A 266,188-nucleotide genomic window follows, 5' to 3' on the forward strand; every position below is an offset into this window, starting at 1 on the left:
CCATGCACCCAGCGCTGTCATAAAGGGAATACCTGCTTGACATACTACATTGGTGTGTCAAGTTACTATGTCGGATTTCTCGGCATCGGTCCCCTGCAGGGTTCTCGTACGCCCGTAGCCCCGCACTGGCAGGGCTGGGGAGGAACCCGGCGCCCACAGCAGCTAGGGGTGGACGCGACGCACGAACGCTTCCGCCGCCCAACCCGAGCGCTCGCTGCCCCCGTCGCTCCTCCCCCGAGAGACGCGACTCCAACGCGCCGGGGGAACCGGAACCCGGCCCCGCCGCAGCGCAGCGGAAGAGTGAGCCGCGCGTGCGTACTGAAGACCGTCGCGGTCGCTAAACGTCACCGCCGGAAGCGCTGCCGGGTGTTTTTCCCCGTGTCGGTCCCTGCTGCTGCCCGCGATGAGCAAGCGAAAGGCGCCGCAGGAGAGCCCCAACCAGGGCATCACCGACTTCCTCATGGGTATGGGGGGCGCGGGCGGGAGGGTGTACTGAAATTCGGCTCGACTGCTGCAACTGCGTTTCTCCCTTTAGAGCTAGCGAATTACGAGCGCAACGTGAACCGAGCCATCCACAAGTACAACGCGTACAGGTACCGTCTCCTTCCTCAGGGCTCCCTTTTCCTCTTTCTCGTCCCGCGAGCCGTGGGCGTGGCTGAGCGCGCTGCTCGGTTTGGCCGCTGACCGACGTTGTTCCGCAGGAAAGCTGCCTCTGTCATTTCCCGGTACCCCAGCAGAATACGGAGCGGAGCCGAAGCTAAGAAGCTGGTAGGTGCCCGTGCCCTGATTGCTGCCGGCAGACTCCTCGGGGTGGCGCAGCGGTGTCACGATGGTGCCGAGGGGTTACTGGGAGGGGGGGGAAGCAGTGTGCGAGTGACTCTGCTTGCGTCAGCTCCTCCTAGGAGCCAGCTCGGGGAGGACGGGGAGTGGAGAGCGTCAGTCGTGATGGTTTTGTGGGTGGAACTGGGAACTCCGACTGGGTCTCTTCTGTGGAAGGCTTTTGCTGTGGCAGATTTTCCCTTTGTTGTGTGCTGGAGTTGTAGGAATCAAAACCCGGTTTGTGTTGTACCCTTGAATGCTTTTTCTCTCCTATAGACCAATGCTTTAAATAGTTTCTGTGACTTTGAAGTTCTTTCAGCTGAGCTTTGTTTTTCTTGGATGTTGTGCCTGTCAGTGACCTTGTTCACCCTTTTTCAATATTTAGGATGGAGTAGGTGCTAAAATAGCTGAGAAAATAGATGAGTTTTTATCCACTGGAAAGCTTCGCAAATTGGAAAAGGTGTGTTTCTTCCCCTCGTACTATATTTCTCAGCAGTTGTTTTACTTCATGTTTGCTTGCTGTAAGTGCTTGCTTTGTGCATTTTCTGTTGCTCCCTATGGAGAGACCTGTCAAGCAGAAGAATGGTGGACACTGTGTGAAGTAATAAGTGGGGGACAAGAAGCTTAGCCAGAGCCTTAGAACTTATTAAAAAATATTTTAAAATGTGTAATTGGCATGTGAACGTCTTCTGTGAGAAGTGAAATTCTGACTGTGGAAGGCTAGGGAGTTCTGAGTTTTAACTGTGCTGTTTATGGACAGTTAAGACAATGAATTAGTGGGAACAGTACATATGGGGCTGTCCTAATGCACAATATTACTGTTAGTACTGTTTTGTTCTGACTTATAGTAGATCTACAAAGCAGAATCTGACTGTATTGTTTTATAAGCTTTCTTCCATTACTGAGATGGAGTAAAGAGTTTGTTTACATTATTTTTGCAGATTCGACAAGATGATACAAGTGCTTCAATCAACTTCCTGACTCGAGTTACTGGCATTGGGTAAAAGATTAGTTGATTTATTTGTTAATGGCGGGGGGAGTAATTGTCAGACTTGTAGAGTTGTCAGTTATAGATTTTGCAGTAGAGGAATTGAAGTAGCTTCCGTGTGCAAGCTGAGAGGGGAAGGAGAGAGATAAATGATCAAAAACTGAATCAAAAGATTGAGAAAAGTGGAATGGAGAAGGTAGAGTAGGATCCTATGAGACATACAGTGCAAAATCTGATTAGGAAGAATGGTATTTGTACCGTGTTTATTAAAAGAGGTTCAGAGCCCTTCTGATCCCCCCAAAGCAGGGCTTTTCAGAAAGGTAATTAATAACAGGAGGCATCGAGCCAGTTCTAGTTCTTATTTGGTGCATGGGGTAAATTTCAACAGAAAAGAGCGTAGTCTGCAGACAGGTACTTGGCACGTGTGTAGCAGCAGAAGTTGTTATCTTGAGTAAGTAGGGCTGTGATGTTGCATGCCAAGAATAGGCTTTGCTAAATATAGAACATTTAAGAGTCATTTGCACTTAGAAACAGTGGAGTGGAATGCTGTCAGGAAGAGGGGGGAAAAAGCAATATTTAAACCCCTTGATGTTGAAGGCAGAGAATGCAATGCTTTTTAAGTAATTCTGAGGAAAGATTTGCTGAAAGTTTGAGGATGTTTATGTTGTGCTTATGATAAACTCTTTAGCCAAGTTGCTTTTCTGTACTGTAGGTTGCAAGTTAGAGTCTTGCATGGATCTTTTGTTTGATTTTAAGTTTTAGTCTGAAGACACTTGTGTGCAAGTGTAGAGTCTTGCACGTAGGGAGGAATAACCTCATGCACTGGTACAGGTTGGGGGATGCCCTGCTGGTGATGAGCTCTGAGAAGAGGGACCCGAGTGTCCTGGTGGATTACAAGTTGTCCTTGAGCCAGCAGTCTGCCATAGTGGCCGAGAAGGCCAGTGGGATCCCGGGGTGCATTAAGAAGAGTGTGAGGAAAGGCTGAGAGACCTGGGTCTGCTTAGCCTTGAAAAGAGAAGAATCAGAGGGGATTTAATCCAATTTGTGTCTATAAATATCTAAGATGCAGGAGGCAAAGGGATAAGGCTGGACTCTTCTCAGCAGTGTGTGGCGACAGGACAAGGGGAAATGGTCACCGAGACCCGCCTGAGCAACCTGATCTCTAGAGGTCCCTTCCAACCCCTGGAATTCTGTGATCCTGTGTTGTTGCCTTAAGCTGGTTTAGAGAATATTCATGGTTAAAGTTGTTCTTCTGCTATCAGTTACATTGCAGTATTGTTGTCTAAAGCTATATTGGCTGTTTAATGTTTTGCCTGTTTACTTTTTAAAGTTCATAAGTTCATAAGGTTGGAAAGGACCTATAAGATCATCTAGTCCAACCATCCTCCTATCACTATCTCTACCCAACTACTAAATTAAATCCTTTAGCACCTCATCTAAACGCTTCTTGAACAGCGCTAGGGATGGTGCCTCAACCACCTCCCTAGGCAGGCCATTCCAGTGCCTGACCACTCTTTCAGAAAAGAAATGCTTCCTCAGGTCTAATCTAAATCTTCCCCGGCGTAACTTGTGGCCATTCCCTCTCGTCCTGTCGTTATTTATCAGGGAGAAGTTGCACATTGGTATATAGGTCATCAGCACTAAAAATGTGCAGGCCAAGGTTTGGATAGCCATCTCTGTTGCTTGGAAGTACAAACTGAAAATATGTGTGTACTGAAAGGATGCTAGTTGTTATAAGCAACTTCAATCTTGACCTTGGATGTCCTTTGCAGCGTTGCAAGATTCCTGCTGTTTTTAATTGCATTGCTTTGCCTCTTTGCAGTCCTGCTGCTGCTAGGAAGTTTGTTGAGGAAGGAATTAAGACTTTAGAGGGTGAGTGTGCATGTAAATTTGGGTCTGTGCTTATTCTCCGATAATGGTTCTTATGCCAAGTTGCTTGTTTCACAGTGTTATGGTGATAGCAGGTAAGCCTTTAGCTTGAGAAACATATACTGAAAAAACAACAATAAGCACAACAATAAGCTAATCTAAATTTAGTGCACAGGCTAGAGGTGTTATATGCATACTGTAGTAGAAATGCTGAGTCACAGCTCGAAGCAGTGAGGGTCCACTCCTTCCCAGACCTCACTTAAGGGTTGGCAGTGGAGTCAAGGGTCTCTCTCTGGAGATCCCTGCCTACCTGAGGCCCTCCAAGGGTAAGCAGTTTTTTTTTCCTTTGTTTCTGTGTTAGTGGCTGCCATGTTTGGGTTTATCGTCACTTGCTGCAGCCTAGGACTTTACCTCCGCACTATTATTGCTATGCGTTCCATTGCTTTATAGCATTACACGTATGTACCGTAGAGTATGTATAGATTACATTGAAAACAATGTTTGTTTTCTTGTTTAAAATTAATAGTCTGTTGCGGTCTGTATCAGGAAAGCATGCTAGGCGTTTCTGCTCATACTGTCAACTGTTGAGCAACCTGTTTAAAGTTTCTTCATTGTGTTTGAAATTGCTATTTGCTTGTTAGATATTCTTCATTTGCATCATCTTTGTGTTGTTGGAAACTTACAGTAGTAATGTTGCCCTTAAGTAACTTTTTTTTTAATATATATTTTAGATCTAAGAAAAAATGAGCACAAGCTGACCCATCACCAGCGAATCGGGTTGAAGTAAGCTTTCTTGGCTGCTAGTGTTTGGCTTTTCTAATAACCTCTTCAGGCAACAGAAAGTAACCTAAGGTTGTGCAAGTAAGGTCCTGTCCACAATATGTGCGTGATCTTCAGCAGTTCTTCAGGGCTTTTGTTGCATTAGAGTTGGAATTCTGTAGACTTAATTTCCATCCCTAAGGAAATTACTTCCAACCGATGACTTTTCAGGTAGTTCACAAATAACCATTTTAGCTAGGTTGCATTGTGATTGTTGACAATCTGCATAAAAGGACCACAGGCTATTTTTTGTCGCCTACTGTGGGCAAGGTCAGACCTTTAAATGTTGGAATGTAATGCAACGCAGGATGTATGTCACAACCCGTTAGCTTGAATGCTGCTTTCTAAGTGACTGTTCTGGAAGACGTATGGCTGTGCTTGCAGGAAGCTATGAGTTAACTAAATGAATCCTTCTGATTCTGTGTGGGCACAGTTTTGGTGTACCTGAATCAGTGGCAGCGATGTGGAGTTTGTGTCTTAGGCAAACTGCCTGCTTGTGGGTGAGAAATGTTAATTTGACAATTTGTGTTTATTTTTCCTACTGCTCATCTGAGCTCCATACTTGCTGTGCATCTTTTCATGTATGAGTATTTACAGGAAAATACCATTAAGGAAGGGAGTGTAAGATTACCCAACCTAACCTGTCCGTGTTTCTTATGTGTTTCTAGTGTGTGTGTATTGTCCTTAAGTCTGCTCCTGGCACTGTACTCACTTGTTACTCCAGTGCTGAACTGTAGGAATAGTTTTTGCTGCTCTGCAATCTTCCTTTTGTCCCTAGTTCCTGTTTAACTCACCTGAAGTGAGGTTGAGGGGGGAACGTCCTAGGTCTAGGAGAGTTGTCTGAAGATGTAGGGATTGGGTTGGTTCTCTATGGTGAGGATGTGGAGCTTCTGGTGATGTAAAATCAAAAACTTCTATTGTTTCTTCTTAGCCTTCAACTGACTAAAATTTTGAGATGCTACCTTAACTGCTCTTTCAGACACTTTTACTTTTCTGTACGCAGATATTTTGAAGATTTTGAGAAAAGAATCCCAAGGGAAGAAATGTTGCAAATGCAGGTCAGAAAGTCTTTCTCAAAGACTTGGGGCGTTGAAGACCAATGAGTGATCGGTATCTGTAAAGACTGATTTCCTCTTTCCGTAGGAAATTGTGCTGAAAGAGGTAAAGAACGTGGACCCAAATTATATTGCTACGGTCTGTGGCAGTTTTAGGCGAGGTTAGTACGCTGCGATCTCGCTGTATTTTATTTTGGGTGCATAAGCAAATCACAGTAATATATGCTTTTCTGGAGAGTAAGTTTCTGCTGAAATCCAGCTTTTTTTCTGTTAGTGTTGTCTTAATTGGTTAGTGCAGTAGTAAAATACCCACGTAAATACTTGTTTGTGCTTCATTGCTAGAGAGTATAGCAGCAAATTCTTGGATGTTTTCTGAGAAATGAAGTGATATAAGTGAACTCTGATGTAAAGGAAGAGGTTCTCTTCCTTTCAGTCAGTGAATATTCCAGATACAAATTAAAAAACTGAACTTTTTTCTACAAAAAACAAGTGTTTATCCAAAGAGGTTAAATGCATTTTCATCAGTGTTCATATATTTCTCATCTGACAGGGGAGGATTTTTCTTTGTTTTTTACTTGCCTAGGTGCAGAATCAAGTGGCGATATGGATGTTCTCTTAACTCATCCGACTTTCACATCTGAATCATCCAAACAGGTGTGTTTCTCTGGTAATGTGTTTAGTATTGAGCAAAACTTCTGGAAGGGTGTTGTCATGGTTTTATGATTTTTGGTACTGGTATTCCACATCATAACATCATGTAGTGCATTTAGAGTTAAAGCTCTAGCTCTGTTCTGGGTATACCTGACCGGGAATCGAACCCGGGTCGCGGCCGTGCAAGCACCGGCTCCTAACCACTACACCACAGCATTAACTCGCTTTAAATTCAGATGATATGCAGTGTCAGACTTGAATTTTAGCTTCTCGCATCTTTTTCGTAGCTGTTTGATAGCCATTTTTATTTTGAGGAGTTAATGTGTGGATCTGAGAAGCAATTTTACATTGTGTTCTCAGCATGGTATGTTTATTCTTATCCTTTCCTCAGTCTTCTTTCCTTATTCCTCCTAAATTCATGTACTGTACAAAGTAGAATTGTAACAACTGTTTGAATGAAATGAGGATTCAAGTATCTCCTTAAGGAGCCTCCTTCTTTTGGAGGTGAAGCAGTTGTCTTGATGCCCTTACAGTCTTTTGTGGCTATCTCTGGGAAAGCCCTAATGATAGTCTATTTTTTTTTCCTGTTGCTTCTATAGATTAGTTGCTTCAAAGTTGAAAACTCAAACCAAAAAGCAAGTTTTGTCACTCTAAATGAAAATGACCTAACATGTAGTCACTGGAAACTTCTCTTATGTTTCATCACTGATTTTATCATTTTTTCTCAATATTGCTCTGATCTTTCTTCTCTCAGTCAAATTTCGTATCAGTGACATATATAATCATAGTGGTGTCCTCTGGTTAGGTCCTACAGCTAAATAGATAAGTTATTCTTGCTATTAGTGAAGTAATTTCTTCTTCTGTGATGTCACTTTTCCTAGTCAAAGCTTCTGCATCAAGTTATAGAACAATTGGAAAAAGTCCACTTTGTCACAGATGTGCTATCTAAAGGTGACACCAAATTCATGGTAAGACCTTTCAGGGGAAAGGGGATGTGGTAGGGATTAACTCTCAAGACAGAAGTTAGGATATGTACGAAAATGTTGTTTAGACTGCTGGTGTGGAATTCTTCATTTTTTTTCTCTTAAACTTTTTGCAGTTGTGACTTGGTGAATCTCTTGTTAAGATGGAAAATAATTCCTGTCATTCTTGCTGCCATATAACTTATGTTTTTAATGTAATTATGTGCTGTATTGAATTACAGTTCTCTTATCAACAGTATTTCACAATACTAGTGACATCCAGCTGTTCTAATAAAAATTTGAACAGTTTAGTAAGAATTCAACTTTATTTTCCAAGATGACTGATGGTCAAACAAGAACCATGTGCATTTGGAAATACGTATTTTAAAAGGCGGTTTAGCGCTGGGGTGGTCAAGCCCTGTAGGTCTATCTCAGATCTGTTTAACTTAATTTTTAATGCCTTATTTTTTTTACTTTTTCCTAGGGGGTCTGTCAGCTGCCAAATAAAGAAGATGGAACATCTTATCCACATAGGAGAATTGATATCCGGTATACTTTCCAGTATATGAAGAATTTAGCTGTCTTCTCTGTAACAAACATTTGTTTCAAGTTCTGCATTCAACTCTCCATTTCTGTGTTTAAAATAAGGTGTTTGCTAGGTTTTTAATTACCTTACGTGGAAGCCATGTATAACTGCTCATGTTGAGAACAGGTTATTAGCAAGAATACTGTATTTTAAATCATGACTTTGTATCAAGTTTCAGAATTGTGACCTACAGTACTGTTTTGACAGTAATTCTTGGCAGTGATGAAAGCACAGTAACAAGTTATGGTTCAGGTTAGATGTATTGTACCCTTCTCTGATATGTACTTTTCTCAAATTGGGCACCTGGAAGAATCAAATAAATAGAACTCCAGAGTATGTGTTCTTGAACACTGTTCCAGACTTGCTTCCTCTTTAAGTGGCTGAGTTCCAAATGCCTTGTAGATACACATTTGTTCTAAATATGTACCTTTCTTCCATTTTTATTCTAGGCTTATCCCTAAAGATCAGTATTACTGTGGTGTACTGTATTTCACAGGCAGTGATATATTCAATAAGAACATGAGAACCCACGCTCTGGAAATGGGCTTCACAATCAATGAGTATACAATCCGTCCCTTGGGTGTCACTGGTTAGTTTGGGCTTATAAACAGAGTATTCTTTCTAGTTGTGTGTTTTGTGTGATCCTCTCCTGAATTCATTTTCTCAGTGTTGAAAATCCTGGCAATTAACGTAGTTAATGAAATTTTTCAGTCTGTACTTCCTGGAACTGTAAACTATTTTAGCAGAGGGAGGCAGGCTATTCATGTATAGACAGCACTGTGGTAACAAAGTAAGTGCATCAGGACACCTAATCTACTTGGTCTTAACTGAACTGTGGTTTGGATTTTCTATGCAATGCACAGATGTTTTCTCATTCTTTTCATATGATTTATGTCTTTCAGTTGTTTCCCATTGGAGGGGGGCTGTCCACACATTGTGTGTATATATTTTAACTGCACAAGCATTATAGTTCCACAGTTAATTGGTTATTTTATTTCTTTTGACACTGAGAATGAATACCTAAGTGCTGTGTGGTGAAAAACTCTGTGGGTGTATTTGTGGTGGTGTTTTTTTGTGGGGTTGGGTTTTTTTGTGTGTGTGTCTTTTGGGGGTAGTAGGGGACTTACTAGTTTACTGTTGCGATGCATTTGTCAGTCCAGGACTATATGAAATTTCTACCTTTCAAATGCCACTGTGATATGCTTGCAGGAGTTGCTGGGGAGGCCCTACCAGTAGAATGTGAGAAAGACATTTTTGACTACATCCAGTGGAAATACCGAGAGCCGAAGGATCGGAGTGAATAACTTTGTCAAGGTTTGTGACCCAGAAAGACACTTTCATAGGTCTTTGCAAACATACCTATTGAAAATCTGTATATTCTTTCTTTGGATGTTGCTGCAAAAACTGTACATTACTGATATTTTAAAGGAGGTCTGTTGCACTAGTGCGGTACGTGTAGTAAAGCTTAAATCCTTTCTGTACTCTAGAGGAAGTGGTTGAAAATCTTGTGTGAAACAGCGCTCCCTGAGGAGTGTTGATAGTCCACCTTTTGATGTCCCGGTAGCCTAAAATATGTCCTGCTCTTTTAAGCTACAACTGTCCCCTGCCCCGTAAATGTTTTTTTTTACTGTTTCATTGTCTAATATTTCTAATATTTAAAAACGTAATTTGTTTCCAAACCATTCTTTTTGTTCCTTTCTTCAGTTGCAACTTTGTACAGCTATCTATAGGCTTCAGGGCAAAAAAGGGGCAGTATAGATACAGATGTTTGTGGAGGGTTTGGAGTAGATGCGATTCTTCAGGTGGAATGAATGTTTTACCTTAAGAGAGAAATTAATTTTTCTTTGTCTTCCTCTCCTGATGTTCTTAAACGTTCAGAAATTCATTCCCGCATAAACTTTTAAAGATAGACGCATTCATTCTTGATGAAGGTTGCAGATGCTATTTTGATGTGTGACTTTAAAAAAATTAAAAAAATTTAAAAAATGAAGCCTTGATCAAAAAACTTTGAGTGGTAAAGAACAAGCCGGGTCTTTGATTTTTGGCACTCTTAAAAATAAATATATCTATACCTAATGTAAATATATAGAATTGAGTAACGTGGGCTTTTAACAGATGACTATTTAATCTAGCATCAACATCTGAAGACAGACTGCACTTCTTCAGTTGGCTAACTGACCTTCTGCTCATTGGGACTGACTCTTTAATTTGATGTGATCATCTACACAGTCAGAATTATATCATTCTGTTATCTCTTTCCTCTGATATCTATACATAAATAGGGTAGAGAGAACTAAATAAAAGCACTAGTTCTGTCCTATAATACTTCTTTTTCTGTTAGTATTCTTATCTCCTTTTTCTCCTTTGGACATAGTGTGGAGCATCAGTAAGGAATGCATTACTGTCTTTGTATTTGAGTACATTGTGGGAGTATAACGTGAATGCATTACAGAATTGTGAGTTTGCAAAAGCAACTGAAATAATAAAAGACTGTTACACATACACTATTAGCAATAGTCAAATTGACTAACACATTGATTGATGTGTAAATAATCGGGTTCTCTAGTAGCCATTGTGGGAGTATAGAGGAATCTGTATCTGTACTGCCAGGCTGCTTAACCTGACTGGAATATTTAAATAAAGGCTGATGTGAGGGGTTTTTCATTTTCTATCTGACTTGAACCTGTGAAATGCTTTAACTTTTCCTTAGATAATTAGTGCTGATCTGCTGAGCATTCTTAGTAATAGAGATTATAGACTCTCGCTTTTCTTTTTATATTGAATCAGGAACAACAATGTTGTTGCCTAAATTGCGCAGACAACCTAAAAGACAGAGTGCTAAGTATAAATATGGGCTTAAGGATACAATATTTAAAGTAAAATGAAGAAACAAAGTAGATACCTCAGCAGCACACTAGCAGAGGCTGTTTTGGGTTTGAGTCTCCCCTGTAAGGGCGGGAGCTTACAGTGAGGATGCCAATATTATTAATTCTTGGAAACCCAATGCATATGTGACAAGTTGCTTGGAATGTAATGAATATGTGTATGTTATGCCTCTAAAATGTAGCTGTTGTTTTCCTTGGTGTGCATGTTTGTTAGAGTGATTCCCCCATGCACCCAGCACTGTGTAATAAAGGAATACCTGCTTGCTGTAACCCATTGGTTTGTGACGTTACTCGGTTGGGGTTCTCTGCTTCACCGTGAAGTCTCCTGCAGCCTTGTAGTAAAAACATTTCGCTGACGGATCCTGTGTTTCCTTCAATAATAAATGAAAATAAACACATTACAATCCCGTGTTTGTGGACTCTCCGTGAACAGCTCTCAGCTGAACGCGGCCTGCCGCCTCCGCCGTTGGGCCGCGGGTCCGCTCCGCCCTCAGCCACGCGCGGGACAGCGGCCGCGCGCCACCCGCCAGATCGAGCAAAGGGTGGCGCGAGCGAGGCGCGCGCAGACCTCCGCCAGCGATTTACGCATGCGGCAGCCAGCAGCTCTCCGCGCATGCGGGCCCCGCGCCCAACCCCTCGCCCCCACGCACACTATCACTGCGCATGCGAACCTCGCTAGCCCTCTGCGCGTGCGGACGTCTCCACCTCTCTGAGCGTGCCGACTTCTGCGGCGCTTTGGCAGTTCCGCCGTGACCTTTCCGCAGAGCGACCGGGCCGGCAAGTAGCGGTGGGGTTGTGCGCGGTAGAGCGGGGTTGCGCTGCTCGTCTCGCCGTGTCCCGTGGCCGGGCCGGGTTGTCATTGCGGCGGTAGTCCTGCGGATAGGGCTGTGTTTCTCGCTGCAGGCGTTCCGGTGTTGGGCAGGAAACGGGGGGGATTTCTGGTGTCGGTCCCCGCCGCTTTTGCAGCTCGGAGGGGAGGCGGCGGCGTCCGCGAGGGTACGGCGGTAGGCGGTCCGTTGTTCCGTCGGTAGCGGGAGCACTGTGAGACCCCGCGGCATCTGCTGCTGGGTGCTCTCCTGCCAACGCCCGGCACATCGCGACGGGCGTGGTCGCCCTCCCGAGCAGCACCGCCGCGTGCTGATCTGTAAAAACGAGCTTTTCTCTCTGGTGAGAGCGATGGGGCCGGAAAGAACTACGTGGAACTGCTTCGCGAGAGGGTCAGGTTGGAGGTTAGGGAAAGGTTCTGCGGTGGGCAGGGACCAGGCTTTCCCAGCACAGCGGGCATGGCGCTGAGCTGCCAGAATGCGATAAACATTGCAACACTGCTCTCAGAAATAAGGTTCGGATTTTGAAACTTCTGTACTGAGGGAAAAAAAACCGTATTGTACAAGAAAGATAAGCTACATTATGAAAACTCTTCAGTTGTCTATTAATGATTAAAACTGCTGTTGTAAAAGTCCATATTCTGTTTTACACGAGTTGTAAGTCACTGAATTTAATTGATCCTTTCTGACTTTGGCAGGTAAAAAAGGCCTTGTTTTGCACAGAACTTAATTGCTTAGTACAGGTATTGTTGTATTTTGCAAAACTATTTGTATTTTGATTATGTGTGTATTTAGAAGACTAACTCAGAAGCTGCTGAGGAAATAGATTTCTACTTGCACTAAAGGTCAAAGTAATACTTGTTACGTTTTTGGTAGAAGCGTGAGTAAAAATGAGAAGGCTAACTATAAGAACTAGGATATTAACAGCTGGATTACAGTATAGGAAAAGAAAGCAACTATAATTCTGAAAGAAATGTGATGATTTTAGGCATTTTGCATGTTTTGCTTACATTATTATTACTATTTTTTGATTAGGCAAAGGAGATGGTGGATTTCTGGTGTCTCACATGCTGCAGGGAAGAATATCAGCAAATGAATCAGCTGCAGGAAAGATTAAATGGCAGAGAGTTACCATTAAAATGAAACAAAAGCATCACTGCTAATTGCTTTTCTTTTATGAAGCAGGTGTACTTTTAAATTCATGCACTCTTATTCTAGAAGGTGAAAATGAATTTTCTACTAGAGAAGAGTATCTTACTTTTTCTTTTTCTTTTTTTTTTTTCCTAATCTGGACATTCTGGTGTGAAATTCCTGAAAAAAATATGCTGTGGTTTTACATCTTTCCCTTTGAGTTTTGTTGTCCATGTAAGTTGCAGCAACTGCTTGTATTAGAAAATGTGATTCTTGCCATTGTATATACACAGTGTAGAAATACTCCCTCGTGACCGCTGGACAATATAACAAGATCTTTTTATCTATATTCGAAATCTCTAAAAAACTGTGAGAAGTTACAAGGTCATATGGAAATTAGCTGTCTTTTCCTTTGGGATTGATTCAGTGCTGATGTTAGCTGCTTGGAGCCTCTTTCAGAAAGAGTCCAGTAATGAAAGCAAATGTTCGTGTGTTATCAGTGCAGTGATAGATGCTTCTGTGTAATCCTTTTGGGATAGAATAGCAGAATAGTTGAATTTCATACTGATCGTAGAGTACAGTGATTTTTGAAGAGTAGATTCATTTTTATAACTTCTTTGTGTTTGTTTCTGACAAAGCAACAGTGACAGAAGGGTGACTTTCATGAACACTCTTCAGAGGCCTTGCAGTCCTTCATCAGTGAAGCACGTAGCGCGTACTTAGTTATAGATGTCTATAAATTCTTTGGACATAGTTTAGATTTTGTGCTGTTTAAACTTAAGATTTTTAGAGCTTCTGTTATGTTTCAGATCCCATGGCTGTCCCACCATCATATAGTGACTTGGGAAAGTCTGCTAGGGATGTATTCAATAAGGGTTATGGTAAGTAACGTGGCTGAGATTTGATGGTTTTCTGTTTTATTTTAGGCATTTTGAAAACCAAAACTAAAGTAATTACTGTTTCAGAGTTTCATTAAATACCTTGTGGTGGGAATTCAACAGAGGCATGGAGAGAATTTTCCTCTTGAAGTTCCTGCCTTGGAATCAGAGCTTTGAAAGTAAATTTTGTTACTCGGAGGAAATGATTGGTCCCAAGAAGGTAGAGATATCAGATGATGAGTGACTATTAAACTTGGCCAAAAACTGTAAGAACAGGTGAATTCTATGACATTTCTTGGTAAGTGTTCACTGTTAAAACCATAAAATATGAGTCCAACACTCTGAATTGTCATAACTCCTTCAGTCATTTATCAGTAATATCAACAATAGTTGAAATATGAAAATAGGGTTTCTGGCCAGTGTTCCCTATCTGTTGCACTTTGTCTGTGTAGTCTTGCTTGTATACTGTGGTGAAATAGATTTTGTATGCTCTTCTATTTTCAGGATTTGGCATGGTCAAGTTGGAGTTGAAGACCAAGTCTTCAAGTGGGGTTGTAAGTACTGGGGGCTTTCAACATCACCAGTGAGGGCGAGAGAGAAGGTTCAGGGGAAAGCATCCAGGCAGGTTTCAAAAATCTCCAGCAGCCTGATGTGGTGGCTCACAAACCTGCTGAATGCAGGGGGTTTGGAAATGGATGATCTTCAAGGTCCCTTCCAACCCAAGTCGTTCTACGGTTCTATGATTTCACAGGAAAGGTGGCAAAACATGAAGCTGATTTCATAATTTTGGTCTTTACCCACAGGCATACATGTTTTATACTAGATAAGCTACTTCTTACAGTGAGTGTCAGTTCTGAGTGCTAGCTCTTATTGCTGCTGTCTAATTGGTAGGCTTGTGCTGCTTTTCAACTTCTTTTAACCATATTTGCTTTAGCTCCCTCTTTATCATGCATTCTTATTACACAAATGGTGAAAGTCCTTTTCATTCCTTTCGTATTATTGCATGATGTCTCAGTTAAGCTTTTGATAGATCACTTGCATTGTGCATCCAGCACACGATGCTGAGGAACTACAACCGTTATCAGTTGCTGACAACTCTGAATACATATAGTTTTCCTGCCACAAAGTTTTGACTCTCAAATGAATTAGTTACTCGTACTGTGCATGTGGCAGAACATGCCCAACCACATTAAGTTTTAAAACAGGTTTTTCCTTCTCCATGCAAATTTCGTGTTGGATCCTTTTTCAGCTGGTAAGAATATTGACTATTCCTGCATTTTGGCTTTTTATTCTCGTCGGTGATGTTTTCTGTGACAGTTATTGTTCATCATCTGTCTGGTTGTTTTGAGTCATGTAATCTGTGTCATGAAGTTTCCCTTGTGTCCACAGTGCTCAATCTCCTGCATGATGCATGTATGTAGTCATTTGCAATCTCTGTCCCAAAAGTCTAAAATAAGAACTGTAAAAACATCAGGAGGAAGATCTAGATAAGATATCGACAGATCTTAATAAAGCATATATTGAGAATGGAGATTATAAAAGGAGTGTGCATTTTGTTATGGAAAAATAATTATTTTGCTTGTGGATAGGGAGGAATGTTCTGTTGAAAGGCCTAAAGTCACCAACTGTGTCAGTGCTAATATTTTGACAAGTAGATAAATTGAAAGTAACTAGAGTGATGAAACTCATGTTGTTCTCTTGGCAGGAATTTACTGCAACTGGTTCCTCCAATACAGACACAGGCAAAGCTGTGGGTAATCTAGAAACCAAATATAAGATCAAAGACTATGGACTTACATTCATTCAGAAGTGGAACACAGACAACACACTGGGAACAGAAATTTCCATGGAGGATCAGGTAAGAGGAAGTCAATACTCTGAAAATGTTTCTGCAGTTGGTATGAGAAAGTAGTACTGAGTTGAGCAGAAGACACTGAAACACAAAACTATGTGGAGTACCAAAAAAAAAAAAAGTTATATTTGCAGTGTACAGACTGTGTAGCAGAAATGCTAAGTCATGACTTGAAACAGTGATAGAGCACCTGGTGGGAAGGCAGGACCAACCCAGGGGAGCTCAGGTGCATACAGTGCTCCGGAGTGACCTGAAGGACTGAAGCCAGGATCCACACCCTCCCAGATCTCATTTAAGGGTTGGCAGTGAAGGCAGGGGTGTCTTCTGGAGGTCCATGCCTACCTGAGGCCCTCTAAGGGTAAGCAGCTTTTTTTTTCTGTGTTTGCAGCTGCTGCATTTGGGCTTATTGTCACTTGCAGGGTTTTCTACTTTCCTACCCTGCTATCGTTGCTGTGCGTTCCATTGCATTATAGTGTTAAAACATCACATTATAGCATTACAGACTGAGAGGTAGCATCATGAATTTTGAGGGGCAGGGGATGCAAGCATCCTCACAGCTAAGTGCTGCTACGTTATGAACTAAAAGCACAGAATTACTGCAGGTGCAGGCATGCCAGATTAACTAGTTGAATTGATACCACTGTTACCCAAACTGAACAGAAGTTTTTGCTTGAAGATCAAGTCTAGCTATCTAGAGCAGTCACTGCTGCATTCATAAAAGAAAACCAAAGAGGAGTCTCTCTGTTTTAACGCATTAGGCCATAAGTTTGTCTACCTTGAGACTGAACTTTTCAAAGTTAGGAGATTTATGCTTTTTACAAAGTGCCTGCAGCATAAGGTAACAGTGCCAAAGGTAATAAAAGTTCTGTGGTGCCCTCCACTGTGTATGTCCAGCACCTTTTGTAGTTATGGTTTTGTGCTTTTTACTGGTGCTTTTAAATGGAAAAAGCCGCTCAGCTCAAAATGAGGCAGGACAGCTTTTATCATACAGCATGTACAGATTTCATTGTAAAAATGTGAGAGATTTTCCTTTCATGTTGTGTCATCTCTGAAGACCTGAAGTAGTGCCACAGTACTAGAATACCACATAGCACTAGAAACCACATTTTGACAGAGCTGTGAGCAGACTTTTCTGTTTTTCTTAACAGTTGGCTGAAGGATTGAAGGTTGCTCTTGACACTATATTTGTACCAAATACAGGGTAAATATTTTCTGTTACTTTAACCCGGGGAGCCCTAGAATTGTCTTTACCCTTTGATTATAAGTTTTTATGCTGTTTGTTGTGTAAATGCTCAAAATACACTGTCACTGGATAGTCGTATTCAAATACTGCAACAGGAAATTCCTGTTCTGCAGGCACTGTAGAGTATTTTGAAGGCAGTGGGCTCTGAAGAATACGCTAAAATTGATTCTTCGGCTTTTTGGTCACTGCAATTTTTTCACTGCAGAGTAGGTATTATGTTTCTGCAACTGTCCTCTTAAACAGTTATGTCTTACGTTCACTGCCTAATTTGAACTGTCTTTGTCCACTTCAATTCATCTCCACTCATTCCTTAGGAACATAGAGCAAAGTATTATTATGGCTATGCACTATTGAAAGAGGAAGTAAAACAGCATATTAATTATGATAAGCAGTGCAGTAGCATATTTTTTTCTTTCTTCTGTTATTATTCATTGCTTTTGGTTAACAGTAGAGCAGAGGAGGTGCATATGCAGGGTATGTATGTCTAGATTTATATGAAGCCTGAAACAGCTCTGTAAATAATTTCTGGTATGTCTCTCTCACTGGAGTCAGCATACTAGAAAAATTGGTGTTTAAGATACTACTTGAATATGAGGAATTAGAAAAGGAGTTAAAAAATGAGCCCCTAGGTCTAGATTTGAGTGACAGACAGCACAGCTTCCTGCTATGTCTTCAGTAAGAAGAATAAGCAAGGTTGGGAACAGGATGAGGTGATAATTTTTTTTTTTTTTGCAGTTATTTTAACTATGAAGTGATAGCAAAATGAGCAGAAAGACATACACAGAGGAGGAGATATGCTTCTCCAGAAAGCTGGCCAAATGGATGATACGTGGACAATGAGGGAATTTGTTTTCAGTAGAGGAGAGTGGTATCCCGCAGTGAAAAAGGAAGGAAGACAGGCACACGACAGAATAATGGAGAACACTGACCAGTGAAGGAACGTGGGAGATACATGAATATCCAAAGATGATAAAAGACAAAAAGGCCAGCTGTCATTGTGGGATGTCACAGTCGCTGCTGAAAGAAATAGATGATACCATGGTACACTGCACTTGTTTGTGAAGAACAAAATATGAAAACCGATAATTCTGAGAAATTAAAAAAAAATCCCTTGTTTCCTATAAACTTCAAGATTTTAAAGATTTTGGTGGTGCTTCTTGCACTATCTTGAAATATATATGTCAGTGATACCTGTTTGAGTAGGCATTGCAGTCATTTAATTAACTAGCCTTAAGGGACATGCATATTGGACTAAAACTATTTACATACCACCAGGAATAAAATGGTATGTTTCTTTGCAGGAAGAAGAGTGGAAAGTTGAAGACTTCCTACAAGAGAGAATATATAAATCTAGGCTGCAATATAGACATAGATCTGTCTGGACCAACCATTTATGGTTGGGCAGTACTGGGTTACGAAGGCTGGCTTGCTGGCTATCAGATGGCTTTTGATACAGCCAAATCTAAGCTTTCACAAAACAACTTTGCCTTGGGCTATAAGGCAGGAGACTTTCAGCTGCACACTAACGTGTAAGTATTAATCTATGCTTAGAAAAATGTTATCGGAGGCAACTTTCCAGCTTTTGGTTGTCTTTTGAGACTGTGTTTCAGGGTACTTTTATTTGTGTCTACACAAGGCAGTGTAAAGATAGTAAAAAGGCACTTTATACTGTTAATTTGGAATGAAGTCTGTAAATTCCAATTTCTGTTTTGGCAATAAAAGCCTTCCATTTAGCTATAATGCCTTTCCCCTTCCAAGAACATTTCTGTCTCACAAATGTCCACGGTGGAGGGAGGAGGTGTCTGCTGCATCATGCTTGAATATTTCCAGCAGTCAGCTTAGTGTAGTTCTAGCCTTGGTACTCAGATGCTCTGGGAATCTTTAAATTCAGTGAAAACAGTCGCCATGCAGTGGTGTTTTTTTTAGCCTTATCATTCCCACAGCTGCCTTTGTCCCTTGACACGCTATCACAGGCTTTTTTTAAGAAACACAAGTTATTTTTTACCAACATCTCAACCTTTGTGTGTCTTGACTGTTGGAAGATCTTGATCTGTTACACATTCAGTACTCATGCTCTGAATAACATCAGAAGGTGTCTGTGAGCTCCAGCTAGGAATTACTTGACCACGGGTCCACAGACTGCTCAGTTCATTTTGAGATAATGATCACATGACTTGGTAAAGAAAGGGTTAATCTCAAGAGCTACTGTTTAGTCAACAAGGCAAATCTTTACCTGCTTGCATCTCTTACAAACAGGAATGATGGCACAGAGTTTGGTGGGTCTATTTATCAGAAGGTTAATAATAAAGTTGAGACATCAGTCAATCTTGCATGGACTGCTGGCAGTAACAACACGCGTTTTGGTATTGCTGCTAAGTACCAACTGGATGAGAAGACTTCCATTGTGGTAAGGTTTTTTTTAAAGGAAAAAGTAGCCCAAGTTCTGTTAAATACTCAACATTTTTCATGTAGAAAAGTTGCTTCAGCTACTCCTGAGAAATTACAGTAGTGAACTGTTGTTACTGTCGTGGTTCCGATTTCAACTAGGACTATGAATGTTGATATTAACACCTGCAAATTCTTGGAGGAATACAAAGGGCCAAAACAGAGAAACAGAAGGGGGAGCTGAGCGCTGGGAAGAGATGTCTCAGAGAGAAGACGTGCCCACTAGCAATTAATTCCAGGATAATTCAGCTCAAATTAATAATATGAACATCTCTGAAGTTAGTTTTAAAAAGTTTCCATATTCATGTATTTGGTAGTTATTCATTTATACATTAAAAACAAAGTTGCTACTTTATATAGAACCTTTACCTATGTCACAATTTAAAGATCAGAGCTATTACTCAAGCTTGTTACAGTTTGAATTCAAGGATGTAGTAAAACTGAGCTGTCTAGAAACTTGTATGGAAGAAGACTGAAATGTTCCACTGCTAGAAGTTAGTCTACAAGTAGCTCGACAAATTAATGTGTAAGCTACCTTCCTGGGGTACCAGGATGACTGTCTGAATGGCTATAGGTGGGTGTGATTTCTTTTATTTTCTGCAGGCAAAAGTGAATAATGCCAGCCTGATCGGAATTGGTTACACTCTTGCTCTTCGACCTGGTAAGTTCAACTGTGATAGCACTGTGTGTTACTTTAAGAGTTTCTCTGGCAAAAAGATAGATGAGGGGGAAAAAAAAAGCAAAAACAAAAATTACCTAGAAATCTTACACAGGTTTGTAGAAGTAAAGGCTGTGTATGTACGTAAGTTCATGTAACAACAAAGGCATATTAATGAAACTCAAGTTCCTTGGGGGGGGGGGGGAACATTATCAGATTAGGATCTTGTAACTTGCTTTTGTAGGTGTGAAGCTGACCCTCTCAGGCTTGATTGATGGCAAGAATTTGAGTGCTGGAGGTCATAAAGTTGGGCTAGGATTTGAGCTGGAAGCTTAATGCATTTTTAAGTAAAACAACATATGGTGCTGTGGAAGATGAAGGTAAAGTGTACCCAGTTTGTTTTGGCCTTAACATTAGTCTGAAGTCTCAAGAAGTGTGAACTTTATACTTCTTCCAAAGAATGCTTCTAACCTAACACTGACCAGAGAGTACAAGCACCTTGAAAAGAAGATACTTGAAGGCATGCATGGGAGCTCTGATGTTTGTGCCACATTTCACTTGTTTATCATATTCTGAATGGGTTCTTTGAAGAAGAATATTCCACCTCTTTCCCTTATTGTACTGTATCCTGCATGTCCTTATATTTCACTCCCTTTTATAAAAGGTGATCTGTGCTCTTGTGCAAGATTTCATTTTACATTAGAATTAAATAAATCAGTCACAGTTGGAACAACAACAAAAAAAAAAGCCTGATTCCATCTCATTGCCTTCTCCGTGCAGGTATTTATATACACTGATGAAATTCACCGCTAACTCTTTCTCTGTTCTAGGCTGCACTGCTTTTAAAGTTTTTGGGATAAGTGTTTTTTCCAGTTTAACATATACTAACAGTTTGCTTCTCTGTGCTCTATAAGCTGACATCTTTACCTCATATTTCAGAGGCCTGTACAGTAAAATAGCTTTTTCATTAAAATTTTTTTAGTATATTAAAAAGAACAAACAAAAAGTTCACGCTTTTTAGATAATTTCGTTCCCACACAGGAAACAAGTATTAAGTAATTATAACCGTTATACTTAAAAAAAAAAGTGCAAATCAGCAAAGCTAAGAAAATCTGTTCACAGTTCAGGTGTATTAGGAAGGTGACATATACCAGTGACAGTGCAAGCTGACTGCATGTGTTGTCCATTTTTCATCAGAAAGCCTGAAAGGTACAAGAACAACCACACAGTGCCTAAGGGAAAAACATCAAGTCATGGAGTAAGAATATCTGCTGTCTTAAGGCACTGTTAAGGAACTTCTCCCAAGCAGTTAGGATAGGTGTTTACTACCCTATCTTTCAGAAATAAAGTATCTGAGCTGTGGATACTAGAAGCTGTGACATGTATCTCACATAAGCAGTAGGCAACAGTAGAAGGAGGCACTTCCCTTTCTAGAGGCGGCAGATTATCACAGTTGGCTTACTCAGGTAGCATGTCTTTAGAGGCAGTTGAAGTGATTTTACATATGAGTTTGTTCTGGACTGCTTCTTTCTTCTACCTGAAGCTGCAGCCAGCTCCAATCGAGAGCCTAAGGTATAAACAGTTAGAAATACAATGTTGAATGGTAGCTTTTATTTGAGATTTTAAAGATTTAAAAAGTCTACTGCAAACAAATTGGTCAGTATAGTTCCGTGACGAACTGTGTGATTTATTTAAATGAAAAAACGCCACCTTAAACTATTTTCTTCAATGTTTTACTTGCACGTCAGTATTCTACTGCAGTAAATAAGCATCCCTGCACACTAGTGTGTTGCCACGACAGATCCATCCCAACTGCAAAAGTGCAGTTTTGCAGTATTTTTGTACCACAACCAAGTACCTCTCCCCCCGCTTGCCTCTGCCTTTCCAAGAAAGGGAAGTCTGAGTATCCCTGATGCTTTATGGTTTGGCACTAAATGACCAAGAGCTCAAAGACATGGCCCCCACTCTCAGCAAGCAGGAAATGTGTCAGCAGTTCAAATGGGAGTGAGTGGTTTCATTTCATCCAACTCCAGGTTTCTATTAACCATTTCAATTTTTGAGTGGGCAAAGGTATGCAAACAGAATTTTTGAGCAATAAGCTTCCCTAGTTCACTTGTACAAGAATATCAAGCATTTTACCATAAAGCTCTGCTCCTGATCCTTCATTGTGTCATGCATCACATTTTCTAGTTGTCTACACAGCTTCTGCGATTCCAGCAGTAGCTCTTCACTGAAAAATGAGAGTGTTTGACAGTTATTTTCAGTGGCAGTCTCTCTAAGAAATTCTTCGGGAAGGTATGCTTCACAGCAGTGAGGAGCATTAACCTTCAGACACAGGCTCATAAACTCATGTTACAACAGAGAAAGTCAGTGGCATTCCCAGATTTACTGGCATGGGTGAAAAGGAAGCATGCTTATTAATTGGAATTTGCTTATTATATGGACCCACTGCCACTAGAGAAAATGTTGTCTATAAACTAAAACATGAAGCAACATACAAATAAACAAGCTAAGGTCTCGTTAATTTAGTGATCCAATTGCTTTAAACAAGCCAGAACTTCATGTGCTTGGTAGAAGAACCTCTCACGATACAGCCCAGCTACCATTCATTACCTTCCACAATAACACAATTCCTGCTGTCAGTACACAAAGTAAGCCCAACTAGACTAGCTAAAGCAAACCATGTATTATTGAAGTGGGAGGGGTATGCAGCTAAATATTAATTCCAGTTGTTCGTAAAGAATATTCACAAACCCCAGAAGAAACAAAAAAGCAAACAAACAAACCGAAACAGCCACTAGGTAGGTAAGACTACTGTTACTGGAAACTGAACACAAAGCGTGGAATCTAAGAAAGCTTCCACATCAAGTTTTGTTTGTTTGTTTTTACACACAAAGCTTTGCAGTGCCTACATTAGCAGTAACAGAACTCCAGCCTTCACCTCACCTTTTCCTGGCAGATTCTGGTACAGTATACGTTGCAGAAGGGACCTGCAGCAGCAGCTGACCAGGGCTATTAAGACGTGATGTGTTCATGCTCTCTGGACTGCCAGTAACAGGACCACGTACTTTACTCTAAGGAAAAGACAGCAGATTGAAATTGCAATTATTTCCACTTATTTGCAACAGCCAGAAACACAAGACAGCCTAGAAACCATCTTTAATCCTAATTCAAAGTAATGAAGACAAACAACCATAGGATGTATTACACTTAGTATTATTTTGGTAACTTGGGTGTGCTAATAACCTAACAACAGTAGAATTTTTATTTTACTTACACAAGCAATTTTCAGCAAGTTCCACAGTTCTTTCTGACGTTTCTCCTGAAGCCTTACAACTGTTTCTTCATCTTCATTCATCAGATTCATCACTTTCTCTACTCTGGGGAACAATTCCAGTGCCTTCTGCTTGCAAACTACAGTTTTACTTTCCAGAAATAAATAGTAACAAATTAGATCACACATGGTCAAGTGCAGTAGTGTTCTGAAGTTTATTATCCCCTATAGCCCTGTTAAACCTGTTTCTGATACTGCTAGAACAGAACCACTTGCTGAAAATGTTTTCTCAAAAGTCAATAAAAGCTGACAACAAAGCTCACCTGAGTTGAGCATAAATGACTCGGACTTTTTTTTCAAAGGTCTGGATTGCCTGTAAGAGCAACCGTACTATTTCTTGGCTGTCACCACTTGTCCTCTGATCTGGAATAAGAGTCAGAATATTACACAGAGAAGCAGACTTTTATTACAGTGAGAAGGCTTCTCAGCGGTTTGTTTACACTCTTTCTTCAATCCTGAAACATCCCAAATAGAGAGGACATGCATGTTTGGGTGGGATGAACTGCACTGTTCTTTGGCCACCAAGATACGAGAATTGAAAAGCAAAGTTTATAGCTTGGGTTTATTGCCTTGGGACTGTACAACTGCTCAAATGAACAGCCATGTCTTTCACGCTTCCTAGACAGAAAATGAAGCAGCAGCATATGCTTGCAGCAACAGCTTGCTCTGAGAAAAGATCAGAAGTTCCAAGAAAGGCTCAGATGTCAAAGAAGCAAGACTGGCCTCATTTAAAACTGAGTTCCTGACTCCCTTCTCCAAAAAAAGGCAAACCACATACAGCTAAAACAAGGGCAGGCTTAGTATGCAGAGAAATGCAGATTACGCAGTGCGGATTATTTTTATCTCCAAAGTTACAACCTACTTGACATAAAATCTCTCACCTCTTGGCTTCTCTCTCAGTCTCCGGTACAACTCTCTGGCTTGTTCTTCTCTAGAAGAAAAAGGCACAGAACACAAAGGATTTCTCTAGGACCTAAATTACGAACAAGTTATTCAAGAACTCAAATCTTTTATATACCATTCTGCTATTTCAGATCAAGAGGTGTGGAGTCTAACTTTTTCTTGTTAGTTTTTTAATTTTTAAAGTCTCCTGCAATTTAAACTGAAGAGAGAGCAATTTCATTATCCTAGAGTGAATAAGGGATTAAGTTTTGCCAGTAATGCCCCTACATTTGAAGTTGAAAACAGTTCAACTTACAAATCCTCTAACGTTCCTCCTTGCTTACGACCCAGTGGGCTTCTCTGAAGGTCCACAATATCTGTTTGCAGGGCCATCATCTTCTTTACTAGCTGATCCACATCATCCTCCTGGAAGCAGAGCAGAATACAAGCAAAGATGTTACTACTCATTGACTCTTCCTTTCTTGTTCATAGTTCTATACATATCAACAAAGCAAGTCTTGGACAAAGACAAGGGAGAACATGAGATAATTCGTTTAAAATAAATTAGCTCTGTGCTCTGGAATAAAATAGTTTCTGAGATTTTTTTGGTTGATAAACTTGGTCTGTGATGAAGCACCATTGAAGGGCTAGGCTTCATAATGCATGTGGTGCTAGATCCCAGGATGCAATGCTTCCTCCTTATTCACTGCTCCAGATTTCTTCTCTCATCCTACCTGTCATCGTTTTCTCCCCTGAACTTATTCATATGCAGAAGCTGCCACTTGTCAGACAGTCCTTCTGCTACTCCACATCCTTCAACTACAGAAGGCCCAAGTATTGGCACAGAATAAGACTAATTTTACTCGTCACTTTTCACTTGCAATTTGGGAGCAAGGATCCTCAAGTTGTACTTACAGAGATTACACTGTCTTGTGTTCAGTCACCTAACCATTTGCTTTACCATTCAGTTTAACTTACAATCCCAACTCCTTCTTTCAGCTATCTTGATAAAATCTACCTCCACCCTTCTTTGGCTGGACCTCTGAATGCAACCACTGCAAAATCTCCTCTCATATTCCACAAGATCATCTTTACTCCCTAAGCCTTTTGAAAACTATTGAAAGAAAAAAAAACCCACCATGCAGTGCAAACCAAGGCAGTGTGATTGTGGAGTCAGCTCAGACACAGTAAGTTTCTACTTAAAGGAGAACAAGGGGGAATAGCTTGCCTTTTTTCTTAGGATAAGCAGTGAAGATTTAGAAACATACCCGACCACAAAGTTCCACAGCTTGCTCCATCTCTTTCCAGGCAAAGAGCAGCTTCTCAGAAGCTACAGGAATGAAAACAGAACAATTGCTTTTCTCAGATTCATGCAGGGAAAGATAGGACACCATGTGAGATATAAAAGACCTCTGTATGCGAGATGCTATACTCACTAATTCCAAATTCAATCTGCTCTTTATACTTCTCAAGATCAATCTGAATGCTTGTTTTGAAGAAGTCCAGTTTTGCTTTCAGCTGCTGGGAAAGGGAGGCCATAGAATTCTTCATCTTTGACAGAGTACTATTGTAACGCAACAGATTCATCCTGCATAGACAAGAATGTCCTATTATCTTCCCAAATTATAAATGCAACCCTCCACGTATAACAAAAGTAGATACAACAGAGTGCAGCAGTGAGGACAGCAGTTGGACTCGATGATCTCTGGAGGTCCCTTCCAACCCCTATGATTCTGTGATTCTGTGACAAAAAGCAGCTGTGTTAAAGAACACAATTTTCAGTTTTTCACTTGCTGTTAACAGCTCTGCTCATGGGCTTTCCCATTCTGTCAGGATCCTACTCCTGTCCTTTTACTTTCACCGGGGGCAAAGGAAGAAATATGTGCTCTAGAGAGACTACCACCATACATGGCTGCTCGCTGTCCCTGCTGCAGCCGGTTACAATCCTCTTTCAGCATCCTGATTGTGTGCCAGATCTGACCCCACACTTTCCGCAGCTGGAAAAAGTGCAGATTCTTCTTCGGATCCTGAACTGGAAACAGAAGAATGGGTGAAGGGAAATCAGTATGAGGCTTAAAAGTAGTATTATCACATGACACATAGACTTAAACATCACTCCTTTGAAAGACACACATCCAAGATGCCACCTATTGCCAAGCTTACAGCTAGCTGTCCTCTGTGCAGCTTCTGTGGTATTATTAAACCCTTCCTTTGCTCAGTTATTTACAAAAGCTGAATGAACTCTTTGTCGGGTTGTTTCACTGCTTCTCCAGTACCAATATACAAAATCTCACCCTGCTCCTCGCACATGATAGAAACTACAGAATACAGGCAGCCCTCTCAACGTGAACAACCTCTCACATTCATGCTAGAGAAAGTCCTTACGGATGTAGTCAACACTTTCCGGATGAGGTCGCAAGGCAACCTGAGCGTCATAGGCAACTTTCTGATTATCAAAGAGGAAGAGGAGGTCTGTGTCTACAGCTGCAGCATCATTCACCTGCAGAAGACAGAAGGCCGAATGGAGTTCTCTCTGAAACAGCAAGCCTCAGCAACACCACGAACAAAATGCTCTTCAGCCAAGGGAACAGGGTGCCTATTCTGCAAGGGATTAGGTCTAAATGGTTACTACAACTAAGGCCTGTCAGAACAGCAGGGAGTGTTGTACTCCCAGTGCAAGAACTGCACGTGCAAAATTCACTGAACAGCAAGGAAGGGGTACACCCAGACTCACCCTGCTATCAGCTGTATGCTTCTGAGTAAATAATGCAAGACCAGCCTCCTGCAGTAGCTCCTGATCCTGCTCTGGGATTCCAGTATCTAACTGGATCCGGGCCTTCACTGTTTGTAGAGTCTCTTCCTCTGTCACAGGGTAGGTATGCACAGTTCCCGTAACCATGTTCAAAACATGCAGCAACTAAAAGGAGATCAGCGTGGGATGAGAAGGGCTAAAATGTATAGGTTATGTTTGAGCAGAGATCTCTGGACTGAGACACTGACCACCAATAAACTGTTCAAACCACTTGCAAAGTACAAGAAGTCATTTTGCAGCTACTTCATAACATTATAGGCTCAAGACCTCATCCTTTGTCAGCTGGAAGAGAGGTCACATGGCAATTAAACAGCTTTTTCAGCAGAATTCTTTGCCAGAATACGGAACCAAGAACACACAGAAGCTATTTGCTACTCCCAGCAAGTTCAATTTCTCCTCCAAAAAAGCACGAGGAAAGCATATTTCTAAATAGGAGGAGGTGCTGCCCAGAATCCTAGGACCGTGACTCAAGGCTCTTCCATCATGGACTAGGTTCAACTGCACTCGGGAAATGTTTTTAAGGTAATCCAGGTCAGCTGCTTACCTTCAAATTCAAGATGTCATCCAAAGCTTTGAAACACCCATTGGGCCCATACACAGGATCTGTACCTCTCTGCCGTGGGTGCCACATTAACATGAGTTGCAGCCATTTCTCCAGTTTCCCAGCCAAAACACTAAAGGACCAAAGCAAGAACAGAATCAGAAAAGAAACTGCATCTGCAGTCACCACCTGGCCACGTACCTGCGTGAGAACTGACAACCAGTTCTCTTTTCCTGAGTGTAAATGTGCTATTTAGAAGGCAGAAATGGAGACTCACCAACACATGGGACATGGTGCACAAGCACTGTTCGTGTCAAGCACTCACCTTATTTACAGATCGACATAGGAAGGCACATAAAATAAACGTGGTCTATTCACAGAGTAAGAAATTCATTTCAGTATGACGTAACAGATCACAATGGATTTCTAGTCCTCACCTGTTTAGATTGTTTGGGCATGGCAAACTGCTAGAAAATTTGACTTCTCCAGATAAGTCTTCTGAAACAACAATATCCAGCTCACTCTTCTGTCGCACTTTTGTATGCCTAAAGAATTCAAGCAAGTACAGTAGTGAAGTAATCACTTGCCTTTCCCAGCATCCATGTTAGCAGGCTTTTACAGTTAAAACAAATATGTTGCTTTAGTTTCTGCTACTTGTCCTGCAGAAGTCAGTCCCAATCACAAAGAGAAACCTAAGGAATGCTCAACTTGCTCGAGTAGATCAAACTCCAGTAAAAGAAGTCAGTCTCCATAAGGTAAGGAATACAGGGATATTACCCTAAAGAATCAAGGGGCCACACCTCTACTTCCCATAGACAGGACAATGGCACTGCATGCATTCTTTTTAATAACCTGGCCTAAGGTCACTCACCATTGTACTGGCTGCCAGTTGGGTAGGAATGGTCTGAAGCCTGTAATGCATTCAAAAGCCAGTGTGCCAAAGCTCCAGTAATCCACTGTAACTGTATACTTCTGCTGTTCCAGCAGCTCTGGAGCCTGAGACAGTTAACACATGTATGAGACAAAGCCATCCATCTCTCAGCTCTCTCTGCCCCATAAGAGCTAATTAACATTTGTGTTGCATTAATGGCTGTACTGAAACACTGCCTCTCATGAGCTGAGAGCTCACAGAACACTCCTGCTTCTTATAAATACAACACACTGTCTTATCATAGACACTGAGATAATACAGTGGAGGTGGGAGGCAGAAGAGAAGAAAACAGTTTACCTCTGTTAGCTGCAGCACCCCAAACACACCCCAGACCGAGACAATTACTTCATCCCAGTCCAAAGTTGAATTACACTGTTAACTTTGTCCCACACCAAAGTGGGAATTGCTCATCTAGCTGAATTATTTCCTTACCAAGTACTGTAGTGTTCCAACAAAGGATGTGCATAAGCTACCCTGATCCAACTCCTTAGCATATCCAAGGTCGATGATTTTGTGTATTAACTGAAACATAAAACAAACAAAAAAAATACTAGAGATAAGTTTCGTTAAAAGGACACATACAAGAGAAAAACAGTTCAGCTCTTCAAAGATATGCAGGAAAGGTGCTGAATGACACACAAATCTGAGACAGCTGTTAATCTAGGTTGAACGCTTCTGCTGGTTCACCACTATAACTGCAGTGAACACATGCACATACTCATCTTACTTTTACTTGTCTGTGTAGGTAGAGACACCACATTACTGCTTACCCTTTGCTCTCCTTGCTGCAGCACAATGTTCTCTGGTTTCAAGTCTCTGTGGATGATCCTGTTCTCATGAAGGTACCTGAGAGCAGAGGCTAAGACACAAAGAGCCACTTTCTAAGAATGTAAAAGTACCTAGTATGAGCTCACTAAGGTTTCACTTCTAAGTGGCACAAGCATGGTGTTCGAGTCAAATCTTGTACAAAGGACAAGATCATTGACTGAAAAATGAAATACCATGTGCAAGAGGAGAAGGTTAGCAACAAACACTTCTGAATATAAATTTGATCTCTTGGCAGAGACATTTTTCAAGTTACAGTAGACTCCTTTCTCTCCAAGTCATTTTCTATACCCTTTCCAAAGTACTAAAGGTTAAAAAAAAAATAAACTGCTGGCAGAAGTAAAATTTATCTCTTCACCAGAGGAGTGCCTATATTTAGCTTTTCTTTGCCTATTTCATCAACAGTCTTAAATCAGGATCCAAAAGCTGCGCTACCAAACATCTTTTTCTGTTCCATCCATAAAGTGATGCTCTCCCCATTTCACCTCCAAAATTCTTCAGATTCACAAGAATTTCCCAAATTTTCACACAAAGCCACTGCAACCCCACTACTAGGAAATCTGGTCTTAAGAATACACCACAGTCAGAATAAATGCCCTTTATTTTCCATACCCTTGCTCAAAGTCATACTTTACAATGTCTCTTTTTTCTTAATAAAATTAAGAAAAACAAAAACACGACAGCAGTACCAGGGTGCTTTTTGCAGGAGGAGGAAGGTGTCAAGAAAAAATAAATTAAAAAATCAAAGGCTCTCTCTTACAAACTGGGTCAAGCAAAGCAAGCATACTGTTTAGAGGCTTGTCTAAAATGGAACTGTTAAAAGTCACAGCTGCAGTGATTCAACACTTCTGTAGTTCAGACTTCTGAAGATACTGCCATCACTTACCAATATCAGACAGTAAGATGAGAATAGCTTCTTCCCGCAAACCACAGCAATTCTCCAGCTGATTCAGGTACTGCAAGAAAATACCACAAGTGACAGCTTCACCATACCATACACTGTAGCTTCTCTATCCTACACCCCACTGAAGAATCTCAGTCCCACAGATTCGCAAAACACAAGATGTTCCAGGAAGAACAACAAAATTTTTTACAGGCAAAATCATGGAACTATGACTTCTCGTAGCAACAATTAGAGCTTCAAGCCTCAGTGTATTCATGGGACGAGAAAGGGTGTATGGAAAAAGTCAGTGTCACCGCAACTTAGCTGTTTCCTTCATAACCATTTCCCCTGGAGCTTGGTAATATCAGCTTGTGTCATCTCTAAGTTATGGGTCTTATCTATGGGCAGGTTATAGCAAAGGTTAAAAAAAACAGAAAGATACGAACCAGCATGAGTAATTGTATTTTTTTCCTATTACAGATAGAGATTCCACCTTGAGCTACAACGGCCTTGGCCGTACTCTCAATCTTGTTGTATATCCCTCGCACATATTCTCATCCCCTATGTGCAAAACTGCTGTACTGTTACTTGCAGCAACATAAAAGTAGAAAGCTTCAAAAAGCACTGAAATTTTCAGGACAACTTTATCAAGGACCAACTACATTTTTAGTTCTCTGAGAAAAACAATGTTGATAACATACCAACATTTATAGTTGCTGCTAAGCAGTAATGTATAGAGTTAAGGCCATTCTCAGCAAAGGTCCAAAGTACTGGGACAGAACAGAATTGAGACAGCTGATTTAAACTGGTAAAAGGGATACGGGGGGAGGGGGGGGGGTTAGCTGGGCACTGGCCACAGGGTGGTGAGCATTTGCCTGTGCAGCATTTGTTAGATAAATTTTTATTTATCTATCTATCTATATTTGTCACAATTATTATCCTTCTGACTTGGTAAATAGTTTTATCTCAACCTATAAGTCCTACTTATTTCTTTTTCTTTTCCAAAACTCTCCTACATCCCACTAGGAAGGGGAGGAGAGTGAGTGAATGACTGCCACCTGTCAAGTTAAACCACATTACCCCAGTGATCCCATGTATGGGAACTGTTGAATCATGGCCTGAACCATTGATTTGATGATCACCTGAGGCAAGTACTGAGTCTGCCATGGAACACAGGGGAAGGCAATCCACCTGTGTGACTGGAAGGGGTGGAGTCTGACTTCACCTCTCCTAGACCTCATTTAAGGGCTGACCAGCACTAGGGAAGGATCTCTTTCTGGAGGTTGCTCCTTTGGAGTTTCCTTCTATGAGCCTAGGACATGGGTGGCCATTTTCCTCTCTTTTGATTGTCTCTTTTCCATCATGATAATCGTTCTAACTATACCATCTGCAAAATATCTGGATTACAATAATATTTGGCTTTATTCATTCTCTTAACCATACACCCCCACCTTGCGAAGGTCTCCGCCCTGGCAGTACTCCATAGCCAGCAATGGCAAATCATTTGGTGCAAGCTTCTGCATTCCCTCAGGAACATCACGGGCAGCCACCACGTTTGGGTGGTTCAGCCTGAGAAACAGAAATGAGGCAAATACACACGATCACCAGAACCTAGGGTAAACACCTTCATCAAGTTTCACGTGTTCATGGTTGTCAAGATAAGTCCTATAAGAACATTAATCGTTTTAGAAACTGAAACGGGTGGTTCTAAAGGCCTGCAGTTCATCCATCCCTCACAGGCCTACAGACTCGTTCCAGCTGTTTGTGCCCTACTGCAGCCAGTGCTTTCCGTGAGCACACCCACAACAGGCACACCTAGGAACTACAGGAAGAGCTCAACGGTCTGACAGTCTGGTACCGTCCTCCCAGGAAGACCCCAGCTGTGACCAGGCCACGGTGCCCCACGTCAATCAATCCACCGGTCCCGTAGAACAACGCAGTACAAGACGTTAACATAGAACCGTTTTAACACCAGAAGCCGAAGACCTGAAGCTCTGAGGAATAACAAAGCAAGATCTTCTTCATTACGTTCCCAACTCCTCCGCACCGCGCGCCCTTTCGAGAAGGCAGGAGGCGGCCGGCCGCCTCTCCCGCCTTTACCTCAGCGCAACCGTTACAACGCACCCCACAGGGCTGGGCCGGGCCAGGCGGGCTGGGGGCGCCGGGCTCCGCTCGGCCCGGCCGGGAGCGCCAGGCCCCGATCCCGCCCGCCGCCGCCGGGCCGGGCCCCTCACCTCTTCATGATCTGTATCTCCAGTGCCCAGCGGTCACGGTTGCGCGGGCTCAGCTCCTGCCGGCACTGCTTGATGGCCAATTGCTCGCCGGTCTCCTGCGGACACAACACACCGTCGGCTGAGCGCAGGCCGGGCCGAGTCTGGCGGAGCGGGCCGGCCGCCGCCTACCTTGTTGTGCCAGCGGATGACGTTGCCGAAGCCGCCGGTACCCAGGCGCTCCTTCATCTCCCAGGGACCGCAGGTCTGCGCCTGCAGAGCCGGCGGCCGGCTCATGGCTGGGCCGCAGCGCTTCGGCTCCGCGGGACCTGGGCCGGCTCCGCGGGCGCTTCCGGCTCCGGCGGCACGTAGTGCGGGGCAGCCCTTAAAGGGGCCGCGCTGCGGTGACGGCCACAGCCGCGTTCCTCCGTCTTGTCAGGGCTACACAGGCAATGACAGAACTGGAGCTGTTCTCCGATGAAGAAATTCTGAGAGACGCGCGTCCGTTCAGGCTGGAGCAGGGATCCCTTCCCAGGTTGGTATTTATCATAAAGATGTTCAGCCTTTTCAATTTCCTGCATTTCGCATCTGATGTGGAACTGAAAGCAGAAGCTCCACACCACCTGAATAGCTGCCTTACAGCTGAAGTGTATCTAGACATTGTGTGGGGATGCACTCTAACTCCTGAAAAACCGCTATCCTGATGCAGGATCAGCTGAAAGGTAAACCAGTGGACAGTGCTGAATCGAGAAGGTATTAGTGCTTGTTTTCCTAAAGCAAAGTAAGAAGTACACATAGCACCCACACCACTCTCTCGACACCTACAGTTGTGCTTAAGCTGCAAAAATCTAGGAAATAATAACTCTTGAAATCTTCCCTGAAAGCTATTGCCTTGTTAGAATCTTTAATCTAGAACTCTGGTAGCAAATAAACAAATAAATAAATAATTGTCTCCAGAAGAAATAGAAGTTAGCCCCTGTTTGTTCAGCAGTGCCCAACTAGCCTTTCTCAGTACAGTCCCCTCTGGAAACAGTCAATTCCAACTGTTCCTAAATCAGAATTATGGCATTTATGTTACCGCCTGCAGTTTTACTCAAGGATGCATATGATAATCTTGACACAGGTTTCCATATAGAGAAGACTTGAACATTCAAGATAAATAGTTTCCTCTTTACCAGAGTGCAAAATGACCCTTACCATGTTTGCTGACAGAGGATTCTGCATACTTCCTGAAAATGGGAGTCCCTCACATGCTATTTATGTCTGTGCTTGCACTAAATATTATTAGGAACCAATTTCTAATTAATCAATTCCTAAACCTTTACACACACCTATTACTGTAATGATTGAATCATCAATAGTTTTCATAACCCAGTTCTAAAATAGTCTCCAGACTAAACAATCCCAGCTCCCTCAGCCGCTCCTCATAAGACTTGTGCTCCAGACCCCTCCCCAGTTTTGTTGCCCTTCTCTGAACACGCTCCAGGACCTCAATGTCCTTCTTGTAGTGAGGGGCCTAAAACTGAACACAGTACTCGAGGTGATTCCAGCAGCAATGAGGCATGTTTTGACACGAGGTCTCTGTGCTTAAAATTGTGAGTGGATGTCATTCCAGTACAGCACACTGCTCAGTTCAAAGCAGGAGTTTCTTAGCACTAAGACTAAGCCTGCAGACCTCAGGTCATGTTATAAACAAGCCATCTGTGCACTCACTTGAGGTGCTGCCTACTCCCTCACATTCCTAGAAGCACAATGAAGCAACAGTTTTTCATCTGCTCTCTGATTAGAATAGAGAATGATCAAAGCAAACTGGCTGCAAAATCCAGTATGTAAAAATCCACAAGCCAGCTCTTCTGCCCCATGCAGAAACCTTGCAGTTTGGACACATGCCACTCTGTCCTAGATCATTCTGAGATCTTGGCTGCTATTTTTTTTCTCTTGGGGGAGTGGGAAGCACACCCTACTGCCTCCTTTACGCTCCACCCCTTTCAGTGTAGTTTTAAGTAGGACAGAGCTTTTCAGAGATCGTAACAAGAGATGTGGAAAACATAAAATCAGACTGGTCTGGGAAGCAAATCAGCAGCAGAAAACGAAAGAGGAAAAACAAAAAAGGTATGTGCTACTCTGTACCCACTTAAAAACGTGCATTTCCTGTTTTTGACACAATTGGCATAATCATTAAATGCTATTTAGTAAACTCTATTAAAATACCACAGCAGTTAACTAACTGAGCTATTGCCTTTCAGTTTTTGAAGATGCATAGTGCTGGATGAGACTTCTAGCTTCCAGTTGCTTCAAATCTCAGCGAGCTGTCCCAGTAAAAGGGCAAATAATCTCAGGCTCAAACAGTTAGCAGGGAGTTCTCCTAAATATGCTTCTTCTCAAGTGATAGGACATACCAACAACGATTCCCAAAATGAAACCAGAGCCTGAAATATCTATTTTCTCCAATGCCTTCAAAGCAGAGATTTGTTCATTGCCATATTTTAAAGACAAGCTACATAAGTCCAAAATTCATCTGCTCAGTTTAGAAAAAGGATACAGCAGCACTTTCCCCAGAAGGCTGGAAAATGCAACAAGAATCTGCAGTCCTCTGCTCTGGATCAAGGTGGCAGTTTATCAGCAAGAGAGCTATTAGTACTATAAATTCTCGAATGGACATAATAGGTTACTGGGGAGGGAAACAGAGGAGGGAGCTACTTTCAGTCACTACCAGTAATTTTTTCTTTGACCCTATAAGCTATTTATTTATTTATTTATTGTAGGTCTTATGCCATATCTGTAAGATAGTACACTAAGAGTACGAGTCTTACTCAGAATACCTCTTATTAACAAATTATAGTAGACGTGTGATTTAAAGTATTACTGACAATAATGCTTCAGCAAAACCAGTGCATCCTCAGCATTCTCCTACCGCTTAGGAGAGCGCTACCAGAAAGGACACTGCTTGCAAGTTTCCGCTTGGAATCTTGTAAACATAGTATTTTTCAAACAGCTGTGTGGTTTCAGTCTGATAGGGCTTATCACTCAGAACATTCCAATCTACTAGCATACACTGTACTTTTCTCAAGTCTGAAAAGCATCTGCTAAAATGTGTTAACAGTTTTCCATGTATAGTAGGACACCAACCACCAGTGTTTAGATAGGCACAGGAGAAGGGAAGAAGGAAAGAAGGGGTGTAGTGCCATAATACAAACTAGCTCAAACAGGAGCAGAAAAAAACAGGAAAAAATGATGCAGTACAGCAAAAGACTACAGGTCACTTATACATGTTAGACTATCTGCATTTTTATGATATGAGAATGAGATGAGAAATCCCATTTAGGCCAACAAGGGGAAAAAAATATATATTACTCAGTTTCATCAGCAGCATTTCCACATACCCAGGACTGACAGTGTGTTGTGAACATGTCCCCTGATGCTCACCATGTGTTCTCTGTCCAGTGAATACTCAAAACCAGAGAGCACTTTGACAAAGTTTCTTAGCCTCAGTGAAAGAAACCATCTGTTTGTTTCCTTCGTTAGGAAACAAACTGGGAGAAGAGAACTGAGTACAAGACTGTAACATATCTATCTCTCTGCAGTCAGAGGCTACTACAGAATCCCAACTTCATGCTTCTGCCAAGAAACTTCCCACTCAAGGCCAATTCATATATATATATTTTGCAACAGTAACGTTAAATACAGTGGGATCACAGTAACTGAATGTCCTTCCTATAATTATTTGTAACTAGGTCTATGCAGGAACTTTTCCAGGTAAGAAATTAATTTCTAATGAGGGAAGAAGTAGAGTTTTCAAAGCATGTGAGATGAGTGGAGACACAGATCCAGATTCACAACTAGACCTAATTGTAGAGAACTGCAGAATAGAAAGTGGAATTTAATGTAAAAGGCATTCTCATTATTTAAAACCTTAATTTAAACTCAAAGCTTTGAAAGTCATTCACTCTGTAAAACATCTTTTGCCTCTAAAGATAACTTGAGATCTGTAAGTGATGTGGAAAACACGCAGAATGAAGGGAGGAGAGCTCCTAAGTCTCCTCCTGCTGGTGGAAGCAATCAAGACTGCTCAATGCCAGGTAAGAGGGTAATACATCAAGTAATGCTCTTGCCACTTTCACACACTTAACCCAGTTTTCAGCAGCTCTTCTTTACCACTGGCTCCAGCTGTATGTATCAGATAAAAGAAGGATCCAGTTCTACTGCTAGAAATCTGGGGAAGAAAAATATTTTAATTGGCTCTGGGAGATGCATCTGTACCTTTCTGCTTCTTCCTCCCACCCCTCTTTCAGTATTTAAATATGATGGATAACAACTGAAAGTCTTGCACCAAAGGAAGGATCACACATCATTGGATACATGTCCAGTCCATACTGAGCTCTTATTATGACTCATCTTATTTACACATGCTCTGAAAAATGAAAGTTAATCAAAGTAATCACAGGGGAACTGCAAGCAAAAGTTGCTGAACAGAAATAACTGCTTGTTCACATTTATGTATTTGCAAATTATTTTCTTGGATCTCCTGCAAATAGCAGAAAGCTAACAAGCTTTTGTTAGCAGTTGGAGCACATAAATACTTCACAAATGATGCAAGTACAACATACCATGAGGTTCACATCACTGAAATGACAAGCAGTAATCTGATACTGTGTCAATTAAATGATCTGCAGTTTTTCAGTACCCATGCTGAAATAATTAACACACTTTTCACTGTTCCCTGATTTTCAAGATCTCAAGAAGTGGAGTGGCTCTTTGAAGGCACTTGTTCTCTCAGTTTTCTTAAGAGAGCAGTTACTGATTCACCTTCTTTACTTGCAGAGCTTGCACACACGTTACAAACGGGGAGCCCGATCTAGAGGTAAGCCAGGTTAGCTACAGCTGCGTGACCCAGAGGCTTCAGAAACACAGGGGAGAGGGAAGCAGATGACACTGAAGGAATGGAGCCTGAAAGCTGTTTTCTGTGGCTGGGGGCGGAGGGGGGGGGGCGGGAGGGAGTGGGGATGAGGGAAACCTGAGAATGGCACATTCAGAACGCAAAATTCTAGACTACTGATACCATCCACACCTCAAAGAACAATGTCTTCCTCTCTCTCTGTTCTTCAAAGTCATAATGAGGCTGGTCATTAGCATAACATAATGTTCAGCAGCAGCATAACAGTGACAGAGATGGGATAGTTTGGGTCTGGGAAGAAGAAAGAGTTGCCTGTTAGTCTGATGGTCCCATCGTGGGGGTACTTTTTACCCCAACAAGAGAAAGTTATTTTGCTCAGCAAGGTCTCTTCCATGAATCTCTAAAAGAGGGTTCCCTTTCTCCAATTACAGCCATTTGCACAGACTATTCATCTGGACAAATATACCAGCACGGGGGGAGCTGGCTGAGACTGTCAGGGAGCAGAATAAAATACTGTAGGTGTGACAGAGGTCGAAGTCACTGCCACACTGTGCCCATCAGAGGTGAGTATGAAGAAGAAAAAGAAAGGAAAGGGTGGGAGATGACAGACTATCCATCCAATCATCCTAACAAAAAACTCTATTGTCAGGGAAGGAGTTATCACACAAAATGTGGCTTGAAATGAAAGCATTAGCATATACTGATTCAGGCAGAACTAAGGAGGAAGAGGCTGAGAAAAGTTTATGATACTGGTAATAGAGTGGAGCAAAGGAAGAGTCTAACACTACATGCATATATTAGGGAAAAGTAGAACAGGCTAAAGGAGACAGACAGGAGGAGGACAGATGGACATGTTGCTAGCTGCTTAATTCTGTGAATTCTAATTGTTTCCTGACTTTTTTTGATTCCACAGCCTGCACTAGAAATAAATGCTACAATGGAGGACAATGTTCACAGGCATATTACTCCCCACAGCTTTTCATCTGCCGGTGTCACCAAGGTTTCTCTGGGAAGCAGTGTGAAATAGGTAAGTAAGTATGCTGTTCCAGCTACTGTGAACAATGCTGCTGGTGTTAGCCATGCAGTGCAGAAGGATTAGGTACTCAGAAACTGCTGCTGTATACTGTTCTCTCTGCTAAGCTGCTTCTTTTTGCGGTAAAGCTAATGCTACAAACGACTTTAGAGAAGGACACCTGGATTTTTCTGTTCTATGGAGCCTCGTGTGGAATACTGTGTCCAGATCTGGGGCCCCCAGCACAAGAAAGACATAGAACTGTTGGAGTGAGTCCATAGGAGAGCCACAAAGATGATTAGAGGGTGAAGCACCCCTCCTACAAATACAAGATGAGAGTGTTGAGTTTGTTCAGTCTGGAGAAGAGAAGGCTCCAGAGTCCATCTCACTGCAGCCTTCCAGTACTTCATAGAATCACAGAATTATAGGGGTTGTTAGGGACCTCAAGAGATCATTGAGTCCAACCCCCTTGCCAAAGCAGGTTCCCTACACCATAGGAACTTACTATCAGGAGGGAGACAGACTTTTTACACTGACCAATAATCATCTAATAGGGCAAGGGAGAATGGTTTTAAACTAAAAGAGAGGAGGTTTAGATTAGATGTTAGGGGTGTATTTTTCACCCCAAAAGTGGTAAGATTCTGGTATAGATTGCCTGGAGAAGGTGTGGATGCCCCATCCCTGGGGGTATTTAAGGCCAGGCTGGATGGGGCCTGGGCAGCCTGATCAAGTGCTTGGTTTAGTGACTGAGAACCCTGCCTGCAGCAGGGGGACTGGAACTAGATGATCTTTCAGATCCCTTCCAACTCAAGCCACTCTGATTCTCTGGCCTCTCAATAAAATACTAAGTTTTGAAGATGAAGACATTTGTGTATACATAAAGCTTGCTTGGAAAGATGTTACACTGACTTACAAGACAAGATATCTGGAGCCAACTTTAGACAGAGCAGAGTCAGAGGAAGAAGAATTTGTGATGCTGTCTTCTGTTTCCTTTTGCTCAGATACCGAAGTTAAGTGCTACAGAAATGCTGGAGTAACATACAGGGGTACATGGAGCATAACAGAGAGTGGGGCTGAATGTCTGAACTGGAATATCAATGGCTTGATGGACCGTAAATACAATGGCCAAAGAAAGGATGCTGCTGAACTGGGACTGGGCAATCACAACTATTGCAGGTGAGGGACTCACAGCACACATTAGAGCTGTGAGAACCTGATTATTCTGAGAGCTTGTGGCAAAATAACACTATTTGCAGCATCCTAGTACCAACTATAGAACACTGTGAACAGGTGCAAGTATGATGCAGCACAAGAGCAGCAATTGATAGATTTCAATTTCTGAACCATCCAAGAGTAGATGTTTGACAGACTACAAAGTGCATGCCTCTCTCACTCCATAGCCTTTCCCTTTTGCCCATTGCTGCCTTCTTAGTGCCAAAAACTCCCTCTGCAAGCCAGTATTCTATCACATTTGCCTGCAAATCTAGACATTCCTCAGAACTCTACAATGTAGTACTTCCTGCACATGATCTAAACTGCACAAACAAGCTATCATCTCTTGCTACTGGCCATCTCATCCTCACCTCCATACTTCTGTAATTAAAATAAGACAACAAATGACTTCTGCTAGTTCAGTCTACCACTTCACTGCTGAGCACAATCAAGTTACTGAACTGGATCACACTCTTGAGACTAGTAGTTATAGCTTTATAATGATAAATAATGTCATAACTCTTTTTTCAGAAACCCAGACGAGGACTCCAGACCTTGGTGCTATGTCTATAAAGGGGGAAAGTATACCTGGGAACACTGCAGTGTGCCCTCCTGTTCAAAAGGTACAAGCAGGAGGACAGAGAATGGGCTTCAGAGCTGCCATGACTCACTGTGTACCTAAGAGTTCTCTGTGGCCTTGTGAAAATTAACAATTAAGATGTTCTCATGTTAAATCATGTTCAATGTTCTAATATCTCTTACAGAGAGCCTGAGATAAGTATAGCTAATATACAGATGCCAGGACAGAAATCACAATTGGAACAGCTGATGGTTTATGTGCATCATTTAACGTGTAGTTTTCTTATTTAAGTTGGAAACATCAATTGCAAAACTGGAAGAGGCACAGATTACCGTGGTAGTCACAGTGTTACCAGTTCTGGAGCTACATGTTTGAGATGGAATACTCAAATCATTGTCAGCAAGTTATACACTGCTTGGAGAAGAGATGCTTACCAGCTAGGCCTTGGCAGTCACAATTTCTGTAGGTATGTATTCAGTAATACAATGAACTTAAAACCAAACAATAAGATTTCTTGTGGTAATGTTGAGACAGTGCTCTCGTTGTTTCATGAGTTATCAAAGCAGAGTAGGGATGTTATGGCTGGGAATCAAACTCACTGCCAATAGTAATTTTTATTCCTCTTGGTCTATCTGTACTTCTCTAATACCAGACTCCATAAATGAAAATTTAACATGCCATTGTGCCCTCTGTATCTCTAAGAAGATCAAAAAGAGTACACTCAGAACCCCATCTGCTGTCTTTAACTGACATCTTCTCCCTAAACTCTCTGCAGATCTGGCAATACAAGTTTTTCTTCTCCTTCCTGTACTGCAGGAATCCTGACAACGACATCAAACCCTGGTGCCATGTACTGAAAGGAAAACAGCTCACATGGGAGTACTGTGATGTTCCTACTTGCTGTAAGGATCCTAGCACTCCTGATTCTTCCTTTTCTTTGCGGCATTACTCTACTGTATGTTGCAAGCCTCTTATAGTAAAGAGATGGGGAAAAAATCTCCTTCAGATAAAAGGGATTCTATGGCTCATCTGTCACAGAATTCCCTTCTCTGCCAGACGAGAAGATCACAGAACAAAGAAATAGAAAAGGATTTCTTTACTGTGTTTTTCAAATCAGTACAAGTTTCCTAGGAAACAGGAATGAGTCAGATACTGAACAGTTCATGCCAGGTTGCCTCAATATACACTGACAACTAACAGACTCTTAACCCTAACTCAGGGCAAGAGTTCCTGAAAAACAAAAAAAGCTATTTCTGGGTTTGTCATCTACAGCCACCTGTGGTTTACGGCAGCGCAGAGTACGCCAGTACCGGATTAAATTTGGCTCCTATGCAGACATTGAAGCTCACCCATGGCAAGCTGCCATCTTTGTGAAGTATCACCGAGCACCCGGAGAACATTTCCTCTGTGGAGGAATTCTGATCAGTTCCTGCTGGGTTTTGTCAGCTGCTCACTGTTTTGAGGAAGGGTGAGTTGAGGGTTCGGTACTCTTTGGGAAATCATGATAAAAATAGTCTGGAGAATTCAAGCATCCAATATTAGCCTTACTGGAAGAGTGAAGGACTTGAAAAAGACATTTACTCCACAACTCATTCTACAGTAAAAAATTACAGAGTTGAATGTGACCAGCATTACAGACAGACATTTACTGGGCAAGCTAGCTGTACGGCATTGAGGTACGACAACAGAATGGCAAATAGCTAAAGAACAAAGCTGTCAGCACAGAATGCCAAGCCATCTGAAACTTGCTAACATCAAGGGACTTACAGAGGAGCTTTGCCATGGTGGCTTTAAGTGGAACAACTGGGGTATCAGACCTGGCCAGTATGGGTTCATGAAGGGCAAGTGCTGCTTGACCAATGTGATCTCTTTTATAATCTAGTGATCCATCTGGTGGATGAGGGAAAGGCTGTTGATGTAGTCTACCTAGACTTCAGCAAAACCTTTGACACTGTCTCCCACGGTATTCTGCAGAAGCTTGCAGCCCGTGGCTTGGACAGGTACACTCTTGGCTGGGTAAGGAACTGGCAGAGAGTGGCGGTGAATGGAGTTAAATCCAGCTGGCAATGGGTCACAAGTGGTATTCCCCAGGGGTCAGTACTGGGACCTGTCCTCTTCAATATTTTTTTTTATGACCTGGATGAGGGCATTAAGTGCACCCTCAGAATTTTGCAGATGACACCAAGTTGGCTGGAAGTGTCGATCTGCCTGGGGGTAGTGAGGCCCTACAGAGGGATCTGGACAGGCTGGATAGCTGGGCTGAAGCCAATGGGATGAGGTTCAGCAGTACCAAATGCTGGGTCCTGCACTTTGGCCACAACAACCCCATACAAAACTACAGGCTTGAGGCACAGTAGCTGGAAGACTGTGTAGGAGAAACAGACCTGGAGTACTAGTCAGTGCTCAGCTAAACACGAGCCAGCAGTGTGCCCAGGTGGCCAAAAAGGCCAATGGTATCCTGGCTGGTATCAGAAATAGTGTTATCAGCAGGAACAGGGAAGTAATTGTCCCCCTGTACTCAGCACTGGTGAGGCCGTATCTTGAGTACTGTGTTCAGCTTTGGGCCCCTCACTGCAAGAAAGACATTGAGGCCCTGAAGCATGTTCAGAGAAGGGCAGTGAGGGGGTCTGGAGCACAGGCATTATGAGGAACGGCTGAGGGAGCTGGGGTTGTTCAGTCTGGAGGAGGCTTAAGGGAGACCTTATTGCTCTCTATAACTACCTGAAGGAAGGTTGTAGTGAGCTGGGGGTTGGCCTCTTCACTCTTTTAACTAGTGGAAGGACTAGAGGGAATGGTTTCAAGTTGCGCTAGGGGAAATTCAGACCAAACGCTAGAAAATACTTCTCCAAAAGAGTGGTCAGGCGCTGGAATGGGCTGCCTAGGGAGGTGGTAGAATCACCAACCCTGGAGGTATTTAAGGAATGTTTAGACATTGTGTTGAGGAACATAGTTTAGAGAGTTTATTGGTGATAGGTAGACAGTTGGACTGGATAAGCTTGTAGATCTTTTCCAATCTTGGTGATTTTACAAATTAGTGCAAGAACTAAGGCAAATGGGACACCCGAGGTCAAACTGCTTGACTGATGAAGTAGTAATATTGCTAAAATAAGAGAAGTAGAAGCTCCAACAGCACATCGTTAAGGAAAGGTTAAAATGGGAAGAAAGTAAAAACGCTTCCATTTTTAAAGTTTTAGTACTAATCAGCTGAAGATCGTGCTGGGCAGGACTTCTCGAGCAATTCCAGAGGAGAAGGAACAAAAGTTTCAGGTGAAGAACTACATTGTACATGAAAGATTTGACTCAGAGAATTACAACAATGATATTGGTAAGAATTTCTCTGACCTCACAGTTTGATGGGTTGTGGTTTGCTAAAGCTTAATGTTACTCAAGTGGTGATTTTATCCTTTCCACTGCTCAGCTCTGCTGCAGTTAGACTCTGACACAGAAGACTGTGCTGTTGAAACAGATACTGTTCGAGCAGCCTGCCTCCCAACACCAGACCTGCAGCTGCCTGACTGGACTGAATGCGAGATCTCTGGTTATGGTAGAAATGAAGAATGTAAGTAGAAGATGCATTGTGGCAAAAGTCAGGTCCTCCATCCCCAAAGAATTAAAGCCTTTAGCACAGTTCTAACGTGTGACTCCCAGATTATTTCATGGCATTATATTAGCATTCCAAAATATAGGAGTGTGTGCAACATACGTAAAAACAAGTTTTAGTTTATTTTATTCATCTGAGATCTGTCAGCTGCATGGGTTAGCAGTTTTCTTTTAAACTCTCAAACAGTAGAAATACTGAAAATGGCGCAATGAATAAGACAAAATTTGGCAGACAAAGCTCCCACATTTCTGCTGTACTGAACTATCTAACCTTACTGGCATTTAATGTTATTATATTTAAATTGTAAACACTGAGGCAGAGACTGTGAAGCATGCATCATAATGAGGACAAATCATGATTTGAGCCATTAAGGCCTTTGGAACTGACTTAATATACAACTTTAACAGACGAGTGTATCATAAAACGTTTTACAAGAGTTTTTAAAACTAGTCCTTAGTGTTTCTTTTTCTACAGGGAGTACCTCTCTCAGAGCAAAAGGTCACTGCAATTATAATTCAAAACCAGACTGAAAAACAGTCCTGACAACTTTCAACTTCGTGCAGTTGCAACTATGCAGAAGAATAAAACCAACACACAAGGCAAAAATAAACTGATTCTATTCCAAGATAACATGTGCATTCATATCTAGTTGTTCCAATTTTTGTACAGCAAGACATCTGTTTTTAACTAACTCAAATCTAATACTAAAAGCCAGTATCCCTTTTCATAGAGGTAGTGATTTTTAGACGCGCTTCATTTAGACTGATGCAGTTCATGCAAAGATGAGTTAACCATCCAAGAAACCTAGCAATCTGCATCCTGTAAAAATCTCTAGCGTTTAAGCTTGCTGAAGCAGAAAAATTGCCTTTCGACTATTAAAAATTGTTCTCACTGGCAAAGCAGAACTGCCATGAATTAAATTCAATTTAAAATATATATAGATATATACTCCTGGCAAGGAAATACTAGTCTTGCCACCCTCCTCTCCTGCCACTAGTTAGCATACTCTCTCCCAAACTGTAGAAACGGAACTGCAAAGTTTCATATATACCTGGGTGTGTGTATATGTATATATGTGTATATGGAAAAAATATATATTCACGTCCCTTTCAGTTTCGCCCTTTTATTCACCACACCTGAAAGAAGGCCACGTCAGGCTATTTCCAGCCAGTCGGTGCACCACAAAGCATCTAGACAACCGGACAGTTACAGACAATATGTTATGTGCAGGAGACACAAGGCACCTCGATGATGCTTGTAAGGTAAACCCAGTTCTATTCCTCTTTTCTTTTTTTTCTCCTCTAGGTCTGTTCTTAACAATCTAAATTAACTAAATAGAAATCTTCATAAAATAATTTAAAGAAGTCCTGTATCTAACTGTATGGAAATTCTAGTGAACTTCTGGTTAACAAAACTTAACCGCTGGGTCGTCTTTTTTAGTCCCTCCCCCACATATATATATTTATTTATTTATTTATTTTTAAGCTCACAGCTAGGAATGCAGGCTACATTCGATCAAGCAAACCAGAATACAGACTAAAAATTCTAAATACAGGAAATACCACAAAACTGAGCAGGAAACTCCACCTCAGCAGTTTCCTATTATTTTCTATTATGTGATCAAGCACACTAAAATAAAGATCCTCACATTTTCAGTTTCCATTATCTCTTCAATAATCATGCCTTACTCTCAATAACATAAAGGAGCTTGGACCTTTGGAATTTGAACAAAAGTATTGCTTGTCTCGTTCTTAACAAAAATGCCTCCCATTTCACAAATGAGTGCTTTACGAAGGTAGACACCTTAGTTCTGGATGGTTTGGAGTCTCTCCTCTGATACATTAAAAGCACTAAGGAATTCTGTCTGAAAGACAGAAAGTGCTATGTGAAAGTGCTGTTACTAAGAACACTGGAACAAGGTGTCTCTGATTTGTCAGTATGCTACATGGAGTATTTAAGGAGACAAGAGACATGGCACCTGGTGTACCATTATAGCCACTGAATAGGGAAAAAACAGTACAAAACACACACAGACACACACAAAAAGGAGATTCTTACTAACCTGGTACTTTTCTGCAGGGTGATTCTGGAGGCCCTCTGGTCTGCATGAAGGATGATCGCATGCATCTAATTGGAATCATCAGCTGGGGAATAGGCTGCGGCCGCAAAGACATACCTGGTGTTTATACAAATGTGAACCGTTACCTTAACTGGATTCAGAAAAACATGAAATCCTGAGGAAGAAAATAACTACCCACAATCCCATGACCATGCCCTCACAATTTGCTTTGAGGTATTTTAAGGATACTGAAATGATATTCTATCTGTCCAGATGCTTATGACTTTCAGTATAAAAGGAAGACATACTACTGTGTGTGGTACAGATGATTTCTCAGATTACTCCACTTTCCTCACTACAGGTTATCACAATCTAAGAGCTCTTTCCCCTTGCATCTCCAAGTTTTCTCCTTTCATCAGATCACATGGGTACAACTAAAACTAAATTTTGGCTTGCAAAATGCAAGCTATGTTGTTTTAGGAACAGGGGTGAACTTAAGGCAAATGAGACATGTCATTTCCTGAAACTTTCATCTCCGTTTTTAGATCACAAAGACTGAAGAGACACACAGATGTGTCTTCCATAACATGGCCCTAGGGCATACCTGAACATATTTCACAAAGGGGATTGCTCATTATTCAAGTTTATTCCCACAAACCCCTTCCTCACCCTTCCTCTTTGGGGGAATATTCTTTTCTAGCTTTTAAGCTAGACCATGAAGCAGATAAAAATTTCTCCCTTTGAACAATGGGCTAGATAAGAAAGTCTCATGATCTCATAAGAAAAAACAGGATTGCAATGAAAGACATGTACTTTCTTACCTAAAATACAACTGCCTGCAGCAACATGAATCAAAGTATTGAGATGGAGTCTTTACGTACACTTTTTCTAGCTTGGGTTATCCACATTTGGTTCTCACATAGCAAAAATAACACACTGTGCGATGTCCACTTCAAAAAACATACAGCTATAACATGTGTGTGTGGGGAGAAGAGAATAAATCTTTTAATGTACTTTTCTTTACAATTCTGAAAAGTGTGCTTTTTTGGATTTGTTGTTGTTGAAGTACTGTGCAGTTATTTTAAGTTATTCTGTACTTGTCTGGCTTAACAGAAAAATTTCCACCACTGTAAGAACAACTAACAGGTCTAAACTTGTCGAGCAAAACATAATAATCCACACTTACCACTTACCGAATTTACAACTGTGATCTTTGTAGCACAGTATTAACAATGCAAATAAAAATGCTAATTCTTATTTGGCTGTATATTTAGAATAAATTCTAGTTAGGTTTAAGCTCTGTCCTTATGACGTTTTACTCTGGTTATTTAAATTGGTTTCCAACTACAGTAGAAACAACAAAAGTTTAGGCGTGGGCTGCTTAATTCTGTATCGTGTACCATGTGTTTTTTCAGCATGCTTGTTAGGACAATCTGTTCTTGCTGTTGCTTTTCCTCCTTACAGGAAACAAACATATAAGTAAATAAATAATAGGTAAAACCGGACCACAGCCTTACCTGCCACAAAATCAGTGCTTCACTTTTTGACTACTGAATGTCCATGAATTACCATCTATTACAAAAGCAAAAGGATAAGTCTAACCATAGCCTCTTCAAGTGCTCGCTAGATATGCACCTAGCTACAAGATAACGGCATACAAAGACTGTATTTATCCTTTAACAGAAAACAGGATGACTTTAACAATGACGTCACAAAACAGAACCTTGATAATTAACACTAAGCAAACATTACTTGCATTGCAACTGCCATGCAGTACATTGCAATGCAATGCTAAGTATTGTCTATATACTTCCTAAGAGTTAGGCTTCTTTAAGAGATGCTTTCTAAAACTTCAACTGCATTATCGTGTAAAGCCCATACAAAACCACTCTGAAATGACACAGGTGACAGGTAAAAATTAATTTTATTCATGCTTTTGTTCAAGTTTATGTTTGCAATCAACATGCTCCCAGTACGAGGTCACCTGCTGTGGCATTTGTCAGTTGCACTGGAAAATGCAATTCCAAAAGCAAAATGCCACTCATCCACTGCTAGCTTCCATCACAGGCAAAACAGAGCACATTTTATTCTTCATTAAGGGTCATATTGTTCCATTCACAAGCATGTACTACACATGCTGGATTGAACAGCCACCTGATAAATGCTGTAATCACATGTACAGCAGTTTATGAACCAGCTCTGCTACCAAGAAATTAACACATTGGCATCTAGTGGCCAAAGAGCACACTACAAACAATACAAAACAGTGCATATGCCTCTCAGTTCATATTTAAGCTTTACAGAGAGATGAAGATTGGGATGGGCATACATAGCAACAACTCTTGCAGAAGAAATTGTCTTAGTGAGAAATCCTGCACAGGCTTGTATCCACCTGCATAGCAGCTAATTGAGACAGGAACTGGAATGATGCACAGTCAGGAACATTACAGTGGTATCAGGACATAATTATTTGAGATAAAGACACCAGTCAGCACGAAATCAGACGTATCATCTTCATTTGTAATAGGCAGGCAGAAAGAAAAATATATTCCAACAAGTTATAGGATAGTGACCATCTTCACTTCGCTGGAGCTTGAATTTAAAAGGGCTTCCATCAGAGTGCAATGTCTCCACACAAATTCTTTATTCTGCCTCTGCCTCCTCCCTAACTACCCAAAGAAACTAGGAAAGACATTACCTCTAAAAACTGAGAACATAAGAAGAGATACAGAACTACATTCAGATATCACCACCCATCAGTTACAAGGTAAGTGCTACGCAGTCAGCTTTTCACAGGATTCCTTATTAGGATCTGGATGAGTTTCCAGCCTATCCCCAAATCTCTAAGATACTTAATGACCAAGACAGGTTATGAAATACCCCCAAACTCAAGCTTCTTAAGATCTCATCCTGGTTGAGAATCTACCTTTTCACTTCTTTCAGACCCTTCAAGGCTCAATGGCCAGCATATTTGGCTGCTGCCAAAAACTATAGCTCTCCAACCCAACATCCAGTGACAGAGAAGGGCTGATGCCAGACCATCGCTCTGCAACTGAATTCTGGAAATTGAACTTCTTATCATCTACAAAGGGATAAAAAACAGCCACAGCATAAGGAACAGGAGTTGGAAAAACAATCCCTAGAACTTCCTTTGACAGAAAGATGAAGGTGACACAAACTTAGATATCAAATTTGCTAGTCCCAAGGGACCTGAAAACTGCAAATACTTCTGGTTCAGCTAAGCATGAGATAGTTTCAGGTCAACTTTTTTTTTCCTTCCTCCCCAGCACTCTAAGCACTAGCTATCCTGCTCATGCTACCAAAGGAAAGGGAACAACCCTAAATAGACAGACCAGGGAGAAAATGTATCCAATAGCTAGGGACAGGAAAAAAAAACCAAGAAACTGTTTTTTCCTCACTGTCATGATCCACTAGGTTCGGACTTGGAACTTGCCAGCTTTAGTCATGTATTTTATCCCCTTGAAGGGCTTGTACTTCTCCCCGTACATGTCCAAGCGATTCACTTTCAGTCCTAAAAACAAATAGACAAAATAAAGACTGACTATTGCCACAAATACAGCAGACAGACCTTCAAGATAAAGGAACAGAACACGATACTAGAAAGGCAGACAGCACAGGGAAAGTTTTGGTAAGCAGAAAATAAATAAAGAAAGAAACACATAGAAAACCCAACAATTATTAATTGTGAGAATAATTCTTACAAACTCAACCATACTTTGAAATCATTTACAGGGTCATTAGCAAGAAATGCAAAAGGACATGAACAGGCTGTTTCGCACAGCAACAGAGAGAAAAATAAAAAAAATCCTATTATCTGTTGGTTAAGCACACAATTCTTTGTCAGATAGAATATACTCCAGAAGGCCTGTGGAGCTACATTAGCTGTGTAGACTGAGCACTGGCAAAGCAGAAAACATTCAGCTTCTTTACCTGACAGTCACTTACCAGATATAGCCAGCTGCTGAATTTTGAACTGCAGGTTAATAGTGGGGTTTTCATCTGGTTTTGATGTCCCAGCTTGAAGATTCATGCTACCCTTCAGGTTTGGCAGCTTCTGGGTGTTTATCTTCCCCACATCCCATGTGAGCAACTTCAAGTAACAGCAAATACAGCAGATAAGCAGAAATATCCTCTAAAGAAGAACTCCCTTGTCACGACAACTTTTATTGTTTCTCTACAAAAAAGTTATTTGTCTCAGTATAACACTACAATGTAATGAAAGGTATAGCAATAATAGCAGGGTGGTGAAGTCTCTGGCTGCAGCAAACAAGGACAAGCCTAAATGCAACAGCCATGGATGCAGAAACAAAGGAAGAAAAATTGTTTACCTCTGGAAGGTCTCAGATAGGCAGGAACTTCCAGCAAGATACCCTTGCCTTCAATGCCAACCTTCAATGAGTTCTGAGCAGGGATGGATCCACCTCTTCTAGTCACTCCGGTGCACTGCATGCACCTGAGCTCCCCTGGGTTGGTCCTGCCTTCCCACCAGGCGCTCCATCACTGCTACATTCAGTATCTTCCTTTTCATATTGGATACAAACTCCTTGAACAAGTCTGTGGTCCTCCACTTCACATACAGTAAAGACTTAAGGAGCAGCTATCTTTGTTCTCCCTATCTTTCCAGTGATCTTTCTCAAAAGCATATGATGAACAATATTTCCACTATTTGTGATATGAACTGCACTTCCTATGGGTAACACAGTGATATAAGTAATGCAGAATCACCTCCCTTCCATGTGGCTGAAGCAGTGCTCCTGATGCTCTACTGTGGATAAACCTTATAGCTTGCAGAAAGAAAAAATATAAATATATATGTAGAATCCTAGTGTATGTGTTAGAGGGGGGAAATCAAAACCCACTAACCAACTCAAATCCTCAGTGCTCACAAAGGATGAAATGTTGGTAGCCACTATGAAACATGATTATCAGATCAGCAGAAATTTGTAAACCAGTCACTAGACTCATCCCTCACTGTACAACACCAATCCTTGACTTCCTGCACACACCAAGAAACCAGAACTACAATCCAGTCTGGCACTCAGCTATCTGCTGTGTGGCTTAAGACAAGTTTTTGTGTGCAACTGTTTAAGAAAAAGGAGTATCTTAAGTTCATATCCCGAGAAAAGATACTGCCTTCATGGCATCAACATTCAAAGAAATGTCCCCTTAAGTATGAACAGTTCAACTTCATTTCCTAAAAGGATAAAATTAAGCAAACAAACAAACAAATCTAATTTCTCTCACCTTTGTAACTGGATCAAAGATGTGTGTACCCTGAGAGGGTGTGAGGCTCATATTCAAGACACCTTTTGGCATCTGGCTTGTAACCATCACTCCTTCTATAGTCTTCCCCATAGTCTGCTTTGGTCCTACTGTAATTTCAAAGCGTCCCAGTGAGCTGCTATCACGGAAACTGATACTGTGTTTAACATATACAGGAATTGCCACAAGACTAGAATAAAGAGAAGAACAGAGTCCTTGTTAAATTTTCACCTTCATTTTTGATTTTCACTGTTCCCAGTAAAAAAAAAAAATGCAAGGAAGGACAGCAAGAAATGTGATCTTCTTAAAGAAGGATGTCCTGTTCTTTTTAAAGAACAAATTCAGATTGCTGACCTGAAGCCTTGATTACTTTTTTTTTTTTTTAACCAACTTTCCATACCTTATTTTTCTACTTCCTCCAAGACAGGTAAGGACATCCCATGTAATGGAAGAAAAGAGTAATAGACAGAATCTTTTTACATGTCTTAATCAAGCTAGTGAGCAGTCTGAGACATTGCAGCAGCACTTGAACTGCCTGCTTTCAAACTGTTTCTTTCTCTGCTCCTTTTCACTGACGTACGACTAATAAAGTTTTACAAAATGCTTTAGCATCTGTAGGCTCAACTGCCTATTGTCAGCCTCCTTCCAGAATTCACAGTTCTATTAAGAAAGACATAGAAAATAAATCACAACAGGATTATCAGACTATTTTATTTTATCTTCAAGGGGTTTTTTTATAAATATGGGTAATTATCAGCCAGTTTACTCAATATTGCCTAATTCATTCCCACTCTAGTTTGTTCACCCGCTACTAGGTTTTGTAAATTGCAGACTGGCTAGAAATGAAAGACAAAAATCACTGCTCTAAACAATGAGATACCTCATTTTTTTTAAAAGCACAAGTTATCACGCACTCCTACTTCACTTGGCACAACAAGCCACCTAATCTTTAAAAGCAGATTTATTTTTATCATTCCCCCAGCCCTTCCTTCTTTCTAGTCAGGAAGATTCAAATTCCATAATTCACAGCACTAAATTCAACACTTACTTCTGAGCACTGACATGGTAAGACAGCAAACGAAAATTTCCATCAGGTGGAATGAAAGAAAGTATCCTCTCTGACTCCCAGCGCTTAAAACGCACACATGGATGAAAACTGACATCATCCAATAACCGAGGGTTCTGAAATAAAAGAAAGGCTTATGAAGGCAGTACTACCTAAAGTAACTACTTAAATTCTTCTTTTCAATCTTCACTCTGTGTAGGGCCTATCATTTGACACTGTCCCCATTTGAACATATCTACACTGAGGCATGTTAAGCCATTTGAAGCCATTACATCTGTGCATAGTGATACTCAATATTCTCAGTCCTATTCAGACCGGATAACAGGGAAAATCCCTTTACTGTGAGGCTGGCCAAACACTGTAACAGGCTTCTTAGAGAGGCTGTTGATGCCCTGTATCTGCTAGTGTCCAAGATGCACTTGGAGAATACCCTCAAGAACATGCTTTAACTTTTGCTTAGCTCTAAAGTGATTGGGCTAAACTAAGCTATTTTAAACTAAACTATTCTATCCCATCTTAGCACATCCAATCATGTCAAATAATTACATTAATGGACACTCATAAAAAGATAGCCCTTTAAGGTTACTTGCCTAAACACCAAATCTCAGAAACTTAGCTACAGAACACATGAGCAGTAGTTCTAATAAAGAACCTGAAAATAAAACCCTTAGGCTCAAAGTTGCTGAACTTAATTGTGAATTTCCACTATCAATTCTTTCTCTTTTTGTTTGGTATACCTAGGTTCTGATCTACTGCAAACCATCACAGTAAACTGTAAATCTTAGTGGCATGGCTGGAAAACTCTTTTCAAAATATTTAAGTAGAGATACATCCTTGAGCTTTACCATAAAGGAAAGGGTAAGGTCTGGCATCCCAGTCAGCTTTACACAAGCATCAATTACTCCTTGGATTTCAGCAGTAACTGTAGAACCTACAACAATAAAAGCAAACACAGGAGGTTACATGAACCTTATCAAAACTCATCACAATATGGAAAAATTACCAACAAGGAAGAAGGGAATTTATTATCTTTATGAAGTGTCATCACACATTACGTTGCCTGTTCAACATATTTCTCACTTCCAAATACTTCTAGGGAAGAGGTATACAAACAAGTACTGACATCCATAATGCCCATCCCAACGGGCAATAGCAGCAGCTCCCAACTCTGGTAAGAGTTAATATATTAAAGCCAAGGAGACAGTCCTGTGCAGAATTTCTAGTCACCTTCTATTTTCCCTGCACAGTATTGTTTACAAGACCTCATGAACAGTCAGAGAAGAAGAGCAAGTGAACATTTTGATACTTATCTAAAATTTTTGACTGAATAGCACCTATGACTTGGCAACATTTCAAAGTAAGAAGAGGAACAAATCTTCCCACACTTATATGAAGGAGTACCTCTTTGGAAAAAAGAAATTGAGAACAAGTTACCATGGCCTTAGCAAAAAGCAATTTCCATACCTGATTTGTCAATTATTGCATCTATCTCCTCAATCACATCAAAATATGCCTCATTGTTGCTGTATTTCACACCAGTACGTCTCCAAGGCACCACTGATAGCTGTCCGGTAGGAAGCTGGTCACCCACATTACTGCTTCCTGGAAGAACAGTAATCACAACCACCACAGAAGATAGTCAGTGTTCCAGAGCAAGTTCCTGGCCTCACTCAACTAGATTACAATTCATTTCCACTAAACCTCTGTTTCTTTGCAGGAGAGCAATTATTCATTGTTTGTAATTATACAATTTTCATCTCCACATCCACAAGCACTAACATGAGACTCCGACTGCATCTGTGCTGCAGTTCAGAAGGGTATGGAGCAACATTATTTTATTCACCTATGTCCAGATTGACATACATAGGAATACTGCCACACAGTCTCACCAGTTTATCTACTTTTTGTTTCCTTGTACCTGTGATGGTGTTGACTACTGTTCGTAGGATAGTTGGAGGCTTTATCAGTTCTTTGAGAATATTAGATTCTGTTGCCAACGGAAAGCCATTGTCAAGCATCTCTTCCAGCACCTCATAAACCACCACAACATTGTCCTTGATCATCACCTCTGAACAGACACCAAAGTAATCCTGTGCAAAAGAAATAATTACGTAATATCTAGAGGAGAATGTTATTGACCATTCAGTTTATTTTCCCCCACAAAGAAATAAATCAAGCTTCTCCTTCCAGCAGGTGAACAACACTGATACTCCACACATTAACAGAAGCACATCATACTGAACACTCCAACAAGAAAGCACAACTCTAAATGTACCTCCACCTTTGCTGCAGAAAGCTGGCAAATCACTGCAGCGTCGTATGCATCTATTTCCTTACTATTTAATGGGATTCAGTCTAATAGCCAGAGAGTTTTCAGTTGGCATTTGAAAGCAGCTCTAATGCAACTGATTAAGAGGCAATATTAACTAAAAACAAACAATTTCCTGAAGTACATTTTGGCTTGAACATGAAACAAAACAGACTTCCCTAGCAATAAAAGTAACTCAGATTCTGATTGTAATAACGCTTGTACCTAGTTACTTCAACACTGATGGTCTTCGAAAAGCAAACAACTACAGAATTATGGTTGGGAATCTACTTGTGACAACACTATTTGGAAATTCCAATTAAATTACTTTTCCACTCAAGCCAAATAGTTCAGCACAACAGGAGAACAGCCTCAGGCAACCTAAAGATAACAGGTCTCAACAAAAGAAAGTAAAACCCATGCACACAAGAAAATAAACACACTGCTTGGATTCAAACCTCGGGGATAAACAAAGGGTCAATCATACTCTAAACTTGATGAAACATAATTCAGAGCCTATCATCACATTCTGACTAGCATTTCACGTGACATTCATTTGACCAAGCACTAACGTTTCCTGTACTTTGGCAAGATGATGATCATCAAGATAGTTCAAGCCCAGACTATACAACCATGCTGGCAGGCAGAAGAGAGATATATTCTGCATACTACAGTCTGACTCACAGTCATGTCAGCAGAGAGGAAATGCAGTTGCTCTGAAGCAACTCCTGTAACTCACTTCTTTAGGAAGCAAGGTATGCTTCCAAGAAACATCACTAGTGGTAAGCACATGGGTGGACTGTCAGACTAAAGTTCACAAACTGCAGAAACTCTCTTGAGAATTTCTGAGATTTGTGAGACCAAATTCAGTTCAGTCTCACAAGTGCAGCTCGTAGAAGATACAAGATTTGCAAAACAGAAATATAGTTCTTGATCACTGAAAGGTCCTTCCTGTAAGCAAACATTATCTGGAATCCATTGTCATCCTGAGAAGTTAATTCCTAGCCACTGCACGCACTCAGCACGCACTCTAAATCCCTGCTGGTACTAACGTGCCCTCCTGCCAATGCAGCATGAGCTCTGCCACGCCAGCCCTGCGCTGACCCCAGCCACGGGAGCCACACCTGGAACGTGTCGACGACACGGTGCAGAAACTCAATGACAAAGAGAGGTGGCACCTCCGTCTGAATAACAGCCACAAAGAAGATCTTGTGTCGGTAGACGCTGAGGAGGTAGTGATGCGGCGTGGAGATCACCGGCGGCACATTCTCCGCCTCTGAGGCCCTCTCCTGCGCCTCGAAGAAGTAGTCGCAGACCGAGCGGCTGACGACACTCTTCCAGTGTTTCTCTAGGAAGATGTCCCCCGAGGCGTTAATCAGGAACAGACTGTGGATCATGACTGCGGCGAACGGGCTAACAGCAGCGCCGTCCCACGCCGGCGAAGCACCTCCCGGGGCGGGCTTTCGCAGCAAGCACTCTGACGGGGCGGCCCGCTCGCAGCCGAGCCCGATACGCCGAGGAGAGGCGCGCGGGTGATGACGCACAGGACGGCGCGGCGCGGCACGCTGCGCTTCCATTGGGGGAGCGCCGTACCCCGGTCCAGAGCAGGCGCCGCCAGCAGAGGCCGCGCCGGTGAGGGTAAACGTTACGCAGAGAAGCAGCCTCTTTTCTACCGCGAAAAGAACTGCTTGCGTGTACAGCAGTCGACCTACTGTCAGGACTGCTGCAAAAGCACCGGAGGGCTCGGGTCTGAGTCTGCTGCCACCTGTTCTTCATGGGGCCATTTAAAGCTTGTGTCAGATCTCGTTTTCTACTTTTTGTAATTAATTCTCCCCCAAAATTCACTATTTTGTTGTAACTCTTCCTCCCCAGAATGAGACAGAGGTCAGGCTGTTCATGCTGATGTCACAGTTTATTAATCCAGTGTGCAAAAGATTAGCTTTTTCACAAAAGCAGAAATGTGAGAGGAGTGACCTATGTACTGTCATTTACACTTATTTTGTTTCAAGTGAGTTTTTAAACATCAAGATCTTTTTTTTTTAATGTCTAATTCAAAATACTGCAATGAATTACATATTTGAGCACCACAAATAGCTATATGTCATTTAATTTCAGTGTTTTGTTCTAAATTTATTACGTAGGATTTTAACATAATTGCTAAGAGGCTCTTGCTGTGTTATCAGAAGTCATATAGGCATCGTAGATAGAAAGCAGCAGCACACAGTTAAGCTGAACAACAGCAGAAAGCCTTCATACGCTTGCCAGGTTATCTGGGAAACTCAAACCTTTCTGTTTTTTAAACTAGAAATTAAGCCCTCTTTTCAATACAAGTATTAATTTCTTGTCTCATAAAACACCAGACCATTTTCTCTGTATCATACAGGCACTGTTTAAAACCCTCAGTCTTTGTTGGCTTGTGCTTCTCATCAAAATTATTAATACTTCAGCTGGTTTATGTTGTTACTTATTTATTTTTCTTACGGCAATTTTGGTTTCTTTAGTCATCAAGAACATTAGAGCCAATGCAGAAGACACCGCAGCACAATAAATTCTGAGCAACAGAGGTGAAGGTTGCTGAGGGAAGAAGGGGGATGTATTTCTGCTCACAATCCTATAGACTTATGAAAAAATATTCATGAGAGACAGCTTGTCAAAATCACTGGTCTTTCAGGAGTTGCTCTCTATCAGGGATGCTAATCTGAACTATAAACTTCTGCAAGAATTTTCCCATATCTTGCTGGCACCTGCAGAGAATAATTTAAAGTTGCACTGCTGTTTGCTGCTGCAGGAACGTGGCCTATCAGCTTCCAAACTGCCAGCAGACAGATCACGTTCTGTTCTGAATGTCAGTAAATGCTTTTCTGCACAATGGCTCAGGAGCTTATATATACTGGAATGTAAAGAACATAGCAGAAGGTACAGCAAAAACAGAGTTCCCTGTTTCTGCTTAATTTAATGACAACCTGAAAACTCCGTTAAGGGTGCTCGAACCCTTCGGGCAAAGATCAATCCTAAAAAATGCTGTTACAAAACTGTACACTACCTTCATACACAATCCCTTCCTTCTGTAGTTTGTCACGTACAAGAATTCTGATTAACTGCCAGCCTGTGCCACGAAAATAAAACAGAGTAGAAGAAAACAAGCTTGTTTTTACTTCTACATTACTGAACAGCAACAAATAATTTTGTAAGGTTGCCAGAAACAACTTACTGCAAATTCTGAAACAGAACGGACTCCAGAGACTGATGCTCACCTTTCCAGGAACACAGACGGTTTCCACTGTCACATCCATACAGAATCCTTTCTGTGATGTGCAAGTGAGCTTTGCTACACTTACATTATTCTCTGGAAACTACACTTACATTTCATTAACATTTTCTTTTGTAGTCAAAAACCTAACACCAGAAGATATACCGAAGATGTCAGAAAGTTACTGAAACTGCTTGACAAAGACGCCCAGCCTCTAGACGCTAGGCAGGCACGGTGTGCACCCTTCGAGCTGATATCGTTACTGCAGAATACATCACTTAATTCAGCCTACGAGGCAGGTTTTCGTCCTACCTTAGGAGTCGTAACCACCTTTCCACAGCACGGCGGTCCGCCCGTACCATCGTGCCCCCCGACACCGAAGCACTCCCGCCCAAACGCCGCTTGCCACGAGCCCACTCCGCGCCGTCCGCCCCGCGCTCCAGGCCGCTCCCGAGGGTCGCTCCGCCTCTCCGCTCGCGGACCGCGCGCTCCGCTCCCGCGGCCCCACCAGGCAGCGGCCAACACTCAAGCCCGCTGCGCTGTTCCCGGGCGGCGCCCCCGCCCGCCGCGGGCTGTTCCGCTGCTACGCCCCCTCCCCCCGTCGCAGAGCTCCGGACCCAAGATGGCCGCCGTGTCAGTTTCGGGCTTCGCCGTCGTTCGGCCTTTGCTTCTTGGTTCCCGTCTCTCGCAGTCTTCGGTGAGTAGCGTTGGCGGAGCCGCCCCGTCTGCAGCGCCCGGTGCTGGGAAACGTGGTGACGGACGGAGGGCAGGCCCCGCGGCCCGAGGAAGGAGAAGGCCCACCGGGCTCCCCAGGCTCGCGGCCTGTTCCGGCCCCGCCGCCGCTCTGCGCCAGGCCCGGACCCGGCCGCTCACCGCCCTGGGGCCTGCTGGACGCTCGCCTCGGTCGGGCGCGGATGAGGAGAGTGCGCGGGCTGCGGACTCGCGGTCGGGCTGCGCTCCAGTTCTGGCGTGAAGGAGCGCGGATGAGGCGCGCGCGGGCCCGCACTGAGCGGTGCAGGCGCTGGGTGCGCTGCCCGGCCGCGGGGGGTGGGGAGCTGCGCGGCGGCCGGCTGGTTCCGGCGCTGAGGCCCGGGCACGCTTCTCCTGATTCCCCGGTACGACTCTCTCGGCTGAGGCGGGGAGCCGTGTGTGAGACCCGTCCAGGAGTGGGATGGGGTAGAGCCGTAGCAGGTGCAGGGCCTTGTGCCGCGCACTGAGCGAGCGGCGTCGGGACGGTCCTGGTGTCGCCCCGGCGGTTATGTAACGCCCCGGGCCCGGAGCTGCGCCGAGGGCAGTGGGCTGCGTTCTCCCGAGCCCGGAACCGTGGCACACGCGTCGGCCTGAGTAGTGCAGGACGCGGTCCTGTGCCGTGCCCTTCGTGGTTGCTGGTGACTGGGTGAAAAAGGGAAAACTCCAGGCAAGAACCTTAGCCCTTTTGTACTGAATAGTAGTTCCGAGTCTTTCTAGTACTGTCTGCGTGGAGTTGAGGAGTTTGATGTCTATGTAAATACGTTCAGTGCATTGATAACTTCTTGAATACTTGCTAGAAAGCAAAATGGAAGAGATCTGTGTTGACTGCTTTATGAGTGAAACCTACCATGCAGAAAATATGTTATCCCTTTTAATAAATAGTTCATGAATTCTTCAGGGTTCGTGTACTTCTACACATACACTGTTATCACACTAAGGAAAAGTCTTTCTTAAAGAGAGATAAGGCTGTGAAGTAGAACCTCCTACCCTTACATCTGCATCTTTAATTATCAGTGACATAAGCATTCCTTTTTCTTTTGTATGTGATTACTTTGTCATCAAGTGTTTTCAGTGTGATTCATTTATGATTATACTGTTGTAGTCTTCTTTTCTACAGTCTGTAGAAGTGGAAAATTTAATCACAATCTCAAGCTGTGTTTATTCACTTTTTTTTCTTGATGGAACTACTGTCTTAGGGAGTCACGTCTATGATTTATGCTTCTGGAGGAGTTCTCACAGCTCCTCGCTGTTTGCTCAAAACTCTTGGTTATTCCTACTGTCTCAGGCAGTGTCTTCTGTGTGCAAAGATGAAGAGAGCTGCTAGTTTGGGTTGTTACTGTTTGGTTATGTTTGTTTGTTTGAAAATCCTCTTTATATGTTTTTTTTTTTTTTTTGTTTTAATGTTAGTGCAGGTTGTGCTCAGCATTGATATAAAAGTTACTGTAGAATTTATGCTAACTTTATAGATCAAAACAAGAACAACACTGCCTTTTATTAGCGGCGAAGATAGAAGCTTAATTGTTACTTCTATGTAGCAATGAAAAAACTTCAATCTGTGCATGTAATGAATTAATGTTGGCCGTTCTGTTGGGTTTTTTTTAATTGTTAATTTAAAATCTCTTTCTTTCTCTTCCAGGTGTAATGTTACAGTTCTGCTAATTTTGAGTGTGCAGACCAGAAGCTGAGGTGAGATGCGTTGAAATCTTTATACCTCTGTGAAAGAACTTTCTGTGAAGCTGCTACTGGATTTATTGGAAAGAATTGGGAAATTTCTAATTGTTTTGCTTTCCTCTCCCCAGTGCGGAAACACTTAATGTTTGAGAAAGGAGAAGTAATTCAGAACAGAAAACGTGTATGCTATGGTTAGCTGTTTCCCATCATCCGAGAATCTGTTTTCCCATTGTGTGAAACTTGTTCAGCATCAGGATAAAGGATAACGACTCTATGGATATACAGAATTATTCACCATGGTAAAACTCGCCAACCCCCTGTATACGGAGTGGATTTTGGAGGCAATCAAAAAGGTAAAGAAGCAAAAACAGCGTCCTTCAGAGGAAAGGATATGCAATGCAGTGTCTTCATCACATGGCTTGGATCGCAAAACTGTTCTGGAACAGTTAGAGTTGAGTGTTAAAGATGGAACTATTTTAAAAGTTTCCAACAAGGGTCTCAACTCCTACAAGGATCCTGATAATCCTGGGAGAATAGCACTTCCGAAGCCCCGAAACCATGGAAAGTTGGATGGTAAACCAAATGTGGACTGGAATAAACTTATCAAGCGGGCAATTGAGGGCTTGGGTGAGTCTAGTGGCTCATCCTTGAAGAACATCGAGCGTTTTCTGAAAGGTCAGAAAGATGTGTCTGCATTATTTGGAGGTAGTGCTGCCTCCATTTTTCACCAGCAACTACGATTAGCTGTCAAACGTGCAGTTGGCCATGGCAGGCTCCTTAAAGATGGACCTCTGTACCAACTCAACACTAAAGCAACCGCTAATGCTGATGGCAAGGAGAGTTTTGAGTCTCTTTCCTGTTTGCCTCCAGTGTGTCTCCTTCCCCATGAAAAGGATAAGGTAAGACCCAATTTACATGGGTATTTTTGTCTAATTGATGACATGTGTCATTACACAATCACAGTTTGAGGTCAGTTTGTTTAAATCGTGTCTGGTAAGGTAGAAATGGCACATGTACTTTAAGGATCCTCTGTTCAAATTTTTGAGCACAGTCAGAGAAACATAAATAGATGATAATTTATACGTTGGTCCTGGAAACTGCAAATGAAGTTCTGGGGAAATTACCTCTTATATGCTTAATTCCTCTGTATAGAAATATGACAAACTTACCACATGGTTCCAATACCAAGATATAGACAAGAGAGCCTTCTCACTTCAAGTTGCTTTAAGGTGGGGTCGATTTGTGAAGCAAACTTGAGATTATTTTCATGTTTTAATTTGACTTCCACTTTAAAAGCTTATCTGAATACAGGTGACGCTGCGAAGTACTGATGAGCTGTTGCTTTAAGCATTCACAGTGAAGAATTCAGTTTCTGTCCTCATAAAGCTTTGTTGTGAAATATGAAGTGAAGGTACAGGGGTTATAGCAGTTGAAATGAGGAGTGAAATTAGAGGATGCGGAGAGCAAAGGAAGTGATGTATGAGCAGTCATGAGCTACTGCTGTTTTGTGTGCCTTATACCCCTCCTTGAATGTAGCTTGTTATAGAAACCAGAGCACTTTTCTGTTGTTTCCTCCCATTTTCATGTTTCTTTTTCCCTTTTCTTCCATCCTTCTATGTGCCTAAGGTCTTTGACTTGCCTCTCTGACCTCAAGATAAAGTTGTGGGATTTAAACTAACAGCCAGTCAGCATCTTTCCTGTCATTTTTATGCTGCTGTGGAAGCAGAGTAAAACTGAAGTCTTTGTTTATTGAATGTTAATTTGCCACTAATCACATATCTGTATCAATAGTCTCCAGGAGTTCCACAACTTAAAAATTATTTCTTCTATCCATTATATATATATATTTTAATGTAATTTTTTTATGTTGACCTTTTCAGTGATGAGGTTTTTGAATATTTTGCTCATAGTTTTCCTAATCAGTTTCACTTAGCAGAGAGAGGACGTGTTTATAGTCTCTTAGTTTTTGAAGACTTAAAACTACTGTAGGAATCTTCTTAAGAAATCTGTACAGCTGCTTTAATACCAGTAAACGTTCTCTGAAATTTTAATTATGGGAGTTCTGTTGTTGTCATGGTTTTATGCTTGACAGTTGTAGACAAAGTACTTGTTGTGTTGTAGGCTGGTGGAGTGTAATAATAAGCTGAAAATTCCAGTAGCTTTCTCAAGTACTCTGTCTAAGTATGTCTCCTGTGTTCTTCTCCAACTCTTATCTGTAATGAAATCAGTAATGAGAACTGATCATAAACAAGCCTGATAGATGTGGGAGCTGGACTGAGAGTGGGGTATACTAGCTGTGCATATTACTATTAGCTACATGTGTTTCACAGCCTAATCAGTCATCTGTCAGAACCCAGGACCAGTTTGATACTCTTTCAGATGAAGTGTTTCCTGTTTTTTTCATAGAACTGTATGTATCGGATCGGTCACTGATAGTATGGTCTACCATAAATACTGAATTTGTTTTGAGGCTTGTTTGCATTTGGGTTGCAATATATTCTACTTATTTCTTCTCTACCTGGTCAAGTCTGAGGAGCTTGATCGCACTGTGGATGGTTATTAAGTTTAGAAGGTCTTGTTGGAAGCTTTTTAACTTTAGCTATAGTAGACATATTATAGAGGGTTTCTTTGCTGAATTCTGATATATTTTTTTAATCTTTTAAATTAAGATCCTACATTTCTACTCTTCATGTACTGCCTCCATGGCGTGTAATCCATGCTGAGTTTCAATTGCCCATATTTAAGTACTGAAGCCACACTTAATGTATTTTTTCAAAGAGTTTATATGCTTAAAGGGCATCATAGTTGTTTTGGAGGCATTAAGCATACAATAGTTGCTGTTACATTGTGCCTGTTTTGAGTTAATACCTGATATTTCTATATCCCAAAGCAAAGAGCTGTCCCAGTACTAATAAGGAAGTTATTTTTGGGTTGGGTGGAGTACACAGAGGGTCTGTAACTGGAGCATTGTAATTACATTTTGAGAGTTCACCCTTGTTCTCCACAGGTGCTTTTCAAGCTTTGGTTACCAGCTGGAGGAGGATTAGGATTCTCTCTCTTCCAGCTGGCTCCTTGGAAGAGAGGTTGTAGTTCTGTCTAAATAATTGTGGTTGATAACAGATGGTCTCCATCTGTAGTCTGCAACTCTGGAAACTCAAGTGCTAGAAAAAATTACCTTGAACTTGATTTGCTTGATTATTGAACAGGTGAAGTAGCTCATAATAATAGAACAAATGTAAGCATGTCAGAAATGTTGCTGTTGTGAATGACTATAAATGAATGTTCTTGAGATATTGCCTTTAGGGTGAAATGAAGCATAATGATACCAAGAGGTGATCTGACAGAATTTGGAAAATTGGTAACTTAAGCAAAGGCTTGTGACTGTGGGCTGATATTAGATGTTGTGATGGAGTGATGTCAGTGGGGTATTACTGAGGAGAAAGTTTGTAATGGCATGCACTGATGCACCTTTAGTAGAAGGCTAATACAGAGTCTGTCTAAAAAGGTTGAGATTGGACCTTTGTGTTGGATGAATCCCTGTTGATAGTTTTTGTCCTGGTGATAACTGACAGATATGGGAAGATGCGTCTTTGAAGTTTAGCTATTAAAGAAATCTTATTTACTACAGTTATAAAGCGAGGACAGACAGGGTGGATAGATAATGGAGAGCATTGCTAAATAAGTGTCAGCTTGACTCCAGAGTTAGCTGTGTTATGTAACAAGGGAGGAAACAACAGGGAGAAAGAAAATAATCTGCTGTTATTCTGCCCTTTCCCCAGTTTCCCAGCAATTTTATCTTGTCAAAGTGATGATAAGATAAAACATTTAAAAATATATAAATATGAAATGAAGTAACATTGCTTTTGTCAAAAGATGAGTTCTGTGTTCTTACAATAAGTACAAATATGCAATCAGCAGCAAATCTGCTAAATAAATCCTTTGTGTGACAGACTCCTGAATCCCTTGAACTCCATTCTCTGAGGAGTAGGTGGGTAAAGTATGTTTTATTCCTACCTCCTCCTTTACAGAGTTGCAAGCTGAACTTACTGAGTCATACATTACGTTAGTCTTTGTTCCACCTATTTAGTTGTTTGGTTTTTTTTTCCCTTTATTTGTAGGGTGTATCTGCCTTAACTTCTCTAGACTCCACAACTTTTCTGACTATGGAGTGCCTTTTCTAGGAACAAATAACACCGTGTTGTTCGCTGAATGAGAAATGGTAGCTTTTTTCATTATTCAAGAATGTGACAGTCTTTTGCTCATATTAGTTTTTTAATAGAACCGTTTTCCCTGCTTTTAGGGTTGCAGCTAACTTTGAAGGAAAGCAGTGTATAGTATCTAAAGATGTAGTTATTTGCTGTATGCGCAGAAATTACTTAGGTGTTTACAGAGGTCACAATGATTTTGTTCCCATACATTTATGGATGTTATAATCACTGCATCGAATTCACTGTGTGTGTACTATACTATCTAAACTACTAACCTCCACATTACTCTTTTACCAGCATTTCAAATGTTCTCTTTAACAATGTTTTCCCAGCAAAGACTTGATTTGATTTGAATGTCCTTTAATTTTCCTGTTGACTCTCTGTGTTTCTCTTAATAAGAGATACGTACTTCATATGTCTCTTTTCATGTCTTCTTTATTTAATGTTTCATCTCCTACACTGATTTTGTTGTTATCTCACGTTTTAGGCTGTGTATTCTACCTTTTAAATATGCTTCCCTGAGCAAGACTCAGCTAAGTGAGGTGGAGACAGAATGTCTCCACAGGCAAACATATTTGTGTTTTTTAAATAGTCACACAAAAGGCTATTACTGTTTATTTAGATTTATTTTCTTCAGCACAAAGATAATTTTGGGAAATGCTGTTAAAATAATGTTGTTTTTTGTTTCACTATGTACAGTAACAACAAAGAATTATCTGTAAAAGAACTTTGGTAATCTGAAAACCAGCCCAAAACAGCACCATAACAGTTACTGTGAAGAAAATTTATCCCAACCAAAACCAGGGCAGAGACAAACAAAAACCCGTGGCCTAGAATGAATTCTAAGTAGCCATCTGTCAGTGCTTCTAAATGGTAAATTCTAGCTAGGAATCTGATATACTATAGTGGCCATGTATGGACCGTAAGTGCTGACTGTGGTAGATTCTTTCTCTGGAGAACTGACAAACTAACATTCAGGATGTCTTAAACAGCAAAGTGTGTGTGTGGGGGGGGGAAGTTGGGGTGAGTGTGTGTGTTTCTTTTACTCTTGCTTTGACTTTATACATACGTGATGTCAACAACAGAGACAACTACAAACAGATGCGTGACGATGGAGCAAATGCTGTCCTGGTATTTAGCAAGTCTCTGATAGAACTAAAGTGTTTGCAGAAGGTTGAATGTGTTCATGTTACCGACAGTTAGCACTGACAGAGTTTGCTACAAAGGCTTATCTGTCAGTTTTGAGTAGCTTCTTAACTCAGTTTTCTGGAATTAAGATGACAACAAAAGCAGGTGGATTGGCCAAAACTGAATGTTTTGTTTGTTTTATCTCCCCCTTAGATATTTTCTTGAAGTCTCCTAAAGGGAGGGGATATCGTTTGTGTAGAGCATGTCTGGTTTGTAGACATCCTTTGTATAGTAACAACATGTGCTTAGAGGCTGGCAGCCTGTAAGACACTGTCAGTCTCATTTATTCAGGCTTCCTCCCTCACTGAGTCTGGTGACATCATGCAGATGGATGCTCTTGTGAGAAAAACAGCAGAAGGAGTTGAAAGTCTGCCAAGAATTTGGTGCATGAAACTGAGCTGGCTGCTTCCAGTCTTATTTTCATTCTTATTGTGTGCTTGCATTTTTCACTTGCCAGGATGTTCTTTGCAGAACAAACAGAGCAGCAGTGAGGTCTCTCCATCCTTACCATAACTCTGAGAAGCGTTAGACGAGTAGCAGTCTTATATCTATTCGAGATCATTTCCGTTTAATTATTCTAAAATGTTTTGAGTTCTAATAGTACCTAATTCCCCCTAAACCTGAACTGTTTTGCTTTGTAAGTCTTGTGAAATGTTTGTGGTTTGTCTTAGATGGTAAATGCAGGGAACATAAAAATGGGAAGGTTAGCTTTAGAAGAATTGTATCAAGAACTAGAAAGTGGTTATGTGTGGGCATCCGGATTTGAAAGACTATGAGAACAGGGTGGGCAGAGAAACCAGCTAAAAAAGATGGCAAAGATTAATGTAGACTGTTGTCCTTACAGATGCCTTATAAATTTCTCTTTGATATGTTATTCTCAAACGTTCTGCAGAGGATACATGAAATATTTTGCTTCTTTCCTAAAAAATAGTATGAATGTTGCAGCTTTGCAAGAAAGTTGCTTTCACGAATGATTAACATGAGGCCAGCTCTGTTTGGGGAATTTTTTATTTATTTATTTATTTATTTATTTTGTGGAGTCCTATGTGCTTTTTCCTCTTCCAGTCTGCAGAAAACTGCTTGTATTCGAAGGGAAAAAAATCAACTTATGGAATGGCTAATGAAATTCACTCATAAGTTTTGCATTTCAATAAAATGTAGAAAAATAAGATATGGGGAGAACCATAATAGGTAGGATTATTCATGTTTCTGTATTTTCTTTTTGTAAGGATTATGCGTCTATTAAGGTTATGTAGGCATTTCCTACAACCTTGCTCACATAGTTGGAAAGCATATGTAATCATTTGAAAACATTATCTAAACTGAAACAATTCAGATGGGTACTGGTAGTACAGCAAATTCTTCATAGCTTGTTTGTGAGTTTGCAGGCTGTAGTTAGGGCTTGTTTTTTAATCTGAGAGCAAGGTATTTTATATTACAACTAGCAAAAGTGTTCTAGCAGTCTCCCTGATGTAATGTTGGGTGGCAGTTTGGAAGTATCATTAAGATTTGATTGCTTGATCATTTGGATGAGCTATATTTGCAAATATTTTTTTTTCCTACAGATTAGGTTTTCTTCTGGCTGTTGTTAAACTTTGCTCCAGCTATATGGAGTTTATGTAGGTGGTGGTGGATAGAAACTTGCACGGTGTGAGTAGAAGCAAAATTAGGCACTGATTAATGGTACTGAGTGACTTGCAAATGCAAGTGCAGTGTAACCACGACAATTTTGTGTTAGAAGATGATGAAGGATCCCTAAACAGGTGATTTTGGCCAAAATCACAGGGATGACTGTGGCTGGAGAATCCTTTTCTGCCTTTCTGTGGAAGTGAAGATGCTACTTTTTTTTTCTCACTCACTTGAAGACTGTATGCTTTGCATAACTATCTGCAGTTGTTCAGTTTTGTGTCTTTCTCAAAAGGAGCAGAAACTGTACTCTCTCTGTTAACCAAACCTATGAATGTGTTTCAGATTGAAAGTTTGTCAGATGACTCCATAATAATATATGTGTAAACATCTTCTGTGACTTACCAAAGGCTAGGATAAATACTTGTGTCCAGGATGTGGGGTGTTAGGCTTTTGTTCTCCTTGCTGCGTGTCCTAGTTCTGACAGTGAATTTCCAAAGTTTTCCTGGTTGCTTCCACCTAGTGGCTATTTTAAGGTGCCCACCTCAGCCTGTAAGAGTGCTGGATCTGTATACCAATGTAGGGATACACTTTGAAACTTCAATTTATGTGTAAATGGGAAGCAGTATAGAACAAGCTGATTTCTGGAGGAAACTATTCTGGATGTTGATTTTGCTATAATCTGTAGCATGATATGGCTGTACAGTTTCTGTGCCTGGAAATGTGGCATAATCTACTTTTTTTCATGTTCCCATAGTTCTAAATGTGATTCTAACAAATTATTTTTGTATGCTTGCAGAAGTCAAAGTTTGACTTGTGCCTTTGCTTTTAAAATGGTAACTCACAGACTCTTCTTGGAAAATGCAGAATTGGATTAGAAAGAACATCCTAATCCAGCACTTAATGTTACTGGAAGTAAGGCTGTACTTTCCCTTCATTAGTTGATTGAGTATCTTTAATTTAAATCGATCAGTTTACAATGCTCATTACTTCTTTGAGGAAGCTGTTAAAGGATGCCAGTCCTATGGCATAAAAAATTCACAAGTTAAAAGCATTCCTGACTCGTTAATATCTAGCTATGATTTTACAAGTATTTTTCCTTAACTCAAGCATATTTCTCTTAGGGAATGTTCAAATGATCTGAACTTTTCCGGAGAGGGGAGACCTTTTCATGTGCTGCTTCTGAGTGCTAAATAGGACACTTACATGATTTCTTATGGAAAGATGTCCTTTTATTTTCACTTTTCATAGACACGTTAGTCTTGTAGTTGTTGTCATTTTTCCATAAGGCATATTTTATTTTATGTAATGTATCACAAACACTTCTCAGAAGATGACTCTCTGGATACATGATAGGAATTTCTAAGATTACTATGTTCATATGTGTGTCACCTCACAGCTCATTCATTTGGTGACAAATGAAGACATCAACACATTCTAATTTTTTCTGTTGCATATTAATTTGCTGCTCTTGTTTTTCCAAGTTTCCTCTGGTCCTGGAATTCCATTCTCTTTTCTTTTGTGCCTGCGATTACATTCCTTGTCTTTGGTGTTCTAATTTTCCTTTGGGTTACAATGTTAATACAGTATTTACTCTGGTGAGAACCATCATGGTGTGCAGTATATTCTATTTATGTGTGATATAATTGCCTGCATGATTTTGTGTATTATATAATTTGCTGCTTTGACATACTGAGTGATTTTGTTGTCTGTTTTTCTCTCGTAGCCGGTTGCTGAACCAATTCCAATCTGCAGTTTTTGCCTTGGTACAAAAGAGCAAAATCGGGAGAAGAAACCTGAAGAGCTCATCTCTTGTGCTGACTGTGGCAACAGTGGTAGGTGACCACTTAGGATGCTGCTGGTAGTAACCCAGTCACCTGAGACAGATAAGTTTATATAGGGTCTGATATTGTTCCATACATACTGGGAGTATACATCTGTGATGTGATATGGTCAGTTGAGCTGAATCTCTTGGTTCTTGGAGGGAACACTTAAGTTTACCTAACACATTTACTCCCTGGAAGTTTCTTGAAAAAACTAGTAATGGTGACTATCATAACTCAATTATGAAAAAATATGGAAAAAGTTATGAAAAATTATTTGTGTGCCTTTGAACGGGGCCCTGCCATTTACTTTCTAGGGTGCTATGTATAAGTAGATAAGAATAGAGGCTTGTAAAAACAGGAGTATCTGGGTAATCAAATTTCTTCATGGAATTGTGTTATAAACAGAGTTAACTCTCTTTGAGCTATCTGCGATCATTAGCAGCAGTGGGATGTTTTTACTGGTATTGTGTTCTCCATTTCCTGCAGGTCATCCTTCCTGTTTGAAGTTCTCACCAGAGCTGACAGTTCGAGTGAAAGCCTTGCGATGGCAATGTATTGAGTGCAAAACCTGCAGTTCCTGTCGAGATCAGGGCAAAAATGCTGTGAGTACAGTGGAGTATGGGCTGATTTACTGTGACATCAGCCTTGTGAATGTTCTGTTAAAATATAGTATAAAACAATTCAGGAGTTAAATTTTTGCAGCTTCTGTTCTGTAATCTTTCTGAGACCTGTCAAATGCAGTGTCAGTAGTTTGAGAACTATGTGTGTATTCTCCCAGATGGTGACAAATTAATGGAGGGGTTGATGGACATCAAAGAGATATTAAGTTTATTTGTCTTCAACAGGATAACATGCTATTTTGTGACTCGTGTGACCGTGGCTTTCACATGGAGTGCTGTGATCCACCTCTTACCAGGATGCCAAAAGGTGAGGAGAGTTTGTGATGAAAAGTGTAATTTCATGTGGTGTAAGAAGTGATCAGTGGTTAGAAAGTGCTTCCACATATTTTATTCTTTTAATTAATTTTAACGTGCTCTTTACATTATTGCTTTTCAGGTATTAAAAACTAGAGTTTTCTTTGGAAAGGGGCCAAACTGAATATCCATATTTTTTCCCTGTCTATTTCTGCTTCCTGTACATTATTTTCTGTGAAGAATTTTGAAGAAATTTCTTCAAGAACTGAGGGAATAATATTGATCCATGCAGATTAAAGTCTTCGGCTTTAATTAGAATTAATAGCTTTGTACATAAGAAAGAGATTGGCTTGTACATTTTTGAAATCGTATTTGTTTGGACAGTAGAGGATCCTGGAGTACAACCAAACTTCTCACTTCCAGCAGAGAACAGGTTATCTGCAGAAGATCCACTCTCAATAATTGGAAAAAAAAAATCCTACAGGAGGTGGTTGGAATTAGTGTATTCACGAGCAGAATGTGTGATAATTAAATGTAACTAGCAGCATATTGTCAGAAAAATGTAAAAAAGTAAAAGAGGCTAACTGAATGGATGCGGAAAATTTGTGATAATGGGGTATGAGGGAGTGGGAATTAACCAAATATGAGTTCAGACTGCTGGTTTATGGATAATTTTTCTTAGATATGTATCTGTAGAGAGGACCTTTGATTCTATTCTTACCCTTTCTGTTGGAAAGCCTAGGGCCTTTAATTCTACCTTTCTTCAATCTAGATGTTCCTTGCATTCAGTAGTGGAGACTTGTGTTTTATAGGTATGTGGATATGTCAAATATGTCGGCCGCATAAGAAAGGAAGAAAACTTTTACACAAGAAGGCAGCACAGATAAAACGACGCTATGCTAATCCAATAGGACGTCCCAAAAACAGGTTAAAGAATCAAAACACAACGTAAGTTTCTCTATAAAGAGGAATAATGTGTGTGATTCTGTAGGACAGTGAGCATTTCTGAATTGTCATGTCTACTTTCTGTGAGGTATTTTTTTGTTTGTTTTTTTTTTTTTACAATGAAGTGTTTTTCATTATTCTTTAATACAACATTTCTGAAGAGTCCTGTAAAAGAACAAAGTAATCTCACAGTCTATTTATGTCTTGTTTTTTTGTTTTTATTCTTTGTAGTAACTTGCCATATTGTTACGGACTGTTCCTCTAGTCCTAGATTCATTTTGTTGTTTGTGTCAGATCTGCTACTCTGAGTGGCTACTTCTTCCAGTAGAGTAGCTTTGCTTTGTATTGTGTTTCTGGTACTTAGAGAAACATAGATTGAAAAATGTAAATTGAAAAACTTAGTGTATTCATTCTGTCTACTGCTTTTATAATTTCATTTATTTAAATTCATTGAAAATTATTACTTATGATAAAAAAAAATGCACATACTGTTCAGTGTGCAGAGATGAGGTGCTTAGAATTAGTTCACGTTTAATTTCTGTGTGATACATAAATAAATAGGGAATACATTAATTCACTCTGAAAGTAAAACCAAACCACTTTATCAGCTCTTACCATGTTTCCCTTTCTGTTTCTTTAGATCAAAAGGCCCCTTCAGCAAAGTTCGAACTGGCCCTGGTCGGGGTCGGAAGCGTAAGATGACTCTTTCCAGCCAGTCAGCATCATCAGAAGGAGGATACCTGGAGCAGACAGATATGTTGGACTGCTGCAGAGATGGCAGTGCTGCCTTGAAGTTTAACAAGAAAACCAAAGGGCTTATAGATGGCCTTACTAAATTCTTCACTCCTTCCCCTGATGGACGAAAAGCTCGAGGGGAAGTGGTAGACTATTCTCAGCAGTATAGGATCAGGAAAAAGGGTACCAGAAAATCTAGCACTTCAGAGTGGCCCTCAGGTAAAGATTTTTCACTCTGCCAATGTAAGTATTTTGTACTCCAGAAAAATGTTCACAAAAGCTAGGATGCTGAAGTGATCAGAGTTGCTGGAAGCTGCAGAGTTGCTCAAATGCAGCTGTCTTTGGCGAATTGTAGCAGCTGGAAGAAGGAAGAAGAGACCTTTGCCACTTTATGATGGCAAGATGTGATTAGGGACTAAATAATTGTTATGAGGTAAAGTGCTCTTATGATAATGAGTTGGCCAATATTCTAAATAAATTTGGTAAAGAATGTCATGTTTGAAAGAAATATAGGGAATAACTAGTGCAAGTAAGAACAGCATGGTAGAAGTATGAAATGGGAAAAAGATAATGAAAACATGTCTGAAGAACTTTTTCTGATCAGGCTTGCCTGCAAGTTTTTCTAAACCTTTCCTACCCATAGAGGAGTTTGCTTAGTTCAGTATCCGTCTTCCTGCTGGAGAGCCTCTCTTCCTTGAACATAGTTCTACTTTGCACTGTTTTTTTTGTTCTGTTTGTCGGGGTTGGGTTGTTTGTTTGTTTGTTTGTGGAAGGGTGTTGCTTGGGTGATAAGCATCCTGATTTTAGTTGTGGCAAATACAGCATTTAAATAACTGCGATCTTTCTTTGTGAGAGATAGCGACAGTGGTAAGCCATTTATCCACAGTGGTCTTGTTAGTCCCACGATGGCATTTGTAACGTGAAATCGTAAGTGATGAGTTTTGGTAAAATACCTGCCATTCCTTCTCACGTGGTCACAAATCCAGAAGTGGTTTCTTCTTTGTGTGGTACAAAATCAGAGTAGAAAATATCATTACAAAACTCAGTAAAGTGACTAAATGCAGCTATAGGTTGATTTGTGCTGTGCTGGAAAGTAAATATGTTTTGTAAATATACATGATGACAATTTTTTTTCTTTTTTTTATTTACAGACAATCAAGATGGCTGGGATGGAAAGCAGGAAAATGAGGAGCGCTTTTTTGGAAGCCAGGATGTCCTAACTGAAAAAGATATGGAGTTGTTTAGAGATATTCAGGAGCAAGCACTGCAGGTAAAGTTAATTTTTCATCATTCAGCAGAAAGTACCTTACTTGTAAAAGAAGTAAAATCGTAGCAAGGAATGTGGAGTTTAGTCAGTTTGTCACTGAAGCTATTGAAGTGTTTTAATTTCTTTCAGCTTAGAAATCTTTCACTTCAAAAATCACAAAAACTTTTTTTTTTTCCTTCTTGCATAGAAAGTAGGGGTGACTGGACCTCCTGATCCACAAGTTCGATGCCCCTCTGTCATCGAATTTGGCAAGTATGAAATTCAGACCTGGTACTCTTCCCCATATCCACAAGAATATTCAAGGTATGACTGAACATTCTTTGTTCTACTTCAGTGTTTATGGGAAAGCTGTATTCCAGCAGATGTGGAACTCTTGAGATTCTCTGTAGGACAGAGGAAAGGAACACATAATACAGATACTTTCCATATTAGATGGTATATGTTTAATGATTTTTTAGGCAGAGTCAGGAAGGCTATAAACTCTCTAACAGCCTGTATCTACTGTGAGCATTAAAGTGGCCGTGGGAATGTATGATTACATGGATTCTCTAGGATCTGACTTACTGCACTGCAGAGAGAGCAGCCCCAGCTACATGGTAGAATATCTTGGCCGTGACTACAGTACTTTACATGTGACATTATCATGATATAAAATAATAAAATTGTTGAGGTAACTGTTGATGTTAACTGCTTATTAAATGAGCTCATTAGAAAGAGCTGTGTGCTATTCAGGATTTGAAAGAGAAAAATAAGTAGAAATATAATATGAATCACTTTTGATGTATTATTTTTATGCTGTTTGGTGTTCAACACATCTAAACTATAAGTGATTCATATTTTGGTGTCTGAAGGGTTGTTGCTGTTGTGTTTTGATGTTCTTTTGATAAATTGCAAGCTTTTCCTGATAGTAAATCCTCCCAATGTAAAGTTGATGCAGAAAGAAGAATAACTTCCAAGGGCCATAGCTAGAGAGAGAAAATGAAATAAAACTCATTCTATTATTTCCACCACAGAGCATGAGATCTGTCATCAGGAATTATTCTAGCTTTGCTAAAGGAATTGAAGGTAACTGAGAAGAGTAGATCTGCCCAAGCTAGTGTACATAAGTGGAAGTAAATCACAACAGTATCAAGATATTTGCATTCAAATTGTTTGTGTCGATAGAATATGAAAAAGCAATTTCAAAAGAGATTGATGACATTGTAACCCATTTCTCAGGAGTGTATACCACTGCTTTTTCCTCAGGCAGAAGTGGAAGAGCAGGGGCTATTTATTTAATCCATCGTAGCATCACTAGTGCAAAACTGTCATTTGTTGTTACTTTTCTAGTATTTTGACGCATTTATTTCTTCTGACATAACTTAATAATGTAAAAGTAGTTAGCTGGACATTAAGTACTTCTTAATGTTTATTTACAATGGGATAAATAAATGCTGTGACTTTTAAGTACGGTAAGGGTTTGGCTTTTTTATTGTTGTTGTTTTTTGCATGAGTAGTGCACACAAGTTCATTTTACCATAGACATAGAATAGTGATTATATATACTGGTTTTGTTTTTGTCAAGTTTTTTTTTTTCTTCAGGAGTGAGGAACTTCATATGAAAGTCTTTTTCTTCAATCTTTGATTTTTCTTTACCTTTGCTTACAGACTACCCAAGCTGTACCTTTGTGAATTCTGTCTAAAGTATATGAAAAGCAGAACTATTCTCCAACAGCATATGAAAAAATGTGGCTGGTTCCATCCTCCAGCCAATGAAATTTATAGAAAAAACAATATTTCGGTCTTTGAGGTAAGTTAAGAATCTGAACCTCTCGCTGTTATCTCTAAAGCAGAGCTTTTAGTATCCATCTGTTTTAGTGTGATAAGGGTTCTGTGGCCTTCAAATCTTCAGTTTTCAAACATTCGCATGCAAAGAGTGGAGAGGTACAAACAAGCAGCAGTTGCTGACCATTTTTTAATGGATGAACAGTCTACATACATAAGAGAAGACATTTGTTTTAGGAAAATGAATTTTAAGTTCTATTTTAAATTAATGAATCTAACAGACTTGGCCCTTGTGCTCTGAAATTTGAAATCTTAGAATATTCTACCTGTGATATTGAAGTCTTTCATTTTGTGTTAGATGTTTTAAATATATGGGGGTACCCAGATGAAGCATTTCCTTGTATGCCAGCATATGGAGTGACATAACTTTTCTTTGTTTTTGTAAGGTTGATGGCAATGTCAGCACTATCTACTGCCAGAATTTGTGCTTATTAGCCAAACTCTTCCTGGACCATAAGACTCTTTATTATGATGTGGAACCATTTCTGTTCTACGTGCTGACGCAGAACGATGTCAAAGGTTGTCACCTTGTTGGTTACTTTTCCAAGGCAAGTATTTTAATACTTCAGACTTGGAAGAAGCTTCGTAGCTGTCTCAGTTTTCACTAGAAGTAATTATGGAGTATTTATGTCTGTTCTTTTGTTTTTCAAATTACTACCTTTTTTTTTTCTTTTTTTTCCCCCCAACAGGAAAAACACTGCCAACAGAAATACAATGTTTCCTGTATAATGATTCTTCCACAGTACCAGCGTAAGGGCTATGGCAGGTTCCTCATTGACTTCAGTAAGGAACTTTTTTTTTCTTTTCTCCTTTCATATTTTAAAGAGAAGCTTATCTTAGGAAGAGGATATTTATTTTTAATTTTAAAAGTCTCAGGAGAGGATACTGAAGATCTCAGTCATCTGAATGTGCTCTCTTAGTTGAAAGGTTTAAATTCTAAGAAAAAAAGTAATATTTTTTCTTCTATATTGTGTCCTGTCTTAGGCAAATTGTGGGGGAAGCTACGGGCACATGTCAGTATGGAGTTTTTGCAAATGCTTGCTTTGTGTATGTAGTTATTTATACAGAAGACAAACTGTGAAACACCAGTCTGTTGAAACTTGAGAAACTTGATTCATTGAATGTGTCTTAAGCAAAAAGTAGTCATAGTTAGGTTTTAATTTAGATTTAAGAGTAACAAAAGTGGCTGTTTTTGATCAGTGGATATTCAGTGAATGTTCTTACATTCTTATAGAAATCCACATGTTCACTGGAAAACTTGCCACTGAACTCTACCTCTCGTTTTGCTGGCATATCCCTCTGTGTGGATGTGCTAATGCTGGAGTTAAGGAAAATTTTTCCTCAGGACGTTATTTATTTATAGTAGAATAGTTTTAGAAAAAAAGTCCTTGTATGTGTAATCTGTTGTTCTCCTGAAAGTATTGCTGAAACAGAGGAACTCGGTGAAATGTCTTGAGAAATCAGCGCTTTTTTCTTGCGCTTCTTTAGGCTATCTCCTTTCAAAGCGTGAGGGTCAAGCAGGATCACCAGAGAAGCCTCTGTCAGACCTGGGGCGGCTCTCATATATGGCATATTGGAAAAGCGTAATATTGGAGTGCCTTTATCATCAGCATGACAAACAGTTAAGCATCAAGAAATTGAGTAAGCTGACTGGAATCTGCCCTCAAGATATCACTTCCACTCTGCATCACCTGCGAATGCTTGACTTCCGTAGTGATCAGTGAGTACAGTAGTTCTGTTGTATTTCCAGGTTGACTCATAAGTATTTGAAAGAAGTTGAGTTGTCTGGAAGCAAGTTATATCTAATAAGATTGGTTTTACGTGAAAGGTAGTTGTCCAGGTATTGTCTGTTGAGATCTGTGGTGCTTTCTTGCAAACATTCATTCAAGGTATCATTAACTTGTTTAAATGATGGGATAGGTCACTGGGAGAAATTAGGTGTTTGGATATAGAATAGAGATACTTGGCTTGGCCAGCAGTATGTACCAGTCAAGTGAAATTCTGGGAATTACTCTTAATTCAGACAGGTGATGTTTTAGAAGTGAGATAATATTCTGTCTTAGTTTGTGTTAGACTTACTTTAGAGCATTTTTATAACGCTTTCTACTTTGATACAAAAATAATTAGTGATGTTACTCCCAGACAGATAAATAAAATCCACTCCGGTAATGGAACGTAACTTCTTAAAGTAGCCTTTTTTTTTTCCTTCTCATTTTACCTTTTAGCCAAATAGCTTACCTTCTTGTCAATTTAACACATAATAAAAGTGATGCCCTCCAACTGAATGTTACCCATGTAAGGATAATGGCTTCGCCATTAAACAAGAAGCGGAAAGAATTGAACAGCATTTTCTCATTTTTAAGACTCTTTCCCTAATCTGGGGGTATGGCAGATTTGCAGACTGTAGAGTTTTAGTGGACTTTCTGACCTCTCTGAAGTTACTCACATTGAGATTACATTGATTGAAAGTACCTTATTTTATATATGTGTCACATGATAACATGTATGTTGGGTAGCCTGTTGTTAATCAGTGTCATTACTGTTTAGATTTGTCATCATTCGTCGAGAGAAGCTTATCCAAGAACATATGGCAAAGCTTAGAAATAATGTGCGACCAATAGACGTGGATGCAGAGTGTCTGCGTTGGACACCCGTTATAGTTTCCAACTCTGTTGTCTCTGAAGATGAGGAAGAGGAGACAGAGGATGGGGAAAATGAAGAGCAACAACATCATAAAGATTCAGAGTCCAGTGTAAGAGTGAATCTGTTAACTTCTATGTAGTAGGGGGGGATAAGAGTGGCAGTGGGTGCTGTGACAGCCTCATACAGGTCAATTCAGTTGTTCTCATATTCTGAAAAGTTGTTCTTATTACAGTTCAGTGGTTTCCTGCTCAGAACTGCTTTTTACTGAGTCAAATAGGAAGAATGAAATTTATTTGTTTTTATTTACATTAGATGGTAAAATCTGTGTCATGGGAGAAGAAGGAACAAGAGCCCTGTTCACCAACAAAGAATGAAAAAAAGCCAGATGTCATTGCTCCAGTCAATTCTACACGGCCAAACAAGCACATTTTTTCACTGGACAGTCTTCCAGCAAACAGTCAGACATCACGAAGAGGTCGATGGAACCGCAAGGGCAAAAAACTTCGAGAACCCTTTTGTGAGAAGGAACCAACATTGCCTGTTGAGGACAAAACAGCCATTCCCAGTGACAGGTGCAGTGAATGTGAAGAGAAATCAGTAGCTTCACGAGGCCGGTGCAGTGAATGTGAGGAAAAGTCATCAGTCTTGCAGGAAAGGTGTGAATGTGAGGAGAAATCTCCAACCCCAAGAGGCCATTATGCTGAAGATGAGGAAAAATCTGTGGTTTCCCAAGTGCAGTATGGCAAAAATGAAAAATCTTCAGTTCCCCACCAGCATTATAGTGAGGGTATAGAAAGGTGGAGAGGACAGTTGAAAAAGAACATGGAGCCACAGAAGAATAGGTTCCCAGACGACTGTGAAAGATTACCCCACTGCTACAGCGATAGTGATAGGGCACTTCTGAGGTGTTTCAGTGAGAGCAGTGAAGAGGAAGATGATGACCCTGTGAGTCCCCGATCAAGCTCTCCACCTGTTCTTACCAAACCAACTTTAAAACGAAAGGTGTGTGCTTTATTTCTTCTTTTTGTCTCTGACTATATTATGCAGCCTATTTTGTCAATATGCTGAAGTTGTTTTGAGGGTCAGTGCAATTCACAAGGTAGGTATTAAATGTACAGGTAGCATCTGCTCAGTATTCTAGAACTCTGGGGAGTGCTGTTATCTTATAGTTAGCGGTCTTTTTTTTTTTTTTTTTTTTTTTTTGGATCAGAGGTGATTTTTTTTTTCCTAATTTCTGCTTTGTGCTTTTGACGATTCCCAGCTTTGTAAAGTTTTATTCGGGCAAAATAAAAATAGATATGCTCCCATTTTTAAAAGAAGCTTTCAAAATACAAATACTGTCTAAACAACTAAAATTGCAGCATAATCTCTTTAAAATAGTTAACCATAGAGAATCAATCCTGTCAACATGAATAAGAAAATTCTTGTGGGATGCCACACTAAGAAGTGAAACTCAGCTGTTCATGTCTTTTTGTTTTAAGCGTGTGATTTCTACACTTGTCAAAATGTCTTCTCCCACCATCTTCTCTCAGAAACCAATTCTTCATCGGAAGAGGAGAGTACGCAAGCGTAAGCACCACAACAGCAGTGTTGTCACTGAAACAATCTCGGAGACCACAGAAGTGCTGGATGAACCATTTGAGGACTCGGACTCTGAGCGACCAATGCCTCGATTAGAGCCTACATTTGAAATTGAGGAGGAGGAAGAGGAAGAAGAGGATGAGGAAGATGAGGAGAACGAACTTTTGTCTAGTGGATACTTTCAGCACTTAGCCCCACAAGATGCCCTCAGGAGCAGACCCTCTTCTAAGAGAAAGTCCAAAGATGAGGATGAGTCTGATGACAATAATGGTATGTTTGGGTGGTAAGCTTCAAAAGTTTGGTTAAGCACAACTGAAAGAGCCTTGTTCCGTGTTCTTTATTGCCCTTCTTCAGGTAGCTGTGTCTTGAGATCCTCCCGAGTCTTCTGTAGTCCCTGTTCTCTCAGACTTTCCTTACAGGAGAGATGCTCCCATCTTAGTCATTTTTGTAGCTCCTTGCTGAACTGTCTCCAGTATGTCCATATCTTTCCTGTATGGGGGAGACCAGAACTGAACATATTTAATATTACATTACTCTAAGGAAAGTGCACCATCATAAAGTTGTATACAGAATCATAGAGTTGTAGGGGCTGGAAGGGGCCTCTAGAGGTCATCTAGTCCAACCCCCCTGCCAAAGCAGGCTCCCTAGACCAAGTTGCCCAGGTAGGCATCCAGACAGTTCTAAAATATCTTCAGAAAAGGAGGCTCCACAACCTCCCTGGGTAGCCTGTTCCAGTGCTCCATCACCCTTACTGTGAATAAGTTCTTACTCGCATTTGTGAGGAACTTCCTGTGCTTCAGCTTGTGCCTGTTTCCCCTTGTCCTATCGCCATGCACTGCTGAAAAAAAAGTCTGGACTTCTCCCTTTGCCTCCCGCACCTTAGATGGTTATCCTCCTTAAAATTGTTAGGTCAAGGACGGTACAGAAAAAGGACAGGATATTTACAAAAGAACTAGTAAAAGCTAATCTCCTGGAGTAGATGGGAAGTGTAAAAGAAGAGAAATAGATTCCATGTTTTTTCAAAGTAGTGGATTTTACTTGTTTGTTCTTTTGTTTATTTGGGAAGTTTTGAATGCTAATGCTTTAACAAGTACTATGAAAGTAGTGTTTTCTTCTTCCTACATCATCTCATCTGGCAGATTGTTTCTTTCCTTTATTCACATTCCAAATATTTTTTGATGCATGACTTCTAGGAATTGTCTTGAACTTTGAACTAGATGTTTTAGCTCATTTTTCATACTTCACAATTTTTTTCAGTACGCTTCTGGTCAGAGATACTGAAGATAAATACCTGTCAGAATTTCTTGTATGTAGTTTTCAGTGGATATCTAACTTCAAATGAATAGCACTTCCAAGTAAAATAAGTACATCCTTTGAAGCTTTTTATTTTTTTTTAAATACCCTTTGCGATTTAGCATGGATGAACTTGTTTATAAGCAGACTGAGTAACTTCTGGAGATGCAGAACACTGTTCACATCCAGTTCACAGAATCATAGGCTTAAAGTTGAACAAAGGGCAGGAGTAACTCAACTAACTTATCATTGGTTCTGAAGATGCATTTTTCGGTTACTAGGAACAGATTCAGTGTTACTTTTGAATTCTTTGCATAAGAGTGGATTTACAATAGCTCTCTTTGGAAAATGCCTAGAATGGAATTGAGTTGGACTTTCGGGTCCCCTTTATTTGCTATTGTATGGGTAATTATTAAAGAAACAGTGTTGTAGCTGACAAGAAAAGAAAGGATTTGGTAAATGAAGTGAGGGACATCTCAGTGACATACATAGTCTCTGAGAAAGTATTTGGAGGTCATGTCTAGTAATCAAGCAAGCGTGATTTTCTAGCTCAAAGATTTGGATGGTCCTTAAGTATATGAATGGGGAAATCTCAAACAGTGCAGAGCCATCTTTATTGTCATCTTTATTGGAACTACTACTGCTGTCTTTACATTTATTGACACTTGATAAGAGTAAGAACAGTCATGGGTTGACAAAGGCACTGAAACAAATTTTCTATTACGATAGATTCAAAGAATTCAGTCACCTTGGATTATAAGCAGAGGCAAGAGCAACTTACTACTTTTGTTTACCTATGTGAAAACTGTTAATTGGTAAGAATAATTCTCTGTACAGCAGATAAAATAAAAACTAACACAAAAGCAGATTAAGAAAATAGTGTCTGAAGACCAAAATTCAGATGATAAAATGTGAATATTGACTAGTGTCAGTGCAAGAGTTTGTCAGCAGTTATATGAAATGCCACTGTCCATTGTAATTGACAGATTCGAAACAGAATTACTTCAGGGGAGGCCTTACAGTGTTCGGTAAATTCATTAATTTCTGGTAGTGTAGGCTGTGAAACTGTTACAGTATTTGGAAAGCTACTGAATTGCAGAATAGTATTTCGTTAAGTGAAAGTCAGATGAAAGAGGAATTTAGATTCCTTTAAGTGTTTTCTTAGGATAAAAACAGCCAAGTTCAGTCATCTGTGTATTTTTGTACATATTCCAAAATGTAAGCCTGGACAAAGTAAAAATACTTCATTTCTGCAGCAGGTGCACAAAATACAGATCTAAATGGAAACGTAACTTCTACTGTAGTGTAGCCTAGTGTTTAATTTGGCTTGTTTATTAAAGGCTCAGAGCTTTGACCAGCAAAATCTTGAAAACGCTGCTCTTCTTTGAAAATGCAATGTGGTTTGCAACTGCTGATGAGCAGACCTTGATCTTCCTTGCTACCCTTCACAATAAATTGCTAAGCTAGATATCTGTAGTTGCTAATTATGATAGAATTGGGAAAACTTCCGTGAATGCTCAGCACATAAAATGGCATTTTCCTGTTTGTGTTTTTAGATACTCCAACTTTGAAACCATTATCTGTACTGAGAAAATGTGAAGCAAATGACTCTACACTTGATCCAGATACTTCTACACCCATGAAAAAGAAGAAGGGGTGGCCAAAAGGCAAAAGTCGAAAACCAGTCCATTGGAAGAAAAGGCCTGGTCGAAAACCAGGTTTTAAACTGAACCGGGATAAAATGCCACCATCAGTTCAGGGAGAGGGAATTGATGCAGTGATAGCTAATTCAAAAACAGGGCGTAAGTCCAAAATTTCAGATAAAGAGGAATGTATTGAGCAAAAAGAAGAGCTGCCTCTTAGTGAAGAAAGGAAAGAGGAAGATGTGAATATGGAAACAGAAGAGGTAGGAGAGGGAGAAGAGGAAGATGCAGCCAACAGTGAAGTAAGAGCAATTTCTCCAGTGGACAGCAACAGTAGTCCAGTGACAGAAGTTAAAGAGCCTGAAATGGAAGAGGAGGTAGAGGAGAAACCACAAGTATTAGAAGAGCAAAGGCAATCAGAAGAAGAGCAGCAAGAGCTAGATGAACCTGAGCAGGACCATGAAGAAGATGATGAAATTGCAGTAGTGACAAATCAAAATGAAGACCATGATGCTGATGATGAAGATGATGGTCATCTGGAGTCTGTGAGGAAAAAAGAATTGGAAGAACAGCCTATAAGAGAAGGGGTGAAGGAGGAACCTCATGTTCAGGAATGTTTTTTAGAAACAAATATGCCAAGCAGTAGAGAAGATGCAAAAGGAAAAGATGAAGCAGAAGCCGACTCTGAGGAAGAGCAGGCTTCCAATGAAACGTCGGTGGGCTCAGAGAATGTCCCTGGGTCTGAAGATGACCATGAAGAAGATCCAAATAATAAAGAAGGTTTAATTGAATTAAAAGAAGAGGAAGAGATTCCTCACAGTGAACTAGATCTTGAAACTGTTCAAGCAGTCCAGTCCTTGACACAGGAGGAAAGCAATGAACATGATGTAGCTTACCAGGACTGTGAAGAAACTCTTGCAGCTTGTCAAACTCTTCAGAGTTACACCCAGACTGAGGAGGATCCTCAGATATCAATGGTTGAAGATTGCCAGGCCTCAGAACACAACAGTCCAATATCCTCTGTTCAGTCCCACCCCAGCCAGTCTGTTCGTTCTGTCAGCAGCCCAAATGTGCCTGCTTTGGAGAGCAGTTACACCCAGATAAGCCCTGAACAAGGGTCCCTGTCCGCACCCTCTATGCAGAACATGGAGACCAGCCCCATGATGGATGTGCCTTCAGTATCGGACCACTCTCAGCAGGTGGTGGATAGTGGCTTCAGTGACCTTGGCAGCATTGAGAGCACTACAGAGAATTACGAAAACCCAAGCAGCTATGACTCCACTATGGGAGGCAGCATTTGTGGAAATAACTCTTCTCAGAGCAGCTGTTCCTATGGGGGACTGTCATCTTCCAGCAGCCTCACGCAGAACAGTTGTGTTGTCACTCAGCAAATGGCAAACATTGGCAGCAGTTGCAGCATGATGCAGCAAAACACTGTCCAGCCTGCAGCAAACTGTAATATCAAGTCACCTCAGAGCTGTGTCATAGAAAGACCTCCAAGTAACCAGCAACCAGCAGCACAGCCACAACAGCAGCAGCCTCAGTCACAGCAGCCACAGCCCCCACCTCCACCCCAGCAGCAACCTCCACTGTCCCAGTGTAGTATGAACAACAGCTTCACCCCAGCACCTATGATCATGGAAATACCAGAATCAGGAACCACTGGTAACATAAGTATCTATGAGAGGATTCCAGGGGATTTTGGGGCTGGGAGCTATTCACAACCATCGGCCACATTCAGTTTAGCCAAGTTGCAGCAGTTGACAAACACCATTATGGACCCTCATGCCATGCCTTATAGCCATTCTCCTGCTGTGACTTCCTATGCAACCAGTGTTTCCCTGTCCAACACAGGATTGGCTCAGCTAGCTCCCTCTCATCCGTTAGCAGGCACACCACAAGCACAAGCCACCATGACACCCCCACCAAACTTGGCATCCACCACTATGAACCTCACATCACCTCTGCTTCAGTGTAATATGTCTGCTACCAATATTGGCATTCCACATACACAGAGGTTGCAGGGGCAAATGCCAGTCAAGGGGCATATTTCCATTCGCTCTAAATCAGCACCCCTGCCCTCTGCAACTGCACACCAGCAGCAACTCTATGGCCGCAGCCCACCTGCTGTTGCCATGCAGGCTGGCCCTCGTACGTTGGCTGTTCAACGAGGTATGAACATGGGGGTCAACCTAATGCCAACCGCCCCATACAATGTTAATTCTATGAATATGAACACCCTTAATGCCATGAACAGCTACAGAATGACACAACCCATGATGAACAGCAGTTACCATAGTAACCCTGCCTACATGAACCAGACAGCACAGTATCCTATGCAGATGCAGATGGGAATGATGGGAAGCCAGGCCTATACCCAGCAGCCTATGCAGCCAAATCCTCATGGAAATATGATGTACACTGGCCCCTCCCATCACAGCTACATGAATGCTGCTGGGGTGCCCAAGCAGTCTCTCAATGGACCGTACATGAGAAGATGAGCAAGATGAGCTTGCATCCAAAAAACTTAAATATATAAATAAAGGAACCTTTTATACTGACGAACCAGAGAAAATGGACCTTTTTCCAGTTAAAATATTGCTGTAGATGTAGAGGGATTTTTGGTTTATTTTATTTTTTAGAAAGCTTGGTGGTTTTTGTTGTTGTTGTTGGTTTTCTGTTTTTTGTTTTGTTTTGTTCTTTGGGGGGGTGGTGGGGGGAGGGAAAGGGGTTGTTTTCTTCACAATCCTGAAACATTTTACAGCTGAAATCATTTACAGATGTTTTTTAGAGGGAAAACATGCACAAAATGTTTTCATAATTTAAAAAGAGCCTTACTTTGCTGACCATGTGGACAGAATATGTGTAATGGTGAAATCATCTTTCTAAATTTTTCTTTCAAATGTATGTCCTTCTCCCTCCCCTGTGTCCCTTTGTATGCATTTTTTAGTGCTGCAGTAATGTAAAATGTCTGACATCTCAAAGAGTAACAACCCATCCCTACAAACCCCACTTAGGATTTTCTACTTCTAGCAGGAGGCACTTATTGGGAGAAGTGGAAGGGGACACAGAGGATAAATGAAGCTCTTTATTTCTGCAAGTCGGGAAAAACAATTATACTTCAAGTTTTCCTGACTCACCTTCGGTAAAATTTGGAGACACGTGTAAACAAACTATTCACATTGGTGTGTTTGTGGATGAGTTAATTGAAATTGTATGTTTCATTCTGAAAGTATAAGTACTTCTAAAATGATCCCATTTACAACCCAGGCATGCACGTCTGCACGTGCGCACGTTGCCACTTTGAACTACTGGAAGCATCTTCGAGCTGTTTATTACTATCATGCAGACACGAGGAGGATAGGAAGATGAATGGACAAAAAAAAAAAAAGATGGTTGCAGGCTCTTCTGGTGAACTGCAAGTCAACCACAACTCTGAGATCCCAAACTCTGCTTTAGTGTGTACTTGGAAATGCTGAGGGTCATGTCTGTGCCTTTGAGCAGGCTGAGCTCAAAAGCATCTGTTTCCAGTGATCTGCCTCTTAGTCTCTTTACTTCCATTATCTTGCAAGATAAAGTGTATGTTTTAAGTGACTTGGTGAGAACCTTGTGGTGTCCTTATCGCTCTTCCATTCCTGGTATGGCGTAGGCAGCTGCTGAATGTGCCGCTGTTAGGGGGGAATCAGTGATGTTGAACATTTCCCTGATTCTTCCACTATTTAAGACCATTTTGTCAGAATATCCATGCTTTTGATATAGCGTGGGAAATGAAGGGAGTCAGCCTCAATTACAGGAGTGAAACAGTCCAAACACCACAGTAGGATGCAGGTGGCAGGATTTTGCTGTTTATTACTGCATAATCCATTTTGTGTTCTTTTTTGGCTATCCTGCTTTGTGATAGATGCAGCACCTGCTGGCACGTCACCCAGTTCAAAAAGGGACACCCCTTAATGTACACGTTTGTTGTTTTTTTTTTAATTGTATATGAAGTAGAAATACAGACACATTAATAAGACTAATTTCTTTTTTCTTAAAAAAACAAAAAACAAAAAAAAAATCTACAAGTTGGGTTTCTTCATATGCACTAAAATGGACTTTCTTCCAATAACTGCTAACCACAAAAGGCAGACTTCAAAGGACTTCCCTTTTTTCCTATTTAGTTTTGAGCATGTACAAGGCTGCGTAGGACTCCATTTCTCTGTATATACTATTCCAGTTTCAAATAACCCACGTAGGAAGCACACTGTGCTGCCCTCTCCTTCCTACATCTTCAGCTGTGTCCCTGCTTCCTGGTTGCTGAGGTGGGTGGTGGTGTGGAATGGGTCTGAGACAGGAGGAGAAGCTGTTGAGATGAGGGCTGTGAATTTAGTTTTGTTTGCTGTTATGTTTGGTTTGGTTTTGTTTTTGTTTTTTTTAATCAATTGGGCAGCTCCCTTTTCCACAAGCCTTTGTGACTGTAGAACTATTGTAGAAAAAGAAGTTCTTTTCTATATATAAAAAGAAATTATCCAACGCAGTAATATTGGTACCATTTTTTCACTTCTGTTTAAAAAGAAAATAAATAAATGTATTTTTAGCAAGATAACTTGGGTAATCTTCTAAAAGAAATTAAAAAAAATCTCACTGTTAGTGACTTTGATGCCTTTTAAAATAAGAGCTTTTTCATTTCATTCCATCTTCAAAATTTTTTATCTTTGTTGTAGAATATTAAAAACTATTTTAAGAAAGAAAAAAAAAATTCTCTTTAAAGAGATCTCTAGAGTGTGTGAATAGGAGCTCCAGATGCCTCTAAAAGCCGCATGTACAAATGAAGCTGAGTTTATTCCTGTCTGTTTATATTTGCTTTTCCTGTTTTGTAATCTCTTTGTACTTCGTTCATGGTGACTTGTAAGCTAAGGGGAAGGGGTGCCTAGATGCCTTTGTAATTCTCCATGTCATATGCTCCTGGCTGGATGGTCTCCCTTCCTCTACTTGTATGTAATATCACTTTTTTTTCCCCTTTCTAGCAAGTACTTTCAAAAGAACTCTGTACATTTTAACATAAAAAAATAAATTATGTTGAGCCATTTTGGATGTCTGTAGTGCGCGTGGATTTTTTTTCTTCCATTTGAGCACTGAGCTCTGTTACCGCTCTTTGTCCTGGGAACGTGGTTCCTTGTTTGTCCTTTTTTCCTCTCTACAAGGGCTGCCTGAAGCTTAAGCTAAGTGCAGTAGCTGCGTTTTGCCAACTGCGTTTATACCGCGGCCGTGAGAGCTCGCAGTGTGCGTGCCGAGAGCTGCGGTGCACCGCTTCAGCCCCGGCCCCGCCGGGCTCCGCGCGCAGCCCCGTGCCAGCGCCAGGCGGCAGCAGAGCTCCGGCGGCTGCACGGTTGCAGCCCGCGGCCTTCCCGCAGCTGTGGTGGCACACGTCTGTCCAAACGGGCCGGCCGTGCCCTGGTGAAAAGCGAAGAGTACCCTGAGAACCAGTGAATGCCTTTTGAATGAAAATTCGGGCGCACACCGGTGTCTGCAGTCCTCACCGAGATGAAAAGCATCCTTTTGATGACAGTGCTACACTGACCTTTAGGCTGACACATCCCTCCTCGTTCACATTGTACCCAAGTTTGCAGGTCTGGCTGCGTGAGGACAGACAGAGTTCATTGCACATGATGCTCAGAGTGATCTGCTTTGTTAGTCTATGCACACAATGTGACCACTTTTATTTATCTTCAATTTTCAGAAACAGCTCTCATTTTTTTACATGCAATGCATTTTTGAAAGTAAAATACTGAGAACAGTTGTATATTCTCTAGTACTTCAGAACAGCTTTGACTTCTGTAATTTATGTGCTGAGTGATTAGACCAAAACATCATTCTGTTGCTTTAGATAACTCCAGAATTCAGAATGGTCATGGCAAATCATTGCTGTCAAATGAAATTGTGCATTTATCCTCTAGTAAGATCCTTATATCATAAACTGATAAGCAGGGTGAATCTAAGCCTTCATCCAATGCCCTGGTGCCAAATTATGACATTTTGAAATGCAGTTCTTTTTGGAGATCTTTGCAATCCTTAAGTTGCCAGGCTTGGCATGGGTATTGGTCAGTACTAGTGATAATTAAAATTGGTGTGCTTCTCAGTTCTTAAAGGAGTTAAAACTGTGTATAGGAGCTGTTGAATCATGGTCTGAACCACTGATGGATCACCTGAGGCGAGCACTGAGTCAGCCATGGAGCACAGGTGAAGGCAATTCATCTGTGTAACCGGAAGGTGTGGAGTCTGACCCCACCTCTCCTAGACCTCATTTAAGGGTTGACCAGCACTGGGGAAGGTTCTTTTTCTGGCGGTTGCTCTTTTGGACTTTCCTTCTACGAGCCTAGGATGCAGGTGAGCGTTTTCCTTTCATTTGATTGTCTCTTTTCCATCACCATAATCTTTCTAGCTATACCATCTGTAAAAATATCTCAATTGCAACAGTATTTGGCATTATCTGAACAAAACTGTTTTAAGGAAAAAGTTATAAAGAGGAGTGTGGTGTTTAACTTTCTCTCTAGCTTTTAGGCCAAGGAATAAAAGCAAGTGCTCATGGAAATCCATAAATGAGATCACAGAAATGTGATTTCCTAGTGTTAATGAGCTGATAAAAAAAAAAAAGCTGCTGAAGAATGACCTATAAAAAAACACACTATTTGCTCAAATGGGCCTTATTGTAAATAACCTGTTCGATGGTGTTTTATTTATTTAAGGAAAAGTACTGAAACAGTGTTTGTGTGGGTTGACTTGATGATAGCCACTTTTAGGAGTTATAGACAAGACCTCTTTTTCAATATCTTGTTGAAATCCTACTGTCTGTGAAGGACTAAAGAAGTGAATGATTATTTTGTTTTGATTTGGTTTTGGAGAGTTGCCACACTAAAATAGGAGTTAAATTGGGTAGTACAAGAGCTATCAACATCACACATTACGGTGTGAGCAGCTGCTGCTGCGTGCCCTGCACTGTCACTGACAGGTATTGTGCCACACAGATCAGTTCCATTCAGCAGTGACAGGTTTGCTCCAGATTAGTTGTTATGGGGACCAAAATGTCTCTTAGCAAGACACGGTGTGTAGGGCTACATGTATTGAATGCAACGCACAGCAACATACAAGCTTTGGCCTTGAAGATGTCAAGGATTTCAAAGAGGTGAATTGAAAGGCTGTGAGAGCTCATCAGTGTGGTAGCTAAGAAAAGCTAAAAAGACTAGAACTATTTTAAATAAGTTCCTGGCTCAGTGAGAGATATCTGTGCTCAGATTCTCCCTCTGCAGCAATGGGGAATGCAGATGGGCTGAAGAAGGCTTTGTTTACCGTAGCTGAGGTGTGGCCCACAGCATCCTTTATCTTCACAGCTTGTAAACCAGGAAAGTTTGGCTAAAAATAGCTGTCTGAAATTGGAGGTTGAACGTAAAATCCTATTGCCCCTAATACAAAGAACCTCAGCAATTTCCACAGACTGTGCTTCGCTCAGAGCAGCTGTGTATGTGGCATCTCCAATCTATGGAGCCTTGTGCTGTGTGGCTTCTATTTAATTTTAACTTTTTTTTGTATACATATTCACAAGATGTATAAAGATGCGTAGCTGAATCTGAACCTGAGAGTTGTTTCTTCAGATGGCTACAGGTCAAAGAACTAAAGCTGCTCTTGGAAAAGACTTGTAAAATTTGATTTCCTGTTCTCAGACTTTATTAGGACACCATAAACCTTTTCTTTATTCTCACCCATCACATTCTGAGAACAATTCTGATACATAGCCCTGTTTTCTGTTGTTTGGACCCTTCTTGGTCTGTGGGTGAAGCAAGAGAATTGGAATGATTTCAAAGGGAAAAGAAACATGAGAAAACTTAGCCAGAAAAGTGACCTACATTATACATAGTTAATTCTGCATTTCTCAGCTTCCTGTCACTCTAAATAACCTGTAAGTTGCTGTTGAGAAGTTGCTAAGGAATTGACATTAAACCCTACTTCCTTATCTTCTGACAAAAAAGGGACCTTTCTGACTAACAGGCCCCAGTTTGATTCCAGTCCCCTCCTGCACTGATGCAACCGGCAGGAATCAAAATCAAATCTCTGGATTAGACCCTCAACTTCCAACTTGTGGTTGGTCCTCCTTTGGGAGGGTGGCTGCAGGTGAAGTGGATAGATGTGCATGGAGAAGGAGTGACTATCTCTAGGTGATATGACCAGGGATCCTCTTGGTGATGCCTGAGTGGGGCAGGAGCTAGGGTCTCTGGTTTTCTTTTCTACAGCTGTGTAGTCAAGGAGAAAACTGAGCCCTTGGTTTCTGTTTTCCATTCACAGCCAAGATCCCTCCCCTCCCATCGCTGTTCACTCAGTGAAGAGATGTGAGCAGAAAGGGATGCTGTTAAGCTGCAGTTTGCTCCAGTATTTGGCACAGCCTTTGCAGTATTGACTGTTTTCTCAGCAGGGATGCTGCCTGACTTATAAGCAACGCAGCGATTGCCTACTGCTCCCCCTGAAAGGAGCTGGAATCACAACCAGCCGCATCGCCTGCTGCACAGAGAGTGACTGAGGAAATCGGAGAGACTGGAATATGTGCCTGCCTCAGCAGCACTGCAGTGGTAGAGCCACTGACTGACTAGATGCAGGTTACTGCTTTCAATGCATTGCTACAGAGAGAACAGAAATCAAGATGAGATGCTCTGGCCTCCTTTTTCTCCACGTCTCTGCTGTCATCATGCATTAATTGCTGAGAGTTATTTTCCTTCCTGTGGCTAGCTGCCTGCATCTCTTCATACTGCAGGAGACGAGCGCAGAACAGCCTGGTGCCCTGTCCCATCAGGAGGGTTCTGCATGATGTGCCAGTGCAGTCAGAGGCTGCTGCAGTGGTGCACACAACCTCTGGAACAGCTGGATTTGGGATTATTAATGCTTTATAAAGGTGTTCTGGACTCCATCTAGCAATTAGCTGAAGACACCATCTGTCCTTTGGGGCTTGTTGTCTGCTTTCTATCTTTCTCTCATTACTGGTTTCATATCCATCTGGGTCGGCAGCATTTGAGGGACCTTCCTGGCCAGGAACAGTAGTGTGCTGAGTGGGAAGTGCCATTGTGAGCTCTGGAGCAGCTGCAGTCTGACCAGACATGGCTCAAGCAGCAAAGCAGCTGAAGAAAATCAAAGATATTGAGGCTCAGGCTCTACAGGAGCAGAAGGAGAAGGAAGAATCCAATCGCAAACGCAGGAACCGCTCTCGGGACCGGAAGAAAAAGGTCAGTGATACTGGGGTGAGCAGCCCTATATTCAGGTGCTGTGCTCATGGCAGTGGGTGCTGTTTGCTTGTGGAATGGGGAAATGACAAGGAGCATTCTGTTCCAGGTACAAATTCATGTGCCCTCAGCACAAGGAACAGTCCCTACCAGACTACAGAAGACAACTTTTGGGGCCAGGAGTCTTCTGTTTATCCTGACAGTGTAGAGATGGGGGTAGAAAAAAAGACAGCCAGGGGAGAGAGGAAGCAAAGGATTTGTTTAGGCATCGAAGTCTCTCTCAGCCCATTTCCAAGTCCTTTCATAATATGCCAGTAATGGGTTTGATCTCAGGGATAAATTTTTCTGTCTTTCAGCTTCATGTGGTCTCCCAGAGTTGCAAAGGAGCAGGTGGCATGTATCCCTTTTCCCAGTGAAGAGTGTTTCTAATATTCTCTGTGCCCTGCTTCTGCCAGAACACTGCACCGTGGGTACAGTGACAGCAGGCCACCTGGGGAGAAGGAGCAGTTCTGTGCAGGGACTGAGTGCTCTGCTGCTGCATAGGACAGGCAGTGTTGGCGATGGGGATGTGGATTGTCCCTCTCAGCAAAGGCATCACGCTTGCTGGCAACAGGTGCATGGGGGGCAGAAGCAAGAAGAGGTACTTTTCCCCTCTGCCAACAGCAGCGTGCTAGAGCCTTGGCTCTGCCAGCTGTTCTGAGCTGTAGCTCCTCTCTGGGAAGTCATTGTCAGGTTTTTTCTTGCTGCCAGCTTTCCACAGGAGCAGGTGTGTGACTAAGATTGCTTTGCTGTACCTTGAAGATCTCTTGTTCTTCTTACAACAGGGCCTGATGTCTATGGTATATACCAATGAGGAGAGGCAATGAGGAACGAGGTGACACCAAGGGTAATCCAGGGAGAGGAGGTTGCAATATAGAGATGTCTTAAGGGGCTTCTCTGAATTTAACAAAAGAGTTGAAGACTTCTGTGTGTCCACTGTGAGCAAGAGGCTTACAGATGACTTCTGTTGCTCAGAGTGTGTCAACAGCTGCTTTTGCACAGCCATGAGAGAGATCCTGCTGAGGGAGCAGGGCATAGACTGCTAAGCAGCCCTTAGACTTTGATTCTTCCTGCCCCACTGCCAGGCAGCAGCCCATTTAGGCAGTCTTGGCTAGTCCTGGGCACTGGAATCCCAATTTCATTCATCCCTCTTTGGGGTGAAGGCTCACCCCCTTGTGGCTTTGAGGAAAATCATCCTATTCCCTTCTGCCACTCATCCATCTGTCAGTGTGACTTAGTGATGGACTGGGAAATCCAAAGATCTCTATGAAGTGTCTGGACTTCCTCAGGTGGAAAATACCAGAGGGGCACCTTCTTTCCTGGCCCTTGTGAGAGACTTAAGTTACACTTGCTGCCAAGACAGTGACATAAGCAATGGAGAAACTCCCCTGAATGAACCCAGGGGCTCTGATTTCTTGAGATGGAACAGATATTGCAGCTGTAAGCATTGCAGTGCATTATTCAGGATTGTCACAGCATGGAGGGCATGGTGCAAGGTCTTCTTGGAAAATTCAGCAGGATTCTGGCACACTGCAGAATACCTGAGCTTCCGCTCTCCCTTCCCCAGCATTATGCCCAGGGAAATCTGCTTTGGGAAGGGAGGCTGGGCCACCTTGCAGCTCTGCCTATAGTCGGAGCGGGTAGAGCCCCTCTGTGCCCTCCATTCCTTCTGGGGCCAAAGCTGGGGTGAGGGATGTCTCTGCATGGGGCTGGGTACTGGGATGTCTGACCAGGGCAGCCCAGGAGGGCTCTGTGTCTGCAGAGAGCAGTGAATCTGGAGTGAGCAGCAAACACATTCAGCACTGATATAAAGTCTATAGACAGCAGCTTGGAGCTGGGTGTGGGGCCTTTCAGCTACCACGCTGGCAAGTCAAACGTTGCTTTCTTCAGTGATAACTGCTTACTGCATGCAGGCTCACAGCATTTCCCTGCAGGGCCTTTTACTCTTCTACAGAGCAGCTTGTCTCTTATGCTATCAGAAGGTGATAAAGGAGTTCTGTTTTGAGCTGGAAGATTTTGCTGTGTAGGGAAGTCCTCTCTCCTTATCCCACTGCCTGAGTGTCTGCAGTGGTGGCAGTTTATTGTACAAGTCTCTGTTGGCACCACAGTGAGGGCTACAAAAAGATGTTGGAGTTCTTTGGTCTGTTTTGCAGCATCAGCTGTGGGGGTCTCCATGTTAGCTTGGGTGCCAGGCTGGTGTCCTGAGAGTCTGCATACCGCTTACCATATGACCATACAGAGGGCCCCTCCATCAAAATATTCTCACACTGTCCATCAGTGCAGACTGAAAACATTGTTGTGTCACTGGATCCTTCTCCTTCTCCACATGCGCCAGCCGGTTGTCTCTTGCTTTGTATGGAAACACGGGCTCCTGTGGGAAGAGACTGTTGGCTCTGTGTTTGCACAGTGCAGCATGCCTGTGTCTCGCTGTATGTCTGAGTGTACCATGCACTGCTGCGATTCACTTGATTGGTGTCAATAACAGAGGGGCAATCCCTCATCCAAAGAGGGGTCAACAAAGCAGTGGAGGTAGAGGAAACTTGTTCTGTGGCTAATACTGTGCAAGCTGATGCTATCTATGTCTTGGGGCATGAGTGGTTTTCATTCTGAACTATTTCCAGCTGTTTTTGTGTTGTTGTGTGTTCTTTGTACATCCTCTCAGTACCTTCGGAGTAAGTTTTGCTTGGGCTCTAGAGAAGAGAGGCCAGTGCCTGTACTGCTGCCTCTGTTTGTTACCTCTTTATTTGTTTTGAACATGGAGAAGCAAACCGCTGTTTTTTCTTTTCACTGCTGTCTATTTCCTTTGGCTAGCAGTTGGCCAAGGCTAAGACCACCTCCCAGTATGAGTTTGTAAAGCGTCTCACGTAATACAATCTTGAATGCGGAAGGAAAATCTTTCTGAATAAGGAACTTTATGCAGAAAGTTTATATCTCTTTTTCTAGTTGTCCACTTCCAGGGAACAAAACAGACTAATTTGAGGGCATGTCTCCCCACTCAGTTAGCACCTGTGCTTGGTGCAGTGTTTCTTCTACATGCTGCAGAAGGAAATAGTTCAGTGCTCATTATCTTATATTCAAATGCATCACAGAAGTCAGAAGAAACTCCACTGTTATCTTCTGCCTGAAACTTGGTGCTACTGTGCAATGGACGTGAGGGGGGGCACAGAGTATCAGGGCGACAAAAGCCTTTGAGAGTCAAGGAAGCCAGAGCTTTTACAGCTCGGACTGTAAGTGGGGTAGCTATAGACAACAATTTAGAGGGTGCTTCTGGGAATGGGCACGGTCATTAGCTGTGTAGCTATTATCTAGGCTTAGAAAAGGACTTTGCAAATCACAGCACTATCTTAAAACTTTCTATGTGTTGTGAATGTGCTGAGTTCAAGACAGCAGTACAAGGATGAATCTTTTCTGCGATAAATACCCGTGGTGTAAAGCTGGGAAACTGTTTTGTATACACAGCTATTGGTAGACAGGGGTGAAACTGAGCTCCTTTAAGATAATCCAGTGCACCAACTGATTGTGCAGTGGTGGAGGATTTACATCCCTACCTCTGTCTGCCCGGTGTACCAACAAGGAATTGATTTCTGTGACAAGAAGGTAACTGTGACCCTCCGAGCTCTGTCAAGGTTGTTGGAGAAGCAAGTCCTGTCAGGACGTGGGAAGGATTACGTCAGTTGGCTGTACTGTGCGAAGATTCAGACTTTGTAGAAGCTTAATAAATATTTAGTGTGTGTTTTAGGATGGATTGGGAAGTATGGGGGCTGTGTGTGATGACAGCTTCCTCTGATGCTGTTTATCTGACCTGCCACTGGAGTGCCGTGCAGATGGGAAAGCTGTCAGGATTAAAGAATGCATCAGCACTGTGCTGGGTTTCTCTGCTGATGGTTCTGTGAAAGCATCCCCTGAGGTTCCCCCTCCAATTCTGTCTCTGTTTCTTTCTGATACGGAGTCAGTAGGAAGAGGAGACTGAACTGAGTTTAGTCAAAAGTAAGTTTGAAACAATTTCACTTGCTGCGACTCACAATCACCCTCTAGCATTTCTTCCATTAGGTTGTAATGCAGTGTACTGTTTATAATGAGAGCATCTGTCCTAGCATTTGGATTTTCTTTCCAGAGATGACATTAAGTATGGGGGAGGGATGGCAGAGGACAGGGTGTGGCATATTTATTTGCAGAAAGCAAAATGGCAATGCAGAAATAAGACTTCTCTCTGTGCTCCTACACAGCAGAGAGGTTACAGGAGCTTGTGGCTGAGCACATGATGTCGCAATGGGCATGGCCCGAGAGATCTTTCAGATGGCCCAGTTAGAAAAATCAGAACTTCTATTTGCTAGCAGTTTCTCTCTGGTGTTTACCTTCTCTCTTTGTGCACCGTGGCTTTTGGCAGATGTGGTGCCCAGACAGCCTGGTCTCTCAGGTAAAGGGAGCTAATGTATAATGGACCATGTTTGATTGCTTTCCCAGTACACAATTGTGCACAAAAACTCAAGTCAGTTGTAAGTGAAGAACAGTGTGTACAGTGCTGAGCTAGCAAGGCATTTCAGAGCCTGTGCATCTGTCCTTTCCTGACATTTCCAGACAAGGAACTGCAGCACTGGTGATGGGAGGGGGAGTGGCTGGTGCGTAAAACATGAGCTGAATATAGGCATCTGGAAGGAAAGGATGGGAGGTCGGAGCAGCCCCTGCTGCTGCAGGCACGCATCAGCGGGGGGGGGGGAGGCATGCAGTTAACGCTGGTGCCATTCCACGCTGCTGCTCTGCAGGTTCTTAAATTATTCAGGTAATAACGGTATCCAGATATGCTTGGTGAACCCTCCAGATGTGAAGACATTAGGACAAGGCAAGCAACATTTTAAACCTTGCAGTGTTCTGAAATTGATTTCTGGAGCAAGGTCTTTTAACCGTGCCCTATCCTCCATACCTGGACCCCTGTTCAGTGCAGAGCACCCCAAGCGTCTGCCCAAGCAGAGCAATTCCTATCTGCAGGGAGTGAGGCCAAGGGCAGTGCCCTCTGTGACAGACATGAGCTTGGCAGTGTGTGCAGCTTGCTTTGTTCATGATAAGAAGCTGCTTCTATTGTGCTAAAGCTCAGGTACAGCAGGCTAGATTTGAGCTCAAAGGAAAGCAGCTTTACAGAGAGCTAAAATTAGAAGTTTGGTCTGAATTATGCTACTTCATTTTAATTGTCTAAGTATGTCAGTGTTCTTCAGAAATGTGCACTCTATTTGCTGGTCTGGGAAGACGCAGCGTCACTGGAAGTGTGAGAAAAGGATGGGTCAAGGATTGCAGAGATTTCTGGGTTCTCTGCCCTACTTATATCTTTGTAGCAACCATCACCTCCTGCTCTCAGAATGTCATGAGTTGGATTCTGAAAACATAAGCCCTGGACTGAATAGCCTTGTTGAAATCTGAGGTGTGCACAGGGCATCCTTCTGGTCACAAGGAGATTTCTGACATCTGTCTATAAAGGGACAGTTCTGCAGAGCAGAACTGTCTGAAAATTCACGTTTCCTTTCACAGTTGAACTGTGTTCTGTTTTGAGCCACAATAACTGCAAACAGCAGCAAAATCCATGCTCCCTTTCTATTTGCAAACCAAATTTTGCTGAGTGGCTGAAACATTAAGTCAGAGACATACAATTCTGTGTAGGGCTGCAAATATAGGGGACTGTGTTAAATCTAGGACTTCAGAATGTTGCAGTGACAAATCCACAGTAAACCAAAGTGGCAGGTATTGGCCAAAGTTTCGTGGGTAGGCAGAGGGAGAGCATGCAGCAGCAGGAGAGCATTCAGAAAACAGATGAGGCTTCTATATTTATAGAGTGATGAGGAAAGAGGGAGATAGACACACACATACGCATACACTATCTGTCTGTATGTCTGTCTGTTCAGGTCACTGAGAAGCCTCTTATTTAAGCAAAAACATACTGCAGCAAGACACCGAGTAGAAGTGACAATTACTGTCCTTCACTGTAGTGTGGTAACAGGACTTTTCAGGTCCTGCAAGGTGTGCTAGTGTGTGTGTTGGACCTCTTGTATGGGAAATGCAGACAACAGAGTGCTTAAAGCCTTTGCAGTGCATAAACTATGTTACATCTTCAGCTCATCTGGTGGTCACTGCAAACAAATAATATATTTCTACATTTTTACAGTTACGTTTGTTTAGAGTCTTTTGTTTTCTGAACAGTCTATAAGAAAACCTTTGTGTGTCCAGAGTCTATTTAGTTCTGACCTGATGCCATGCCTGGAAGGGGAGCACTGTGTCTTTCCCAGGACTTGTTCATTACAGCACAAAGCAAAGAATAAGGTAATGCTATGAGGAGTGCTGTTTGGTGGATGAGACAGACAGATGTGGGGAGAGCTGAGGACAGTTTCAGCTTTGACTGTGCACTTCTTACTTGCACTGAGCATCTCTGAACAGAAACTGGATGGGAACTTCCCCTGTCTGTGGTTAGTCCTCGCACAGAGTCTTCGAGCCTTGGGTGAATGCGGTGGGAAGCATTGTACTGGGTTTTCCAAGCATTTGACCCTTCTGTCTCTAAAGCTGCTGCAATTAAACTCGATGTCTTCTGTCCCCAACTGCAGGCACCACTTCTATACCAAGCACTGTGTCCCAGCATGCTCACATTGCTCTGCTTTGAGAGAATTGCTCTGCTGAACAGTAGGTGCTATTCCACAGCTCAGTTCTGTGTTGTCAGCTAAAGTGTAGTTGCTCTGAATGGTAATTGGAAACTTCCTGCTCTTCTTGCACAAGAGATTCTGGCTGTTTTGGACTGTACCTTTATCTCACTGTCAGAGATCGTGTGCCGACTAAGCTTGCCCTTCCAGTCTTTTGAATGGGGAGGAGGGAGTGGGAAAAGTGTCCTCCTTTGGTCTGCCTGGAAATAGTCTTAACTTTGTTGGCGACTGGTGTGAGCTTTTACTGGGCACTCTAATTATATGCATGCCTTTTCCCTTTCTAGGTTCTTACATTTTCTCTGATATTTTGATCAATAATGTTTTGCTGTAAATTATTTCCATGGCTTTGGTTATAGGAGTAAATAGTGTGTTCTTAAATAAGATGCTTTAATAATTCCATTCCATTTCCTTGCAAGTCTCTGCATGGATTTCCTTTTCAGCTGCTTCTCTCTGCTCCTAATTTGCCTTGTGGTGGATGAAAGAACTCCACCTGCTGATGGTGTGGGGACAGGAAATGTGCTGGAGAGCTCTCAGTAAGGGAAAACTTATTTAACTGGCTTGCAATGCTGTACTTGCTCCCACATTATGGGGATGGTTATAGTTTTGCTTCTTATCTTAAATGCTGAAATAGAAAATATATCTGTGGGCCAGTGTCTTTCACATGGCAATATTTCTTGGGTATTTCAGCTCTTGGGCAAGTGATGCCTTCATGGGGTCTACCTTTGGTCTGCAGGCTCTGATTTTTCTCATCTCTTTCCAGCTCTTTTTCTGGCAGAATTAGCTCAGCTCACTAGATTTGGTCCAAGCAAAAATTGCTCAGTGAAGTGTGGCGTGGCAGCTCTCCTCACGCACAGGTTGGCCATGCATTGATGCACAATAATATCTTCCTGTTAACAAACAGTGTGGTGGCCAGCAGGCTGACCCCTATCCTGTCAAGTCTGCTGCAGTGCTAAGATTGCAGTAAAAGGAGCTACGGTATCACAAAACAAAAGTATAGAGTATCTGCTACCCATCAGTACTGTATCAGCACAATACCTTCACATAACTTGGTGAACTTATCCCTGTCGATAGAGTCAAAAGGGAGACATGCATCTCAGACCAGCCAGCAAGAACTGGGACGGCATAGCAAAGTGACACAGAGGATCTGTCCACAACTGCAGTGGTGAAGCACATACAGAGCTGGGAGGTCAAGTCTGTGCATTGGAAAGGGGCATTGCGTGTTGGGTGTGGTAGTCTGCAGACTTTCTCCCTGCAGAAGTGTTTTTACCCATTTTGCTGCAAATAAATGCAACGTTGTACACAGAAGACAAAGGAAGGAGCCCAGTAATATCACATCCTGTAGTTTGGTCTTGACAGAATCTATTGCGACCTATTGGGATCAAGAAAGGAGCTCGGCAGATGAGAAGCCTCAAAACTGCCTTTATAGTTCTTGTGAGATTTCAGAAAACAAAAGCAAACAAAGTAATGTGATTTTTGTATTCTTTCTGGAGCTGCAACCACTACAGTTCGCTCCTACTCCTCCAGCTGTCTGCTCTGTACTGCCAACTGCTGAGCTCTGCCAGCAGGTTATGGGGAGAACACAAGTGTGTAAGATGAAAGGTACCTCAAAAGTATGCATTAATCGTGTTTATGCTTACATTGAGAGAGATGTATGGCATGCCAATGATGTGACTGAGCTGCCAAGAAACAGTAGAGATTCAAGGAACCTTTTTGGATGCTGAACCGTGAAAACAAGGACCAAATTTGGCTATGGTTCTGAGGTTCTGAAGATCAGCATGAGCAAACATGCATACAAACGTGTTGTTTGGGAGATACTTCTGAAGAGGTACTATAGATTGCAAAAAGGTAAGAGACTACGGAGCTGGGGGCTTTCAGCTGCAGTTATGGAGTAGGCTGTCATTAAAATGAAAGTTGGGAATGGCACAGTGCAGGACATAGACGCTATTTCTGCAGGAGACCACTTTGGATTTCTGCTTTTCATGATGCAACATATATCCTATTAAGTCTGACATAAAACCTCCTCAAATGAATTCTTCCTCTGTTCCCCCACATTTCAGGGCTCCTTGGCTTGCAATGGGACCGCTACAATCGGGGAGCCCACCAAGGGTACGTGGGATGCCAGGAATGGTGTCTCACATTGTTACTGACAGCAAAGCCTCAGGGAACTGTAGTGCTAAATGCTACAGGAGCATGCATCTGTGAAGGTACGCAGTTGTGCAGCGCTTTTTGTGCTTGGAGGTGCCCTTTCAATGCAGGGGATCTCTGTTAGCTCCTGGAGGGGAGATCAAGTAGCCTGCTTGTCCCATGCTTTGCTTGTTTGTCGTTGGGAATTGCTTCCTATTTCTTTACCTATGATGTGATGGGAGATGGGAACAGTATTAAACTGCATGTTGCTTGGCTCCATCAATGTTCTGATGCTGCAGCAAGCCTTTCCAGGCTCCCCATTAACTGCTCTGTGGCCAGTGCTCTGCTGGTGCTCAGCTCCCAGCACTTGATGCCAGCACTGATAACCTGGAGTAACAGAGTCTTATTTTTGAATTATTTAGCTTAGATTTTTTATTAATAACTCAAATTACCCTGTGAAACAGCAGCTTGTCTGATGTTAAATATTAAACTCTGCTAAGTGTGTGAGCCAGGGCAGAGAGCAGCATGCTGTGACAGTGCTCCAGCAGTGGACAGCCACGATGCCTACCATCATGCATCAATCTCTGCTCCTCAGAAAATCTCCATCTTTGGAACAGCCAGGTGCACCCCACACAGCTCCCCAGCTTTTGAATTGTGTTTTGCATGCTTAAAACAGATCAGCACATCAAAGGCTGGTGGAGCCTCTCTCTGGCGTTTCCATGACAGCAGCGGCTGAGAGGATTTGGATGTTTCTGGGGTGGGATGGTGCTGTTGGGTGCACTGGGGCAGAAGGGACTGCTGACCACAGCTGGTGTTGTCATAGATCTGCTCATGGAAAGGGGCTGTCTCCCCATTTTGGGGTGCTGTGATGCAGACTGCTGCCTCTGGACTTTCCTACTTCTCTTCCTCTGGTCTGGAAGAGAAGGATGCTGTGCTGCGCAGCAAGTAGGTCAGCTGAGTTATAGCCATAGAAGTGCTCGCTGGTTGGTGCGATGAAGGAAAGCAGGTCATTTCAGTTGCCATTCCTGCTCCTTGTGCTGCTGCATCCTTTGGGAGATGATGAGGCGGTAGAGATATGCTGTCACATGGTTTGTGGTGGGTATGGCATCACTGCAAGTTTCTCTGCAATCAGCTGAATTAATTTCAGACTCATGTGCATCAAAAGATGTGTTCTGTCTTCATTGCCTCCAGGGGCACAGCACTCTCTGCTTCCCCTAGGCCAGGCTACACTCCCTGATGCAGCTGTGGGCACTGTGTTCCTACATGGACATTCCAATGGATGTTATGTATTTTCTCTCTAATATCTCTAAAATAATGCTCTTTGAGTGCAAAAGCACTTCCATTGCCTGTATCTGAGAAGTAGATAACACTCCTGTCTCGAGAGGGCTTCTCAGAGGGCTGTCTAGCATAGAATCATAGAATCCTTAGAGTTGGAAGGGATGTTTAAAGGTCATCTAGTCCAGTACCCCAAAGAGGCCTGCCGTAGGGCATAACTGGACTTGGAGAGCAATTACCTGCTTAAGATCTAACTGGTGTATGTCTGGTTCGTGTGTTCAGGATCTACACGCAGTAGCTCCGTATTACAATATATAGTAGTATTTTCCCAAACTGTTTTTGCAGTCTTACCATTCTGACAGAGAAGCAGAGCAGAGGTGTGAGGGTGCACAACAGAGGAAGTGGAAGGCAGGCAGAAGGATGCTGTTGGCAGGGTGGAGCAAAGGCTGTGGAACTCATTGTCATTAATTCCTTCTCTTTGTGCACTTACCTGAAGCAGGGTAGGTCTGGTGATAGCAGTCTGCTGCCTGGCTGCAGGAGACCTGTGGGAGAGCAGAACCTGATTTGTTCTATGGCATGGAGTCGCAGGAGCCCTTTTTGCTATTGACCATCACCACTGAGGTTGTAGGGGCTTACCAATGCTCCCTAAACTCTGCCTGTTCCTATTCTGCAATGCAGAGCTGGATGCTGGATGGAGTACAAGGACTGTCGTTCAGTGTTGACATGCACAGGTTTTCTAGAGTTTAAGGCAGAATGAGCTGATCCAGAAACTGTTGTTATAGGGAGATTTCAAGTTCCAGGCGTGTCATGAGCATATGATCAGATCGCATTCTCCAGACAAGGGTTCTTCTAGCTTGTGAACAGGGGCAGTGGTGTTCTGCAGATGGCAAGGAAGATTCCCTTACAACAGTGAATACTCCTACATCTCCTATGTGGTAGCTGACAGAGCTTTCAGGAGCAAAGTTGAACCCCTGAGGTCAGGGAAAGCGCTGATACTGCAGGTGTTCAATGAAAGATGTCCACTGGAAGAAATAAAGTAGTTGATCTCTTTCAATTTTAGAACAATGGTGAGAATCTCATTAGCCCTGCTAGGTCAGTAGAGCTCTATCTTCACTCTTATTCTACAGAATTGCTCCCTCCCCGAAGTTGTGTATGAGTGACTATTTCTGGGACTCTTCTCCTTTCATCCAGAAGCATCTTATGTAATTGAATTAAACTGTAGGAAAAGATACTGTGAGATGAAATCATCCTAAATGCTGATCAGTGAGAGCAGGGCTGTGGGCATACAACAGAAATGTGCATGTCTCTTCTGAATTCTTCTGAATCTTTCATTAATTATCCTCAAATGGAACCCATGAGGTTCAAGATTTCAAGTGGGTTTTTTGCAGGTCTGCCAAACCATTCTTCAGAGCATTGCAGTAACTGGAGAATAACTGGCTGTTATACTGTGAGCAGGGCACACTGGTGTGAACAATTGTTCTTGCTGTAATGTTCATATCATGTTGTCCAGGCATGAATAGCTAGTCGTGCCCACAAGATGCACAGTCATCAGAACATGGGTGGTAAGAATCCAAAGAAACATTTGGCTTCTTTGCTTGCTCAGCAAAGTGATCAGCAAAGGTGCATGTTTCTAAGTTCTTGGGTGTCTATATGGGATTCTGGCTAGGAGTCGGAAGCCTCTTCTCAAGTAGATTTGATTCTTGGGTCCCCCCTGCACTGCAGCAGCTCTGTAGGCATTCTAAGCTGTCTGCTGGGGTGGGGGGCACCTATATAGGGCAGCTCTGTGCCGGGATGAGCATGCTTATGTTGTCACAGTCCAGCTGGACAGCGCCTGTAGAAAAAAAGGAGTGACCTTATGAGTGTGGAGTTGGCTTTTGATGATGCACAAAGCTCTGAGCTCCAAGGAGAGGAGTTAGTGTTGTGGTTTCTTTGTTTGTTTGTTTCTTTTCCTTTCTGCATGGGAACCAGGGACAAATCCTGCTCTGTGAGCAATTGCAGTACAAATATTCACTGTAATCTCAATGGCTGTCTGTGAACAATCCTCAGGACTAAAAATTAGCAACAAACAAATTTTGATAATGCTTTATATTTTTCACAAATATCCTTGGCAGTGGCTTTTATGGATTTTGTTGATGATGACATAACCCCGTCAATATCACTCAATATCCCCCTTCCAGGAGGAGAATGTCTAACAACCTTATTCAATTAGAGATTTGAAGAGAATGGGAGTTTCCCATGACTTATTCTTTCATGGATGCACCTTGATTCTTAACCACCACTTATGGTAACCTGCAGCATAGCATTGTTACTGCTACAGATGTTCCTGTAAATGGCGGTGCTGCCCTTGCAGTGCCACCAAGTCTCTTGCCAATCCTCATTTTGTTATTTTTGCCCACCTGTACTCCATGACTGCCCAGAGGAAAAAGCTGTACGAGTTGCAGCTGACTGTGGTGTGATTATTGATTGGAATAATTTTGATTCTTGGTGCAGAATTCCTGCCTTGCTATGGATATTTGAGCCCTTCAGCAAACTCAAGAATTTCTGGAGTCAAATCACAGGTGTACAGCTTGTTTTGTTTATTGCCCTGAATATCAAAATAACTCCCTGTGAGCTCTGTGCAGAGCTCCTGACACCTGCTGGATTGCTGCAAAGCTGGTGACAGGACTGTATACACCACAAAGTAGTGATTGAAGTCTTTTCTTGCTGCTACAAACTCAGAAGAAAATAATTGGAGAAATATAAAATAAAGGGTCTACAGAAATGGTTTCTAAATTCTGTTCAATCGCTTGAACTGACCTGAACAAGCAGGAGGATCTTGGTGGGAACATGGCATTTAGGTACACTGCAGACCTCAAAGACCAGGTGGCTGCTGAGAGTAAAGATATAGCAAAAGGTTTTTCTTTCCCCTTGATGCTTAGCAGCAGAGTCAGAAATGTCTTGCCAAAAGGAGCAGAGTGCATCTTGCCAGGTGGGGACTGTGCATTCATCTGCTCTCACAGGATGTCAGTCTGCACTGCCTCCAGGCATGCATTACAGCTAAATGCTGGATGCTTCTCCATCTTGAGATCCCCAAATAAGCATAATAACATTTGGGAATCTCAGTGGATCTATAATCTTGCAGTTACAGCAGGATCAGTGGATTCAATAGGATCAATAACTGGGCTTAATTAGCAGCAGCTTGATAAAGGACTCCTTATGTCTTTTGAATTGGTACCTGCCCGAATGAAAGCAGAAATTTGTACCAGAAGCAGTAATTAAGAAGTGATTTGCCCTTGGCCTGCATTATGGGCATAACGCCAAACTGATTTTCCAGAGCTGTATTTTTTTTCTTCTGATTCAGACTGAGTTAGGTGATGCTTCTTGCTCTCAGAACTGCTTGGCCTCCAGCAGAGAGAGAAAAACAACAACAAAAAAGTGGTTGTTAATCTTGTAGGCAAGAAGTCTTCTGGCCCACTGGATAGGGGAGCCAATGCAGAGGTTGCTGAACATTTTCTATCTGTTTGTGCATACAGGACAGCACAGAGCTAAGCCATAGCATTGGCAGTGGACTATGGATATTACTTTTCTGTAAGAGCTCTGCACTTCTTTCATGTCTGTGCTCTGTGAATCTGAGTCTCTGAGATTTTTGTGCATGAATGAGTGCAAGATGAATTGGTGTGATAATATGTTCAGCTGCATTGCCTGGCTCATCCAAATGAGCGAAGAGAACATCTTTATATCATAAAATGTCAAAGGGGCACACACAGTGAAGCCTTCTGTTTGATCAGCCTCAGTGTAGTGAGGGGCAAGGGCTGCCCAAACTTCCTGATTTCATGCTCAGACTGTTTTCTCTAAGAACTAAGCAATGGTGATGCTGGTAGTAAACAGTTGTCTCTTGGAGTTAAAGAGCAGGCTGCTCTTTTCAATTTACATTTCTGGATTTCCTTTGTGAATTCCATAGGACAAACAGTATTGAACTTATGGAAAGCCATGGAAGATTTCTTTGATCCAGGGGTACAATGGGAAGAGATTATCTATACTTATCCACTGCTGAGCTTTGCAAATGCAGTCCAGTCATTTTCTTGCAAGTTTTAATCTGTCTCATGCTTCTAGGTGCAGGTTTTTAGACTGATTTCAGGACAAGTATCTTCCTCTCTTCTCACACACACAGAAGAGGATGGGGAGGCAATCAGCATGAGAGCATGGCCTGGAAGGTGTGCACGCAGCAGCAAATCTGTGTCCCTTTCTACCACATAACACTGCGTAGTTCCTGATTCCAGCACTTTGTAAGCTAAGGAATTGCTATTAGAGAGGTGAGGCACCAGCAGTTCCCACTGACTTTCTGTGAAACGATGGATGCCAGAAACAACAAATGCTGCAGGAAAGCAAGCTTGCTATGCTCAGAGAACTGCCTGCTCCAAGCATCAGAGTGCCTGGCTCAGCACTGCAGAGTGCTGTTATCTGCTTATTTATGCCTGCATCACGGCTATTCTCCCCTAGCAGGAGGAAGCAGCCTGACAACAGCACTGGTTTTCATTGCAGCTCTCTCCTTGCATGAAGCTCAGTACCTTTCATTACCCACAGCTGGGCAGCAGCAACAGAATTGCTAAGGATTTAAATTATTCATCTTTTGTGCCTGACTCAGCCTTAAAATTGCATTCATGTTTCCTAAGATAACAGCTTGTTGACCAGGGGAGCCAGGGAGCTGGCTGCTCTTTGGAGCCTCAGCAGGTGACTGGAGCACAGACTGGAGCACAGTGTTGTCCTCAGTAGGCAGAAGGGGGATGTGCTGGATAAAACAGACCTGGCTGCACCCTTGTCCTTGCTGCAGGAGGCTGCAGTGAGGGCTTGGAAGAGCAGCTTCCCTTCAGCCCTGGACCTGTCCTAGCATCGTTTCTCGAGCTACTGAATAAAGGAAAGGCACCACCTTATTGTCTGAGCAAAAGCACCATGCGGTTTCCTCAAACTACTGAAGCCCGCTGTTAAAAAGAGGTATTTACTCTTCCCCAAGGCAGTGTGTTTGAGGCACTCTGCTTCGTGCAATCTCCGTTCCCTTAAATGAAAGGAAAATAACAGCTGAGAAGGGACTGGCAGCAGCCTCTGGTGCCCGGAGATCCCTTCTCTGATTACATGGAAGATAACAAGGCAGAGAAAGGAGCTTTGCATTCCTTCACAGCTACATCATAGTGCAGCTGAAGATCTTCTCCAAAGGCTCTCAGGAAAGGTCAGTGGCAGGACTTCATATCTCAAAAAAATCCAAAACTCTTTGTAGCTGTAGGAGTAGTTTTCTTCAGAGATCTCTTCTTCCTCCTAGTTGCTCACAGACCACTTCCATCTGCCCCACCTCTGTCTGCAGTTGATGCTGGAATTCAGTTTCAGGTGTAAGCCTGTAATGCTGTGGCACTGAGGCACTAGGACTGTGGTGTGCTGTTACAGGAACCATCCCAGGACAGTAGAAGGAGAAGTTATTTTTCCCATGTGTTATAGATTTTATAGCATCTGGGGATCAGCACTAAGATAATATTGGAGCCCTGGCTGGCACAAATTTCTGTGAAGCATGTAGGGGTACAAGAGGGCTGACAGCAATTAATCACTGTTGATCCTAGATGCTTATTCTCAACACTGGTTTGTGCTCTCTTATAGAGTGTTTTCTACTGTGTCTGCTGTAAATCTTTTCCCTTTTTTTCAGAGCTCTGATTTAGCTCTGTGTTAGCTCCTGTGCATGCAACATGATGCTGACATGTATAACCTCAGAAGCTTTTAAGGAGATGTTCACATAGGTGTACTCTGTGGTGCTGTGTAAAATCCCAGGGAGTGAGCAATCCAGCCATTCTCAGTTCATGGTCTGAATACAGGTAAGTGGCAAGGTATTGCCTGAGACTTGAAGTGTTTTCATGGAAACCAAAGGAGCTCTTGGCAGCAGAACCTGGGAAAAGTTTGCGTTATGCTGAGCCAGTAGCTCTGGATAGACTCATAGCCCTGGTTGGTAAGGTTCTGTCTTCAGAGGACTCACATTTGCATTCATGACATGCAGTTAGGCGGGGGAGAGGGGGAGAAAAAACAGCAGGATCTGAGACATGGCCAGTTGCCTGGAGGTTCAGAGCAGCAGTACTTTTTAGAGCAAATGCAGTGTGCCAGGCAGCAGTTACATTGCCCATCCTTCTGGTAATTAACACTTGAGCTCTGCCTGAATGGGAGGAGGAGTTTATTACAAACACTTGGGGGATCCCACACTCCCAGGGAAGTACTGAATTGCACTGGACAAGGGGAAGACATTTCCTAAGACTGAGGTAAGGACTACCCCTGCTCTAATGCTTCAATCTGGTCTTTGCTCAGTATAAAAATCTCAAGTTCTACATAATGCAAAGCATTTTTCTATCCTAACAGGTTCTCTTGATTTTCTTTTTCTGCCTCAACTGGAACAAGTTTTGCCAGTGGTGGTCTGGTCTGTTTCATAGGAACTCTCTAGGAGAATGCAGCTGACATTGATGATTTTGTTCCCTCTGCAGCTACGGTGTCACAAGCTGTATTTTTCTGTGTGATACCCAGGCCCTGCCAGGTGTGATCAGTTCACAGCCATACCAGTTTGCCCCAGTGCAGAAAGTTCTTGAACATATAATTGGTATCAAGGACCTGCCCTGGTAGCTAGAAACAGGAACCAAGCTGTTTGGCTCCCCTGCACTGCCCCAGGGCTTTGTCAAGGCTGCCCTGTTTGGCATTTGGCCCCCAAACAGAGTAGCAAAGCGCGTGAGCATGGGAGGGTGGGATGGGAGTGGTCTCCAAGAGGGCTGCCTGTTCCTTGGACAACTGGTGTGACTCCCTTGCGTGTCTTTCAGAGAGGGCATGCACCAACCACTGTGGACCCCTTGCCTTCTTGCTGCAAGCAAGGATCTCCTGAAGGGATGCTGGAGCAGGAGTCTGCTGTGCAGGTAGAAGGGGGGAAGGGGCGCGTTCATTGTGTTGCAGTGAGCCTCAGGCCCTACAAAGGGCCTGGAGCTGCTGTCACCAGACTTCATCTGTCACTTCAGTTCCATCTCAGCGTCCCCCATTTTGGGACTGTGCCCCGACCAAGGTCTGCAGCAACCAGTGAGCTGTTTGGGCTCTGTGCAGTGCGAACCAAGAGAACGATGTGGTTCAGGCCACAGGATTATTTCATTTTGCCTTGTATTTCTTGGGTTCCACCTTCCCTTGCCCTGTTTGAAGAACAGGGTTCACACAAGTGGGCTCCTCCCAGTTTTCAGCTCAGGGGCACATTTAAGAAGCGTGCCTCAGGTGCAACATGGGCTGAATGCTCGCGTGCAGCTCTGCCCAGCACAGAACAGGGCAGCCATAATCTCCCAGTTGCAGGCAGGAGCCTCCCCTCCAGTCTAGCAGACATGTGCAAATGGAGATAGGGTTCAGTCCCTCCTGCTGATAAGACTTCAAGTCTGGCTGCTCACACTTTGTTTGGCTGCAGCATTCAGCGTCGGTGAGCTAACCAGACCTGCAGACCCTGGCTGCCCAAGGTGAACTGACTCTCCTGCAGCAATGCTATGCTTGTGTTACCTGAGGGTGAGTACTTGGGCAGTCCTTGCCATGGTCAGGGGCTCAAGGAATCAGGTCAACTCGAAGAGTGGTGCTTGTATATGTTTTGTTTTTTTGTTTTAGTGGGGTGTCTTTGTTTGTTTTTGTTTTTGCATTCAGGAGTTTAGGTGTATCCAGGCCAGTTAAATAATTTCAAGTTTGGTCTGGAGAAAATGGCTTTTGTTCCCAAATTATGGCAACCTAAATGGGCTCTGGAATGGCAGAAGGGGTTTGCTGCCCTTCTTAGGTTGCTGGGAGCTTGCCTAAGGTCATGCTGGGATTCAACAGCGGAGGCTGGCATTAAATCTAGAATTTCTAGGTCCCCTGGTGCTGTGCTCACCTTGTCCTTCTCGCTACAGATTTGTTGGCAGATGGGGGTGCCTTCAAGTGTTGTGGTTGATAGCTTCTTTTTGTTTGTTTTCCTCTCAATTTTAATGGCATATGTTGATTTCTGTGCTATCATTTTTTTTTCACCTGCACAACGCTCTTGGACAGGTGTTCAGGATGACGTTTCTCTCTAGGCATAGCGCTGTATTAGCTCTGCTGAGGAGCAGGTGGCTGTAGTGCCACAGCTTTTGCTTGCATGTCCTCACTGGGGATAACTTGGCAGCAGTCTATTCCCAGGCTGTGCTTCTGGTACTTTTCTGTCCATGCTTTCTTTCCCTGCATGGCTTCCGGAAGCTACACAGAGCCCGGCCAGCCTGGCTGCACACTGCTAGCAGTGAATTTCCAACCATGAGCTGAGTCTGTGCTGTGATCCTTCACAGTCTGTCCAATCTAGCAGAAAGCCTCATCCTCAACAGTTTTGCTCATGGAAGCGGGTGTGGACTGGCCCTGCTGAAGCAGAAGTAGAGAATGAGCCAGAAGAGGCTGCAGACATTAGGAGCAGTTCATAGACAGCACTAGCAAAGAGAGAATTTTTTCCACAGGTCACTGAGTTGGACCTTAATGATGTGCTCTGGCCTCTGCTGAGTGCAAAGGCACTGCATAGAGCCTGGACACTGGCTTGTATGGCTGGGGAAGGCAGTGCATTAGGGAAGGAGATAAAAAGCAGTCACGATGCTACTGCATCTCTCTCATAGCTGTAAATCCTATTATGTTGTAAGAAGAGGTGTAGCTCCTGAGTGACGAGCACTGGTGTATTGTCTTCAGTCACAGTCTATGTATTTTTTGATGAGGTAAAAATAGCTTTTCTTTTTCAGGATATGCAGAGAGCGGAGGCTCCTGCTAACATCAAAGGAGTATGACAGCTTTCTCCTGGATGTGCCTTGCCCCAGCTATCAGGAGCAGTCGCTGTGCTAATTCGTGCTTTGCTTTGGCTCTGTGCAAGAGGAACAATGTTCTGGTCTTCAGCTCCCAATTCCTCTGTCCAGTCCCTTCTGCTGGACTCAGCGCTGAACTTTGTTGACAATTGGTGGTTTGCAATGTCAAAAAGAGATCTTGATGGTACTGCTTAGGAACTCCATTAGTACTATCTGGGAAACGACAGGCAGACTTTCACAGAACTGGAGGCCATAGCACTAGGGAATCCTTATCAGGGAGGATCACTTCGCTGTGTAGGGGCAGCTCCCTAGTACTTGCTCACTGCAGATTAAGGAGATATCCATCTGCTCTCAGTCCTGAACCCCTTCCAGCTTCAGCAGCTAGCAAAGGAGATCTCTGAGGTGGGAGGGAAGGGGCCAGCACAGCTGTCTACATCTGAATGTACTCAGCAGGGACGAAGTTAATTTGACCCTAAACTACGCTACTAGTGACAGTCCAGAACAATCTGTCCTGTTCAGAGCGGATAAAAACAGGCTCTCGAAAAGCTAGATAGGTGTGATTCTGTAAGGATGGAGAACTGTGCCTGACAGAGCGGCCAGATGACTGCGCCTGAAGATGTGCCCCCTATTTGCTAACTTCAGAGCTCTAAAACTAGTTGACGAGTTGCCTCCTCACAGATCTGACAGGGACGCTCCTCCTTTACTTCAGGATTTCTGCTCCTCCACTTGTTCCAAATTCTCTTCCAGCATTAACAGCCTCTTGATGCAGGAACTTGTGCAGTTCTTTCATTTCTGCAGTGTCCACTTCTCCTGCTACCAGATCATAGTGCCGATGTCTGCACCTGCATTCTCATGACTGGGGATCTCTGCTGCACCTATCAGCTACTGGGCTCCAGTGATCTGTGCCTTAGGGAGGCCTGGGGTATTATGAAATCACCACTCAGCAACAAGGAGCATGGACAAAGGTTTTGCTCAGGATGGTGCATGAAACGAGAGCAAAATTGCTTGGCATATGCTTTCCAGAGATGGCCTCTTGATGCCTTCATTCTCTTAAATTCAGTTGAGATCTGCAGACCTGTCCCAAATAGTGTGGGCAGGGGTGAAGATGGTGAGAGGGAATAATTTGGGTATATGCATTTATCCTTTCATCTGATGAGCTTTTCCCTGTGTTCTTGCTTTTCTCTTTCATCTGAGTTTGCAGTGTGTGCCCATAGCCCCTTCTCTGTGCTGCTCTGGCTGCTTGCCTGAGGCTTTGCTCCTGTGGCCTCTCTGGAGATGCTGTGCGCTACTGAATGCTTTCTTCCACCGGTAAGGCAGGAACTTGCTGGTAGGTTTTGCTTCTACTGCAGGGACCACCCGTGTCAAGCTCCTGTGAATGCAGATGGTTGGGAGAAAGTTCCTGCTGAGGAGACAGCGTGGTTTCTGTTTCTGGGCATTCCAGGTTGAATCCAATTTAATTTTCCTGTTCTTCCTAGAGAGACCCCAGGGGCCATCTTTAACTGCATTTAATCTTAGCACCTGCTTTAGTTTATTTCCAGAATTGATATATTCTTCTCATCTGAGGAGAAAGGATCACAGTTAGCACTTCCTGACCCAGGTGTTTGATCTGCGGGGCAGGGAGATCATGGGGAGCTCTGGCCTGAAAGATGTCCGTAGGCTGAGAACTGCTTAAAGTAAGGCACTACATTGTTCTCTCTGCTGGAAACAGTGCTTCAAAGGTGAGGAACATGCCTGCTGCTGGACACATGCCCACAGGAGCAAAGAAATGTCAAAGCAAACTAAAGGTTATTGCAGGGGTTGTTGTACTTCATCCCCAGCTGGTAGTACTGACGGTGCCCGGGCACTAGCAGCTGACAGTGACTGGGTGACCTCCTGGGATGTGATCTGGACCTTTTGTGTACTGTCTAGATAGGATGGCTTTGGCAACACTTGGCCTCAGTGCAGGAGTCAGACTTGCATCTCTGTGTTAATCCTGGGACTCTGTTGCTGGAGCATTGTGTGCTGCCCACCTGCCTTGTCTTCCCAAGAATACAACGGAGACAAAAGCTTTAAGATGCAGAATTATCTTTCATGATTAAACTCGTGAAGTAGAAACCTATGCAGTGGTGTAGTTGCTTTGAAGACCTCTGCTACAGTACAGACTAGGTAGCTTTTCTTGCAGCAAAGCCTGCTGTCTGAGCTTCTTCAGTGGCAATGATTTTCAGATGTTAGGCCTGGAAGAAAGCAAACAGACCAAGTGTCAGGGCTGGCAGGGCCCCAGGCATGGTGCATACAAGTAGTGTAGCAGCGTGCATATGTGCCTCTTGCCAGCCTGGAACAGCAGGGCAATTTGCTTCCTTCCTCATGGCCCAGAAACCACCATGAGAGCAGTGTGAGCCTCGGAGCTCGTTTGCACTTCGGAATCATCAACATGCAGCACTTAACAGTCTGTACAGAATATGTTCCTGACAAACGTGGCCAACTCCCACAGAAGGAGGCAATGTTGAGACCCTTGCTTTATCAATAATGTGCAGAAGGAGCTCCTCCCTTGATGGGAGTAAGAGTGATGGCACTGTCAGAAAAGATTAGAGAGGACTCTGACCGTGGCCAGAAGACAAATAGAGCAAGACTACCAGAATCCAGACTGAACCTCTGGCTTGGCAAAACATCCCCTTTGCGTATTGCCTTAGCCACAGCTACAGTGCAAGGAGCTTGGTCAGGCCTGGGCTTCTGCTGGGGTAAAGGGGCTGGCACAGTCATCAGGGAGTGGTAATACCCTGAGCAGGCAGGGAGGGAGGGTGCCTATGAATAAGGACTGAGAAAGCCTCCCATCAGAGCTGGAAAATAAAATAATTTGATTGTTGGGAGACAAGGGGAGCTGTTGCTTGAAAGAAGATGAAGTGATGGAGAAGAGAAGCACAGCTGCTTTTTACTTTAGAAGGTCTTGGAGCATTTTGCTCCAAGATCTGGGAACTGCTAGAAGCTGCATCCTGCTGTTTCACATCCACAAGTCTGTGGAGCCCAACACCTGTATGTGGGTCTTAGCAGTTGTGTAAGCAGGCAAGAGGTACACAGTGACAAATAAGCAAATTTACCTTCTTCCCCTTGGAATAACTCTTTCCTGAAAAATTGTTGGGAAGTAAAAGGAGAACAGAAAGAAACACTGCAAACTGCAAAAAAAAAAAAAAAAAAAAAAGAAAAAGGAAAAGCCACTGAAGGTGTTCTTTTCACCTGGAAGCAACTGCTGTATGTCCTGGGGCCCATGGATAGCAAGCAGCTGTGGGTAAAGGCAGCAATATGTGCACGAATGCCAAGTGAGTGCCTGCAGTGTGCCTGTGATGCACTCCGTACTTCGCTGTGAGTGCTGAGTGTGCAGTGTGAGTGTGTCTGCATTTAGGTGCATTTGTGTTGTGCTGTCTGGGATGTGCGTGCATCTTTTTGTATGCATACATACTTAGGTTCATGGAGTCTCTGCATTTCTTGCTGTCCCTGTTCCCTTTTGTTGAAAACGGAGATAACATTGACCCAATTGGGTTTAGTTCCTTGGCTAATCTCCTGTGACACCCCAGAGTAATCAGCTGTTGTGAAAGAGTACCCCTGGTAGGCAGTCCCAGTGTGTGCAGGGACCTCAGGAGGACAATATGACTGCAGATATCTGTTGTCTGCTTTTGCTGTCTGATCTGCGTCTCCATCCTGTGGCTGCCTGTGCCTGGCACCCATCAGTTCTCTGCTTCTGGGAAGTGGAAGGGCAGTTGTTCTGCATCCCCCATGACTCTGCCACGTGGAGGGGTCTCCTCCCGGGTGGTGTTACCTCCAAGATGCTCCTGGACAAGTCTGTGGGGCTGCTCCTCGCTGCTTTTCCCGAGGTACTCCCTGCAGCTCTGACCACTCCCTGTGCTTGGCAGCAAGCATCTGCTTTCCACAGGCAGCTTGCTATTAAATATCCTGTCTGACACAGTAATGAAGAGAAAATGAACAAATTCCATTAGTGGCTGGCGATCCCTGCAGGGTCTGCTTTGGAGTGAGGAGGGAGTTGGTATTTTTAGAGAGAATGCAATGCAACTTACTGGCTCTCTTAAAGCTGAGGAGTAGGTAACCAAGGAGGGGGAGAGGGGACACCGGGCTCAGGTTTCAGCTGAAGTGCTGGACTATGGCAGCACGAAAGGGCAAGTCTGGTCCAGACGTGGCTGTGAGTATACAATGCGCTTCTCTTTCATGCCCGAAGAGACCTCTGCTTTGCTTCTCTGCTTGCTTCCTGCCTGTAGTCTCTGCTGCTGGGTGTGCCAGGGAAGTGCTTTTCTGCTGGAGTGTGTCAGAGTTTTACCATTTTACTCTTTGCAGCTCCATGCATGTCCTCTGGGTGGGATCCCAGCTCTGGCTGAGCTATGCTTTGAACTTCCAAGGGGATTGCTGTCAAAGGTCTGTGCTGAGGCTGCCATGCCCGCAGCGTAGCTGAGGGCCTGACCTGAGATGCAGAGGCTTCCAGTAGGGTCTGGAGTTAATTAAGACCTTTGCACTTAACCTGTTGCTTGGAGCTGTCAGCATTTCCTGCTGAACCTAGACTGCATGCAGGGCTCCGAGTGCAAATGTGCACTTCTAAGGGCAGTACCAGCACCACCCTCTGCCTTTCCCAGTAGATCAGCCTTAATGAGCAGAGTGCACCCAGGCATCACGTTGACTCTCCTCCACACCTGCATCCCTCCGTGAAGCTGGCAGCCTAGCTTTGAATCTGAGGGCTCCTCCCAGACAGACTGGGCTGTGCTGCAAAGCAGCAGCTCATGGTGCCAGCTGACAGAGCAGGGCATGCCAGCAGCACGTGTTACCCTGCGTGCAGGGACTGCACCAGCACGGTGCATGGCGATGCTGCCCTCCACTGCTCATCCCTCTGTCCTGGTCAGGGCCGCAGCACTCGCATGCTGGGTGCTAGGACACCCATCTGCAGACCTTCTTTCTTCAGGAGTAGCAGGGCAATGGGCCCTGTGCTGGGTAGGAGGGTGAGGAAAGGATGGAGGAAGGCAGGAAGCAGCTGAGCAGTGCTGCTTCCATCTCTGAGGTAGAATGAATGAGGCTGGTAAGAGAGGAGAGCTGAACCCTTCTGCACCATTCTGTCCAGGTCTGCTGCCAAGGCTGTGCTGTTTCCAGCGCTGACCCCACAGGCTTGATGACCTTGGGGCTGTGGGCACTGGAGGGTGGAGGCTGGCAGGATGTATGCTCACATAGCACAGGAGGCCCCTTGGACAGTCCCAGCATGAGCAATAAGAAAGAGGCTCTGATTTTCTGATGGAGCCAAGGACAGAGGAGTGTGTCTTGCTGCTTTACCATGAAAGTCTCATGACTCTGTGCTGCAGACAGCCCTTTGGGCTAGACCTACCAAGCAGACACCAGTTCATGGGCCCAGTCACACAGAGCTCTCATAGCATTTCCACCTTGTTCTTCAGCTTCTGGTGAGCCATCCCATTGTCTTCATTTGCAGCCTTACTAGTGTTGCATAAAATATTGCTGTGCCTTGCCTGGCACTACCTTGCTGTGATTCTCCTGGCTGTAGAATACAGTCGGGGTTGTTGTCCCTGCTGCCACTGTGGCTCCCAGTCTGGTTTCTGGAGGACAGCAGATGCAGGCTCACCAAAGCTGCAGTATATTGTTCTCGTGGCCTGGCCAAAGGTTGTTCTTCTCCTCAGTCTTATTCCCAGTCCTGACCCATCCTGTTTGATGAGGAGCACCTCTTTCTGCCTGCCCAACTTCTACCTGTCCCTCCAGGTCTCTGTAGCCAAACACTGAGATGGCTCCATTTGCTGATGGGAGAGTATAAGTATGATGCTAAGCTTCATGTTGTTGTTTTTTTTGTTTGTTTGTTTGTTTTTCCCCAAGGCTGATGCTGCAACCAGCTTCCTGAGAGCTGCAAGATCTGGGAATCTGGACAAAGCCTTGGATCACCTCAGGAATGGGGTAGATATTAACACATGTAATCAGGTAGGTGAAACGCTGGGTTTCTGGTATCACCTCTAGCTTATGTGAAAATTGCCATGCTGTGGCTCCCCTACATTGAGGTCGCAGTCACTGTGTCCCTTCCTTAACTCTGCTCCATGGGAGAGGGACAGGAAAGTGCCCCAAGGAGCTTGCTTGGCTATGATCCTGCTATAAAGCAGACTGTAAGTGGGCAATGGATACAGTGGCAGAGCAAATTTTAAAACTGTGAGGGGTGTTTAAAAATAGGGAATGTTTGCAGAACACCAGTGTGGAGGTCTCGGGAGGTGCTGTGCAGGTGGAGCCCCTTCTAGCACAGAGCAAGGACAGCTCTGCCCAAAGAGAAGAGAGCTGCAGGCACAGAGGAATGGTTTGCACGTAATTGACAGAACATTTTGTTAGCTGTGCCGCTGTCAAATGCATCAGCTCAGCAGTAGGTGCTGCAAGGAGGGACACAAGGGACTTGGTCTGTGCTGGGGGACAGACAGGCAGACGGCACTGTCATCTGCTTTCCAGAGCATCAGTGATGCTGGGGAGGCTGACTTGGCAGGTAGCACAAGCGGATGTTCCTCTGGGTCAGTATCAAGTTCCCAAACCAAGCATGGTTCAGACCCATCAATCTGTGCACTGCAGTGGCCGGTGCATTGCTGCAGACAGCTTCCCCCAGGAAATGTCACTATATCCTTTTCTTTTCTGACTGATGCCGCTGTGCGGATATGCTGGACTTCTGTTGGCCCCTGGGGCATATTGCAGTTTGCTTTCTCCTCCCTAGGACACTAGAAGAGGCTTGGGGAAAGATCATGAGGTGCCCATTTTGTTCCTCATTCACGGTTATTGTCAATGCATAATCAGCATCCCAGCGTTCCTGTCTTGGGGTTGTGTGGGCATGGACAGTATTGAAAGCAGAGAGGTGTTGTAGGGAGAAGGAGTAGAAAACATTGTGTTTCAGTCCCTTGAAGATGGAATAGCTTTCAATTTCTTCCCCACAAGGGGCAGTCCCTGTTTGCTGTGGGGAGTCCTGCTTCCAGGTTCCTGCAGCTGATGAGAGGGTTTAACACCGTGCTGTGGCGTGTGTGGCTGAAGCAGGATGTGGTGCTCCTTTCAGTGGTGCCTTTGCACTGGTTCTTGCCATCTCCCCAAGGTTAGATGGCACTTTGGGGTTTCCTTCTGAGGAATATCAGACCTGTGGGAAAGGTCCAACCTCACATGTCCTGTATAGAATAAGGAGGGATATATGTGGTCAGACCTATCCCACAGGCCCTGTATTCTTACACAAGTGCAGAGACCTTGACATGCCATCTGATCTTCATCCTGCCAATTCCATCTTCTTCATGGTTGCCATCTGCATCAGTGTCCTCATCGTGTTCCAAATCCACGCATGCTGTCCTCACCTGTGAGGAGCTGGAGCTGAGGATGAGCGGAGCAGAGCCAGCTGCCAGAAGCCAGCAATCATGGTGCAGGCAGGAATCTCTTCTGGGTTACAGCTCAGGGCAGGGTCCACTCAGGGTACAGCAACGTGAAGGGGCATTTTTCTGCAGAGCTGAATTTGTTGCAGTGGCAGCAGCACCCAAGGTTGTGGGAAGCATTTGCAGTTGGTGAGGGTGTGCAGCACTGCTCAGATCAAGCACATCCCATGGCGGTTTTGGGTCAGACAAGCTGTCAAGCCAAAGCAAACCTGCAAAACAACCTGAATTGTTCCTGAGGCAGAAATATCGATGGGCCTGTGGGAAACAGCCTTCAGTAAACATTGTGCTTATCTCTGTAAGGATGGAGAATAACAATTCCTCACTGGTCTTCAGCTTTCAAAAGGTTATTTATGAATCCTTTGTGTAAGAGGATAGATTTGCGAGGAGAGCAGCTGAGTATTCGTGATCTTGTCCTCCAAGGATCTTGTTTAATGGTTATAACAGAAAAAGCATGTGCTGTGTCTGTGGTTCTTACCCAGCTGGTGAACTCTCAAGATGTGGGTGCCAGTGGGTACAGCGTTGCGCAGCTGTGCCCTAGTCAAAGCCTCAGCATTCTTGCTTCTTTTTCCTTGGCAGCCCATCTCCCTGTGCTTGGAGCTCCAGGAGATGCTGGAGCTGGTGTGCTGAGGTAGCCTGCGGATTTGTAGACTTCTGCTATCTGTGCATACCAGAGAGGCAGAAAAGAGTTTGTGATCTTGGAGGGCTGGTGGATTGAGTGCAAGAGAGGTAGAAAATTGTGCTACAATAATGAATTCTGGAAGCTGTTGCGAGTTTAACTGGAACGTTGAAGCCTGGAACTGGAGCTTGCCCTGGCATGTTCTGCTCCCCTACCTGTATTCGGATAGGGATGAAGCAATCCTGCAAAGTGACCTTCCAGCACCCTCCAGAAGCCAAAGCAGATGGCTGGGAGGTGGAGTGCTTGGGCAGCACTATGTGCTTCTGGGGAGCTGGCAGCTCTTTGCCACATGAGAGTCGCACAGGGTTGAGTAAGCACAGTGCATCCATCTGGGAAAAGTGAGCTGCTTTTCCCTTGTGGGGAAAAAAAGTGCCATTTGAAATCGCCTGCAAATATTTAACCTCTTTGCCAGTAAATATCTCAGCCCTTTTGTTCACATCTGGGAAGTTGGAAATAATGGAACATAAGCTTTCTCAACTGCCTCTGGAGTGCTAGCAGGCCTACCCCCCCACTTTTGACAGCACAGGGATATTCCAAGGGCACTCTTCAGCCCTTTACTTCTGGGGTTGTGGTTTCATATGTAGCTTGGAAAAGGAGAGGTGAACTGGGGCACCTGTAGCAGTGTTCCCAAGCAGTCACCTGCACTGTTCAAGAGTTTCCTGGAGCTGGCAGAGCTGAGCAGCTGCACAACCAATACTTCCCCAGAGTCCCTGCTTGCAGTACTGGAGGAGCAAAGCAGCCCTGGTGCTGAGCATGGGCTGTGAGATGGAGTTGGCAGGGTCAGCTGGCAAAGCCATGCTTACGTAGCCTATGCATCCTCACTCTGGGCCGTACGGAGAGCTTTGGCTGTGGGACATGTGGCTCAGGGATGATCTCAGAGATGAGTACCCCTGGAAAGTCAATGAAGCAGAGATGGGAGCTGACATCAGAAATGTGTCATGAGCAAGGAGGACTGAAACAGTGCCTGTGGAGCCATATGCACCCACTGAGCCATGGTGACACCTATCTATAGGAACCAGTCTGCGGGGGCTGCATGTCACGGGGAAACCTCTAGCATTAGTCACCAGCTCAGTGTGCAGGGCTGTGTGCAGCTGCCCTGGCAGCATGAAGCCAGCTGCGCAGGGCTCAAAGGCAGAGCTGTGACTCCTGCTCCTGGCAGCCAGCACCTCCCCCAGCACACACCCAGCACCCACAGACAGGTGCATACAGGAGCTCAAAGCGGATGGTTCCCAGAGATCATCAGTCTCATCCTGTGACTAATGCCCCTCTTTGCACCCTGCAGAATGGGCTGAATGCCTTGCACCTGGCATCCAAGGAGGGTCACGCAAAAATGGTGGTGGAGCTGCTCCACAAGGAGATTGTTTTGGAGACCACGACCAAGGTGAGAACAAAGGAGTCTGGTCACATTCCTTAGTCACTGTTCTACAGTCTGCCATTGATGGTGCACCATAAATAATGCATAGATGTCTCCCTGTATCACCACGGAGAGGTGTGAATCTCTCTCTCTGTGACAAAGGCATGAGCCAGCAGGACTGGACAGTGAACAGCCTCTGGCACTGTCTGGAAGGCTTGGAAGCAGCAGTAGCTGACATGCCACCTCTGTGCACTAGCAAGGCTTGGAATGCAGAGCAGAGCCTGGTGTCCTGCCCCCAGCACGCCAGGGTACACACTGCAGTAGTCCGTGTCTGTGTTTTCCAGTCCACATCTCTCTGAGCTGTGCTGGGAGGCCTTGGCTCCCAGGGCATTGCTCTATGCTTTTGCCTGAGGACTGCCTGCTCAGTGCTCCCTTTTCCCTTCCCCTGCTCATCTCCTGGTGCTGGAGATACGCAGAACCTGACAGTGCACACAGCTTTGGCTGGCCAGTGACCTTAGAAGGTATACAAAGTCACTTTCTTCCCTGGCTAGCAAATGTGAAGCAGGAATGGAGCACTGAGCATGGCCCCACTGGCTTGTTCTGGCCAGGATGGCAGCAGCCCTTTTCAAACCTATGGTAGTATGCACATCAGCCCTATCTTTCCCCCTGAGTGCTGCCCTGTGATGTTGTCTTTCAGAAGGGAAACACAGCCCTGCACATCGCTGCCCTCGCTGGACAGCAGGACGTGGTCCGGGAACTGGTGAACTATGGGGCCAATGTCAATGCTCAGTCACAGGTACAGTGATCCAGACTGGGGTAGGCAAAGCCCCAGCATGTGTGGTGGTGTCCATTTGATGAGAGCTGTGCCCAGCAAGGCTGCTGCAGCAGCCCTTTAGTGTCTCTTGGATCCTTTTCAGGAGCAAGAACAGCTTTGCCAGATCTCTGAAGGGCCACAAGTGTGTGAGTGGTGGGGAGGGAAGCTTGGGGGAGGCGAGGAGGTGGACTGTCTGTTTGGGGTTCATGGCAGCACACACGAGCACGCTGAACTCTTCTTGGCAGAACTCATGGAAGATGCTCCCTGACAATGAACTGGGGGTGTGTGTGTTCATAGAATCATAGAATGACTTAGGTCGCAGGAGGATCCTGATGATCAACTAGTTTCAACCTCCCTGCCATGGGAAGTTTGCGAACCACTGGATCAGGCTACAAAGGATCCCATCCAACTTGACCTTGAATGTGTCCAGAGATGAGGCATCCACAACCTCTCTGGGTTGTTCTCATGTTCCCTCTTTTCAAGAGTGTCCAGGTCTCTCTGAATGGCATCCCTCCCTTCTGTTGTGTCAACTGCACCACTCAGCTCATTGTTGTCAGCAAACTTGCTGAGGGTGCACTGTATTCCCACTGTCCATGTTGTTGAGAAAGATGTTGAAGGGCACCAGTCCCAAGATGGACCCCTGGGGAACGCCACTCACGACTATCTTCCACCTAGACGTAGAGCCATTGACAGCAACCCTCTGGCTATGACCATCCAACCAAATCGTTATCCACCTATCAGTCCAGCCTTCAAATCCGTCTCTCTCCAATTTAGAGATGGATGTGATGCAGGACAGTGTCAAAGGCATTGCACAAGTCCAGGTGGCTGACATCCGTTGCTCTTCCTTGGTCCACTGATATCATTCCATCATAGAAAGGAGGTCACCAGACTGGTGGGACATGATATGCCCTTGGTGAAGCTATGCTGCTTGTTTTGGATCAGCTTCACATCTCACATGTGCCTTAGCATCTCTTGCAGGAGGTTCTGCTCCATGATCTTCCCACGCACTGACATGAGGCTCAACTGCCTCTAGTTCCCTGGGTCTTCCTTTCTCCCTTTCTTGAATATGGGAATGGTGTTTCTTGACATGGGAGTGTGTGTTAGTGGGGTGCAGCTCTTAAGGAGCTGGAGGAAGGGTTGTGCTGATGTGTGTGGCTCCGTTTGCAGAAAGGCTTCACACCGCTCTACATGGCAGCGCAGGAAAATCACCTGGAAGTTGTCAAGTTTCTGCTGGAAAGTGGAGCCAATCAGAATGTAGCCACAGAGGTAAGATCCTCGGGGAGAACTCTGGAGCTCTACTTGTTGAGGCAGCTGTCAGATGTGCCAGATGCTGCCGTGGCTTCTTGGCTCTCCCCCTTCACCTGCCTCTCCTTGGCAGGATGGCTTCACACCACTGGCCGTGGCTCTGCAGCAGGGTCACGAGAATGTGGTTGCTCACCTTATCAACTATGGGACAAAGGGTAAGGTCCGCCTGCCCGCCTTGCACATTGCAGCTCGCAACGATGACACCCGCACAGCTGCTGTGCTGCTGCAGAATGACCCCAATGCTGACGTCCTCTCCAAGGTGTGTGGCTGTCTCACCCTATCCCTGAGAGCTTTCCCACCTCCCAGGGAGAACAGCAGCTTGGTATGCTGTATTTATCCATCCTTTCAGCAGGAAGCATGTATCTGGCTGGGCTGATCCCTCCTTCTTTCCCCTAGACTGGATTTACGCCCTTGCACATTGCAGCCCACTATGAGAATCTCAGTGTGGCTCAACTATTGCTGAATCGTGGAGCCAGCGTCAACTTCACACCCCAGGTGAGTGCCATGTTGGGTGTCTGCTAGGGTGTCCACAGCTTTCAGCTACAGATGGGTGTGTGCTTGCCTCTCACCCAACCATCCTTGAGCAGGAATTTAGCCATCCACTGCTCTCTGTCCCTTGTTTGCCCCATGCTTCCTGGCAGCCCCTGGGAAAAGAGGAGGGGTTGCTTCCTGTAACAAGCTGTCCTTCCTTCTGCCAGAATGGGATCACTCCCCTGCATATAGCCTCCCGTCGAGGCAACATCATCATGGTGCGGCTGCTGCTGGACCGTGGGGCCCAGATAGAGACAAGGACCAAGGTGAGATCCCTTCTGAACCACTGGCAAGTGCAGGGGCCATCTCTGTCTCCATGGTCCCTGTGCCCAGGGAGCACTGATGCAGTACCCTCTTCAGTTTGTACCCTGGGAATGTCATGTCTGGGGCATGAGCACAGTCCCTAGTGCCCTAAGGGGATGAACCAGGTTTTTCAGTGATGTGTGCACAGGTTGAGAGGGAGCTGCATGGCTGGTGGGCCCTGGATGCTGAGGGCAGACTCAGTTTTGGTCCTATTCTGCAAACAAGTCCCAAGTTCCTTTTCCTTTCTGGCCTGCGGGTTGCCTTGCCTTTCTCAGCCCATGCTGAGCCTCTGAACCATTCTCTCTCCCCAGGATGAGTTGACGCCTCTCCACTGTGCAGCTCGCAATGGACATGTGCGAATTGCAGAGATCCTACTGGACCATGGTGCTCCCATTCAAGCCAAAACAAAGGTGTCTATGGGACTGTGCTCAGTGTCAGTGCAGGGGTCACAAACTGCATGTGTTTCCTGGATGCTCTCCGTGGCTGGGCCGGGGTTGAATTTTTGGCCACTGAGAGGCAAGGAGCTTCCTGTTCCTTCTGCTCAGAGCTGTGGCAGGGAGCAGGGCTGGGTGGGATGCCCAGTTCCCCCCACTCAGCCCTAAGGCCCTGCTCCCTGCTCGCAGAATGGTCTGTCACCGATCCACATGGCAGCACAGGGTGACCACCTGGACTGCGTGCGCCTCCTCCTGCAGTACAGTGCTGAGATTGATGACATCACCCTGGACCACCTGACACCTCTGCATGTGGCTGCACACTGTGGCCACCACCGTGTGGCCAAGCTGCTGGTGGAGAAGGGAGCTAAGCCCAACTCCAGAGCTCTGGTGAGCTGGGAGGGGTAGGCAAGGAAAGGATAGATGGGCTTTGGGTTAAGGAAAAAAAAGTCAGAGGAAGAGGGAATGTGTTTGCAATTGAATGTTGGTCATTCTGTCTGCAGAATGGGTTCACGCCTCTCCACATTGCCTGCAAGAAGAACCACATTCGCGTGATGGAGCTGCTTCTGAAGACAGGAGCCTCCATTGATGCTGTCACGGAGGTGGGTGGGCTGCAGCCAAGCCTCAGCCCTTCTGCTACTGCCCACGCACAGCAGGGCTGGGTGACCACTGTCCTGTTGCCCCCCAGCATCTTCTTCTTTGTTGCTTGGGAGAACTGTGCAGCTCAGGACCCACTGTGCGAGTGGCATCTGTAGCCTGCTTATTGCAGGGCAGAAACTCCTGTGCATTGCTGTTGGCTCAGCTAGGAGCTCCCAGGGGCTGAGAGGATTTGGGGATTACCTGTGTCAGGTCATCAGCCCCTGGCATGACTGCTGCTTTCTCTCCACAGTCTGGCCTGACCCCCTTGCATGTGGCTGCCTTCATGGGGCACTTGCCCATCGTCAAGACCCTGCTGCAGCGTGGAGCATCTCCTAATGTGTCCAATGTGGTGAGTCCAGGCTTGGCTGAAGCCATGGGGGCTCACTGTGGTGTGGTGTGGTGTAGTGGGGGACTGCAGTCTGTTTTCTGCATTCCTGGGCAACCCCTTGGTGACATGTCCCCTCCTGTGGCCTCACTGCTTAATTCTGTCCTTGGTGCAGAAAGTGGAGACTCCCCTGCACATGGCAGCCAGAGCTGGGCACATGGATGTGGCCAAGTATCTGCTGCAGAACAAAGCCAAAGTCAATGCCAAGGCCAAGGTAGGCAGGAGCTCCCATGTGCGTTTAGACCAGCGTTTCGACCTTTGCTTTCCCCTGTGCAGGCCCCTGCTGTGAGGGATTGTGGAGCAGCAGAAGTGCTGCAAGGAAGCAGTGAGTCCAAGCCTACCAGCAGCAGCTTTTCTGCCTCCCTCACAGGATGACCAGACTCCTCTGCACTGTGCTGCACGCATTGGCCACACTGGCATGGTCCGACTCCTTCTGGAGAACAATGCCAACCCCAACCTGGCCACCACAGCAGGGCACATGCCTCTGCACATCGCTGCCAGAGAGGGGCATGTAGACACAGCCCTCGCCCTGCTAGAGAAGGGAGCCTCTCAGACCTGCATGACCAAGGTAGGCTGCTGTGGCTGCTGCAGAAGGTGACTGGCAGAGCTGCAGGACAGTGTCCCTGTCAAAAAAGGTGCAGCCTCCTCCTGTACTACAGAGTGCATCTGCACTCTCCTCATCAACCCCTTATATGCAGTGATGGGCTGCCTTTCTCCTCAGAAAGGATTTACCCCTCTCCACGTTGCAGCCAAGTATGGGAAGGTGGATGTGGCAGAGCTGCTGCTGGTGCATGATGCTCACCCCAACGCAGCAGGGAAGGTGAGGGTTGCTCTGGGGCTGTGGGAAAGGTGAGTATGGGCTGACTCTCACTGCTCCGTGCCCTCTTCCCCTCCCTAGAACGGCCTGACCCCACTGCATGTAGCTGTGCACCACAACAACCTGGAGATTGTCAAGCTTCTGCTTCCCAAGGGAAGTTCTCCGCACAGCTCAGCCTGGGTAAGACTAGATGGGATCCCTGGGGTGGGAGGATGTGGTGTGTGCCCAGTGCCCTCCAGCAGAGGCTGATAGTGCCCCAGGCTGTGTCACCCCTCAACCTTGGTGCCTGCCAGCTCCCACACCTGCTGCTCGTGCTGGTCTGTCCTTGTGCCCACGGATGGTGCTGAGCAGTCACCCATTTCCAGCAGGGTGGCTGTCAGGGATGTTCCCTGCTGGCAGCCTAGTGTCTGTTGCTTGGGGATGTGTTTCCGTGGCAAGCTGTGCTGAGTGTTGCTGCGGTCTGGCAGTTTGGGAAACCACACATGAATGTTTGCATGCAGCTGGGAAGGTGTGAAGGTGAAAAATCCAGTGGTTTGTGAGTGCCTGGGCTCTGCCTGAGCACAGGGAGCCTTTACCTGTGGAGCAGCCCAGCAGAATTGGTTTTTACATTGTTTGCAGAAGCTGCATCCTCCCAGCAGACAAGCGGCTGCTGGTGCTACCATGTGCACATCCCTCCTCCCTCGTGCAGCTGCTGGCAGGCCTGCTGGGCTGGCATCAGAGCAGCTGGTGCTGGTGCTGATCTCCCCTTGGTCTGCGTCATGGCAGCCTACATCATCACAGGCACGGGGCATCTGCTTCTCTGCCAGCACATGTCAGCACAAGCAGTGCTCAGGGCCATACAGTCTCTGCCTGAATACTAGTCCTTTGTGTTGTGGGTTCTGCCCCACACCTCTGCCAGGCAGCCCTAGCCTGTCCTGGCTCTCGCAGCCCCAGGACTGCTGATACTAATCGGAGCCGAAGCAGGTGGTCTTGGAGCCTCCTCACTGTCTTGACTAGAGAAGCAAGATTGGCTTCAGTGGCCGGTTCAGTTGTCAGGGAGATGGTTTGGGTGTGGGCTTCTGTCCCTGAGCCGGAAGCATGTCCCTGAAGCAGCCTAGGAGGGCAGACTTGGCCTGGAGAGGTGAGGTGGCACCTCCTGTCCAGGCAGATGTGCTCAGTGGGTCCTGAGAGCTGCAGTGGTCTTCTCCCACAGAATGGATACACTCCTCTCCACATTGCTGCCAAGCAGAACCAGATGGAGGTGGCCAGCAGCTTGCTGCAATATGGTGCTTCTGCAAATGCGGAGTCTGTTCAGGGAGTCACCCCTCTGCACCTGGCTTCTCAGGAGGGGCATACAGACATGGTAGCACTGCTTTTCTCCAAGCAAGCCAATGGAAACTTAGGCAACAAGGTATGTTGTGCTGGTGCTTCTCCTGCTAGGCTGGCAGGCAATAGCAGATCCAGTGCCTCCCTTCATTCAAATAGCAGTGCCCTGAACAATACCATAATGTTGGCCAGTTTGCCGTATTTACAACCCAACTTGGTCTCTCTGCTGGTTAAGATGCAGTGTTTCCCTTGTGCATGTGACCTGCTGTTCTTGCAGAGTGGCCTGACTCCTCTCCATCTTGTGGCCCAAGAGGGACATGTACCAGTTGCTGATGTTCTGGTGAAACACGGAGTCACAGTGGATGCAACAACCAGGGTAAAGTAGTGCACCGGCCATGGTTGGGGTGAAAAACATTTGGGAACTACTTCTACATACCCCAACCTTCAGCTGTAGGGGCTGACCGGTGCTGTTCAACATACCCAAGCCAGAAGTCCCACAAGCTGTACTGACAGCAGTCTGAGACCTGATCTTGTCTTTCAGATGGGCTACACCTCACTGCATGTAGCCAGCCACTACGGGAACATCAAGATGGTGAAGTTTCTCCTGCAGCACCAGGCTGATGTGAATGCCAAGACTAAGGTACAGTTATGTTCTGTGCTAAAAGGACCCTTCTGCCCTGGGGAAGAGTGTGCAGGTTGATGGGAAAGACTTGGTCCTGTACCACCCCTATGCCTTGCTCCAAGCCCTCCTCTTTCCATGGCTGGAAGCTGTTGTCCAGTTACAGCCCCAGAGCCCTTTACTCACACCAGAAAGTAGGAGGCAGCCAATATGAAACCTTGGGGAACATTTGTGAGACAGCATACCCCAAAGCTGACGCAGCGCTCTCTGCTCTCCCTACAGCTGGGCTACACACCCCTGCACCAGGCGGCACAGCAGGGCCACACGGACGTGGTGACCCTGCTGCTGAAGCACGGTGCCTCTCCCAACGAGATCAGCACAGTGAGTAGGGCAAACCACCAGCGCTCCCCCATCGTGTGACGTGCTTGGGCACATGCCTGGGTTCCCTCATGCCCTCTCCCCTTCCACAGAATGGCACCACTCCCCTGGCCATCGCGAAGCGCCTCGGTTACATTTCTGTCACAGATGTGCTCAAGATAGTGACAGAGGAGACCGACATCCCAGTAAGCTCCTGGGCACGGGACTGGCTGGGTGCAGGATCCTGTGGAGAAGGGCTGGGGCTGGGAGCAGCCAAGTGAGGGTTTTCCAGCCTGCGTCTGGCAGCCCAGGGCATGCAGAGAGGGGCTGCGGACGGCTGTGGGTTGTGTGCTGTCCTGCCCTGACTGCCCTCTGCTCCACAGCCAGTCAGCGACAAGTACCGGATGAGCTTCCCAGAGACTGTGGATGAGATTCTGGATGTGTCGGAGGATGAAGGTGAGGGGCTGGAGCTGGGTTGCACCCTTTGAGGTCTGCTGTCAGCCCCAGGGCTGGGCACCGGGTGGAGAGCTGCCTGGCCCCTCCAGGGTCTTGCAACAAGGGAGTCCGGCAGCCCCCTCCTGGCTTGGTCTTCCCCTGCACTGTGCAGGAGGATGGTGCCCAGACCTGAGGATGGTGTGCAGAGAGACCTTGGGCACTCTGACCACCGTACCATGTCTTGCTCCCCGGGCAGTACCAACCCCCAGCCCGGATGCAGCTGGTTTGCTCCTACTCCCTCCCACCAAGACCTCACTTTTGCCTCTTCTTACTTTGCAGGCACTGCTCATGTCACAGTAATGGGTATGAAATGTGTCCCTGTGCCCCAGCTCAATGGCCCATTTCACCCCATGGCCACTAACCATCCGCACGCCACCTCCATCTGCTGAGCCTTGCTGCTGGGCTGGTGCTATCCAGCCCAGGCCCTGCCATCCTGCCCTGCCCATCTGTGTCCATGCTGCTTGCTGTGGTGTGACTGCATGAAGGGGACAATCCCCGAGCAGTGGGAGCCCTGGCTTTTATCAGCCTTGCTCCCAGCAGCAGGAGGAGCCTGCTCATGTTGTAAGCTCTGGTGCCCACCCTCAGCCAGCCCATGCCACTCTGACCTTGGTATGAAGTGGAGCACTGGAGGGTCCCTGTGCTTTGGCAGGTGCTGGGCTCCTGCCAGCAGGGCTCCAGCTTGAGCTCAGCCCCAATGGACTTCTTATCAGGCATTAATTGGGTGGTAGGCGGGGATGGCTGGGTTCATGCCCCCAGAGAGATGTGTGTGCGTGGGTGAACTTGGTGGCCCCAGCCCCAACTGGTGGTGGTAGACCCCAGCAGGCTTGGCTCTGTGCTTGAGTGCTCTGAGGATGGGGTTGGCTGGTTCCTAACAGCTGCCACAGCTCCTGCCACACTAACAGCCCAGGCCTCTGTCAGAAGGAAGAGCCTTCCCACGGCTGAGACCCAGGGGATGAATGTGTGTGGTCAGCAGTGGGAGCAGGGATGGGAATAAAGCTGGGCAGCTGGGCTCCCTTGTTCTGCTGCCTCTGCATGCTAAGCCAGCTCTTGGTTTCAGAGGAGGAGCTGATCGCACCGAAACCCAGAACACCTGAACCCAGGGAGCAGGAGGGCAAGAGGGAGACGGTGGAGTTTGTGACCGTGACAACACTGGAACAAACGTATGAGGCTCTGGGTTGTGGGGAGGGAGTGGGCACAGGGCGTGGGCCAGCCTGGCGCTGGGGTGGGGTGCCAGCAGGACAGCTGCAGGCATTGGGTGCCAGCAGATCAAGGATGACTGTGGGCAAGGAGTGTATCCCTGAGCTCCCTGACATGGTCCTGCACCAGGCTGTGCCTGGTGGCCCTGGGGGATGTCTGGAACCTGGGGGGCCCTGGCCCATTGCTGCAGTGGCTGTCACTGTTCTCTCTTGCCAGGGAGGAGTCTCCAGCTGTCCCACAGGTCCCCTGTGTTCCCCCTGAGACTGTGGTGACCAGAGCAGAGGAGCCTGAGCAGGTGGGACCTGTGGAGGCTGAAGCTGAGCAAGGCAGCCTGCTGCACGCACCCTCAGTGTCCCCACAGGAGGTGAGTGTGACACAGTTCCAGTATGTTTCCTGTCATGGGGAACACCCCTCCTCTGACAGCCCAGAGCCTAAAGATGGGGGGTGGGGGGAACGGGTCAACGGGTCGATGGTACAAGGCTGCCCAGGCAAGATTCTTGGAGTGCAGAGGGTTGAGCAGGCTCAGCACCACTAGACAGGACCATGTGCCCATGGAGGCTCTTCCCTGTCTTTGTACAGCCCTCCAAGGAGTTCGATGAGGACTCCTTGATTCCCAGCAGCCCAGCCACTGAGACCTCAGACAACATCAGCCCAGTGGCCAGCCCCGTGCATACAGGGTGAGTGCCTGCTCAGGGCAGCAGTGTGTGTGAGCTGGCTGCAGGGCACTGCTTGCCTATGCCTCTGCCCACTGCAGGTTCCTGGTGAGCTTCATGGTGGATGCGCGTGGTGGCTCCATGCGGGGCAGCCGACATCATGGGCTGCGCGTGGTCATCCCACCCCGTGCCTGTGCTGCACCCACCCGCATCACTTGCCGCTTGGTGAAGCCTCAGAAGCTGACAGCACCCCCACCGCTGGCCGAGGAGGAGGGCCTGGCCAGCCGCATCATTGCACTGGGGCCCGCTGGTGCCCAGTTCCTCAGGTGGGCATGGCAGGGAATGGGGCCATCCCTTGGGCTGGAGACAGATCTGGGATCCTCTAGGGGCTGGGGACCAAGCTGTTGCTGGATGCCTGTGGGAATTCTGCCGCAGGAGCTGTCCCAGCTCTGGCCAAGTGCAGCAGAATGCTGGGATGGGCTTTTGCAGCACGGTGCGAGCACACCTCCTTCCCTATCTGCAGCCCTGTCATCGTGGAGATTCCTCACTTTGCTTCCTACGGACGTGGGGACCGTGAGCTGGTGGTATTGCGCAGTGAAAATGGCTCTGTCTGGAAGGAGCACCGCAACCGCTATGAAGAGAGCTACCTGGACCAGCTGCTCAATGGCATGGATGAGGGTGAGTGTGCCAGGTTGGGGGCTTGACACCCCAACCAGAGCTGCAGCTGTCCTTGGTATGGCCAGAGCTGGGAGGAAGTGGGATGTGACCAAGGGTGGCATAGTCAGTGCAGCCAGAGGAGGTGGTGGGTGAGAGCCACGGGTTCGGTTTGTGGAGGAGCACTGGTGACTGTGCTGCTTTTGCAGAGCTGGAGAGCCAAGAGGAGCTGGAGAAGAAGAGGGTCTGCCGCATTATCACTACTGACTTTCCTCTCTACTTCGTGGTCATGTCCCGGATTTGCCAGGACAGTGACATGATTGGCCCCGAGGGAGGGTGCTTGAAAAGCACACTGGTGCCCATGGTGCAAGCCACCTTCCCAGACACTGCTGTCACCAAGAAAGTGAGGTTGGCTCTGCAGGTGAGTCTGAAGAGCCTGGAGACCAGCAGGTAGGAACAGGCAGCTTATCCAGCTGCACCCCAACACTGCAGGGAGCTGGCCCTGATCACCCCACCTGTGCTGCCTACAGGCGCAGCCTGTGCCTGACGAGCTGGTGACCAAGCTGCTGGGGAACCAGGCGACCTTCAGCCCCATCGTCACGGTGGAGCCACGCCGCAGGAAGTTCCACCGCCCCATTGGCCTCCGCATCCCTCTGCCCCCATCCTGGAAGGACAATCCCCGAGACAGTGGTGAGGGTGACACCACCAGCCTGCGCCTGCTCTGCTCTGTGATAGGTGAGGCCATGTTACATGAGTGGGCTCTGGCTGGTAATGGGGTGAGCTGAGGTGGGATGCAGTTTGGGGAGCCGAGGACAGGTTCCACAGTCCAGTGGGGAGGGCAGACCCACTGCAATGGGAAAGCAGTGTGCTCACCCCTGCTTTCTGCTGCAGGAGGGACAGCACAAGCTCAGTGGGAAGACATCACAGGCACCACGAAACTGGTCTATGAAAAAGAGTGTGCTAACTTTACCACTAACGTGTCTGCCAGGTGAGTCATGGGCAAGCATGTAGGTGGATGGGATTCCTGTTCCTGGGAAAGGTCCTTGCCCTGGATGGGGCAAGGAGTTCCTGTGTACCCTCTGTGGTGCTGTTTCCCCCTGGTGCAGTGCCCTGACCCAGCCCTCCTGCAGGTTCTGGCTGGCTGACTGCCCGCGCACTGCTGAGGCTGTGCACTTTGCCACCATGCTGTACAAGGAACTGACAGCTGTGCCCTACATGGCCAAATTTGTGGTGTTTGCGAAGATGAATGATGGACGGGAAGGCCGTCTGCGCTGCTACTGCATGACTGATGACAAGGTGGACAAGACTTTGGAGCAGCACGAGAACTTCAGTGAGGTGGCCCGCAGCAGGGACATTGAGGTTTGTCTCCTGCAGTGTTCCTGGAGGGCAGAAGGAAGAAGCTGCTCTGTGCAGGGTCCTAGCCTGTGTTCCACTCCCCACAGGTGGTGGAGGGAATGCCTCTGCATGTCGAGCTCTCAGGGAACCTGGTGCCAGTCAAGAAGGCCACACAGTCACGTACCTTCCTCTTCCAGTCCTTCCGGGAGAACCGCCTTGCCATCCCCATCAAGGTAATGGAAGGTGCCGAGTTGGGCTGTGGAGGGGCCCTGTGCCCTGTTCCAACCCCCCTACCTGGGTGCTTGGTGTGCAGGTCCGGGACAGCAGCCGGGAAGCCAGTGGCTCCCTCTCTTTCCTGCGCAAGGCCATGAAGTATGAGGACTTGCAGCATGTGCTCTGCCATCTCAACATCAGCATTCCGCCCTGCACCAAGGTCAGCTCTCCTTCCTCAAAGCGGCCATGCCACGCTGTGCTGGGGCCGTGCAGGTGACGGGGCAGAGCCACTACTCCCTCTTCTGGCTGGTGACCCCTTGGTTTGTCCTCACTTTGCAGGGAAGTGGCACTGAGGAGCGGCGGAGGACACTGACACCTTTATCTCTGCGGGAGCGATATAGCATCCTAAGTGAGAGCAGTTTTGGTACGCAGCCTACTGAGTTTGTTAGAGCCTCCCACCTCCTTTGCTTAGGGTAGGGGTGCTTGGGCCAGGAGGAAGGGCAGGGCTGGGCTGACCCTGCTGCACTTGCGTGCATGGCATCCTCCTCTTCCCAAGGAACCTTTGGTCCTGCCTGCAGGGCTGTGCTGAGCCCCTGCTGCCGGCACCTCGCTCCTATCCCATCCCACAGCTGGAGCTGTGACCCCCTCTGTTTCTCCAGGCTCTCTGAGCAGCACTGACAGGGCGGACCAGAAGATGATCGACATTGCAGAGCAGCTGGGCCTCAGCTGGGCAGGTGAGTCAACAGCTGCAGGATGCTCAGTGCACCTTTTGAAGCTCAACATTTAGGAAGACTGGGAAAGATACTGCAAGGTTGTGCGAATGTGCTTTATGCTGTCTGGGAAGCTGCCCATGAGTATGATGCTGAGATGCCTTGTCTTTCTTAGAGCTGGCACGTGAGCTGCAGTTTGGGGTGGATGACATCAACAGGATTCGTGTGGAGAACCCAAACTCCTTGCTGGAGCAGAGCATAGCCTTACTCAACCTCTGGGTCAGCCGTGAGGGCAAAGGTGTCAAGAGTGAGTACCTGCGGTTCCCACTACAAGGATGAGGATGGCTGGGCTGGGCGTGCAGCCTCTGTGCGTGTGCTCAGGGCTTCCTGACGGGGTTTAGGCCACCAGTTCCTGCACACCTGCCTGGAGGGCAGCTGGGGCATGGCCGCAACCCCCAGCCCTTGCTGCCTCTTGCTGACACTGGCTTCCCCTGCAGTCGAGAACCTGTACACGGCGCTGAGGAACATTGACCGCAGTGAGATCGTCAGCACGCTGGAGGGCTCCGGCCGGCAGAGCCGCAGCCTGAAGGGCAGCTGGCGCTACACGGACAGGGACTACTCACTCTCACCCTCCCAGATGAATGGTGAGCCCCACTCCTGCGCAGGGGATACTGGAGGGGCTCGGTGCAGAGTTGCTGCAGACACGGTGGGGCTGAGGTTTGTCCCAAGTCAGGTGCACTGCCCCTAGGAGCTTGGTGGGTGCCAGGTGCTGCAGGCAGCCACAGCCTGTTCTCCACGGAGAACAGGCACTGGGGCTTCCAGGATGCCCCTGGCTTGCAGCTCACAGACCCACTTGCCCGGCTATGGCTGTGCCTGGGTGCAGGGCCACTGCCATGTGTCCCACAGGAGAGCCAGTGCCACGGGCAGGGATGGGGCTGTTGCTGCCCTGCATTGAGGCACCACATGTGCAGCTCTGGCTCATCGCTTTCCCCTTTCGTATCTGCCCGTGTTGTGTTCTCTGAAACATGCCGCCTCCTGCCACCAGATGTGGGCGCTCCTGGGGGCCACTTCTTGTCATCTCTGAGTTCATCCTGGCCTCTACTCTCATCTTCCTCTTCTGCCTGTCTCCACTGTTTCCACCTCAGCTGAACCCTCTGGGAGCAGTGTCCTGTTCCAGCAGCTGCATGTCACCCAGGACTGCCCATCTCTTCTTGGCTGTGTCATACTCTTCCCTTGCTCCTTCCCTCGCTGGCCCTGCACTGCTTTCCCCCTATGCTGGGGAGGCTGGGGGCTCCTGGCTGCAGTTATCTCCAGCTGCTTCTGGCAATTCCTGGCTGCTGGGGAGCAGGATTTCTCTTTCATTCTCTAGGGCTGAAGAAGGAGCTCTTGGCTCAGTACAGAAGGTGCAAAGCTGCCTGCATGCCTGAGACTGCTTGGCTCGGCTGTAGTCCTTACTGGTGTGCCTGAACTGTGCATGAGGCCCTCAGTGATGAGGGCACGATGATCGCTTATAGACCTGGGGACGTCAGTGGGGTTATAGGGTCCTGGCTGCATCCTGCAGGGGCCTCAGGGCTGCATGACGTTTGTCAGGGTCATCCTTCCTTGCTCGTGGGTCAGCTTTGAGAGTCAATGCCTTGCAGCACCTGGCTACCTGAGCTCCAGGCTGACCTTCAGATGCTGGTTGGGGGCTGTGGACAGGGACTGGGGGCTGGTGGAGCAGGGTGCAAGAGGGGGCACCATGTCCTGCAGTGGGTATGGAGCATCACCTGGCCCCAGGCTTGTCCTCACCAGGGGAATGGACAGCCACGGGGGCTGCCCAGCCCTCAGAGTGAGGCACGGGGGCATTTGCAGGAACAGGAGGGACTGTGTGATGGCAGCAGCCGCTGTGAGCACGCACCTCCTGGAGGCTGCTTCCCTTCTCACCCCGCTGTGCTTGTGTGTGCGTGAGATGGCTGCTGGAGACGTCGCCTCTGTCTGCCCATGTAGGTTATGCTTCGCTACAGGACGAGCTGCTCTCCCCTGCCTCCCTGCATTATATGCTGCCATCCCCTCTGCGTGCTGACCAGTACTGGAACGAGGTGGCCATCATGGACGCCATCCCCATGGCCGCCACTGAGCAGGACGCCCTGATGGAGATGTCTGACATGCAGGTGTGGTCCTCAGGGCTCACCCCTTCACTGGTGACGGCTGAGGACTCCTCCCTGGAGTGCAGCAAGGCTGAGGACTCGGATGCCACAAGCGAAGGACGTTTCCCAGGGCAACTTCCGACAGATGCACACGGCCCAGACCACATGGGCTCTATGGACCTAGTTGAGGATGACACAGTGGACTCAGATGCCATGAACGGGCTGATTGAACTGCTAGAGCAGGAGGAGGGGCAGAGGCCAGAGGGGAAGATGCCAGCCAGGGACCACCAGCTGGGGACTGGAGAGCAGAACCAGGAGAGTGAAGTCTCTTTTGTTTCAGTTCAGCAGAAGGTACAAGCCAGGATCACGGCATCGCCGACTGTGAGCCACACAGTGGAGAGGAGTGCAGATAGGTATGGTGATCTCAGGTGACAGGGGACATTGGGAGGGAAGCTTTGCCAGCTACTGCCTTGTGCTGGGCCAGCTGCAGTAACTTCCCAGCCTTGCTTGCTTCCCTGCTAACCTCCAGTACTGGAGCCTAGCACCCTACGCAGACAAGTGGCTGGCACCGAGTGCTTGTAAACCCCCTGGAGGTGCTCTGGGGCCTCCTCGAAAAGCACTCAGGGCAAGTCCCTGCAGACAGCCAGGCCCTGCATGTGGGTTGTGCCTCCTAGTGCCATCTCAGGGCTACGTCCTCCCATTTTCCCAGCAGCACTGGTCCCATGAGAGCCTGATAATGCTCTGAGGCATGGCCTGAAAGCCTGCAGACTGGGGTGTGGGATGGGCAGAGCGTGGCAGGGAGAAGGTCCATGCCCTTTGTGCGTCTGCATTGTATGCTGCTTGTGCCAGGCACCAGCAGCACCAGGAGCCGGGAGCCCTGTGCCTGGCGGGGTGCAGCTGTGCCCAGCTGTCAGCTGGTGCTCTGGGTGCAGCACTCCAGCAAAGCTGACTGCCTCTCTCTCTCTGTCTCTCTCTCCCTGTCCCTCTCCGGTGCCCAGGCTGAGGGACTGGAATGCAGAAGGCTCCTTTATCTCCTGCCTACAGGACCTGACAGCGGGCTCCTGGCAGGAGGGGGTCACCCGACGGCTGGGCCCAGCACACATCGTGGCTGCTGGGGCACAGGGCCAGGAGCAAGAGCAGGTCCTGGCGCCGGACGTGGAGCTGATGCGGGTCAGCTCCACAGAGGACAGCGACTGGCAGCCCCAGCACCCCGCGGGTAGCTGGCCAGAGGAAGCCGACAGCTACTGCTTTGGGCAGGTGAGGTTGAGAGCAGCAGCAGGTGCAGCACTTTGCCCACCACCAGGTCAAGAAGTCCCAGCTGATCTGCTGCCCTGGACTCAGGGGGGCCTCTTGGCCCAGAATAGAATGCTCCACACTCAATATCTGAGCTCTTGCTCTCCATTTATAACCCAGGCAGGCTCCCTGCTTGCTTCCTTATTGAGTATCTGCCCTGGCCGCTGGCCTGACAGCCTGCTGGGCCAGAAATAGAGCTGGTCTGGGGGCCAGGAGGGGCAGTGGGCATTCTTCCATGGCCATGTGGAGCTGACAGGGATGGGATGAGAGCAGGCTTGTGCCCCCAAGCAGGCACAGCATGGCTGCAGCTGCAGCATAGCAGGGCTCAGCTCTGTGCCACATGTGGGTCCATCTGTCCTGTGACGGAGGACTGCTCTCTGCCCTGTCAGGCTGATGGGGAAGGGGGTCCTGGCTGTCCCTGTCACTGCCTGACAGGGGACAAGTGGTGCTGTTGCAGTCCCAATCCCATGACTTTGACAGGAGCTGTGAGTGCAAAGGACACCCCACCTGCCTTCTCCCTTCTCCCGCCCCGGGCAGCTGATCTGCAGCAGCTAGGGTTACAGCAGTGCTTGCAGAGACCAGGCGCGTGCGGATCTGCGGGCAGCTCCTGTGCCCAGGGCTCTGCCCGCCACCGCCGGCAGCATGGCTGGGCTCTGAGTGGGGGTGCGGGGCACACGCACGACCCTGCAGAGGCAGGATGTGGTCTTTCCTGGTCCAGCTGCTGATTGTCGTGGTGCTGCTGGCCTTCTTCCTGGTCAGCTGCCAGAATGTCCTGTACATCGTCAGGGGCTCTGTGCGCTTTCTGCTCAATCATGCGCACCGCGAGCTGGACAAGGAGCTCGGGGAGAGCCAGGGGCTGGCGGACGACGAGGAGTCTCTCTCTACCAGAGTCGTCCGCCGGCGTGTCCTTGTGAAGGTAATGGGCAGGGAGCAGTGCCGGGGTGTGCACAGCAGAGAGCGAGACAGGGCTGGGGCTGTGCGGGAGCTAGAGCCTTGGGCTGTGCGCTGGAGAGTTCTGCTGCCCTCTGAAATGCTGTTCCTCCTGTCCCTGCAGGGCAATGAGGTCCTCCACCTCCCTGGGGAACATGTGACTGAGGAGCAGTTTACAGATGAACAAGGCAATATAATCACCAAGAAGGTGAGTGTCTGGGACTGTGGTGCTCCCCGCAGCCTTCTTCCTCTCTCTTTCCATATGACCCCACTCCTTTCTGCAACCCAGGGCCCTGCGCAGGGCGCTTGCATTCTGCTTTCTCCAATTACAATCATGGCACTTCTCCAGCCAGATTCTTCCAGGGCTCAGGGCCAGACCAGCAAGAAGGAAGGCATGGTGTTGGGGCTGGCCGTGTCCCCCTGTGTGGGCTGGTGCCGGGGCTGGCAGTGATGAAGGCTGCATGGGTCTCCGCAGGTCATCCGGAAGGTGGTGCGTCATCTGGGCCCCGATGGCAAGGATGACAGGCAGGAGCATGAGGACCTGATCCTGGAGGGCTCCCTGCAGGATCCCCAAGACCTGGAGACAGAGGCTGATCACTTCACATACTCCATCCTGCAGCCGGACGGTCTGGGGGCCAAGGTACGGTGCCACGTCTTGCAAGTCCCCTACTCAGGGCCAGCACTGCCTCTGCAGGACTTGGTGGGCTCCAGGGCTCCTCCATCCTCTGTCCTTCCTTCTGTCCTGCTCACTGCTCTCACCTGTTTCCCTCCTAAGGCTGCCAGGGGTTGCTCTTGCCCCTGCACCAGTCTTCTTGCTTGGTGTCTTCTGCCGACTGACTCAGCCTTTCCTGTCCTTTTCTCTGTGTCTGTCTGTTCACCTGGGTGATGTCCTGCCTTCTGTCCCTGTGGCTTCCTCAGGAGGAGGTGCAAGTGCGTGTCCCAAAACTGGAAGTCTCCGGGAGCAGGATGGGGGCTCAGATAGTGAAACGAGCCAGTCTGAAAAGGGGGAAGCATTGACCCCCCTCAGATGGCCTCTTTGGAGGTAACCCCACCTTTGCTCTTCCTTTTGTGACAGCTCCTTGTTCCCCTGGGATAAAGGTAGCAGGGATGTGTGTGCATGGTGGTGTCTGTCTTCTCTCTCCCTCTGGTTTCTTCATTTTGTTAATGGGAGATCTGTGGTATATGACAATCAAGACCCTTGTGTTTGTAGACGTGTTCATGCAGACAGTGTCCCCACACATATTGTCTGCACCTGTCCCTAGGGAGGCCCCGGGTCAGCTTCAGTCAAGGCAGTCCTCCTGCTGCTTTGCTCTTGCTATTTTCTGCAGCATGCAAAAGCAGCTCAGGGAGTGTATTAAGAATTTGTGGGGTCTTCCATGTTGCTGTGAGAACAAGGTTCAGTCAGACACCCTCACTGAAGTGGGGACTCAGGTCTGGCCTCCAATGGGATATGTCTGTCTCAGGCTGTACAGCATCCCTCCCAGTTCCTTCCAGTGCTGCACTGACTTCGGTGCAGCTCAGCTCCTACTTGTTGCTGCTCTGTGCATCTGAGGTGGCACCACTAGTACCATCTGTGCCATTGCTGCTGGTTCCAGGCAGGGTGCTTGTCGATGCTCCCTGGCACCTCCTGTAAAACTCATCTTCTGGTTGGGCGGAGCGGGTGCGTGTGGAACAAGTGTAGGATGGGATTACATGTGCCTGGTGACCCCATCTCTGTCTCTTTCTGTGTCTCTCCAGGATCTCACCTCAACACCAAACCACTGATCTCCACACCAACCTGAGAAGAGAGGAGAGGAAAGCAGAGATTGGAGGGAAGCAGGGCTGGCTGTACATGTTTCTATAGGCTAATGGCATGATTCTGTACGAGATACTTACCGTCCTATCCGCATGACTGACTGACTGCAAGACGCATGAGCTACAGTACTTCCAACAGACAGAGAGACCCTGTCCCTGCCTTGCTGCCACCAGGAGACTAAAGACAGCAGCACGCAGAAGGGGCATCCTTCAGCTCCTCTGGGAAGCCAGGGCTGGACTGGCAGAAAATGAGAGGGGAGGAGAATCCACCCTCACACATCCGCCTGTGTCACTACATCCCTGTGCCGTGCTCCAGTGGCAGGAGGGAGGCTGGGGCTGCTCCCTGTAGGAGGAGAGGGGCTCTACCCCCATCACCATTCTGCCTCTGCTGGACTCGCTTCTCATCCCTCTCAGTGAGTGCTGGGGTAGGGGGAGGGCAGCAGCTGGGGGTGTGAGGGAGGAGAGCTGTGGGTGCAGTGCTGCCCTGGGCGCATGGCCTGATACAGGGCTGCCCTTCCTCTCCCCATCATGTGCAACATCTCCTGCCAGGGCAGGGCTCTGGGCCGAGCACTGAGCTCGTTGCTTATGTTGAAAGTGTAAACTGTACAGCAATCAGCCTTGTGTATATGAACCAATAAATACTATGCAAACACCTAGGGACACTCTAGCAGTATGTACGAAGCACTAACAGCTCCACTCCCAAATACCTCTTCAGGCTGCAGGATGGGCAAAGCCATTGAAGTACGTGAGCAGCTCTGGTGAATGGAGCTGGGAGCCTACAGGTATGAAAGGGCAGCAGATTGCCTTGTCCTGTGCCCTTCCATATGATCCTGGCCCCTTCTTGGCCTGAAGAGAGAGGCCCACGGGGGCAGCCAGATGGGCTGGTCCGTGGTGCAAGCCCCAGTTTGTGCTGGCTTCAGCTGGGGTGAGGCTGGCAGCCTGCACTGAGGTGCTTGGGGCCCAGGGAGGAGAGGTAGTGAGAAAGAGCAGGGGATGCTTGTGCCACACACTGGGTTGTGCCTAGCTCTACTCAGCACAATATCTGCTCAGGAGATGAGCCAGGAGCTGGCAGGATCCAGGAGCCCTGCCCTACTTTGCAGGGCCTCCTGGCCTCCCTGTGAGGGCTCAATTGAGCACAGACCCTTGGCCCTGTAGATCTTGGCTCACCCAGGACCAACCCCAGAACTGAGGGGAGCTGCTTGCCTGAGTGGCTGCACTCTGTCCAAGTGAAAGCCCTTCTGCGTCCACCAGGGCAAGCAGTCACCCTGAAAGCAAGAGCAGCGGTGGGGCAGCTGCTCTGGCAGGAGAATGGTGGTGGTCAGGGCTGCCCAGGCAGCTCTGGGATGTGCAGAAGGTTGAATCTGCTACAAAACTTGACCCTGGAAGGACAGGATGCACTCAGTGGTAGACCTGTGTCCCTGGTTCTGTCCTTTAGCTAACCAATGTGGGGGCCTGGCCTTTGTAGCATGATGGTGTGGAGATCCCCTTGCCCTTTCCCCGGAGGTGGTTGTGGACTTGTTTAGCAGGGCCTGATGTTCTTGGAGGCCGCATGCAGAACAAGCCCACCTCCAGCTTCAGGCAGGGCAGCCCTGTCTCGCAGAGGGTGCACATATGCCAGGAATATCTCTGGCTCTGCTGGAGACTGGGTAAGAAGCCCGGATTCAGCAAAGCCAATGGCCCAGCTTAGCCATGGAGAGCAAAGCAACCCTTCCTCACCCCACCTCGAAGTAGGCACAGTCTCCATCCATTACCTTTGCTGTGTACAATAACCTACCTAGACCCACTGCGACAGCTGACCCTGTAGCATCACCGTAGAGTTGTGTGTGGGTCCTGTGCTTTGGCCTAGTATACGCCTTAGGGAATGTGCTGTGCTGCAACCGTGCCCGGCACCTGCAGTGACGCTGCTTTGCGCTCAGATTGCTCGTAGGGCTGGTAGGGGAGGCTGCACCCAACACTGAGCCTAGAGAATGCTGCAGTCTGCACACTAGAAGCTTTTTAGAAGTTTTAAAAAATTACATTTATTTCCTTTTTTTAATTGTTATGGAAACAAGCCTTTTGGATCTCCCTGTCTTAGCCCCTGATGTATAGATCATATCCCTGTACACCAGCTATCGGACTATGGATTAATAAAGAAACTAACACAGACCTCGTCTCGTCTCTGCTTTTCCAAGGGCAAGGGGAAGACGAACGCTCCCGGGCGCTGCAGTGAATCCCGGCGGGCCGCCTTCCTTGGTCAGTACAGGGACAAGGACGCAGGGCTGGGGGTCACTGCCCGACCCCCCCCCCCATGCCGCTCTCCCCCCTCCCCCCCGCCCGCGGTCCGCCCGGCGCTGTCCAGCCGCCGTGGTGCTGAAGCGCGGCGCCCCGCAGCCCGGGCCCCGCGCGGTCCCTTCGCCGCCGGCTGTCAAAGCGCGATTTGTCTGCGCAGAGCCAATCCCGGGCTGCCCGTGAGCGTAGCCAATGGGAATCGAGGCCGCGGAGATCCGGCCAATGGGCGCCAGCCTTTGCAGCTGGCCCGCCAATGGGAGCGCCGTATTCTAATGGACCTCGGCTTTATCAGAGAAATGTTGCCTCTTCCCAAGTTGAGCGCCCGGTGCCGGTGCCACGTCGGGTGCGGGGTCAGCCGGGGGCACCTGCTGCCGGGGCCCTGGCCCCCAGGGGCGGCTGTCCCAGTGCTCCAGGGACCCGCTGGCGACGTGCCCGCTGGTGGGGACGCTGTGGGCCAGTAGCCCCAGGGCTGACGGGGATGGGCTGCCCATCATGCCCTCGGAGTGCCAGCTTCTGAGGGCTGTCCCGGAGCCATGGACGCCAACCTGCCAGGCACCTTCCTGCTCAGCGGGCCTTCACTGGGGCCCTTCCCTGAGGCCAAGGCACCCGTCTGCCAGTACTCGGTACAGAGCTCCTTCTACAAGCTGGGTCCCGCTGGGCTGGGTGCCCAGCTGGCCGCCGGCACGCCACACGGCATCTCTGACATCCTCGGCCGGCCCACAGCGACGCCAAACAGCAGCCTCCTGCCCAGCTACCCCCACGCAGGTGGATTTAATGGACTGAGCTCCCCAGGCGTCTATTATGGGACGCAGGTGGGGGCCCTCCCCAAAGCCAGCAGCGATTACGTGCCGCGGGGTCGGAGCTGCTGGGCAGAGGCACCCGACTGGCAGGGCAGCCGGCAGTGCGGTGGCCGTAAGTAAGGGGCTGGGACCGGGTGGGCAGCTGGTGGGACCCTGTCTCCTCCATTGCTTTGAGCGTGGCACAGTTTGACACCTGGGCATGTGCTGGGATGCGGAGGGGTCAGGTCAAGTGCAGGGGTGGTGCGGCAGTGGAGGGTTACTCTTGGCTTAGCCCCATGGGGAGGCACGGCTGTGGAACTCAGGCAGAACCCCTACTCACAGAGACTCCCAACCCCTGACAGCCTTCCCCGGCCCATACCAGAGACAAGGATGTTCCTGGGCTGGCATGTGGCTGGCAGGGGCATTGTGGAGCACACTGCTGCCGTGATAGATCTGTGCTGGGTGAGCACAGCCACGAACTTGTGGGGAACCCACAGTGCATCCAAGGGCTGGGGGCTGGGGCTCGGTGCCTGCAGCCCTGTCCCACTCTCCAGGAGATGCTCATGGAGCAGATGGGTCAGGCAGGTCTTAATTCCTTCCCATTGCGCACTTAGAGAGGTGGGGGGCATGGGCATGGTGCTCCCAGTGCTGTGTGTCCGCACAGTCACATGCTGCTCCTAATGCCTTTTCCCTTCTCAGCACAGCAAATAGTTTTTGATCCCAAGCAGGAGTTGCAGAGCCCAGCCTTGGAGGCAACACAGCTCTATGGGGATGAAGTCAAAGCTGTGGAGCCAGGATATTGTTTTACTTTGGAGGGAAGTGGCAGCATAGAGGGGAGTGGGGACTGGGCTGCCAAAAGCCACGAGCCCAGTGCTCACCCACTGCCCTTGTCCCAAAGCCCCTGCACACCTGACTGACAGCCTGCACAAGAAGAAGCACACGCGCCCGACCTTCACAGGGCATCAGATCTTCGCTCTGGAGAAGACGTTTGAGCAGACCAAGTACCTGGCAGGGCCAGAACGGGCACGGCTGGCATATTCCCTCGGCATGACCGAGTCCCAGGTGAAGGTGAGTGGAGGGTGTGCGGTGTGTGGGGCATGTGGCAGGCAACTGCTAACAGCCCCGTGGGGATGCAGGTTTGGTTCCAGAACCGACGCACCAAGTGGAGGAAGAAGAGTGCCCTGGAGCCCTCCTCCTCCTCCCAGCGGGCGGGGGGCTCCAGTGGAGAGCGGGCAGCCTCTGAGACCGAGGATGATGAGTACAACAAGCCCCTGGACCCTGACTCGGATGATGAGAAGATCCGGCTGCTGCTGAGGAAGCACCGTGCGGCCTTCTCGGTGCTGGGGCTGGGCACACACAGCGGCTGAGCACCTGGAGATGGGAACTGCTGTGCCCCCACTGCAGCTCCTGCCCAGGGCTCAGAGTCTGAGAACAGCAGCGATGAAATAAAGGCCTCCACCCCAGCGCTTACTACATGGGTCTGCAATGCCAGGTGCCCCCAGAAGCTGGGCTGAGAAGGGGCTGAGGCTGGGGGGCCATGTGTGGGACAGTTAGGTCCTCCAGAGCCCTTCCCAGAGTTTCCCCAGATTGCGTGTGCGCTGGCAGCAAGAAGTTCTGTCCAAAAGTCACTCGTTAGGGCCTCTTGTTGGAACCTATTAGCAGCAAATAAATATCATTTATCTTAACTGTGTGAGTGAGAGCCCATTCACCTGTCGGGGCTGCAGGATTGATGCGGCAGCAATAGCCCTGGCTTGTTTGCTGACAACCTGCAGGGCCCCCCCCCCCCCCCCCATGCTGCGCCCAGCTCAGTACAGGCTGCATGCAGTCCTGGGGCCAAGCCCCAGTGCTTCCCACTGGCTCAGCCTCTGCTTGCCAATGGCACAGGACAACCACCTTCAGTCCCTGCTGCCTGAAGTGCCAAGGGGCTGCTGCTGGGGGCCACCAGAAGCTAACAAAGTGCAAGCAAACAGTGCTGTGGTGCCATGGGGAGAAATCAATAGGCAATGATAAGGTGCTGCTGGGCCATTGCGCAGCGGTTGGTAGCGTAGCACAGGAGTGGAGGTGCTGCTGGGGCCCCAGTGGCTGCTGCAGGCAGCACTGATGTCTATGTCCCCACCTGTGCAGTGCAGATCCTGCTTCACAGCAGCCCCTACGCTCCCTTATGTCATTAAAATGCTGCAGGGTGACTCTGGGACCCCACCTGCCTGGTCCCAAGGCACACAGTCAGCTCCAGGTCCTTAATTTCCACCACACTTTGAGCTCTACAGGGAGCCCTGACTGCTTTTAAGCACATCCTGGGAGCTTGTGAAGGCTGAACTATCCCAACAAGCATGGGAAGTGTAATGCTACCCCTGACCATACAGCCCCTGGGTCCCTCTGAGCTGATGCTGCTCTGCTGCAGGGCCGTGGAGCCATGCACCATCCCTGGGCACTGCGGTGCAGGAGCGTTCTCCGCGTGGCCAGAGTGTGAGGCTGCTGCTGGGATATTTTTTTGACATTTTCTAAGCTGCTCGACGTGGCTGACAATTTTTAATGTACTAACTGCCTGGTCCAGTGAGCTGATTAATTGGTGCTGTGGAGATCAATAGAAAACAGAAAATTAAAACAATTTTAAAGTGATTAAGTAGTTTAACACCTGTCTGATGCCACGTCAGGGCTGGGAGACAAATAAAGCAGGTGGCAAAGGGCCGGCTGCAGCCGGGGAGTGACAAATCGCAGCCGCAGCCTGGCTGCCCTAAGCATCCCACAGCTGTACCGGAGCTGTGGAGCTGCTCACGGGGCTGCAGTGCAGGATTAATCCCACCTCCAGCTCCTCTCGTCCTGCAGCCCGGCAGCCGGCACCGACGGATGGTGCCAACCATGTGGCACAGCTGGAGGCTGCCATGGCACAGTTACAGCCAGCGCCAAAGAGCACAGGGCTCGTGGAGTCCGGCCGTGGTGAGTGGCAGCACCGCGGCCCCGGCCCTCCTCGTGCTCCTCACTGCTCTGGAGCGTGGGCATGAGCAGGGTGGGCTGGCAGGCAGATGGATAGCAGCTCCGCTTCAATTCCACATCCCTTTTCTCCCAGACAAACCCCGTCGGATTTTCATAAATCAAAGCACCACACTGTTTAATAAAAATTTATTGACTTACAAGTGATTATTTATCAAAAGGCCATTAATAGCGGCTCCGGGAATGATGTGCTACTGGGTGGTGTGGGGAGACTAATAGCAAATCAATGCCAGCATCTGGGCAGAATGCATATGAGGGCCCCTGGCCCCAACAGGCTGCATGGCTGCTGCTGCCGGGGCCGGCAGCCCCTACCCCAAGGGCTGCCCCACGCTCCCCCCAGTTATTTATTGCTTACAAATGAAATGATCAATACTTTTAATCTAGAGCTAAATTTATTAACTTTCCCATCGGAGAGAGACATATTGACTGGGAGCACAGGGAGGGGGAGCTGAGGCAAGATGGATGTGTGCCTGCTCACCTGCCCAGCCTGCTGTGCAGCATCCCAGCAGGATCGGGACTGTGAGGATGGCCCCGAGCACAGCGAGGAGGATTAAGGTAGCCAGGAGCCACAGGATGCTGCTGTCACCACAGCACCTGTGACAGAGCAGCAGTGGGCACCTGCAGCCAGGTTTGAGTGCTGCTTGCAGAGATGCTATGGGCACCCAGCATGGCAATGCCTGCCCCTGGCACAGCCCCTGCCTGCACGTCCATCTATCTGCAGAGCCGAAGGAAATGCCCTGTCCCACTGAACTGGAAAAGTAGAGCACTGGGTGTGAGGAGTGCTCAGGGAAAGTGGCTGGGGAAAGGTGAAGGAAGCCTGGAGACCCTGCCCCATCTGAGCAGCGATGCTCATGTCCACAGCCCAGCGCAGTGTGCCCGACTGCAGCTCAGCACAGGGCCACCAAGGGGGCATGGCACAACCTGGGTACCCCAAGGCTCTCCAGAGCCACTCAGAGCAGGGAACAAATGGGGAGCTCAGTGTGAACGACCTGAGGCAGTGAAAAGCTTTGCGAGCCCAGTGGCTAGAGCAGCCCTACGTGTTTTGTACTGCAGCCATGAGAGGCACAGACTCATAAGATTCCCTTGGTTGTCAAGGCAGCTCATCTGAGCAAAGCTCACCAGTTTCTGTGCCGTGGGAGACTTGTGACTGACACACATGCACATCAACACACCAGCCCTCCCCCTGGGCCTGTAAACAACATATGGAAGCATATGACACCAGAAGTGTTTCATTTAATATTGCCCCTGCAAGGGGCTTCACTGTAACAGTAACAAGAAGGCATCTGTGCCAATAGCTGCCCAGGGCCTGAAGACTCTTGGCTGCAATAGTGCCTCCAGGAAAGAAAAGCCAGGAGATGCAGGAGTAAGTCCAAACAGTCCTGGAGTAGCCAAAGTCCAAAGAAATGGAGCTGCTTCAGACAAGACCTGGCTCATATAGGAGGCAGAGGGCTCTGGCCAGGTAACAGCGCTGGAGGCAGAGGGCTCAGGAGCGGCTCCGGTCTTCATGGTTGCCTACAATCATTTTGCTGTAGAGTTTCTGTTGCTCCTCCTTGAATGTATCTTTCACCTTCTCTCTCTTTAGACCTCCATCCCTAGAAAAAGAATCATTCACCAAGGAGCTAAAGGAACGCACTGACACCACAGCTGGGGCTGCTCTGAGCATGCTGGAGCTCCCACGTCAGCCTGACGAGTGCACTGGTCCCTTAGGTTGACAGGGCATACTGCAGGCTGAGTGGCAACAGGGCCGGCCCCTTCCACCCCATCCTCTCCCAAGAAGGACACACATAGTCCTGCACAGTGCTCAGCACATCCAACACCATCCACCTTTCAGGCTCCAAAGATCTTAATGCCTGACAAGGGAGGTTCTCAAGCTTCAAATGCTTTGCTGAGCAACATCAAGTAAGAACCGAGGCATCCCAGAGCAAGCTCCATTCACAGAATTAAATTTTGGTGCCCAACACACAGCAGAAGCCAAGATGTTAGTCTTGACTACAGAAGAGCTGTTTTGGACGTGAACCTCCATTTCTACAGAGGTCTACCCTGCCAGTATAAGATACAGACTTGGCTTTGCAGCCTACAAACACATATCAGGACCCAGGAACAGAGAATACTATAAATGGGAGGAAAAATGTCTGGCAAGACTCACCAGAGCAGATCCACGAGGCCTCCCTGCCTGGCAATAGCTGACTTTACTCGATTGGCAAACTGAACAGCATCCTCATCACACTGTGGGACAATGACACTGTTCAGACAGAACAAAAGGCCAAACAAGCAGCAGATCAGACAGGCAGGTTCGTCTTACTTACCTGTCTGGTCATGGGAGGCAAGTACCATACACTGCAGACAATGGCCCAGCTGGTCATCATCCTAAGGAGGTAGGTGACCATGCCATACTTGCTGCTGTTCCAAAAGGCATCTCCAAACTGTGGATCATACTATGGAGGCAAGAGAGCTTATCTAAGTAAGGTAATGGGCGCACCTGACCTGAGGCTCCAAGTTCTACATCAAATCCAACTACAGGCCAGCCTCAGTGCACATGGAGTAACCCCAATGTCCCCACATGCCATGGTCTGAGGACCAGGCTGTTGTGACTCAGAAGTACCAAGACTGGGCTACCAAGACTGACCTTGTAAGCATTTAAATATTTCTGCTGTAAAAAAATGTTTGCCTTCTCATACCTTGATTGCTACAGGGTAAACCGTGGCTCCAATTTCAAAGCTCCCCTTTTTGAACATCATCACAGATGTGTTGTTGATGCAGGTTCCTGTAAGACAAGCACAATCTTTGCAAGTCAGTCCAAACGCTTAAGCTACAGACCTACAGGCATCTGGAGACTGCCCCTGACACTCACTCCAAACCCTGCTCTATGTGTGCACAAAATGTGAAACATCACTGAGACATCATATATCTGACATCCACACTGGGCTCGTTTAACTCCCATGTCCCATGTCCAAGATCCCATGTCCCTTCTGCCTCACTGAAAGCCCTCAAAGCCCTTGGCTATGTGAGGAAACAACACAGACAAGGTGCTGTGCCGCTGTGCCCTCCTCCACCAGGTCCCTGTTTGGTCTAACTCCACAACTCACCTTCTGGAAAGATAAGAATAGGCAGTTTGCTCTTGTCCTGGACGTGCTCTGTGAGCCTAAACAGAAGAGTGTCACCAATTATCAGGGGAGCTGCCCTGGCAACCCACACAGCAGCTCCCAACCCTTTCCCAGCCTCCAAAGCCCCCCATTTACAGCTAACAGTTGTCACACCTTTTGGCAACGAGGTGACGGTCTTTGACCTCAGAACGTTCAAACCAGACGTGGGGGCAAGCTTTCACCATGGCTCTCTGTATCACACCCATGAGCCCTCCGTGGATTTGGCCCACCTGAACAGGGTGAGAAAACGTAAGTTACAGGAGCTGGGTACATATGAAGGCCAAGGCAGCTCCTACAGCTTCGCCACTAAGCTGAGGTTCACATTTCTACCTCAGTGCTTGTAAGGCTGAGAGGGAAAGTTCCAGGCTCTGAATGTAAAGATGCAGCAAGCCCCAGGGGAGATCAGGCCTGCTGGAAAGCAACACAACAGCAGGCAGAGCTGGGGCACAGACCTTACCATTGCATAGTAGCCATCACTGGCCAGGATGATCACGTCAATGGGGGATGTATGATTGGCCACGCAAATGCCTCCATTTCGGGGTCTGTTTTCTCTAAATGCAAAACAAAGGCACAGATGAGGGCAGAGGAATGAAGAGTGAGGCCTGCAAGAGGCACAGCATGACACAGACAGTGGGGACAGACACTGCTGCCTTACCGGTCGTGGTAGGTGATGATGGCTGTGAGGGCACGCACGCAGATCCGGTAACACATCAGGTGAACGTGCTTGCTGAGGAACTCTTTACATCTGCCACCCAGAACAGAGACCATCAGCCCCAGCTGCCCAGAACAGGGCCACTCAGCCCAGCTGTCTGAGGTCACGAGATCCCACTGAGACTTCACATCGCGCCCTCATAAACACATCTCCTGCTGGGTTTTGCTGGTTGCTTACTGACTCATATCTCATGAGAACCAATCTTTTGCCTTTGCTCTTCTCTGTTTTTACTCCTTTCAGAGACCTGGGCTGAGGGCTCTGCCACCGCCTTAATGTTCACATCTAGGCCTTTTATTTAAAGTAGTAGAATATTCATTCCTGACAGGCTACAAGATGACAGGACCACCTGCCCCATCTGCAGCATGCAGAAGACACGGGGCTTGCAGGAAAACTTCCGAATTATCAGATCTCAAACAGCACAGGAGCTGCCCCATCTCTTCTTTCAAACCCCAACTCACCTTCCATTTGGCAAATATCCCACCACTGTAGTACCAGTCACCAACAAGCTGATGCCAGTGAACGCCAGCGCTATTCTGCAGAAAGAGGGAAGCTACGTGTTAGCAAATCCAGGCCAGAGGCTCTGCTCATCACATAACCTGCCTCGCCCAGCTCCCCCTGTGAGCTGGGGGACCAGCTGCACCAGCAGGCCACAGGCAGGTTTCTGCAGCAGCACCCACCTGAGGGGCAGAAGGAAGCAGTAGCGGATGAGAACACCCAGTCCCCAGAGTACAGTGAGGCGCAGACTGATGTAGTGGAAGTTGTAGTTGGTCCTGCTGAGCAGGTTCCAGGACTCCAGCTCTTCAGCCGAAAACCTCTTGGTCACTTCATCGTCCATGATGGTCTCAATGCCTTTGCGGCAGAAATAGAAGATATCTGAGAGCTCAAACTCAGGGGTCTCCAGGGCTTTGCCACTGCCACTCCGACGGATCTCCTTGATCTCCTCTTCCAGTGATGTTGGCTCCTTGGCGATGATACCTACAACAACCCACAGGCAGCTCTGAGCAAAGTATGACCTGCCTGATGAAAGACAGATGAGGGCCAGGGAGCTCCTACTGACCTGCTCTCCACAAGGCTCCCTTCCTTCCTCCAGCCCTCCCAATTACCTAGACATGAAACATGCCCTGGATGCCTCATGCACTGGACCCTTCCATAGCTACTGCCAACCCATCTATGTGGAGAGGGCATCCCATCACACTTCAGCTCTCAGAGACACGACATTTACCATACATAACTTGAACTTCAAATGTACCCAGGCAGGGCAGGATCTTACCATTGACATAGGGCTTGTATAATGGATGGTTCTTCTCCTTGGCACCACGCTCTATTCTCAGAGTTGCCCACTGCAAGAGACACACAAAGCAAACAAGACTGTCAAAGCCTGTAGCTCCACTTGATATTATTCCAGATTTACAGCTGGTTTCCAGAGAAGACCGTGCTTAAGGGGACCAAATGAGATGAAAGCAGGATGCTTCCATACAGAACAGCATGAGTGATGAACATGCATGAAGTGGAAGCAGGCATCAGGCTGGGAAGAAAGTTTTCTCAGCAGAGATTTGTCTATAATAGATCAAAAGAAACGATGGGAAGGTGACCAGCACTTAGGAAAGCCATAATGTGCACATACTTGTGTGCCATTCTGCACAGCAGAGCCCCAGGGGAAGAATGAGTGCCAGAAGGTGAAATGGTACTCAGTGGTGACATGTCACAGCAAGACTTTCTACAGCCTCCAGTAGGCTACTCCCAATTGCGTGTGGCTGCCACTGCACAGCCTCCAGGTGGACCTTGCATCCTGCATGCCCTCCTGCTGGGCTGGAATGGGATGTAGCTCAGCCAGCAGACAACGGGACCAGCACTACTTCCCACTACTGGACTCCTCCAAACTCAAAGCAAGGACTGTGTGTTCAGGCAGCTGCTAAGCACATCAGGCCAATCTCATGAGGAGATGGGATCCCTCCCTATTCAGTTCACCTAACAGCTACTACTGCTTCTCAGTTCATAGTCAGTCCAAAACAGCAGCAACAAGCACCCTCAGACAAACACCCTCAGCTGCTCCATCAGTCATCCATGAAGAATTGGAAACTGCTGGGTACTCCAGGGCTCCCAGTCTCAACCCATGACACCATTAGATGAGAAAGCAGTGATGTGGGAATGCTAATTGTGGGTGGAGCATCCAGCTCATCTGGCAGCTTCCTCAGCCAGTAGAAGGAACTGCAGGATTGCAGAAAATTGGCCAGACACTGACATCCCAGAAGGCAGAAAAGTCAGGAGTGGGGCAGCCTGCACAGAATGCACATTCCTCGCCAGCCCCACAAGAGACCATGGTGGCAGAAAACCCAGCCTGCCACGTGGGAAACAGTGGGCAGCTCTCCCTCGCCCCATAACCCCCAGGTTGCCAGATTCAGCTGCTAATTCCTGGGCTAGGTTCGCAATATTGGCCTCAGGAACTTGCAAAATATTTCTCATGAATAATACTCCTCATACAATTCTGAACGACCAGACCCAGCCACTGAGCTTTACATCAGTCTGTGAGCCATTCTTCTAAAGTGCTCCTCTCTCCCACCACAGAGATTCTTTGATAAAAGCCTGAAATAGATTTCAAAGCTTTCTCGGAAAAATAGTTGCAAAATTGAACATCAAAAAGTGCTGAGATTAAATGTCCCTTCACTGAATGCAAGAGAGGGAAAATAATTACAGTAAAACAAAATGTTCTATTTCAGATAAACCAAAATTCTTATTAATTTTTTCTCCCAGTTCAGTCACAAAATTGAAAGCCAGGTCTTCAAACACCAGTGTTAATTAAGCACATCACAAAGCACTGGGTCTTCCCACTCACACCACAGTCTCGGAGGACTCAGTTTAAAACGCTGAACACTGCAAGCTGCAGGGCCGCCCTCTCCAGCCATCCAGTACAGAGATGCTCCCAGAGAAGACCAGCTCTGCTCCAACAGCAGTAGCTGTGCTGAATACTGTAGCAGTTCAGACATCACATTTAATAGCCCGAAACTTCCCTACTAAGCACAGTGCACTCTTCCTCCTTTTCCCTGGGCTGCCAGGTCTCAGTTGGTTTGGATTTTATCTAATGGAAGCTTTGCAAAAATTCTGGTCTCACTGGAGACTTGATTCAAAGAGAGGGGCTGTCTAAGATGGCCCAGAAATAAGTCTGCTGAAGGCAGCCAGGGGAACAGCATGATCCCAGGTTGGAAAATTCCACTTGGCTTCTCTGTGCCAAGAGGGGCAGCGCTCGCTGCTGCTCTCCTCAGAGGCTGCAGGTCCAGCTGTGGCTGCTGGGCTCAGCAGATAAGCAGGCAGCACTTTGGGACTTGGGAGCTCTGTGTTCTGGCCACAGACTGCCCAGGGCTTGCAGCACATAAAGTGCCACCTTGCTGCCTGCTTCTGCTTCATCCAAACATCCTGGAAATGAGCAGCCCACTGACTGTAGCTCCTCTCTGTCACATCCTACACCCCTTTTGGCTTCCCTCCATATCAAACTGTGACAGCACTCCGCCTTGTCTGGGACGTTAACCGGGCCAAGCACACACCTCCTCCCAGCACATCCCCAGTTACTGCTGTACTACTTGCATACTTATGGGCTGTGCTGTCCTACTACTTTGTTTGATCACTTAGTGGCTTAACCACAGAGAAAAAAAAAAACAAAAAAACCCTGTGAATAGAACTCCAATAAATCGCATTTGGCTGAGATGACTCCAGCAGGTCATCTGGCACCAGCACATTACCAGCAAACCACACTCCCATCCCTGCTGCCTGCTGTGATCTACAGAAGTGTAAAACCTTCTCCCCCTACCATTAACATGCACGATGAGACCCCTGTAAACACTCCAGTTCAGAAAATTCTGTAAATGTGACTTACCTGAAAAATCTTCAATAATGTTTTCATGTAAACCTTGCGGATGCCAAAGGAGACTCCAAAAATTGCTGGCACAATGATGAAAACCAGGAGTAGAGTGAAGAGGACGGTTATGGAGATTCCCAAGAGATTGACAACTAGGCTGTCAAAGGGGAGCAGGAGGAACATGATGAAGGGCCCAAGCAAGGCTGGTGCCCTGCGACCCTGCAGCCAAGCAGAAAGGCTGCCCACAGCAGTTAAACAGTCCTCCTATTATCCAGTAATAGCCTCACACACGCACTGAGTCCGCTGTTGCTCACAGACCCCATTCCAAAGTTCACATCCTTTTTGAGCTCTGTGAGAGAGGGAACGAACAGTATTTGGGGAGAGGTTGGGAAAACAAGCAAATACTGCCAGGAGTCCCAGCGAGTTCAAACAGTGCACACTAAGGAGCTCAAAGAAGATGGAGCATGCAGACAAGTTCCTCCATGGGTTTGCAGTGGGCACTGTCCTGGAATGACTGTGCAAATACAGGCTCTCCCAAGGTGCTGCTGAGCAAATCCTGCTGTGGTGCAGCTTCTGAAGACCCTGGCAGTAGAATTCCTCTCAGGCTGCTGAGAGTATGCAGTGTCTCTTCATGAGGACAATATGGAGTCCATCTCTGAGCCTGCATTGGAGGAAATTGAGGGAGTTGGCACTTGCAGGAGCCTACTATATGCCGAGCTATTATTGTTCCTTCCAGAAGGACACAGGTACTGGCTCAGATCCTCACATGACGCCTGTAACAAGCTTAATTCCAGAGGTCCCTGGCATCCACTCACACTGAAAGGTCGTAACGGACTCAAATGAAACCTGTGTCCCTGGAAAGCTCTCCAGACAGTGCGTTGGCTTCTTGGTAGACCAGGCACTCACATACCACCGGCCCTAGAGGAGGAAAGAGAAACCAAAGTCAGGCAAGTCACGTAACTCAGAGACGTCAGTGGCAGGAGGCCAAAGACAGTGGGCACTGAAACCAAGAAGGCAGTCCTCAGGCTGAGGACAGATCACTCCAGGCAGCTCCTGAGACACTTCAGACACAGACTGGTACTCCAACTTCCATCTCACATCATCGTCCTGTGCCTTCCTCCTAAGCCTCAGACTGAACTGGCTGTGACCAGAGCCACTCTGGAGCACAGGATGTTGAGAGTGTCTCCAAACAGGTCTCAAGTACAGGAAGGTAGCCAATGAAGTTGCAGAAAACCCTTGTGAATGACACTGCCCTCACCACCTCTCATTTCAGAGGAATCCAAGCTCAGGGAGCCAGCTATGTACTGGATTCCTGGGAAGGAATCACTTCCTCTACCCCTGTACTCAGGTTCCTGGGGCGTGGCTCACCTACTGCTTACACAGGGCAGCTTTACAAACAATGCATGACAGGAAGTTAGCCCAAGGGGAGAATTACTGCTGATGATTAGCCACGGTGGAACTCGCCGCAAGAGGGGCGCAGTCAAAGGTCAACACACAGCACCGCAGCAAACCCAGGGGATGACCCGGCAGAACAGGTCTGCTCCAGGCCAACACTGGTTGGAGCATCTGCTCAGGGGAGAACTCCCTCCGGGTACTATCTCTGCCTGCTGCCAGAGGGCACGGTGTCAGCCTAAGGGTGGGATGGAACAGTGCTTGAACTCAGCAAAGCATGGGAAGGTGGGAATACCCTTTTGCTCCCCTGTGTGTACATGCAGCAGCTGGCAACGCCGCATTACTGCTTCAAAGGAACAAAAACGCCTCTAATAAAATACTCTCTGAGCAGCTCTGCAGCCACACAAGTGACTGTCCATCTCTCAGAGCTGTCACCGTCGGACCGGCCTCGGCTCAGTCCCACGCTCCTGCTCTGAGTCACCGCTGTCCCCTGGTCCCACGCGCCAGCAGCCACGTGCGGTGCCCGACTCAGTCCGACCGCAGCAGCCACGGTCCGGCAGCCCCCGACCTCGTGTCGGGCTCCGCGCTCGGGGACGAAAGCTGCGCCCCTCCTCCCAACGCGGCCACCCGAGAGCGGCGTGGCCGGGAGCGCTCCTTGAGGCGTTGTCACAGCCTCCGGGACACCGCCCACGGGCGCAGCGAATCCGAGCGAGGCCGGGACCGGCGGCGACCTTTGTGCGCGCTGGCAGCGGCTGCCGGTGGGGAGGGGCGGGGGCCGTACCGCTCACACCACGCGTGGGGGCGCTTCGGCGCGGCCCGCACCACGGAGGAGGCCGCGTTCCCCGACGCGGGAGCCGGTTAACGGTCCGCGGGCGGCTCGGGCCCGGCCCCGCACCTCCACCTCCTCCGCCGGCCGCGACGGGACGGAGAGCGGGGCCGGGACCGGAGCGGGAGGGCGGGGGAGGAGGAGCGCCGGGCCGGGCCGGGCCGCTCACGCACTCACCTGCCGCCACTGCCGCCAGGCCCGGCTCCGCCCCCGTCACGAACCGTGCGCGCCGCATCACCGCCTCACGTACGCTGACGTCATCACGCCGCCCGCGGGGCCGCGCACGCCGCGCACCTCCCCTCCGGCAGGGGGCGCCGCACGCCGCCCACCCCGCCCTCGGCGCCGAAAGCAGAGGCGAACTCTGTGCCGACACTGTGCCGTCATTTTATTGCCTCCCGTGACGGCGCCCACCCGCGGCACCGAGCGGCCTCGTGCCGCCCCCTCCCCCTGCACGCAAGGCACTGCCCCGCTGATGGCGCCGACGGGGGACGCGCTGTCGCTGCAGTACTCTGACGCGAGTGCTGCCTTGAGGATACAGCAGCAGGAATTGCACTGACACGGCTTCCAGCGACGATGGAGCAGCACCCAGCTTTGAAGCCCAGCAGCTGCTCGTACCACAGCCAGCCAGACTCGTGGAGGAGCTAACGGAGCTGGGAGCAGCACCTGCTGCTGCTGCCACCACCCCCATCCCTGCACAAGAGCCTTTGTACCAAAGAAGGGGCATAAGGGACCTACAGCCCCCAAAGCACCTCCCTACCAGTAGGGGCCACGGGGCTCTGAATGCCGCCAGCTCTGCAGGTGAGAAAGAACGAGGGCAGCAGCCCGGGAGGTGCCAAAGTGGTCCCGGGCCCCCTTGGCACTCTTCACAGCATGGGATGGTGAGTGGATCACACCCACGTGGTAGAGCCTGTAGTTCTTCCCGTGGTTGTTGTCCCAGTGGGTCTTCTGCCCACAGCGGAAGGAGATGCAGAACTCTGTGGCTCTGCAGGAGCTGGAGGACTTAGGCAGGGAGAGCTCAAAGGAGAAGGTGTCCATGTCTGCTGAGCCATACGTGCTATGCATGTACTGGCAGGAGATGTCTCGGAAGCTCTTCCAGCCATCAAAGGTGATGCGGACCATGACTTTCTTCTCGTACGCAATGTTTCTGACCTTCACTGTCCCTGACAGGACATGGTCCTGGATCAGGCAGCTCTCCAGGCAGACCAGGTTGCTGAGCAGGCAGCTGCGGAAGGTTGCATAGTCTGCAGAGGGTTGTGGGAAGTCCAGCACATACCTGCCCACTTCTGGGCGCAAGTCTCGGAACTTGGGCCGGAACCAGGTGAGGTCTGACAGGGCATGCTGCAAATCACAGAGGTCTTCCTCAATCTTTGAGAAGAATCGGACAGCTGTCAGCGAGAGCCCCTTCATGTCAGCAAATACCACCCTCTTCTTCTTCTGGCTCTTAGGGCTCTTAGTGCTCTCTCTCCACTCAGGCTCACGATCCGTGCTCTGCTTCAGGTTCAGACAGGAGCGGAGGGGTTTGCGTCCTCGGTTGCCCCGGAGCTCCTCATAGGAATTCAGCAGCTTGCGAATGGGGGGTGAGTGGCCCAGGCAGAGCCGCATGGCCAGGTCCACAGGCATGGCTGGGGGAGTGACAGCTCGCGGGCTATAGACCTGGAAAAGCCTGGAGGTGAAGAGGGGTCAGGCAGTGAGTCCTGGCGCCGGGCAGCCGGGGCTGCAGCCCCGGCCCCAGCCCGCACCCTTCCCTCCGCCCACCCCACCCGCGCTCACTCGCCGCAGCTCATCGCGTCCGTCCGCTCCTCCACCGGCGGCGCCGCGCGATCAATGGAGCCGTGCAAGCGGCCGGGACACCCCACGGCTGCCGCGGCATCCAATAGGAGCCGGGAACGCGCTCCGGAGCGGCCAATGAGGGCCTGGGCTCTCCCCCCCCCCCCCCCCACCCGCTCACCGCAGCGGCCCCGCACGCTGTCCCGGCCCGGCCCGGTCCTCTGCCTCACACTGTGCTGCCCGCGAGAAGCTACAGGAAGAAAAGCGTGCTCCTCTGACGCCGTGTTTAGCGTTGGGAGGTTTGAACTGTTTTCACACGCGTCCTTTCAAGTGCTCGCTCTGGACCAGCTATTTCCAGGGTGTCTCGGAGCACACAAAATCCCACACTCTCCACTCTGCACCACGACAAACCCAACTCGCACGTTTCTTACACTCCTGTCCCTCCGTACTGAAAAAGAGGGCACTGGGATGCCCCTGACATTCACGTTCAAAATCACCTTCACTGTTCAGCTCACATGTGACTCCTTGATAGAAAAGAATGTCACCTAAGTCAGATCACCCCTGCCCTGTACTACCCGCTAATCTCTCCAGAGCTGTCTAGCCATTTAGGTTAAGCAGACCTGATTTTTCCTGCTGACAGCACAGATCTTGATCAGCTCATGACAAAACCTATCTATCAATATTTATACACAGCTTTCCATTGCCACTGCCCATGAATGTTTTCAGCACAGTGCAAGATGCTTCTCACTTTAGAGGTAGAAGCAAACTTGACTTCTGTGCATGGTTGGGAGGAGTCTATAGTTCAGCCTTGGCCTCAGTCAGGGAAAAAATCAGAAAAAAAGCCAGAGAGCCAAAGCTGTACTCTCCCCTACAATGATGTGTGGCACTCAGGTCACTGCTGGTCAGACACTCCTGCATGGGGAGGAGCACGACAGAGCCCTTTGCGGGTAACCAGGAGCCAGATACACTCGTATGGCAGGGCCTGCAGGAAGGGGTGGTGTTTGTTCTTGCCCAGTACTTCTCAGCACCTGCTCCTCAACCCGGTCACCATCACAACAGATCCATCTGCTGGTCCTCCTGAGCTTGATCCTATAGGCCAATCCTCCTGCTGCCAGCACACACCTGAGCCAGAAACCTGAACTGCATCCCTGACCGATCACCACGCTCGGGCTGGAAGCAGCACTCCTTGTTTCTGAAACCAGCCTTGGATACAGGCAGTATCACATCTTTCCACAGAAGTCAGCTGAAGGACAAACCACATCATAGTCACCCCTGCAACAGGTAACTGTGGCTGCACCGGCCCAAATTACAAACCCAAACAGCATCTCCCAGAGTCATGGAAGCAAATCTACTTTATTTTTCTTCTTTTTTTTGCCAGAACTAAGGGCTCAGGTTTTCATAACTTGTCTGCTTCTGGATCTCAGAATCAACCACCCACCTGCTCCCACTCTGTGCATTCTCATCATAGGCACAGACTATGGTGGATGAATGAGCCCTCCCCCCATTTGTAAGTACAAGTCAAAAGCACCTCTTTCTTTGACAAAGTTGCAGATGTTTTCCCTTCCTCCAACAGATGAGGCAACAGAAACACTGTGTTAGTTAGCAGTGAAACATTATCCAGTCCCAGAAGTATCCTGGTATTCAGTCACAGAAAGACACGAGAAGCATTTTCAGACAGGCTTAAACTCAATTAGCCTGGTTCCAGCCTAACAGCCATTCTGAAAAATCCCACACAGCCTGCAATAATTTTGTTGGGTGTCAGACTCCAGAGAGGAGCCGTGTTCAAGGCACTCTAGGAAAAATCAGGTGAAGATTTGGCTTCTAGAAGAGGACATGGGCCCCTGATGCTCACGTTGCTGCAGCCACGTGAGATGCAGCAGTAGAGCAAGTGCGAGCTCCCTGAACAACTGTTCCAACTAAAGAGGGCTAAGGAGAAAGTCTGACAGACGTTCTCCAAGCAGCTCTTCTTGAGCACGTTTTTGCAGCAGCAGATTAAGAATGACTTTGGCTGTGAGCTTCAGTCACCTCTGAGAGGTTGCTTGAGCTGTAGGCATGAGCAGGGTACAATCCAAAGCCCTTTCTTCAGGGCTCGGCAGAGGTGTGTGCTACTGATTCCCAAGGATTAAACACAACTTCCTCTTAACGTCTATACTTAAAGAATCCACTTTACCTAAATGGATTCATTAGGAACACTACAAACCACACATGTAAAGCCACTCGCACTGCAAGATGCACTGCATCATACCCTGCCTGGCAGTGAAAGGGGAGCGCCAGCCTGTTCCTCACAAAGCATGGTGCAAGGAAGGCCACGTCCTGAAGGAAAAGGAGCCAGTCTGTCCACACACCTGACAGGTACCAGGCTGTAATAGCAGGGAACTAGAAGAGGAATACAGGGTCAAAAGGGCAAGAGGAGGTTTTGCCCTGTATAATGAACATGAAGATACTGCTTGTATCCCTTACCCCAGCATTTGCTTCAGAACAAAGTAACTGGACAGTTTCTACCCTCAGAACTACAAGCAGAGACTGCAATAGAGCCCCACAATCTCTAGAAAGAGGATATTCAGAGCGCACACAGAAGAAAGCTGCTTTATCCTGAGCCCATCATTAGTTACTCCTTTTTAGTGAAACTGGACACTTCTTAAGTATGGCATCCTACCAACTAGGCACTAAAACTTTCCAGAATATGCCCTTTGCCATGTCACTCTGCACTTGGTGCTATTGATCCAAGTCTCCCTGCACACGGAGCTGGATTTCTGCAGCAGAGCATTAAAGGCAGTGTTCTATCCTTAGAGCAAGTAACGTGAATAGCATACAAAGCACAGAAGGTAAGGCAAAAATCAAGACAACTTCTGTTCTCATCTGGCAGCAAGAGACTGCTTTGGGAAAGCCCTGCTGAACTTATATTCCATTACCATTCCACGCAACATGAAAGCACCACAAGCTTACAGAATTCCTCAGAGCTCTTCTAGTCCTCAGCTGCTGATCATGCAGACTATCCTGTATCAAGGGCCCCGTTTGCCCTGGAGTTCACTGACAAAGGCAGCCTTGAGCTTGAGGATTAGCTGTAACTGTGTTGTAATCTCCCTGAAGTCTGTCAACCCAACGAAGGAGGTCAGAAAAGGCCAGAAAAGCAAGAAAGCCTTTCATTCCCCTTGCTGGAGTTGATCAACATCCAGAACTTCAAAAGGTGTAACAGCAGCATTTAAATCTTCAGTGCAGAATCTGCTCTGATATAGGTTTTATGCAAAGCTTGTGCATGTAACAAAACAGTAGAATGAAATACAAATTTTACACAGGCATTATCAAGACCTCCTAAGTGTGAATCAGTTGCTGTGGCTAAGAAAGTTTGTGAGAAACCTACAAATGCTGTCAGACATTTTCAAAGCTGCCATCACAGCTGTATGAGCCAGTCTGATCAGAAAAAACATAGATGCCCAATGCTCCAGTAGGCACTCAGTCTTTGGACCAGGGCAAGAAAAACCACTGTCAGCACGCAGGCCAGGAAGCAATTCCAAATCCAGGCCTATGCTCAGACAAATCTGATATACTTGAAATAAAAAAGGTGGATATTTTATGAGAACAGTGCTATTATTGCCAGAATGCTAGGAAAAAGAAAAAAAAAATCAGTGTAACTTCTCTAGTCACGTTAGAAGGGATTGTGGACAACTGTGTCCACCCTGGAACAGAAGTTGCACAGGCAGAACAAAGTTTATTCCATCTGCAAGGTAAATTCTGCCTTGGGACTTTTCAAGGAAGGATACACTTGATGTATGCTCATGACATTCTCTTTGTTCTCTCCGAGCTACAGCCTCCACCCTTAATTTGCTCCCAATCCTTCCTGCTCCTTGTGTGATAATCAAGATTTGCTCTGCCAGCAAATACCTTCATGTGTGCCTTTTGCTCAATGGGTCATGTGGCAAAGGTGGTGCAGAAGTATCCCCCCTGTTCACCTCAGAGCTACTGGGCACTTGCACAACATCCAAGGTTGCACAGGCTGTGACAAGATCAAAGCTGATGGGGAAAGGTGGAGTTTACACAACAAGTTACCACACTGTTCCATCAGACAATTTTCACCCCATATTCTAATTTAATTAACAGCTCTGAACTGGGGCAAGAATGAACATATATGTGTAAGGTTTAAAAAAAAGCGTACCCTTGTATTTACAAAGGCATATTCGTCTCCAAAGATAGATGTGCTCCGTGCACATCTGCTGTCAAACCAGTCTGAGATCTGGAGAACCAGTGTCTACACTCATCCACCCCTTTGGACTCCAAAGGCACTATGGCACAGCTCTGTGAAAGCCCTGTTCAGAGTGAATGCTATGACACAGACTGCCCTCACTATGCAACACTAGGAGAAAGAAGCTTGGCTGTATCCCAAGTGCAAGATAAGCAATCAAGAGCTTGACTACCTGTGGGGAGCAGTGACCCCCTAGCAAACGCAGAGGGGAAGATGTCTTGCTGGTTTACTTGAATGCTTTCAAAGATATACCTCCCAGTCTTGCTGCTACCTTCAGCCAACCCTCTCCAAGCCCTATGGGGCACCCAGCCCAGCCCCCCCCACCCCCCACTCACTGCCACCTGCTGGATGGATCTGAGCCACGCCCAGAAAGCAGCATGACCCCACCTTCAGTGCTCACCACCTGCTCAGATGAGCTGCACTGCTCCTGAGGTGACCAGTGGGGCAATGGTCTTGTAGCGAATCAGGTGCTGTGAGCCCTCCTCCAGATCGATGGTATACTCTCTGAAAAAGGCAGGAGCAAAGCGTTAAGCTGCTTCTGTGAAACAAGTCTTGTTCACGTGCACTGCATGTGGAAGGACCACCTACCTCTGCTCATCAGTCTCTGGCTCAACCAGGATGTTCTCCTGCCTCTTCAGCACTCTTAAGAACACGAAAGAGTCCAGGTTGGGTTTTGGGACTGCAGATACAACAGATTCAGAGCACAGACTCAGCACTCACCCAATTTCCTCTACAGAATGCTCAGTGAAGAAACGAGTATTAGGGGAAACAAATGCATTGCCAACAGAAATGTCTAGCATGCCCTATAAGAGGTAGCTTGCATTGCCCCAAATTAAGAAAAATGCAGATGGAGGTGGCCACCACAAGGACAGAGCTTTCTCCAAACCTCATTTGCTGTAATTTTCCACAGTGCCCTGTAGTCAAGCTGTACTCACCTGATTTTAGGAGAGCTACTTTCTGCAGGTTGGGCGGCATGTGTTTTAGGGCCACATTTTTCAGGTAAGTCTCAGTGTTTGCCATGTACCTGGAAAAAAAAAAAAAATCCCACAACACTGGAGCATCTACTGATTAAATCAAACACAAATTTGCCTGGAGAACATTGGCTCAAAAGTGCCAGCAGGTGACACCTCTTGGTCTCCCGTTTACAAACAACCCACTGACAGAACTGGCTCAGATGCTGCAGACCCAGAAGAATTATTTCATTTTTGCTCTTTGTCCATAAGAAAAGCTTCTGGTAAAAAGCCTGAATCTTACTGTAACCTTGTCTAAAGCTAACAGTCTTAAGAACTGCTCAATATAACACAAGAACAAGTTCTGTACCCCATGCAAAGGGAGGGGGATGCATTGAAAACCCACTCACTCCTTAGCAAAGGCAAACTCCTCTGGTGATAGAATGGAAGGCTCCCCTTTGGCTCGAGATTTCTCCTTCTCCAGCACATGTGGGAAAAACTTCTCTATCTGTCATTGGAAAAAACAGAAGATTAAAACCCAACTTTCCAGTAGTTCAGTGACTAATATCCCCTTACAAGAAGTGATGTTCTCCTGAACAGGTGTATGCAGTAAACAAAGGCCTGCCCAAATGCCTGCTTCTGACTTTGTAACAATAGTCAGCTGCAGTCCCAAAGCTGCGCAGATATATACGTATGTGACAGGACTCAGAAGGACCATGCATCTTGGGTTAGGTGTTGTAACAAAACATCACAATGCTGTGTGTAACAAAAAATCACAATCACAGCAATGCTGTGATTCTCCACAACAGAAAAGCATGCCCAAGTGTTGAAATCCTTGGATTGGACTGCAGATATCTAGATGGGATAACTTTGTTACTCAGAATCACTTCTGAAGTAAGAGTTTCCTATCCTAAGTATTACCTTCACAAGTCTACACCGCAAGTAGCTACTGAGCACATAACGGATCCTTTCAATCTCCATGTGGTGGATGCTGACCTTCAAGTCTCCTTTCTTTGCTCGTTTTAGGTTTGCCTCCTGCAAAGAGAAGCAAAGAAACCTGAAAAGGTTCAAACGCTAAACAACAAAAAAAAAATCGTTTTGTGCATAAGGAGAATAAAAACTGAGTTCATTTCCCAGTGTTCTCCTAAGGAACGAGTTCTGCAGAGGCTCAGAAGAGCCCACTCCCCACCTTCCCCTCCCCCACAGCACGCACCATGTGGTCCAGCTGCTCCACCACGCACTCAATGATCTCAGGCTTGCTCTCCAGGAGCTCGGGGGCAAATTTCTCGTTCAGCCAGGCCTAGGAGAAGGCATGCAGTTAGCAACGGCAAAGCGAGTTCCTATCGTGCACCCAGAACCAGGAGGCGGGACCCCGGCCCTAAGCCACCCCTTCCCGCCCAGCGGGCCCACAGGCCCGGCCGTTGGTCTCCCCGCGCCTTCCTCAGACAGCCTCAGCATGTACCCACCCAGGAAGTCCGAAGCCCCGGGGCTCAACCCTGGGCGGCACTACCTGCTCCAGGCTGCAGATGAGCTGCAGTGGAGTGAGCACCAGCTCCTCGCTGCCGTCGTCCGAGTCCGGCTCCTCACCACCCGCGGCCGCCATCCCAACAGCCGCAACTTCACTGCGCGGGAGCCCCGCGCGACCCGGAAGTTCTCCACTGCGCAGGCGGCCTGCGCGACCCGGAAGTTCCGTAGTGAGCAGGCGCAGACCGTAATAAAATGGCGGCGCTCGGGACCGCTCCGCTGCGGCGTTGCGGGTGTGCTTCACCTCACGCGGTATGAAGAGAAAGTGCTGCAAAACAGCGCTACTGAACACGCAGACACAGTTTAAGAAAAAGTTTACTGATCCATTAGTACTTCTGCCAATATTGCAACAGACATGAAAGGCAATCACCATTACAGTTTAGAAAAAGAAGTTTTATACAGTTGGAATATTAAACAAATCTCAAAAAAAGAAAAACAACCAAAAAACAAACAAAACAAAAAAAACCAGAAACCAGTGGCTGAGTCACAAGCCTTGAATTTCAGACCCTGTATTAGCACCTACAGCACCACCAAAAGTCAAAACACTTCATCTGATCCATAGAATTTTTCAGTTTCCACGTTCCTGAATTTCTTCCACAACAGATAATGGTGCTCAGAACTCCAATCTGAACATGCTTTCTTTGAGAAGGGGAAAGGATACAGGAGAAAAGTATGAAACCAACCCAGTTTTCAGGAACCGTGGTTTTAGGTATTGCTGAGGAATGTTAATGCACAAACATAGAAAATAATGCACAGCTCTACTTCTCAACAGAGTGCCAGCAGACAAAAGTTAAGAAACCATCTTACACAACAGCTAAGTTTGTCAAATCAGTATTTTCCTATAAGTTATAATAAAGTCATAAAGAAACAGTTTCACACTTCACATATTAATCAGAGTAGGGTAAAAGTTATGCTTATTGTTTCAGTATCCATTTTATTGTACTTGCTGTTTTATCCATGAATAGAATCCCTCTTCTGACGAGCATTGACAGATGCAGTAACAGCACATACACAGCAGTAGAAAAAACACCAGGAATAAAGTCCAGCTATTCCTCCCTCTCTTCTAGGAATAACCAAAACATTAAAACAAGAAACACCTTGCCTTCTAGTTTTCCATAAGAATCAGTACAGGATGCTTAAAATTCTGATTGCCTTGAGTCATTTCTCACCAGGTGAGGCACCGCGTATCCCCTCACTGTAATACTGAACTCGAGGGAAAGCCTTTCTTCTGGAAAATTCCACTCTGACTTGTAGGCTTCCAAAGCCCAATCGATGTACAGAAAGAAGCAGGGAGGAACAGCACCACATTTACACGACTAGACTTCTGTCGGGCTAAAGCAATTCTGTCAGAAGAGTACGCAGTGTCACCATTTCTGCTTTTTTCTTGAAAAACTTAAAAGTAATCTCACTGCTCATTAATTTGCCACAAAATGGATGCTCATCAGCGGGGTCACACCACGTGGAGCAGTTTTAGGAAGTCAGTCCCTGTAGAAAATGGCACTGTGGATCTGGCAGCAGAAAGAGGAATGATGCTCTAAAGTAGGAGGTAGGGGAACTGATACAGCAAGTCCACTGTTGAGCTGTCTGCTAGAAAAGAAGATTCATATTAGAATTGATTTCCAGGGAAAACACAAGGGGATTCTTAACATGGGTTATGACCTTGATTTCACAGATGCTTGAAGCACAAAAGCTTTTAAAAAAAAAAGAGCCTGCTACAAGGTACCTCTAAAAACATTCAAAAGGAAAAGTTGCATCTTTCACAGCAGTACAGAAAGAACAGTTGCTAGTACAGCACCAGCAAAGCCTTTTCTTAAGTATTTCTTCATTGCTTACAATGTCAGTCTGAAAATTGTTTGGAAAACCAAAATAAGCATTTAAATAGAACTCTGTTTTAAGGTTGAGATTTAAGAGCAAGTCTTAAACTTGTCTGTTCAGAAAAATTTTGTGAAAAATCAGAAGATTCTTTATATACGGAAAACCATTTTGGGCTCAGTACAGTGCAAGTTAAGTTTATGCGTATTTTATCAAACTGAAGTTTTGACTGTTTAAGTCAAATCTGCTCGTTTGAACTGGATTAACTTTCAGTGGCATAAAATAAAACATATATATTGCTACACACTCATAAAACCTACACCACACAGGACTTATGTAAAAAGCCATTGACCACATGCAGTAGTTGGATAAATGTTCTGTTTCAGTAGGAGTGAGTCTACCTCTCTGAGCACAAAAAGGAAAGCTGAGATTGGCATTTACTGTAATGTCAATATGTACCTGAGACTCCACAGTTTTATCTTCCACTGCTCATTCCTCTGTCTTCATAAATCGTAATTTCAATCTGCATTGAAAGACTGTTAGGGAAATATATTATAAGAAGTTCACAAAAACAAAAGTGAAAAATTGCTACGGTATTAGAACTTTCAATCTTTCTGCTTCAAAGATTTTCATTTCAGAGCTACAAAGCAAATGGAATAGCACTTCTAAGAGATGCCTTGTCAGATCAGACCAGTCACTTGTGCAGCCCAGGACTGTTTTGACAAGAACACAAGACGCTGCATGCAGAGTTTGTGAACCTTGCCATCTTCTCCTAGGAGAAGCTACAGACCAGTCAGAAGTACAAATATTTGACCAAAGAACAGCACACAGCTGAAAGTTACAAGATCGATCATGTATTCTGCAGTATCACAGACCAAACGTAACTGGAGAATGCCACAGTAATAGAGAAACAGGCAGCATATCATAGATGAACGAATTAGGAAATAATCAAAGAAACCACACAAGGATACAACTCTAAGTCCTCTTTCAATGGGGTCGGTCAGAAGGAGGCCCTGAGGAGCATAGATCTTCTCGTTCTGTTCCTGAATGAACTTGGCAATTTTCTTTAGAACCTGATTAACAGAACAGCACAGAAGTTGCAGTTTATTAAATCAGGTTTCTAATTAAAAGTTTCCCTATCTTAGGGCCATAACCCAGCAATACCACAAATATAACATTAGGAGAGCCCAGCAAGAGAGTGCCAATATCCACTAGAGATGGAAACTGCATAACTCCTTGATGTACAGAAAACATTACACTGCTCAGGTAACTTCTACAGACAAGTCTGCCTGAAATATATGTTAAGTCACCCTGTAGTAAGGCCCAGAGTCTATATGGAATTTGTAGAACGATGGAGCAAGTCCCAGAAAACATACCAGCAAATAAATCAACTAAAGTCTGTAGGATTTACTGCCTTCTAGGAAAGAAGGAAAACAAAGAAACCTACCTTTTCATAATGTGTTTCCATGCACAAGAAGATAGTATAGGCAGTCAGACAGGCCAGACACCCTTCAAGGTAGGACTGGCCCCCAAGTTTCTCAGCTTCAGCATAAAGGTTATTCAGTGTTCGAACAGTCTCTTCAAACTGCTGCCGATCAATCTGAAAGAGAAATCAGATTTAGCCATCACACCCCTCACATTTCAGAATTCATCAACACCTTCTGATAACAACCTTCATTTATTGCTATTTCTGTTTTCAGACTTTTTTTTTTTCCCCACCAGAAATATCATCTGCTGACATTTTAAACAGCCTCTGTGCTTAGTGAAAGCCTAGAGGACACTGTGAGTTACATGCCTGCTCCTCTTTGTTGACCCACGGTTACACTGAGTCTGAACTTCAACACAGTCTGAACACGAAGCAATTAAGAGTAAAATAACTACAAAGTACGATTCCACCAAGTGGAAAAAATAAGCTTACTTAACATACAAAAGGCTGCTAGATTAAAAGAGCAGGAAAAAGCAGGCTGAGGTAACCCCAGAGATCAGTAGTAACTCCTTGCTGCTTCTGCAGCACCCAGACGGTCTATAAAACAACACAAACAACAAAACGTGGAGGAGTAAAAGATAAAGCACAGCGTCCGCCTCACCCGGTTCTCCAGCTCAGCCGGGAACTTGCTCTGGAACTGGCAGCGCGTCCCACCGCTGTAGTCACGCTGGATGAACACTTTGCCCGACACGGGCGCTTGCTGCGGCCTCATCGCCCCGCGGCCGCCTCGCTCCGCGCTGCCACAAACGCGTCCGGGCCGCTCCGGGCTGTGAAAAGGCGGAAGCGGCGTTCTGCGCACGCGCCGCCGCCGCATCGGGCCCAGGAAGAAGCAGTGCGCATGCGCGCGCGCCGCAGCGAAACACCGGAGCGGACTCCGCGCACGAGCACTCCCTGCCCGCGTTCTATTGGCTGCGTGGCGATTCTCTCTCCAATCACAGCTGAGGCGCAGCCCTCGTGACCACGGCCCCGTCCCGCGCTGTTGTTCCCCTGCCGCGAAGTCACGTGGCGCAGCCCGGCCCCGCCCCCTCTGGCCGTTGCGTGCGCGTGTGCGTTATGCTGAGGGCTGTGACGTGCGGGGAAAGCGCGTGTGGGATTTTACTGCGCAGCAATAAGCGGCTATTTTTTACTTATTAAAAATACCCTGTAAAAATAAATAAATAAATAGATGGCAAATTCCATTCAAGCGTCATCTATGGCAAGGGCATTTGTAATTCCAGATGTGGGGCACAGGATGGGGCTCCAGCTCCTGCTTTCAGAGACAGTCAGTGCCCCTGGCTGAGGGCCATGGCTTGGTTGGGTGCTGGCTGTCACCCTGGGACATGCGTTCACCACTGTGCCTGTATTCTTTCTTTTAAAATATAATACAGCAGTGAGAGACAGTGTTGCAGCTCAGTGTGTGTGCCCAGCTTTCTTACTGCATTCCTCTGAGCTGTAAATTGCCTCGAGCTACTGTCTGCATCCCACACCACGCAATTCTAAAGATATTTTTTTTATGCTCGCGTTTTGCCATTGTCTAGGAGGCTGTGGGTAGGGATGCACCCGGGCTGCACGATGGGCACAGCTGGAGGAAGCTGGGGCCACCCCAGGAGCTTCAATCCTTCCTCCAGTCCTATGTTTTTAGCATTTGCAATTTTCCATTTGCACATCAGCCTTGTCAGGCTGCTTTATTTGCATCAAAGAATGGTGCAGTGCTGTCCTCTGCAAGAGGACTTTTGATGGGCAATATGTATTCAGCATGCAGCAGCAGGAAATGTTAACCCTTACTCCTCAGCTGGGAGCAGCAGAGCCCATCAGGACACTGGGACTGCCTGTTGCCATGTCCTGTGCAGTGGGATGCCAGCACTGAACACCTAGAACTGGATGGACCCTGCTTCATAAGCAGAGACAACACAGATTTGCTTTTCTTGCAAAGCAGTTTTGGATTTGGATTTCTCTTGGCTGATGCAAGGTGACTTAAGGTCTCCACGGGGAGGTGGGTTATAGCTGTTATGCCTGGCTTGGAGCTTGGTACATGTGCTTGCAAGTGTTGGGTAGCAGGGTTGGCTGATGCTTGTGAGGCTTCAAGTTACCCCTCTCACACAGTCTGGAAGTATTTACAAAGGAAATAGGGTTCTGATCAAAGCAGACAAAATGTGTATATATTGAGGTCAACTGGAAGCTGAAGCTAGATGGACTCAGGACTTAATGGAAGGGCAATTAACAGCTGAGGCAGCATGCTGGTGGTTAGAAGCATTTTCCTTTGCTCCGTGTCTCCAAAGCCCCAAGTGCTGGGCTGTGCAGGAGTGCTGCATGAGCTCTGGTCTGTAGGGTTCAATGCCTTGCTGAGATTTATGGAGCATTTGTTGTCCCCTGCCAACCACGCCACAATTCAACGCAGAGGAAACAAACACAAGAATGATTTATTTTGTTTAGTTTTAACAGAGCATAATAAGCAGCCTCCATGTCATGCTCCAGACAAAACCAACAATTTTGTGATGATAAAAGACAGTAAACAGCACTGTCGCTGTCCCCAGCACACAGCCCAGGGGTGGTAGCTGGGGAAGAGGCACCCCTCTGGCCTGGAGGATGGCTCTTCTTTGTGCTAAGCAGTCTGCAAATGTGATAATGACATCCTTAATTTGCTCAGGGAGGAGATAAAAAGGAAAAAAAAAAGAAAATAAAAAGAGAGATCTGCCTGAGTGTTGAGTGTCCCAGGAACCCAGGTATCAGCTGCTGTGATCTCACCCCCCCCACAAGAACAGCCTGAACTAATTAACCCTCTAGCACTCCATAATGAAGACTAATAAACACCTAATGGGTTTGGTTGAACAAACAACCCCTGAGCCTTCTGCAGGAAGTGCCCGGTCAGTTGGAGCAGCATGGGGACAAGTGTGGCAGCCCTCGACTGCCTGAAATGCTCTCAGAAATTATCTGCTTAAAATGCTGCACCAGATGGACTGCGTTTCCCTAACCTTTAGCTGGTTGCAATGTGAAAACAGTTAAGATCATGATGTTAAAATTTTCTCAGATGTTTTATGTGCATATAAAATATTCTAGAAGAATGTGCTTTTGAATGCAAAGTTTGATCCAACTCCAGTTTCACTGGAGTTTATAGAAACATAAAATATGTGTTTTCAGGGTGTCTGAGGTTCTGCTGGCCTTTGCAGTAAACTCTGAAGCCCTTGCAGTGGCATTGCTACCACAGAGGAGATGGCCTGTGGAATTTTTATGGTTGGGTAAATGCGTTTTGGTTCCATACCTGATCACCTTCTGATGTACAGCACAGAGTCAGTTAAGAACAAGTTTGTTCCATCCCTGCACCTTTTGATTTCTGTTGGGGCTAAAGGTGTGGTTCCTGCAGGCATTGATGGATTTGAATTGGATACTGAAAGTACAGCGGAATTGCTCAGGACAATGATTCAGTGCTCTGTGTTGCTGAGTTTATCTCCCAGAGAGAAAAAAGGTAAATGGAGCTTAATGGATCTTCATTTAAAGATATCCACTGTTGAGCTTTTGGAATAGAAAAGTTGTCAAGCACTCCAACCAGTGGGAACCTCCTGGGTTAGCTATGCTAACATGAAGGCTGAACCTGGAAATGGTAACCATGTAATGTGTCTGTTTCTGAAAGATCCATTCATTGTTCAAGTGTTTTATGACACCAAGCATAAGCAGTTCATAATTGTAACAGCTTATTCCAATTCGCCATCTTTGAATCAGCTTGTTAAAATTATATAGCAAGCAATGCATGAAATAATAAAGAAAAGCAATAAATTATTTCATTAAAGGGCAGAAGCTGCTTCTTCCAGGCTCAAGTGAGACCTCGGTGCTTCCATGACCTGGACCTTGGGGGTGCTGAGGGAAACCCTGCAGGAGGAGCAGCTAGCCAGCCCCTGCCATGTCCCAGGCTGCCATGTTCCCATGGGACACTGGGCACACGTGGGCAGGAGGCTCCTGTGCCCGGGGAAGGTAATTTGAACCTGTGCCGGTGGGTACCACGCTCAGTGTTTACACAGAAAAGGCAAGCACAAGGAACAGGATTCTGTTTGTTATTGGTAAATCAAACCAGCTGTGATCCACAGGCTGCAGACCCTTCCTCTGAGAGACTCCAAATGTCACTGCTGTTCCCCTTCCCTTGGTGCTGGGTGCATCCATGGGGCTGCTGCGTGCAGGGACCCACTGGGGCCAGAGGCCGCGGAGCCTCCTCTGTCCGGATGTGAGAGAGCAGCACCTGGGCTGGCGGAGGGGCTGGGAGGACTCAGGAACAAAGGAGCCTTTCAGGTCACCTAATGCAGTATGGATCCAAGAGGACAAAATGAATTTACAGGCATAGCTCAGATTGGGAGATATGCTCGCAAAGCCAATTTGTTTCATTTTATAGGCCTGAAAGATTCTACGTCGGGGCTCCCTGTATGGTTTGAATTAAGCTCGGAGAGCAGTGTTTTGGAGAGCAATTTGGAGGGCTTTCCATGCACTATGTCTGTTGTTGAGCAGGGGCTACGCAATGCTTTTGCAGTGCTTTCCAGCAAAGTAATCCATCTCTGACCAGAAAATGAAGACTATGAATACCTGAAAACAGAGGTATCTTTAGGAAAAGGTTCCACACACCTACTGTTAGAGCGAGCGAGAAGTTTGAAGGGTGTTGCATTAAAAATAAAGAGTTTGTTGTTGTTGCTTTTTTTTCCCCCTGCCAGTTTGCGTCTGTGCTGCCGGCAATGCATCTCCTGGGGTGATGCTGCCAGCCGGGTCCGAGGGCTGAGACCCGACCCACAGTCGGGACGGGCGATCCCTGCCGCCTTCGTTAGCTCTTAATCACCGCCGGGCTCGGGGAGCTCTCCCGGGAGCAGGGCTCCTTTCAGGGCTTTCAGAAAACGGGGTCAGACGTGTCTTCTGACCTGCGACCTGCCGCTTCCCCCCTCGCTGTAATTATCTAATACCGAGCTCTCCCTGCCAAGTACAATGAAACAATTTGTCACTTCGATTGTCTGTCAGTCAACACTGGGGCCTTTTCAACAGGCCAACACATGTTTTTTGAGAGCTTGTCAGCAAGGGCTGTCTGGCCAGGCACATAACCGTGGAAAATGGAACCTTTGTTAATTCTGGTTCTTAGAAAAGTAAATCCATTCACTTGCTTTTTTTCAGGCCTTCAGCTTGGAATTTGCACAAGAAGCTGAATTGCCCCTGATCCCTAAATGATTGGTCAGAGGATTTGCATGAGGAAGCAGAAATTAATTATTCTTTTCTTTTCTTTTTATTTTCTGTAATTGTGTGTTTAGAAATGAGATTACATTCTGCAGCCGCACGAGGGGCTGAGGGCTGGTGGGGGGGGGGAACCTCTTTGCATTTGTTTAGCGCCTCGGAGTTAAGATCACCTAATCGCTTCAAGCATTTCCTCGGATTCCCTCTCTCTCTCTTTTTTTTTTCTGCTTTAATGACCAAACAAAGGTTGTGCTGCTTCCCGGGGAACTTCTCTGGCAGCGACAGCCAATGCTCACCGCGCTGTCCCTGCGCTGCGGGGCTCGGGATGGCTGGGGCCGGATTCTGCCCCGACCCGTCCCCAGTTCTGCTGGCTGCAGCTCCGAGGTGCTGAAGCCCCTCTCCCACCGCAGAAGTAAAATACGGCGTGGAGTCACGGCACAGCCGCTCCACTGAGAGCTGCTTGCTTGGGTAATACCAATAATTCAAACCAGATGAGCCGAGGGCTGCACGCTGCAGACTGCGTATCCCGATCTGCCCTGACCCCTGGCACTCACTGAAAGTTACCTTGAGACTCGCCAGAGCTGCCTGTGACTTCTGCGAGGGTTATTTATTGCAAAGTCATAAATATTTGCTATGGGTTTTCTCCATCAGTCTACAAAATGAATCGGGTTAGAAAAAAATTATGGACTTGGACATTGGGCTTGTGTTTCTCAGGCAGGAGAGAATTCGGATCTCCATTGTTCAGAGCTGAACAACTCCGGGCTCTGCTGCTGTGTTAATTAATTCCCTTCCACAAATGGTTTGAAATGCACTCTGTAGTGGAGAAGGGAAGAGGTTCTTCTTTACTTCTGTCTTAAAATCTTCCATAAAACTATTTATGGGAGCAGGAAAAGTCTGTTTTCCTCTCATCCCTCTGGGATACATTGCATTAAAAAAGAAAGAAAGAAAGAAAGAAAGAAATCTGGGGGCTGCTGTGCCCCAGAAAACCCACCTCAAGCCAACATCTCCCAGCTGGTGCAGTAGGGCTGGGGGAGAGCACCCACCTCCTCCCTGCACCCCAGATACTGCTGCCCCGAGGCATGACCACCACGTTTTCCCACCCATTTTAGGAGACACAGGAGCAGTGCTGTTGCTGCTCTGCAGGTACTTTTCTGCGAAATTAAAAAGCTTTTATTCATAAAAGTTGTGCAAGACCTCATCTTCCAGGATGCTCTGGAGGTCCCTTGGTGAAATGGGCTCAGGCACTGGTGGATGTGGCACTGGGGCTAATGAGCTGCTGTGTTGAGAGGTTATGGCTAACAGTTAAATCTGAATGCATTTTTTTTGTTGTTTCAAAATTGTTTGTGGCAGCAGTGCTTGCCCACATGCAATGCCATCATGCCCAGGAGAGATTGCCTCATCTTGGAGCAGTTCTGTGCTGTTTTTTCCCATTCATACATTGCTCAGTCTCCACAGCCATGGACCAGGACAGAAGATGAATGCAGGGGTGGCAGTGTGGATGCCAAAAAATTGCTGCTGCTATTCATGGCACACTCTGCTCCCCCATGTCTGTCTGTCCATCCATCCAAAGCCTCTTGAAAAGCTTTGCGTGAATGAGCTGACCCAGCTTTGTTTCTGCTGCCCCATTTTGCCCTTTACCCTTTGGCCTTTGCCCTGCTCTGTGGTCAAGGAGGCAGGGTTTGGCCACAGATCACTGCACGGCTGGGCAGATGATCCCACGGCAGCACAATGAGACCACAGTGCAGCTCCTGGGCTTGCTCTACATCCCTGCAGGATTTATCTCCTGGTTGCTTTCTCATCTCCCGTGCACCTCTTTCTGTTCCTGCCCAGTGTGATCCAGCTGTGTGTGCCACAGGGCTGTATAGGTGTGTGGTTGGTTGCTGTATCTGCTGAGACTGGGACTGCAGGGATGCATGGTCACAGGGGCACAGGGGGATCTGGTGTGGATGGGTCTGTGCTGGGTAAGGTGGTCGTGCAGAAAGCTGATGGTGGGAGCATGACACCAGGAGCTATTTGTTCGATCAATGATTTACCAGATGTGTACACTGTACTAAAGGCTTGTAAACATGCTTTAATGGCCAGCTGTAAATCCAGACGGTAGCAGTGCCAACTCCAACTCCATTGGACATGTCTCAGAACAGCAGTGTAAGGGCTCTGAATCACTTTGTTATGGGCTCTGTCAGCTCTGCAATTGTGCATGTAAATCAAAGAGCCAATGTCCTTAGGTTAAAATTATTTGGATGTCAGGAGAGGTTTTATGACCATAGATTTTCCCTTTCTGGGTTCCCTGCAGTTTCATGTCTTCCGTGAACCACATCTCCAGAACATCAGGTTTCTGTCCGAGTGCCCTGAGTGCAGGGCTGTGTTTTCCCTGACTAGGTTGGAAGTCTCTTTTGTTAATCACTGAAGCAGAGCATCATTAGTGAGAAGTGCAGAACGTACACAAAGAAGAACTTGCCAAATTACTAATAAGCAGAAACTCCATCCATCTTAATGAGATGGGGTTAAGAAAATAGCAACCTAGAATATACACAATGGAGCCTTTCCATGCTGTTTGTTTATCCATGTTAGAAAGTAGTTCAGATCTCCATCTCCAGTGCTCAGAGAGGTTGAAGCATGGTTTCCAAACCACAGGCTGCTGCTGCTCTTGCAAATCATTGAGCATGAGAAAGATAAATAAATAAACGGACAGACAGCTCAGTAAATTATTAGAGGGAAGATAAGTGTCTGGTTTCCAAACAAATGAAACAGCACCACAACAAAATGCTGGGCTCTCTTTGCTGCTGAGTGGGTCAGGTTTGCTCCACATAGCAGATGAGGAACACTGCTTCGGGTAGGGAGAAGTGCACAGTGTTGCATGGAGGGCTGGGAAGGAGCAGAGAGATGCTTTTATTTGGGAAAAGTTGGGGGCAAATTGCAAATCCATGGCTCCCTGCTGACTTCCTGGGCATTGGCAGCACAGAAGGACTTGCACCACACCAAGGTGGCTGCACACCTGTGCTGCCAAGCCATATTTTAATTTTTTGGGGTAGAAATGACTTAAAGTGAATTTCACACGAGCTGCTCAGCTGCTGCTATTTTATTGAATGCCAGTGCTCGCTGTACATTACTGAGACAAACTTTATATATGCTACAGCAGCCTGCACCTGGTCCAGGGCAAAGCTGAGCCTCCTCGAGAAAAATGTGCTGTAGTGCAGCAAGTTATTATGGGATAAATATTTATAAGTGCCTGTAAATGTTTGCCATGGGTTCCCTCTTGGGATCAGGGGCAGACGGTCAGAGTTTTCAGCAGTGCCGTTGTAGTTCTTTATGTGTTATCTCAGCTAGTAAACCCTTTGCTGATTGTGTTTAGTTATAGAATTTAATGGTGCTAATTTCACACTAACTGGAGATGTCAGTTGGAACTGCACATGCCTTGACCCCAACTGGGCATGGGCTGCTGCATGCCAGGGTGCCCTCTTCATGTGGGCAGCAGCACAGGGCTGCCCAGCTGCAGAACTCCATGCACAGCTCCCCATGCACGAGGGTGAGGACACGTTCACGGCTGCTTTGGTGCTAATGAAAGCTCTGAGCTATCTGCTGAGCAAAACCAGAAAACAAACACAGCAAAGCTAACATCCCCCGTGGCAGCCTGACCCCAGCAGGGGCTATCACTTCTGGCTGCTAGGGGGGTCTGAGCTAAAGCAAATATTCCCTGCATTTTCCAGGAGCTGCCCTGCTTCAGGAGGTGGCACGGCAGGGTCCCTGCACAAAGATGGGGGTGGGGATGGGGTCGAGGACGGGAATGGGGATGGAGAAAGGGACAGGGATGGAAGAGTTGCTGCCAGCCTTGTCGCTGCTGGTGGCTGTTGTGTCACTGCTGCCCCATTGGGGTTGGGATGGGGCAGGCACGGTGGTGGGAAACTGGGGAAGAAATGCCAGGGCAGGCGAGGCCGTGACTCCTCCATGCCCTCAAACGCAGCAGTGGAACAATGGGCCCTGGGCAATAGTGCTCGCTGGATTGTTGCATGGGACTCTATTTGGGGGCTCCACTTTGCTGCTCATGCACGAAAGGCAGTCATTTGGCAAAAATCAGCTCAGTTAGCAGCCATTGTTCGTAAAGAGCCTGGGGCTGAATGGGCTCAGGGCTAATATATTCTATTATCCCATGCCTGCCGGTTCCCGGACAACATGGAGGGAAAGACGCATTCCAGTCCCAGCGGCCAAGCGCTGTGGGCAGGGCAGTGGGGCCAGAAGGGATGGGGTGCAGTGGGCACAGCTCAGGGGCTGCAGTTTGACGGGGTGTGCTGTCCGTGCAGAGCCTTCAACGCTGCATGCTCGTAGCGGGGGGATGGGAGCAGCAGAGCAAGCAGCCTTACAAGGTCCCACAGTCTTCAGGACAAACAACAGAGACCGAAATAAGTATGGTTAATTGGGCTGGGATTGTCACAGAGCAGGGAGGACTCGGGATAACCAAGAGGATGCATGTTGGAAGGCATCTTGTTATTCAGTAAGGATACGCCAGCCCCTGTGGGAGAGGCAACAATAAATGGCTGTAAAGTGAAGTTAAATGATGACATGGCAGAAGCTTAGGAAGCAGAAGGCTACATAATTGTGAATGGAAATGGATGCACAGGCATTTAGAAAAGTTAATGCCCAGTTTGGAAAGGGTTTATTGGAAGTGCAGTCCTCCTCGAGCACTGCTATATGTACTGCTTATACTGTGTGCTATGTACTGTGGTGGTCTAGATCAGAGCTGCTCAATTTTTCTTCCTCTCTTTTTTTGCCAGGCAATTTCAGCCAGCAGTTCATTCATGAATTCCCATGCAGGTGCAGCTCCCGTGAATGTGGGTAGCAAATAGAAGGGTGCCAGCAGAGCTGTTTCTAGGGCTGAGCACGTGCTGTCTGTGGGATGCTTCAGAACCAAAGCAACCATCCTGCAGCATTCTGCTGGGATGGGGAAGGCTGAGATGGGGAGGGCAGCCCTGGGAGATGCAGTGCTGTGCTTCAGGATGCAGCCAACCCAGGGACCAGTGTGGGATGCTCTGAGTACATGGTGCAGAGCATCTCTGGAGTGGTTTTGCTTCTCTCTCTGGTATTTGTTGAGGTGGGCATAACCAGCTCTGATGGAGAGCTCAAAGTCTTTCTGGTGCTGTTGCAGTTAAAAATGGAGCATTGCTTGCAAAGTGTGTTCTGAGCGCCTAGAAGACCAGGGGTCTATGTTCAGGACCAAAAACTTGTGCCTGAGGGCACACTACTTGGCTGTGCATAAAGATTCTTGATAAAAATGCAGCCAAACAGCCCTAAGCAGATCCACGTCCTGCTTTGTGCTGCACTGCAGCACGCTACTTGGACTTTGCAATATAGTCTACGTTTTATGAGATGTTTCAGTGTTTCTAAATTGATGTTGGTAAAAGCGAATTCAAGGCTGTCAGGATTTCCCCAGGGGTGAAAAGCCCAATTTGCAGCTGTTTCTTTGTGCAAACAGCAACCAGGGTTCTACTGCCATTCCTTGAGCCTGAGCAGCAGGAACGGGCCTGCTCCATCCCACTGCTTTTTCATTCAGTAACTGGCACCTTATGGCGAAGACTTCTCTTGTTTACTGCTGAATTCTCCACTTCGTTAGCAGTGCTAACAGGCTGCTCTCTTCCACTGGGCCTCAAGTGGCTCTTTCACGCTTGCAGGCTGCAGAACCTCTTCCATTTACCTCTCAATGAGGTGTAGTTCCTGCTTTAAATATCGCAAGCTGTTCAAGCAGAAGGCAGCAGCACTAACTGAGTTTAGCGTAGGGGCAGGGGCTTAGGGGAGCACAGGGACTGCTTCGTGGCCAGCTCCTGCACACATGGTGGCTGAGCTGTGGGGCCCAGAGCTGAGGGGCCCTGCTCTGCCCACGTGTGGTGGTGGGGCAGCACTGGGTGCTGCTGCTGCACGGCTCCAGGACTGCGGGCAGACTTCCAGGCGTAATTCCTCTTTAAGAAACAGACCTACTCTTTCTCCTGCTGCTTTTTTTTTTTTTTCTCCTGCAAATACCATAGTTTGGGTTGGAATTTGTCCATAGGGAAATGAGATCTGCACGGTCCGCTCCAGGTTCTCAGAAACATTCACAACTTTGGAAAAGCTGCTCAGGAGTGCCAGGGCCTCGCAGAGCTGCTTCAGCTCCGTGCCCCCGGTGCCCCCGCTACCCCCCAGCTCTCCCGGGGAAGAAGCAGGAGCTGCGGCCGTGCTCCCGTGGCCGAGCCTCCCCGTGCGTTCGCCCTCCCGGAACACCTCGGTGGTGCCGCAGGTGGCCCGGACGCCCGTCCGATCCCGGGCACGGAGCTCCTCCGCCGGACCGCGGCGCCGTCGGGGCTCTCCCGGGGCGGTGCGGAGCGGAGCGGGGGCGGCCGGGCCGGGGCGCGATTGGTTCCCGGTGCCGCTGATTGACATCGGCGGGCGGTACCGCCGTGATTGGCTGCCAGGGGCTCACAAACCCGCGGCGCGGGGCGGCGGGGCCGGAGTGGGGCCGGGGCTGGGGTGGGAGCGCGCGTGGCTCCGTGCGGGGGCGGCGGCGGCGGCGGCGGCAGAGGGCATCCGGCGGGAGGGGAGTCCCGGGAAGGGGTCCCAGGGCAAAGCGCGTGGGGCTCCGGGGGAAGGCGCGGGGAGTGGCGGTGCCGCGGGCGGTGCCGTCGGGGCGGCCATGGGCAGAGCGCGGGGCACGCTGCGGGCGCTGCTGTCTCTGGCTGCGGGGCTGCTGGCGTGCGGCGGGGCCAGCGAGTACGACTACGTGAGCTACCAGTCCGACCTGGGTCCCTACCCTGGGGGACGCTTCTACACGAAGCCCCACCAGTGCGTGGCCATCCCTGCCGACCTGCGGCTCTGTCACAGCGTGGGCTATGATAAGATGGTGCTGCCCAACCTGCTGGACCACGAGACCATGGCCGAGGTGAAGCACCAGGCGAGCAGCTGGGTGCCGCTGCTCAACAAGAACTGCCACATGGGCACCCAGGTCTTCCTCTGCTCCCTCTTTGCCCCTGTGTGCCTGGACCGGCCGGTCTACCCGTGCCGCTGGCTCTGCGAGGCTGTGCGTGACTCCTGCGAGCCCGTCATGCAGTTCTTTGGCTTCTTCTGGCCGGAGATGCTCAAATGTGACCAGTTTCCACAGGATGATGTCTGCATTGCCATGTCAGCCCCCAATGCCACCGAAGTCTCCAGGCCTAAAGGTAAGGCATGGCTGGAGCTGGGGTGGGGGCGAGGGGGGGGCAGTTGTCAGCTCAGGAAAGATTGTATCCTTGTCCCCAAGCAGGAGGGATGTGCTCCTTGCCCCCGCCTTGGTGCAGGAGTCATGGAGCAGATAGAGTCTGGGGAGATGCAGTGCTCTGATCTGTGCGTTAGGGCTCAGCTCTGAGCCTGTCCTCCTGGGAAGTGTTTCTCTCTTGTGCTTGGCTCCTTTGGGGCCACTCCTCAGCTGCAGTAGGATGCGTGCTTGTGCATGGCAGGGATGCCTGGCTGGAGTAGATGGTGGCAGCGGTCCCAGCAGAGTACCGCTCTTCCCAGGCAGTGCTGAGGCTCAGTAGCCTGCCCGAGCTGAGGCATGCAGGGGAGGAGGGTGTGTGTGTGGGAAGGCTGCCCTGCCTTATCTTGCTGGTGGGGGCTGAATGGTGGAGGGAAGCTACAGGCAAGGTGCAGTTGAGGAAAGTGGATGTGTTTCTTATTTTCCTGGATTGTGCTCTATAAGTCTTCCTGTGTCAGACTGGCTTGCCTACAGTGAGTTGCAATGAGTCTGGTTTGTTGCTGGAAACTTTTAAAATAATCAAATAAACATTGTGGTGTAAGGTAGGCGTTCTGTGTATTAAAACACTTTGAAAAGTTACTGAGAGGTGTTTGCAGAGGGAGAAGGCAGGGGGCTATAGGAGAGCACAGCACTTAGTAAAGCAATTGCTGGAAGGAGCTCTTTGTTTTCAGGGGAGGCTCTAAGATCTCTGCTCTGGGTGAACCCAGACCCTTGGTCCAGACTGCTGCTGTGTTCGGTGAGCAGGTACAAAGGTTGCTTTTATTCCTCAGGGACTTGCAGCCAAGCAGACCAGAACTGCAGCCTGCCGAGCTGCCCCTGCTCTGGGCTGTGTGCAGGTCAATGTCTTCAGTGGCTTTAGGAGCTGCAGACCTGGAGTCACCCTTGTAAGGAGGCAGCATCATCCAAGTCTTCCCCAGTGTGGTTCAACAGCCATCTTTGTGATGACCTTTCAGGCCTGTTTAGGCAGAGGGGCAGCATTGCTTTCTTGTGGTGCTGTGCAGCAGCATGATGCTCAGGTGCCACACTGTCACACTGCTGCAGTGACTTTGTTACGGCAAAGCCCTGCTGCTGCGTGTGGCTCTGTGCAGTCTTCTGCTGGTGCATGTTCCCAGAGCCTCATGGGTTTCAGGCTCTGGGGTGTCTCCTATTGATTCAAAGAAGGTCAGAGCCCAGCAGTATCAACCCCCATTCTCTGGGTATTAATAAGAACGAGTCCTTTCAGTATTTTTCCCCATTAACACCTTTAAGTTGGAATTTGTTTCTGCCTCTCAAAGAGCTGACCTGCTGAATTCCTTTCTCCTTAAGCATTAGGCAGTAAAGCCTGCAGGCCCACAGGATGCATCAGGGGAGTTGCAGATTAATATAGCATTACACATTCCTTCTCCTGCCCCTGGAGTAAGCTAGCTCTAAAGCCAGGCGTTAGAAAATGGTCATCAGGGAGAAAACAAACTAGAAACAGGCTGAGGTTGTGCACGGAGTGAAGCTGTCAAATGCAGAAAGTGGGCTCTGTCCCAGCTGTTGTAGGTTGGGAGATGATCAGAGCTCGGACCATTGGGTGCTTGCAGAGTGCTGGGGGGGCTGGGGTCCCTGGGCTGCCCAGGGTATGTTGTAGTGGTCCCTGCTTGCATTGTGAGTGTGCCACAGTGTCCCTGGGGCTATGCGCACAGCTAAAACAAGGCCTGACTTTTCACCAGGAGACAGTGAGTTTTATTTTACTTTTTTTGTGAGCTTGGAAAGCTTGTAGGTTGGGCACTGTGGTGGCTTTCTTGCTGCCTACCTGCCGTGTATGGGCTCAACCTCTTGGTGTGCACTTTGGCTATGAGATAAGCTGATGATGAGAGGTACCCCTCTGCTCCCTGGGTATGGGCTCGGGTGGTCCACAGCACAGCTGCTCTCCTTGCAGCAGACAGACAGTGTGGGGTCCTCCTGCCAGCATCCCTGTGCCGTGAACTCATTAAATATATGGGTGGTATGGAAAGATTTTTGACTGCTTGTTTAAAGTGTTTGGGCTGTCATGTCCTAGAAGCGTCTGATCCCTGTGTCCCTTTAAGCTAAGCTGGTAAAGTGGCTATGGCATTGGTAAGGTGTTGGGAGGGGATGTCACCCGGCTCAGACACACTAGGAATGGCATTTCTAGGTCTGCTCCTGGATGCAGTGTGGATTACCTCGTTGCTGGCAAACTGGGACAATTGGAAGGCCAATTGTGCCGCATGTGTGATTAATAAAGAAATGGCTTATGACCCCAGGAATGAGGGTTTGGCACAAAGCAGATTGGGTGGTGGGAAGGGAAAAGCAGGGCATAGGAATGAGTGTCTAGCTGGGAATCCCGTGGGGCGTCTGCGGACGAGGCAGCGGCGCTGCGGTCTGCACGAGGTGTGCGGCTTTGCACCCTCCTGCTGGTGGCTGCTGTGCGGAGGCTGGCAGATGTTGGGCTGCAGTGCAACTCCAGAGAACAGCTCTTGTGTGTGGGAAAGAGTCCTTCGTTCTGCTGGACCGAGGACATCTCCCTGCTCAATAAATTCATCCGTCAGTCGCACAGACCTCTGTCTGTACTGCTGGGTGGTCTCTGTTGGCTGGAGGCAGGAACCTGGAAGCAGTTCATTATCCTCTGGATGAAAGGAGTTCTCCTGAGGAGCTGGGTCGTGACTGTCCTGAACATGGTCTGGCACTGGGGTGGCTACCCTTGTTGTGTGAGCCTTCCCTGCCATACCTGTGCCAGCTTGGTGCACCGTGGGGCATAGTGTCAGCAGGCTGCTCACCATGCCCCATGGCAGGCAGCTTTCCCGGCTGGGAGCCTGGCTCTGAAAACCCAACTCTGTGTTAACCCTGTCCTCTGCATGGCAGCTGCCTGCACTTGGCCTGTGGGGAGCAGGGCTGGCAGGAGACTGCTGGGGTTGGGATCAGGGAGGTGCAGCCCTGCAGGGCTGGTTGCTGGCACCCCAGGGCAGGGTTCCAGGCTGCTTTTGGCCCTCCTGGGTTTGTGGTGCTCTTGGACTCACTCTTCATCACCTGTTCTTTCACCAGGAACTACTGTGTGTCCACCGTGTGACAATGAGATGAAGTCAGAGGCCATCATTGAGCACCTGTGCGCCAGCGAGTTTGGTAAGGATGCATTCCTGCTGTGATTCCTCTCTGGCATGTGTGTGCAGTGTGGAGAGGAGAAGGTAATCAGTGCCCTGGCTCCAGAGCATCCTGCTTCCCTCTCAGCCGTGCCTGGGGCAGCAGGTTGGGTGCATGATGCTGGAAGAGCATCTCCCTTTGCAAGGAGCAGCAGGGCATCTCAGGGTGCTGCAGCTGCTTGGCATCCACTGTGCTACTGAGGCAAGCTGGGGGCTGCCTTCTTGTGGCCTTAGAGGTTCTCTTGGGTTGCTGGAAGGCTTCCTGAGCTGTGCAGGGCAGTGCAGCTCTGCATGGGATCCTGGACCACTGGATCCCCAGAGCGATACAGTCCCGTTGCCTGCAGGCAGCCTGTCCTTTCCTGGGGGCGAGCGTGCCTCTAGATGTCAGTGTTGATGCGTGGTGGCAGCAGCGTGTGGGATGTGTCTGGTGGGGAGCGGGGTCTTGAAGCTGCGTGGCCCCATGGCAGCTCAGCGGGGAGGGGTCCCTGGGTGCCTGCTGCCAAGGCTGCTGGCACCCCTGGCTCTCTTTTTATCAGAGTTCTGCTCTCTTTGCCAAGTCTGGGTGCTGAACCCAAATGCCACCCCTTGCCTTGCTAAGTCTGAGGAGTGAGGGGAAAAAAACGCACTGCTGTTTAGAAAGCTGTGTCCTAAATCCGTTATGGCTCATAAGTGAGTCAGACAATCATAGGGAAACAGAGCTTCATTAAAAAAAAAAAACCACAAAGAAACAAACAAACAAAAAACTATTGCAGGGAAAAATATGAGCTTTTTCAGATCAAGCCCAGCGTTAACTGTTTTTGACATCCTTGCTGGTGTATGTAACTTTCCTGAAAAGCTATTAAAGGAGCATTGAGCAAGGTGTGCATTCCGTGGGGATTAGCACTTGAATATGCCCTGTGCTGGAGTGTGCTGTGCAAACCCCAACCTGCTCTGTGTGCTGGTGCTTTACCCCTTCTGCTGGAAATGAATTCCCCACTCTCCTGCAGGTTTGGTATGCCAAAAGGCCTAAGTTCAGTGCAGACTTTTTCTAACGGGGAAAAGCATCCACAGGAACACCCATGTAATAGTTCCTCAGGAATGTGCGTGCTCCCAGCATGTAGGAATTCAGTGTGGCTCTGAGCTGCCTGCCCTGAGCTCCTCATCTGTGGCCAGGAGTTTTATTGTGAAAATGAGATGACTTCTTCCTGGAGAGGAGTCCAGAGCAGCTGAGCAGGACACAACTGGTGTCCGCTGCGTGTGAGGCATCATTCTTTCCTCACAATGGAAAGTTGGTTGCATTTTGGGTTGCCTTTTGTTCTCCCCTTCCTCCCTTGTCACCAGAATAAATAGCAGTGGAAAAGTTCATTTGCATGGGTTCTCAGTGGTGTAGGTTTCAAGCAGCTGCTTTTGGCACTTCTTCCTTCTGTCACTGTGTTTTTTGTCCTCTGTTGAGGAGCAGTCCCTCTGGGTGTGCTGGGGGCTGGGGCAGAAGGACATGGGCAGGATGCTCTAGGGACACCTGGCAATGGGGAGCAGCTGGTGAGCGATGGGTTGGCCCCAGGAAGTGCTCTCCCAACACAGCACGGGATCCTTAGATCTCTGTTTAGTCTTCAGGGGTTACTGTCATGGGGGTGATTTCTCATGGAGAGCTGTTTATCTGGCACTAACATAAACTCCCGTCCCCTCCAACTGAGGTTTCTCATGCACATCCAGCAAGGTAAACACCGGCAGCTGACAGGTTACAGAACCTCATCACAGCCAGACATGTACTGTAAATGTTTAAAGTACGTGTACTGTGAGGGGCAGCTGGTGGTGGGCTCTGCTCGCTGCTCTTCCCTAGTTCGCATGGTGCCATTGTTGCAGGGCTCCTGCACATCCCCAGGCCGTGCTGTGCAAGTGCTCTGCTCGCTCACTGCAGCTTGGGGTTGGGGCAGCCCTGGCACACTGGTGCTTTCTGTTTTTCTTGGGTTGTGTTTATCGTTTCTCCCCTTTCCCTGGGGTCTGAGGGATCCTGCCGAGCGGGCTCTTGCTGAGCTGGGACTGCAGTACAATCAATACATGCTGTTTATTTTTCCCCTTGACTGACAGCTCCTTGCCTGCAGCCTTCTCCAGTTACAGCCCTAATGTGTCTTCTGGCAGGTTTCCTTCTTCTGTGCGATTCCTGAAGGAAGGAGCAATGGGGCTGCAGGAACAGCAGAGCTTTCCACTCTCTCACATTCCCTTCCCTACCCCTGGGGGTGCTGGTGTGGGGCCCCTGCATGTGGGGGAGCCCTGGGATGGAGCCAGGTGGTTTGGGCTGGGGTGAACCTGGGCTGGGAATGGTCTCTGTGTTGTGATCCTGTGCCTCGCAGTGCTCCATGGCTCAGTGCAAATGAAGCTGGTTTGGTGTCTCCAGCTCTGCAAAGCTTGCATCTCTAGCTCCCTGAGCATCCTGAATTTGGAAAGCAGATAGAAGGCTTCTTTTTAGTTTCCAGCCCTGTATTGCTTTCCTGTACAGTAATAGTATAACACAACAGGGCTCTTGGCAAACACAACAGCCGTTTTTGGCACATGGGCTGACAAATACCATTATTCTCATTGCCAGTGCAGTGGCTGGGAGCACGAGGGTAGCACACAGGCTGCACTGCCTTCTTGAGGCTGTCATTGCTGTCCTGCTGCTGTGTGTCTGGAGTGGTGACCTGAATCTGACGTGTATGTATTGCTACAGGTTCCAGCAGGGCAGAACTTCAAGGAGCAGTGATGCAGGGGACTCCTTTCCCTTCCAGAGCCCGTGGCTGCTGTGCTGCTCACATGTCGAAGAGTGAAATGGGAAGGGGCAGCAGACAGTCACATATCTGAGCATTATTTATCTGCAGCTCTGAAGTAAACTCCCAAATTATGGAAATATGTTATTCATTTTTGGCCATGTGTGCTTTTCCCCAAGAATGAGGCAGAGCCAAATGGCACAGAAGTGGTACTTTAATGTACAACACATTTCCGTCATTTTTCCCATGCTTACTAAATTCCTGTTCATGGTCATGGCAAATGAACATTAATTTTCTTTTATTTGGGTTGCTATTTACTCAGGAAGGCACTAAACCCAAAGAGCAGAGTACTTCTGTTGGTAATGGGGTGGGGTTGGCCCTGCTGCCCAGTAGATCCACACCCTGGTCTGGCGTCACCTGGTCCCCATCAACTCACACATAGCAGTGCTCAGAATGTTTCAGAGCTGCCTGAGGCTAGAAGAGCTTCAAAGCAAATGTTTGAGGAGATGAGTTGACCTCTTAAGAGTCTCTCCCTGCTGCTGAAGTGACGACGTTGTGTCATTGCTCTGCTAACATTTTGCTAGCAAATCATGCATTGTGCTGCTGAACAGATTTCCTTCTCAATTAAAAGTGTCATGTTTTGTGCTGAGAACTTTGTGTTTTTCCCTTCTCCTTGGCTTGTTTTTCAGCTCTTAAGATGACCATTAAGGAGGTGAAAAAGGAGAATGGGGACAAGGTGATTATTCCACGGAAGAGGAAGGCACTGAAGCTGGGGCCCATCCGCAAGAAGAACTTGAAGAAGCTGGTGCTGCTCCTGAAGAACGGGGCTGACTGCCCCTGCCACCAGCTGGACAACCTTGGCCACCACTTCCTCATCATGGGCCGCCAGGTGAAGACCCAGCACCTCCTGACAGCCATCTACAAGTGGGACAAGAAGAACAAGGAGTTCAAGAAGTTCATGAAGAAAGTGAAGGCTCCGGACTGCCCCACGTTCCCATCTGTCTTCAAGTGACCCCCCATGAGGGCCAAACCCCTCCCTTTCTTCCTCATCCTTGGAGCTCCCCCCAGCCCCACCTCCTGCCCCCCTGCCAGCATTTCCCAGAGCGAGCACTGAGTAGACCCTGAGGTCATGGACCACATACATCTGCAATAGCCAAAGACCCATTGCTATGAGTTCATGGAAATAGCAATGATCAGGTGCAGAGGGGTGTGAGACCACTTGATTTTGGACATGACCCTTGTGACCACCTTCCTCTTGTGTTCATGGCTGCAGGAGCACCCGAGTTAATTCCTATAGGACCGGAGTCAGCCTATTGGAGAAGTATTCCATCCTGACAATAAAAGTTAATAAACAAGTGAAGCAGTATCCATCAAACCCCTGACAAAACATTGTAGTAGCTGATTGTCCTCCTCGTAAACACAAACCAGCCAGTATTCCTGTCAGAGTGCCTTTGGGTTGAGCCTCAGCCCTGGGACCTCACAATGCCCTGATCCGCTGGGTCTTATTCCCAACCATGTGATCCTCCTCACCCAGTGAGGCACTGCTTCCTGGCTCATGTCATCGCTCACTTTACCACTGATGTTTCATAGTTTCTTCAGGCTGTCAGCAAAAGATCAGACTGCAGAAGGGTGAGGAGTGGTCCCTGCGGAGCATCACGGGACTGTATTGTCACTGTGCTCCTCTTCCTGCAGTTGCTGTGGGACTGACTGCATGGCAACTTGGCATTGTATCGTTGTGTTTTTGGTTTTTTTTCTGTAATCAAAATGTCGTGTTGTTGTGAGGTCGCGTTGTTTTATGGAAGACAATGGATATTGCATCCAAATCATTACATTTATTGACCAGACTGAAATACATTATTCTGTTAGTTGGGCATGTTCTTTTCTCCATAGTCCCATATTGCTCTGCATTAATTACACTATCCCACTTCCATTCATCATTCTCATCAATCACAATTACTCTGAGAGGATGACTGTCCTGAAACTTGAAACACTCCTGTTGTGTTGCAGGTAACTCTGCTCAGTTCTGGTAAATTGATTGTTCTGTGGCTCGGGAGCACTGAGTGTTTCATTCACCGTTGAACCATGGACTTTATTGTAGATAAATTCCATGAATGCTGAGCACCCTGATGAATGCTGCTTCAAAACTAGCAGAGAGATGGATTTAGGATTGTGAACTCCTTAGAAAATCCCACTAAGTGTCTTAGACCACAGTGTGTATTAGCATTGTTACTGTGATGCAAAGTTAATCATTGTAGATAATGTACTTTATCAGTGAATTAAAAAAGAAAAAAAAAAGGAAAAAAAAAAAAAGCAAAACTACAAAAAAGATCTGCCCTCAGCTTCAGGAGCAGCTCAGGGCTGCAGTGCTGATCTGTGTGTAATGTTTCCAACACAGTGTGTTGGACATCTCCATGTTCCTGGTGGTCACTGCACCACTGTGCTTCTGGACGGCTGTGGGATCCACCAGCAGTTCTGTGCAGGTCGAGCAGGCAGAGCCCCTGTGCATCATGGCTTCCTTTTGTGCTCTCTTTTGTATATGGAGGTTTTTAATAATAATAATAATAAAAAAAGATGACAGCACTAAAAGAGATACGTTTGATGTAACATCGTGTTGTAGACAAGATTTTGTTTTAATGTAATTTTAGATCATTAATTTAGAATGGTGTGGCAGCTTCACATCAGAGCTGCAGCTGCTGCCTGTGCCCTCTGCACTCCCACTCAACCCCAATATGTGGGGGCTTCCAGGAGTGGACCAGCACCGGGCTGCAGTCCAGGCCCACAGCAGAATCAGATCAGCACCTGCTTCCCTGGTGTGGGTGAAAGCCTCAGATTCAGTGAAGGTGTTCAGCACTCTGCAAACAGCAAGCTGCAGCAGTGTGCTCATAGTTGGTGACTTTAGCGGTGGGTTTTGAAGTTACAGCTTACATTTATTGCCATATCTAACATCAGTTCTTTATGCTTTGTCTTCCATGTACCAATAATCTCTTAACTAAAACTGCTAAATTAATTAACAACAGTGTGATTCTCCCTCCCTGTTTTTATGGAGACGTTGTTTTCTGTCCCATATTGGTGCTGTCAGAGGTGGCTGCAGAGCAATGCAATGTGATGCAATGAGATGTGATGCTGAGGATGAATGTGCTGCAACTTTTTGGGCAAGAGGAGGGAGATGCTTCTCACAGCCAAGCCTGGCACTCTCCAGTGGCACATCCCTGCTGGAGGAGCCTGAAAATCCTCTTCCAGTGCAGCCCGTGGACTCTACAAAGAGGACTGGGGCTGTGACAGCCACGTGGGGGTTGTGCAGTGCAAGGAGCATGGCACGGAGTTGCAGTGGGCTTTGAGGACTCCACCTGCCTTATTTACTTGTGAGGCACGAGGGGAGCAGCCCAAGCTACGCATCAAATACTTTTTGAATGACAAATGTAATTGTGATGGAGAGCGGAGAAGTGGAGAGCATGGATGTTGTGCAAGTGCTCTGGAGCAGGCAGTGCCCAGAGCTGTGCAAGGAGTCTGTGCTGCTGTGGGAACCTCCCATGTGAGCACAATGCATTATAGCAGAGCGCTGCTTGCTTTTCTCATAGTATATTTTGACAAAGAAAACTGTACTTGATTGTTTTGCTTTGTTTTAAACTTGTGGTTGATATAAACACATTATGGCTTCTGTTCTCTCTCTTCTGTGATTGGAGCAAGAAAACCCCTCAATAAAATGTTCTTGTTTTTTTTTCCCTTTCTTTCAAAGTTATTTTTATTGTTGCCTTTTCCATATCAGTTGCTTTACTCATTCCACATGTCACCGACATCCAAGGGCTCAGTGCACTCTCTGTGCAGACATAGCTTATCTGCATTGCTGCCTGGCAAGGAGAAATTCAAGAGCTTAAACCATAGATCCACAGTGCTGAGACAGAGAAGTGCTGTCGGAGTGTTGCTGCTGGAGAGGCTTTATCTGTACACTAATACTCCTGTTACACACCAGCTAGCTCACACCAGTGCAAACAGAGGGAGTGAGCTCCTTACAGCAAACAACACTGTCTACAAGAATCGTCTTTGTGTTGTTTCCTAGAGAATGTTGTTGTCACTGGTCACAAGGAAATAGGCACACACCAGAAACCTCTGCCCCATTGGCCAGCCATGGCTCCAGTTCTTAGGTTATTCCAACCAGAGCAATCACACATCCTCTGAGAAATGGCCAACAGCTGTGAGCACAGCCTGGACCAGATCCTGGGAGCAGAGGGAGGTTTGATAGTGGGGAAACTGGGCAGCTCCTACTCTCCAGTGCCCCTGGCTGGGGACATCAGCAACATGGTGCCATGAGAGCAGGTAGGAGCAGCTCAAGTGTATGTGTTATGCTATCATTGGTTCAAATTCTGATTGTTATGCATTCTGTTATTCAGTGTTCACATAAATCCATTCTGAACCAAGACCTTTATGAGTTCTGCTGTGTAATAAGTTGGGCGTGATTTTCATGTGCATATACATAACTGTAAAGTAAGGTGTGTGCTTAGATCCTGCTCAGCGCTGGGGGTGCAAAGAAATACCCAAAGATGGGGGAGAGGTGCAGGTCTTTGCTGACCCTGAATGCACTTTGTTTCAGGCTCCTGTGTCCAGCTCTGAGTCTGTCTTCACAACATAAGGAGGCTGAGACTAAGGCTTGGAGATGGTTGGGGATTGCCTAGCAGTGAGTGCCCAGTGTCTGTGGGCTGTGCCCCATGGAAAACTGCTTCTAGCTTTGTGAGGGTGTAACAGCTGATCTGTCAGGACAAGGATACTCAGCCTTGCCAGCAGCCTGCCCTGGGCTTGTCTGAATCTTGCATAAAATATAATATCATCCTCTTGTGACTCAGTTTATCCTCCCAATAATGTTTATCTTATTTGCTTCAGCATTCTTTCTTTGAGTACCATCTGTTAATTGAGTTTCTGCTCTCCAGTTCATAGTTAAGCTTTAAATAAATACAATTTTCTTTCATGCTATACAAAAGTCATCTTCCATCCAACAGTTAATTTCTTGTCCTTGGCAATCAGTGTTCCTCTTTGACCCCTGCTGGGGAATGCATGGCTGGAAACTGTGAGTAATTAGGGACGATTTCTCCTGGGAAGAGCAGATACCAGCCTGCTGTGTCTGACAAGGAGCTCTATTAATGTTCTGTGGGATGGGGAGGTGATGCACCCCAGCTGCTCGGGCAGCTCGGTGACACGTCGGCAAGGGAAGTGCTTCCTGTGTTTACCTGCTCCTGGTGCAGTGCTGCTGCTGTCTGGGCACAGTGTAACAGCAGTTCCCACCAAGCCCTCCCCTGCTCTGGTGATGTTCAGCTTTGCTAGGACACATGCTGCAACCTTAGCACAGAACTGCAGCATGCCAACTGCCCCTCTTTGTGCTGGTCCTACAGGAGCAGCAGGGAGCTGTGTGGCTGTTTTCACAGTGGGGACTGATGCTTATGCCCGAACTGTAAAGAAAAGAGTGCCTTGCTGCATGTGGCCACACAAAGCGGAGACTGGGAGAGATGCACTGAGGAAAATAGAGAGTTTGTAACATCTCACGATGAAGAGCAGAACAGGAAGTGGGAAATAAATACTTCCTTTCCTTTCAGACGCTTCTGTGGAAAAAAGATCCATCAAGGATAAAGGGATGGAAAGCTTCCTGCTCCATGTGAGTGTGCCCTGAGCTGTGGGGCTGCTCTACCTCAACCTCAGTGCAGAGAAAGTCCTCCATGAGATTGAAGGAGAGAAAAATCTCCCAGGATCCATAGCAAGTGGTGTACAAGTCTCTGTTTTGAGAAGGCTCATACTCATTTTATTATCATTTCTTCTCTAGTAATCCCATCTGAGCCTCTGAGCATCCTACCTATTGGCTGAGTTGCTCCCCTGTGATAGTCTGGATGTGACAAACTCATGTTTCAGTGCCCTTTCTGGGAGCCTGGCTGCCTCCTCTGCTCTCTGCGTGGAGCTGGGAGCCCTGCAGCATGTGGCTTCCCTGGGCAGAGCTGTGCCAGGAGCTGTGGGTCGTCCTGACAGGTTGTCTGGCTGTGCTGCAGAAGCCTCCCAGTCCCTGGAAAATGAGAACTCTGTTCCAAAACCTTCCTGGCAAAGGCTGGAACCTCCTCTGGGCTGGCTGCTGGCCACAAGCTGTCCTGGTGGCAATGGAGGGTCCCCAGTGCAGGGTGACAGTGCCAGCTGGGTCATCAGCTCTGCTGCACACAGCTTCCAGGACTCAAGGAGCTGTGAGGAGCTAGCGAGTAGTCCCACTTCTCTGCCTGGAAATGCTGTCAGTAATACTTTTCTTCCTGTTGGAGATGTGTGCCAAGTCCTTGCTCTAGCAAGGGGACGTGAGAAAGCTGGGGTGCAGCTGGATGGGGTGCAGCTGGATGAACCACACCTGGGACTGCTGCTGCTGCTCAATGTGACCATCACCGAACTCCTGAGATATTAAAGTGGCTGAGAGATAAATTTGCTCAAAGGTGTTTGTCTTTGCTGGGAGAGCAAGCATGTGCACAGCTCTCACATGCAGTACTCAGAACTTCATTAAACTGCACCAGTGATGAAGTGCAATTTGCACCACTGGTGCCTTAAAGCAGCAGAGTAATTGCATCCAGCCCAGGCAATCTCCTCTGCTATTGCACTGTCAGGTTAAAACACTGACCTGGAGAAGACTGAGCATGTCTGTGGTGGTTCCAGGGTAATTCAGTGTATGGCCGTGTGTGAGGTGCTGGTGGCACCTATATTGAATGTTCCATGTTAAATGGTCTTTAAAAATATATATGAATATTGGGCTAAATGTTTATGAAAAGCTCTCCCCCAGATCAATGGTTGCCAGACAGCTGAGGGGTAATTGCACGTGATACTGCTTTAATCATTAAGCACCGAGCTGCCCGGTTGAATTACTGCAGCCCCTAACTGCCTACTGCAGTGTTTACAATTTCTTCACCATTCCCTATTCTTCCCTCTCACTCACCCTAAATGTTTATTTAATAATCCTGGAAGACCTTTTAAGCTTTCTGGGCTTAATGTTTGCTAAACACCCTGTCACTTCCACTTCTATTGAGGATTCCCGGGTTCTGCTCTGCCCCAGAGCTTTGCAGTGGGATGGGGCTGATGGGGAGGGTGGGAGCAGGCAGCTCAGTGCTCCCCTGTGCCAGGTGGGCACTGCAGAGCTCTGGAGCTGGCACTCGGTGCTGCCAGTTGGGTCATCTCCACACCACATTGCCTCCATCTCCAAGCTCTCTGTGCGCTCGTGCAGTATTAATTTCAGCAAATTCATTTTTCTTCACAAAAGCTTTTGGTTATTTGAGATTAGGGGCTGTTAGGGCTCATTGTTCCCCAAGCTGTGCCTTGTTTTGCTGTGCTGCTCCGAGCCTGGTCTGCAGGAACTTAATCTCCCCTCTCCTCTAGAGGTTCTGTTCTTAGAAAATCTGTTCTCTGCTCTTGTGCAAATTGTTGATGGGAGATAGCAGTGGGCCTTCCTGCTTCTATTTAATGTGTCAGCAGAGAAAGACATCTGCTTGCAATTAAGGTACGGCCATGCTGAAGGATTGGTGTGGTAGATGTTAAACGATAATGGGAAGTCTTTATCAATTCATAATTCCTTGTGTCATAAAAAGGAATATATTTCATTTAAAATTCCTGGCCCAGGGAAAACCAGCAGAGCAGCAAGCGCTGCGGACAGACTTGGGAACAGAGCAGAGGAATGGGAAGGATGGAAAATCCTGGGCTCATTTCTGAAATGCCATGCGTTTCTGGGTGTTGCTGAAGGAGCCAAGACTTGGCTCAGGCAGGGAGGAAGCGCGTGGCAGGGTATGCAGCCTGGGCGGGTTCAGGGCTGTATCCCATCTTGGGGGCATCTGTGGCTGTGGGCATGGGACAGGAGCCGTGGGATGTCCCCTTGGCCCCGCTGCTCAGTGACGAGCCAGTTCCCCGTGCTGAGGATGTTTGTCCCTTGCAGAAGAGGAACAGCCTGGTTTCATTTCAAGCTCCCAGATGTTGGTCATGTTACCAGCATTTCTTCCTATTGAAGCAAATTTGAAACAACTCTTTCTCTTTAAGGCCTCAGACACGAGGCATGGGGCAGCTCCTGTCTGCAGCTTGTGACCAGAGTGCAGAGCAGACCTGGGCTGGCAGGGCTGTGCCGTGGCATCGCTCCGTAACCGACTGCTCCCTCCGTGTCTGCAGGGCTCTGGGGTGGGGTGGGCTGCCCAGGAGCACCCAGACCTCAGCTGGGACACGGCTGTGGCTGTGTGGGGAGGATGACATGTTCCCAGAAACACCGTAGCTTTCCAAATCTCCACGTGGTTGTAAACCAGGTTGCAAAACCAAAGACAAAAGCTGGAATTCACTCTTATCTCAGTGGAAACTCGGACACTTGGGTTTGGAAAGAGGAATCCAGCAGGCTTCGTCTCTGCATAGGGCCGAGACACTGTAGGACAGTGATGCAGGATCCAGGAAATCTCCCCCTATCTGAAATCCGTTCATCGGGTTTCACACGCACGGATGTGCAGTTAAACTGCTGGCCCAGATGTGTGGAGCGATAGAAATTCAAAGCCTTTTTCATGAGCTCGTTGGAAGATCATTAACGAGCAATTAGTTTGCTAAGTGCTTGGCCGCAGGGCTGCTTTATTTCCCCTTCCCCTCTAAAGGCGGTAGCAGCTTTGCTGGGCTCGAGGTGCGATTCCTCTCAGCCTCCCGACCCCGGGAGCTGTGCTGGGATGCACGGTCCTGGGGTGCATGGTCCCCCGGGGCGGAGCGGGCTGGCGGTCTCTCCCTGGCTTGGAGCATTGCATTATGTAAGATTGAGTTTGATTTGTTCCCCCTTCCTCTGATTTTTAGTAGCTGTCAGTTGCTACCAACGCGAGGCACTGATTTTTTTTTTTTTTTTGGACGCATGAGTTCAGGCTCTTTAATCATTTCCAAATGCCTTCCTCTAAAGGCTATATTGTTTCAGCGTTCAGCCACTAATTTTTTGAGATCTCTGAAATAAGACTCTGCCCTTGAACATGTGCCGGAGTGTTGTTCCTTTGCACTGCCTTTAAAATATATACATGTGGTTTAATTCAACGCAAGGACCGGAGGGGACGTTTTTCCACCGTTCCCCCTCCCCTTTTTCTTTGGGACGGTACTTGCCAAACCACTGAGCTCTGTGCCAGCGGCAGCCCCGAGGATGATCCCAAATGCATCTGTAGGTTAAAAAGCGTTTGCAGTGCGGCCCAGAGCCATTGCATCTCAATGCAGGACCTGCGGAGCGTCCGCCGTCACCTGACGGCTGAGGACAATGCCACTGCTGCTGGGATGAAGGCAACAAAGAAGTGAAACTCGATGTGCTTGCACCTAAGGGCTTTTTTTCTCTTTGCTCTTTCCGTGCTGCATGGCGATAAAGCGAACACAAGGCAGGTCCTGCTCAGGTTCACAGAGCAGATGCTGGCAGCTGGTGTTGGAAAAGCAGAAATGCTGTGAGCCAGACAAGAAATGGCAGCGCCCCTCCGAGAGCAGACGTGGAAAATCGCTGCTGTGTCGAAGCAGTGGGATATTAGGATTCGGAAAAGGGCAATGAGAGCGGAGGAAAAGGGCGGGGCGAAGGGAATGGTGTGGCTGAGCACCCGGAGGAGGCAGAGAGGGTGAGAGGTGAGCACGGAGCCAATGCTCGGCGCTGGTGGGGCTGGAGCTGTGCTACGTGAGCAGGCAGTGCCATGGCAGTGCCACCCAGCTCGTTCTCTGCCCACGATCACGGCTGATGCAGTACTACAGCGAGGAGACTTCCCAGCAGCAGCACTGACAGCCCCCGGCCGGGCTCCCTTAGGAATATGTTTTTGTTGGCAGCCATAAATCCCCCGGGACTCAGATGATGGTGGAGGTATTATGAGTCTGGGCTGCTTTGTGTATAAAATCCGCGCCACGTTGATTTGTGATTCACTGGCATAATTATTTCCGTTCGGCATCACCGGCCTGCTTACAAAAATAAAGTTAAGTAAATATTTAATGCGACTTTAAAAACAAAAATAAAAAAATACAGAGGCAGAAGGACAGCACTAGGCGTCACAGCCCGCCAGCTCCCTGCAGGGCCCAGGAGCATCAGATCCAGTCGGTTCGTGTCGATCTTTTCATCGGTGATTTCACGGGAAATTTTCTCCATCAATTAGCTGGGACTGGCGGCTCCCCCCCTCGTGGGCTCCGAGCGAAGAGCGTTCGCCGTCCGCTTTCCCCGTGGTTCGCTCCCGCACCGCTCTCCGGGCCCTCGAGGATGCGGAGGGCGGTGGGGGGGTCGCGGCCGAGCCCCGCACGCGGGCTGCGGGTGCCACCTGGCGGCTCCGCTGCTGCCCGCACCCCCACCGCGTCCTCCGGCGTAGTCCGCTGCCGCTGCGGCCGCGCGCACGGAGCGCGTACCCGCGAGCTCCTGGCTCCGCACGAGCGGTTGCTCTGCCCGTCGAGGAGGGAGGTGCGCGCTCTGTCGGATGCTGGTGATAATCGGCTTTAACCGAGCGCAATTTCAAACCACCAAAGGGTTAACGTGAACGTCTCTGTATCCATTCCTGCAAAATGACCTCTGCAGGACCCGCCCGGCGATGCAGCTATCTTGTCTCCGTGCTCTAGGAGCTGCTTATCCTGAGCCTGACAGTTGGCTGCTGTCTCCAGACACTTCCGTGGCAGATGGTTTTCGTTATCATCGCTATGTGGTACCTCACCTGCTCTGTGATCTTGGCGCAGCAAGCTGCTGGGAGAGCGAAGGAGCACCACGTGCTGTCCCTGCAGGCTGGGCAGCAGTCCTGCACTTGCTGTCATCATGGGAGGAAACTTCTGATGTCGCTCCTCTGAGCGCTGCACTGGCTCATGCCAGGTCTAAATTTGTCCCAGTGAATGAGAAACGCCTGCAGGAAATGCTCTTCCTTCCCCTCTGTGGCACAAGGGGTACACAGGATCGTGCAGTTCATTAGGAGGTGGCTTCCAGGAATTAGATCCCAAAGAAGACCCACGGCACAACCAACACCCTTGGAGACAGAATCCAGAGTCTATTTGTTCAGGTTAATTGTCATGCATTTGCAGCCAAATTCATTTTTTAGCTGCAGAGTGCACAGAGGGAGATGATTTCCCACCTCAGTGCCCAGGGGCTGTGGCTGGAAAGGGCTCTGCTGTCCAAGTGAAAGCTGGATGCAAGCTAAGGGGAAACAGATGGTTTCAAGATCAAGCCCATCACATGGGGGAGAAGCCAAACTGCTGATGGATGGGGCAGTGTTTAGCTCAGGCGTGGGGCCAAATGCAGTGCTGTCCTTAAACTGCAGGACTCAAAAAACAAACTCTTGCTCAGGTCCTGAGTGGTCCAGCTGTAAAGACAGTAAAACAGTGCAACTGGAGCAGCATGGGGTGCTCCAATGGTGGACTGCACCATGTCTGTTTTAAGAGGCTGAGCAAGGTGCTCAAGATACTCAAGTGAGTAGGCAACCAGCCAGGTCCTTCTAGCTCCAGACTGCTGAGCAGCAGCTGTATGGCTGCACTGTGGCCCTGGATTTCATGGTGTCCTTTTGGAGCATGGGAACTGGCTCTGGAGGAACAGTTGCACATGGGACGTGCTGTGTATAGCAGATGTTACACCTGAGATGTACCCTGCAGCAACGAGTCCTTTGTGTGTTGCTGCAGAAGGGCTACTGTGAAGGCATACAGATGGGAGCGTGATTCCAAGGAGAGAGAAGCAATTTCTTAATTCAGTGCAGAGCCTGGTCATCTTCCCACTGCCCACATGCCAAAGCAATTAGTGGGCACAGGGCTGTCTTCAGCTGTGGCAGAGCACACGAGAGATATGTGATGCTGATTGGGTGGGGAGTGCTGACAGCAGTGTACCTCATTTGCAAGAGGAAAGGGGATTGCAGCAGCATGTGATGTGTCTGGCTGCTACAGAGGTGGAATGGAGCCACAGGGAGGCAGAGGTGCGTTGAACCCCATCTTGCCTGGCTGGGCACGTGGTGACAGATGCCCGAGTTGAGTGGTGGGGCTGTGGTGTGGAGCCAGGACTTGTGCTTGCTCAGCAGTATGCTTCACTCCCAGCTGCAGAAAATCTGTGAGAGGAAATTAGATTTAAAATGGTTCTGCCTAGCTCTAGGGAGAAGGCTGGGATTGAGGGAGGGCTCACTCATCACCAGCTCATTTAATGTGGAAACCCAAGCCCCAGGAGCCCTGTGCTCGGGGGCAGCCCTCTGCAATTGGTCACCTGTACAAATGCAGCAGCAGTGATTTGGCACTTGTGGAAGAGCATTGTGCTGTGCCCTGAATCCACATCCAAACTGGGACATTTTGATTATTTTTAGTGTTACTTACGAAGCATGCCCTATATTCCCCCCGGAGGGCTGAACCTGAGGTATCACTTACTTTTGGAGGTGGAAACGCTTTGTTTCTGTAAGGTCTCTTGATAGAATTGTGTTGTGTTTACATCTGCATTTTTCACCTATAACTTGGCACGTGTGTCATACAGAGAAAGCAAGCTTTGTGCTTGAGAAAGCGTACGGTGTGGGGCAGGGATATCCCTCACTGAAGCAGCCTGGGGGGGTCACAGTGGGGCTGCACGTGGATGCTCACAGAACATACGGGCAGCTGACATCTCAATCCATTTCCAAGGCTCACGGCCATCAGCTCCCTTGCCCCCCAGACGTGTGTGTTTTATGCACCGTGCATAAAAAGGCAGATATTGCACAGGGTGGAATGTGTTGGAATCGGCACTTTGCAAAATACACACTCTGCTGGAATGTGCTAACATCCAGCCTGTGCAGAAGGGCAATTAACTCTATTTATGCTCATGAGACTGAGTCGAAAACTGGCTTCAGAAAGCAACTTGCTCACATAAAAGGGCTTTATAATCATTACACTAACGTATTTCTTCTGAAAGCATTTTCAGTTTCTTAAACAGTTAGGATATTTATAAAATACGGCATAAATTACTACATATTTTTTTATTCACACTGATTACACAACCTATAATTATACTTAAGCCTCTTATTTGTGTATCATGGCAGCATTAAGAAAAGCTCTGCGATTTGTCTGCGTGTTATTCTTTCCAAATAGCAGAGGGCTGCAGTCTCTCCTCTCCTTTAGGAGAATGATCGTGGTTGTGTGCCCAAACAGCAGTGCTCCAGGTGTCCGCTCCCCTGCCAGCTCTGCACAGAACATACAGACAAAGGTTTGCAATTTATTGTGCCAGGTAACATTCAGCTTTATGCTGCTTGGGCTGCAAACACTGTGTTGACAGCCAGCTTTCTGCAATAATTCACTCACAGGAAAATATTTTCCTGGATCCCTTCTGCCTGCTGTCAACCAGTGCTGGGGTAACTGAACTCGGCGCTCCCTTCGGCCGTGGTCCTGCAAACACTTGGGGTCCTCTGATGAAGTCAGGGATGCGACCACGTCCTGGCTGCTGAGGGCTTGCACGGGGTCACAGCCTCCCTGCTGCTAAATAGGGAAAACCAAGGATGGGAGCAGAGCAGGTGGGTGCCCCTGGGGATCCATCTGTGTCTGCTCTGTGCAGCGTTGCTCTGCTCTGGTTATGCAGTGATGTTGTACATAAGCATGTTAATGCCTTTTAAGGGATTTTGTATCCAGGCAAGGACTGCAGAAAGGAGGCAAAGAAATGTCTGCTTGCCTTGCTTCGGTTTCCACCATGCCTTTTCTGAACACATGCAAGGAAGTGTAGGGGTTAAGGAAGTGGAGCTCTGGAATTTCAATACATAAAGGAACTCCCTTGCAGTGGATAAGGCTGTACACAGCTTTCCTTGTTACGCCTGACAGATGTGCAACAATAGACAATGAGTCAAAGTGGGGAGCCAGAGCAGAGCTAAGGAAAAGCTGCTGAGAATTACTGGTGCGGGTGGGTGAGCGAAGCCCTCCTATAGCACAGCATTGTTCTCCTGCTGTAAATCTCAGCTGAAATATGAATACCAGGCTTCCAACGACTTCCCAAAGCTGGAATGTGCATCATCAATAACTGAACCCAACGTGCCCTGCACAGAGCCCTATTTATCACTTTTATGCTGAGCCATGAAATCCCCACGCTGTGAGGTTGGGGTGGGAGTCTGTTCCCACTCACGGTGGAGCTGGGGCCAAGAGCAGGATTTTCTCTCAGAGCAGCTCCTGCATCCTGGAAGGTGCAGCTCCAGTGAATAACCAACCCAGTGACACTGAATGTTATTTTTGCTCTTCACCCCATGCAGTTGGAGGCGTGTTTGCTCTCTCAGATTTCTGCTGAGAGCTTTCAGTGGATAATTCTCGCTCCGTAGCTGTTCACAGCATGGTGACCATTCCCAGGTGGCAGTCTGGAACTCATACTGTGCTGGCAAGTTGGAAGCTATTGTTTCCCTCCTTGCTAGAATGGCTGCACAAGTCCAAACACAGCATGGGCAATGGATTTTTCTTGTTCTATTTATGACTAAAATTTTGCATTGTTCCTGCTGACCCCTCTGTGCTCCAAACGCCTTTCCTGTGAAACTGGTTCTTTCCTTCTCAGAGGATCTGTGAGATTGGGAGGGGAGAGTTACACAGTGAGGGAACTGCAATCCCCCTTTGCCCTCATTTCTTCCCAAGTGGTTGTTCTGTTCCATGTGCAGATGAAACACTACATCTGATAACTCATATATATGGGAGAAGACACATCAGCCCCATGGACAGCTTGACTGATCCTTCCAGCACAGTTACCTACCCACATCTGAGCCTCAAGGCTCCTCAGTGTCTGTGGTTGCACCTTTTCTGTCTCACCCGGGCTCCTCCTCAGTGCCCGTGCACCAATCCCTCAGCTCTGCAGGCTGCGTTTGGCACAGGCTGAGGTCCTCCTGGAAAGAAGGCCATTGTCCACCCACTCAGATGGTCCACAACTGTCCCTCCCTACATTTGAGGTCCCTGCTCTTTCTGTCAGAGTGGCTGGGACACGGAGGTCCATCTCTTTCTTGAGCATCTCATAGTATGTGAACGGGCAGGATTCAGGCAGGAGATCCGTATTGGTTTTGTGCAAGTATCAGATTACAGTCTGTAATTTCACAACTAAATTAAGAGGAGATGGGGACGGCAACATGCAGAATGTGAAGGTCATTGTTGGTCAAGTAAAATTTCTTCAGCTCTGCCTCAGAAAAAGCACCACCGTGTTTCCCAGAGTGGCACAGACGCTCAATTCGCTGCTGCTTTCAGTGCTGGGACGGAGCCCAAGCCGCGTTCCGCGCAGATCGCCGTTTTTGGTGCACGGGGAGTTTCACTCCTCCCGCTGCCCGCGCCGCACCCCGGTTCGGAGCCCAACCCGGGCCCCACGCGTGGGGTTCCGCTGCTCCCGGTGGTTCCCCGGCCCCGTGTCCGCTCGCTCCCGGAGCCGCGCGGTGGCGCGGTTCGCCCACGAACGCGGGGGGGTCCGAGAGCGGCTCCGGTGCTTCTAAAGTCCTCAGCTCGGGGCCTTTTTTACTATTTATTATTACTATGATTAAATCGCAAATCCCGAGAGAATATCGGCAAGATTAATTTGTCCGAATTTCTGCATTCTGAAGTCAAGATGCTTGAAGCAGCTCTTCGCGAGCCCTGGATAATAATGTGCAAAAGGATTTATGCTGAGAGCGCAGCGATGCTGCTTCTGGGCTTTGCACACGTCCTGTTTGCTGTATCAGGGGCAGCAGACAGCGGCTCCAGCCCGACCCAACAGGACGGTGCCTGTCTGTGGCACAGCCCATCTGGGCTACGAGCTGCTCCCCGGGGCGGCCGCAAATGCAGTCCAAAATAAAACGAAAAACAAAAAGCATGTTGCGTAGGCATTGCGTATCAATCCAAGACCCTGTGAAAAAGGGAGGGCAGCCTGGAGATGTGCTGTGATTTTGCTCCTTATTTAGCCCATGTGTTGTTTCTCCTCAGCTGTCTCTGATACGAATGTGCTCTTAATCTCTTGTTGGAGAGCAGGCTATCATAGCAAAATTCACTAAGCTATGGGGCCAGCAGCGAGCCTTGATGATAATTTAAATTAGGAACCTGAGTTGTAACCCGAGAGCGACGGCTATAATTAGGGAGGCAGCAATTTCCCCATGACCTTTTATTTCTAAAGTGTTTTAAATGGACCGCTCTCATCCCCGGAGCTCCCTCCTCTGTGGGAGCTCCTAATGTGGGTCACAGCTCTGCTGTTTGCAGGTGGCGTGGAACAGAATCTGCATTTTGTTTTTCAAAGTGAAAGTGTCTTTGAAATATGGTTTTGCATCTAATGCAGAATGTAATAAAAAGACTTTAAAGAGCTGCTGATGCCTCGTGGAAAAGTGAAAAACGTTTTGTTGAGAAACAATTCTGCTGGGCTGTCTTATCTGCTCTTCCCTTTGCTCATTTTTGATAGCAAGGGGCACTATAAATAAATATACATCCTTATACATAAAAATGAGAAACCTTGGCAACCAAACAGGGGTTGGTTGTTTTCCTCGTGTTTGGTTGCTTTGGCCAGGGGAGATGTAACTCATCAGCTGGAAAGCTGTTCCTACAGCTCCTGGTCCCCCAGCGTTCCTTTACCCCTAACAGAGCAGCCCGAGGTGCTGTCTGTGGAGCTGATAGAATTGTTATCCTGTGAGACCTTAAATGAAACCTGACAAAGACCAGGATTTCTGCTGCAAGAATTGCCTTGTATTGTTTCCAGATGGCTGGACAGAATAACTTGTCTGATCCCTTCCCCTCTGATAGCTCTTGCAGAGGAACGCAGGGGCTGCCACGAGCTGCTGAAACGTGAGCAGCTGTGCAGCAGCACAGGGATCGGCCGTGGCAGTGCAAGATGTGGAAAAGGCTCCTTTCCAGGAGGTCAGAGTGAGCAGCTGCCTCGTAAACAAGGAGGGCCAATTTATACCCAAGGGTTAATTGGGAAGCTGATATGGAACAGCTCTCCTGCATATGCAGAGAAAGCCATGTGAGATGGAAAGAATCACAGATAGTGTTTGTGCAAGCACAGCAGTGAGGTGCCTCTCAAAGCTGTTAAGGCTCCTTCTCGTAAACTTAGAGCAGGCATGGATTCCTGACGTCCTCTTTAATATTAAAGCACATCCTTCTTCATTTGCAGAGCTTGTGACTTGAGATTCCTTGGAACTGTGAGGTGATGCAGAATGCAGTGCAGAGTGGGCTCAGAATGCTAAGCCCACTGTCACCAGCTGATGTGGTATAATTAGAAAAGTCATTAATCCTTGCTCAGTAGTGCTACAAACTATGTATAGCTGGGCAGACACGCAGTGCCCTGCAGTACATGGCCAGGGTGGGTGGGAAATGGCTCATGTTGCCATGCACAGTGCAGAACCCACATCAGACACTGATGGTGCCCTGGAGCTGTGGGAAGTCCCCAGTGCTGCCTTCAGCTCAGCAGAGCAGTGCCTGTGCTCTGTGCTGTGCACACAGTTTGCCCGGATGATAAAAGGTGACCTCGGAAATTGCATTTCCAAATACCATCTCCTGTCTGAGCAGGATGGCATTGTTCCCAGTGTTTCAGGCTGGGACTGCCTGGGGTTCTTTGTTTAAGCTCCCTGGGTGCTGCAGATCTTATGCACAGAGCTGAGGATGCTCTGCCAGAGTTGGGGCTCAGGGAGTTCAACCTTCTGTTATCTCTCTGGATTAAAAACTATGGTTGAGGATGAGCTAACTAAACCAGAGTAAACTATCCTGGGACATCCCACCAGCATATTTAACAGTGTTGGACGGTCAGCTGCTCCCTGTCTCCTGGAGATGAGTTTCCAGTTCAGGCAGAGCTTGCTGCGATGCACTCTCAAACTAGTGCACGTATGACTGTGCCTTTGCCTAAAATTTCTTACCTTCTTAACCCCTCCATGCTTGCCAGCTCAGAAAACAGAGCATGGATAGTACAGAATAGCCCAAAGAAGAGAAGGTAAGCAATGAGCACCGAGTAGAGCAGCAGATGTTGCTGCAATACACAGCAGAGCACCATCCATCTTCTCTCCAGTGTTCTCTCTGGGTGTCCTGGACAGCAGAGCATTCCCACACGCCAATTGTTTCACTGGAATGTGAGAGATTTTTGAATTGCAATGTAAAACTCCTTCCAGAGATTCCCCCTCTGTCTGACAAGGTGACCTACACCTCACTGGCCCCAGTCACGATGTGCTCAGGCAGATCGTGCCGTGTCCATTGGCATGCTCTGCTGTGCAGGCATTGAGCTGTGGATGCCCCACGAGCTTGGCCTTCTGAAGTAAAGAGCAGCTGCTGGTACTTGGGCTGTTTTCCTTCCATCCAGTGCCTCTGCCACGCCCCTTGATTTGTGCAGAGTTGCTTATAAACAAAATGAGCCATCGCTGTTCAATGGCACAGGCAGGGGTGCAGCAAAGAGAAATGAGAACAAGGAGACAGTGCCCGCTGAGGGGATGGGCTGGCTCTGTCCAGATGGGCTTACTTTGAGGGGCAAAGTGCCCTTGTGCTTGCTCATGCAGTGCTGTGCTCTCCTCTTGCTGCAGGCACCACAGTCTGCTCAGAGCCACTGGGGGGGAGAGAACCCAGCCTGAGCTCTGCTTTGTTCTGTGCCTGCAGTAGCCTCTCCCTCTTTGGAGAATGAGATATTAAAGAGTTTTTGGGAATGATCAAACCCTTCAGCTTCACTACTGTGATTAATCAATCACAGCTGTTGTTTTTGTGCTCTGTATTATGAGGCATTTCAGGTTGTTCTGCAATTAGTCCAGTTCAGGGCTAGTAAACACATTCCTAGGCCCTGGCAGTGCACTGGGATGGAGCAAAACTGAATTTTCCAGGGCTGTGCTTTGGTCTGAGCCAAGGCTGTCCAAACCCATCAGGGAGAACTGTGGTGAGCTCTGCCTTTTTGCTTGGCACCAAGCAGAGCAGTGCAGCATCACTCAAGTTTGCTGTTATCATCTGCAAAGGGAATTCTGCTGGCAGGCAGCTTTGTTGGAGAAACGGGTTAGGGGGCTGGCAGTGCGGAGGAGATTTAAGGGATCCCTCTTCCCTGGATAGCAGCTGTGACGTCACAAGCAGTGTCTGACCTGCACCTCTCAGCAGGTGGCAGCTCTGAGGAGTTTGTGTTAGGTTTGGATGCTTGGATGCATGGCTTAAAAACTCAGGATGCTTAGTTTTTAAGGCTTATAAATGCTAAGGAGCATTTGCAGCTAAAGAGCCAGGCAGGGAGCATCACAGCTCAAACACTTTGTACAAGTATTACTGTCAGAGGGAATGTAAAAAAAGTGGTGAGGTCTTCTGGGTGATTTAAAGACCATCTCACACAGAAGTGAATTTTCCAGTCACCCAGCAGCAGAAGTGCAGCAGTGTGGCTCAACCTGATTCTCGCACAACCAAAATCCCTTGGTTTGTGTATGGGAACTGTTGAATCACGGCCTGAACCACTGACTGGTACCTGAGGTGAGCACCGAGTCAGCCACAGGGCCATAGGTGAAGGTGATGTACCTGTGTGATTGGAAGGGGTGGAGCCTGGCTCCACCTCTCCCAGACCCCATTTAAGGGTGGACCACCACCAGGGAAGGCTCTCTTCTCAAAGATTCCTCCTGTGGAGTCAATAGTGAGCCTATACCATCACAAAGGTGATCCACTCTCTTTTTCTGGCTGCTTGTACATAAGCCTACTGAAATTATACCATCTTCTGTACTATTTTCATTGAGTACCATTCTTGAGGGTTATTTGCTATACAGTTTGGAACCTTTGCACCCCAACTTTGAGAGTGATTCTGTCCTGGTGTGCCCGCAGGAAGTGTTTTTAGCTTCTTGAGGCATTTTGTGCAGAAATGAGAGTCATAGTGTTCTCTGAGCGTCACCATAACATCGTTGTGCATCTGAAGAGATCTGGTTTTACATATAAATCAAAATAGTAACGGATTTCTGATATTTTTAAAGTGTGTTTTCTATGTCTCCTAATTAATTGGCCTACGAAACACAAAAGGAATTATCACAGCATCAAAGAGAATATTTATGAGCTGCTGAGAAGGCGGAGGGATAAGCAGCTGTTTGAGGACTATCCTTGGCTCTCTGATCCTCTCCCAAACCAAACAGGTGGGGCTCAGTCAGACAGAGCTGCAGGTGCTGTGAGCATCCAGGACTGCTGGTCACCCACCAGGCACCGCCCGAGGGTCTCAGGGGGGTGGAGGGCAGCTCCTGGCCCCATTGCATCTGCTTCAGCTGGGACTCACGTGCAGGCACAGGCAGTGCTGCCAAGTCTGCCAAACAGGGACAGAAATGCTCGGTGGAACCCAGCCAGTCCTCAGCGTCTTTTTTTGTTAGGAACAGAAAGGAGGGCGGAGAGACAACGTCTCTGAGGCTTTGTGCTGGCAGAGAAAAGATGCAGGAGATTGTGCCTGTGTTCACCGTGGTGCCCAGGTTTTTCAGCCTGAGCTGTGAGCTGGGTGTGCCTGGAAGATGCTCCTCACAAAAGAATGAATGCTCGCTCTCCCTTCCAGATTACTTTGTTCAGAAAGCTGTGTTTAGTGTAAGCCTGACTGTGCATTAGAGTCCCAGGTTTGTGTGCACAGTGCTGCATTAGGCATTGTCCCCTCACTGCATGTGGTTTGCAGGGCTCTGCACCCCCTTGGTTTCTCCTTCCCCTATTTGTTGCAATGCTCTCATCTGCCACTGGCCTTGAGCATATGCTCCTTGGCTCCTGCATCCTGTTGGCCCTGCCTGAAGGAACCTGTGACAGCTCTTGGTCTGGGGATGAACCCATCCCCTTGTAAACTGCTCTCCTCTGGTTACTGCTCAGGGAAGCTCCCGATGGTCTCAGGAGCTGGAGCTGGAGGGAGGCTGCCGGGGCCAACGCAGCCTTGCAGAGCACCACAGAGCCAATCGCTGCTGCTAGGGGTGGAGCTGGAGCTCCAGCAGATGAAACCGAGTGCCTTTCGAGCACAGTTGGTCTGGGCGACTGAGAGATCTGTTTGTGGGGAGAGGAGAGCTGGGACTGCGGCTCCAACGCGCTCCTATCCCAGCAGCACCGCAGGAGCGGCCGCTACCCTCCGCACATCAGCGACGCGAAGGTACTGCCCCTCCTCTCGGCTCTTGTGCTGCTTGTTGCTTGATTGCTGCTTCGAGTTGGAGGAAAGTTTATGGGGAAATCAGCACTGTGCAGTGGCAGCGCCTGTCTGAAGGCGGTGGGAGGGATGAGCGGTGGTGCTGGGATGCGGTGCCGGATGGATGGGGCTGCTGGGGTGGTTTTGGTGCTGCTGCCGTGGCACAGCCTGCATGCGGGGCCCGGCAGCACTGCTGTGCTTCCCCTGTGCTGTGCCAGAGGTCAGAAGTGGCCAGTGCACGTTGTGTGCGACCTGGAGCCTGTCGGGTGCCAGGATGCTCTCCAGTGGTGCTATGGAGTGCAACATCCACCTGTTTGCAGGTGGCCAGAGTCGAGTTGGTGCCTCAGTGGGGACTTCACCCTGGTTGGTCAGCAGAATTGAGGGATGCTTTTACCGAGTGGGCTTTGTGCAGGCTTTTCCCTGCTCAGAAAGCAAGCTCCTTGGACTGCAGACGTGATGCAGATTCAGGAAACCAGCATATCATCTCTGCTGCTCTTAAAGTTTGGGGAACTTCCCAGGCCAGCACTGCTCTGAGACCAAAAGCAGGTTTTGGGGAGGTAGCTGAGCAGTGGGACGGCCGCCCCTGGCCAGCCCTGAGCGGGGCACTGCTGAAGAGCCCTCAGGGAAAGCAGCAGCAAAACTGCAGCAGCTGCTGGCGGGGGGGCTCGGTGTGCTCCTGGGGCCGGCTGACCCCACGTGTTGCACCGGAGCTGTCCGCAGGTCTGAGCCTCAGCACAGCTGTCCTCATGCAGTGTGAGCACTGCCATTTGAGCAGACTGAGAGCTCTCCTGTGATGACTCCGGAGACATCTGAATAGCTGTCGATTCCTATCCGTGGACCGGCAGCACCTGACCAGGAATGTGCCCGAGTGCTGCCCTTCAGGCAGCCACATGCTCCTTTTCCGTCCCCCGTGACCTTAGTGTGCATGACTGGGTGCAGAATGAGATTTGCAAAGCCTGGAGTAGGCAGTTAAAAATCCTCAGTTTGCATTTTCTGCAGGAGGTTGTGCTGCTGGCTCTTGCACAAAGCACGTGCTGTCCAACAGTAAAACACAAACGGGCAGCTCTGAGCCGTGGGGTGCAGCAGGGTGCAGGGCAGGAGGAGTTCAGTGCATGGGAAAGGGGCGGTGAGTGGGGGTCTCCTTCTGCTATCCCTGCTACTGCAATAGACAATTCTGTAAGAGGTATTTTGATAAAGGTTGCTAGACAGTGACTCATCTCCCATAGGAAGGGACAGGATGGGGAGAAGCGCAGGAGCTTTTAAGGGTGAAACTGGAAAATGGGTCTCCCCCAACATTTGATCTGAAGCAGTGAGAGCACAGCTCTCTCCCTCCTCCCATAGGAGAAGACCCATCAGACAGAAACCCCGTGATCTTGGTGCCCCTGCACCTGCTCTGGTGCCTTCTGCATCCCTCTCCCTGGGGTGAATGCTGCCCAAAACCTAACTTGATTTTCTGACTCCCCAAAACCGATTTCTTCTGATCAGTCTTAGTCACTTCTGAGTCACTCCAAGTAATTAATCCCTGTTCCCACATAACAGTTAGTGCCTCTATCTGTACCTGCCCAGCCTGGGTGTGAATGTTTTCAGAAGTCACTTCACTTTGCTCTGTGCTGCTTTGTTGTAACTTTCCTCCCAGTCCTCCCTTGGGTTTTCCTGCCCTGCTCTGCTCTTCCTGCTGTGCAGGAGCCATGGAGAGCCCTGAAGAGCTGGAGTGCTGCATCTCTGCTTCCTCAGGTGTGCTGCGGAGCACATCCACCCAACAGGATTTTTTTAACAACTCATGGCATTGCTGACTGACCACTAACCATTCTTGAAAAGGTTTCCTCAGTACAGGGAATTGTTTTGTTGATATCTGATATCTGCCAGGACCTGTTTTGTCTGCTGCTTCCCATTTGCAGGGACACTGGTGCAGCTGCTGATCCCCACTGTTGTGACACCTCGCTCTGATACCTGCACAGCACTCTGTGCACAGAGATTTCCTTGGGAGCGTGTGGCCAGGCCAGTCTCCTTGTGGGTTTACCTTCCCTCTGCTTTGGGACAGGTATGCAGCGAGGCCAGCGCTGCCAGGTCTTGTCTGAGTGCTGTGCCCTATCTGGGTTAAACTCCCAAGGAGCAGAGTGGGATGTGAAACCCAGAACCACACTGGGAGATCAGAACTGGGCCAACTTTCTAGGCCAAAACCTGGCCACAGATGCTCCCACGGGTGGATTTGGGCACAGAAATGGGTACATTTCAGCTGTCTTTCTAATGGCACCATATAGAAGTTTAATTATTCTTTACAACCTGTGCAAAATGCCCTTTGCTGGCAGGAACAGGAGCTGCATGGTGTTGAAAGGACCTGTCCTGGGAACAGCAGCAGCTTCAGGAAACAAAGGGAAGATTTTCCTTCGTGCCATATTACCACCTCTGCAGTGAGATTTACTGTGTTTGCATCTACAGAGGAAGGTTTAGCAGAGGAAAAACCTTCTGTGTTGCTTTTGCAGCTTTGACCTTCAGGCAGCCTGTGGATGAGCCTGGAGAGATGCGGGCTCGGGGGGAAGCTGCATCTCTGCCTCTTTCTTTCAGTTCTTCTGTAATTTCTTGGGCACTGTGTTGGCACCAAGCTCAGTGTCCCCTGTCCCGTGGTGAAGGACATGCAGATCACTCTCCCCAGACTTTCCAGTGCGGTCATGTGGCACTGAGGGTGCTGGAAGTCCCCCATGGTCAGGATACAGCAGGGTCTGATGCCCAAAGGCCGTCCTGCTCCTTTTGCAGCACACTGGAGCAATTTGGGTAAGAGAGAGCTTATTTCTAGGCAGTGTAAAAAGTGAAGAGGAATTAAATACTTTTTTGTATGGACCGTGGCCTTTGTAGAAGTTGTACATAGGAAATATACCTTGTCTATGGTCACTCTTGCTCTGCTCTCTGCTTATGCCTGCCCACCTGGTCCGTGCAGGAGAACGTCTGGGTCTGTGTGATCCTGGTCACCTTGCAACAGCCGCATGGAGAGGTTTCTGTTGCCACTGCCTTTGCTCCTCATTCTGCTGACAGCTGCAATTCCCCCGAGCTCCGAGGTGTGAATGCTTCTACCTGCCACCACCGTCTGCTCCTGCAGAGCAGGGGGATGGCATTTTGCGGGGGCTGTGGGGAGCTGTGACGCTCGCGTTGTGTTTTATTAATTAGAAAGAAATGAAGTTGCAGAGAGATCAGATTTTGAGAAAGACCCTGAGTCCCAAAATGCTCCCAGAGGATAGATCCCTAATTGCTCTCTAATTGTATTAGGATTTAATTTGTTGTTGTTTTTACTGTAATGTTCCCACTTTTCTTGACAGTTTGTTTTGTGCCATTAACTGGGAATGGCTGGAGATGAATATTCTCAATATTACAACTTGTCTGTTGTGCAGTGCCTGGTGGCTTTGTGCCTCGGTGTGCCCATGGGAGATGTGCCTGGTTGCTGGGCTCTCCCCCTGCAGATCACATACGTGTGTCAGTGCGTGCACTTGTCCATGGTCCTGGGTGCGATGGAGCTGCATGTGCGCCTTCAGGAAGGCGATAGCAACGCTGGAGAGCTGCAGTGTGAACTTGAAACTGCTCCTCAATTTGATCCAGCTGCTTAAAACCAGTGGGTGGACTTGTGGCAAAGTGAGACGGGTATTTAAGGCTGTCGTAAAGGGCACAGCTACAGACACACAGCACAGCAGCTGGCTGCTAATATTCAGCACACACTGGTTTCAAAATTACATAAAGCAAATGGGGAAGCTCTGAGGCTGGATCTGCAGCACCCAGAACAGCTTGTCAGAAACTCCAGAATGGGATGGAATGGAGCACCCACGGCTTCCGAAGCTGTAAATTAATCAGATAAACCCCTTGTTGTACAGGATGCGGGGTGAGCTCCTCTATTATTAGAAATACAATAAGCACAAGTGCACTGATGGTGTTAGCAGGAGCAGCGCAGCCCTGCCTGCCCTCCATGCACTGCTGCACTGCACGCTGTGCTGCTCAGTGCAGTGTGGCTGAGAGTGTTGCTCCATGCCTGGATGCGTCCATGCTCTCTTTGCAAGCAGCAGGGATTAGAGCAATCAGTGGGGTAGTTCCTTCCCACCACATAAAGTATGTCTAAGTGCTGGTGTGCACATGCACGGTCCCTGTGCTGGTGGCAGAGCTGCTCCTGCTCTGGCTTTGCATCGGGGTGTGGTGGTGCACAGGGGCTTGCTGCTTTCGCCCTGGGACCACCAGGCATTTTTGCTGCTGGAGTGGTGCATGGTGCTGCTTGGCAGGGTGCTGCTCTGCCGCACAGTGAGGGAGCATGCTGCAAAGCAGGGTGCAGCCAGCTCAGTGCCATCAGCTCGGTGCCATCTGCAGGTATTGTCACTGTTCCATGTTTACAAAACTCTTCAGCATTTTCATAATCTCTTTCTGTAGTGAAGACTGGTTGGCATTTGGGGCTTTTTGTTCTGAAGCTGAGTGAGTTCTGTTTCTGCTCTGCTGTGAGAATTCACAGACCCCACTTTGAACACTAAAATTGCATAAAATACATCAACTTGTTTTAATGCCTTTCCGTTGCTTCTCAGTGCCGCAGGGGATGCCTGATAAATCGGATAGGAATGGGATTCCTCAGGCAGTGCAGAGAGGTGAGACCTTCCCAGCCCTGAGGTCAGGTCTGTCTGCAGGAGGCAGTGCCCAGCCTGCAACCCTCCTGGCTCTGGCCCTTCTGCAACTGCAGCTAATTTCTCCCTGCCAAAAATGGAACAGTTTTTGCATTTCTGGAGACCCTTTCACACCGGGAGCTGGAGTACTACAATGGACATTGATTAACTATTTCTCATTGCTCGTCTGGTGATGAGGGAGAGAATAGAGGTGTGGTTTCTTTTTTAGTGGATGAGAGTGTGAGATGATCTCGCTTCTTTAAAGAACACAAATGCAAATACAAGAATTTCTATTTAAAAATCAATGATAGACAAAGAAAAAAGGCTTTAGGAGGAACTCGAATGTTTTGTGCTTTACTTAAGATAAATCTCCTTGCTGCTTGTTGTTGCATACAAAGTTAATTGACAGATTACATGATAATAGGAAGAAGTTTAATGAAATCTGCTGATACCCTTTAGAGGCCGTGGAATTTGGAAGTGCAATTAAATTAGGCCAGAGGTTTAGTTGCTCCATGCTAACGAGGGAACTGAGATGCACAGCATTTGCATTCCTGGTGTCTGGTTTCTAAATCACATCATTGATTACTAAGACCACCGCTACAGCGATGGGCCAAAGCTGGAGGGAGCAGAGTCCGTGGGTCATTGCAGTGGGGAGGGCTCTGGGCAGTGCCACTGGGCCCCCGTGAGCAGTTGGGTGTTCAGTGCTGTCAGCAAATGAGCGGTAACATTAAACTGATGTGGAGTTAGTGCTGTTGAGACTGAAGCTGTGTTTTCTGTAGAGGTGCTTTAGCTCAGCCATCGAGGGCAGTGTGCAGACTTTTATCAAGGAGCGCAGTATTAAAATAATCCCCATCAGTGATGGACAGATCTGTTCTCCAAAGGATTCTTCTAAGCTCATTGGCACCTTACAGGGCTTTGCCTCCTGGGTTTCTGAGCTGAAGCTGATGGGGAATGACAAGCACTGATTATGCAAAGCACCAGAGGCTGCGAGCTGCAGGCACGGGATTCAGCTTGACTCGTTTCCTGCCGCTTTGTACATCATTAGGGAAAAAGTAGGTCCTGCTTACCCAGAGACTGAGGTGGCACTGTGGTGGTAGGCACTGCACATGGGGGCTGAGCAGCACGGCACTCTGTGACACAGCCCTGGCACCGGGCAGCCCACGGCCCGTGTGCCCGTACCCTGGCAGTGCTGACTGCGCTCTGCTCTGGGAAGCACGGGGACTATTGATGCGTGTTTTCCATGAGAAACTACTGTTTCCATAGCAACCACGAGCATCACATGGTAACCCTGGCTCCGCAGAGTGCCAGCCTGCCGGGCACCCGGTGCCAGCCCCGCGATGCCCGCTGTGCAGAAGCATTGCCCTGGGGGCAGTGGTTTCCTGCACCCACCAGCTCCTGCATCCCAGTGTGAGTGTCTCCTTTTGCTGCCTGTGGCTGCATCAGCCCCTTTGTCCCCAGAGCCTGCACGGAGGCTACTTCAACCCCTTCTTTTGGGCACCTCTCTGAGCTGTGCCACCAGGCTGCTCTGGGGCAAGTGCCAAAGCCTTGTCCTTGAGGTGTACTGCACACAGAGTCTGCCATGAGGCACGAAATACGATTGCTCTTAGTACTCTTCCCACCAACTTTATTAAATCAGTCGCAATAGATCAGTCTTCTTTTTAAATATATTTTTATTCAAGTCAGCATGTTTGCAGTTAAATTCTGCCACGGCGTGTAGTGTGGATAATCAAAACAATTTGTAGGTATAACTGGCTGCACACATGGTAGGGGTGCTGCTGCTCTCCGAATTGCAGTGTACCTTCCTTTAAGCCCTGCAGCATCCCATCTCTGCCACCCCTGCAGCAACCCATGGCACTGGGTTCTGCTCTCTGCTGCATACATGCTCTCTCCTTTGCTTTCTGAGTCTGCTGAGGTGGGTCCCAGCACAGTGCTGCTGGGGCTGGGGAAGTTGTGCTGTGCTGGTTTTTGGGAGGCACAGGTTGAGTCCATGCTCCATCTCCTCCATGTCGCTCACCTCAGCCCTTCCTCTGTGTTTTGACACATGCAGAAGACACGTGCAGCATTCCTCCTGCTCTCCAGCTCATGCCACACACAATCTTGTTCTGATTTTTCAAAGCTCCAATAAAGCGTGTCAAAATGCATCAAAGACTGAAGGCAGGAGTGAGGCAAATTGATGCTGGAGAGGATTTCAAGGGAGTGGAGAGAAGGAGGGAGCTGGTGGGTGAACCCTGAACCAGGAAAGAATTGCAGGCAAAGTGAAGCATGGAGGGGGTGCAGACAGATGTGCAGCACAGCTGGAGGAACACATCTGTTTGGGTGGGAGCATGGCAAGGTGAACCCCCAGGCACATGGCCTGAGGAGAACTGAACTCATGGAACAGCACAGGCATCCTTCAGAGTGCTGGAAATGCAGCACTTCAAAGGGGGGAGTTCTGCATTTCTTCAGATGCTTTCTTGTCTTTCTTGTAAGTGCAGTAACACAGTTGCTGAAAGCACATTAATTATTAGCACAGACTTTTTTTTTTATTGCAAGACAAATTAAACAACTGAAGATAACAGGAAGTGTTACATGAGATGTTAATCCATGAGAGAGCGACAGGCACAAATAATTCATAGAACAAAAATCAGGGCATTTAATTTTTGACTTGTTTGCTTTTGGCATTCGTGCACATGCTCAGTCCTCACTTCTCCAGTGCTTCAGTACAGAGTCCCAGAAGCTGTTAATTCTGGGAAAGGTGATTAAAGCCCTTGAGAGTAAACTGTATGAGGGACCACATTTTTTTCCTCTTGATTGCAAGCAACAGAGTGGCTGAATTCAGTGCCCTATAGTACAGCCGTCCTTGTGCTTGGCTGTACCACATGAAAAATGAACTTCTGAAGAAATTCACACTGAGCAGTGATGGAGCACTGCTTCCATGGCTCAGAACTGGACGCTCCCATCCCAGCATGGCACAGCACGTGTCCACGTCTGCTGGGTTTTAGCTGGAGCTCCTTAAAGAAGGAATGTGGCTTTGGATGTGTCATAGAATCATGGAAGCATTACGTTTGGAAAAGAGCACTAAGATGTCTTGTGTGTCAATATGTTGATTTCTCTCCTCTAAAATTGAATGCAACTTAGCATCTTCCTGGTGGTTGCCAAAAACTGGAGTCAGCCCCATCAAATTGATTTTCATTAAGCCGTTGTAGTCACCGAAACTGCTGAGAAGAATCGCAGCCATATGGCAGAAGGTATTTAAAATGAGGGCTCTCATGACAGTTTGCCTCTCCTGGAGGCACCGAGCCGATATGTGCAGAGGTTATGGAGTGGGAGGGGGACTCCAACACTCGAGTGCCAAGGCGAGGAAATAATGAGTCATAAACCCCACTGTGGGGAGAGAGAGGAGAGGTGGTGGCTGTGGTGGGGGCACTGCCACCCATGTCCCCACCTGAGGAGAAGGAGGAGGAGGCAAGGGGCTTTGGATGCTCACACCAGGCAGGGCAGCCCAATGCTTCTGCTCACTGAGTCTAGCTGGCAGGTGTGAATCACACGTTTATTCCTCACCTCTCATGGAGGAAAACCTCTGGGAGTGTGCAGGGAACAGGTCACTCCTTGCTCAGCACCTGCACTTCTCCAGCACAGTGCTGGGGCTGCTGGTGGGGAGCGGCCTCGCTCCCTTCTGGCAAAGGCTGGAGGTGAGGATCATCCTGACCCGGCAGTTCTGCAAGCTGTCAGGCACTGGTAGGCAGGGAGAGTTAAAAAGGAATTAAGTGATTAGAAATGCATAAATATTAATTGGTTATGGACTCCCTTTATGACACTCTCAGGTGGAGGAAGTTAATAAATCACTGCTGGCACTGACCCACAAAACAATACAGAGAGTGTCTGAGACACAGCGAGGGGAGGGGGAGGGGGAGAAAAGGCCTTTCTGGAGCACGTGAAAGCGCTGTTTTTAGGTCAGGGAGTGACACAACAGAGCTGTTTTCTTTTCCCTCAGGCTTCGTGTCTGGGATCTGCATTTGCTGCAGACGGAGCCCTTGCAGCCACGCACAGATGCCACCAGTGGGCTGCCTGGGGTCTGAGGTACCTCACCTCCATACGGACCCCTGTGCAGGAGGCAGGAGGGTCCCAGTTGGCGCTGGTGTAGCCCTGTGGTCTCTGCTGTGGCTTTGCTTGTGCATGGGAACACAGCAGAGGTCTTTGGCTGAACCACGGCCAAACATGAGCTCTCAGTGGTAATTCCTCATTTTCAGCACTTCCAAACATCGTGTAAATACTGGGGAATGGTGACGGTGACTGAGGAAGGGGTTTTCCAGACCCAGTTCCCTTTAATTTTCAACACTAATTTAGTTGTCTCGTGCAGTCTGCCATGGGCTCCTGATGCATTACTTCGGAGTCTGTTGTTCCAGTGAGACTTTATTAGGGAACTTGAGTAGTTACGCATGAATCACTCCACATAACCGCAGTGTTCACGTTGTCAGCATAATCACTGCACTCACCTGTTGGGATGCATTTCATCCTTGTGTTTTAACAATGGTGCATAAAACTGAGCAGACAACGTTGAAGCTAACAATCCTATCCCTGCATCAGAAGTTTCTGCTTAGAGAAAAGACATTAAATCTCATTCTTGGATAAGCCTGTTTAGCCTCTGCTGCCATAAAGGGGGGGCGGGGGGGTGGTACATCTCCATTCATAAGCATGTAATTTAGAGGCAGCATAGACCCGGGATCTGCTATCAGAGCAGGAAGGGCTAAGCTAACACTGAGCAGTTCTGATTTACTCTGATTTTCGCAATGAGAGTTTGTACTGAGTGCTGCAAACTGCATGCAGATGAAGGCGATATGCCTCTGCTTGGCTGCTGGATTAAGATTTAATGAGATTCTTTGGTTTGCCTCGTGTCAATCTGTTGTATTTCAGAGGTTGTTTCTTCCACTTTATTTTGCCTTTGATGCAATTTTGCAGCACTTCTTGTACTCCTAAAAGGTTCCTTCGGTGTCTTTGATAGTTTCCCAATACAGCAGTACTCCAGGCAGAGTAAATGAAGATTAAACCTAGGAAGAAATAGGGGTAAACCAACAGTGATTTGCAGAATCAGTGAGTGAGGGCACTAGCAGGGGAGCTCCGAGGTTTGCACCTTTTGTTGGCAGATGCAGAACACCAAAAGGAGCCCTTTCCTGCAGCTGGCAGGGCCTCCCCCTCCTGCTATGAGAGCTCATAACTCGCTTATTGTCATGTTATTTTTCTTCCCAATCAGCAGAATAAATGCTATAAAAACTACATTATCAGTCGTCATTGTGCCTGTGTTTGTTATGATTATGAATTAATTGGCGCTTTATCTTGGCATTAGTCAGAAAGCATTGGCCTCTGTTTCCCTCCTGAATTGCACTGGTTGTTTTGATTTGGTTTGAATTTCCTCTCTCTGAAGCTCCTTCTGGTGGTTTTTGCTCTGCCTGGCATGGCTATAGCACAGGGTCTGACACGTGCAGGTGCTTGCACAGTGAGGGAAATGTGGGCAGAGAACTGAAGGTCTCTGCTCCGGGGGTTGGAGCTGGAGCCCACGGGTGTTCCAGGGCACTGTGTGCATCCTGTGCTGCCAGGGACCGCTGGTCCACATCTCCTTGGGACCTCCATCAAACACAACTGCTCTGCCATGCTTTGGAACTAAATTTGTTTGTTGTCTCTTCTCTTTGTTGCTGTGAACAGATGAAATCATCTGACATTGACCAGGAGTTGTTCACTGAAAGTTACTGCAGAGTGTGCAGCGCACAGCTAATATCCGAGTCCCAGCGCGTGGCCCACTACGAGGTAGGATGCTCTTTGTTCATCTCTACTGGGTTGTGAACCTCCATCAGTGCCTCTTACCCATGGCTTCAGCTGTTCTCCTACTCAGTGGGTACACAAGAGCCTTCAAATTTGCACTCTGAAAAGTCAAAATTCAGAAGACTTTTTATTGGCGGTGCATTAATCTGTAAATGATATCACTTGCAATGCTGCTTGCTTCATTTCTTTTTTTCCTGCCCAAATCTGCAAAGTCAAGCTACAATCTGACCTCTGCTAAAAGACAGTTTGCCAAGAAATGTATCTAGCAAGGAGATTGCTATAGAGTTCAGCAAAACAAATGCAAGTCTTTGTGTTAAATGTGCTTCACTGTGCTTTGCTGAGTGGGATCACTGATTGTGCAGAGAACAGATTAGTATTTGTGAATGCATTCAAGCACTTAAGAGGTAGGCAAGCAATAAACAATTAGAAGGGATATATCATTAGAGACATGTTAGAACAGCAATTAACGGCGCTGCATATCTCCAAAACAAAATTAAATAAATTCCTATTAAACAAGGGAGGAAATTACTGAAAGACACACTGCTGTGAGATCTGTCAAGAATGGAAACTGCTGCCTGGCAATGCTGCTTCCTGGGGGCTGTGGGCCTGAGCCCCCCTGTAGCCTCACACACGGGGACCTGGGGGTAAGGGATCCCTGTGCTTGCAGGGGTGCAGTGGCTGGGCTGTGCCTTGCCCCTGCTTTTGCATGTGCTGAACTGAGAGGGGCTGCAGCAATTCAGCAGAATCAGTCAATGTGATACGAGGCCCCGGGGATGGAGTTTCCCCAGGGTTTTGCTATGAATGTTTAGCAATGAAGAAACACTTGTCTCCGTGCGGCCACAGGAGACGTGCAGGAAGCTGAATCGGTGCACAGTACCCGAGGATGCTCTGCTGCATTAGTAAACAACAACAATAATGCACGTTTATTTATACGGCACTTTACGCGTCTGCTTTGGCAAACTCCTGGAGACGTTTCCTGTAAGTGCTCCCTTGGCTGCACTCTGCAGCACAGAGCCTGGCAGCCGGGAGGGCTGCAGCTCAGGGACACCTTCCAGCTCTGGGCCAGCGGGTGAGAGGCTGCCAAGTTTTGCTCTACCAGAGGCAGAAGCATTGCTGCAGGAAAGCAGTAGCGACGCGCGAGCAGTGGGGTGCTCAGCCAACCTCTTTTCTTCTGTGCCTGTAATTGCAGGTATGAGCTGAATCATTAATTCCTAGCAGATGTTTTCAAAACGTGGAGAACGACATGGTTCTCTGCTATATATTTCCAGTCTGAGGTGTTGTGCTCGTGTGTCATCTCCTGTGGCCTCCCAGCAGATGCTCAGCGCAGCAGTGCCACGATCCGGTGGTGCCCTCTGGGCTGCAGAGCATTTTCCTCTGTGGTTGGTTTGGTTTGGTCAGCAGTGCCCTTACCCACACTGAGCTCAGGACTTGACTTTTCAGCACAGCCCAGATCTTCAGCCTTTGTGCCAGACGTTGGGATCTTGGCTCCTTTGTGCATGCAGAATAAGACATTTCTCTGTAAGAAAATAGAGGAAAACAGTCTATGAAAGAGGGATGTTTCATCTTGCCAAAAAGGAATAGTCAGTTCCAATCGCTGTCTCATCTCCTTCTCCAAGTCATCAACCAATAACTCTTCTTTTCTGCTGCACCACGTTGCCAGGAATAAGAAATAATTTGATGTCAGTCGCACAATATTAAGCGGTATTATTTCCAAGGGCAAGTGTAGTGGAAAAAATGACAAAAGAATCAGTGTGTTTGCAGCATATTTTCGCTTCCAACCTGACATACAGCAAAATCCTGTCCTTGTTTTGTGTGCTTTGTGCAGCCCTGTCTCTGGCTTTCTCTGGTACATCTGTGGCACCTTTGCTCACCTTTCTGTCTCTGTAAGCTGCTGTGCCATGTGTGGGAGAAATCAGCAGACAGCAGTAATGCTGGAAGTGCCCTGTGCCGTGGGAGCAGGAGGAAGAAATGTGGTTAATTTGCTACAACTGCACCGATATCCTTCACTCCAGAGAAGATTTCTGTGCTTCTGCATCCAATCACCCATAATTTAATACTTCCTTCCAGTTTTGTCTTTGAGACAGTGCTGTAGCGGTCCCTCTGGTGTGCTGCTCAGTAAATTAGAAAGATAAGCTTCTTCAGTTAGCTCCGGGTCCTCACTGCTGCATAGGAATGTTTGCAGCCATTAGAAAAATGTTACCTTTTATTTTCAAGTTTCTCCATGAAAATCTTGCAGGAAAATTGCCAAATATGCAAAGTTGCTCTCACATTCCACCTTGAGCTACATGCGCATCACCGTGTGGCTCCTTCAGCTGCTGTAACACTTCCAGTCATTGTAATCTTTATTGCTTCAGGTGCTCAGATGGTGCTTTACTTTTTCATTTAAAATGAAGGAATACACCAGGCTGGTAGGAAGAGCTGCCCAGGAACACGTCACGTGGATTCGCTGTTATTGGCTCGCCTTGTGCAATGAAGGAGCGCTGCTTCAACGCTTGCTGTGGAGGCAGGGGGAGGGCAGAGGGAAGGTGTATTAAAATTCAAATGTAGAGCAAACTCGGAGAACAAATACAGTGCAGTGCCCTTTGGCTCATCCCCGGGAGCCGAGTGCTCGCTGGAATTTCTCACCCTGTCACGGTGAGCAGGGCGGGCGGTATCGACAGCCCCGTCAATACTGCTCCTCTGCATGGTGCCCGAGTTAATCTGCTTCCAGGGGCTGCCCTGCACTGGGACACTCTGCATGGAATGATGGCTTGTCTGGAGGAATAATAAACACTGTTTACCATTGGCACGTCGGTGCTTTAAGGATCAAGATGTGTGTGCTCAGAAAGCCAATCCTGTATATGAAATATTAACACAGCGCACATATTAACCTTAGAGCACGTATTCCTGTCAACAAAACACGTGCTGCAGCAGAACACAAGGAGCAGGGATGCTCTGTCCTTGCTGGGAGCTCCCTACAGGGGATGCTGAGGGTATCTCCAGGGTGAGGGGTCAGAAAAGCCATGCTGGTGCCTGCTGGGGTTGGTGTGTGCTGGTGAAGGAGTGCTAACGGTGTTAACATTGCTGTTTGCCCCTGCACCTGCTGCAAAGCTTGGGTTTGTGTTAAGGAGAGCAACCTTTGATTTTGTAGGGGCTGGAGGAGGAGAGAATGCATCCAACATTGTTTCTATGTCCTTCCCCACCACTGCAGAGGATTGGCTTTGCTGCGGTGAATGTTTGTGACACAGTTTTCAGTTTTCAACTTTACAGAGAGACCAAAGAAAGAAGTGTCATGTGGCTTGGGTGCAGAGACGATGCCTGTTCCCGTAGGTGTGCACAGAGCCCTTCTGCAGATTGCCTCAGCACCTGCACTGCTCTGTGCCATGTGCCAGCAGCGTGGGGAGCGCAGCGAGGAACACGTGGCCTGGCAGTGTCCGTGGGAGCTCTGCATGAGTGTCAGCACTCATGGCCACGGATGTCAGCACTCATGGCCATGGATGTCAGCACTCATGGCGAGGCTGCTGTGATGCCTCTTCCCTTTTCTGCACGCAGCGAGTACGTGCTCACCAGCACAGTGTGAGCTGCTTCAGGAAACCTCTTTAGCTTAAGCTGGTACTTTACAAGGCTCCGTGTTACTGTGCTGTTGTCAACATTAATGGCCAAACATTATTTTTAATGTACTCCTAGTGTCCAAATCTATTGCCAAATAGCAGCAACACAGATAAAGCCTTCTCACACAGCTCCCTTCCATGGCTCCTCTGTGCAAGCCACACTTCTGGCTAAAAACAGCCCAGGTTCATCAGACTGCTCAGAAGTAAAATGTGCTGGGGGTGGTCTCATGGGGCAGGGGTCACAGAGCAGCCCAGGGGACGTCCCCAGCAGCTGGAGTGGCTCTGTGCTGGAGGTGATGGCACGTCGCTTTGTGCTGGTGGTGCACAGGGAGGCATTTCTCTGTACCAGCTATCGATTCCTGCTTTTCTTTAATATTTTAAACTCACAAGCCGTGTTTGGATTTGGGTTCCAGGTGTTTGAAAGCAGAGCCTTCAGTTGTCTCTGTGTTGTGACAAAGTCCGCCCACGAACTGCACGGGGGCAGAGCAGCGATTTGCACTGACATGCTTTAGAAGTGATTTGTTTCAAGCACGTGGGGATGCGATGAGAGCGGGCTCTGCTGCTGTTTGCTGCTCGCTGCACTGTGCAGGGTTAGCTCCGTGTGGAGATGCTGTGGTTGTGTTAACCCTTCTGGTGCTGCCTTCCAGCTGATGTCAGGACCATGGCTGTGTGATGGTGGTGGAGTTAACCCACAGAGGGTGTCCATGGCACCCAGCAGAGCTGCTCCTGGGGGGCTCTGGAGCAGGGAGTGCTCTGGGTTTGACAGGCAGGCCATGGATGTTGAGAATACATGCTGAGCAGGTGTTGACTAGATCACCAGTTAATTGCCTTTGTGTGAGCAAATTAATGTCCAAACTGTCAGTGTGTCCACCTGTTGCTGTAAAGAAGAGTTTCCTGGTGGTGGAAATTCAGTTGTACGCAATTGGGAATTACGGACACGTCTCTGTGTGCCCACAAAGTCACAAGAATGAGCAGACACATTTTAAAAAATTAACTCACGGAGGAAGAAGGGGAAGTGGATAGAAATGACCATCAATTATAAATGAGGCTCTGCAAAAATTACAAAGAGAGAAAAAGGACATTGGCACCCAGCAGCGTCTGGAATAACAGACGGAGTTTGTCTCTGTGGCCAACAGGGATCTGACAATAGTGTTTGCTTGTTGTGTGGGCAGGGGAGGCAAAAAAGGAAGAAGCTTTCTGAAAATACTTCTGCCCTCTACTTAAAAAAAGCTGAGGATGTTGTTATATCACAGAAAGAGGGAGAAGTTGGTTTCATTCCAGTAGGAATTTGAAAGTTTGTTCAATAGATTTGAAATCTAGACTATGGCATTACCGAGTCAGCTGGTCCAGTTGCTTGCAGCCCAGTTGAGCAGAAAGGGCTGTCCCCACTCTCAGTGCCGTCACCGCTGTCCCTTAACCATGGAAGGGGTACCTGGGAGCAGCTTAGCTCCAGGAGGGGCTCCACGGGGCCATCCCATGGGGACACAGTGGTTGGCATTCTGCATGAGACCCGGGAAGCTGACCTTCATCTCCTTGGAGGAGGTTACAAGCAGGGCACGTATGGATAATACAGTTGATGTAATTGTATGACTGCATGGTTCATGATGATTTAATTAAGAAACAGGCAGCATACAAAGAAAGGTAACAGTGCACACTAAAAGGATTAAAGGCCAACCACCAGGCTTCTGGGGAAGAATTTATTGCAGGTGAAGTGATGCCACAGCCATTAGTGCTCCTGCTGTCATTTCCTGCTCTGTCCCTGCCTGCGCACAGGGTCTGCTGACAGCACAGGGCTGTGAGCAGTGGGTGCAGAGCAGTGACCGAACTGTGGGACTCTGAGAACATGGATCAGAAGCAATTGCAGTTCGAGGAAGGCAGCAGAGCAGTCATTTTGAAGCTGGTGAGGTGGTTGGGACTAAGCTGGTGAAATATTTCTGGCTGTCAGGTCGCCTCATGTCAGTGGTGCTGGGTGGGAACAGACCCTGGGGCTGCTGCAGGCTGAAGCCCAACAGACCCTGAGCCAAAGTCTCTGTCAAAGACTCCCTACCCTGCTGAGATCCTTCCCAAGGACACTGCTGCTGGTAAATGCACAAAAAACTGTTCAGTTACTGCAGCAAGTGAGCAAATCCTCTGTAAGCCCAGGCTCTCACCTCTCATCCCTTTCTGTCATGGCTGCAAAAGTAGAAATCATTGCTCCTTCCCAGGACTCCTCTACAGCCACGGGTCCTCAGCTGTTATCTGCTCACAGACACCCCACTGTCTGTTCCTGCTGTGTGCTCAGGGCAGAGCTGTGATGCAAGGCTTGATTTATGCAAAATCAGGTTGTATTTCCTAGCATAACTTGGGGCTCCGCCCTTTCATTTGTTGAGGTTGAATGGTTGGGATGCTGCTGCCTCTGCCACAGTCCTTGGGATTAGAATAGATTTGATATAGGTATAAATGATCCATTTACCTAATTTTATTGATGAGCCTTCCAACAATAGATGAGCTTGCAGTGAAGAAACTTGCATTTGCTGTGTGAAAACAACCTCCTCCTGAGCTCCCCCACCCTCAAACAGGAAGGTGTTTTTGAGGCGTATGGTACTGAGATAGACAGTTTTCTTCCCTGTTACAGGAGCTGTTTGCAGACACTAGAGACAGAGAATTGAAGTGAAAATGCCTTTGGCATAACGCTTTGTAGATCTACAAAAGGAACACTGAGAAGCATAGAAACTCTTAAGATGAAGTTGTGGTGCCTATTGATGAAGGAGCAGACATGTTCAAAGGCAGTCCTCCTGTTGAAGACCATGGATTTATGTCTGTGTCAAAGTTTTTTCTTTTCTAAGGCTCATGCACGCTGTGAGAGGGATCAGAATGAGATCTGTGTGAGCCCTGATCCCATCCACCCCAATTTGCTGTTTCCTGAGTGTGGCTGCTGCTTTGCTACCCGCACTTGGTGGGTGGGAAGCACCACCTGGACCAGCAGCACTGCTCTTCACAGCTGATCTCCAGGGCTGGAACCCAGCAAACCCTGCACAGCTCAGGCTTGTGGCTGTGGAGCATCGCTGTTGTGGAGCATTGCTACCAATGCTCGCCTCCTGGCGTATCACCACCATGGTTGGTTTGGTGGCTCTATGGAGGAGGGAAGAAAACCTGCAGGGATGTTTTGGCAAGCAGCACACCAAGGGTCATTGCTTCGCTCTCGCTGTGGTGTTAGAGCGAAGAACACACACGTAAATGTGGGGAAGGACAGAGACAACGTGGGCTGACAAATGGGCCGTGCTACCTCCGCTTCCTCAGAGGGAATGAGACACTCACTGCTTACTGGCAAAAGCCAGGGATGATTTTAAGCTCTACTTTTATAACCGTAGGATAATAAGGCTGCACAAGGAGCGTGTCGTTTACAACGATGCCAAACATAAGTTATTCCTTTTCCTTGGTATTCTTAAGTTCAAAGAAATGCGTAAATAAATCGAGAAGCATTTCTACACCCAGAGCAAAACACAGAAAAACTTTGCAACTGGTGAGTTCAGCAGTTGTAGCTGCATGCAGTCAGACAGCATGCGCCTGTCCTCACATCTCTGTTATCATCTCCTGATTATGCCACTGCCATCCAGGCTGCTCATCGATGGGAGGGGGAGCTTTTGGGGTTTCCTGTGCCCCACTCGGAGCAGCAGCCTCAGTGCTGAGCTCTGCCAGGGAAAACCATTTCCTAAATGCATGCAGGAAGAGGAGTTAGGGAGCAGTATTTGTCATTATTTATCTTGACTGATTTGCTCCATTAAAAATAAATAAATTATGGCATAGTCACATTTATGCATTCAAATTTAGCTCTGTGCAAATTTAGCTCCAAGTTCACACCGCAGGAAAAAGAATGTTCCAGTACATGCTAATGATAATTTAATATTTTAAAATTGCAAATCTGTGATCTGAAATTATAATATTATGGGGCCGTTGTTCTGCGAGGCAATCAGAAATGGAGATTGGGAGAAACATTTGCATAATAATAGCTGCCGTGCACGCCTGGGCCGTGGATGCACTCATTTAGTGGCTGCAGGCTGCTCTCCCCAGTGGAGTTATTGCTCAGGAGGTGCCCGTGCTCCCCCTGCAGCACTTTCCCATGCCCCATGCAGGCAGAGCACCCCAGCACCGCTCTGTGGCTGCAGCTGGACCTGGTCCTGGCTCTGCTGTGCTGCTGGGTGATGCGGGGCCAGCAGCAGCTGCTTCCCAGCAGAGCAGGAGGTTTCACATAATGCACAATTATCTGGTAATTTACCCGCGGGGGAAATTTCTTTCAAACCTTTGGCAGGTATTGGTTGGCTTATTTCCTAGAGTGAGTTTTTATTCCCTTTATGCATTTCATTCTGCTGGAAGTGAAGGAACTGTGGGCTTCTGTCTGTGTGCGTGCATCTGATCTCTGGTGGTGTGGTCCCAACTCCTCCTGAAGCCAAATGGCCCTGACCTCTTCGGTCTCTCCTGGAATCAAGATGGGCTGATAACAAACACTGCTCTCCTGTCACCTCTTCTATTTCCCTGTGTCCATAGGCCGTGGGCAGCACAGAGCTGTAAGTGCAGGTGCCCTGAGCCCACGGTGAGTTCGGCCCAGGGAGAGCTCCGTGACACCTCTGTGAGATGTGCAATTTCTTCACCTGGGTCTTCTCCCCCCTTTTCTCCTCCCATGTTGGATACCCATCTCAATGTGACGTGAAAGGTCATTGCAGTCTGGTTTTGTATGCGGTGGAGCCTTTTGCTTTTTGAAACCTCATTTCTTCCTTTTTCCTTTTTTGTTTTCCAGAGTCGGAAACACGCCAGCAAAGTTCGCCTCTATTACATGCTTCACCCCATCGATGGAGGCTGTCCAGCCAAAAAGCTCCGCTCAGAAAACGTGGGTACACCTTCAGTCCCTGTTTGCTCCGTGAGCCACTGCCTCTGTGCATTTTTTGTAACTGCTGCAGATAATCAGGTCCCCAGAGGTAACGTTTAGATTAGCCCTGATGCTAAGTAACTGGAAGTAATTCTCAGCAAACTGTACAAGAAATATGATGTGCATCAGCATCTGTAATTGCATTTTTAGTTATTTCAATGCTCTTTCATTGGAAAAATACTTCGTTGGCAGCCAGCATCAGACGTTTCTTCAGTTGAACAGAGACCTAGCAACCTGCAGCCGCCGGGTCTCGGTGTGCTGGTGCAGGACAGGGATGGGCTCCCAGCAGTGAATTCTGCATCCATCCCTCCCCGTGTGCTGGGCTGCATGAGAGCTGCTGCTGAGATTCCAGCAGACAGCATCCACATGTGGCTGTGCTTCGTGCTATCAATATTTAGCGAGATATCTTCTAATTAAAGGCAGAAGCCTGCAAGAGTTGCCAAAGGGATCTGAAAGCTCCTTCATGCGGTAATTAAAATTTTAGCAGAACTTTTATGTTGCACACAGGGTAATTGCAGATGCAATCTGCCCCATAACAACAGGATCTCGCACTGTTTTTACTGAGTGATTAATTACAGGATGTGAAAGATAGAGTGGACGTGCGCATATAGACTTGGAACATAATTCTTTAACGAGCTCCTTTACATCTAATGAACCCCAGACCCACACACACACCTCAGCACACAGAGATGGAGGGTAGAGAAGCAAATAGACCTTAAGCTGAATGACTTCCCATTTCTTTTATTAAAAGGCACAGTGAGAAGGAAGGTAATTCAGTGTTCCCCAGTGCTTGATTGTGCCAAGGGCAGCCCTTAATGGGGCCAAATTGAGCGAGTCCTTATGAGCCAGGTGAATGATATGCTACACGAGACCTACATTCTGAAGTTATTAATATCATAAAAAGCATAGCAGGGAAAATCTGCTCATGTTTACAGCTCAGTGTTTGCAAAGCAGCCCTGTTGCTTATCAGCTTTATCCAAGATTCTGCATGCAAGGGGAACAGAAATATTTAGGGCATCTCTGAGGCAGCGGCGTAACGCCATTGTTGCATACAGAATGCAGCTGCCCTGCCCAGCTCAGATGTCTACCAGTATTAGTCAACTCATGACACACTGACTTTAATGAATGTTAGAAATAATCCTTGCAAACCAAGTATATTTCTGCTACTAAGAGGGGAACATCAGCCTGCTTACACCAAAAGCTGCGCTGCTACAGGGCTGCATTCCATCTCTGCTGTGTCCTTTAGGCCACAAAACCGAAATACTTCAGTTTTCTTCCACAAATTACAGTAAGAAAGAGAAGTTTCTTCAGCTGTAGATGCTCCATGAAAAAAGCTCAGAGGGCTCCATTTCTTGCTACCTGACCTCTCAGTGGCATGGAGAGTTCTGTTTGCTGTTTTTTTAGAGCATAAAAATATCCTGCATTCCTGCTAGCACGTTCACAGCAGAACCTTCTTCACACACAGAAAATTAACACAAATTTAAGTGACTTTGCAGCGCCCTGAGTGCCGTGTTCTATACTGCTGTATTTCAAGGGTTTGTATAATCTTTTCTTCTCAGTAAAACCTAGGAAATGCAGACAGCAGATTTGTATCTATGGATTAAAAATCCATACTTTTCTTGAGGATTGCTCAGGGAACATCCAGCAAAGCACTGCTGCTGCCTGGCCCTGTGTGAGGATTATGCCTTTTAGCAGCTGTTAACAGGCAGCTGAATAGCTGAAGCTAATTCTGTCGGATGTATGAGATTTGCTTTGAAGTTTGCCATGTTACAAAGAGAAGCCCCTGTGCACTGGGCAGAGCAGTCAGTGCTGGGAAGCAGGCACTCAGTCACCAGGCCTGTGCGTGCTGTGCTGTGGCTGATAGAGCATGTTACCCATCACTGCTCCAACTTTGCAAAGGTTAGAGAGGAGGGATTGCCTGGAGAAAACTACAGAAGCAGACAGTAGGAAGAAGAAACCCTTGCACGCTGGCTCAGCTTGTGCAGTGTGCAGTGGCTGCTGTGGGTTTTATGGAACTGAAATGGAGATGCTGGTGCCTGTTTGCTGTGTGTTGGGTTAAGTGGGGTGAGGGGAGCTGTGGGGAGCCCGCAGCACACAGGCCATGGGGAGCTGCTGGGCTCGGTGCCCTGGTTGACAAGTGATGTTGTTTTACTGCTTGACTGCACAATCCCATCAGCAAGGCATCACTCAGCAGGTGACAAAAGACACCGGGTCAGGTTCCCCCCAGTCCATCTGGTTACAGGTAAAACAGCCACTGACACAAAGGGCTGAGGCATAATTACCCTTCAGGGCTGGGGGAGGGCAGGGAGCAGTGCTGCACAGGTGCTGCTGGGGTGAGTGCCTGAGGATGCTCCCAGCATCCCACTCATACCCTGAAATGCTCTCCCAGAAGCATCAGTTGGGTTGGTGTAGCCGTGAAGCTGAGCTCTAGAGGAGGGGTCCGAGGGTTTGGAGGTTTCATAACACTTTTCTTTAACTGTAGCCTATCTGTGAAATTGGATTGGGAAGAAAAACGTCATTGCCAAAGAACAGAACAAGAGGAGAGACCCCATTGCCACACACCGAAGTGTATCAGGTTTTCAAACGATCTCTGTTGGAGGCTCTGTACATGTTACCACTGCTGATGATCAATAGAGGCTGGGAATTTTTTCACTCTGCTCTTAACTTTCAAGTGATTTCTCTTTGAAGATGTAAAATATCTTGAGAGAATCCTGCTTAAAAGAGCTGCAAATTGCACACAGAACAGTACTTATCACCTCTTGAGATTTCTCCCTAGGTTTAAGTTGATTTAAAGTTAATAACAGCAACAAAAAAGCAATGAAAATTGCTCCTTCTAATTGTGCCACTTTCTTAGGGAAAGATGACCCTGAACGTGGGTTGGGTTGGCTGCAGGTTCAGCTCTCAGCTTGCTGTCCCCACTCAGTGCCTCTGACCCATTCCATGGCTGCTGGGGCTCATGGCATGCCCCGGCGTGTGGCTGTGTCACCGTGGTGCTGCTGGCTTGGGTGCTGTGGTTTGCTGAAGGAAACCATTGCTTGAGAGCATCTTTGCTGGGTGGCCAGCACTGGACCAGCCACGGTGCCTGGGTTGTCTTCTATCTTGTGGAGTTGTGAAATGAAGATCGCAGCTTCTCAAGCAGGGTATGTGCTGCTCTGCTGATACGCCAGGAGCTGGAAGAATGTCTGGTTTAAAACAAAGGAGGAGGGAAGCACATGGCTGCCTCCATCCTGCTCATCCCTGCCATGACCCAGGTCCCCCTCCTCCCTTCCTACGCCGCCTGGGGATGACGCACCTCTTTCTCTTGTTTTCTGTCTCCTTCCAGGGCAGTGACGGTGACTCGGTGGATAAGAACAAATGCTGCACACTGTGTAACATGTCCTTTACCTCAGCTGTGGTGGCTGAATCACATTACCAAGGGAAAATCCATGCCAAAAGGTTAAAGCTGTTGCTAGGTGAGCCGCCGGCCCTGAAAGCCACAGGTAGGTGGGGGGAGCAGGGGACACTGCTGCTTTGCCTGCAGTTGGGTGCTCATTGGTGCTGCCTCCTGCCAGATCCCCACCTCTGTGTTTATGAATTGCTCCCTCAAAGGCAGCAGCTCCGCCGGGCGCAAGTGGCCGTAACCATCACAAGTTATTTGACAGCTTAGCTAATGCATGTAATAAACCTTTCCTGTTACTGCACGGAGCGGAATCCCATTTGCTTTTACCTCAGAGGGAAATGCAGTCTTTAAAAATGTTTTGGATCGATCACCATTTGATTTTCGCCTACATGGGCATTCACGCTTTCCTCCACGGTGGTTCCAATGATGCGAGACTATTAACTTCCACATTTGAAAAGTCAAATGTTGCAGTCAGATAACCCAGCTGTGCTATGCCTGCCCATAATGCCAGCACTGCCAGCAGGACCTGCACTGCCATCGCTGCGCTGTCCCACAGTCTGAGCTCTGCACTGCTGCTATGGGTGGCACTTGGTTTAGAGCAGGATATAAACGCTGCTGTGTGTTTTACATCCTGCCTAATGAGGCGTGCAGAAATCCCAGAAATGGTGATGGAAGGGTTTTTTTTTTTTCTGTCTGTGTGCTTTTGTTGTTGTTTTTAACTTTGCAGACTGATGATGCTGATGCAGAAAGCATCGTTGGTCCTCTGTTGGGATTGACTTGAAGGAAGCTATGGCTGTTCCCTGGGGAGTGCACGGGGTGTGTTAGTGGGTGGCAAGCTGCTTCCCACTAACGAGGGCACTCTGGGAAGGCTCATCAAGGGCAGGTCCTGGGGGGCACCTGGGAGCTGTGCTATCTCTTGGGCTCACAGATGTGGAACTGGGGGTCTCTGGCTGCAGTGAGTGAGTGCAGGCAGAGAAGTGCATGGTCAGTCAGCAGCAAGATGTCCTGTCCTGAGGCAGTGGCTTCTGAGAGCTGCAGCTTTGCATTGTGTTTTCGTTTGATTTTCTGATCACCCGAATCAGCCTCACAGAGGCAATAAGTGAGCTGCACCACACGCTCTCTAAGTAATGGGCTCTTGAGCTGCAGTAATCACTGGGAAGGAATAACTCAAGGACTCACCGTGTCTTCCAGACACTTGATCTGATGAAGCAGAGGTGTAGGAATATGCTAACAAGCTCCTTGTGGCTCTCCAGCTGTTCTGAGGAACGTGCCCATTGGACACGATGCTTTTCCACTGGGACATGTCCTGCTCCATCCCAGCAGTGCTGAGTGCACCAAAATGGGAAACAGTCTCCAGATGGCAGCGCCTGGTTTATGGTTTGCATGGACACATCTCCTGCTGCCCAGCATCACTGGAGAACTCTGGATTGACCATTTGCTTAATGGAGCGCTCTGATTGTAAAGGGAGGAGTGAATTTGTGAAACTCTTGGCACAGATTTATTTCTGGAAGTCCTCTCATCCACACGGGTGCACAGATGTCTCTGTGGTGTGCGGCAACGGAATGAGCTGAGGGGACAAAATGAAGACTAATGAGTGCAGTCGGAGCTGTGGGGGAATCCAGGCAGAATTCTGGAGCTCTTTGAGGAGCAGTGTTTCCCAGTAAAGGAATCTGACAAATGGGTGATACACTCAACAGAAGTGAAACGTTTGCAAAATGTCTGTATTTGGATTTCCATCCCTGGCACCAAGTTCCCAGAGGCAGCAGGACCCCAAGCTCCTAGCAGACACCCCAGGGGCACTGTCCCAGCCCTGATGCTGGAGATTCCTCCTGCTGGATCTGCAGCCCAGCTCTGCAGATGCTCAGCACGTGCTGATGGCTGCAGTCTGCTGCTGAGCAAATCCCTCTTTAATATTCTGGTTTTTGTCTCATCAAGTCTCATAGAAAATTAGATTTATTCTCAGCCTCTTTACAGGGCTACACCTTCCCTGTCTATTTTATCATCCTGATGAAACACAGACCTCCAATTTCTCTGTGTTGCTTTCAGAGGAGGGAGGAGGGCCCGAACCGTTAGGGCTCTCAGAACGGAAGAGCAGTGTCTCATCACTACAGGGGAACACTGGCAATGATTTTCTGTTGCTTCTCCTGTTTGAGGTTGTAGCCCTCAGAGCCGTTGTGTCACTGCCATTTCTGATGAATTTCTGCAGTCATATGTACACAGTATGTACACAGTACACCCATCAGTGTGCACCCAGGCACCAGGATGAATTATAGAGGACTGCGGGGGAAAAGAGCTGCTGCCTTCACTCCTCCCTGAGCAGAGCACGCAGTGCCTTTGTCCGGGGCTCAGCTGCTTCCTCCTCCTCCTTTAGCTCTTGGATAGTGGCAGTGATGATGGGTTGGGCACCGTTTACACACAGCTACGAACAAAAAGCTGTACATGCAAAAGAAGTCAAGCATTAGTTCACCACCAGAGTGCCAAGTGTTTCCAACTTTGCATTTCACATCATGCAGTGAAGTAAGGCTTCTCGCTTCCCTCCCACAGTACAGGGGAATGTAAGGCAGAGTGTCTGAGCTGTTCAGCATTTGAAATACTTGAAATAGTCAAACTCACAGCTTTTATGTTTGTGTGTTAGGACGGAGCAATATTTTTAACGTTAGATGTCTTGGGAATGTTTATTATTAATGTTCATGTTGCTGCTCGGGGAATGGTGATGTTTCCTGTTCTGTTCTTGTAATGTACCAGATATCAGAATGATAAATCCACCTTTGTGGGAAGTCAGCTTTCATCTGTTTGTTTGCAGGATTTGGAACACGCAGGGCATTTCTCTTGGCTGTTGGGATGGGTTCAGCACCCCTTAGGGCTGTAAAGTGGCCCTGAGGAGGAAATGTTTTGTGATGCAGAGCTGAGAGGAGACCTCAGGGTGGGTGTGGGGCTGGGGGTGTTGAGCTGGGGGCTCTATGTGGGGGCACCACTCAGCCCTGCAGCAGCCCACGGCAGTGAAGCTGCCGCTGGGTCTCCCTAACGAGCAGGAGATGTAACTCCTGCCGACACCACCAGCTCTGCAGAGTTGAACCTCCGTGGTTCCCCTCTGGCGGCAGCTAACATACAAACAGGGAGAAAGCTGAGCACCAGATCCATCAGATTTAACGTTAGGGCCTGGGGCTGGAAGCAGTTGGGAGCACATTGCTCTGAGACTGCGGTCTGACCGCTGCTGCGGTGCTCCAAAGGCGGGGAGCAGGGAAACCTCTCCCGGTGTGCTGCAGTGTAACGCAGAGGCCACGTGAGGATTGGATGGGAATCCTCCTGGGGGGCAGGGTGAAATAAATCCAAAGGCAGTGAGTGGGTGGTTGGCTGGATGGTAGGGAGGAGAACAAACATCGCCAGCAGGAGTCAATTACGGCTGTCATCTTATTAACAAACACCCCGAAGAGTTCATTTTGCCAGCGCTGTGTGCGTCGCAGGGCACATTGGATGAAGTGAGAAAGTTCCCGTGCTGGTGCTCCTCCAAAGCAGAGCTGGGTGGGAGGACCACCAGCAGTGCTCTGGGCAGTGAGCACCGACACCCCGGCGGCTGTCAGCACAATAGAGGCTCATAAAGCCCTGGAAATAGATAAGGTTGTAAGTAACATGAGATGGAAGATACAATTTCTATCAGGAGAGTTAATAGATGTGCGTTCCGGGCAGGTCAGCAGAAGATTTGCAGCAATGTGAACTCTCTGGAGCCACGCAGACAGAAAATGCTGTGCTCTGAGCCTTAAAGCTGCCCCTTCTCAGCACAAAGCGGACGCTGTGAATTATTTAGATATCAGATGTCTCATCTGTAAAAAACATAGCACCAAAAAAAAGGAATTTTTCAGTGAGGTGCGATATTTACTTACCAGCTGTGCATTTTTGTATCCCAAAATGTTATCTACATTATACTGTACTTTGAACTGTTTTTCCAAGGCTTTATGATGTATGTTGTAACCAACAGCAAGCAAGGGGCTGCTCCACGGCGTGGGGACTCGCCACCCTTCTTGCTCTTGGAGTTATTTAGGTCGTGTTGGTGACCCTAGATGGCCTGGCAGTGAATCTGAGGGGAAACGGGACCAAATTAAGGTCGTGGCTGCTGCATTTGTCATCCCATCATGTGATGTTTGAGTGAGCAGAATGACTGCTGAGCAGACTTTTCACCTGTGACACTAAAATTGTGGCAGCTTTCCCTGTTCTTTCCAAGACCGAGTACACGGAAAAGCAATAATCCTGAGATAGCTATAAATCTGTGTACCCCGAGCAGCTGATGGCATCGCTGTGACTATTTCCAACCCAAGCCGTTCTAGGAAATAACTGCTGCTCTCTCCTCGCCGTGCCCATCACGGGCTCTGCCGTGGGGTCCCGCATCCTCGTGCAGCACAGCACTGATGTCCACGTGTTTGTTCCTGCAGAGACCCTGGGCTCCCTGAAGCAGCCCCGCGCGGACCGGCCCCCAGCAGCATCCCCCCCGCAGCCGCGCAGGGACTCGGACCGCTACTGCCAGCTGTGTGCCGCGTGGTTCAACAACCCCGTCATGGCCCAGCAGCACTACGACGGCAAGAAGCACAAGAAGAACGCGGCCAGGGCTGAGCTGCTGGAGCAGCTGGGGAAGACGCTGGACCTGGGCGAGCTGCGAGGTGAGAGCGTGGGGCTGCACCGGTGCGCCCGGATTGGGATGCGCTGCTCTGAGCCGCCGGAGGATGCGGCCTCGTCCTGAGTTCCGAGCAGAGCTGCTCTTTAGTATAGAGATGTAATGATGGGAGGAGAGGGAGGGCTTCCTGAAAGAGTGTGCTCTGCGGTCTCCAATTACAATCCAGCGCGCACACCATGTATTTGACTGAAACGGGCTGAGCACAAAGTGCAGGTTTGACTTGCAGCACCACATGGGAGCAGCCTGGCTTGGCCACCTCGGGTTAACAATTTAAGACAACTTCTTTTTCCTTGCCAAACGACATAATTTCCCTTTCAGTGCCCGTGGCCCGCAGGACGCCGTGCATTTCTCCATCTCCTGCTCAGTTACGCAGACCCTCCGGGTGCTGCCCGGGGTGACTCAAACCCCGTGAATGATTCACGCGGCTGAGTCACTGCTGCGCGGAAATACGCGGGGACGTGGAAGTGCCACGCTTGGGAGCGGGGCGGGATGTCATGAGCTGTAAACAAATCGTTGGGCTCCTGCTTAGGAGAGCTTCGGTCCGAGGGTAGTGCCCTGCCCAGGGAGGGATCTGTGCTTCCTAGCAGGCTGCTCTGCATGGAGGATGGGGCCGTGCAGTGCTCCTGGAGCAGCGTCCAGGGCTGGTGCTGGCAGTTTGGGCACTGCTGCAGGTGTCCTGCAGCTCAGGGTCGGGTCGTGGCCGCATGCTGTCTGCTCCCCCTGTTCGTTTTGCAGCTTCAGTGTTCGCGAGAATGCCAACTCATTTCCTCTCCGTGTATTCCCAGCTTTCCCACTGCAACTGAAATATTAATTCTATTTTGACTGCTGTGGGAGATGAGCATTTTGATGCATTACGTAAGCCGGGGATGAGCAGTGTCAGTCGAAGCACAACATTTCAGCAGCCTTTGATGTTTTGATAATGGCTGTAATAAAATATTTATTGATAAATACGAATGCGTATTCGAGAAATAAGAATAGAGAGATATTTTTGGACAACTGATATTTATAGGAAACAAAAGCATTGATTCTTCTTGCCAAGTGCTCATCTTGCAGTTTTGAAGTCATATTTTGAAATGAGAAAGGGGGGAGGGGGAGGAGGAAGAGCCTCAGGAGCAGTTCCATTCCTCGTGTCTGTATGAGGTGTAGCAGCAACCTGTGGGTGCTCGGCCCCAGCACCCGAGGGCTGTTCGTGGGGCGCTGTGGGGCTGTGGGGCAGAACCAGTGGCTGCACGGGATGCCGTCACCCAGAGCCTTTGTGTTCTCTGTGCATGGATGAATTCCCAGAGGTGTGGGTGCTATCTTGCAAAATCAGGCGAGGAGCTGAGTTTGATTTTCCTTCCTGGCTCATAATTTCCTCATATGCCTTATAAATACTTTTCATTCTGTGCTGTCAATTTTAGTTAGCAAAATGTGATTTAACAAGTGCTCTCCTGGAGTGTGTTTTAATGCATTTTATGCAGAATGACATTAATGACTTCACTCGTTAATATTTTATTGAATGGATACGAGTGCATTCAATTTTACATGAACGCGTGTCATGATTCAGGGGAAGGAATGCTGATGTGTCACGAGGACACCACAGTGAATGTGAATGTGGACAGGACGGAGTTTCCTAGCAGCCTGCTCTGCCTGGGACCAGTGCAGGAATAACTGTGCAAAGCCAGCCGTCACAGGGTGCATTAAAGCTGTACTTACGGAGTACTGCAGCCTGTGGTAGGAATCCCACACCTCTGTGTTGAACCCTTCAGTTAAGCTTGAAATGCTCTGTTCATATCTTCATGGAAGTGAATCAGTGCAAAGCAGAAACCTGACACTGGAAATTAAAATGCCCTACTTTTTTTTCTAGGGGAACAGGACAGAATCTCTTGAGCATCAACGGTTTACTGTAACGTGGATGTGTGTTTGATGCAGCAATGCTAATACTGCCCATGATGCACAGGGAATTCTTGGGATGTTAAATAACAAAAGAGAGGAGGAGAGCAGAAACCACTCTCTTACACGCAGACTATTAAGGGAGACAACAGAATCGGGGATTGGGAACACTTAGGTCTGTGTTTATGTGCTTAATTTATGTCAGACCTCGCCCTACATAGCAGCAGTCAGAGCACTCAGATTGCCATCTCTGCTTCGAGGATGTGCAGGAGGGAAATGGGCGTTTAATGCACATTCAGCCACGCTCTGTCTTTGCGGTGCAAACGTGTTAGGTGAGGCACAGGAGTGCCTGTTTCTGTAATTCTTCCTTGCAACCACTGTACTCTTTTCCCAAGGTGAAGGAAGAATGGAGTTAAGTTGTACACTCTTTGCAGAGGAGAACCTCGTCCTTTCCCAGGACGCCCTCGCTGAGAGTTGTACCGACCCTCTGTGTCTTGTTGCCAAGTTTGCTCCATTTATAGAAACCAGCAATGGCTTTTGTTCTGCCCTTCGTTCTGGCACAGCACGCGGGGCTGAGTGCAGAGCTGTCCCTGCCGTGCATCCACGGTGCCCAATGGTGCTGCTGCCTCTGCCATGGAGCTGAGCTCAGCTGAATAGATGCGCTGATCCTCATGGGAAAAAAAAGCTCCCAGGTGGAGTGGGCTCCGAATGCAACAAAGAATGGCCCTGACCTGTGCACACTGCCAGAAAGCAGGGGAATAGGTGGGGCCTTGGTCCTCATTATTCTGAGCAGAATTATGATTTGTGAGAGCCAGAGGAGAGTGGTGGGATGGCATTGCCATCGAGCAATGCCTCCGAGCCCTGTGTGGTTCTGTGCCTTTACAAACACTTCAGGCTTCAGCAGCACTTGGATAACTCAGACTGGAAAAGTACATAGAGAGGTTGCTGTAAGGAGAAAAGTCTAGGAAGCTGGGAATGAGACACGAGATCTGAGTGACTTCTGATCAATCAGAAGCTTGTGAAGGGGCAAGGGTTATGCTTTTTTCACCCATGGGCACCCTCCATCTGCTGCACTGACACTGAGCAGTGCATGGCACAAGCACAGGCTGTTTCCTGCAGCACAGAGGTGCATTTTCTCCCTGCACAGCCCCCAGACTGCACCGAGCTCAGCTGGTACACAGCTAACAAACGTGGCTTCTCTTTGCAGGCCTGAAGCGCAGCTACACGTGCAACATCTGCAACGTCACACTGAACTCCATAGAGCAGTACCACGCGCACCTGAAGGGCTCCAAGCACCAGACCAAGTGGGTACCGCCGCGCCCCGGGGCCCTCTGCCCACCCGTGCCTGCCTGGGGGATGAGGCATTGTAGGATGCAGTCCTTCACACTGAGGGCTGCTGGTGCTCTGTGTGTGCGCTGGGGGGCTGCAGGAACCCATGGCTGCACCACGCTGAGAGCCCCTTTGGTGTGCTGAGCGCCCCAGCAGAGGGGGATGGACAGGATCGGGCGTTTCCAAGTGAAAATGTGCAGTGATTTACAGCAAATGTCCTGCCCAAGTTCCTGAGTTTAGGAGTTTCCTGCTCTGTCAATTAGTGCAAATTATTAAAATGAAGTGATAAGGAGACACGGTGCCAAGGAGCAGATTAATGAACTAATCTCACTTAATACACTTACATGTGAGCTTTGGGAATGGTTTCAGGCTGGAGGACCAAGGGCTGCCCAGATTAGAGGTGGAACATAAAGATGTCATTAGTTATTGAAGTACCTGAGGCAGCTTTACGGGCGGTCTCAGTGATGATCCAGCAATAAGTGCCAATGTCTCCCTTTGCTTAAGCCACCAAAAGACAAGTGCAGCCCTTCCCTTGCTGATGTCAGACTTTCAAAGGTTCTTTGAGCTATTCACTTTAGCTCTGTCCTATTTATTCTCAGACCATTCCAAATACTTCCTGGACTTACATCTTAATTATCAGGAGGAAGTGGTGATGCTGTGTGGTGCAAGGACCTTCTGCTCCTTGCCATGAGTGGGACGTGGGAGCCCCAGGCAGCCCCCTCCCCTATCTCCCTGCTCCTTGGTGTGTGTGGCAGCTCTGCCCCTCCGGGTTATGCACAGGGACAGTGCTGATGGATCAGTGTCAGTGTCACTGCTGGAAGCAGAGCTGACAGCTCGTCCTGTTGGAAACCCGAGGTGGGAGCAGCTGCAGTGTGCTGCTGGGGCTCAGAGCTGTAATTTATCCTTCCCCTGCCAGGCTCTTGGTGTTTGTGTTATTATCGCTGTCATTGCTGCTGTTGTTATTGCAAAGGAAAAAGGAGTTCATTTCAAATCAAAGCAGCCTCGTGGACAGGAAGCAGTGATGTGCAGAAAAGATGCACTACTTTTGTTCTGCATGGAGTGAGTGGTGGTGCCTGGCTTTCCCTGTTTGGTGCCCGCACCTTCCGCTTTGTTTTGCAGTCGCCTGCGGTTCGTGGAGTCCCATCTTCAGCCCCTACACAATCCTTTTTCATCTGTTGCTTTCCCAAAAGTTTCTTTCCAGCTGACAAAACCTTCAAAGGCACTTTGCTTCATCCTTTTCCCTGAGCTGAATTTGGAGCCCAGCGGAGTGTGTTTGCTGCAGAGTGCTGGGTTGCTGTCCTTGGCTTGGAGCAAAAGTCTGAGCAGGAGGAGCACAGGAGGTGCTCCAAAGCTGCAGCACTTGCACCGTTCTTCTGAGGACCTCCCCCTTTTACAAATTAATATTCTTATCTGTCTTTCTAAATTTAGTTTCTTATCACTCATTGCTAATGATTTTCGTGGGCATACAAGTGCAAAGAAAAACAAAGTAATAAATTCATAGGAAAGTGTGTTACAAATGTAATAATGGAATGCCAATTAGAGACATTCGTCTGACCAATTTCTATGGGAAATTGCTCTGATTATTCCATTTCCTCCATCCATTGTTCATTCTTATACAACCATCTTCGAGCCTAAGGACCCGAGCACTACCCAACTGTAGGGAAGTGCAGAAGAATGGGAGACAATGGCTCAGCAGCTTGGGTTTGAGCAAAACAAAGGCTCTTTCCACCCTATAATTAGTGCGTAACCAGATTTTGCTCTTTGTTTAAAAGCATCTTCGTATCTTCATTGTCCTCTGTATGGGTGCAGGGAAGCAAAGAGCTATGTGCAGTGGGAGCTCTTCCTCCCAGTGCCTGGCCCAGCATCTTGCCCACTGGTTTGTGCTGCTCTCATTACTGTGGGTTAGTGTCAAGGCTGTCCTCTTCCTCATAACCCAGATTGAAGCTAGTGCATTGCAGTTGCCAAGGCAACAAAACATTTTATGTAGCTGTCATCCTTAATATCGTAAAAAAGGAGTTGTTAGGGAAGAGGTTTAGCTTGGGACAGGCAGTGTGGTGATTGCAGGCTGGAAGCTGGGAGCATCCACAATGTACCAGGGAGATGAGTTCTCTGCTTTGGCAGAGAGGAATGTTTATGAGGACTGAGATGAGGAGCAGATACTTATTATATCTCTGGAGCTCTCCAGAGGGCACCGTACATCCAGGCTGCTGCTGGAGCTGCTTTAAATAACCCAACACACAGCAGCTCCCAGGTGGTGCTCTGCGGGATGTGGGGCTCAGCCCTTCCTTTGCATCTCCACACGATGGTGGAGAAAAAGTATCAGGAAGTGCCTCAGGTGATGTTTTGGTGTTGAATAAAAAATGTAGGAGGAGGGAGCTGGTACTGAGCTTGTCTTTATCCCTCCGATCAATGAACTTTCAGAGCAAAGTAATGAGTGCTAGCTCCCACTTTTTCTCCAGGATGCAGATGTTTTAAGTTGCGTATTTGAAAATGAAGCAAAAATTCATCTTTTAAAACTATCTTTTGACAAAGGGAGGAACCTGGCTCTCCAAACAGATAGAGAAGAACATTTCTTTCAAGGTCCCCATTTCTGGCAACATCAGCAGTGCTCAGCTCCGTGCTGCCTGGAGCTGCAATCCAATGGCACTGCTGTGCATAGGCATGCTGAGCAGGGAGTGGAGTTGGACTCTGGAACATCTGCAGCGGGGAGGAGCTCTAAACCTTTAATTAGGGATTTATGAACTGTGCAGTGGTGATTGAGTCATTGTTTGACTTACTTTCTAGAAATAGATGTGTTGGGTTTTTTTTAATCTGCCCTTCTCCCTTCCTCCTTCCCCCAAATCCAGCAGTGGCCATGACCAGTGCACCATTTCTATAGGGACTGGTGGCAACCCAAAGATGGGGTTGTGAGGAGCTGCAGAAAGGTTGTATCACCTCCAGAACGCATGCTGGCCTTGCTCCTTCTTGCTTGCAAACAGGCTGAAAGCTACATAATTCTTCACTCTCTGTGGTTTGACATCAACTGCAAAGAACTGCTGTAGGACTGGTTCAGGAGGAACTTTGCCCAGAAGGAGGGACTGAGGGCTGAGCCCACATTGGAAGGACCACTCTGAGGATGTTCCCTCCCAGCCCTTCTCGTGGCTGTGGGATGGCATCCTGCAAAGCCCGTGTGATTAATGGGCTGCTCAGGAGCAGTGACAGCAGGCTTCGTGCTGGCAAGGGCTCGTTTCCATTTTTTTCTTTCCTGATTCAGAACACAGATGTCTAATTGGAATGGGGCATTTATTAACATAAGCTGCTTGGCTATTCATCAATCGCAGCTAATCAGAATACTGTAAATATCGTGCCTGGACCAGTGTCACTGTTCACTGTGATTGCATTTCCACATCTTTTTCAATCTATTTCAGAAAGTGTAAACAAAGATTTGCTGCCTGTTGTGGCTGATGGCAACTTCTGTTGGCAGCAGAAATATTTTCTACGTGTTTTCTGTGATATATGGTGGCTACTGCCTAAAATATAAGGAAGCCTTTGGAGTGATAATAACTCCAGAAGATGAATAGTTATAGAAGGTAGATGGAACTGAAAGGCATTCTAATTTGTCATTATTTCAGTGGTTCCAGAGATCAGCTGGATAATTACACTGCTTATAAGAGCAGCAAGTAATACTTTCTCTCATTACAGGATTAAATTGTCTCCCTTCCCTTTAAAGTAAGGGAAAATAAAAGTATCTCTGACATCTGCTGTTTTGATCATAACGTGAAAGCCCCGGAATGGTGCAACTTGGTTTTGCGGTGCTGGGTGTATAGATTCATTATCTTAATGCAAGGCATCAACAGCCCAATTTCTGCAGGTATCAGTCTGATGTCACCCATGGAAATTCCTCATTGGCCAAAACTGTGTCTCGCTGGTGAGTGTGCATGCGGCGTTGGCCTCATACTTTTAAAATGAAGATCCAAGGAAAGCGCCCTTTTTCTTTCACCAAACCCAACTCTATGCTTAAAAATTCCAAACATTTTAAATAGCTGAGCCATCCTCACTGCTCTCATTAAAAACTCAGCCAAGGGACACCCAGCAGGGCCCCGCGTCCCGAACCAGGAGCACCAGGGCTGAGGGTGACCCCGCTCCGTTTCTGTGTTGCAGCCTGAAGAACCAGTAGCAGCTCATGGGTCAGAGCGAGGAAGAGCACCGAGACCTCTCCTGCGGGGAGCAGCTGCTGTGCAGGAGGAAGGATGCTGTCCTGGGCAGCGATCTGCGCGGCGTCCATGACTAACACATAACTAACCCTCGCTGTGGACAGATACAAGGATTTTTTTTCTTTCTTTTCCTTTTTTTTTTTTCTTAAATTTTGTGGTGAGTTAAAATATTTCAATGGATTTTTTTACCCTTTCAAGATAATATTTATTCAGCACAGAGCCTAGAGAATGATAACTGTTCTGTAAATACGACGCTTAATCATCACTCATCGCCAGAGATGGAGGAAACAAAATATTCTACTTTTTCGTATTTATTCTTAGATTTCTTCCAAGAGTATAAAAATATTCTATTACATTATCCACCGTAGTGCTGTAATCAGTCCTCAACCAGAAATAAACATACTCTCTTCACCTTCTCCAGCATGGTTTGTGTCCACACGTTGACAGCCCAAAGGGAATCGCAGGGATTGAATGACGGATGAATGTTTTGCTTTCCTCTTTGTCTTCAGAGAAACAAACGGTTCACTGAGCAGAGAAAGCTGAACTGGGAGCGTAGGATCCTTTTCCTGCCGGTAGGACTGCGGGGGCTGGACGGGAGCTGTCCGCCCTGCTGACTTTGGATGAGCACCGGTGCCCAGCACTCCTCGCTCCGCTGCAGGGCGGTGGGTGCCGGGCGGGCAGGCTGCCATGGACACTGCTTGCAGGACATGGAGGCAGGAGCCTTGCCGGTGCTGGCTGCTCTGGAGAGCCCTGGTCTGGTGTGAGGAGCCCTGTGGTGGGGATCCTTGCTAACAGGAAGGAAGAAGCCTCAAAGGATGGGAAGGAAAACTGCAACGGGCTTGGATGTCCAAGAGGAGTGCTGTGTAGATCCCAGCTGGGTCCCCATCTGCAGCTCGTCTGCAAGGTGTGAATTCTGCACTGGTGCTGGGGTGAGCTGAGATGTGAGTACCGACCCACTGGAAATGAAGAGGCTTGCTGTTAGGTTTTCTGCTGCAGTCAGCAGAGAGGGACCCGATTTCTCACCTATCCTGCTGCAATGCAAAGAACTGTGATAACCAAGATCAAATTTCAAGTATGTCCTACAAGCAATGCAGAACAACCCTTGCTGTGCCACGTGTCCTACCAGCTCCTTTAGTGCACTTTGCATGCGGTGAACCTGTCTTGCAAACGCTGATAGAGATTAAGCACCACCTCTTCCAGAGCAGTCTGGTTGGTTTATATATCTATAGTAGCACAATCCTTCTGAGACTGGCCATTTCCCTGCTTCTGCATCTCTGAAATAACAGGCTCTGACATTTCCTCTTTGAGCACGCTCAACTGGAGGCTGTCTGGTGTCTTTGGAAGGCAGTGGTGATGTCTACGGCTCCATCCGCTCATTTACCAGAAATGCAGCATCTACAAGTGAGCAGTGCCCTGCTGCTGCTGGCTCTGCGTTGGGAAGAATTTAACCCACAGCTCTGCACGAGGGCCTGCAGGTTTGTGATTAATTTGTGTCCTCAACCCGCTTCACTGCACACTGATAAAATCAAAGCAAAGGAAGAACGTGCTGCTCTGCGTTTCGGTGGTGAGCAGCACTGTCTTTCAGATGAGGGACTGTTGGGCACATCACCTGGAAACCTGCGACCGTGGTGTAAATGTCATTGATCTGTTCATAGCATCATTGCTGTCACTCTATGTAGTTTGGTTGCTGGAAAGTGAGCGAGCTTGGTAGCAGAGGATGCTGTGGGCAGTGCTTGCTCGTGGAGGAACAGAAAACAGTGTCACTGCTGCTGGCAGCTGTGCTCTTTGTGCCTCTCCCACCCTGGGACGTTTGCTGCAGGGCCGTGTGCTGCACCCAATGGGCGCTGCAGGACAAAGCTGCTCGGCTCTCCTCACTACTGGCAATGCTGTGCCACTGCTTCTAGTTGCTATCTCACCTGGGACTCTGAAATCCCTCACTACCTCACTATCAGGGCCACCCGTCTGATGAAAACAAACCCTTTTTTGTTGGTGAAAATGATTATTTTACCTTGAGAAAGCAATTAAAAGCCCAAGCTCGCTAGATGCATTTTTAAAGGATTCTTTGCAAATCTTTGGGAGAGAAGAGAAATAATTCTCCTAAATCGGGAGGAAGATCAATAATACATGTTCCTCTGCAGAAGGCCGTATTTGTTTTGCCTGCCAGCAATGAAACTCAATAGAGCCCCACCAGTCGAAGAAGAAATGAGACCTCCGTGGTTTTGCATTGTGGGTTTCTTGTGGGTGTGCTTTTTGTTTTGCTCATTTGTTTTGTCATATGAAATCTATTGGCAAATAATGGGCAATGATCAGTGCTTTATTTTCATTTGGCATTTAATCAGAGGGACACGCTACATCTGTACAATAGCTGGGCTAATTTCATGACCGAGCAGGACAAACCATTGTTCATCCTCATGGCTGATGGAATGAATACGAATATCGTCGTGTTTGATCATAGAGATTACAAAGAACATGGGGCAACGTGCCCCGCTCCCTGTTTTTGGCTGCAGCATGTGGGAGGCACAGGGACAAATCTCACACAGTGGAGGATGATGACTGCGCTGCTGAGGACAGTGGGAGCATTGTTACAGGGTGTCCCATCGGTGCTGTCACCTCTTCCCTGACTGCTGCCACACTTCAGCCTTCAGTTGTGCAGAGGGAAAGGTTGGATATGCTGCAGAATGTAACTGTTTACTCTCTGGGGTCAGTAAAAGCACTAAAGAAGCTCTACAGGACCAATTTGTGCTCTTGCATCAATGCCTTTCATGTGTGCAGGAGAGTGGGCTGTTTGCAGATGAGTAAGCATCTCCTTGGGTTCCATAGCTCTGGAGCTCTCTCATTTACCGTGTGCTGGGTGATAACGTTAGGCAGTGTTTCTGAAAGTGATCTGCCTCTTTACAGAGAGAACGTGGTACAGAAATAGAGCACACCACTCCTGCGGGCACGGAATTTTTGGAGCTCCTTCCCCCCCAACTCCTGCAGCCCCGCTCCTCCTTCCAGGGCACGCTCAGGGTGCTGCAGAGCTGACGTTGCCAAGAGAAAGAAGAATTTCCTAACCTGTGTGCTCAGGTAATCACTACGAGCTAATTGCAGAAAATTAATTACAGCACAAACACAATTTCTTTTCCCAGGCAGGTGTGTGGAGGGCTCTGCTCCTGCTGCAGTGTGCTGGGTTCCATAGCTGTGGCTGCACACCCTGCAGCCAGGACGGTCCTCCCCAGCGGTGCTGCCTGCCTGCTCAGAAGCAAAGGCCGTGGGCTTTGGTCCCTAAATCCTTCTAATCTCTTGCTTTTCTGAAGTTCATTAGGCCTTCAAAGCAAGACATAAAAAGACAAATCTCCTCCAGGGAAGTCAGCAATCCCTGCAGAACTGCCTCCAGACCGCGCGCTTTGCTCTGATGTTGAGACGGGTGCAGCATCTCAAGCTCAAACGCTGTGCAGATGTACCTGGGATCTTTGGAAATGGATGCAGTGAAACCCTCGCGTCCCTTGAGGTCAGTTTAAATGGAAGAGTGAAGACTTCTGCTTATAATTTCTTCATTAAAACTACACGGGCTGCACTTTTCATGCAGCGCAGCTGAACATCACAGGAGGTAATTTTGTTCCGCTCAAACATTTTCGCAGCTCAGAGTTGTGCGTAAAGGAGTCTGTAAGGATAATAACTGCCAGTCTGACTGCATCACGGGCACGCATTCCCGAGGAGCTGTGTTGAAGGGAGCACTGCTGGTGCCCGGAGCTGTGATTCTGTCACCAGAACTGTGATCCTGTGGACGTGTTCTGCTGGAGTTTTGTAGCACACAGCGATGCGGCTCCTCAGGCTGTGATGCAGAGCTGGCAGGTGATGACCCAGAAGGCCATCGGCCTTCCTCTGCTGCCTTCCTGTGGTGTTCTATGCTCAGATGCATTAGGACACAAATAATACATGTTTTCTTAATGGCTTCCTGTGTTAAGGCAATAAAGCTCTATGGCAACAGTCTGTACAGTGACTCTGCCCTGAGGCACTCCACTTAATACAAAGAAATTAATCATGGGAGAAGAATGCTCCTTGTGTGTAAGTGGTACTTTCTTTGTTAAGTTCCTTCTGCATCAGCCTCATTAGCAAGCCCTGACCTTTAGATCCACCTTCCATACTCTTCCACGTGTGAAATCCCTCCTCCAGGCTGTGCCAGCAGTCACCACAGTTCTCTGGGTCCTTCTGAGCAGCTCAGGGTCCTCTCCCACCATGAGAGCTGATTGGAACCTCCACGTTTGGTGCAGTGAGAGGCAAAGAGGATCCCAGTGTGTTCCCCACTTACATTTCTGCACTGAGCTTATTGCAAGACTTCAGCATACAATTTTTTAGTCTATTTCCAGCGCCAGAATGGGGATGATGGAGGTGCTCCCGCTGGCCCAGTGATGTTTCTCTTTGCTGAGTGTGTTCTTCCAGCAGCTGGGCCAGGTGGCAGCTGCAGGGCTCTTCAGACAGAGCTGTGTCCTGCAGAGAGGAGGGCTCCATTTGCAGGTCCCTGCCTGGAGGTGTTGCTCTGCTGGTGCACTGCTGATGCTAACAGCTCACCGGCCTTGAGCAGAGTTAGCCATGCCAGGGCTGGAAGGTTTCAGCAGAAGCCCCTCCGTGGTCCACTGCTTGCTAACGGAGCCTCGTGGCGTGCTCGTACATCCCCAACAATAGCCTTTGTCTAATATGTTTTTAATCAGTGTGTGCACTTCAATTTGCATATTAATAGCAAGGAGTTGCTATTGTACAGTGCTGTTGATGAGACGGCGTCACGCTCAGCCTTCAAGCTGAGGAGAGAAAGAAACCACATCTACTGTATAAGAGGTGCAATTGCACGTGTTAGGATCCACCATTCTCTATTTATCTCTGCCTTTTGTTTTCCTTAATAGTTCAGATGGGTGTGTTCTTTTGTTTTTTCTGTTTTTCTTTTCTTTTTTTCCCTATGAGCAAACATAATTTAAAAGGATTTTGTGACTGCTGTGACAGCTCCAAGCCAGCATAAATACCACTTTCCTACTGGACGTTTCTGACTTGCAAGATGCCAGAAGCTTGATTTCTTTCTGCTTTCCCTCTTCCCTTTCTCATCTCTTCCCCTGCTGTGTCAGATGACACTGACACTGCCAGGGCTCTGGAGTTTGGGGAGTGAGTTTGTGTATGTTGGTTTTGCTCTTCACTTTCCTTCCCACTTGGCTCAGCAGGAAAATGGCCCGAGGGCAGAAAGCCAAGACTTAAAGGAGAGAAATTCAAATGAGAAATGAAGGAAATTGGAAATGGAGGAAAAAGTTCCAGAGGAAAAATTACATCTCCAGCAGCCTGACCCTTCTAATTGCTATTGGAGCTCCCTGGCAGGTGGAGAAAAAGCAAATGTTTTGTCCAGCATGGGCTGGGTGCCGAGGAGCCTGCTGTGTGCTGCTGGGAGTGAGCAGCAGCGTTCAGCCCGCTCTGCTTTGAGCATCACTAAATTTCCAACATGCTCTCCTAATCCGGGATCAAAGCACAATCAACAGAAGGCATTTGGAGGGGAACGGAGCTCTGTTTCCCATCCGTTCCCTCTGCCAACAAAGCTGTTAATGCTGAGGAGCACCCAGCATGGGGTTCTGGATCCCACCACCTCCTGGGAGTGGGTCCCTACCCCTCCTGCAACGAGCAGAGCTCAGGGAGAGCCCCGAGTCCATCGCAGCCACTGAGCAGAGCAGGCACTGCTCACATGAGCTCCGTGTAAATACCGAGTGCCAATATTTTGAAAGAGGAACCTCTCTGCGAGGTGGGAGGCAGAGCAGAATTAGGGGCTTTCAATCACGGCAGCTCCACGAGGAGAGGAGCTCAGCTGCGGGGCTGAAATCAGTCTGCACTCCTGCAGACAGCCACTGCTGTGTGGGACAAAGCACTGCGAGGTGGGAGAAATCCCCGTGAGCATTCACTGCAGAGAAAGCGGCTGGAGGAATGAGACCAAGCAAAGGCGTGGGACGGATGTTTCACTCCAGAGCTTCAATCCATTTATATAATCATAGTTGTTATCACAGTAAATGTAAATAACTGATTGAGTTCAAATTTAGTGTTTGATAACGCTGATTCTCTGCGAGCACACACTGAATTCTTGGAGCGTTCCTTTATTTCATCAGATGGACCCACAGTGTTCTCAGCCTCCCTTTAGGCATTTAGGTAGGACCATACTCTGTGATTTTTCTTGCTCTCCAAAGCATAAAGCCTCTTAGAAGTTCACGTTTTAATCAATTGCTTGAATCAAAGTATGTGGCAGTTTGGCAGCTTGCCCTTTGCTGCATTGCTATAGCTGCAATAATAGCAATAATGGTATCATGGAAATACAAAAGGGCTGCTTTGCACCTTGTCAGCCCACAGCAACAAATAACCAGGATGACCTTAATTTGTTTTCTATCGGATGTGTTGGCCCTCAACCTTCAGTAGCATCCAAGATGGGCATCAGAGCCACAGTCCATCTCCCCACGCTGAGCAGCAGCCTCCCTAATTAGTGTGTGTGTGTCTGAGCTGCCCTGCCAGCAGCTTCACCCTGTGCAGACTCTGCTCTGTGCCAGATGGATGCTGTGTCCCTGCAGCCAGGACAGAGCAGGACAGACCCACTGAGGTGGTGCTCTTTGCAGGGGGCTGTGGTGGCCAGAAGTGAGGTGAGATCAGCACTGTGGGGCTGGAGGGGGGGGGTTTCAAAGGCCTGGAGACAGCTGCATTCAGAAATAGATCAGAGCAGCACTGCCATCCAAAAGGGAAAAGTGGTAAGAAGTGGCTTCAAAATAGTGCTGTCTGTGATATCCCACTTGTGCACACCTCTAACGAGGCTGGTGCTGGTCTTAACAGGAGAATGGCCTCAATTCCTTTATCGCTTTGTGCTACGGATACAATGCTTCTCTTAATGAGGGCGTCATCATCTCTGTTGGGAAGTGTAGAATGCAGCAGATGCGTGGTGCTCAATAATGAACAAGCAACTCAGCCAGAGCCAGGAGCACGGATGGTGCCATGCTGGGGATGAGGGGGCCCTCGGATGGACGCTGCAAGGATGTGCTCTGTGTTCATCCTTGCAGAGAAAGATGGACGGCAAGGTCTGGCCCAAGCCCAGCTGAGGTGATGTCTCTGTACCACCACTGCCACGGCTTCCTCCCCCCGCCCTTCTGTGAGTCACTTCCAAAGACACTTTTAGTTCATTAATGCAAAGATGCATTAAAATGAACCTCAGTAAAATAGCAGTGCCAATAAAAGCAGCCCCCATCCTCCACCCACTCTGTGCCCCAATTCCTCAGGTTCATTTCTATCTTTGAATCAGACAGAGGGGAGATCCAATTTTCTGCAAAACCATGTCTGGGTCCCAGAGGGAGCCTGGAGAAGACAGGGCTGTTGTGCTCCTGCAGGGATGCTTCAGGATGCAACTGGAAGTGATGGACTGTGCTGGGAGCAGGGGCTCTGGGGGGTACATTGTCATGTATTGTGCAGTCCTACACAGCCCCAGGGTGTGCATTTGTGCTGGTGATGCCCCAACTTTGGGATCCATTGTATGGAACAGGACCAAGCAGTAGCTGAAGGACATAATGTTTTGCTTTGAGTGGGAGATGGTGATCGTGGGATGTTGTTCCATGGAGTCAAAGAGGAAAAGTCACATGGAAATGGAGGATAAGTATGCAAGAACTAAAGCAAAGCAACTTACAGGGGAGACCAAGACCTCCACTGGGATAAATCCTTATAGAATAGAGCTGAAGAGACAGATGATGACGTGCTTTTTCCTGGTGAATGTACTTGGTGGCAGGGAGGCACAGCTGATGCACAGGGCAGTATAAATCAGCAGTGTCCAATACAGCCCAGCTGAACTGATGTGACCCAGAAAGCTCCATCAAGCTATTAAATCATGTGCACAAGACAAGCAGTGAAGCCCTTCTTTACCGGTAGAAACCAACATTTTGGTAAAACACATCTGTATTTTGAATGTTGCCCTTTGCATCACATCACTGGCCACTTAACAGTAAGTGCCTACAAGCCCTGAAAGCAAGAGGGCAATGTCAGCAGGAGCATGGCTGGCAGGTGCTGAGCATTCCTGTGGGGCCTCAGACACCGGAGCGTGGACGTGGGGCTCTGCCTGCAGACACTCTGACTGCAATAATGGGAACGGGGACTGCATGAGTTCCTGCTGACTTTCACCTTCGTCATCAGCTCTGTGTAAATTAGTGTTAATGGTAGTGGTGGTGATCTAAGAGTACAGGCAAGTTAAGGTTTATGGTAAAGAACAAAATTTATAGTGAGATTCACAGCTTGTTTCTATTACAGCATCCAGTACAGTTAGGAAATGGACAAGCTGTAGGGCAAAGAGTCCCCAAAGGACTTCTCTGAGTCTGAAACAGAAACAAAATGCTTCAAGCAAGACTCAGGCTGGAAAAAAAAAAATCAGCTTCAGTTTAACATAATTATGGCAAAAAATTAGAGAGCTGGGAGGAAGACATACCAGTACGCACCTGTAAAATTAGCTGATATAAACCTCGTGTGTTATTCCAAATCTGGGATATTTAAATCCTATTATAACCATCTCCTGATTTCCCAGTGTTTAAAATGCATTTATTGTTTTGCAAGGGATGATCAAATTGGAGCTGTCACTGGGCAGATGTGGGTTGCACACGCTGTGATCTGCTCGTGGGGGTTTTGTGCAGCGTGTTGTCTGTACGTGGCAGTGCCCAACCCGGTTACCTCTGTTCCGAGAACAGGATCTCTGTGTATGTCCCATTTCCGAAGCAAGCACAATCAGAGATGTATTTCAAAAAGAATGATGAAAATAAATAATTTGAAATTCATGCCGGATGATTGGAATTTCTCTTGTTGGGAAGATGGACTTCCTCAGGGGACGGAGCACTCAGCGCCGTGGAAATTCAGGGTGCTGATGCTCAGGTCTGGCTTGTGGTCTGAGCTTTGTGCCCCGTGCACTGCAGAACTGCTCCACGCTGTTGCCCTACAGCCCCAACCTTGGCCTTGCTTCTCCCCTGTGATTCCCCACTGCTGTGTTTGTGGCTCCTGCAGAGCCACTCATTAGCCACTCCCTGACAGTGCTAAGCAATATTGCTTACAATCCCAATCAGCCCAAATCTCTGCCAGAAATATTTTAAGCAGCACTTCTATAACATCGGTTTCTGCTCCCACTACCCAGGAGGAAGGCCTGGGGCTCACTGGAGAGTGCTGCAATGCCTGTGGCTGCGAGGAGAAATGCTCATTAACTGCATTATCTCCTCTGAGCTGCACAACAGATTGTCTTCCAGGCCGTTAGTGGCACCTGCAGTTCTACTGGGCTTATGCTGGAACCACTATGAACAAACAGTTTGGAAACTCCTGTGTGGAGCATTTATTAATCTGTCATTCTCCACCATCAGTAAACAACTGCAGAACCTCAATGGTCAACAGGGCGTGGTTGGGAGGGTGCAGCTGATAGCATCATAAGTTAATTAAGGATGAATTATGTGATTGGTCTGGAAGCCCTATCACAAGGGGAGGCAGAAGGCTTGGTTGCTTCTCACTGCTGTTTTTCTCTGGGTGCCCCTGCAGCAGCCCGAGCTGTGCTGGTGCTGCCACGAGCTGCAGTGGCCCAACGTTGCATCCTGATGCAATGTGTCTGCAGGTGCACGTGTGTTTTGTACAGGAAAAGCATCTTAAGTGGCAAACCTAAGATGTTCACTGTATCCTCCTTGCAGCTAGGTTTTCCATGTTTGTTTCTCCTTCAGGCCTCTCCTCTGCAATTAGAAGTGCTTTGCTGAGATGTCATTAATGCTTGCTAAATTACCTCGTTTGTTTTGCTTTGGAGATGGAGCTGTTTGCTAACACGTACCACTTGCTGCTCTGCAGTAGCAGGGGCTTTTGCTCTTGGCACCATATATAACATGCCTTTCCCCCCCTCCCCTGCTTGTAGATAAGGTCTCCAATGCTGCATTAAATTAGAATATGGATTTGATTAGAGGAATGAGCTGAGGGTTGCTGGTTTTCCTCTCATTTCAATTGTGCTGGGCAGTAGGAAAGCCCCAGTAATGCTTACTGGTTTCCAGGCATTGAAACTTGTAAATCTGTCCCAATCTTGTCCACACAGCACAGTGAGGTTCTGCAGCCTGCTTTGCTCCACGCCACTGCCATCCATTATAACTGACACTCCCTGTAGCCCTGAACTCCCAAACGCATTCATCTTGCTGTGCAGAAAGCTGCTCCCTTTTGCTCTCACCCAGCCAGGTGTCCCCTTTACAGACAAGTGGTCTGAAACCAATGCTGGCAGTGCTGCACCGCTGGTAGGAGGTCGGGGGTGAAGGAAACCTGTGATTTAACGAATGTTTCAAGTCATGATTGGAAACAGAGTCAGTTTGTCTTAAGAAGCAACATGGGCAAGCCTCCCTCAGACAGCAGAGGAGCAAAGCACCCCAAGTCAATGCCTTTCTCTGCCAAGAACTCCTCTCCTGGCTTTCAAAGTTGCCCAGGGCAGAAGGGCACCAAACAGTGGCTTCCTTGGCTGCTGCTTTGTTTCCTCTTTGCTCTTGAAGTCAGTGGCCAAAGCACCACTGGGTCTCAGGATTTCGGTTACAATGATGCAGACCCATGAGCTCTGATCTTCCTCTCTGCCTCCAGTTACGGTGTGGCCTCATTTGGAAATCCCCCTTTTGGCCCGTGGGTACAAAAGCAAAGGATGCTCCTTCCCTCTCCATTATATCACTGGCAGTAATTATTCTTCCCCTCCAAACGTAGCATTTTTCTCTTTTAGGAGCACTTGTTCTCATTCTCTCTTCCATCCTTTAAGTGCTGTTTTCTGTTTTATTTTTAATTGAAAGGCTGCAGGGCAAATGCAATTAAGCTATAGTGCGTGGACTGTAACTTGTATATAGAAAAAAATCACCTTGCCATCTGCAATTTGCTTGTTTTCTGATCTGAGGTCCGTTATAATTCCAAATTCTGGTTCTCATGATCAGAACAAATAAGGACAAATTGCAGAGGAAATAGATTGAATATATTTGTGTCCCTCATCCAGGGGAAACCAAGGTGTGCTGTGCAGGGGTGCAGCTCTGACTGCAGTTTGTGGAAGTGATGTGGGCTCAGTCTCCTTTAGAATAAACCCCTCCAGGGCTGCCTGCCCTCTTCCATGCAGACCTTGCTCCCCTGTACCGGACGGCAGCGGGGAGGACGGAGCGACCCCGCTCCTATTGCTCACAGATAGGAACAATGATATGAAGCATATCACCCTTCTTCATTTCCTCATCATGTTGAAATCAATACGCTGCCTTGCCCAGAGGGCTCTTCTGCAGGCTGAGCTCATCTGTTACTGCGCTGCACCTCCTGGATTTGCACCAAATGTTCCATTTCTCCCATGTAACAAATGGGCCGTGTGTCAGTGCTGCTGATCGCATCCCGGGCTCCGTAACCTCTGAGCAACGGCACCAGAATGGCTCCACGAGGGTGTCTGCATGCCTTAGTGATTTATCCAAGGAGTCGTGTACTCTCCCGTTATGACTCAGTCTGGCAGTTTGTCACTGCAGAAGGTGAGAAAAGCATGGCTGCCTTCAACTGAAATCATGTGTGCCTATGAGGAAAGTGTGAAAGGGTAGGACACATTGAAATAAGGGTTAGAGAGGAATAAAAGCTCGGAGAGGGCTGGAAAAAGTACTCCCAAGTCACTGCATCCAGCCCTTGCCTATGTGGATGTGCAAGATCCCATGGGAAGGTTTCCTGCAGTGTGAATCAGGACTGGTGGTCTGTCCATTGGCTGCAGAGGCTCAGGAGTGGTGTGCAGGAGCTGTGAGAAGGAGCAGCTGCTCGGGGTGTGCTGCTGCTCGGAGCTAAATGTTGCTCCTTGCATTAACACTGTCGTTTTCTAATTCCTCTTGGTTATGAAAAGGTTTAATGAGAGCAGTTTTCGGGAGCTTTTATAGCCTTAATATCTCGAGACCTTTCAAAGCACCGTTTAAGTGCTGCTGAGGATGGCTGGGCAGCCCCCACCTGACCCTCTTTGCCTGGGGGAATGCTGGAGAAGGTCTCTGTGTATGTGTGTATCTGTATACAGCAGAGCTGCTTCGTGCAGGTGAAAGGCAGTGCTGCAGGAACTAACGAACTGTGCCGTTTACCAACCCACTAAATACATGTTCAAGGCACGATTTGGCTAGCTGAGCAGCAAAGAGCATGGGGAAAGCGAAGACAGCCCAAAGCAACAGCCATGCAGTCACTCAGAATGGCAATATTAATTTGAGGTGCTATCGATTCCAGGCTTTAACTTCCTGGAATACATTCTGCAAGGTTTTCTCACGCTTATTAATGTCCCTTTTCACTTAAAGTTTGCCACATTTAGAGAATGCTTAAAAAGATTGATAATGCTGTGTTTCTGAAATGCCACCTGTCTGCAGGCTGCGGGAAAGATATTAAGTTATTAACGAATTTCTCTGTCCATTCTGCTGGTGCCAGGCCCTCCTGCTCCTGCAGTCCATGCCATTGCGTTTCTTAATTAATGACTTACTTAATAAAGATTGAGCGCTGCCACTGCCTGTCAAGTGGATTGCCTCTCCATCTTCCTATTTCCCCATCGGGCAAACAGATGTAAATCCCAAAGAACAGTGTGTTTGAGAAAGGCACCCCAGCAACAACGTACCGAAATTCCAAGATCAGAACCACCAGGAGTGGTCCACGTGAGGCAGAGGCATCACAGCCTCAGCACCGGGGAGGGGCCAGTGCTAATTGAGAGCAGTACCCACCCCTCCTGCTTCCTTATTTATATGCAATTGATGGGTTTAATGCTGCAAAACTGCTCCGAGTACAGCAGCACCTGTGCTTTGTTTGCAGTGAAATACTGCAGCGAGGTGTCTGGGTGGCACCTCCTTATTCAAGTTTGCATTCAGGAAACACCTGATGTGAGTGAGGGGAAACAAAACACCAATAATATCCTCTCAGAAATGAGTTATGTGAGTACTCACTGTTAACAAAGCAGGGAAATGACGGCTGTGTGATCCCTAGCGAAGGAATTAGGCGGCAGAACTGCTCCCTTGTATTCGCTTGGCAAGTGCTGGCAGTCCTTGGGATGGACCATCCATCCCATCCCCACGCCCCCTGAGAATATGCTAATTTTCCACTTAGTATCTATGAATGCTAATGACCCTAATCAGCCCGGCTGCTGCATCTGCCCTAGCAGCCAAGTTCGACAAAGGCAAAGATGAAGTGCTGCTCCTCGTGCTGCATCTCAGGAGAACCGTTGTAGTAAATTCAGTTACATGTTCTCATCCAGGTTAAATGCAAATAACCTCCTTAGTGCCACGCATCCTGATTATAAACTTCTCTTCTGGCTGAGCTGCATTTTACTGTCCTGAAATCTGCATTTTGCTGCTTGCTTTTCCAAACCCCTTGCTGCCACGTTTACATCAATAATATCTCCCTGCCCTGGAGCCCTTCCCACGTCATGATTTACAAATAAGTGATATTTATAATAAAAACAGCAGCACAAAGCCATCAGCAAAACGATTCTCTTTGAAAGAGGTGGCAATTAAGTCCACGAGGAGAAACAGAAGCAATAAAATCCAGACTGCAATGATGGGACGGTGCCTTATCGCAGGGCTGCAGACCCGAGCAGAAAAAGAGCTGGAATAAATATATGGGAGACAGAGCTGCAGATCATGGGTAGGACAGGAGCTGTGCTCAGCACTGGGCTGCTGCTGGTGCTTGGGAAACACGGGCAGGGTGAGAAGTGTCGGCCTGGTGGCTGTGGAGGTGGCCAAGTTCTCACCTACAGTGCCTTATGCGATGCCGTTGGGTTTGCTCAGTCAATCTAATAGTGGCATTCAAAATAATTGCTATGGAGGAAAAATATTCCTTACCACAGAGAGCAGTGCTCTGACAATGAAAGTGCTTGGGAGCATACATTTAGGACAGGGAAGGAATCGATGCAGAGCTGTGCGTGCACGGCGTGGAGGTGGGATGGCTTTTGCCTCTCCTTGGTGTCTGTTTGGGAAAGTCACTCTTTATGGATAACCTGAAAGAACAGTCATTCTGCTACTGTGAGCTATTTGGTAATAAAACGGGGAAAGACTCTGCAGCCAATAAAAGTAAATTAATAACTAGAGACAACAAAAGCCTGCTTTGCTGGCCAGCATAAAGCAATGCTTTGCTGAGAGAAGGAGAGTGCGTCAATTTAGGAGCAAACAGGTCAGGCCCAAGGGGAATGGGCTGTGCTGTCTTTTCTCCATAACCTGCACGGTTTATTACTGTGATGGCACAGATGTAAGTACATCCTGATGAGGAGCCCATCACTCTGTTTGGGTTTGCATGTGGGGATCCTCTGCTTCTGAGAGCATAAGCAGAGAGAGAGGGACCTGAGGCCTCTGGGTGCAGGGTGGGATGGGATGGAACAGGTTCCTTCAGACAGGATGAGCCCTCTCCCATGTCCCCTGCTTGCTGTCAGCTCCCACTTGCCCTTTCGGTTGTGCTGGTCGCGTGGCACAAATTGGAAAGCTTAATTATTCCAATAGAGGTTAATTACATTAGTCACTACAGCAAATCTCCAGTTCACACTACGCTTTCCACTTCATTTAATTCATTACCCCCGTGAAATTTGGTGGATTCCCACATAGAATTGATTGCTAAGCTCACACATGTCCCTTTCAACAGCAATCCTCCACACCCAGCCCGTCTCTTCTCCTTCCCTTCTCCTTGCTGCTCCCCTGCACATGTGGGTGCTTTCCTGCAGTCGGTGGCTGTGCTTTCCTGGTCTGCACCCATGGGCCCCCACTCTCTCCCTGCAGCCCCTGCACAAGCAGCTGTCACATGGTAAATGAGTGCACCCTCTGCTGTGAGTCTTCAAGAGCAGCTCCTTGCAGCTTAACATATCGCTGTGATAGTAATAAATGGGAGTGCTCATTTGGGGTGTTATTTAATTAGTTTTCCTGCACCTTCCATCCTTGGTGGAGATGTATCTTAATAGCAGAAGGGTTAATAGGAAGGCATGCTTTAAAAGAGAAACGAACGTCACGTCTAACACTGAAACACAAACACAGTCAAGGGCAACAACAAACCCGAAAACACACAGATTTTACAACGGCCAAGTGGAAATTGCAGTGCAACGGGCACATGGTGCTCCTGATAAAAGCGAGCCTCAAAAGGCTAAAAGTGAGCCCAGGGATTACTCCTCATCCAGAACCTCCGCTCTGACGCAGATAACGCCGCTTAATCCTCCAGCAGCAGCCTGAGGACCACGGCCATTGGGAAGGGCCTTCAACAAGCTGCACATAAAGGCACGCACTGACTGCAGCGAGGATGGCAGAATTACTGTTAAATTGGTGCACGCCATCCTTTGTTCAAGTGCAGTTATCATTTTCTGTGCTGAGTGCAGTTGAACGTCTGACCGCTCCAGAAGAGCTCACAGCAAACCTGTTCTGGATAAATGCAAAAGGAAATGCAAAAAGAGCACTGGAAGAGGCATTTCCCTCTGTGGGGGTTGCCAGAGGCAGAGGAACAGCAGCTCTCTGTGTTACGGCCTGCCTCTTCTTCTTGTTGGTTTTTAGTGTTATTTGATTTCTTTATCACTTCACCCAATTAAGGTTCATCATTCCCCTGTTTTCACTCGCCTGGCAGTGCTGCTGGCTGTCCTGCAAAGCACAGCTGTGCACAGGTTGCCTCGCAGGAATGGTTGTGTGGCACTCACCATTACAACCCTGGAATTCAGCCCAGTTCATTAGTGCTGCATTCCATCCTTCAGCATTGATCTCGGTTATTTGTTTGTCTTTTCGGCTGTTAGCACGGGTGATTGTTTGCATAATCATGCAAAGCAATCTCTGCTCCTTCAGGAAGCTGTAGGACTGAAATTGCCACCATGGAATGAAGTGCAGGAAGGCATCAGCTGGGGCTCCAGTGCTGTGGGTGGAACCCCCAGATCTGCAGGAGCTGAGGAGGGGGCCCCTGTCCTGCTGTGCTCTCAAAGCCCTCGTTGCCCCTCTCTGAGCCCCGTTTCTGATGCCATGAGGTGTCTGGAGATGAGTGCCAATCAGTTTTGTCTTTGCTGATTGTTGATGGGAGGGGTTTGCATGCAGTCACATCGCCCAAATGCCCAAATCCTCTCTCCTGAAATGTGCAAGGGGGAGGTGAGACATTTCCCACCTGTTCAGCTATTTTGCAGCATGGTGGGATGTTTCCTATTTTGAACTACAGCTGCAGCTGAAGGGATGAACTTGTGAAGTCGAATGCAAGGTAAGCACCAGAGGAAGGCGTTTTTAAGATGCAGATCTCTGACTTTGTCTCAGTACATGGGAAGATTTTCTTCGACATAATGATACTTCTTGGAGTGCTCGATGGAAAACTGCAGCCGTGGTCGGGCACTGCTCTCAGCTCTGATCATTAGCCTTAACAGCATTTGTGATCATTAACCTTCACAGGGAAAACTGCCTGCTTGCAGAAGGACATTCCATTGTTGGTCACTAGCAGATCTTGCTCTGGATGACGATATGGAGGTCGGCCTTTGGAGTTTTGCAGACATGAATGTGATTCTGAGAAGGGAGGATGAGGAGAACATCCACTGCTGGTGCGGCCGGTGGGGAGCAGGGAGAGGGATGGCTGGGGACCCCCATCGTTGCTGGGAGGGTGAAGGGCACATGGAGCGCTTCAGCTGCCATGAAAGGAGACACATTTATATGGGAATCTCTGGTACACAAAGCGCTTTAATAACTGCACTCATCTAAAGGCAACATCAATAGAAAAGGCACAGCCAGTGAGCGGGGAATGCTGTTATTAACATTTAGCAGGAGCTCCAGGTCACCTTGATAACATCAAGCTAGCACACATTTTAATAGCTATTTAATTAGATTTACCATAGGGAAGATGCCATGCAAGAAGGTTGCATTCCAGATTCCTGTGCTTGAGATGGGGACTGGATTAAATAAAAATGCAGATAGAAGTCTGCGAGTGATACAGTACAGGGCCAATTCATTTTCCCTGTTGGATGCAATTTCCATTCTGGTTTGGATGGCTGTGTTGTTTCACCTCTGCTCCGGGCAGCTGTGGCACGGTGCTGCTTTCAGGCTGCAGCAGAACCAGAGCTATTCCTCAGTGGGTGATTTGCTTTCTGGTGACCAGGATTGTGCAGCACCTCGCTGCAGGGCTGCCCCTAAATCACTCGTAGGGTGCTGCCCCGGTGCTGTGAGCAGGGCTGGAGCAGGACGAAGGGAATCCATCTGCTTTCCAGCAGCAATTTCCTCACATTAAAACGAACCAGTTCCTGCATTAGAGAACAAATCGCTCATGTCCATCTTCCATCAGCTGTGATACCTTCACAGAGACTCCAAGGAGCGTTTTGTGAAACTGCCAGTTGTTCTTCATAGAAAATAAAACGTGGGAACATATTGCTGTAAAAGATATGACACTTCTCTCTGTGGATTTATTAAAAAGACTCCCAGAGTAAAGATGGATAAAATTTGATCAAGTCAGCAGTTCCAGCTGTGTAATTGATATCCATTATTCACTATTGACTGCTGTGCAGGACTTCATTTTCTGTAGCATCAACAAATTCCCCTTCTGCCCACCACAGAGCTGCTGGGGGGCTTGGGATCAAGCAGAGCTGATCAGCAAACACAGAGCAGAAATCCCAGGAGAGCAGAAGGGCATTTTGCTCAGTTGTTTCTCATAAATGCACACCTTTATCCCAATCTGCTCTATTTCTTACATCACTGCATTTCCATAGGGCTTTTCCACAGATGTGCTGTGGCTTTGCTGGGGAACAGAGAGAGGGTGACAGTTTCTATTCCCTGATGATACGATTTCTTCTCTCCTGCCTCTTCCTCCTGCAAATCATTTACTTCTTCTCCAGGTGCTTCACAAACTTATATCACTTTATTTCTTTCTTTCTTTCTTTTTCTTTTTTTTTTTTTTGCTTCCAATCTCACTCTAAGAAGGAGAAAGATTACCTCATTCCCACCACTTCAGAAATAAATCCTTATTATGGATTTGTACCTGGGGAAGAAAAACTGATTTCCACTCCCAGCCGGTTCTGAGCAGATATTTGGAGGTAATTGCTCAGTCCAGGGACATTTCACTTGTCTAATAACCATAAAAAGTGCTTTTATTAGCTGTATGTTTGAGGGTGGGGCTATTTAGCAGATATTTATGGGGAAGATATTACTGCAGGAAGCTAGAATGCAGACCTGAGATTTATGACTGTGTTTCAAGGAGGAGCAAAGGGGAAGAACCAAATGTCCACTGCGCGTCCTTGGAGCCAATGGCATCGAAGCTCTGGGGCACTTGGAGGCATGCCCTGCACCTTTTGTTTGCATTGTGCCTTACACTGCTCAGCTGCCAGCTCTGGAGGCAGCAAGCAGCCCTCACCGAGCATCCAGCTGCTGGTAAAACTTTGATGAAATATTTTTCATTATGCATGATGAGTGACATCTCAGTTACATGGGCTCATCTCGTGAGCGCAGTGCAGTTGTTCACTGCTCGGTGCTCTGGGGAAAGAGGTTCTCTCCTCACTGAGCCTTATTTCCACCTGCTGAACCCATCAGGGGATGGAGACGGGAGGTTTCCCTTTGTACAGGACATGATAAACTCAAAGCCAAGGTGCTGGAGCTGCCTGAAAGCCTTTCTGTGTTGGCAGCTGCCGGGCATGTGGGAGCCTGGGCTGAGAGGTGCAGCAGCACATGGTAATTAACGGCTTTGTCTCACACAGATTGATTGCGGAGGCTCACTTCTTGCAGAGAGCCTTGTTGAACATTTTCTGTTGCTGCCTGATACTGCTCCTCGGCTGGGCCCTGAGCAGAAGGGTAATTAAGGAACTGCTGCAGCTGCAGGTTGGGCTGCAGGCAGAGCACATGGCCCGGGGCTGAGCACTGCTGGAAGGAGGAGAAAGAGCTGAGAGAGGGGAAAACCCAGCAGTGCTCTTCGTGCTGAGTTCTGGCTGTCCTCAGAGCGCCCGAATTCTGAGACAAATGTAAAGAAGCACTCTGAAATGGTATTTTTGGCAGACGCTGAGGTGGATGTGTCCTTGGACACTTAAACACCCATGCAATCGCCTCTGGACCTGAATAGTTATGACTTCCTGTTGCGCAAAGTCTCTGTGGTTTTGTCATTTTCTAATAGCCCATGTGTAAGAAAGCAACACCATGAAGCTGCAAACCTGGGTATCTGAAAGGCAAACAGAATCCCAACCGTGCTGTTCATCTCAAGAAGCAGTTTTAGGTATAAAGAGATGGATTAAATTACATTTGAGTGACAGATTTAAATTGGGATTCCTTTCGCAGCTCCACATCTCTGCTCTAAATAGGAGACTTGGGATTAGGGCCGTTAAATTACAGTTTATTGGAAAAATAAAATCTCAGGAACAGATGATGATGAAAAGAGATGGAAAAGCAAACTGAAAGAGTGTTAAAAAATGATTAAGCTGAGGTAGCAAATGAAATAGAATGGCACTAAAACTAGATGACACATAAGAAATTCTCTGAAAGTGATGGTGCTGAGGAGTGCTGAGGCTGTTAAAGTACAGAGCTGTGCAGTCAGACGGATGAGCTTGGTGTTGCCAAGAGCCTGCAATGGTTTTCAGCTGAAGGTCATGCCCTGAAGTCAGGAACAATTAAAAAAAGGAAAGAAACAAACTGCTTTGGAGTATTGCAAGTGTCCAAAGTTGCATAGCTTCTAGAGTTGTACAGCGTGAAGGAACACCTCGCTAAACCTTGCGAGGGGTGGGGGAAATAAAATGTGGCCACAAATGGGGCTGAGCCTTGGGCTGTGCTTGCTGCAGGTGGAAGGCAGTAACGTGCTCCTTTCCAGCTCCCAGAGAACACGCTTCCAGCCATGGGAATGTGCAAAACTGCTGTGATCTGCCCTGGCCCTCCTCTCTGCTCAGCAGTGCCAGCTCCATACCAGGCAGGTATGTTTCTGTCTGCTGGCTCTCAGTAACTACACCTCTCTGAGCCTCTGCATCTGTATTGCCTCCCTCATTCTCTCCAGTAATTACATACAAGGCCATGGAAAGAGATCAAATTCTGCCGTCTCCTTTGAATCCTGGAAACTGTCTCTTGATGGTACCCTTGGGTCTCCTTAAAGGAAACAAATTAAAACGCTGCAGCCCAGATGATTGCAGGTAGAGCTGTACACCGGAGGACCCAGCAGTTTCCAAATAGCCCTCTGTATGGCCAGCAAAACATTTCCAGGAGATTGATTTTTGCATCGGGGCTGGGGAAATTCCACAGCCCCAGCGATGATCTATCACCACCTGCCCAGAGGAGAAGATAAATTCTTCATCCCATTCAGCCTCTGTGATTGCAGGAGGGGCTGCAGTGCAAACTGTTTTCCCTGCACATGAAAAAAAGCTCAGGCTCAGGTCAAGGGAGCAGCAGTCAGCCCCCCCTTCACCTCCTGTCACCATCCATTGAGTCTGGCTGCTCCAGGCACCTTGCTTCCCATGGGGTGGGTACGGCTGTGGTGGTTGGCACTCATCCTGAAGGGCATTAACCCCTCTGTGCAGAGGGGTTTGGGTATGTGGTGTATGGAAACGACTTCTCTTACATAAGATCACCACTCCGTGTCCTGTTGCCATTGGCAGCCTGAGGGATATTTTGCGTAGATGCTGAAACACACTGTAAATTAAGAAAACAAAATAGAAACCAAACCAAAACACCATATTGTGCTGAGAATATTTTTCTTGGTACCAGAAAAGCTCAGAACGAACCAGTTCATTCATGCTTCCCCCTCAAATAATGGAAGGAATTCTCCCTTTCTGCTTTCCCATTAATACCTTCGCAGCCCTGCATTGCTGTCTGCAGGAGGAAGGCAGCCCAGCACCAGCACACAGTGCCCACCCCAGGGCAACGACAGGAGAGCACTCCACTCAGAGTCCGTATTTTGGGCAAAGGAGGCTCTGGTTAACCATTCAGCACTGTGGCACTTTCAATTATTTTTCTGCTTCTGAAACAGCTGGTATCAGATTTCCCCAAAGAGCTGCAGGAGAACCAGGAGAGATCAGATGTGACATTCTAGACTTCTAAAGGGGGAAAAAATTAGAATAAAATAAAGCATGAGAGAGACTCCCGGTTATACTTCATACATTTAAAGGAGAATAAAGCGACACAGAGCTGCGTGCAGGTCAATTCTACATAAAACATCAAACAGAGGTGGGAGCTGCTGCTCACTGAGGGAACAGCACTGGAGAGCAGCAGCCCGAGAGCAATTTCACAGCACAGCCACCCAGGGAGCCCCACAGAAATAATGGGGCTGTCAGCGTGCCCTGCATGTGCACTCATGGCTGAGTGAGGAACCTGTGCTACACTCGGGGAAAAGCTCTCTTCTCTGAGTCACAGCCCCACGGCACAAGCTGTCCCCCCAGGCTCTGCCCTGCAGCATTAGGAATGGCACAGCCATCAAACTGTTCCCCCTTCAAGCAGCATTTGAAAGCCCCATGCTTGATAAATATTGAGCTCCTCTAGCTAGCAGCCATAAATCCTCATAATATTCCACTCAGGATCCTGATGGACGCTTGTCACAAGAGGCAACTCTTGAAAAATAATGCAAAAATGGAAAATAAGAAACATTCCCTACTAGTAAATCTGAGCCAGCCCTGCTTCAGAGCCAGTCCCACCACGGATCCAGGCCTGGGGTCAGGTACAGCACTGCCCCAGGGATGGGAGCACCAGCTGAGCTCAGGGAGCACACAGCTCTGCAATTAAAGGCTGCCTCCTGCTGATAGCTTAACTGGGAGGAGCTGAGGCAAATTATGAAATTAAAAGGAGTAGCTTGAGCACGCAAATAAAAGCAGTGTCTCTGAGCTGGAACTGCTTTGCAGTGAATTGGACGTGTCTCGGGCTGGTCATGGCTGAGTGGAGCTATTCCATGCAGCATTGGATTAACTCATTAGTAGAGAGCCCAGAATCTGATTTAATTTGAAAGACTACAAAATTATATTTCTCTGCTGATTTTCCAGGTGGTAGGATTAGATGTGGAGCTTTTAGTTTCCTGCTCTTTCCTTTCAACTTAATTTGACAGAAATGGCTTTTGGTACAAGGCAGTATTTGATGGGTACTGCATCAGGGATAATGAAAATGTCAGACAAATGGCAGGGAATAATTGGGGCAGCGTGCTTTCCTCTGTGTGGGAATGTGCTAGGTTTGGGATGTGGTAGAGGAGCAGGAGGAGGAGCAGCTCTGAGATAAGTGCCTGCTCTGCTCAGTTCCCAGAGCACTGGGGTTTGCTTTGGTCCCTCTGGTTGGAGGGTCCCTGGGGGGGTTGGCCCCTTCTTGGAATGGATCAGCAAAGATCCCAGATCTCTCAGTGCCAGGCACGCAGCCTGCTGCTTTCATGCTGTGCTCTGTTCATCGTAGGGAACCACAGAGCAGGAAGCTCTTCCTTGTTCCAGCCAATTTCTTGGGTTTATTTACCATGAAATGTCACCTTCTCAAATGAAAGAGAGGGATTTATCACAATTAAGAGAGGCTTTGACATGTCCCTTTAAGTGAATCAAGTGCGCTTTTAATCCCAAATCCATGCAGGATTGTGTTGATGCAGCACAATTCCCTTGCAACTTACAATAGCCGTGAAACACTTGTGTTCCTGGAGAGCTGTTGCATAATCCTCACTGCTTCCAGCAGCTCTGGCTGTGAGGCTGCCAGTCCTCGGCCTGTGCTGGCTAACCAAGCATGTTTGTGGTGTGTACGTGCACGTGCTGACGTAGTGTGAAACCCCATTGGGCGTTGGGTATCGGTGCGGTGCAGTGTGGTGACCCAGGGCAGCCCCTGAGCTGAGCTCCACCGGCACCCACTGAGCAATGGGGCAGTGCTGGGTGTTCTCAGCTCTGCAGAATGTGGGTGCTGAGCTGAACCCTGCTCTGGGCTGGGATGGGCACTGCAGGCGTTAGGATGTCCTCCCCTGTTCTCACCGAGTGCTGCGTTAGTTCAGACGCTTTCCAGTTTTTGTACTGTTTTGATAAACGTTGCTGCTGGAAGTGGAAAGAGTAAAGCTAGCATGAAAACAAATAGGCTTCTTTGCTCCTGGGTGATTGTATCTCCCCGCTGGCATTAAAGCTAACAAACACGAGCTGAGATAAGCAGCCATGAGTCTGCTCCCTCTGCCCGGAATCCCACTCCTGATGGCTGCGTGCCACAGAGCTGCACGAGTGCTCTGCAGAACTCAGGGCTCAGTTCTTACTGAACAAAGTCACCTCTCTGCTTAATCCTCCTCGGTGCAAAGAATTCATAGATGAGATGGATGCTCAGCGCAGTGCGCTTTGTCTGAGTTTGGTTTTCCTTTGCTGAACGGCATTCTGCTTAAAGTCAGCAGCAACAAAATTAGTTTGGGCTGTACCAAAATCCCCATGGTGGCAGAATATCCGTTCTCTGACCAAGTAATGAGCCACAGAGGTGTGGTCGAATACCTTCCCAACCAGGATGGATTTGCTCTGCTTAAAACCTGCTGTTCTGCACACGGGGAGGCAGCAGTCTGGCAGCACACCTTGCTGGCTGCTCTGCATTAAAGTGTCCATCTGCTGCTCCTCAAGGTGCTGTCAGCTCTGCCCATCGCTCTCCCTTGCTGGGCTATGTGGCACTCCATGTGGTTTCACAGCAATTCGACTTCAGCAAGAGGTTATGGCATGAAACACTGCACAAAAATGTGTTGTTCTGGCTGTTGCCATAGCACAGCTGGGAAACCCAGAACGCACCGTGGGAGTGGGTGAGTCACTGCAGTGAAGCATTTGTCCCAAATCCCCTTCCTCTGCAAACCCAGTGCTGTGCGTGACCTGCGCAGGGCTGGGAGGAGCAGCATCCTGGGTGTGTGTGGTCTGAGCACAAGGACCTGCCAGTGCTGGGGCTGCTGGCTGCACGAGGGAGGCCTGGAAAAACTCTTCTTGCAGGGCTGGAAATCACTGTTGGTTTCTGCTTGAGCACAGTTTCTGCTATGGCAACACAAAGCCAAACAGTGAGCGCGGTGCTCAGCACGAGCGGTGGACGGATCCCCTCATTTGGAGGCTGCTGTGGTGCAGGTGCCAGCTGGGAGCTCCAGCAGGGCCAGAGCAGAGCCGAGGCCAGAAATGGGAATTTACCACATCCCATTTGAAGCAGATTTTATTACAGCTCGATCAGTGTTGCAACCACAGGAGGGCGGTAAAAGCGCTTTCCCGGCTCGGCCGGTCTGCTGCGTTTGGTAGAGAACAGAATTGCTTAAAAGGAAGAAAGGGGGGTGGGATCCTTAATACCCGCCCCGAGCACTTGTGTGCGTGTATGGGCTGCTCGACACGGGACACGCTTCCAAAACGCGTTGCCAAAAGCAGCTGGTTGCTTTCTGGCCCCACGCTCCAGCTTCTGCTGCTGTGTTTGGGGCTGTGGCTGAAATTTCACAGCGCTGGCACGGGATGCTGAGCACAGTAATGCTGTCAGGCAGGCCCGGCAGAGGAGGGGATTAATTGAATCCTAAACGAGCTGAAAACACTTGGCTCTCCTTGTGCCAAATGCAGTCCCTTTACCTCGTGCCACCAGGCAATGCAGAGCAGCACAGAGCTGTTGTGGGGTCTGCAGCGCACAGCAAGCTGCGTGGACTGGCACCACGGCTTGCCATCAGCACAGCATCTGCAGCTCAGGTTTGAGCTCTTGTTAAAATATTAAAACTTCCCTGCAAGTGCTCTGAGAGCTCCTTGCAAAGGTGGTTTTTTTTTTGGTTTGTCCCAAGCTGACTTGGCTTCACCAGCAGAGCAGTCCTACCCACAAACCAGGAGAGGTTTCCAGCGCTTCCCCCTCTCAGCTGCGTGGGCTGCACTGAGAGCGGCTTCCAGAGGCAGATGGAAATTAGCTTTCAAATCCAGATTTATTCCCCTAAATCAGTTTTGGAGTATCAAAGGAAGGTCAGAAGGTCACGAAGTATGCAGCAGGGGAGGAACTCTGTGCTAGGAAGGCTGGAGGAGCTGGGAAGCCAGAGTGATTTACAGACTGTTCCTGGGACCTCTCCATGACCACAGTAACTGCAGGGACACGGGACCTCTGCCTTAATGAGCCATTCGTATGCGAATGGTATTTCCAGTTTTAAATCTCTTGTGGAGGAGGAAAGATTTAGATTACTGGCTGTGTTGTTGTGTGTTTACAGCAGCTTGAGAAGCAATTGAAATAGAAAACCAGGTCTTGTTTGAGTGGCTGCTGAGTGCTCTGCAGTGCAGCAGTGCTGATGCTGGGAAAGGGCTCAAGGATGCCCTGGCAGAGGGAGCACACAGATGTGGGCTTAAAGGAACTCGTGCAAAGTGTAAATGGTACAAAAACGGGCAATTGCTGCTGTGCTTTGCAGCACTCTGGTGCTCAGCTGCTGTTTAACCTGAGTTCTGGCTCAGTTAAATGGGTTTCTCCTGGGTAAGGGTAAGGCCGGGCTGGTGCAGCCTCAGGGCGTTTCAGACCACTGAGGATGACTCCACTTTGCTGAGTCAAAGCTCAGTCACTGCAGCCCGGGCTCCCATCACTCCATCCTTCAGAGCAACCCCTGCATGCTGAACGAAGGACGGGTGCACATCCAACCTGGGAGCGCTCACACTGAACTCCTGTAGGTCAGGAACTGAGAAACAAGCACAGACTTGGAATGCCCCCCCAAATTAGTGGGTGTTATTTCACTGGCTTTCCTCTGGCATTGGTATCGGGTCCTCTATCTGCAGCTGCGTGGGAAGAGCTCGCGTTGCAAACACGGTTCCCACAGGATGGCACTTTGAGCAATCGGTTTGAGGGCCTGTCGGAGCTGCTTCTGGAGAAGGACTCAAACACCCAGATTGCACAAGGGCTGCTCAGAACCGTGGTGCAACAAAGAGCAAAACAAACAGAGAGCTGGGGGGGAGGCTTCCCCTGAGACAAAGGGGTGAAAATGCCACGTTATAGCAACAAAACCTGTTACACGTGGCTCCCAGAGGTCAGTGCCGGGGTCTGCGCTGTGATTTGGGCATGGGGAAGTGCTCACTCCTTTGGGGTGGTGGTCTTGTGCTGGGTGGGGGGTGGCAGAGGTGGGGGTCCCCCCCTGTGTGTACTGTGTGCTGCACGCAGACCCACTCTGTGTTTTGTGGATTCATGGGCACCTCGCTGAGCTCAATTACTGAGCGCTCACCTGAGAAGCTGTAATATGTGGAACAGCAGCTCTTACAATTAAATATCAAATTACACCTAATTTATTTACTTATGGCAGACCTCGAGCCCTCCCATCAGCTGTGCAGAGGTGTGTGACACAAGCCTGGGGGTGCAGCAAAACAGAGGGGGGAAGGAGGGAAGCAGGGGAAGGAACGTCCTGGCAGGAGCAGGGAGGGTTTATCTGCAATGCAGCGGAGTGCATGCAGACTCTGAGCTCGAGAGAGGCTGTGCAGGTTTGCAGAGCTCTGAACATGGCTCTGTTGTTTCCTGCCATTGCAATGAGGGATTTGAGGGGGCAGCTGGGACAGTGGTGTGCTCTTGGGCACGAGGAATTTTCTTCAGGGAGAATAAGTGGCTGAAACAATCCTTCCTGCTGGGCCACGCGACCGCATGGTGAACGTGCATGTGCTGATGCTCAAACCCCAGTGCAGAAGCTCTGTGATCTGTGCACGGGAGTGCAGGGAGATAAGGGGTTTGTGGGCTTGTTTGGGAGCTGCTCACAGTATCCCTGTGCATTCCAGTACACTTTGGCATCCCTGCATGGCCCCACGCATCCCAGCAGTGCAGCCATGAGCTGGAGCTGCAGCCCCACTCTGCTCAGAGTACTCCTCCTCCCAGTTGCACACCTTGCAGCAAACACGGTTTGTCCAGGTGTAAATCATCACTGAGCTTTCAGGTTGCTCTACGAGCTGACTTCAGACCTTGTTTTTACCAAGCTGCTTTGTATAACATTTTCTATTTTCCATATTTAAAAGAAAGAAATATGCCCTAAAAGACACTGGAATGCTACAGCAAGCAGGATGTTCTCTGCACGTTGTCTCTAAGGAATGCCT

At 47.5% G+C, this 266,188-nt stretch overlaps 13 protein-coding genes across 34 annotated transcripts; 8 read left to right on the forward strand and 5 right to left on the reverse strand.

Annotated features, from left to right (window-relative positions):
• Positions 1-369: 369 nt before the first annotated feature.
• POLB (DNA polymerase beta) lies at positions 370-10,253 on the forward strand. 2 transcript variants are annotated; one of them, XM_065747199.1, is made up of 14 exons: positions 370-464; positions 536-593; positions 702-768; positions 1,205-1,279; positions 1,761-1,819; positions 3,630-3,679; positions 4,408-4,459; positions 5,475-5,553; positions 5,639-5,711; positions 6,134-6,204; positions 7,083-7,169; positions 7,648-7,712; positions 8,199-8,338; positions 8,959-10,253. In XM_065747199.1, exons 1-14 carry the CDS (start codon positions 404-406, stop codon positions 9,051-9,053), a joined length of 1,032 nt encoding a protein of 343 aa, XP_065603271.1. In that variant the 5' UTR covers positions 370-403; the 3' UTR covers positions 9,054-10,253. The 2 variants fall into 2 exon arrangements, with proteins under 2 accessions (XP_065603271.1, XP_065603272.1); XM_065747200.1 differs by having other exon boundaries at positions 5,499-5,553.
• On the forward strand, positions 9,034-20,420 carry VDAC3 (voltage dependent anion channel 3). 2 transcript variants are annotated; one of them, XM_065747201.1, is made up of 9 exons: positions 9,034-9,063; positions 13,399-13,470; positions 13,972-14,021; positions 15,173-15,325; positions 16,468-16,520; positions 17,864-18,091; positions 18,819-18,969; positions 19,611-19,668; positions 19,910-20,420. In XM_065747201.1, exons 2-9 carry the CDS (start codon positions 13,404-13,406, stop codon positions 19,999-20,001), a joined length of 852 nt encoding a protein of 283 aa, XP_065603273.1. In that variant the 5' UTR covers positions 9,034-9,063; positions 13,399-13,403; the 3' UTR covers positions 20,002-20,420. The 2 variants fall into 2 exon arrangements, with proteins under 2 accessions (XP_065603273.1, XP_065603274.1); XM_065747202.1 differs by lacking the exons at positions 9,034-9,063; positions 13,399-13,470; positions 13,972-14,021; positions 16,468-16,520 and having other exon boundaries at positions 15,174-15,325; positions 19,910-20,410.
• Positions 20,421-20,902: 482 nt separating this feature from the next.
• On the reverse strand, positions 20,903-32,483 carry IKBKB (inhibitor of nuclear factor kappa B kinase subunit beta). 2 transcript variants are annotated; one of them, XM_065747197.1, is made up of 21 exons: positions 32,276-32,483; positions 32,108-32,202; positions 31,325-31,442; positions 29,877-29,946; positions 28,936-29,024; positions 28,598-28,687; positions 28,106-28,230; positions 27,672-27,779; positions 27,238-27,367; positions 26,616-26,798; positions 26,267-26,381; positions 25,790-25,913; positions 25,318-25,469; positions 25,150-25,211; positions 24,198-24,307; positions 23,881-23,930; positions 23,263-23,362; positions 22,943-23,090; positions 22,612-22,739; positions 21,805-21,895; positions 20,903-21,232 (listed from the first exon to the last, which is right to left on the reverse strand). In XM_065747197.1, exons 1-21 carry the CDS (start codon positions 32,378-32,380, stop codon positions 21,164-21,166), a joined length of 2,262 nt encoding a protein of 753 aa, XP_065603269.1. In that variant the 5' UTR covers positions 32,381-32,483; the 3' UTR covers positions 20,903-21,163. The 2 variants fall into 2 exon arrangements, with proteins under 2 accessions (XP_065603269.1, XP_065603270.1); XM_065747198.1 differs by lacking the exons at positions 32,108-32,202; positions 32,276-32,483 and having other exon boundaries at positions 31,016-31,411.
• A 3,593-nt stretch (positions 32,484-36,076) lies between these two features.
• On the forward strand, positions 36,077-46,236 carry PLAT (plasminogen activator, tissue type). Its single transcript, XM_065747205.1, has 13 exons — positions 36,077-36,162; positions 36,905-36,944; positions 37,409-37,540; positions 37,891-38,004; positions 38,991-39,165; positions 39,733-39,824; positions 40,073-40,247; positions 40,598-40,683; positions 41,054-41,249; positions 42,970-43,106; positions 43,200-43,340; positions 44,496-44,644; positions 45,462-46,236. Exons 1-13 carry the CDS (start codon positions 36,079-36,081, stop codon positions 45,618-45,620), a joined length of 1,680 nt encoding a protein of 559 aa, XP_065603277.1. The 5' UTR covers positions 36,077-36,078; the 3' UTR covers positions 45,621-46,236.
• On the reverse strand, positions 45,519-55,530 carry AP3M2 (adaptor related protein complex 3 subunit mu 2). Of its 2 annotated transcripts, none has more exons than XM_065747207.1 (9): positions 55,223-55,530; positions 53,709-53,880; positions 53,255-53,392; positions 52,636-52,721; positions 51,773-51,906; positions 50,707-50,914; positions 49,408-49,552; positions 48,861-48,973; positions 45,519-45,558 (listed from the first exon to the last, which is right to left on the reverse strand). In XM_065747207.1, the coding sequence occupies exons 1-8, from the start codon at positions 55,493-55,495 to the stop codon at positions 48,873-48,875; spliced, it is 1,257 nt and encodes a 418-aa protein (XP_065603279.1). In that variant the 5' UTR covers positions 55,496-55,530; the 3' UTR covers positions 45,519-45,558; positions 48,861-48,872. The 2 variants fall into 2 exon arrangements, with proteins under 2 accessions (XP_065603279.1, XP_065603278.1); XM_065747206.1 differs by lacking the exon at positions 45,519-45,558 and adding an exon at positions 46,230-46,408.
• A 2,380-nt stretch (positions 55,531-57,910) lies between these two features.
• Positions 57,911-86,535, forward strand: KAT6A (lysine acetyltransferase 6A). 2 transcript variants are annotated; one of them, XM_065747203.1, is made up of 18 exons: positions 57,911-58,045; positions 59,735-59,784; positions 59,898-60,668; positions 68,518-68,626; positions 69,104-69,219; positions 69,463-69,544; positions 70,344-70,479; positions 71,117-71,430; positions 72,363-72,481; positions 72,666-72,781; positions 74,126-74,267; positions 74,689-74,850; positions 74,992-75,085; positions 75,791-76,022; positions 76,850-77,054; positions 77,258-77,947; positions 78,478-78,796; positions 81,376-86,535. In XM_065747203.1, exons 3-18 carry the CDS (start codon positions 60,066-60,068, stop codon positions 83,961-83,963), a joined length of 6,027 nt encoding a protein of 2,008 aa, XP_065603275.1. In that variant the 5' UTR covers positions 57,911-58,045; positions 59,735-59,784; positions 59,898-60,065; the 3' UTR covers positions 83,964-86,535. The 2 variants fall into 2 exon arrangements, with proteins under 2 accessions (XP_065603275.1, XP_065603276.1); XM_065747204.1 differs by lacking the exons at positions 57,911-58,045; positions 59,735-59,784 and having other exon boundaries at positions 59,809-60,668.
• Positions 86,536-107,002: 20,467 nt separating this feature from the next.
• On the forward strand, positions 107,003-140,113 carry ANK1 (ankyrin 1). 8 transcript variants are annotated; one of them, XM_065747163.1, is made up of 45 exons: positions 107,004-107,088; positions 107,635-107,727; positions 115,471-115,572; positions 118,991-119,089; positions 119,760-119,858; positions 121,044-121,142; positions 121,255-121,440; positions 121,578-121,676; positions 121,880-121,978; positions 122,327-122,425; positions 122,639-122,836; positions 122,950-123,048; positions 123,336-123,434; positions 123,586-123,684; positions 123,841-124,038; positions 124,192-124,290; positions 124,369-124,467; positions 125,480-125,677; positions 125,870-125,968; positions 126,134-126,232; positions 126,494-126,592; positions 126,682-126,774; positions 126,952-127,024; positions 127,343-127,366; positions 128,121-128,223; positions 128,477-128,624; positions 128,840-128,937; positions 129,015-129,239; positions 129,437-129,591; positions 129,777-129,988; positions 130,098-130,302; positions 130,459-130,555; positions 130,698-130,926; positions 131,010-131,135; positions 131,216-131,335; positions 131,455-131,539; positions 131,775-131,849; positions 132,001-132,132; positions 132,323-132,469; positions 133,812-134,364; positions 134,950-135,208; positions 136,299-136,382; positions 136,650-136,814; positions 137,093-137,216; positions 137,912-140,113. In XM_065747163.1, exons 2-44 carry the CDS (start codon positions 107,701-107,703, stop codon positions 137,189-137,191), a joined length of 5,802 nt encoding a protein of 1,933 aa, XP_065603235.1. In that variant the 5' UTR covers positions 107,004-107,088; positions 107,635-107,700; the 3' UTR covers positions 137,192-137,216; positions 137,912-140,113. The 8 variants fall into 8 exon arrangements, with proteins under 8 accessions (XP_065603241.1, XP_065603235.1, XP_065603240.1 ...); XM_065747168.1 differs by having other exon boundaries at positions 133,989-134,364; XM_065747165.1 differs by lacking the exon at positions 127,343-127,366.
• A 656-nt stretch (positions 140,114-140,769) lies between these two features.
• Positions 140,770-142,693, forward strand: NKX6-3 (NK6 homeobox 3). Its single transcript, XM_065747173.1, has 3 exons — positions 140,770-141,148; positions 141,914-142,083; positions 142,152-142,693. The coding sequence occupies exons 1-3, from the start codon at positions 140,770-140,772 to the stop codon at positions 142,380-142,382; spliced, it is 780 nt and encodes a 259-aa protein (XP_065603245.1). The 3' UTR covers positions 142,383-142,693.
• Positions 142,694-145,219: 2,526 nt separating this feature from the next.
• Positions 145,220-154,159, reverse strand: GPAT4 (glycerol-3-phosphate acyltransferase 4). Its single transcript, XM_065747171.1, has 13 exons — positions 154,107-154,159; positions 151,730-152,629; positions 149,132-149,201; positions 148,539-148,836; positions 148,320-148,394; positions 147,805-147,894; positions 147,607-147,700; positions 147,264-147,379; positions 147,093-147,148; positions 146,685-146,770; positions 146,313-146,441; positions 146,153-146,232; positions 145,220-145,598 (listed from the first exon to the last, which is right to left on the reverse strand). Exons 2-13 carry the CDS (start codon positions 151,892-151,894, stop codon positions 145,490-145,492), a joined length of 1,368 nt encoding a protein of 455 aa, XP_065603243.1. The 5' UTR covers positions 151,895-152,629; positions 154,107-154,159; the 3' UTR covers positions 145,220-145,489.
• Positions 154,160-154,465: 306 nt separating this feature from the next.
• On the reverse strand, positions 154,466-162,492 carry GINS4 (GINS complex subunit 4). Of its 9 annotated transcripts, none has more exons than XM_065747137.1 (8): positions 162,397-162,492; positions 162,100-162,186; positions 161,808-161,921; positions 161,297-161,394; positions 160,872-160,960; positions 160,525-160,615; positions 160,340-160,440; positions 155,497-155,582 (listed from the first exon to the last, which is right to left on the reverse strand). In XM_065747137.1, the coding sequence occupies exons 1-7, from the start codon at positions 162,487-162,489 to the stop codon at positions 160,344-160,346; spliced, it is 669 nt and encodes a 222-aa protein (XP_065603209.1). In that variant the 5' UTR covers positions 162,490-162,492; the 3' UTR covers positions 155,497-155,582; positions 160,340-160,343. The 9 variants fall into 9 exon arrangements, with proteins under 9 accessions (XP_065603205.1, XP_065603204.1, XP_065603203.1 ...); XM_065747134.1 differs by having other exon boundaries at positions 160,337-160,440; XM_065747136.1 differs by having other exon boundaries at positions 155,506-155,592.
• A 733-nt stretch (positions 162,493-163,225) lies between these two features.
• Positions 163,226-166,428, reverse strand: GOLGA7 (golgin A7). Of its 2 annotated transcripts, none has more exons than XM_065747158.1 (5): positions 166,310-166,428; positions 165,670-165,822; positions 165,194-165,295; positions 164,682-164,745; positions 163,226-163,994 (listed from the first exon to the last, which is right to left on the reverse strand). In XM_065747158.1, exons 1-4 carry the CDS (start codon positions 166,418-166,420, stop codon positions 164,698-164,700), a joined length of 414 nt encoding a protein of 137 aa, XP_065603230.1. In that variant the 5' UTR covers positions 166,421-166,428; the 3' UTR covers positions 163,226-163,994; positions 164,682-164,697. The 2 variants fall into 2 exon arrangements, with proteins under 2 accessions (XP_065603230.1, XP_065603231.1); XM_065747159.1 differs by having other exon boundaries at positions 163,226-163,997.
• An 11,081-nt stretch (positions 166,429-177,509) lies between these two features.
• Positions 177,510-185,484, forward strand: SFRP1 (secreted frizzled related protein 1). Its single transcript, XM_065747172.1, has 3 exons — positions 177,510-178,061; positions 181,157-181,234; positions 184,664-185,484. Exons 1-3 carry the CDS (start codon positions 177,539-177,541, stop codon positions 184,984-184,986), a joined length of 924 nt encoding a protein of 307 aa, XP_065603244.1. The 5' UTR covers positions 177,510-177,538; the 3' UTR covers positions 184,987-185,484.
• A 19,322-nt stretch (positions 185,485-204,806) lies between these two features.
• On the forward strand, positions 204,807-240,091 carry ZMAT4 (zinc finger matrin-type 4). Its single transcript, XM_065747161.1, has 7 exons — positions 204,807-204,912; positions 215,250-215,351; positions 223,731-223,820; positions 227,182-227,338; positions 231,666-231,890; positions 234,984-235,080; positions 239,246-240,091. Exons 2-7 carry the CDS (start codon positions 215,250-215,252, stop codon positions 239,259-239,261), a joined length of 687 nt encoding a protein of 228 aa, XP_065603233.1. The 5' UTR covers positions 204,807-204,912; the 3' UTR covers positions 239,262-240,091.
• Positions 240,092-266,188: the final 26,097 nt, after the last annotated feature.

Source organism: Cyrtonyx montezumae, unplaced genomic scaffold (genome assembly GCF_038088225.1).
Source record: "Cyrtonyx montezumae isolate F1298 unplaced genomic scaffold, pur_monq_1.0 scaffold_42, whole genome shotgun sequence".
Lineage (NCBI taxonomy): Eukaryota > Metazoa > Chordata > Aves > Galliformes > Odontophoridae > Cyrtonyx > Cyrtonyx montezumae.

What these genes read in the sequence shown, in the direction of transcription:
- POLB (XM_065747199.1), top strand. Translation starts at nt 404, where the DNA reads ATGAGCAAGCGAAAGGCGCCGCAGGAGAGCCCCAACCAGGGCATCACC. An exon ending in CATCACCGACTTCCTCATGG is followed by an intron (nt 465 to 535) that starts GTATGGGGGGCG and finishes TTCTCCCTTTAG; the next exon opens with AGCTAGCGAATTACGAGCGC. An exon ending in CTGTGGCAGTTTTAGGCGAG is followed by an intron (nt 5,712 to 6,133) that starts GTTAGTACGCTG and finishes TTACTTGCCTAG; the next exon opens with GTGCAGAATCAAGTGGCGAT.
- VDAC3 (XM_065747201.1), top strand. Translation starts at nt 13,404, where the DNA reads ATGGCTGTCCCACCATCATATAGTGACTTGGGAAAGTCTGCTAGGGAT. An exon ending in CCAAGTCTTCAAGTGGGGTT is followed by an intron (nt 14,022 to 15,172) that starts GTAAGTACTGGG and finishes TTCTCTTGGCAG; the next exon opens with GAATTTACTGCAACTGGTTC. An exon ending in TTTCAGCTGCACACTAACGT is followed by an intron (nt 18,092 to 18,818) that starts GTAAGTATTAAT and finishes TCTTACAAACAG; the next exon opens with GAATGATGGCACAGAGTTTG.
- IKBKB (XM_065747197.1), bottom strand. Translation starts at nt 32,380, where the DNA reads ATGAGCCGGCCGCCGGCTCTGCAGGCGCAGACCTGCGGTCCCTGGGAG. An exon ending in GGAAAGTGTTGACTACATCC is followed by an intron (nt 25,914 to 26,266) that starts GTAAGGACTTTC and finishes TTCTGTTTCCAG; the next exon opens with TTCAGGATCCGAAGAAGAAT. An exon ending in CCAGAATCTGCCAGGAAAAG is followed by an intron (nt 21,896 to 22,611) that starts GTGAGGTGAAGG and finishes CTCATTTTTCAG; the next exon opens with TGAAGAGCTACTGCTGGAAT.
- PLAT (XM_065747205.1), top strand. Translation starts at nt 36,079, where the DNA reads ATGTGGAAAACACGCAGAATGAAGGGAGGAGAGCTCCTAAGTCTCCTC. An exon ending in TCAAGACTGCTCAATGCCAG is followed by an intron (nt 36,163 to 36,904) that starts GTAAGAGGGTAA and finishes CTTTACTTGCAG; the next exon opens with AGCTTGCACACACGTTACAA. An exon ending in TTATGGTAGAAATGAAGAAT is followed by an intron (nt 43,341 to 44,495) that starts GTAAGTAGAAGA and finishes CGTCCCTTTCAG; the next exon opens with TTTCGCCCTTTTATTCACCA.
- AP3M2 (XM_065747207.1), bottom strand. Translation starts at nt 55,495, where the DNA reads ATGATCCACAGTCTGTTCCTGATTAACGCCTCGGGGGACATCTTCCTA. An exon ending in ACCTTACCCTTTCCTTTATG is followed by an intron (nt 51,907 to 52,635) that starts GTAAAGCTCAAG and finishes CTTTTATTTCAG; the next exon opens with AACCCTCGGTTATTGGATGA. An exon ending in TCTTTGATCCAGTTACAAAG is followed by an intron (nt 49,553 to 50,706) that starts GTGAGAGAAATT and finishes TGTTACTTGAAG; the next exon opens with TTGCTCACATGGGATGTGGG.
- KAT6A (XM_065747203.1), top strand. Translation starts at nt 60,066, where the DNA reads ATGGTAAAACTCGCCAACCCCCTGTATACGGAGTGGATTTTGGAGGCA. An exon ending in TCTTACCAGGATGCCAAAAG is followed by an intron (nt 69,545 to 70,343) that starts GTGAGGAGAGTT and finishes TGTGTTTTATAG; the next exon opens with GTATGTGGATATGTCAAATA. An exon ending in TTGTTGGTTACTTTTCCAAG is followed by an intron (nt 74,851 to 74,991) that starts GCAAGTATTTTA and finishes TCCCCCCAACAG; the next exon opens with GAAAAACACTGCCAACAGAA.
- ANK1 (XM_065747163.1), top strand. Translation starts at nt 107,701, where the DNA reads ATGCTGGAGCAGGAGTCTGCTGTGCAG. An exon ending in ACCCCAACGCAGCAGGGAAG is followed by an intron (nt 124,291 to 124,368) that starts GTGAGGGTTGCT and finishes TCCCCTCCCTAG; the next exon opens with AACGGCCTGACCCCACTGCA. An exon ending in GCATTCCGCCCTGCACCAAG is followed by an intron (nt 131,336 to 131,454) that starts GTCAGCTCTCCT and finishes CTCACTTTGCAG; the next exon opens with GGAAGTGGCACTGAGGAGCG.
- NKX6-3 (XM_065747173.1), top strand. Translation starts at nt 140,770, where the DNA reads ATGGACGCCAACCTGCCAGGCACCTTCCTGCTCAGCGGGCCTTCACTG. An exon ending in CAGCCGGCAGTGCGGTGGCC is followed by an intron (nt 141,149 to 141,913) that starts GTAAGTAAGGGG and finishes CTTGTCCCAAAG; the next exon opens with CCCCTGCACACCTGACTGAC. An exon ending in TGACCGAGTCCCAGGTGAAG is followed by an intron (nt 142,084 to 142,151) that starts GTGAGTGGAGGG and finishes GTGGGGATGCAG; the next exon opens with GTTTGGTTCCAGAACCGACG.
- GPAT4 (XM_065747171.1), bottom strand. Translation starts at nt 151,894, where the DNA reads ATGTTCCTCCTGCTCCCCTTTGACAGCCTAGTTGTCAATCTCTTGGGA. An exon ending in CGTCACCTCGTTGCCAAAAG is followed by an intron (nt 147,149 to 147,263) that starts GTGTGACAACTG and finishes TCTTCTGTTTAG; the next exon opens with GCTCACAGAGCACGTCCAGG. An exon ending in TGCCTCCCATGACCAGACAG is followed by an intron (nt 146,233 to 146,312) that starts GTAAGTAAGACG and finishes ATTGTCCCACAG; the next exon opens with TGTGATGAGGATGCTGTTCA.
- GINS4 (XM_065747133.1), bottom strand. Translation starts at nt 155,549, where the DNA reads ATGCCTGTGGACCTGGCCATGCGGCTCTGCCTGGGCCACTCACCCCCC.
- GOLGA7 (XM_065747158.1), bottom strand. Translation starts at nt 166,420, where the DNA reads ATGAGGCCGCAGCAAGCGCCCGTGTCGGGCAAAGTGTTCATCCAGCGT. An exon ending in CGGCTGAGCTGGAGAACCGG is followed by an intron (nt 165,823 to 166,309) that starts GTGAGGCGGACG and finishes TTTCTCTTTCAG; the next exon opens with ATTGATCGGCAGCAGTTTGA. An exon ending in TGGAAACACATTATGAAAAG is followed by an intron (nt 165,296 to 165,669) that starts GTAGGTTTCTTT and finishes TCTGTTAATCAG; the next exon opens with GTTCTAAAGAAAATTGCCAA.
- SFRP1 (XM_065747172.1), top strand. Translation starts at nt 177,539, where the DNA reads ATGGGCAGAGCGCGGGGCACGCTGCGGGCGCTGCTGTCTCTGGCTGCG. An exon ending in CGAAGTCTCCAGGCCTAAAG is followed by an intron (nt 178,062 to 181,156) that starts GTAAGGCATGGC and finishes TTCTTTCACCAG; the next exon opens with GAACTACTGTGTGTCCACCG. An exon ending in CCTGTGCGCCAGCGAGTTTG is followed by an intron (nt 181,235 to 184,663) that starts GTAAGGATGCAT and finishes CTTGTTTTTCAG; the next exon opens with CTCTTAAGATGACCATTAAG.
- ZMAT4 (XM_065747161.1), top strand. Translation starts at nt 215,250, where the DNA reads ATGAAATCATCTGACATTGACCAGGAGTTGTTCACTGAAAGTTACTGC. An exon ending in AGCGCGTGGCCCACTACGAG is followed by an intron (nt 215,352 to 223,730) that starts GTAGGATGCTCT and finishes TTTGTTTTCCAG; the next exon opens with AGTCGGAAACACGCCAGCAA. An exon ending in AAAAGCTCCGCTCAGAAAAC is followed by an intron (nt 223,821 to 227,181) that starts GTGGGTACACCT and finishes GTCTCCTTCCAG; the next exon opens with GGCAGTGACGGTGACTCGGT.